Genomic DNA, 237,361 nt, shown 5'->3' on the forward strand with positions numbered 1-237,361 from the left:
CTGCATCGATTCTGCTTGCAATTGGAATGGTTCCTGTATGACGATAGTATGCCTCATCCTCACCCGTAGATCCTGTTTACGTATTCCTGGCATCTCGTGAGGCGTAAGAGTGATGCATCTGTGGCGGCTACAAATGCCTATACACAACGTTGGGAAGCTCCTGCCGAACACTAGAGACCCCTGTCTCAACAAAGATTACACCCTGCAGCTGCCAACTCCTGCCCTCTGTGCCCATCGCACTCCTTGTTATGCACGAGCCCTCTGGTCTACTTGTTACCCCCCCTCCCCAAGCGATCATAAAGAGCGCATGCTATGCCATAAGGCAAGGTGCCGGTTGCCGATAACGTGCGACCACCTCGACGTTAAAACATATGATTGTCTCCATTCCCCACCAAGGCGTATACAGGCCAGTCCTCACATGTCCCGTATTGTCGGGTGATCAGTTCTAGGATAAGAGTAGTGTACTGTACCCCAAATCTTGCATGCATGCGAGGAAGACGACTCAACTACTCGGTGTCTGCATCTGATATCTGCCACGTTGCAACATGATGCGACTTGTTCGATGACGGTCGGTCTACAAGGAACCTGAAAGTATCAGCTCGAGCTAGACATCTTTGCGGAACCTATGCTGACAAGGTACAAGAAGTATCCTCTGTGCTCCAGATGCGGGATCAAGAGGATCAAAGCACACTGCGTGGTTGGGGTGAGGAAAAAAGGAATTGGAATTCAACATGGAACAAAGATGCCCTGCTGGCGCATCATGGGTTTGTTCCCGTACTTGTCGCAGGCTCACCACGACAGCTTCCATCTGTATCATGTAGACACAATACCATCAAACCTTGGAACGACATTCGGTAATTTACCAGATTCGTCTTTCGAGTTGACCGTACTATGGGCCATTGGAGCCTCAAGGAAGCCACACAACTCCGGAGCTTGGTCCAAAACGGATATGCGAATAGCTGCTTCTACATCACGAGCGCTGGGCGACTGGGCGTAGAATCCAGCTCGGTAAAGCCCGGAGACGAATTTCTTACGCTATACGGATGCAGCGTTCCCTGGATATTGCGACCAATGACCGAAGATGCAGATCGACGTTTGGGGATTTCCTATTTACTGAAAACTGATTACATTTTACAATCGATCTTGGGTATTCCCATCAATGGGTTTGGAATACGTTCGCGAAATCCTAGCAGCGAAGTGGCCGAAGACAGCATTTGGGAAAGCGTGAACAGGGCCTGGCAACAGACATCGTGACCACTAGGAATTCCTTGCGAGAATGCGATGTGTTCTCATCTACAAGGCCTGCAGCCAACTTTGTATTGATTGGAGCACAGGGCGGAGGTCACTACACGAGGGCCGAGTACAGCATCGGACCCTGAGTATTTCGCAGTCAGACTGTGCATTTATGCTTCCAAATATAGCACACTAAACCTGAGTACATCCTTCACGACGTATACTGACACTGAGTACACAGGAAAGATGCAAGCTTCAAGCCAAGCGATACGGAAGTGCTTATTTTCAATGCAGCAATCTATATGTTGCGTCTCAACCTTTGCAATGCTATCCTGGCTAACAGCGATCCTTCGTGGGTTGAAACTGCCAAGCTTTTTATATAAGAAGGTACGCATATCCTTTCGAATCACACCATCACCAACCACCGCAGTCTACTATATTACCTTTCCAAGATGCACTCCCTTGGCCTTCTCGCCCTCATCGCCACGGTCAACGCCCGGGCTCTTACTCTCACCCAAACGCCTGGCGCCAAACCACCTCCCACGGCATCCTTGCCGGATCATTCATTTACTGCAAGCCCGTCGACCGCAAATCCCCCGTTCCAGACACCTGGGGGGAAGCCCCCCGGAACGTATACTAAACCATTGACCGGCCATACGGTTACGTTGGGCTTGCCAACCGCCAATCCGCCTGTCCCGTCTCTTGTAACGATCTCAGTTCCAGTGCCGCCGGGAACTTCTACTTGGGTCACATTGCCCGGCTTGGGTACGGTTACGAGCGCGCCGACGGCCGTCCCACTCGTCGGACGGGCGCCTAAAGTTGACCAATGTAGGAGAAAAGGGAAGCGAGATTTTATTTGCGATGGAGAGGAGTAAGGGTGATTTTGAACATGCAGCGACAATGCCGAAAGCAAGATGATTGACATTGTCTCACATCATGAAGAGGAAGGGGCATTAGCTGGGATGGAGGAGATAATATCTTCTGTAGTACTGTCTTTATCGCATTGAGATGAAAGAGAAACGGTGATATCAAACAGATATACTCGACCGCATCTGCCGTATAAAATTTTTTCACAGCTACTGTGACGATAACGCTCAAACTTGCGTTCCCTGAAAGTGGTATATCTCTTGAAGCTTAGAATTTCGAGCTGCTGCCTCGTGGTGATAGATGCTTGCAACATACGGACATATCACTGACATAGATCTCCGCATTACCTTCGAGCACATCCCCAACGACTACGCTATCCTCAAAGTCCACAACCTCCTAGCAACGGCTCCGGCTGCGACACCCTGTGGGCCTCGGGCTACGAAGCCTACGACCGCCTCTCCCCTGTGTGGCAAAAGTTCGCCCCGTCCCTCACAGCCACGCACCACCAGCCCAGCTTCAACCGCGTGGCGAAGCAATTCGGCGCCCCCGAGAACACTGGGCTCGATTTCCGCCTCCCAACATGCCGAACGCGCCAAGCCTGTCACAGGGTTGAAGTCCCTTTTTGTCGCGGCGCACTAGCTTGAGGATGGTCGGATTGATGGAGCCACGGAGACGGAGAGCAATATTATCAAAGCGCATGCCTTGCAGTTAATTGGCGAGAACCACAATTTGCAGGTGCGAATCAAGCGGGGGAAAACGTTCTGGCGATTTGAGATGATAGGAGTGTATTTCATACTGCGAAGAATGATTACAGTGGGAAGGGGCAGGAGAATAGGGTGGTCAACCAATTTATGGTCCTTTCGAGGAGGGAGCAATAAGTCGGTCTGATCAGTAGACTTCGTACATAGCTTCGGTTGCTTAACTCAACGCAGAACTGACATCAGTTCGAAGCCACAAGAGAAATGTCGTAGTAGGGTGCATTTCTTTCGCCATCAACTGGCTGTGTATCAAGAGGTAAGATCGGGAATTATAACCGGTAGCCGCCATCGTCATACGTTACATACTCCAACACGTTCCAAATCGCAAACATACCGCCCTGGATATCATACAAACGCCTCAGCCGATTGCAACACAAGTTTAAGACTTCTCGTCTTTGGATGGCATCTCCTTTGCGACCTTCTCAGCCTCTTCATGGATCCGCTTTTCGGCTTCTTCCAGGGGTTGTATTACGGCCTTGGGCAGCACATCCTTAGCTGTCTGCCCTCCTGTTGCTGTTGCTTTCTCAAGCTCGAGCTTCTCTTCTATGAGCTCGTCTTTCGCCTTGATAGACTGCTCCACCTGCTCTACTGCGCGCTCGATCTCGACCTCCATGTCTGGCAGGTGGAATTGCTCGGCGATGAGCTTTCCGTTCCAGCGCTGCAGCACCATCACGTCTTCGGTTCCGCCGTTTGTTTGCGACTCCACGACTCGCGCTACCTCCTCTGCCTGCTCTCTCGACGGTCGTGGTGCGGCGCGCGAGACCTGGCGGGTAGGGTACATGAGGCCTGCGGTGTAGACTTCGTCGAGCTCTGAAGAGGGATTGGGCGTGGGTAGGTTGTGTTTTAGAAGGAACTCAAGGTGCTGAGAGCCGGTCAGGGCTTTCCAGTACGAGTAGGCGCGGTAGACGAGGTAGAAGAAGGGCAGATTAGGGATTCTGCTTTTGTTAGTATGGTAGATTTTAGAGAGGGTAGGATACCATACATAGGAATCAGCGCAAAGGGCGCGGTAAATGGCATCGCGACGATGCTCCATATCATTTTGCTCTTGTACATGGTCTGCTTTTCTTTTGCCAGCTTCTGGAGTATCTCGGGCACCCTCTCCTGCTGTAGAAACAGCCCTGGATATATGACCTGGTACTTCTCCCGCCCCTCAACTATCGCCAGCTTCCGCTTGGTGGTCAGGGCGGGTATCGTCTTGAGCCCCCATTCCTCGAAGGGAATCCGGTTGAGGGCCTGATTGCCGGCCTGGGTAACGCGTTTTTTCCAGTTCAACGGCGCTTTTGCGTCCTTTTCCCATGCTAGCCATGTCTCGCTCGCCTTGTTTGTGATCTTGTCGAGCACGCCGCGCTCGCTGGCGGCTTTCTCGTGCAGCTTCTCGCAGTAGATGAGCGAGCGCCGCGTGGATATGGGCAGGAGGAAGAGGCGCATAGCGGGCGGTCGGGCTGCGGTGCAAGATGATTTGGTAAGCGCACAATGGCGCAGATGCGAAGCTTTTTAGATGCGCTGTGCGTGAAACATGATGTCGATGCGAGTCGAGGGCAAGGGCAAATGCAAGCTAGCGGAGGCGTGAACATGGAATTGTTCGCGGCGCGAGGACGTCATGGTGCGCTGTGCAGGGACACCGATGGGTCCTGGATCTACAGCTAATCTCCCTGCGCGACGCGGACCGGCAGGACCTTGCCCTCACCACCACAGGGACAATTGCAGTCGGTCGCTCACGATAGCCACAGCCAGCTACAGCAATTCCGGGCACCTCCCGCCGAGCATGTCGTCGCACACCGAGTGCTACTTCGCGCCCACGTAATCGCCCGTTGCTCAGCTGCTCGCTCACGCCCGAGCGGCTTGGCTGGCGCCGTTGAGCGAGCCTCCACCGCGGAGCCTCCGCTCGCCTTCACGACACGGGCACCCAGGCGGACGGCCTTGGATTCTCTAGCGGAGCCACAGCGTGAAACATGACCAGCAACCCCATGGTCGAAGCCTACAATGGCACCTCGCCCTTCCTCCACCCCTCGCCGCCGTCCCAGGGGCTCACCACCACGAACAACAACCGCCTACAGCCCTCTGCGATTCCCCCGTCCCTCTCTAGCCCGAGCCTCCATCGCCCGCTCTCGGCCACGACCGCCTCATCCAGCCACGAGCGTTACCCCCACGACCAAGCGGATGGTGCCAACAACGTGCGTAAGTCGCACAGCCAGTCCGTCTCCTCGAACCCACACACGCTGGCGTCGTCGCGCTCCAAGGACACCCAGGCGGTCGACGACAAGCACCGTATAGCCCGCACCCTCCCACCCTGGGTCCAGTCCGTCGACGACGAAGACCACGTCGATGCTTCATCATTGCTGTTACCGCGCACGCCCACCTCGGCCCGCCCGGCTTCGCACAACTACATGCCAACCCCCAAGTCGCATGTCCCTGGCCGCAGGTTCGACCACGCCCGCGAACATGCGCCCGTCACCCCGACGGCGCCCCTCGCCGAGCAGGCTTCCAAGTGGCAGCAGTTCGCAAAGGCCTCCGACTACGACCGCGACCGGCCCTCGTCCTCGCGCGGCCAGATCGTGGACGACGACTGGATGAAGGAGAACATGCCCGATCTCGAGGAGCCTTGGCAGCCCATGGACCAGGAAGAGAAGGAGCCGCTCAAGGGATTCTTCCTGTTCAGCTCCGCAAAACGCGCGCGCTTCCGCAAAGTCCTCATGAACCACCCCATGGTGCCGCTTGCCGTGCGCCTGATAGTCCTTTCCTTCTCCGTTCTAGCGCTCGCCCTGGCTGGCTCTATCTTCCACCGGTCAGACAATCGCTCGTGCGAGAACAACTCGTCCACGTGGATGGCTATTATTGTCGACGTCGTGGCCATTGTCTACACCGTTTATATAACCTACGATGAATACACCTCAAAACCCCTGGGACTGCGGTCCCACTACGCCAAGATGCGCCTTGTTTTCCTCGACCTTGCTTTCATTGTGTTCGATTCTGCGAATTTGAGTCTGGCTTTCCAGGCGCTGAGGGACAGCCGATGGGCGTGCATGGATGGCACCGATCTGAACGACCCTTTGAGTGGCTCCTCCGGCTGTCCCTACATCAAGAGCATATGTACAAGGCAGAAGGCGCTGACGGCTACGCTGCTGATTGCGCTAATTGCCTGGCTGACTACTTTTGCAATCAGCACTATGAGGTACGAGCCCATTGCTTACCCCCTCGCGAGACGTGGACTAATTTTAATTCAGGCTCATCGAGCGCGTAGCGCGATAATATCTTCTGTACAAAGCAAAAATTTTCCTACGTCGTATTATTATCCCATACACCAGTTCGTTCTGTCCGGTTTTCCTTGAAGTGCCCGCATGCTGCATAGCAAAGGCGTTGTTGGCTGTCTCACACGAACTACGTGATCTGTTTTGTCCATCTGTTTCTGCACCAGTACCCGGCTGGCGTTGCCCATTCCCACTGCATATCCAGGGATGGTATCTTCTAGATAGAAAGTCGCCTAAAAGAATAGAGCTTAATGCCCCTCGAACAACATTGAATGAACGGCCGGATTCCTTGGAAGGCTGTCTTGTTGGAGCGCCAAAGGCCCTCTCCGGTGTTCTATAGTCACATCACCTTGTCAACCTTCGGTCCCGAAAACAAACCTCCTCCAATTCTTCCCCAACCTCTCTGCTCCCTCTTCTAGTCCCCACCCCTTGATCTTGCATATTCGCCTTACAATGTCTTCCAGCCGTCTATCCATCTCGTTTCCCGCAGTGTGCAAATCACTCTCTACCAGTACCATGTCATCCGGCACCGTGCTGATCATATCTACAAAAGACTGAGGCGTCTCCTCCCCCACTGCATCACCCAAGTTGATAGCCGTAGAAAAGGAAGCGAAGAAAGCCACCGGTATCGCCGGGTTTAGGTACTGCTTAAACGCGTCCGCAGACCCGGAGTACGAGTGCAAGCACACACGCGGCGGGTATGGTTTCGCCTTGCCATCCCCCGTCTGCGAGGAAGCAAGCTGAGCCTCGACAGAGGGATCGTCTTTCCCGCGTTTCTTCTTCTCGCGCTTGGACAGCACGGGGAGTTGATGGTCCTTCCACAGCTCCTTGATAGTGTCAAAGACGAGGCCGTGGGCTTGCACGCCGTGGACGCTGACAGCGCGGTTCATCTCCGACGCGAGCATCAGTTGCCGTTTGAAGATTTCTTTCTGGTGCGCGGGGGCGCAGCGGAAGGGGGTTAGACGGCGGCCTTCGCGGCCGCCGGGGGTGAGGTCGTTTTCTTCCCGTCCGGATTGGAAGGCTTCTGGGATGCGGAACGAGCGGTCTAAGCCGATCTCGCCTACGAGGGCGAGGGGGTATTTCTCGAGGTTGGAGCGGGTCTGGGAGAGGAAGGCGGAGAAGGGTCTCGGGTTGGGGAGGGATAGGTAGGTTTGACGGTCTTCTTCGCTGGGGTATTCTCTTTTTGGGGCCAGGACATTTTGATAATGTTTGATTTTATCCTCGTCTCGTAGGACCGTCTCTTCTCTTTCCCCTGTGCCGTTTTCACTACCAGAGGGGTGATCGAGGTACATCATGTGAGCGAACCACGGATGCCACCCGAAGCAGGGGACCATGCACTCTTCCCTCTTCCACTCTTCAGGTTTATTACTCTTGATGCCATACTGATCTGCGACTTGCGAGACGAGATCCTGGTCTTGTGCTCGTGTGCCCATGACAGTGAGGCAGCGGGCTTTCATGGAGGGAATGGAAGGGATGCTGGACATGATGTCGGTGGGATGGCAGTGCGCGTCGTAGACGCCAATGTGCCAAGGGAAGTCATTTTGGTGTGTAGACATGATTTTGGGTGTTGGTGCTATGTTTACGAGATGGGACAATGGCTTGGTAGGTTTGTGTTCAGCGGAGGGGTTCAGAGGCAATCTGGATAATCGAGAGGAACCAACAGTTCAAGAGGGGTAAGCGATTATTTGAAGATATGATTTATTTTCAATTTGTGCAATAAATCGAGTTCGCGAAATTCAGACGTCGTTGGCGATAGACTAAGTATGACGTTGTGGTGCGTCCTTTCTGCAGCTCTGCTGGCTAGTCCCAAATGGGCCGGTATGAGATGTTCTCACACGCGTTGCTGTCAGAATCCTCCGACACATCGTCCACTTTGCTAGACCTTCGACAACCTTCACGAGCAACAGCAACGTGGTGACCAGAAATAGCACCATTTCACTGCGACACCATATGTATTGACATACATCTTCGGGCAGGCTCCAGAGCTCGCACATCGCGTCTTCGGAGTGGCGAGGTGGGGTGTCTGAAGTCACGCTTTCTCCGGACTCTGGCCCATCCTATACCAACCGCGCGCGTGGGCGCATCCGAACTCCGCCATCTTGGTAATCCACTCGTTACCATCTCTCATAGATGAAAACACTTTACACCGCAATCGTCTCCGTCTGTCACTTTTTGCTCGACCATGACCTTACCAATGTGCCCTGGTTTCGACGGTCGTGCATCCGAAGTCCGCGGTGCCCTCGAATGCGAGGGATCGTACGTCGATAGATCATTGGCCTTACTAGCTATACAGCGACTAACAGAGACACCATAGCGTGCATGCACACCACTATCTTGGATCTGGACGAGTCCGACGAGGACGCAGGAAGTCAATGACATCTTGGGTGTTGCGACCGTTGCCCTGCCCAGACTCCGTATCGTAGCCTTTTATATTACATATGATTCCTGATCTTTCAATATCTATACTCGAAACTCTTCACTGCTCTCTTGCTACATCCACGTCTTCTTATCGTTCTCTCATCTCACTCCTCTGTTCATTCTTGGTCTCTTTCCCAGCCCCACCACTCGTCTCCGCCCAAATATCCGTCTCACCTTCTCCCACCTCGCACAATCAATGGTCAACCGCCTCCTCAACAAAATCGCCATCGTAACCGGCTCGGCATCGGGCATCGGCCGCGCAATCGCTCTCCTCTTCGCTGCCGAAGGCGCCACAGTAATCGTCACTGACCTTCAAGAATCATCCCTCCTCTCTGCTGCTGAAGGCACCGACGGGCACCTCACCACTGTCCAAGAGATCGAGAAAGGTGGCGGCCGCGCCGTCTTCGTGAAAGCCAACATCGCCGTCGCCGCGGATGTCGAGGCCCTCGTGCAGGAAGCCGTCACTCTGTTCGGTAGACTCGACATCTTCGTAAACAATGCGGGCACGGGCGAAGATAGGAAGAAGATCTGGGAGTATAGAGAAGAGCAGTGGGACAAGATTTTAAATATCAACCTGAAGGGAGTCTTTCTGGGGACGAAGTATGCGAGCAGGCAGATGGTGGAGCAGACGGCGGGCCCGTCGGGGGATAAAGGGTGGATCGTCAACATTGCAAGTATCTGGGGGCTTTCTGGACAGACAAACTACAGTAAGTATTGTCCAATAGATAGGATATTACCAAAGGAAGATTGTGCTGATGCGGGATAGCTGGCTACACGGCTGCGAAACACGGCGTCATCGGCTTGACGAAGACGGCGGCGCTGGATTGCGCGCCGCACCGCATCCATGTCAATGCTCTGTGCCCTGGCTGTAAGCTTCCCGAGATCCCAAACCTTCGTATATGAGAACTAATATTTCAGTCACCAATTCGGCAATGACGCATCATGTGTTTTCCGATGATACGCTAAAGGCGCACTTGCTTCAAAGACATCCGTTCCGAGGATTGGGGGAAGGCAAGGTACGTATTTGGCAGATATACCTCTTTCTCAATGTCAGGACTGATGCAACGCAGGATATTGCTAGAGCAGCGTTATTCTTGGCTAGTGAGGATGCTTCATGGGTTACTGGAGTTGGCATACCCGTTGATGGTGGATACAGTAGTATGTGAGAAAGTATTTGAACGATTGCGGATTTTCTTTCCATCAATGCCATCAATTACCACTTTACGCCATCACCTCACAGCGACCCCTCGTACAAAGAATCCCAACCCTCATTCCTATGTTATCTTGAAATCCGGCACACTCTCTCCACCAAACCAGAACTCGCTGTTCCTCTTCCCCGCCGTAGAACCTGGTGCCTCTCTTTTCACTGGCCCTTCCCAATACTTGTTCGCATGCACCACATCAGCTCCGACTCAGTGCCAATGTTTAATCTCCAGCCCTTCTCCCTTCATCACTGCGGCTTTGAACTTCTCTGGGCACCCGCGACACTTCCATGCTATTCCCACATCTACAATCTTCCTACGAGTCGGGGGCTTTCTCTTTGCGAGGATACCGATAACGAAGCCCCGAGCCATCGAATAGTCCGAAAGAACGCCCGGTATTATCGACTACAGCTGTAGAGACGCTGTATATGAACAGATTTGAAAATCATTTGAAAGCGCATGTACCCAATCGCAGCTCCTCTACTTCGGACACGAACCCTCTGAAGTACCACGAACAAGTATAGTCAATGGAAAAGACGACAGGACCAAGCTGCGAGCGGCGAAAGACTATGACCAGGAAGGTAGCAGAGTTCTGATCCAGGAAGCAGGACATCACCTCGTTCCAAATGCTTTTTAGGCGACCCAAAGCAACAAGACATCAAATGCATGTTCGCGAATTTGTACTTGATCGCAATGTAGGCAGAGTAGTGTGAGAAGAGATTTGTGAAGTAAGATTAGGTTTATATACACGTATTCGTGTTGATGGATGTTCTGACAGAGCTTTCCGCTATCTCAAACTCTATGTGGCGCCGTTGGATGGCGGTGCTGATTCTCATCATCACCTGTGAGGGAACATCGAACATGTATTTGAGTACCACGATGAAGGCCATGCCATACCGAAAATGCTCGGTGAAGCCACACCGCGCATGTTGTTCCAAGTCCACACTCTTTTTGGACGGTTCACACCGAGTACTGCGCCATATAGCTCACGACCAGGATTTTGTTTATAGGAGGGGTAATATAGTGCGTGGAGAACACTTTCCGAGAGAAAGTTCCGCGCTTTCGTACGCAAAAGGCTGACTGATGTCACTCCGGTTTATCCGACAGAAGTAAGTCTCAGGAACCAGTGCATGACTACTCAAGTGATGATGGCGGTGCACATCACCACCAGATAAGCTACTGATTCAGGCACACGGAAGACAGAGCGCATGAGAAGTCGAATCGCGAATTTTGGTCTCAACCCCAGACATGGCCTCTGTTTCCGCAACTTTTGACACCCGGAAGCAGCAGCACATTGAGTTGAACAAGTTCGATTTCTGTTGTAATCCCGAAAAGGTATTGTGTAGGGAGAGGATATCGGAAACCTAATGGCTCATTTTATACTCAATTCGAAGCTGGTGTCGGTTCGGATGACTTTTACAGCTTAAAAATAACATGTATGCAACCTTCTATGTCCCACTTTTACCTCGAAGATTGGCACTAGCATCGTGCATTACCGATGCCCGACCGCATGGCGACGATATTTCATGCTATTTCACCAAATTCGACCCGAGCAAACTCATCCATTGAACACATGTCTGGCGGATGTCAACCACGGAGGACCGCACATGGACCACGGGATTACCAGTTTTTGGACAAGCCGCCGGCAAAACGCCATACGGTTGTTGTCGTTATGTTTTGAGCCGTTGCAGTTGTCGCAAAGCTGTGTAAAAAACAAGAAACCCGCCTCGACTGGCAATTTTATACATCTTTCACTAGGCTTATGTAGCATCAGACACAGTTACACTGGAGCTGTGGTAATACTGACGTCGAGCGCTACAACATCGGGTGCACCTCTCCGGGTTTTGGATGCTCCATAGCCAGGTGCTTCCCGGATTTTGAGCTTAAAGCTCAGATGATGGCGATTACATCGTTCTTTGGACAGATCAACGCACGCAGCAGCACATGCAAAGAGTGAACACTCCTTTTGGATCGCCAGACGTCCCAGAACCAAGCCATACGGTTGTTGCTTTTCAATTTTAGTAAACAGCCACAGCTGTGGAGTGAGAGTGTGAAGACCTATTGCTCTTGATTTGCGGTTTTATATCTGCCTCTGTGCTCATTTTAGGCCGAATACTACCCATTTGAAACGATTTGGGGTGCATCATCATTCTGGAATTTTACTTTTGAGTAAAGTTCTGTAAGCGTAGCCTTTACGACTTCCAGTCCGCGAGACGACATGGTCCCTGTGTCACATCTTTTCAACACCACAAAGTCCCACCGCCCGTAATGCAGTACGGAATTCGCGTTTGGCGCCAGGAGAACAGACACAAGACATGATAAAGAATTTGTCTGCTTTTAATCCACTACACCCGTAGTGGCCATTGAGTGTGAGGTAGAAGTTCTCTCGCTCAGATGTTGGACTTATATACCCCGAAACAGCCCAAGTCACGCCAGAAACTTTCGACATGATAGTTCGAGCGGCAGCCCAAGCGACATCAAGCTATACTTCGGGCCGCAGCATCACCGACGCCAAATCCATGCACGGGGAAGAACTTCGGAAGGTCGGTTTAAGGATGAAGTGTTCCAAGACAGAAAATATGGCTGGACAGTGAGTCATGCAGTTCCCTTCGAGGGATTATTGACCACAAAACACCCCCGAACCATAGAAGCCTGCCAGCCTAATTTAAGACACCCCAGAGAAGGCAGCCATTTCTCTCATTTGGTACGCGTTTGGAACACCGAGCGGAGCACCACACCATGGCAGGTACGTGTTATTACTTGATGGTTTGCTGATCACCAACTCATGAAAGCGTTGTCGAAATGTTTTGAACATTGCTGTAGCAACAAGCCATGATAATCGGTGGTGCAAGATTTTTCGAACAGCGCAAAGCACCAGGCCATGGAGCTGGGCGATCGTGATTTTCAAACAGACCAAAGCATCCAGCTACTGACGTGGAATGAAGCAGGTCAAGCAACCGGCCAAGTCATCATCATTTGTTGCACGGTTTTAGAAGTGTCGAACCAGCACAACATAGGATCTAAGGTCTTCCATTTCGAGACACCGAATGAAGAACCAAGGCATGAAAGCCTTCGGATGCAACTTGAGTGAGACCACACAGCTCCAAGCAGAACGCGAAACCATCGAGTCTGAGGAGGATTTATGCAGCGCCAGAGCGCCAGGCCATCAAAACGTGTTCCTTGTCATTTGAGCGGAATCGAGGAGATGCTAGGCCATTTCCTGCACTGAGATTTCTTTTTAACAGACCGAAGCACCAGGCCATGAAACTCTATTACATGCACTTATTCGAGCGATACTGAGCAGGGCTCTAGGTCATAACCATGACGGCCTTAGAGTTTTTAGACAGACCAAAACACGAAGCCATGGATGGGGTTATTTCTGATTTGAGAGACGCAGAGTAACAAGCCATTTATTCGATAGTGGGAATGTTGGCAGAGCAGAAGCACCCAGCCATCACAGGGTCTTATATGTTTTCAGACACCGAGCAGAGACCCAAGGCATAATGGTACATCTTCCGTTTTTGAAAAGCACTCAAGCACCGGACCATGTCTCGCAAACAGTTTCATCTTTGACCAGGCAGAAGCACCGAGCCCATTCTGTGAATTTTGTAGCCTTTTAGACAAGCCACAGGATCAAACCATGATCTTTCGAGTTATGTGTTTTGATGGCTGGCTTCAGAGACTGAGGGCGTGAAGTTTGGTTCCGCCAAATTTGGAAAGGTGGAAGCACCGAGCCATGGGTTTCCCTATCTAGGGTTTGAGAGATGCCGGGAAGAGCACGAAACCACATTTATTCCACTTGAACATCTTTTAGACTGGCCAAAGGAGTAAAGCATGAACTCGTGTTCTCCTGCCTTTTTAAAAGCTACAAAGTACAAAAGCCATGCGATATCCTTCTGGTAATTTCGAACAGCGCGAGCGCACCAAGTCATGGAACATCTTCATAGTCGATTTTTGAGTTCCGAGGAGACCATCTAGCTAGTGTCGTACCATTTTGCGAATTGATCTTGCTCTTTGACATTGCCCAGCCACCGACCCATCGCGCGATTGCCTCGTGCTTTCAAACACCGAGCAAAGCACCAAGCCATCGAATTTGCATCTCTGACTTTAATACAAGCCGACGCACCAAACCATCGCCATTTCCCAGGTTGCTTTTGGACAGACCGAAGCACCAGGCCATAGAATGCCAGTTTTGCCCTTTTGGTCAGGCCGAAGTTCCAAAGCTATCATAGATCGTACTGCTGACTTTTCGACAGCCCGACGCACCAAGCCATGCGAGTTTTGGCTTCTTCTTTTGACAGACAGGAAGACCAGGCCCATGTTGTAGGGTATGGAGTGTTTTTACAGCGCCAGAGCACCAAGCCATGCCTTTGAAATCTCCGCTTTTTGGGACAGACAGAAGCACCACGCCGTTTTTGTGATTTGTTCGAGTTTTAGAGACAGCGCACAAGCATCCACCCATGGGCCCCATAGCTCGAATTCTTTTAGTGAATCCACAGCAGACTTGTGTAGTGAGGAAAGAAACACGATTGCGAGAAAAACTTCGACCTTATATAGACAGCAATGCGCCCAGGCAGGTTCAGATGAGGGAGAGACATCGAAGCATTGCCGGGGACGGCGTACAGTGGTGACGCACCGCATCACCATTCAGCACGCGGCTGTATATTAACAGTACGTACCTTGCTTGCTCATGGCTCGCACGTGATGAACGCACAAAATCTATAGACATAGCGTTTCGAGTATCAATACCAAGTATATGTGATAGATTGTTTTGCCTATATGCCCCATATCCTTTCCACCATATATACACAACATACACTATTACCAGTCTCCCTGAGACGGAACGCCCCTCCCTCGTACGGTCGTAACGCATAGCGTAGATTGCAAAAAAGACAAGCAAAGGTAACAGGGTATCATTACGAAATAACGCGAGAAGGCGAGAGTATGTGTGAAGCGAGTGCGATTTTGTACTTGGCAATGCGGTGCGGGCTAGGCGTGTTCTCAGACATGACGCCATTCGTTTGGGCTTTGCGTGAAGCAGGTGATGGTGTAATGGGCTCGATGGGGACACCATTAGCGGTAACGTCTTCAACGTCGTCGCCATTCGTCCATTCCCTGGCTTGAGGCGAAGGCGTGTCGTTCATAGACGCAACGAGGTCGTCTGAGGACCTTTTGGTCTGAGTGAATAAGGAATGCTGCTCGACAGTGCTATTCGCGATGCCCAGGCCTTCCATCTTGGCAGCCGCGGCTTCTTCCAGTCGCTCTTCGTTGTGCGGCTGCGTTGACACGGTAGATGGAACGCTGAAGTCGTCTTTGGTAACAGCCTTGCCTCCTTCTAAAGCTCCGTTGACTGCGGTGGTTGCTGCTTTCAGGGTCATCGTTGGTGGGTGCGGTATCCGTCCAAGCATGTTCAACCGAGTACCCGCCCTTGCCCATTGCCAGATACCTCTAGGGGGTGATATGTGTTCAGGCTTCGCAATCTCATCTTTACCGTTCTCGCTAGACGTAATGCTAGCCTGATGCTGGTGAGACCCGCCGTCTGAGCTTGGGGGGCGGTCGGCGGGGACTGGGTGTGACTGACTCTCCTCTGTAAGCGGAGGGCTGGGAAGGAGTCTCTCTGGGGGTGTGACTCTCCGCAACTTGTCCCTCTCCGCGTTCGGGCTCGGTGGACCCGCCGTTGCGTGTTCCGTTGACGTTTCTACTGTCGAAGAAGCCGGGCTTGTGAGGCGTCGGCGTAGAGGGCCGGCGCTGGTTGTCTCGCTCTGGCGGCGAGCGTGGTGGGGAGGCGGGGCCTGTAGAATCGGCGGGGACGAGGCCGGTGGGGTGGGAGGAGAGTCTGGACGGACTTTGTCGAAGGAGCGGAGCTGACGGATTTGGGGTCGCGGCGGCGGGTTGTGGTCTTTAGTGCTGGCGTCAATGCGTGTTACTATGAATCTTCGAGCACGAACCGATGGAGTAGGGTGGCTCCTCTTCGTCGCGAAGGACGGCTTGAGCATGCGACGATGCAGGTGCTGCGTTGGGTACTATTTACCTTGCTTGCCCTTGCCCTTGCCTTTGACGTGGCAGTTGGGGCCGTCGTCATGGTCGTGATATTCGCACTCATTGCCGGTATCGGTCGGGTCATCGAACAGCATGCCTCCGGTGCCGAACTTCATCGCCTTGACGAGATCGACGGCGAAGTCGGGATTGTTCTCGAAGCACTGGCGATACGTCTCTACGTCCCTGTCGCTGTCTGGATCCATGATCTGTCGCGCAGCGATGCGTGTCATCAGACGCCTGAATGGCGAGCCTTCCGGGCTCTTGCGATATATTTCATCAATCTCCTCGGCGTCGGGGACCAGCTCGGCTTGGTTGAGGCCTTTGCGATATTGGTCCATGGCCACGTTCTTCAACTGCGGCATATCGAAGCGGTTGCAGAGGAGATAGAGCTTGTGACAGCTGACGGCGTAGTCGTACTTCTGGTTCGCGTCTGCCATGTCGGAGACGTCGTCGAGCTTGCCCTGGTATAGCCATTTTACCAGCAGCTCGAAGCCCGCCGGGTCGTGGTCCGGCAGGTCGAGGGTGTCCTGCCTATTCTTGCCATGACCTTGCAGTTCCGACTCGAGCAGCTCGGAGTGGTGGCAGAGGAGGTTGCGGTGCAGCGCCCAGTGGCGCCTGGCCTCGCCAACGTATATGTCGATCATGCGGCCGGAGAGGAGTCTATCGCGCTGTAGCTTAGCTTTGGCTCGCACATGGAGACGGTGGGAATTGAGACGGTGTGTCAGGCCCGGGCGGACAGGAAGGCATCGCGCGACAGCCTGGGACACTTGAAGACGCGCCTCATCGGGCGCATTGGCATCGTCCGATGCGCACGACTCGGCATCCGATGAAGAATCCGATGCGCCACCGCAGCCATCAATGGTAAAGTCTAAAGAAGGTTGATGGACGTACTCTGCATAAGTGGCAGCGGGCACGTCGCCAACAGTGCCCGAAGCCATGCGGGTGCGTCGTGCCTGATGCGCGTATGCGAAATCACGAAAGTAGACGATGCGCTCCTGCCATCCCATGCGGCGCGAGGATGGCGATCATAGGGAGCAGCAAAATGGAATGGGAAATGGAGATGGCGCACGCAGAGGTCGCGATGGGTGACACGGCTGATGCGCACAGCAGGAAGCGGGGGCTGGGGAAGCAGGGAACAGGGGTCCTCCAAGTGTCGTCATCGTCGCATTCGTCGCCTACCACATTCCTCAGCCATCATCCCTCTGCGAACAACTTGTACGGGACGTGGCCACCATGTATTCTTTATGCGACAAACCTTTACGCTTGCAGTCAGGTAGGCCCACGAGCCACGTTCCCCGTCACAAACGCCTGACCCTTCGGCCGGCCATCGAGCCCGCTTGACGGCACGTGATGATTGCCAGCACGAGGAGATACTGGACGCTAAACTGCACGATCAAGGTGATTGGCGAGAATCATGGCGTGCATGGGATCTACGGTTATCAAGGTACGAGCGTCAAGAATCGTTGAAACATATCGTCGAGTCTCAAGGAGGAAAGATCTACAACCATTTCCATAGTGTATTTGACTACCATGAGATACTGTTGCTGCCCAATCGGTGCGCTTGCCTGTCAGAACTGACTGTCCTTCCCTTTTTCCCGCTTGTTGGCGTGCCCCATTTCGACTCTTCGCGGAGAGTCACTGTATGACGAGCATCTGCGCAGTGTCCTGCCGGAAGAGCGCGCGAGTCTAATATCACTGGCAAAGTTTGTTTTAATACGAACTTGGAAATTCTCCAGACTCCCGCAACACGAACGGGGAACCTCTGCCATTGTGTCGACTGACTCATTGAAGGTCCAGATCAGCGTTAACTGGCGGGTGTTACCCAAGCACGCCGCCTCATGCAGGTCCGTAGGCCTCAAGGACATGTCTTGGCCGACTATTCCTCGACTTTCTATGCATCAGGGGATGCACCCTGCTTTTGTGTTAAGGGGCCCGTCCGTACACATCTCATCGGCGCTCTTCTGTATCTATAATTATCTTGCTTTTGATCTTGAGGCGATCCTGCAGGACTCATGGATGTCGCCAAAATGAGCAAATTGCCAACAGCAGAGGAGATGGGCATGTGGCCTATTCCGAACTATGTAAACCCGACAACGAGACAGCCGCTGGTATTAGGTGTCGAAATACCCCTCCTGATACTAGTGGTGGGAATCACTGCTATGCGTTTGTATAGGTACAGTTCGCAACCTTCATGCTCACTCAGACTAACAGATTGCAGTAAGTTGGCCCCGTGATCACCTTTCAAGACTACGGGCACAGCCACGACCTTCTATTCTTTCGAGCGTACATGGAGCTACATTGACTATAACCTTTGCATAATCCGTGTGATGGCCCACTGACTTTCAACAGCTAGAGTCGCCATTGTGAAGGCTATGGGAGCGGTAGGCATGTTTACGAAACCTATGTCCTAGGACTAATTTCAAGGCAGGACGACTAAATCATGGTCGCTGCAACGCTCTGCTTCTGTACGAATTGTTTGGCCATGCTCGTCTCGACGGAGCCACAGTTTGCTGCTGGCTACCATCTCCTGGACAATATCAGCACTGGGGGTGAGGACTGGATCATAAGTGATTCGAAGGCGGAGAACGTTGGGCCGAAGTCGCCTGTTTGAAAGCTCGGTTGGCGGAGGACAACATTCGACGCGAGCGTAATCGTGCCAGTCCCCCTATGGCACACGGCTACAAATGAAGAGATAGATATGAAGCGTACACAGGAAGTGCTTGGTACGCACGATTTCAGCATTGAAGATACCGAAGATATTCTGGTTATACTGGTACGAACAATATCTGGGTGGTTGTTGGCTACGGCTCGGTTTGGCTCTTGTGCGGTGTTCTGTGCTTTGAAAAATACCTTCGGCATTGCTTATACGGTATGTCATACCTGTATCTTCTCACGCCATTGTCTTCTTTTCTCGGCATCCTTCTGTGACTTGCAGTCACTCCTTCCTTCCCACTGGGTGAAGAGATGCGCTAGGCCTCTTGTGGAATTGTGCTTCCCAATTCCGTCTGCTAGCGTAGCTCTCCCACTGTAACTTCTCCTTCACTGGCCCAGCGCTGTTCTTCTTCCAATAACCGCAGCTGCATCTTTTTGGGGAGCATCGAGAGATCCGATATGTTGACCTCGAAAGGCGTCAACCAGAGCGCCCTCAATCGTGCAGCGCAGCAACTTTCTCTTACCTCTCACCCGTTTGTGGGCGGCTTCTCATCTTCACTCACGTGTGGAACCATGGCTGCCTGCAGTCCCATACAGCTGCCTTATGGATTGAGTCGGGACCGCCAACATATGCAAACACAAGGTAAAAATGTGGCGATTGAGCCTCAGGTCGGTCACCGGAGATCTCATGTGCTTTCCCTACGTGAAATTGCAAAGACGAGGGCTACAGCAATTGAAAGTTCGGCTCCTCCTACCGCGAAGTTCAAACCAGTTACCCCATTGAAAGCGATTGAAGCCTCGATCCTCCTCTCGTCGAGGCCGAACCCGTCCTCTTTTTCGAAGCTCCTCAAGAGGAGACACAGGATGGTGCGTATGCAGGTACCTATCGGGGGCATGCGACTACCCAATGCGAAGGAACAGCGTGCACGGAAAGCAAAACCCAAACCCAAACCGCGAAACCTCCCTAAAAGACCTGTGGGAAGACCGCGGAAGTCGAGTCCTGTCACGTCAACACCGGGGACTCCGAATGTAAGATTGCATAAAGGGAGCCAAGCGCAGCCGATTGTTATCGACGAGCCTCAAAGGCTTGTGCGACGACCCGAAAAGGCGCCAATAAGCTTCTACACGGACTATCTGATGAGTCCTCTTGAGCCTGAACGACTCGTTGCTCCTGAGATAAGCTCTTTCCAGTACACACCCACCGATAATTGGAGCCCCACCAGTCGGGTGCCGCAACGAGTCGAGGAGTACTGCGACCGAGATGCTACGAGGAGGAACCTGCTACTATCTCATGAGCCACTTCTTCACAGGACAGTCGATATCTACAACGGCAGCCTCAGAACACAGACTGGATCCGGAAACCGTCACCCACGGTCGACCCCCACAACGAGTACATCAGAATGGTGAGGCATGGCTTTGAGAGATTTCTTCGTCCACTAATCATCCACACAGGGCATATGAGCGACATGGGCCTTACGAGATCGTCTCAAGTACGCCTACCAGATCTGCACCAATGCCAACGCCACCTCTTATCGACAATATTTCCTCGTTCCTCTCTCCCGCCTACACTCGCGAGCAAAGCATCTACACTAGCGTAGAAGGAAAGTCGTCCGAGATCGTCAGCCTAGCTGATATAGCAGACATCACTCTACGATTGAAGGTTGCCCAATTATTGGCCATCGCCCCAGAACTGCCCATTCAAGAGTTATGCAACCTCCTCATTGGGATGAAGGGCAACGTCGCAAAGGCTCGCGAGTCCATGTTTCGACATGCAACGCGACCGACTGGCCTGTCCCCAATGCGAGCAGATGCGACAACAGTGAAGTCGGAACCTGTGCGGGAAGCATTACGGCCTCATTCGACTCGGGATGATGCTACAGTGGTCGATGACAGCGACGGAGACGATGAAGCGATTATGTCGAAACTGGAACTCGACGATTCCGAGATATGGATCGACAACGATGTTCTGGCATCGCCGGTGCCGGCAGCCCGCAAATCTAAACAAATGAACCTCTCAAAGTCGAAAGCCGGAGCTCGGTCCAAGGGTACACTTAAGCACACGACCAAGACGCAATCAATCGACACTGGGCATATTTCCCTCGTCAAGCCTCCCAATGGCAACCTCGATCGTCGTGCTTCGCCTTCAAACCGTGCGCCACACACATGGACGTACCCTACGCCAAGTGAATCTCTGGCCACCCCAGTGTCAGAGTACAGACTGTCCAGAGAACTAAACTACTCTCCACACATCACTTCGTCCAGAACTTCGAGAACCAGAGGTCGTCGGAACAACAGCATCGATAATGTCTTCGTTATCCCCGACACAGATAGTGAAACCGATCTTGACGGTATGTATGAAGACTCTCAAGTGGACGCAGATGCCGAAGAGGATGATGCTAGCGATGAGTATGCTATGGATGATGTGGAGATGGAAGATGTGGAGGAGGAGTTGCATATTGACATGGTCCGTCCGTTCGATAGTTCCAGCTTGACGATAGACTCGGCAGAGCGATAAGCAGCTTCGACCCAAGTGAGAGACATGGGACTGGGTTTGGCATCGAGTTCATCAAGCTTGACAAGATGCATGCGTATTGCAACGCTTTCATATTCACATGGAGTAGAGAAAAGGTGCTTAATCTATCAATATCATCTACAAAGCGTATTATAAACAAGCTTGGCACATCGTAAATTATTCAAATCTGTTGTAAGTGCGTTACAACAGTTGAAATAAGGATTTGAGTCAAGTTCAACTTTTGACGAACTTCCTGTAAGTCTTGTATCCATTGCTTGCAAGGTAACGCGCTCACGGGTCTAGGCGTTTGGACATTTGATAGACATTAGATTGTCTATGCACCCGTCATTATCTTCTGGTCTTCGGTAACGTCTCAAAACTTTGAATCTGCGATCACAAAGTACGTGATACTAACTCAAGTAAAAATCATATTGGTTTAGTCCAACGGCCAGCGTCGAGTATCAAACTCACCCTCGACGTCAACACAACACGCTAACACCCCTCTTCCTCACCTCTAAACACTCATAATCCTCCGCTTCTCCGCCTTCCTTATCTTGAACTTCCAGCATGCCCATCCAACACCCCACAACGCACCCAGCACGACCGCAACACCGGCCACGAGCAGCACTATCATAAGCGCCTTCCCAGTCTCGCTCGAATGATACCCGGGTCCCTCCACCTCAGACACCTGTGCCTGGACAAATGCAGAGGGACTAGGTAGTGTAGCGTTGCGAGGGATCAGGGGACTATCAGTGTCTGGTAGGATCACTTCGCAACCGTCACACTTTGGAAGCGAAGTGTGGGTGCTGGCTGGTGGTGGAGGTGGCATGTCTGGTAGATTGGGCGGTTCGCAGGCGTCGCAGTCTGGAGATGCTGGAGTCGTTCGATTAAGTGAGGGCTTCGTGCTGCTGGGGAAGATGGCTGTTGCCGTTGGCGTCGCTGATGAAATATTATATGGGTAATAAGGAGCCATGTTGTGTTTTCCCTTGTTGGAGATCCTTCTGACAAGTTGTTAAGCTGTTTTCGCGTTTGTTTGGCAGCGTAAGGGAAGGAGATGGAGACAAACTTGTAAAGGTCTGGGCAGTGTACGCATGTACAATGTATCGTGGTGTTGTGAAGTGCACAATATTCAGTTGATTCACACTGGCCATCATGTCTAAATGTCGAAGTTATGTAACATCAGTACACCCGTGACGGAACAACCGCCGGAATAGAAAAAAAAGGTTAGTCCTTTAACTTGGGAGCAACGGCGAACTTACCTACACTATAATCTTTTATAGTACCGCCTTATGGTAATATACTAATACAACGTATTAGGCCTTATAGCTATACTAATCTAAAGATTGCGTCTGTACTATAGGTATTTAGTTGTAATGCTATAAGGCGCACTTGTTTCACATAAATTTCCATCTTAATTAGTACCTCTGATTAGGATGATGAACCTTTCTAGCTAGGACATAATTGTTATAACACTATAACATATCTAATAGAGGGTGGCTAGCTGTCACGCCCGTGGGTGTGCAAAGCCTTTAGGCCGACGTATGCCCGCCCGCCTTACGATCAAACTTACTCCCAGTAAACCAGCTCACCTCGTGTAGATTCGCCATATTGCAAGCCTGTGGCCGGAGCGGGTCGGCTGCATTCCCTGCTAGGGGTGGAGACATTGTCATGAGGCCGCTTTAATTCCTCTTGGCGGGCCAACACCGATCATTCAAGCGTAACTTGTTCTTTTTTTTTGCTTTATAGTATACGATAGATATCCGGAGGAGCATCGTTGTTTGTAGTGAAGACCCACCAAGCGCCGAGAGCAGGCCGGTGCTGCGAAAGTTTCAGCCAGGCGACCTCCAGAGCCGCAAGGCTGGGCTTACGCGAACAACATCTGCGGCCAATCACATCGAGCCACATGTCGGATATCTGGGATGTGCAGAAAACAGTCTCACATCCATATTCTTTGGAGAACCCAATAATATCGTCTGTCATCGTCTTATCTGGTCATCATAACGCAGATGCTTCCGTCAAACAGGTCTTTGATCGTACCAGAGTGGGTATGGGATAGCCATTACCACCAATACCGCTACTGGGCGCCTGCTTATCAGAGCTGGGTGCTGCAGGATGGTACAAGGCTGTCTCCGGCCAGTCCTTCTGCTGCTAGCAAGCTAGAGTGAGCAACATTCCAACGACTAACCCAATGAGGTGATATTTCTGTTCAACACTTACTACAGAATATAGTGACAGCCAACAACGGACAACAGCCCACGCTACAGGCCATTCACATAATGATAATGGCGGTACTGTTTCAATGCACACTTCGCGCAGCCCCGCTCCAATAAGTATGTACCAACGATGCAATTCATAATAAGACCCAGTCTGGACTTTTGCTCTTTAGATCGCCATCGAGCTAGTTTGTTTCTAATAAATCCTTATTAGAGAATGCTATGTTAACTGGTCGGCAGAGAATCACTTCGGCCATCTATGTGATGTTTGTAGTGCCATTCCTCTAACAGATAGAGACTCTCTCAGGTCGACCAAGCTTTTTCCACTAGGATCTGTCGATGAAGTAACGACCAGGGACTGTAGACTTTGCGGCCTTGTCACTTCAGCCTTACGAAGTCTTCACACACTGGATATTTTGGGGTATATCAATAAAACTATCGACGAGGTTGACGGCTCAGAGTCAGTAACACTCGAAATGACGAAGTTCGGGGACTTTGAGGGCTTCAAGATCGCATATTCACCCAGGAACTTGTCTCCACGGGATACCTTCATCTGCTTCGAGCACAGTGTATTGTCTGATGATTTCGGCATTGTTCCCGTTACAGCTAAGCAGATAGATCCATGTCTGCTCAAAACTTGGCTCTACACCTGCGAATTCAAGCACGGCGCCACATGCTCCGATACTACCAAGGGTCTATCAGCGGCTGGTAGCCAGTTACTATGGTCTCATCCATTCCGTCTGATCGATGTTCGAGCAAACTGTATTATAGACGCCGCATCTCTAGGAGTCGATGTGTCGCTGGATTTCCTTGCACTATCCTATGTGTGGGGCCAAGTTCCAACGGCCAAGCTGACGACTTCAACTCTTCCGAACTTGATGCAGCGCGATGGGTTGTCAACCGTTACAAAAATGCTTCCCAAGACAATATTGGATGCTATCGAGCTGGTCAGGTCCCTAAACAGGAAATATCTATGGATTGATGCTCTTTGTATTGTCCAGGACGATAAAACGGATATCCAGCGAGGTATAGAGAAAATGGACCTTGTGTACGAACAAGCATCGGCCACGATCATCGCTGCGACAGGACCTGACGCGAATAGTGGCTTACCTGGGGTAAAACCAGGTTCTCGTCGATGTACACAGGCCATAGCAGAGGTCATACCAGGGGTCAGGATGATAGTGAGACACGGACTGGATGATCTTTTGAACAACTCTGAGTACACTCGCAGAGCCTGGACGTGAGTGGGCGCACTCAACTCAAATAGACCCCGTCTAACTTCGTCAGATTCCAAGAGCATATGCTGGCCATTCGGAAATTTATCTTCGTCGACAATAGAGTGTATTTCCAATGCAACAGAAGTACGTGGAGCGAAGAAAACCCACGAAACAATCTTGAAGGGGATTGTGATGCACGCCCGTCAGATGGAATTGGAATTGGTAATCGTTTATCATATATCGATCCGGATCAGGAGCCGGAGATGGTATTGGAGGTATATCTGGACTATTACACCCTGCGCAAACTCAGCAACCAGGATGATGCGATTAATGCTATGGCTGGTATACTACGACGAATGTCTGACCGAATGAACTGCTCCCTATTGGCAGGCATGCCGACAGCGTATCTGGAATTCTGGTTGCTATTCTCGTTGCGGGATTCTTCAGCGCGACGTCACGGCTTTCCCAGCTACTCCTGGGCTGGCTGGCTTGGCAGTGCTTTTTATCCCAATGATATGCACTATCTCATCAAGGAGTTCTTTGCAAGTACGTGGATAGTGTGGTACATAAGGACACCCTCTGGTACTGTGAGGCCGCTCCGGAATTCACAGACTTTCGAAAACCGCCAGATTGACGACCAAGCGAACAGTATCAAGTATGACTTCGCGACTTTGAATGTCGACAGAGAAACTGCACCCTCTGAGTACTTTTTCACCCTTCAAATAGATCTCCCTTATGATGTCCTGCAATTTTGGACAGTATCGTTGCACTTCATTCTCCGCCGTTCCAAGACTTCGAAGAACACATATCAAATATTGGACAATTTGGGCCGACACCGCGGGACAATACAACTGGATGGGAAGGCTCTTATTGGTGTGTGCGAGTTTGTCATGCTTTCGAAGGCCCCCCAATATGGATTCTTACTTTTCTGTTCCTGCTGTTGACCAGGGGGAACGCCCTATATTACGTGATATTACTTGAGTGGGTTAAGGGTATTGCTGAGCGGAGAGGATTGGGTCAGATCCGAGAGTCAGCTATTGAGAACTCGTTTCCACCGGGTCCTGTGTGGAAGGAGATTATCCTTGGTTAGCAGTGCTGACAATCTCTATAATCCGCGCTGCATGGAGTTAATTGCCAACAATGACCTGTGTCTACTGCTTCTAGCATTCACATGCATTAGGAAGTCGGATGTAAACAAGAAAATATTTGGCGCTGTAGATCTACTTGCCTACATCGCATCGTCCTTTTGCCACTGTCTTGCTGCTTCAATAGTGATCAAACCGCCCAAGCTAGTTTTAGATTTCACCACCTCATTATGGATGGAGGCCGACCCGCTTCCGCTAAAGGATCACGAGGTGGCGACTTTTGTAGGTGTTTATAGAGAGTTGCGTTACTTAAGTAGAGGTATAGGCGAGTTTAAGTGGAGATTGCAAAGCTGAAGTACCTGTTATATTTTCCGGCATAGGTGGTTCTCCGATACGGGTGGACGGACGTTCTGTGAAAAAATTGCTCCGCATGTGAGAGGTACTGGGATGGGATCATAGGCGGATAGCTCGGCTCCTGTGCATTTGGTCCAACACAGCCATGTGCTGATAATCTGACCCCAAATAAATAGGCTGGTGTCCGTTCCTTTACACGCTATGCTTCATTACTCTGTCTACCATAAACACTATCCATAATACAGTATGCGAGGAGCTAATAAGCATTGAAATGCACCTGGCTCTTCAACGGGCTCCCCATATGCTCCGGCATATTCATGCTATTCCCTTTCTCTTGCACAGGCTCCAACTCGCCCCCTCTTCTCTCCTTCCTAATCCTGGTTCTTGCCGGTGCTGGAGCTTGGACAAAACCAGCGACCTGCATCTCCACATCGCGATGCGCGTCTGCTTCTGGCTCTTTGGCCTCCGGTTCTCGCTTTTTGCGTCTGTTGTCGTTGCAGCGTTTGATTGTGTATTTGTAGAAGAGGTAGATGGCAGATGAGATGAGGAAGGGAGCGAAGAAACACATGGGGATGAATGCGGCGAGTGGAATGGGTCCTATGGAAGGCGGAACTTTCTCCACGGTGAGTGAGGTTTCGGCAGGCGCTGTGCCTGTGGTGGTCGAGGTCGCGATTTGTCGGACAACGGGTGCGAGAGTCATGATTGACAGCGCCTCCGATAGGACTGGTGTGGCCATCCTGTTGAATTATCGTTATGTGATCACGGTTGGTCGATCAGGTTGCTGCTGGCGATAATGGTACCGACGAGAATACGAATGTCTCAGTCCAGCTGAATATGTGTGTATTTCATAAGACTTGGGAAATCCAGGGTTCTTGTGGTCGACTATGGCACCTTCGAAAAACTGGAGGTGTCGTTCGAGGACAAAGGACGCTGTTTGCGATAAAGGAATGGTGGCTGGTCTGGGCGTGGAATGTGAATACCACTTGAAACGCGACACGCTTTATTCTTGTGATTGACACGGCTAAAAATAGGCATGAAACTAGGCACCTGCTTTAGTGGTCGCGCCAGTGAACGAAACACGTCACGTGATATATCATCAACATTTGCATGGAGTGTAATCATCGAGCAAATCATGCCATAAAATAGCTATCATATGGATAAAATAGACATCTACTTTGAGATCCCCATAACAACATTTGTCTCTCACGCATTGCAGGAACAGACTCAGTAACGGCAATTGAATTTTTGAATTGCGATAGCTAAATTAAAGTAGCGACAAGATAAACTAATGTTCCATGAGCAGCAGAAATTCAAGTTCAGTAGGATATATTGATAATGTTCTAACGTGGACGCTATATAGGGCTGCAAGGAATCTTGAGCCTATCTATAGTGGTGGGTCTGGTAGTATCCCGAACTATTCGGGAAGATCTGACGAATGGGCGCTCCAGGAACCGGCTTCCGGCCCATATTAGTTGGAGGCTGGGCTACTGGGGCAGGCTTCTTCACTTGAGGCTCCTCCGAAGTCTGAGTTTGGCCGGGAAGACGAGGCAACGGCTTGGTGTAGTCCTGGAGCCACCGTTCATCTACAGCAGCTATAGGGGTCGCTGGTTTAGAAGGCCACCCGTACGGATTGTCTGTCCCGTACTGCGACAAGATGGTGCGGTTCCGGCCGTGCGAGGGCGCCACAGGAAGATGGCACATCTCGACATCAGTATGCTGCATATTTGCCGCATTTGACTTCTTCTGCATGCCCAGCACGCGCGCACCACGCTTATACTTGCAGTACGCAAAGAATATAACGCCTAAGATGACCAAGCAGCCGGCTGCTCCAAAGACATAAGAGAGGACGGGACGACCAGCGCCTTTGTCCTCAGCATACTTTGCACCGTCTTCAGTAGCTTCCGCACGCCCTAGGGTCTCCTCTCGAACGGGAGCAGCAGCGACCAGCGCTAGCAGGAAGAAGATGTTAATAATCTTGGATAGCATGTTGTTTTGACTTTGTTTACAGTTGTCACTGCGTGGTGTGCTGTTGCTCTTTGCAGTGGGTGGGAGATTTCTTTATATAGGGAGTGGCAGTACCTGAGCATGGCCATTGTGTGGAATCGATGTGGTATATTGTGGATATATAATGTTGAGAGATTTTGAGTTGGGCAAGAGCGCGTATAGAGAACGTTATATACTAGAGGACAGATCGCTGTGAGATCGTGTCTCAAAGAGTGCTATATTCAACAAGAGACAGGCCCGTACTTATCTCAGACAAGTACTCCTTGATTCAGAAGACATGATGACATGTCGTATACGAATTGTTCAATATTTTTGCAAGCGAAGTGTTGTGACGAGGCATACAGATCGATCTTTGAGCAAGGTCGCTATGCCAATGTAGGAAGACATTCCTCGGGCTCCAATTTGAACATCAAACTTCCCTAACAACCACAATCAGACTGCACCATGTGCCAATAGATGTATGATCAAAGACCACAGACAAGATGCATACACACGAAGGAGCTTTCATTGAATGAAATTGCAGCGGCCATACGGCGTAGCAACAAGCGATAAACAATGTAATGAACAAAGAAGATTCCCTGCAGGCTGATACAAAACATGACGAAAGCTAGCAATGCGGAGTATATCGTTGACCCGCCGGGGAGCGTTGATGCGGCACACCATCAACCTCCACCATATCTTTGCCATAGTGTCGACCAGCTCCGCCGGACGCACCGCCAACATTCAGTATCTTGTGCCTTGCCAACTCCGCATCGTGATCATTAGGCCCAAAGGTCTTCTTCTCCTTTTGTTTGCGCCATGCCCAGCCCGCGAAGGTAAGCAAGAGCGCACCTCCAATGAGTGACGCGATAATCGCGAGGGTAATTGAGGAGCCGTCGGAGTGAGGGGCGTACGGGACATCTGGTAGCGGAGTAGACGTTGGCGAGAATGTAGTGGAGGCAATCGAAGAGGATGTCAACACTTCCGGTTCGGTTGTGTCTTGGCTAGGTAACGTAGTAGACGGTACAGGCGGATTAGATACAGTCGAATATATGTCTCGCGCGTAGAATTGCCCGTTGCGGCGAGGCGTCCTCGCGGTAAGCGTATAAAGCATAGTGTTGGTGCTATCCGTCCGAGCCGTAGCAATTGCTCTCGGTGATGACGATAAGTCTGAACAGCTGCCAGCGGCTAGAAAGGCGGACATTGTCGCGGAGTTAAATGATAGAATTGTTGCTTGGTTATGAATTAGAATACCTACGTCAAAAGTTAGCAATGTTTTCATCATTGTCATGCTGTGGCGGATTGCTTACCCCTATAACTTCACAGACTAAAGACACATCATCGTGTGAGACATGTAGACTGGGAGCCTCAATCGTTGTTTTCAAGGGCCGTCAAGGTGATGACGAATTTAGCGCGCATGGAGGCAATGCATGCCAAAGCAAGGGACAGCGTCTCGGGTCCCTTGCCAACAAAGGGTTGTTGCCATAACAAAGTGTCGGAATGTGGAACACCAATATCGCAATCTCAAAGTAAGAAACTCCAGCCCCAGTCATAGCTTCTAGCCATTAGCTCATCGCTACGTAAATAAAAAAGTGACTCGTTGCACGCTCATCGACAATTTCTAGGTCTGAAAACACAATTTTCCCCACTGCCTCAATACGCTGTTCTACCTTTTCCATATCCTTTTGGGCCGAGTAAGCTCAATCTTTTCATAATCACCAAAAAGGCTAGGGCTCTTCAGTTTCCCCCCCGGATCTTTCTGAGCCTTCGCTTCGGTGACCACATCCCTCTGAGCCTGCGCATACGTTTGCTTATTGGAAGTTTCAACGTTTAGCCGCTCGGGGGTACCCATTCGTCGAAAGTCTGAAGGCGGAGAAACGTGTTGCTTCGCCATCTCGACATCGAAAACTGGTGCACGTGGGAATCGTCCGCGTGGGAATGGGAATGGCAACCATGTAGTGCCAGCGTTATCTGTTGAGACGCCACTGTTGTGCGAACGTCTCCTACATTGACCTCGCAAGAAGCAGTTTAGTATGGTTACCAGCGCGAGTATTACTGTGTAAGGTATGATTATGGCGAGGAAGAGTTTCCTTTCGTTATTGTCGGCAGACATGATTCTCGAGAGTATAGCAGGACTTGTTGATTAGGTGTAAGTTTATGGGTAGAACGAATGTGCAGATAATTTGCAATGAATGGTACATATGTAAGTCCCAATATCGAAGCACACCAGTGACATCCCCCAATTCCAATATAGCTATAGTGATGACTATCTACGAGGTGAGTAGGCGCACATGAAGAAAACACGTGGCACAGCTCACTTCACGACTACAACCACCGCGTCAAGTCTGACTCTCTTCATCCTCCAGATTCGCTGTGTATCCCACTACGCCTACTTGGAAAGGCCCTCCCATTCATTGAATCCATCAATTCCACCTACCCGTGAGACCTCCCTGCTAACGCCTCCACATCTTCCTTCCGTGCAGCCATAGGCTTCTTCGTCACCATAAACCAAAGCCCATCGAAGCAGTCAGCGACGCAATCAAAAGGTGAGCGAATTCGGGAATCCACGATGCCGTCACGACGGAAGCATAGAGCTGTCGATACGCCGGCGAAGATGACAACTAGGGGCATGATGACGAGGATGACGACGAGAGTGCTCACTTGCATGATGGACTGGTGCTGTGAGGATATGATGGGATTTGATGGGCAGGAGTATAATGAATGGAGGTAGGTGTTGCTGATGGTCTGAGTTTAGGTTCGTTGGTTTACTGTGTGGCTGCGGCGTTGTGTTCACTGGTGATTGGACAAAATTCAAAGTGTGAAATTTGAGGGACAAACGGAAAGTAATAAAGCATCACAGACACGGAATTGGATCTTGAATTGGGGAATCGTGAGTTATTGAAGTGTAGTCTAGTGACATACTGGTATAACATGTCTAACAACGTCACCAAGCTCTCTCCTCCGTCCTCGGGAAAAGGCCGTAAGCTAAGGTTTGGCTCCATTCATATCCGGATAGCTGTGCAGTTATACTCGTCAAAGCATAAGTCTTTCTTCCATACCCAGCAAGGTACTCCAAACAGGATGCCCAAACTAGAACCGACCATTGCCAAACCCCATGGTCGCAGCAAGCATGTCCATACCGGACTTCTCCTTCTTAGTGTCCTCCTCCTCGGCTTCTCGGCCATCTTTACGCTGGTCCTCTGGGTTTGGAGCGTCTTCACGCGTCTTGTCCTGCTTGACAAGCTTCTTCAGCTTCGAAGCCAAAGCTAGCTTGGTATACCCCTTCGAAGCGTTACCAGCCTCAACTTCGAAGCCAGGCGTGGGCATACCTAGAGCATCGCTATCCTGCTGGAAGACGTAAGTCTCTTCCGGAATGGAGCCCATGGTTGTTGAGCGATGCTTCCGAGCCTTGAAGAAAGACAGCGGATTCGATCGACGACGCTGATGATGGTCTTGTTGCAACTGGCCATCATCGAACGTAGAGTGAGAAGAACGATCCGGCACTGTTGGCTCTTCAACAATGGGACCGAGCGTAGTCGACTCAGGCTCATGAGGGACGTGAAATGAAAGCGGATTCTTACTCTGTGAGCGCCGGCGTTGATGATGGCGGTGGTTGTGCGCGGTATCGTCATGGCCCTGGCCGAAGTGGTCTCGCGGACGGCCGATGTCGAAGGTAGTGCGACGTGTGCGCCCGATTGTAGTACCCACTTGAAGGGTAAGTGGGTGAGCTTCTCCGTCGATGAATGACACCGGATATTTGCTATGCGAGCGACGGCGGTTGTGGTGCCGACCCACTTGCATGACATACTCTGGGGTAATGGAAGGTGGGCACTTAGAACCATTCGAACCATGTTTCTCAACTTCCGGAGGCAGAACACTCTCATCATCGGGAACTTCAAGGAATGATCGAGGCTGAACCTCTGTCAGGTCCTCCAAGCTAGATGACATTGACACCGCATACGTGCTAGCGGTCTCACTGATATCGTCAACCCGGCCAAGGAGGTGGCGGGTGGAAGAGGATACGAAAGAAGTCTTAGGAACTTCAAGATGCTCCTTCATCGCAGCCTTGTTCTTCTTCGAAATCATCGTCTCCTTGAGGCCTTCGGACTTTGGGGTCTTCTTGAACGTAACCGGAAGCTGTGCAATGCCCTCTGGGACAACGGGAACCATGAAAGGAAACATTTTCTCGTTGCGGTTGAGTGTTGAGTTGCGCTGTGCGTTTGGTTTTGTGAAGGTTACGATGTGGATCAGGTATGTTTCTTATAAGGACTAGGGAGCGCCCACAGGTAGTGAAACACCAGGCCGATTTGCACTGCATTGGTGCGTGATCTATCTTGGTGAAAATGCTCCTCACCTTTTGATGAAACACGTCTCTCCAAAATCCTCAGTACGAGGCTGGAGGCTTGATTTGAACACTCCATATCTTCATGCTCTGGGGGGCAACATTTGACCTACCTCGAACGCTCGGTATGAGGTCAGCCCTCCCCATGATCCAAAACTTCCATCTTCATGTCGACTTCATCCATCTCTCAAAGACCCTGCGGGTACGTACGCTCACAATGCAATTCCAATCTCTCCCCGTCCATGGTAAGTTCTCTCACCAGTCAGTCGCGCATAGGCTCGCCTGCGCTCCCGGTCCCGAACCGCCTTCTCATATTCCGTCAACTCCGTCTCGATCTCCTGGTCCCTAACCTTAGCGTGCGGCACGGGAGTCAACTCTTGCAGCTTGATACCCTCCTCGATCTGTGCCTCTCTCTTCATAGCGCGAGCTCGAGCGATGTAGCTGGATATGCTTAGTACGCCCATCCGTTCTAGTGTTTTTACAAAGCCCTCCACTTACGACGGAAGCGATTGCTGTCTCGCCCGCTGCTGCTGTTCACGCTGGCGCTCGGAAGCGGCGGCTGCGTGCCGCTCCTTCTTCTTCTGGTAGCACGCGATGCCCAAGAAAATAAGGCCGATGATGGTCATGGTCAAGAAGGCAAAGCCGAGGAGACCGCCACCGTAGAGAAGCGGGTCATCGTGGCCTGGCGGAGGTACGTTGGTGATCTCGGCCGGGGTAGAGGCTGTCGTGTTGGCCATTGTAATCTAACAGTAAAGTCGCGACTGCCTTAGAGTTGGGAAGGGGCTTAGATAAGAATGAGGGAAGGGGAGGGTTTACCGTACTGCGAGGCAAGCGCGGAGCGGGAAGATGGCGTGTTGTCTTGCTTTCGTGTGCGCCGACCCAGATTGACCGGTGTTGTTGCGACGTAGGTTCGGTAAAAGCAGAGCTGACAGTGAGACGACGTTAAAGTTCGCTGGCGCTAGAAGTGGAAGGCGCGTTTAGAAGTGGAAGGCGCGTTTGCACGTGCAAGGTGAAAGTTCAGGTGAATGAGTTCGAGGTAGCGCTGGCCTGAGCAAAGGCGGACACTATGATCGGTCTAAGCCTCGCATTCTTCATCCAAACAAGTATAATGCCGCTGTTATGCCCTCGCCGTGTTATAGGCATCAGTATGAACGCTCAATGCTCTCCGTCGCGATCAGATGTCTCTACAGCCGCTTTTGCACGCGAACCGTCTTAAAAGGTCTAACCCCGTGAACGTACAAACACCATCCCAAATCGCATCATCAGTTCGTGCCGTCCAAGAAAGAGCTACCCGCGTGGTTACATCGCCCGTCCAATCCCTCCCGCAAGCTGGGCCTTCTTCCATCCACCCTCAGGTTCCACCTCCTCATACTGGGGGAGCGTGTCTACACTGTGGCTACGCACAGGAGTGCGCGGTAGACCGGCGCGGGGCATGTGATATCGAACGACAGTGTCGTTGCTCCCAAGAGAGTGCGGCGAGCCATCCGCTCCCTCCGCATCACCACCATCGAGGGGACTTCCCGGCGTTTCGGAGCGTTGTCGCTGCGCATGCAGAGGCCGAGGAACGGATACGCGTCGAGAGAGACGCCGAAGCTGGATGTCTTCGCCGCCGTCGGCGCTCCGCGCGGCATCGTCTTGTCCAGTGTTGAGGTACAGCGGCAAGATCTGGGAAGCTCGGCGGGAGTGTTGCTGGCGGGCGACTTTCTTCTTGTGTAGGTCGCGTAGGACCCAGAGAGCAAACAGGATGAACAAGACCAGGGAAGTCACTCCGAAGACGTAGCTGGCGACGAGCCAGGGATCCTGGATGTCGTCCGATTTGGACATAATGAGATGGTCGATCTGTGGGTCGATGGGCATGATTCCCCCGTCCAACGTGTCCATGGTATGTTCGTTGGCTTGGTTTTGTTGGTAAACTTGCTTTTCAACTGTTCAGCTAATTCCAGGGAATGTGCGGGGTGCTCGTTCTGGGCATGGGGATATTTATCTTACCTGAAGCGCTGGCTTCGACGAGTCTTGTCGACGTTGGGGAGAAGTCGCGGTCGCTAGGTTGTGTGGGTGATCGTTTGATGAGAGTAGGGTGAGCGAGAGTAGGTGGTACGTTCGGACTCGGCGCGGCTGAGCAGATTACTTTCTAGCGCGAACGGGCCGGTGAAGTAGGCGACAAGTGAAAGGACCCGTCTCCATGGTAGCGCGTTGGGAACCCGCTCGACCCCGGGTGCAAATGAGCTGCACGTGTCTGAGAGTCCGTGGATCTTGGGCTCAAGGCGTAGCCCCTCGTCTAGCATCATGCGTGTATAAGATTCTACTTATATGTTTCGCGTTAGCGACCTCTCCTCCAGGCCCAGGACGATTGGCCCTCAACACTCGTTCGTTCCGTCTGTGGCAACATTTATATATGGGGGCAAGTGCCGTAAGAAATTAAGAACGCGTACTGTGAGGTATATAAGATCTAGGCGATAAAGAACAGGCGAAGGCATCCTGAGCCAATCATGTAGGTGAGGAGCAAGTGTTTTCCTATGATTGCTGATGTCTGGTGAGCAAGAAATTGCTGGTGTCTGCTGATCAAGTAATCCTCGAAGGCAATAAAGAAGATGCTAGACGACAGACAAGATGGTGATGAGAAGAACATTCGTTTCCGAAATGCGAAAAGTTGCAATAAACAGACGAGCGCAAAGCAACCTGACCATGGAAGAAGTGCTGGCGATGTAATAACGAAATATTCTTTTTTTTTAATTACATGTCCATACGATCCACACTATGAAGCTCAAAAAGCTATGCATAATTACTCTCAAGAGGAAAATCGATCAGAGCAAGAATAATGAACTAACGTCAAAAGACAAGAAATCCAATGCTAATATATGGATGACAATGCATAAGACACCGTCACACCACACGATGCCTCTCGTGAGATTATCGACCTACCGTAGACCTTAGCCAGATGCATGTGTGCCTGCCACATCTTTATGCTGCAAGAGGTAGGTCTTTTTCATCAGAAGAAGCGCCCCAAGCACCAGCTCGACCCGTTCTCTGACATATCGGTAGGCAATGATGCACCTGGCATGATATCCATTGCCTCTGGATTAGGTTCGTCAGCAGATAAGACGTCCCGCTCCACCGGGGGCTCATTCAGTAGCTGATACTTCTCGATCAACCCGAGACTGATCGGCATTGTGCCCTTGATAAGGCAGAGGTACCCTCGGATGAATTTCATATCGTGGAGCTTGAATAAGATTCCAGCTACTTGGTTGCGTTTTGCTAGATAATCTGCCTTGACAAGTGGTGAAACATCACAACCCCAACCATCAGCCGGCAACGGTTTCGCGGGCTCATTCCCAGGCGGATTGTTTGCACTTGAAGTGGGTGCAAGTCTCGATGAAGGAGAAATCACGTACATAGAGTAGTCCCCAGTTTTACAATGGACCGCGGCAGGTTAACTAAACAGAGACAAGTGCTTCGCATATGTGCGAGTAGGTTTTCTCATTCCAGACATCCTCGAAAACAGCCGCGAAAGATTATACTGAAGGGGAACTGCAACGCCGAATTCGACGGCTTCATGCTGCCCGGGACCTTGTAGGTATGACATACTTTCGTCGCGTATGAGCGAGTCGATCTAGGATGGATACATAGAGCGGGCACAGTAAAGCGAGCACGTGCCGCTCGGCACATTTCAATGCGTCTCATTTGCCTAGGAGCATATTGGCGTGAGCAAACTGCTACGCGCTCTCTTTGGTTTGTCCCTTACTCCTCCCTCATGTAGCCCTGACGCACTTGGTGCCATTTGTGTGCCGCTCCTTCCAAAAGTGCCGGTAAATATCCAAGACCAGTGTTTCTTGCTTCTTTCTCTTCCGTTGTTCTCGCCATTTCCCAATCAAGGTGAGGGCACGCTATTAATGTCTGACCAGGAAGGAGAACTGGGTTACGGCAAGGCTAACATTCGTAGCCATCCAAAAAAAAAAAGGAGCCAATTTCGCGCTTCTTTCTGTTCCAAAGTTGTCCAAGTTGACACAGAGTTCCAGAGACGGTCTCAATCCAGGGGATGCATACGGTCGTTTCACCGTCCCATATGCGTCAGTCTCCTGGCTGCTTATGTGACTCTGGGCTCGAATTGCCGGATGTGGTGGTGCTGCTCCCGCTCAAGCTCACAACACTAGCCCGTCTCGAGTGCTGTGAGTTCAGGCTAAGTGGTTCCATTGCCGTACTAAGTGGTCTCAAATTGGGCTGCGGTGGGAAGTAGTCGACCCCTTCATCCTGATCTACAGTGCGGTGCGGCGTACGCTGGGGCGTGCGCACTCTGCTATGAACCGGGCTCATCCTGAACGCTTCAGGGCCTCCGCTCCACCGCTGCTCTTCGCCTGTATGCCTTCTTTGATGCCGCCGTCCGGGAGGTAGAGCCAAGGGGAGTTCCAGCCTCTTATTCATGCCCATCCATATCGCCTCCTCTTCCTCGCCTTCGTAGTACCGCCACCCTCCCACGCCCTCGTAGTCTCGAGCATTGGCCATCTGAGTGACATTGATGAGGGACGCTGAGGAACCGCTCTTGGTATAGAGTCGCGCGGCAGGTGCGCCGTCCTGCGGTGTGCTGCTCGTACGGCGAAAGCGCGTTGGGGATACAGGCGGTATGACGCGTCTGGGTGCAGGCTTTGCAGGCTCCGGGAAGAGATAGGCGTGCACGAGAGCGACGCCGAGCTCGAAGTAGACGATAGAGACGCGGACGGCCAGGAGAGAAATCGCGATGCCTGTCGTAACTGCCGCGAAGATGGCGAGCGGGAAGGAGACGAGGAAGAGCAGAGGTGGCCCGAGGAGGTACAGCGGGTTCGTCAAGATGCCCATTTTGTCTGGTATGTGCTGGGTTGCCACCAGAATGGCTGGCAAGTCTACTGAGCGTATATCATGTTGCTATGGATGAGCAGCATACATATGTAGGCTGATGTCCAGATGTCGGCTGACATGTGAATGAACATTCGCGGGGAAGCGACGCTGCCAAGCCGGAGATTTCGGCCCCAGCTCATCGTAGACGTCCACACGCCCAACCTCACTAGTCTACAACAACTGTCCTATAACAACTGTCCTACAACTGTATTGTCACAGGCCTTCGACTACCCATCAATGGCTACAGATCGAACATAGCCTCAAGAGGTTTCGCCTGCTTTTCGGTCGTGTTCACCTTCGTGAAGCCATGACAATGAAAACCATCACTCTACAAAGAATTACGTCCCGATGGCGCCGCCCACTAATTCTCTTCGATAGGCCTCTTTGTCAATCGCTTGGTTTAGTTCGCTAGCATGCTTAAAATGCCCTTTGCTTCCTACATCCCACCCCATCCACAGTGCGTTGATACCTGCTGCCAACCCTCAATATGCCACCTGCAACATTAGAGACCAAGGACATTGTCGAGCACGCCTTAGCCGGTGGCCCTACTGGAAATGGAACTGCCCAACTGAAATCGCGCTTCACGCGCGCTGAGAAACGCAAGTTTGCTCGCGGAAAGAAAGCCATCCAAGTCCCCCAGGCCCCGAAGAACAATACAAAGCCAAAGATCGACTTTCGTAATTCTGCATCAGTTAAACTAGATATTTCCAAGCTCTTGCCCTCTCAAATTGATACTTACCTTGCCCTGCTTGAGGCGAAGGCGCGCGTTGGTCGCTCGAAGCCGAGCAGCCTTGCCGATCGTGTAACCCGCGACAACGTCAAGAAGGAGAAGGCAGGCGAGAAGCCGAAGAAGGAGCTAAGTGCCGCTAAATTGGATAAAATCGAGAAAAGAAGACAGCTCAGAGCGGCCAGAAAGGAAGCCTGGTTAGCGAAGAAGGTGGCCGATGTGGAGAAGAAAGAGCCTACCGAGGCCACGCCGGCTGCAGTGCCCGCGAAATCTCCAGTGCGAACTGCGGCCACATCTCGCCCACCGTCGCGTCGTGCATCAGCCATTGCCCGCTCTCCAGCTCGTACTCGCTCTGCTAGTATAGTCCCGGCTACCCTTCCCCACCCGGAAGACACATTCGAAGAACTAGAATACTAGGCCGTCTTTACCACGAGCCGTGTCTTTGTCTGGCCCTCTGCTTTCCCAACCAGCCAGGCTTCTCCCTCGTTCTTTACAACATTCATTGAACAATGTTCGCTCCCTACACTGCGCCTATGTCATGTTTCACGTCTTGTATATTCACAACTTTTTCACCTTTTGATGCTACTACCCAAATATGCCTTTGTCTTCCTCTATGTATTTCAAGAGCGTATGTGAAATAGAAATCTTCCTCAGACTTGGCCAGCTTTCCTATCAACCTCTCAACCGAGCCCCAGTATGGCTCCAATCAACATGTTACTCCGTCACGTCCTGGCTAATCGCACAGTCAGCTCAGGGAGCACCCCGCACACTGGCGTGCATATCCAATGGGCGCCACTCATTGCCCTCGCTATCATAGTCATCCTTATCGTGGGCGCGATCTTCATTCCCAAGACCTGGTTGATCACCTTCTATAATCGAGTTCGTCACAGCTTCGGACGCACAAAGAAGCATCCGGCGGATCCAACTGCTCCCGAACCTGTCAACCCCATTACCACCAACATCTCACTCCCTCGACGGATCTTCACACCGTTCTCGAAGTCTCGCAGACGGGATGAAGGGCACCGCCTGCGCGAGGCGCGGGAGGAACCGTTCATTGATGTCCATCTTCGCGAAATCCGTGGATGGAAGAAGCCAGAAGTGCAGAGTGTGAACCGTCCCGAGCCGATTGGATCAGAGGAGGTTGGGTTGCCGCTTCCTGTTCTGCACCCTGATAGGAGCCGGGACCGCAAACAGCGGCTTCCTTTACGAAAGACGTATGCCAGTTTCAAGCAGTGGCTGAAGGATGAGGAGGCTGATTAGACACAGAAGCTAGTTGTCCAGGTAGGACTAAGTGGTAGCAATTGCCGGCTCGCTCTCAGGTAGACAATTTTCTGATTTCGATCTCCATGAGCAGACCTCGTACTACCTACCAGATCTACTGCTACTGCGATCAACCCAATACAATCTCCCCTTGCGCTTTTCCTTATTTCTGGTGCAAAAACTCATCGTGTTACCCTTTCCATGTTCTTTGGGACGATCCCTTTCTGGTTGACGGGCACTGTCTCGTTCATGGGTCTCACATGTCCCTGTTCTCCAACCCTTTTTGTGACCTAGATGTCTCTGTTGCGTGTATCTTTCACGTAGTTATGTCCCTATGATGTATTGTCTCTGCACGCAAGCGCAGCTGTTGTCCTTGTCATCGGGCCTTGGACGAGCCTACTTCACCTGCCGCTGTCCTGGACTTTAACACTCGAGGTTTGCTCTTTTCTACGAGGAACCAATGGTACCCAATCAGCAAAGCCACGCAGGGTGCAAGAGCTAGTACTTTCACCTCACTGAGGGTGCAAACCTCTGATTGGCCCTTTTTAACTAGTGCCCGTGCCATGATTACTCCATTTGGCCATGGACCGTGGAATGGACCCAGCAATGTCCTGTCACGCTATATAATTCGACCTCGAACGTTCACTCTCACCCAAAACCTCCACCCACAATCTTGGACAGACAGTACGTTTTTTCCTTCGGCACATTGTTTCACGCGGACATACTGACAGAGCAGAGAAGTAATTCGACATGGTCGACGCAAGCGACATGGAGGACAGAGTTCCAACGAAGCCCTTTGTAGGATTTGGTGTCGGAACCCACAATTCCCTCGAGGAACTTGCTATGGAGTTGCAAGAGCTGCGTCGCGGCGATACAGGCCGAAGATCTAACTCCGGTAGCAAAGAGTGGTCCATCCCGCTCCGTGGAGATTCCAAAAGTATGTAAATCGGTTGCTCTATTATACCATAGATGCCGAACCCAACCCCTCGGTGTTCCTACTAACACATTGCAGCGGCATTCCACCCAAGCAATCATCAGTTTTCTCACCCTGCGCCAGGCCATCTCTCAACCTCTGGGTCGGGTCAAAACAACCAAACCTCAGGTGTGGTCACGTCCGCTAGTGGCAGAGTGAACGACATTTCGCCATTTTCTACCACGATGGCACGGCCTCAAGACCATAGATCTGCAGATACATTGCGTGTGGGCATTCCTCTGAAGCAGCCGCTGAGCATCGCAGACGCAATGCCCGCCTTCAAGAGTAATCGCCTGAGCCTAGCTCAACCGACCAGCATCCGGCCACCGATCGAGACGTTTGACAGCTCGGCGCCTGTTGCACCTTCTACCGCCTCCACCCCACTTCAGTTGTCCCTAGCCTACCAAGATTGGCCGACTCCAGCACATCGGTCGCCTTTCTTCCAGACCTCTTTCTACATGGCACCACCTCCACTTCTGCTGTCACAACCGAAGGCGAATATAACCCAGCCTTCTAAGACACGCGCTGTGGCAGGCGCGCACGTAGAGAAGCCAGGGAGCCTACGTGCTTCAACTCGAGGCAACCCACGCGCACCTTCTTCTTTCTCTCAAGCCCACCTCGCATACCTAAAGGCGCACTCTCCTACTTGGGCTCTTCCGGCTCGAGCTACGAGTGGAGTAGACCAAGAGCTCGAGAGCAATTGCACGCCTCCAAATGTCAATATCACATTGTGCAAAATGCCCCTTAGTGTGGAGGAGATATTGACGTACTTTCCATTGCACCTGAAGTGGTATTCTATCGCTGCTCGCTTGCATAGTCATGGGTGGGCTGCGATGGCTATCTGCTACTACATCTACTGGTCTCGTGAGTTGGAACAGAAGTTGACCTTGGAGCGCACGCGAGTCCAACACATGCTTGGCCGCGCACTCGAACACTACAAAGAGATGGACCTTGCGCTTCTTGACCCGAACGCGATATCGGCCAATCCGTCGCAGATGAAGAGCACGGCCACAGCTGCTCTTGCGCCGACTAGATTCCACGACTACTATCTCGCTGATCTGGCTGAGGGGGTCAAGCATCATCCTGAGGGTCGCGGCCGCCAGGGCTTAACGCATGCCATCGAGCATGCTCGTGCGAATGGGAACGACACTGTGCTTCTCAGTCAGGCGCATGATTATGTTGTGAAACACAATTTGCTCGACGTTACAGCCGAGTATGATTGCAATGCCGAAGACCGTCTTGCCCATCCGCGCGTCTACACAAAGACGAGTGCGTACTTCAACAAACTTGTCGATGTTTCAGGCGCATCTAGTGGGGAGCCTAAGACCAAAGACATCAAGGTGGAGGTCATTGACCTTACGGGAACGGATGAAGACGACGAACTGAACGCGGAGACAAGCGAGGAAATACATGCCAACGAAAAGCTCCCAAAGCTCAGCAATTCCGAAAAAGCAGGCAGCAGCGTTAAGGTTGATGCTGAGACGGGCAAGGGGCAACGACAAGTATGATGGGTATATGATCGGTTCGTTCTCCGGAACCTTCTCCATTATAAGGACTAATCTTTGTCCAGACAACGATTTACCTGCAGCGGACTCCAGCCGGCCTCTCGTAACCTCAGGTTTCCGGGCGGCATCTCACCCTAAGTCATTCTGGAACATCGTTATGTTGATACAAGATCATGCAGTCGTGTGTATGAATTGCCGTTCCGGCATTATAGCTATGGTGGCAAGAGCGTTTACCCCTTACATTGCACCCTTCCTCGACTCAATGCCCTCTTATCCCCTCGTACCTACCACCATCCCTCTCCCCTCGCTTCTTTTCATTCCTAGGCCTTATCAGCATTCATGGCTGCGTTAGCATTTGTCGATAGCGAGGTTCCGTATTTGGAGCGCGGTCACCCGATTGCTTTACGATATGGCCTACATTGGCCGTGTGCAATTTCCAGATTGTGCGGCGTGTGGACATATTAGACCGGGCCACCGAAGCGTTCTGTTGACGTTCAAATTCTGTCTACACTAGAACTCGACAAGTAGATAAATAATTGATGTGCTTATTTGCTTTCGTAAAATGTACCTACGAGTAAGTGATACCATTGGAGGTATATTATGTTTGATACAAGATTTGCGATCGGTATCAGGGGCGAGTCGTGCGGATCGCGAGCTGCCCGTAATAGAGTGTGATGGCAAATTACTGCAGTGCAAAGGTGGGAACCGTCTTTAGCTGTGGGAGCAAACGAGAGGAAGTAACGTGCTGCAGAGCCGTATAATGAAACATAATTTGGTGTAGTCCACGTTTTCTACTTACATTGAGTCGTTACATCACATTATATGTGTCGTTGAAATATCTTCACAGTCATGAAAACAAGTATGCAGAAAGCTCCTGAATTGGCAAAATCTTGAATTTCTATCCATAAGCGCAAAAATACCTGGGAAAGTATGTTCTCCTACTCATTTACGGGGAAGTCATGATGCATGTTGCGGAAGAACCGTCTCGACGGGCTTGTTGGGCTTCTGTTCACTGAGACGACAGAAACCAACGAGTGAAACAATCGCAAAGCTAAAAACGAAAAAAAAGATATATCAAATTCTAGAATGCTCGCCATGTGCCGCGGGATTCTATAAGATGGGGAAAGAGAAAAAAGGAGATGGGGCCTGTCTTGGCCGACATCCAAGAACCGGTTGTCTCCTGATCTTGATCAATAGAACTAGGATGGATCGGAAGCCAGACGATCGTCAGTTGGCTCGGTAGTCGAGGTGGATTGGCTCTTAGCAGCTAGAGTACGCGGTTTGTGGCCATACGTCCCAGTAATGCTCACCTCATATCCGGGGCGGCGGACCAAGGCAGCGGCGGCGGCCAAAGCGGTGGAATCTGCATGCGCTCCACCGGGCTGCACGGAATTCGGCAGACCAGCATCTGCCACCGTTTGGAACAAGCCCATCTGTTTAGCAAATTCAGAAACCCCGCTCAACTTCAGAGCCTGGCACTCAGCATCGTTCGGAAAATCCTTGACCAACCGGATGACATCGGTCAAAGCACCAGCGTTCACACCGGTCGGGTACATCGCTGGGAGGACACCGTCTGCAAGGTCGGAGACGTAGTAGTCGATGTGACCCTCAATGTCACCGCCCCGAATCTTTGTGGCTCGTCGTGGGTCCTGCCAGTTGGCACATGTCAAGTCAGCATACGGACGCGGCACCACCTTGCTCGTTCCTTGGCGAGTTTGGGTGACCCCAAGATCTCCGCGGTAATGACCTATGCGGGACCTATCGCGCTCGGCCATGCGCGCGTCTTCCTTGGATGTCGAGCTCGTCATACCCCGGACGACATAGACGAACTTGATCATGTCAGTGTCAGTCCAGCCCCCGCCAGCCAAGCGGTGAATTAAGTCCGGCCAGTAGCCCAGATGGTCAGGAAACCAAGTGAGGAGCTCGTGTGCGGTGATATAGACATCACCGAGCAAACGGAGATCGACAGTATAAAAAGGCGCGTGGCTATAGATGGGATGCTCAGAGCGGTGGCTCACCTGGGGAAGTTGAGCGCCGATTTCGCTCCAGATACGGAGTGCGCCTGCTGGAAGTGCGCGATCCTGGTAGAGTCCTGGCTTAGGTGTAGCTATGCGTGAAGTATTCTTAGCCGATTCACTAGGACCTCCTGATGCGGAGTTCTGCTGATAGGCAGCTGGAACGTTGGGCGGAGCAACGTGACTGGTGTTTTGCGGCATTCCGATGTTGATGTTTAGCGGCGCATGCACGTTGACATTCGTTGACATCTGGAAGTTGAAGTTGATCGGCATATGACTGAACTCATGGTTCATTGCCAGCATGTGGAACTTCCCACCTGAAGTAATCCACCATTCTGCGAACCCTTGATCGTGCTTGTCGAATAAGGCGAGATCCTTTGCGTGAGGGGATTGTTCTGGAAACACACCGATTACAGAGCCGCGGTGACGAGTAGGAATTGACAGGAATGATTGCGGAACTTCGGCTTGAACGCGAGCTGCGTTATGTGGACCATAGGGTTCAACGACGATGACAGACTCAATGAAGATCTCGTCCTTGAACTTCAGGTAGTGAAGCACTTCGTCCGGCGATTCGAAACCAATGAAGCCGTCCTCCTCCATGCGCATGGAGTCTTGAAAGTTGCCAGGCTCATCCCCGAGCGGAGTCGCATCCTTCATCATCTGGTTCATTGAATCGTTGACGGCTGCAGTTTGCTGACTGGTCGGTTGAATGTCGCTCGTAGCAAGAAGAGCTGGATCGATTACGGAAAGCTTCATAGCGTCGTTGATGGGGGTGATCGATTGGGTAGCTAAGATCATGTCGTTCATGCTAGGTGCGGTTGAGTAGTTCATGGAGTGGTCCGTGGTCATTTCGTTCTTGTGAAGATTCTCCATAATGATCGTTATTTGATAAGATGAATCGGGTGGATGTTAATGGTGGTATCGAGTTGATGGTCAATTTGGGTTGTGTTTGGGTTACAACAGTGGTAATGGAGCGAATAAGATGATCGTGGAAAAATATATATAGAGAAAGGAGAGGCTTCGTAGGGTGAATTTTTGCCTATGTGAGCACACGATGAAAATGTAGGGGAGTTTATGAAGTATCATTGATGACCATGCTAGGTGATTTTGTTTCCCTCGAGTCATTGAAACGATTGCATAGAATGGCGGAGCAATGCCTACATAGATCTCACAGGAGAAAGGCAGGCCGAGATAAAAGGCCGAGCTAGGTAAGCGTGAGAGGACGGAATGGAGCTGCGGTGGCGCTCGGGCAGCGACGCCAAGACTTCGACGGTGAGCGTCGCGGCACGTGACCCGTACCAGTACCCTCGACCTGCTCCTACGCCCAGCCCTAGCTACCCTCGAAACCACGACCGGACCTAGTCAATCAAACATACTTCGGTGCGTATCTGCGCGGTGCAATCATCTCAGAGGCTCCATTCGATCGGCCTCATGTGGTAACAGGTTCGCGGCTCGCAGTACGTGGCAGTAGACGTGTTGCTTACCCCAATATCGCTAACAGGTGTCGTGTCTAGGCATTGAGACTCCGCAATGAGTGTACATCCGACCTACTTCGACGACAACGGCCGCGCCGCACGTCTCAGGCCCATCTACGCCCCTGACTTTAGCTTGCCTGTCGCGTTCCAGACAGTGTGGGGACAGGGAATAATTGCCAAGTGGTATTATGAGGCTCTGCAGGATACTGCACGCCCGGATAGGGAACATCCGATAATGCTCGAGCTGTATTGGCAGGAGAAGGTTCGCCGCGGAGAGTTTCCTGGCCCAGATGATGTATCCCCTCTAGGCTTTGTGTTTCCGGCGCCAGCCTATGTGCTGCATTCGTTCAATGAGGAAGCCACCGAGATGGTCGAGCCTCACGGAGTGTGGAGCGTGACGATGGAGGGGTCGATACCGCACACACCCGAAACCGCGCGAAGCCACCGGCGGTTGCCACCAGGAGAGGTGCGGATGTTGGAAGAGCTAAACGTCCCAATAGGACCAAAACAGCAAGAGTTGGCTATTCATCCAATCGCAAGCTGGGCACCGCCTGACAGCGTCGACCTTCGCCTGCTGGGATCCTGTCCAGTCACTGCCATCGAGATGTTTACAGTAGGTAGTGTCTGGGTTATTGCTTGGCCTGATTTTGCTAATGTGTTTCAGTTCTTCCCGTACCATGTGAATTGGGATGGGTTCTCGCGTCGCTTCTATGAGCGCCCCGGCGGCTGGTCGATCGGACATATGGGTCTCGCGATGGTAAGCTGTGGCATCAACCTTGTTCCGGATGTTTCTTACACATCCAGCTCCGTGCGCGTACCGTGACAGCACCCAATATCCTCGAGAACCACACGAGCTTCATCGGCAAGAAGATCCGTGGTCAGAAAGCGAAGGAAAACATGTTCGACAATCGTCCCGAGGCAATCGACGTGACTTGTGCGACTTGGGCGCCACCGACTGTTGCACAGAAGAGTGTCGTTCCGATAGACTATTACCTGGCCGACCTCGCTACGGGAATTCATCGGTCAGACTTTCCTGTTGGCGATGATAAAGGGCCACTGACGTTTGCGATCGAGTACGCTCTGGACCGTCCACGCGCTCCTATCAAGCTGAGTGACTTTGAATACTTGGTCTGGGCTGAAAATCTAAATGTGGAGGCGCCAATTTCGTTATGGACGGACGCGATCAACAACGAGATGGATTCAAAGGCAGTTCTGCGGCACGCAGGGAACCTCGCCGGCTACCGCGCGGCTCATCACATGTCCAGGGTTCGGGGAGGAACGACTCAGACGGCTGACAGTACGGAGAAGTCAGGCAGTGGGGCGAAGTCCACGAAGAGCAAGTCTAAGAGCAAGCCTAAGCGCAAGTCTAAGAGCAAGTCTGAGAGCACTGGTGGGAGGGTCAAGCGGATTGCAAAGAGTTAGTTGTCTGTATGGGAAGGGGTCTTCGAGAGCAACGGTAATAGTCGTTTATGCGAGCGAGCAGTAGAGGAAGGAACGACCACGGGCATGTGGCAGGTTGTTCAAGTTTTAATGAAGAACATGCGGCGTTTGCCCGGCGTTTGATATTGTGGGTTCATAATGTACAATATCCTTGTCTGGAGCGTCAAACGACGTGGTGAACTCGACCTCGGAACAGGTGACGTCGATATGGACCGTGCAATAGACTACCATCGTCTTGGCAATTTCCCAAGAGTCCACACTGCCCTCAATAGGCTTTACCTGCTTTCGAAGTGCTCTAATCGCGTTCACGAATAGAGTGAATTTTTACTAAGCGAAGTAGCGTGTTGTCTCATCCGCTTGGTGGTGACATATTAGTAAGCAGTAATAATCTTTAGCGCTGCTCATCCTTCTTGGCAGCAATCGCTCGCTTGTCGCGGCATCAACAACTCTAGCTCACCGTGTTCTTCAAGGTCATTTGAACATCTGTTGAGTGGTTTTTGAAAACATATGAAGTAGCGAAGGCCCTCAATAAACTACAATCGACTATGTTTGGAGGGCCTCCATGCACTCCCCTATGTTTGGGCACTGGAACAAGGGGGCGTTCCTAACGTCCTTCTCAACGTCCTTCATGATATCGTCTTCAGGTCCAGGTTGTTACTGACGCATTCCTCCGCGATACGCGGTAGATTCGCGGTAGCAAAGGCTCCATAGAATGTCTTCTGACGCGTTAAACGCGTTAAGTTCAATCTACTTCATATCTCCCTACTGTGCTTAGACCTCTTGTTGCATAGCAATTACGAGTGTTACTGCTCTCCATCGATTTTTGAATATGTGCGACACCCGGTAATTTCACGAAAGACGAAAAGGACTACACAGTGCTATGCTAACCATCACACCATATTGAATTTTGACTGCGATTGCTAACAAGGAACAGATTTGAAGAGATCGCAAGCTACACATGGGAGCTTGATGGGTGTGGAGGGAGATACTGTGGCTTTCCTATGTCTCGCACAGCACACAGGCATTTCTATTCACTTTGCGATGCGCTAATGTGTACAGGCACCGGCAGGATCTAGTTCCGTCGGAAGCACTTCCTCTTCCCAAATTGGTTCATCTTCAGTATTGAGTAGTTCTGCCTTGGCATCCAGCTCTAGCTTGACATCAACTTCGCCTGGAGTCTCGTCATCTTCCTCGATCGTCTCGTCCTCGGCGACGGACCTTGTGTCCTCCTCGGTGAGTCCGCTCAGTGTGCAATCTTCCACTTCGTCCACCCTGGGGACCTCGTCTTCTGTGACAGTTCCGTCGTCATCATCCATAGGAGGTACGACACAGAGCAGTACGGTCATTGGCACTTCCAGTAGCTTGGTTTTGTCCACAGTCAGCTCTTCAGCGTCACCTGGAACCTCATCAAGTAGCTTGCAGTCCAGCTTGTTATCGACATCTGGAACGACTTCGAGCAGCTTGCAATTTACCTCGTCTACGGGAACTGTGATCCCTTCCAGCAGCTCGCAGTCCACTTCCGCCGCTCCGAGCTCATCATCGGCGCCGACTACCCCATCGAGCAGCTCGCAGTTCGCTTCTTCAATACAGAGCTCGTCTTCCGTGCAGAGCGGTACCATCTCATCCTCATCTACCACAGTCTTGTCATCAAGCTCCAGTACGCCTGTGTCTTCCACCGCGTCTTCGTCAATTGCTCCGTCCAGCACGCCACAGAGCAGTTCTTCGGTCATAACCTCGACCCAGTCCAGCATAGTGCAAAGTAGCTCGGTGAGTACAACTTTTCCAGTAGGCTCATCTTCCCTGGAGGTATCTTCCGGCGCTTCAAGTGTGGGGCCTACATCAGTGCCTAGTTCTTCCCCGAGTAGCTCCGCTGCATCGAACACGGCTATCCCATCAAGCACGCGCGCTATTTTGAGTACGTCTACTTCATCAAGTGGTCTGCTTTCGTCGAGCACTTCTGGCTCGTTAAGCAGCTCTTCTTTAGTAAGCAGTTCCACGTCATTAAGCACAGATCTTCCATCGAGCACATCTGGTGCGTTGAGCACAGCTAGCTCGTCGATCAGCCCCTCTGCATCAGGCAGTTCTAGCTCGTCGATCAGCACCGACCTCTCAAGTGCGCCTACAACGTCGGGCACGTCTGCTGCATCGAGCACATCCGCTTCCTCTACACTTGCGGCATCGAGCACACCTAATATATCGAGCACGCCTGCTGCATCGAGCACGTTTGCTGCAACGAGCACGTCTGCTGCAACGAGCACACCCGTTTCCTCTACACTTACGACATCGAGCACACCCGTTTCCTCTACACTTACGACATCGAGCACACCCGTATCCTCGACACTTGCGGTATCGAGCACACCTGCTATATCGAGCACGGCCGATGTATCGAGCGCAACCGATGTATCGAGCTCGTTCATTTCCTTTACAACAGCGGCACCAACAACGATCAGCTCATCGACTATAACATATGATACGGTTACCAGCTCCAGCCTTTTCAGCAATGCTCCATTCTCTTCCTCTTCCGTGAGTTACGTTTCTTCTATACCTGACGTCTTGTGATTTGCAGCGCCGCAGCACGATCGACGCACCCGTTTAACTTATCGACTAGCCCTCAAGCACACTGGCACAAAGTACTACAGATTCTAGCTCGACTGCAGGGGCATCAGAGAGCAGCTTGACATCCCCTTCCTTGACTAGTCTACCTCCGTCCACCTTCATCACAGCAGTAAGCAGTTCCGGCTCGCAATTTTCCTCCAGCACCTCGTCGGTGGGTTCAAGCAACATCGTTACGTCAACGCAGACCGCAAGCCCGAGCACAAGCCAAGAAACCTCAAGCACCTTTTCGAATGATTACTCTTCCACGACGCCGATTAGCCTGAGCTCCTCGGTATCGTCGCTACCTAGCAGCAGTGTATCACTCTCTTCCTTAGGCGCTGAGGTTTCGACTACTGCATCACAATATACCACAACGTCAAGTGCCTCTCCTGGCGGATCTAGCAGCAGCTCATCAGTGGAAACGACGCAGAGTAGCAGCACGCAAGATGCGTCCGGTACTACCACTACAGATCTGTCTACTACGACCGTGGAAACAACATCGAGTGATAGCCTACAAGCCACGTCCAATCCTACTTCTACAAGCTTGTCTCCTACGTCTGTGGAGACATCCTTGAGTAGCATCTCGCAGGATGCATCGACTCCAGTCTCCGTAAGTCCATCTACTGCAACGTCCATCGGCTCCGCACCAGGCACATCGAGTTCCAGTGCTCCTGATTTTTCTACTACGTCCTTGGGAACAACGTTGAGTAGCAACACACAAGACCCGTCGGGTTCCGCTAGCACAGATTTAGTCACCGAGAGCTCTTCCTCACAATTGGGTGTTACATCATCCTCATCATCAAGTGTAGGTGTTTCATCGACGTCTACTGAAATTGACTCTTTTTCGACGCTCATCTCCACTGGATCTATTCCGTCATCTGAATCTTCAGCTTCTACTCCGAACACAGACTCCTCAGTAACGATTGGACTCGCCACCTCTTCACTAGAAACGACAGGATCGTCTACAGACACGAGCTTCCCTGAGACCACGAGCACTTCCGAAACCACGAGCTCTTCTGCAGTTACGACCTCCTCTGAAGTCACGAACACTTCCGAAGTGGCGAGTTCTTCCGGAGTAACGAGCGCTTCTGGAATTACGAGTTCCCTTGTAGCAACGAGCATTAGTGCAGTCACGAGCTTTCCTGTGAGGACCTCGACTTCATCTTCATCGTCCATCTCCGTCGGCTCCAGTACACCTTCCTCCACGACGACTAGCACGGAGGAAGAGACATCAAACACCGTAATTGTGCCTGCTTTGACGACCGTGACAACATCTATTACCGAGTTTTCTACGCTAGCTACCTCAAGTATCATTTCCACGACGGTTTCTAGCAGCCTTGAAACAATCTTGGCGTCTAGCTCAATTATATTCACAACAACGAGCGACGACCAATCAACGTCAGCTGCTAGCTCAAGTCAATCCTCAACATCGAGCTATGCACAGTCGAGCTCAGGACCCAGCTCAATCATTCTGTCATCATCTACGAGTACTTTGGATTCAATCACAATCTCTAGTTCTGCCGATGCGTCTTTCGCAACAGACAATAGTCAGTCGAGCTCGGACTTCAGCTCAGTGACTACGTCATCGTCGATCAATGTAGAGTCAAGCTCAGCTACCTTATCGACAACAACGGGGGACGTGAGCTCGGGCTCCAGCTCGAATGTCCTGTCATCAACGGCTGGCAGCATGCTGTCAAGTTCATTCCCTGACTCAAGCACAATGCCCCTAACGACGACTAGCAGCGTACAATCTAGCACGACCTTGAATCCAATCACGATTTCGAGCCCGAGCCTAGAGTTTAGCTCAAGCACGGAAAGCAGCTCAAGCACGGATAGCAGCTCAAGCACGGATAGCAGCTCAAGCACGGATAGCAGCTCAAGCACGGAGTCGAGCTTAAGCACAGAGTCTAGCTTAAGCACGGTGTCAAGCATAAGCACGGGATCTGGCTCAAGCCCCCAATCTACATCAAGCACGGACCCTAACTCAAGCACCTTGCTCTTGACGGCTTCCAGCAGCATACAGCCAATTTCGACCACTCACTTCACGGAGACTAGTGCAGTATCCACCACAGCCAGTAGTAGTGAGATGACATCTAGTCTCAATGCACGATCCGTTTCTTCAGAAAGCTTTTCGTCTTCCGTACCATCTTCCGAGCTATCTTCCGCGCAGACCTTCACACAGTCGACCACCACGGAACATCCAAGTACCCAATTTTCGTCTACAGATGGAAGCTCCTTGTCGTCTCTGTCATCCTCAGCAATATCCACAATAGTTACTTCGACCGTCAACCCTACGACATCATCCATTAGTGCGATCTCATTGACGGACACTACCACATCCAACACTGCTGTTTCTACGAGCACGGCGACTGTTTCCATTGACTCTTCAACGCTGACCAGCTCGGAATCCTCGTCGCTAGAGATTTTAAGCTCAAGTAGTACAACTACAAGCTCAAGCCCAAGCTCCTTTATCACGGTGCCAAGCTCAAGTTTCATTAGTACAGTTGCTAGCCCGACCCCCACCCCGACAAATTCTATAACTGGAAGCAACCTTGGTAGCGATTCTAGTTCCAGTCTCACTTCCAGGACGTGGACGTCCTCCGCTCCAACAAGCTCGGTTTTGCTAACTACATCCTCTTCTCAGGTATCATCTTCATCTAGTGATAGTGCATCATTGGCGGGCTCTTCGACATTGAGCATAGGCACGGTATCTTCGACATCCATAGATACTTCCGATATATCGTTGTCGACCCAATTTAGCTTGATCTCGATTGATCAAAGCTCGACTACTGTACAAAGCAGTTCGGACGCAAGTTCTGTGTCTCCAAGCTCCAGTGCATTACGGACAAGTTCTGATACAAGCTCGCTATTTCCGAGCTCTACTATCATGCAAACGAGTTCTGATACGAGTTCGATCTACTCTACCACCACAGCCACACCGAGTGTTTCGCCTTCGGTATCGCCTTCTGCGTCCGGCTCATCTGCAAACTCGGTAAGATCACGTTTATTTATTGACTACTTTCCTGTATAGATATGAGTGTTCAAGGTAGCCAACACTGTCATACAATCCACAACTGACATGGGCTTGACCGATCCTTATTTAGTTTTGCCACGTACGAAGCGAAAAGAGCTTACTCTGTCATCAGGATACCATCACGAGTAGCTTTGTGGGCTCAACCGGTTCGTCCAGCTTGTTTTCGTCAAGTCTCGAGGGCGCTTCGTCCACCAGTTCCCTGAGTACGCCCTTAGACACCGTGTCTAGCTCTTCGTATTCGCCCACACGGTCCCGCTCATCTTGCCCGGCGCCGGTGACGAATTTCCTCACGATAACGACCGCAGCTAGTGAAGTGAGTCGTGCGCTAGATCTCTTTCTACTCCGCTAATCTAGTCAGGTGACCGTCACTGTGAGTGCTTCACCGGTCCTTATCACAGAGACGGCATATGAGTCTGGCCCCGCGGTGACAGCATTCGTCACGCAAGTGCAGACGGTGGTTCAAACCTTGCCAGCATCGACTACAACCGTTAGCGGATCTGTTGAAACTCTGGCCGCATCTACAGTGGTCATTACCGAAACGGCATATCAGTCGGGTCCAGCCGTGACCGCCTTTGTCACACAGGCGCAGACCGTCGTTCAAACATTACCATCGTCGACTATAACTGTTAGCGGATCTTTACAGACCCTGCCAGCCTCTACTGAGACGATGTATCAAAGCTACGTTCAGACCCTGCCGGCCTCAACGGTGACAATTAGCGGATCAGTGGAAACTTTGCCGGCATCCACGGCCACTATTTACCAAACTTATGTACAGACGCTACCCGCCTCGACTGTCACCATTAGTGGTTCCGTTCAAACCGTGCCAGCATCGACTCAGACGATATACCTGAGTGGGTAAGTTCAAAGGTAGGTGTTCCACCTGAGTCTGCATACTGACAAGGCACTCTATAGCTCTATCCAGACAATGGTTCAAACATTGCCCGCGAGTACCATAACCGTTAGTGGAGATGTGCAAACATTGCCGGCGTCGACGGTATACTTGAGTGGGTGAGTGAAACATCAAAGAATCCTCTGTGATACGCGTACATACTGATCACCCGTTCTAGAGCCGTGCAGACGCTTCCACCTACCACAATAACCGTCGATGGATATGTGCAAACCTTACCGGCCTCCACTACGACGGTATACCTTAGTGGGTGAGCAGACCAAAAGTTTACCTGTTGTCGCGCAAACTCACTAATCATTCTTTAGAAACGTTCAGACGTTGCCTGCATCTACGATCACAGCAGTGGTAACGGTTACCGGCCAGGAGACTTGCCCGTCGGAGGCTACGGTGTATCAGACTGCATATGAGACTCTCCCTACGACAGTCTATGAAACTGCCGATGCTAGCACCGTGGTCGTTACAGAGACACTTGAGCCGGATGTTGTAACCCAAGTACAACAGGAGACTATTTACATTACTGCTGGAAGGTCATACACGAACACTTACACTGGAAGGACGATCCAACCGTCTACTGTGTTTCAGACAGTTACCATCACCTCCCCACCTCAGACGATCGCGCAAAGCGCGGCTACTGTTTTCGTTACTGTACCTGGACCTACTGCTTACATATCCCAGCCATGCTCTAACAGCCCGATATATGTGTGAGTAGAAATCCTTCGTAAAGCTCCCAATGAGCTGACGAGAGAATAGGACCAGAACCGCCACAATCACTGAGACTACAACCGCGTGAGTAGAGTTGTCTCTGTGTCGTTGATCCATACGGGCATCAACTATCCTCTTCCGCAAATCTCCTTTGGGATTCCACTAACACGTATTAACACAGGACGTCTACTTCAGTTTCAGTTTCGGTATCGACTGTGACCTCGACCTCAGTATCGGTATCTACGAAGTGAGCGCCTTGAATCCCTACCATTGCGATGACACGACTGCTAACGAACGAATTAGTGCTGTGACTTCCGTCATCACAGTTACGCAGACCCAGCTGCAGTCAGCTCCAACTCAAACGGAGACTATTACTTCAACTTCGACAACCACCTTTCCGGCAGTCACCAGTCTCAGCACAACGACAAGCTTAATCACTCTACCCCCCGTTACTACCATCATCACTTCTCGTGAATTCGGTACAATCACGAGTACAGAGACCTTGGATCCGGACACTGTTACGTAAGTTGGAGCTGAACCTTCAGCTTTCCGTCCTAATTTTCCTGTTCGACATTCTGTTACGTTATATCACAGTGTTTACGCACTGTGATCAAAGTTTAGCCACTTGCATTGTGCCTGATGGTTTACCTGTTCTCGGCTTCTTTCGATAAAGGGTCTCTACCCTGCTAACATTGTTCCAGCCGCACTTCTACCCGTCTCGTGACCACAGCTTCGATCTCTACGTCTATCCGGCTTGTAACCACAGCCTCTATCTCTACACGTACTGCCACCGTTACCAGAACAAGTACACAAACGGAAACAGAGACGGCGACCATTGCCAGGACTACATCGACCAGGACTCTCACGAGTACCTCGGTGCGCACTGTACCAACCACCACTACGCAGCGAACGACTGTGACAGTCCCCACTACGGTGATATCACGTACGACCTCGATATCTCGACTGACAACTACCGTGCGAAATACAGTGACGTCGACGTCGATATCTAGAACCACGAGCACGATCAGAGCCACAAGCACAAGCATAAGCATAAGTCGATCTACTATTACATCGCTAAGGACGACTACTGTGACTCCGGCTACTGTTACGAGATCTATAACCGCTACAGTGCGCGTCACGACGACAGCTCAAGCAGCGGCGAAGAGAGAAGTGGAGGCTACACCGGCGTCAGAGCCAGCGCGTGGAGCCGTCAAGAGATGGCGAGGTATTCTGAAAGGTCGAAACGCGGGAGGTAATTAGGTACATGTGGAAAGAAGAGTTGTTAGTGTGTTCGTGGCGAAGTGTCGAGGCCCTGATTAGGTAATCAGAAAAGGGGGGATTGTGGTGCAAATGTGTGCTTGGTCGTGTGCATCTATTTTCCTCACCGTCATTCCTCCGTGACACTGCACTTGAGTCTCAAATCGTATACGCGACTCCGAAGGTGTGAAGGAAAGGTATCCGGTGACTTGTCTTTTGATGCGTTGTTATCTGCCCGTACGGTCTTCCTTTTTCCTTCACTTCTCAGCACCATTAATGTCTTCGCACCGTGGCATTTCATACTGCGGCGATGATATTCAGAACCTAAGTCGCTTGACACACATTTTGAAGCGATCCAAAGCGTCGTCTTAGCCTCGCCACGTAGTCACAATACGCTGCTACAGTCCCTTCGGTGCAGGGACAGAAGTCGAGTGGCGGAGCCTTGAATTCACCATTGAGCATTCCCCTCGGCTATTTCATTTTTATACGAAGCGGGTACAAAGAATGCGTCTCTGCGGCTTCCATCCAATGAAAATGTCTTCCATGATTTGTCGTGCTGCGTCCGAAGTAGCAAACCGCAAGCTATGTATGTAATAGAGATTGGCAACCAGGACCGAATGCGGTACATAAGGGATGGTGGATTTGATCGAATGATCTACTGTGGTCTCCCAAATTGGTCTCTGGTGAGTCAAAGTTGTGTTCGATAGGCTTTCCACTCAGTCAGCAGAGTCGAGACATGCTCAGGTGATGATGGAAACAGGACAGCAGGTACCAAAGCAAGCGGAAGCCTTAAGCAGTTGCGCCATCGTACCGAGCTCTGAGATATCGGTTTTCCGATTCCTACCTTTGCCCATGCTACTACGCCTTGGGCAATCGATCGCAATTGAAGCTTCGCGCAAGGCTTGGCCGACGCCCAGGTGATGCGGCCAAACAATGCAACAAGCAACATTCGCGAGCTGAGACTCTTGGAGCATAAAGGGACGCATCAAATATAACACAGTGGTACGCTACCCACTCTGTGCGCATGTTCTATAATCGACAAGCACCACACAGCCAGGCACCAACCTTGGCTATGAGGGCTTTACGGATCGAGGTCGATGCTGTGCCGTAGTTCCAAGGCGTGATGCCCAGATGAAGATCGACAGCATCTCGCATGCCTGGTATATATATTCTCTTGTCTAGTTTGCGTCTTTCGGTTGCGGCGCCATCGTCCGGCGTTCATGCGTGCGATCTTCTTCGGTCCACGGAGCCAACGTTACGAGTTGCTCGGCGCAACTGGAGCCGGGCCTCCTTCTTTCCGCCATCTTCCCAATTTTATTGCCGGCTTCGATATCGATGGGCTGGAGGCACGATCTCTCTGGGATGGCTTGAATTGCTGAAATGCAGCTGAATGGTCGACACGATGGGACCCAGCCTTCATAGTCTCCGGGACGTACGCAGGTTGGCCGGAAGATTGGAAAAGGTGACCTTCACTTAAGAGTCAGAAAAGAACGTCTCGTCAATGCTTCCAGCATACACTCGATGTGTGAGTCCTTTCGCTGTGCGGCATCGAATGCGCATCCGCACATGATTCACGAAGAGGGGCGCGGAGGGATTATCGATGGGCGGAATCAGCTCAGCTATAGATCAGTTGACTTCCAGTTGGAGCTGCTGCTGTTGTTGAAAGCATTCGACAAGCTTGACGTATGCTTACTGTCATAGAACGATATATAACATGTTGTCACGCCAACTGTGGAAACCGTAAACAGGAGAACAGGGAAGCGGTCTTTCATAAGCACCTCAAACACAAATCAGCTGTTCTGGCAAGGACTTCTACAGTCTTTCACGAGTATCGGACGGAGTTTCACTTGCGGTGTTGCGGGGTGGCTTCCGTGATGATTCACTGTTTGGCCGTATCCTCCCCCGCCACAACAGAGCGACCCTCCCTACATAAAATCCCACTGCGCAGATCACAAATCTACCCACCCCGCAAAACGCCCCCGCCTCAAACAACCCGCCTCGACTCGCTCGACCAGGAATTGTTTACGTCCAGCGTATAGGAACCGGTACCGCCACGACAACGCGAGATCCCTCCCGTTCCCCTTCTCAGCGCCCTTCGCTACTCAGCATAGGCTCTGATCCCGCTGCAGCAGACCTTACTGCTATGTCTGATCCGACTCTGCCTTCTGGTGTAGCGTTGGAAGAAATGGCGAATGCTACGACCCCGGGCGTCCCGACCGCCTGCGGCTGGGGCATCGATCCTGCTCTCCTGGGAGAGAATGACGAGACCTTCGAGCAGCCTCTTTCTGCTGATGACGCAGCACTCGCAGCAGCTTTGGAGGTATTCAACCGTGCTGCTTCCCGGGTGCCCACATCCGCGCCGTCTCCGGTATGCTCTGTCAATGATACGGCAAACATCGGCACTGATTCCAAGCAGGACAGCACGGCGACCTTCGAACCAGGCTTTTTCGGCGATGCTGTAACGGCATTCGACGCGACGCAATCTCCGTACTCCTCGATCGCGTACGAGCCGAACGTCGAACACACTATCTGGGAGGGCGTGAAGATGGAGCACCAGGTGGACTTGCCCGCCTACAGCCATGAGATGCTGCCGTTCAATGCGGCCTGGCAGTATGCTCCTGCTGATCCGACATCTTCGTTTGCTCCAGAGTTGCCGGTCAGTTTCGGTCTCTACGGTACCGATGCAAGTGATATTGCCTGGCCCCTGAAGGAAGATCTTTCGGGTGCTGAGTCGCTTGCGGTTGACCCATCGTCGCAGGACAACCGCATTGCTCTCACCGTGCCAGTGTTTGAGCCGATCCCCCACGCATCGACTTTCTTCGAGTTCGATAGCGCTCTCCAGGAGGACACCAACGAGACGGGCTCGACTGACCAATTCCTAGTCTCCGAGCAGTTGAATGGTACGTTACCTCTTCTCGAGATCTTTCCCAAGCGTGAGCTCCCCCGACCAACGATGGAGGAGCTGAATACCGCACTGAAGGATTCCAAGACCCCTGACCGCTTCATCCGAGACGCTAGGAAGCTTGCAACTGCACGTCGAGCTCTCCTTGCATCTGGCGGCTTTTCTCATGGAGACCCATCTAACTTCATGGCAGCGCCCCTGGCCCCACCAACGATGCCGCCGCGAAAGAAGGTCAAGCTCGAGCACCAGGATAATCCTTGCAAGGGTTCAGCCGCTCCTGTAAACTACCGCTCCATCAATCCCGCAAGCGGCCTGATTCGCGACGCTGTCGAGCCGCAACCCGACGATTACTCCGAGGGCGCCCTTATTTACCGCGTCGCCACTAGCCCTCTCGGTCTTCAGACGCCCTTCACCATCCAGGACGACTACGACTTGATCGGCGCGTGCTTGCACGACCAGCTTGTCGTTGAACTCAACCGCAAGCTTCGTGACGGCTTGGACCTGCATGGCCGACGCCTGATCCGCGGCATCTCGCCGTACGAGGTGAATTCGGACGAGAAGCTTCACCGCATTCTCGACTTCACGAAGAAGGGCTTGCAGGTCAGGATTGACTGGATGTTCTGCACGGAGCATCTAGATCTTCTAGGTGAGCTCGACTTGGACAAGGCAAACCTCGACCTAGAAGAGATGGATCGCTTGGTGAAGGCAACGGGTATTTGGCACTTCCAGGAGTGGCAGAATGACCACCCTGGGGAGGTTCGTGGCTCTCGTTGATCCGCGGCATACTATCAGTCTCTTGGGTCGCGATTGGGAGTAGAGGATACCTATGATACCAGGTGGGTATGATCATCAAGACCAACCCTGGAGTCCTCAACTGCTTCTCTAAAGTGGCCCGGATTCTCAGGTCTTCTTTCATATGACGTTCTGAGTTTGGCGTTTCGGCATGTTGCAGAGCAAGGTACCGTTTTTTCTTGTTTCGCGGGCGAACTATGGCTTCATGAACAACGATGGACACGGCGAATGAGTTACGAATATTTGACGCGTTGAATGATTTTCTGAAAGGTAGACGTGGTTCTTTAGACCCTCTATCTAGGGTACGGTAGTACCTAGTTTCATCTTTTATTGCGATTCATGTCCTCATATCAAGATGATACATTAGTTGTGATCTTCGATGTATAACACCGCTGAAACGTGGCACATAAAGCTCCGTACATGTCCGTTATATTGTCCATATGTGATCCTTCATTCTCTTTACCCAAATCGTAGACCGGGACACTGCTACGGCAATGAGATAGTGTTCGTTTCAATATCAAAACATTAGATCTCCAAAAGTTGCCCGTGTATGATCAATATCTTCTTCCTGATTACTAACACAAAGGAAAGTATGTATCATTGGCACGTACATGTACTGATGTGACCTATTTTGGAAGGTACCGATCAAGCCGTAGCGTGTCGGAGCCTACGCCGGCTACCTCGCTCTCTTGCTGCCTGCATGCCTGCATACACGCATCGCATTTCTGGAATCACGACGTATCCAGCGTTTATTTGAGTCACTCGGCAGTGGCCACACATACCCGCTGTCTCGTAATCAATGCGCCCTTATTTCCACAAGCCCCGCTACAAAGCCGCCGTCAGTTCGCTCAGATGAGACCCGTTCGCGCTAGTCCAGAGTGCGCCTGATTGGACTCTGTTGTCTACAACAAACGCCCGCCCAGATCTTGCTCCAACGGGCACTAATATAGGCCCTCTGATAGACCCTTCTACCCTAGGGAGCGACCGTTGTACGATTTTTGTTCACTCGCCAAAAGCCCATAAATATCAATCATCTTGTATTCCCACTTGTCGGAGGCGTCGATGACGCGCCTCGTTTGAGATTGGTGCTCTGCGTTCGTACGCAGCATTTTCGCTGGGACTTGACAGAATTGGTCGTGTTGAGGAAGGTACTCCTTCCGCGTACAGCAGGTGCGTACCAGCCTATTGAGGCAGCCCCTGCAGCCTATTTCTCCATCGCTCTTACATTCAATTTGTCTACATTATCTACATGTTCACGACGCACGCTTCATAATTCAACAGGTCGATCAATACACAATAAGTCCGTTGTGGATGCTGCTACGCGTTAGTAGTCTTCACTACCAATCGTTACCTGATTTAATGTTGAGATTCGCGAGAACAAGATCTTTCGTGCTCGTCACTGTGTAAGTTATCCTATGGTTCCGCGTTTGCTGAGCCTCACATACCATAGTTTGCAAGCCCGCTAGCCCTGAACTCAGGCATGTCACGTGCTCTGAAAGCAAAAACATTTAAATTCGCAATTGACTGCACCAAATTGTTATCGCCTACTGTACGCCTGACTTATCTTACTGAAAAGCGTTTCACCAGCGTCTTCTGATTAAGATTTCTAATCAGTTGCAGTGAAAGAATAAGGCGCGATTGTCATCTTCTTCACGATATCTAAGAGGTTAGATACATCATACAAGTCTGTAGCACAATGTCGCACCACAAGCCACCAAAAGCCGGAAATACTATTGAGAACGCAAAGATTCCTGCAGGGAAAGCTACGACATGCTGCACAACCGTCGACTTCTTCAAGACAAAAGATTGCGCCGATAACGACCCTTCTATGCCTGAATTCAGAAGGCTACTATTGGAGGCTATTAACGGTATGGATGGCGTCTCACGGCAACCCAGATCGCCATCTCAACTCACTCCGTGTGAGGAAACATCGAAAGAGAGCAACCCAGAATCAGAGTTGTCTTTTGAAGGCGCCCAAACACCAACCATTCGAGTTTCAGATTCTCCAGAGAGATCTGGAATTGCTCTGCATTACACATCGGCTCCAAAAAAAAGCCGGTACTACTACAAATTACTTGCATGCACACAAACCCAAGGACAACCGCAAGATCCACAGCTCCATAGACCATGGCCTCAAGCTTTACAGAAGCGCAAAACCTTTTACTACAGCCGTCCGGAGTATTCCTGCATGGCAGCTGTACGGGAACCTTCGACCAGATGCAAGTGTCACGCTTTTTGAGAGGGCAATCAGCATCTGTCTTAAAAATGGGTCATATGCAGGTTGCCCCATCGCAAAGATTACTTTCCTATCTGCACCTTGGCTGCACGGTGCATTTGTCTCTCCCAGCAATTTTGGCATCGCTGCCCGCCCTGTTCGCTTCATCTGCAGTCACCCAGATCTTGACCGCAGTCTCAGGTGCACGTTGATCCGCCACAGGCAGATACGTCTTTCATTACATCGTATGTTTGCATTGCGACATTGCGTTGCCAGAAGTACGGAATATAGCGTAGAGGGTCTTCATTTGCAGCATCGACAAACGATTTTCCAAGGTTCGCCTGTTATTTTAGTCGCCAGCGTCACTGCAAGCACACGAGCGATCGCCTCTTGGAACATTCAGACCCTACTCGCAACACCAGAACCTCTACATGTATTATTACGATTGCACATCGTAGTGCAATCAACTGGGCTTTTATATCAGCTTGCATCTCCTTCACCGAACTGAGTTGTACGCCCTGCGTGCCTCGACACATACATGCGCTTAGGCTGTCCTCGTCACCAGGCTGGCATCTCCATGTACGTTGTGGTCATCTGAGGCCCATTTGAGACCATTAACGGACCGCGCACGTGTCCTTTTGTTGACGTTTGCAGCAATCCAAACTGTCATTATTAGGTGAAGGAAGGGAGGAATCGTATTGACTCATTCACTCGCAGATCCACTATAACATCTCAACGACGATTACTTCGGTACAGGAACCGTGGCAAAGCCGCCATGTGAGTTTCGTTGGCGAGGCAAACAATTCAACAATCAGAGTGATTGCTATATGCCTTCACTAAAACAACGAGAATCGAGGACCCAACGAGAATTGTCGAACTGTCTCTACTGCCCGGCCATAAACGCTCTCCTCGTCGACTTACGGTCCCCCGAGACTTCCACGTTTCCTCTTTCTGGAATCGCGAACAGACTGAGCCGAACCGGAGATGTCAGCCTACCGATACACAACGGACGCAGAGCGCCATCAAGCAAGGCAGGATCACGAGGTGAGCCGCCTCAGGAAGATCCATTGTCGGAATAACAAACGCTGATATTTCGCAGTTTGTGTGGGGCGTCATCAACAGAGATGAAAGATACCTCAGCCAACTTCCACCGGGTCCAGTGATGCCGGGAACCTTCCTGCACTTCCTCCAACAAGGTGACCACAGCGATGAAGCAATGGCAGCTTTCGAACCCGAAGCTCTTGAGATCATGCAGTCGCTTCGCCGACAGATGGAAGAGAAATATAACGTTGATTTGAGCGAGTGGCATGCCGAGTGGGTACAGAGCGAGCAACAGCAAAAGGAATGGAAGACGCCGATTGGTCCTGGCACCTCCCGGTCACTGCTTAGACAGCCTGCATACATCGACTTGCACACTCATGACCAGACGGCCAAGGGCGCAGCACTGGACTACTGGGGTACGGATGAAGAGGCTCCATCTGGGGCTCTGAGGCAGAAGGCGCGATGGGCCAAGGAAGCGCAAGCGGCAACGCACAGTGGGAATGGGAGTACACTGACAGGCACACCTTCCAATTCATCCCGGCTGGGATATCGGGATAAGCTACTGCCAGAGGCCCACTCACAGGCGTCGTACATGAGCGGCCAGAGACAGCAGATGAAGGACGTACACCAGGATCCGTTTTAATACCGCGAGCTGTGAACAGAGGAATGGCGATTACTCCAAGCATTTGGGCTTCTAAGATATTGAGCTCAGAGTCAGCTTTGAACAGTCACGCACGTTGCAGGCTTTTCTCGAGCTGGAGGGTGTGAAACGAATAAATTTTGCTTTTAGACGGAACAGATTGCAGCTTCTCGTTCGAACTACATCAATGCTATTTGGTGTGGTCATTCACCCGTCTTATCATAGATGCATTGTCCTTCAGTAATGACGGTAAGGCTGAGTAGGCAATTAGACTTTGACGCTTGCCACTACTTTCATGATGGTGCCTTCCTGTCGAAAGGCCTCACATCGACTCTTGCACACTATATTGCTCTAAATAATCTATTACCTTGCCCAGTGCGCAAAGATATCTTAAGCGAGGGTTGTGTGAAACAACGTCACATGACGCGCTAGCATTCACACCCCAAGAACCTTCCCCTTACACCTTATATTTTGATGGCTCTATATGTCTCGCACCCTTCATAGCACATCCCTGATCAACCCAGCTGGTTGAAATCTTCATGACATCGAGCAGCAAATCGCCCTACGACAAGTACATAGTTTGGCCGCTTCCTGACATCTCAAGGACTACGACGAACCGCTTGCCTCAGATGGCCTCGGACAACTCTTTCAAGCGCTCGAACCTCTTTGAAAATGTATGTTCAAATGCGACTGATGACACAGATGCGCACGCTTCCAAGAAGCAGCGCATAACAGCTGCAGAGCCAAACTGGCAGGAGCAGTTGCAGTCCGCCGCACATGGTCGACTTCAGAAGTACCAGCAAATCGGTGTGCAAGATGATTCTGCAGATGAACGAATGGGTGGAGACAATGATTCGGTTGTAGACACAGCGCTGTTGCCCCAGGAACCAGCTACAGTTGAAGAAAATCGAATGCGACTGCCACTTCGGTCGACTGCTGCTTCTCTTAGCAGCGATACGTATCGCATGACGCATGTCGCAAACCCTGCTCCCAACCAGTTCGACCGCGCGACAACGTCTGCACGTGGTCAGATGGCGCCACCCGCGCTCCCTGCGCCTTCTCAGGATGCCTCAAGTACTCCAACGGACAGAGTCATACTAATTACACCCAACGTCGTCAAGAAGCCAGCTGTGTTCAACAGTTACGAGCACGACTTCCAAGCTCTCACACAAGGCTATACCGATGAGCTAAATTTCACGGCCGTCGAGATTATTGTATTCCTACCGTGGCTCTTCACCAATAGTTCAATCGCACGACGCTTCGTCAACAATGGCATGGATAACAAAACACACGCCGAAATCATCGAGCATCATCGCGTCCATACGCTGGAGACCACCGAGATTGCAAAGGGATACCTCGATGCCCTGCGGCCTGCAAATTGGCAGCACATGAACAGGGATCGTCTTCGAACACTTTGGAACCGGAAAAACCAAAGGACTCCGGATGGCTGGAATGCGACAAATATCGCAATGAACGGATTCGTACCTGATCGCATCGCGAAAGAAGGTTTCCACGCATCGGCACCGGCAAGCGTGCCATTCCGCAATCTCGTGCAGGGGGTGAAGAAACTGCCAACGGGTAACGACGCCGCAGACCTTACCCGCGCAATTGAATTTGCGAATGGCGATGAAGCGGAGAAGACGTTTCCTGGTCGGGACCTGCTATTCCCAGATGACCTAATCGACATCTTCAAGGCCATCGGACATGCCGTGATTACAGAGTATCACCGGGATGGGAAAATCGTGACTCGATATCGGAAACTCTCTAGGCAGAAAGTGAATCACGAAGAAAGCGCTACGCCTGGGAGCAAGGGTAAGGGCAGGTTCGGCAATGATTCGTCGGCTTCAGGTTCACGACAGAAATTCAACCACTTTATCCCAGTTGAGTTTTCTTCTCCGCTGCCGGAATCTTCCCGTCAAGTCTCGCCTCAGAAGCCAGGGATAACTCATTCGCCCTGGTTGTCTGGCCATGATACAAATGCTTCACGCGATGCCGCTCAACTCAAGCCTTTCGTCAAGCCTGTTTCGCCAATGGCTCCCAAACCGCTGCCCAAACCGTTGCCCAAACCGCGCGAGCCCGAACGACCAAATACGGGCGGTTCTTTGCTTCGTAGCGTGGATATGCACTCCCTCTCTGACGTCTCCTCCTCTATCGATATGTCCCATATTGTATCCGCGATTGAGTATGCCCGTCGACCGGACCAGAAAGACATCGCCTGGCATGCAAATCCAGAGCATTTTGCACGCATCAACCGCATCTTGGAAGATGAGCTAGGTTCTGCGATGACTCCCCCTGATGAGCAAGTTGCTTGGGAACAACACTGGGAGCAGGTCGAGGGTGAGCGGCAGCGCACGATGGATGATGCTATCACCGCTTTGCAGCAAAAGTATGGGACTAGTCCCCTTCAACGGGCATCATTCACCGCCGATGACTACGAAGATCTCTTTGGCGAGCCTGCGCCGAAGGAGATGATGGATTTACGCAAGTCCAACGAGCGAGTTGATGACAATCCCACAACCAGTTCCTCCATGGCGCTCGAATCCGATCGTCCAGATGAGCTGTTGTAGGGTGGATGTTGAGTTTCTTTATCGACGACATAGGGAAATCGTGATTGGTATTGGTATTACGAACGTGCAGGCAGTGCTATCGAAAACAGCTGCTACCTTGTGCCAATTTGGGTAAAGGTAAAGCGTACCTAGTCTGTGGTCCATTGGCGGAAGTCCCATAGCGAAAGGAGATTGGATCCAAAATCACGATAGAGGCATGCAGCAAGACGCACATCACTTGTATGCAACGCCCTATGCCCAGACTTTGGTCACAGTATCAATGTACATAGCGAAAACGATAAGGTATCAAGATGTGAAAAAAAGTTTGCCCAAGTGAGTCCCTTCTTACACCACCAAAGCAGCCCCGACACCCATCATCGCCAACGCAACGCCCGATCCCCAAACACCCTCTCGCGGGGCACTTCCCATCACCATGCCGGTGGCACTAGCTGTTTCCATGCTCATGCCGCTCATGCTGCTCATACCAGACATCTCAGACATAGGCATAGTTGTGGCGGTTGACATGGACATGCTAGACATGCTGCCGGACATGCTGCCGGACATGCTCATCTCGGCTTGGGCAGTGGCCATCTGAGAGGACATGGCCTGTAGAGAGTTAGTATTGGAAAACCAAAAAGTAGAGAGAGACGTGCCATGCCGACAGATTCAGCGGACGCCGCGAGGGCAGCGTCGGTAGGCTTGGAGTCGCCCCACATCATGGTCACCACGGGCATAGCCGAGGCCGGAGTGGCGGCTGTTGTATCGTCAGACATCGTGATCATAGTATAGTATGCAGTGGTTGATACCTTCTTGGGCAACAACGGAAAGCGCGAAGAGGGCGACCGAGCCGAGGACCTTGAAAGCGTGCATGTTGGGCAAATATACAAGTAGAGAAAATAATTAGATTAGGCAAGTTTAACTTTCCAGAAGTGACGAAGCAAAGAAATAACGATTACCTCCCGCAAAAGTAACGGAAGACCATCCTATATACCTCCCCGTGATCTGCGTTGAGTGATGTCCAGATTCATGCAGCCGCTGTCGAGACTCGGAAGCAAGGCTTCCTGTCGCGCCTCAAGCAAGATCCGCCGCCACCTACATGTGGTTGGTTGATCGGATGTAATAGAAACGAGCGCAGTTGTCAAACGATCGGGAGCGTGTTTGAAGAGGGAGAGCTTGTTGCAGGGTCGTTTCATGATCGTCATTGCTAAGGGGTGGAGCCGAGGCTTGCCTGATGTGGGAAGGTTGGTGCAGGGGCGGGGAAACCTTGTTTGAACCTCAGGCCGCTTGTTCAACACTCCGGGAAACTTGCAAACAACATCCTCACTCTGCGCAATTCGGGATCCGGCTGCACGAGAGGCACGGGAAGACTGTGCGCTACGATGGCAGCAGCTAGGAGCATGCTCAACGACGTGGCCACGGACGGATCCTCATGCGCGATGTGCCTTCTGCGTCGACATACTCTTCAGCGACGTCGCCCCAGATCCACATCCGCTGGTCGGGCTCGCTTCTATTCATCGAGGCCATTGTTCCCTCCATCATTGCTGCCACCCAAGCCTCGTCTTCCTCTTCCGCCTTCTTCTTGTCGGTTATAGCGATGACCAGCTCCGCGGATGCCCATGTCTGCTCCTGACGGATCTGTGCGATCTGCTCCATGTGCTCCGGGCACTCTGTCCAACCCGTCTCCCCAAAGGTGGCATATTGCTCGGCTGCCCATCGAATGTTCTCCGCCCAGCCGCTGAGGTCGTCGAACTTCAGTTTGTCAACGATGACGAGGTGAAGTGGCCGGAAAGGCGCCGTTGTGCGCGGGCCGTTGCCGAAAGCGTATGCATCGAATTTGTTAACGGCGTCGGGTGATGGCTCTGCCTCGAATACGTATTGAAGAGCCTGGGATGACATTATACCGCCAGTCGTAAGCGGCTTTATCCAAAAGGTTGGTCCAGGGACGTACTCTTCGTCCTGTACTTCCGCATCGCTGGCCTCAGCTTCGGACATATCACCTACTTCACTGTCAGCACATCTGGCTCTTCGGATCTTTTACTACCACCTGATAGCACATCCTTGACTTACCTTCCTGAAGCTCGCGCTTCTTCAACGACGGCCGCCCTCGGCGACCTGACCGCCTGGTCGCTTGCGCCTCGGCTTGCGGCGTGGATGATAGTCCAGGAGCTCGCATCTTCGGCTGTGGTTTCATCTCAGTTCGCTTTCTGCTGCGCGGAACGTGCGGTATGACGTGCTGCCAACGCACGAAAGTTGGGCGGTCTAAATTTGCAGCGCTCAATTGCTTTGCACCTCCGAGGTGCTCGAGCAAGATGTCGTAGTTTGACGGATACATCCAATCTTCAGCTGGGTTTTGAATGCAGTGTTGGATCATCCTCGTCAAGTCCAACGCATCGTCGCCCTGTGGCATGTTCTTGACACCATCCGCCAATCGAACAAACGGAATGTCGTCGTCAGGTATGCTCGTTGCAGAAGTTCTGAACGAGGTCCTGAATCCGCTCACGCTCAGATTGTCGGTATTCCAGTTACGAAGTGTCTCGCCAAAGTACTGTGAGTGTTTGTTCAGAGTCCAGTCACCATGGCCAGCATGCCTCATAGCATTCCTTGCCGTCCTATAACAATATTCAGAGTCCCACGCTTTCTTAAGGACGCGATTGGTGTTGACAACAGAGAGGATAGCGTCCCAAGTGACTAGGTTCGAGGCGAAACGATAGATGATGTCCGGGGAGCTGAGGCAGCCTGGCAGGAAAGTGAGCAGCTCGATCGCGGTGACATTTGCGTTTGGGAAGCGCAAGTTCCGCAGGGGAACCTCTACATGGGAACCTTTGTGAGAGGCCGACATGGTCGATCAGCGGTGATTGAGCCTGGCAGGCGTCAGAATAGACGGTCGGCGTGAACCCAGAAGAGTCGTGAACGGTTGGCAAAGAAGAGCTCGACAGTTGAACCTACGCGAAAGAGAAGAGAGATTCACATATGTTCGAGCTGTCGACACGCATATATAGTCAAAATATGGCAGGTGCGCGGTTGAGCGCACCTGGGCAACGCGGTCGCGATAGTCGCCACACAACAACAAAAGCGAACTCTGCGGCCGACGCGACGTCACCACTACACAACAAACTTTAGCGAGCTGGAAGCGTCGCGGTCGCCTTCTTCACTTCCACACTCAACTGCTCCCACTGTGCAATATTGCTCCTCAACCTTCTAAACACCTCACTGCAGCCATCTTTGCAATCTCGCTTTTGCTCAACCGCTACATCGCAAGAGCACCCTTCTGCAAACCTTCTGCAATCCCGAGCATTGTTCGCGCCTCACCGCGTCACATCCGCTCGACGCTACATTGCAAGAGCTCACCCCGCAACCACCAACATCCAATCTTATGCACAACTCTTTTGGCTGAAGCTATTTGCATAAAGCATACGCGTCTGCATCTGCCGCAAACTTTTCAAGATCAGGAAGTATTTTCCTTTACTCGTCACTTTCTTCGAACGTACGAGACACTGTTGTATCAGCACCATGCCTAAATCGAAGAAAGCCTCCGGCATGACGAGTCCCCCTCACGTTCGTGCTTCCAACGATGCCTTTGGCAAGACCAGCCCCCACTGGAATCTTCCCTTCCACGTCGGCAACATCACCGCCGCTGAGATCCTTGCGTACTGCCCGCACTGGCTCAAGTCTGTGGATGTCATCGACCGTTTCGTTGTGAACGGGGGCAAGGCCAAGGTCATTGCGAACATGCTGAATCGATTTCGGAACTTGCCCAGCGACGATGGTATCATCCCCACCAACTCCATCTGCGTCATGATGCAGTGCGCCATGCGAGCTTTCGGACTCAAGGACTGGACCATGGGCAAGCACAGCCAGATCGACGAGAACCACGTATGGGACAGTGCTTCTCTCGATGTCTCCAACTTTCGCACTCCGCATATCACTCACCCCAAGAAAGGCTCTAAGAAGGTTGAGAACGTACCCGCTGCGCCAATCCAATTCCGCGACCTCGCTCATGGCGTCAAGGAGCACCCTTCTGACTCCGACGCACTCGACCTCACGCGCTGTGTTCTTTACGCTATCGATAACCCCGACGAGTCCTGGCGCTTCCCGATTGATTTCGCAGATTTGGTGAATCACCTTGGCGGACCTCAGACCCCCACTCACTTTCACCCCGACAACCGCGCTTTCGAACGCCACTTAGCTGAAGTCGACTCTCTAGCTCCTCTCAAGAAAGTCTCTGTCGCACCCTTGGCCAAGCGTGTCCGCTTTGACACGACAAACAAGATCGCTACCACGCAGAACTCCGACATGCGTCTTACTTCACCGAGGAAGCGCGGCTACGAGGAGTTCAACTCTCTTCAGTCCGACACTATGAAGACCAGCGGCAAGCGCCGTAGCGGCAGGCTCGCCACGCAGGGCCTGAAAGACCTGCGTGAGTCAGACTCAGATGCCGGCACACCCTACAAGAACATCGACGGCTACGAGCCGCCCCAGAAGAAGCGCAAATCTGCCCGTGCCTCATCTGTCGAGAGCGAGTTCACCGGCAATTACACCAGCGACTCCGAGAGCCTACCTGACGCCAAGGAAGATATCAGCGACGACTACCTCAATCCCAAGCCAAAGCGCCCCGTCCGCGCCTCCGCCCAGAAGGGCCGTCGTCTCACACAGAAGGCCATTCACAAAGAGACCCCAAAGACGCACTTTACCGCCATGCGCACCGAAGCAACTACACCTTTTGTCGGTGCCGCGCCCATGTACACCATGCATAACGCGTACGCTATACCCACTACGCATAACGCGTACGCTATGCCCACTACGCATAACGCGTACGCTATGCCCACCACGCAAAACGCGTTCGCTATGCCCACTACGCATAACGCGTACGCTATGCCCACCACACATAATGCGTACTCTATGCCCACCATGCATACCGCGTTCGCTACGCCCACCATGCATACTGCGTTCACTGAGCCCGCCACAGCCACCGTCCCCGACTTCCTCATCGACCCTGTCCTTCTCGCCTACTCGCGCGACTTGGAATCTCGCGCGCCTGTCTCGGTCAAGGCCCCAGCGGCCGATCGCGATCGCCTCATGGTCGATGAGTACAACGTTTGGCTCTTCGCCGAGGAAGGCTGCACCAGTCGCGAGCAGATGTGGGCTTCCGCACTATCATCCAAGCGCTTCAATGGTCCCCGTAATGTGGCCCCTTTCCGCGAGCTTTACCGCCTTAGCAACCCGGAGCTCGATGACATCAGCGATTGGGCCGAGAACGTCCGCTGGGCCAAGGAGCAATGGTTGCACTTCGGCATTGACACTTGGACTGAGTACGATTTCCATCTTGAGCAGATCACCCAGTGGAGGCGTGAGCACATGTGGTGGAGTGAGGAGGCCATCCGCTTCGGTGCTCGCTCCCAGTATTGACTGCAGTCAGACACTGATGCGGGGCTTGACACCTGACCTTTCCCTGGCGAGGCTTTCCTACAACACTGCGCGGGCTTCTTCTCACCTGGCTTTTCTACAACACTGGCCTTGCTTTTCAACAACACTGGCCTTGCTTTTCAACAATACTGGCCTAGCTTTTCTAAGATCATGGTAAGGCTCTTCAACAATACTGGCCTTGCTTTTCAACATCACTGTCAAGGCTTTTCAACATCACTGTCAAGGCTTTTCAACATCACTGTCAAGGCTTTTCAACATCACTGTCAAGGCTTTTCAACATCACTGTCAAGGCTTTTCAACATCACTGTCAAGGCTTTTCAACATCACTGTCAAGGCTTTTCAACATCACTGTCAAGGCTTTTCAACATCACTGTCAAGGCTTTTCAACAATACTGGTCCGGCTTTTCTACAATCATGGCCTGGCTCTCCTACGACTCTGGCCTGGCTTTTCTACATCTCTGGCCTGGCTTTTCTACAATACTGACCTGGCCTTTTTCTGACAAGGCTTTTCTACAAAACTGGCCTGGCCTTCTTCTGACAAGGCTTTTCACAACACTGGCCTGGCCTTCTTCTGGTAAGGCTTTCCTACGACGCAGGCCTGGCCTTCTTCTGGCCTGGCCTTAATTGGCACTGATTTGACTCGACAAGAGTTAGGTTGGACTTATTCTGCGTTGATTCTGCTGCTTTTCAATGTTTTTGATTTTGATACCCAAGGCGTCTTGGGATATAGCGACCCCGACTAGTGCAGCTTGGTTGCTTTTGCTGGCATTCAATGTTTTGATTTTCATTCACGAGGAGTTTGAGAAATCGCAACCCCGACTAGTGCAGCTCGGATGTGTTTGCTACAATCAGTTTTGTTTTCGCATCTGCGTACTAGGATCGCACTTGCTCTTGGTAATTGTTCCTATCATGCTGCGCCGCAAGGTTAGCCACGAATAGGTTCTTGGTTGCCCACCGATGCACTATAGATCAATAACAGTTCTGCAACTTTTATGGAATGTTCGTCTTTGCCTCGCCGTTGAAGCTCGTGAATCCTGGACTGGACTACTCCGCAACGTGCAACTACATGAACACGGTCAGGAATTTAAAGATAAGGACTCACCACGAGTAAAGCACGTTTCCGACCGCATATCACCAGTTAACGGTCATCACCATGATCATATGTATACAGTCATCCACGTTCACGAGCAAAAACACTCTTGATTCGATAAGCTGGACATGATGAATTTAAGGAACGACACTAAACTACAGACTGGAGGTGTATACACTTTGAGAAGACCTCAAAAGTGGACTGAGAAAAAAAGAAGAAGAAATTCAAGCCATCAATGTGACCAGAAGCTTTCTCCGTATGTGGAGTAAGTGAATAGGGGTGGAGTATTTTGAGGCTACTCAGAGAGAAAGTAACACAAGGAAAAAGTAGCGCGTTTTGCGCCGGCCTAAGAAGCGACCACCCAGTCTACCTTGAGTGAGGCCGGGTCTTGCAGCGATAGTCGACCAGAACTAGGCATAGACGCGACGCTGCTTCTTCGCCGGAGGTGCGTGATTAGCTCCGTCATCTGAGTAGGTCCCGCTGCTATCTTGGTCGTCCTCCGAGCTGTCTGAGAAGTTCGACTCGTCGTCAGAGACCTCATTGTCAGGATCTTCATCGTCAGAAGCCTCGCTGTCAGAGACCTCGTCGTTCTCAGAGGCCTCATCGTCCGCAGGCTCTTCATCGTGGTTTGCGTCGTGTTCGGGGGACACGTCGTCATTATTGGCAACGGAGGAGAGACCCTCGGGCACGGAGGATAGATCATCGTCGCTGGACGACTCGTTATCAACAAGGGCGTTGATCTCACCTCGAGTGTCGCGAGTGTCGTTTTCAGCAGAGGCATTCTCATCCACCAGCATTTCGACGTCTTCAGAACGAGCAGGCACGTCCGCAAGAACTCCAGCACCCCGAGTAGGCTTGCGGCTGTTGACTTCCTCCTCGCCCAGAATAGTATCATCGTCGAGTGCGGTGTAGAGGTTCTTACGAGCGCGACCAGAACGACGAATCTTACCGGCACGGGCGTTCTTGCGACCTACTGCATCTGCGTACTTAGAACCCTGGAAAGAATCTTCATCGCTTGACTCGGAGTCTATGTCCCGAATCTTTTGAAGTGGAGTCTTGCGAATGAGCTTGCGAATGAAAGACTTGTCGACAGTGGGAGTCTGGCGAGCAGTCGGAGTCTTAGCCATGGTCCGAGTCGTCTTCTTGGGCTCCTGATCTGCGTCCATCAAGCGGGGCTTCACCACCGTGTTGCCAGACGTCGCGGTCTTACGGTGGCGACGAAGGGGTTTATCCATGTAGCGATCAAAAACTGCTCGATCCAAGTGTGCGTCGGTGACTGGAAGAGGTCCACCAATGTGCTTCAGCAACTCTTTCAGATCATCAGGGAACGTCCAAGTCTCATCCGGGTTGTCGATGTGGTATTGGACGCAACGGGTGAGATCCAAGGAATCCGCTCCAGTGGGTAGATTTGTAACCCCTTCAGCGAGATCCTTGAAGGCAATGTAGATCTGCTTCTGCGCCCGCCCTTCAAGCTCGGCCTGCGTCTTGAACCCACTCACGTCAATAGAACCGTGGTCATGGTCTGCGGGAATCTCATGATTACGCGGGATCCAGGTGCTGCCGTGTTCAATGCGCATATGCCGGTTGAACTTCTTCAACATCATATTCCGGGTAGTCACAAAGCCTTGGGGCATGTGACGGTGCGCAACCAGAATCTGAGCTGCAACCCCTTGTTGGCCACCGTTTGATAGAATACGGTTGATCATGTCGCGGCTCGTGGTCCACCGAGGGAGGAAGGCCAGAATTTCCACCATGGTGATGTTCCCTGCGCCCTTGAAAGGCGTGTTGCCCAATGGGGCTCCAATAAGGCCAACATAGTTGCGGGTATGCTTCGCTTGCTCACCCGACTGGTTGAAATCATCAATCCCTGAGCCCTCGACAGTGTCGTCCTGCATTTGCAGGTCCGCATATGGAAGCTGGTCCGCAGATGGAAGCTGGTCCGCAGATGGAAGCTGGTCCGCGGGTGGAAGCTGGCCCGTCATGGTGCCCGGAACCATCAGGTTCAGTTGCTCTTCCGCGTTCCATTGTGCTGCAGCGGCCTCATTGAAATTGTTCTGATCATCCTGGCCAGCAGGTGTGTCGTCCTGAGCAGGAGCAGAGAAGCCTGTACCTCGAATAAAATCCTCGACAGGGGACATGTGCCGAGGGAGGTGCTCATACCCAGTGACACGACGTCGAAGGGGAAAGTCCGGCACCTGGAGCTTGAAACCCTCGTCTTGCGAAATATCTGTAGCAGCACCCCTAATGGGGAAGTTGTACAGAAGGTTCGGCACGTCTGCATCTGCAACGCGAGGAATAACTCCACCAAGGCGGGACAGATTCCAGGCCTCGACGATGCTGTGCTCGATCTCGATGTACTCGTCCAGAATGCGCTCAGGCGCAAGCCTACGACGAGCCGGCGCCGTGCAGGATTGCCGCAGCTCTGTAACGTTGTTTTGCAACGCGTACTGGAGATGGTAATAGTGGTTGTTCGGAGTCGCGTAACGGGAGGCAATGCGCCCTTGAGCAACATCTGCGATCATGTAGAGGTCATCGAACCAAAGCTCCTTGGTGCGGCGGGGCGCGGCGTGCTGTGGAGCCAATGGATCCATCTTCGCGATTAGACGGTCGGTTTTCAGGGGGTTAACTCTGCGATAGCTGAAAGGAAGGCCTTTGAGTCGAACTGGATCTTTTACCAGCTTGAGGATGTGTCAAGGTTGTGTTGACTCTGTCTGTGGGTTTTGTTGTATGCTACGGTTACGGGAAAGTGTTATATAGCGGTGAGGAGGGCTTGAATTCACGATGAAGGGCCCTCATTGTCACTGCACATAGTTAGCCTGACTTTCACCCATTTCTTTAGTGTCTGGCCAAGCCTCTTGGGATTTGAATCCCTGAGCTTTGGCATTGGCAGGTTTAGGTGGTTGAGTATCATTGCTGTGGTCAGAGAGTCCCGAAGCACACGTGTGCAAGTGCCGTATGTAGGCATCTCCGAGACTGCGATCACTGAAGCGATAACAGGAGCCAGATCATATAGTATATACCATATCTATGTAAAATCCTCGTGGTCAATGCGAATACAAGATCGCTCCAGGACCACCTAACTTCCTCGTTCTCCCAGGGCGCTTTACTTTTCTTAGAATTTGAGACATCTGATAGCTGAGCTCTGATAGTCCAGTTGAGATCTTGCTTCTTGTTCTCGGTTTCAGTTCTATGATAATTTCTCACCGTAAGGTCACAAGATGTAATTTGAGAGCTGCGTACACATATATACGGAGATTGACCGCTGGAATCAGACGGTGATTCCATATGCAGTCTGTCCTCTGTCATATGCAGTCTGTCCTTTGCCATATGCAGTCTGTTCTCTGCTTTCAAGACCCGACAGTCCGTGCCTATAGTAGCTAACTGCACAAGACCTTGTCCATATGCTTAAAATATATGGTACGAATCTCTATGTAGAACAGTTAATGTAACGTCCGTTACTGCGTAGCGAATCACATAATATGCCGAATCCGACCAATCAGCTTCCGTTAATCGCAGATGCCTAGAAGCTGATTGGTCGGATTCGGCATATTATGTGATTCGCTACGCAGTGATGGACGTTAGAACAGTTAATGTACAAGAACATAGCCATCACCACGATTTTCATAAGTACTCATAAGCATAGGTGATGAAAGAAATAATTGGAAATAATTGGACTCATAACATTCAATTTTATCTAATAGTCCGCTCCAGTACTAATCCTATACCCGTAACAAGATCACATTTGCGACACATCTTAAGCCATCTCCAGCGGAAGGCATCCAAGTAGTTTCTCCAACGGAAGGCACCCAAGTAATATTGACAACATCCAAGACAAGGCCGACAACAAGAAGTCACTATATCACAGCCCACCTATCGTCTAGGTGAACCTTGCTCATTATGGGAATCGTCACTCCACATTGGTAGCGAGATTACATCTCAAGCTACACTGTGGGTCGACAGGTTCCTAGAAACAAAGTGAGCTTTGCCTCGACCACACCCGGCTATCTTGACTCTAGAAACGCCATAGGGCGAATTACTCTTGAGTCTCAGGCCAGGATGTAGCTGAGGAGCTCGGCTGTGATATTAGAAAAAAGGGTTGAAAGGTGCAGGAAGCTTGAGGAATTCAGCGTGACTCAGGATCCAGGAACGGTAGCGTCGACCTCTTCGCCCGTGATGCTTTCGCCGTCATAAACGCTCTCAGAATTCGCATCGCTAGTGCGGTCAGGCTCTGAGAGACGAGCTCGCTTCCTACTAGAGGGCTTTGGGTCGGTCTGACGGGCGCGTTTGTTCGATCGCTCCGCCGACCGAGTTACAGCCTCGGAGTCCTGCTGATTCGTCCCGTCTTCCTGGTTGACGACTTCTTGCTGAGCTGATACGTTGTGCTCAGGCGGAACGTATGGCCTCGCCGGGGCGTATCCCGGGGGAGCAACGAATGGGCCAGTGGTAGTATACTCTTCGGGTGGAACGTAAGGCCTAGCCGGGGCGTATCCCTCTGGAACGTATGGCACAGCCTGGGCGTATCCCACGGGTGGAACCTGTGGCTGAGTTAGGACATCTTGCTCGACCGGCATATACTGCTGGTCGTCACCGTACTCCTGGTCCTCGACAAGTTGATGGTTCTCGTCGTGCTCCTGGCCCTGCTCATGCTTCGGGTCCTCGCCAATCGTCGCGTTCTCATCGATTGGCTGGTCCTCGGAGATTGGCTGAGTCCCGACGTCGTGCTGGTTCTCGAGGATCGGCTGGTTCTCGAAGATCGGCTGGTTCTCGAAGATCGGCTGGTTCTCGAAGATCGGCTGGTTCTCGAAGATCGGCTGGTTTTCGAAGATCGGCTGGTTCTCGAAGATTGGCTGACTGTCGAAGAATTGCTGGTTCCCGACGTGGCGCTGGTGTTCGAAGATCGGCTGGTTCTCGACAAAAGGCTGGTACCCATAACCCTGGCTAATATAAGGCTGGTGTCCGTACATCTGAGGCTGTGACGGTCCTTGGAACGATGCGCCTCCTGGAAGCTGTGAATGCACCGGCTGCTGTAAGAGCCATTCGTCTTGAGGGAACGATGGAACTCCTGGAAGCTGTGCATTCACCGGCTGCTGTAGAAGCCAATCGCCTTGGGAAAACTCTGGGCGCTCAGCAATCTCTTGATGGCCCGGAGCACGGCCAGTCACGGGAAGCCTTTGTGGATACGGCACAGGTCCTGGAACCCGAAAAGCCCCTACGTTCTGGAAGCCGTTCGAGTACTGTGGATAGCCTTGATGATGCAGAGCCGCTTGGTGCCCAGGACCTGGCTGGTTCCCAAAAAGCTCTTGATTCCCGATCTGTTGACCAGACGGCATCATATTGTGCATCCTCCCGATCCTCTCCTGCTCGCCGTAGGACTCGCTGTACAGAGCCCCCGTAGGGTAGCCACCGACGGGAAAGGAAAATGGCGGGAGATTCTGTGCACGAGGACGCTTCCTGAGAGGCTGACCATCTTGGTTGGCGCCAGCTGTTGACCCATCGTGCGGATCTTCGCCACGAGTGCGCTTCTTTGAGCCAGGATTTGCAGGTGGTGGCACTGCAGGAGCTGGTGCGGAAGGTGCGACTGGTGGTGCGGCTGGTGCGGCTGGTACTGGACCCGCGGCTGCAATAGCGTTGTTAAGCGCAGGTCCTGGTGCAGCCGCGTTCTGGTTCCAATACCTGGCTATGTGATTGGTGCATTGCTGGTTCCACAGTCGGTCATTGCCGTGAGCACGCTGGCCGCCAATGGTACTTTTCGTGGCCCAACGAGCGAGCGTGGGCCGGTCCAAGTGGTTATGTGTGACAGTGTTAGCACCGCCAACTAGAGCCAGCACTGTACCATAGCTATCTGGGAACAGATAGTTGGCACACTCAGCGGGATGGTCTACCACGTACTGCATGCAACGAGTCAGGTCGAGCGCGTCGTCTCCCTCAGGGAAGTGCTTGACGTTATCTGCAAGCCGCCTGAATGGGATCGCATGGTTAGGGTACATGGGACGCTGTCCTCGCTTCAGAGAATTGGCCTGCTCCATCGTCCGAAGACCTAGTCTCGTCACATTGATACTATTCCGAGCATAGTTATCGTCCCTTTGGAAATTGTGAGGCTTCCAACCTGGATACTTGTCTCCCATCTCAGCCTCCATGATCTTCAACAGGGAATTGTCTTTCGCATGGTTCTTGCGATGGGCCGTAACCATGTGAGCGAGAGCCATCTGACCACCGCCATTCTGCTTGACTCGGTTGATCACGTCAACGCTTCGCATCCACTGCGGAGCAAAGGCCATGATCTCTGTCAGCGTAATGTTGGCATTCGGTGGAAAGGGCAGGTTGGGTGACGGTCCGTCCTTGATGCCAACGTGTTGTCGTGGCTGCCTCCCTGTTGTCTGCTGCGCCGCTGCTGGAACCGCTGCAACCGCTGGAACTGGTGCCGGTCGAGCTGCTGGAGCTGATTGAGCCGCGAGAGCTGGTGCCGGCCGAGATGTGGCCTGGGCAGTTTGTGTAACTGGAGGTTGGACTTGGACTACTTGTGGAGCTGGGTTATGAGGCGGGGCAGCTTGGAATGCAGAAGGAGGTAAAATCCCTGCTCGGTGGACACGGTTCACTGGTGTCGGTTGATGCACGTGGTTTGGCCCTACCCCAACCGAAGGAGCATCAGCACTGACCCTATGAGGCCGTACTTGACTGACGCTCTGCTGCATCGGAGGTGCTCGTACGAATTGTGCAAGAGGACCAGCCGGAATTGACTGGTTAACCCCATTCTGAGGAACCCTTTGCAGTGGAGGCCGGCTAACCTGCTGGGAAGCTGGTACACCGACAGACTGTTGCACCGCAGCAGGTCGAGGCCGCTGCTGCTGATGCCCAGGGAATCCGGGGTCCAAACCATGCTGCATGAGAACATGCTCTTCAGAAGAGCTCAAATGAACCAGAGTCCCCTGCAGGAAATCGTTCACGATGGCCACGTGCACGGGTGGTGGCCGAGGAATCGAGCGAACGCGCAACCACGCCCGGGGTTGCAACGGTATTCGTGCTTGTACCGCAGCACTCCTCAGAGGGAAGTTGACGTTGTTGTCGAAGAGATCGTATTGACCCTCAGACGATACCTCGGTCGAATCGATGCTCACGATGTATCCAAGCCGAGTAAGATTCCAGCTCTCAAGGATATCAAACTCGTATCGGATGAATTCTAATAGAATTTCATGAGCCGATTGATTACGCCGGCGTTGGCGTAGAGCCTCTCGGGCACTCTGTCCGTTCTGGCGCAGCGCCTCCCCAAGATGCGGCCTGCCCTGTCCGGGGTGGTCATGGGTTAGGAAGATGTTCAAATTCGCTTGGTCTATTAGACTCTCCACTTGCTCGTCTGTGGTGGTATGGCGAACCAGCGCCTGAGCTTGCTGCATGTATTGAGACATGTTCGCTTGGAATTGGTAAGAAAAGTGAGAAGATTGATGAATATTCGAGGAATTGAGTCCGGCTCAAAGCTCGAAGCGGGTTGTTCGTTGAGGAAGTGGGTTGTTTAATGTGAGAAACTCGCTGTGGAGTATGAAAAAGATTATCATCTTGTATATAAAGCCTTGGGAGGGTGAAGTTGAGCCTGTATCATCGCGTCACAACGCGTGCACACTATGTGATCACGTGTCGACGCTTTCACCTTCTCCCCCTATACCTAGACATCAGGTTGACAGAGAGAGTTGTATGAAGATATGCGACAGGAATGTATAATTGTCCACATGCATACGAATATGATACCGTGGATGAGGCTGTTGCTTGAGAGGGCTTGAGGTACTCCCGCTGACCAAGCATAAGGGGCAACCATATTTGAAAATCATTTTGACCGCTTCGGGACATCCTTTTTGCTGTAATGGAGGGCATCTCGGCGTTGATAGTCTTGACAATGATGTATGTTCCGTTCGGTGGACGGTGTTCAGTGTCATTTTCGCCAGAACCCATGCTCAGTGCTGAAACCTAGAATGGGCGCGCAAAATAGAGAAAAGCACTCAGGCAATATAAAGAGTCTAGTATGCACTTCTCCAGCATGATGACTCGCTGGAAGCAGACATGGTGAGCAAGAGCGCCTTCAGTGCTTTCATATTATAGCGTATAATGACAAGCAAAGATGATTTCTAAGACGAGCAAACGAGTCCACAATTAGAGGTGGAAACAGTGGCCTCGAACTGTTTCAAGGCATTTGTATGTCCAAGTCAAACCAATCGGCCAACACAAAACACGGAAGAGTCAATCGGTGTACGGGATCTGGATACACAGTCCCACCTTATCGTCGTTCCAATTTCACTGACAAACTGCGCCCTAGCCACTTACCGTTCATACGCCGTTTGTGTTGTTCGGCTTTGGCTCAGTGTATCGCTGTGAGGCGATGGGCAAGACAGTGATGGGTAAGACATTGTTTGCTAGACAAAGAACGAAGGAACCTAAACAGCACCAATTGTAAGAAACTCCATTGTTTGGCCATAATGAATACAGCGATCCATACTATCGCAAGTTTTCAGAATCTTGAGCGGTTGCGCTAAGACATTTCTTGCTCGATCGACGTTCCAAGTATCAGTTATACGTGCAATGATCAGATCCGCTAGAACCACACGTACAACCGAATGCCGCATCACTGAGATAATGTTTTAGACTTAGTTTTACATTCAACCTGCATTTTCTGGGGTAAAGATAAATTATAGGTGTGCAATTTTCGTCGAGTCAAGCAGGGTGCGGTATATTTCACAGTTCTTGCTAACGTTTTCTTCTACGGCCCATCTCTGAGTCGTGCTATCACATCACGCGAGGGAGATTTCAAGCAAGAAAAAAATTCAATTTGAGTCTATGGATGTACAAAACAGTGGTGAACAAGAATTGATGCAATGATCTCATGCCGAAGAGCTTGGCTCTTTCGGAGTAGGATCTTCCATGACGGAAGAGCTCTACCAATGAGTTCAAATAGCGCATCGCCTCTTATGTTCGGTGGACAAGGAAAGAATAGGGGAATAGAAAAGGGGTTGGAGAATAGAAGTCGAAGAAGCAAATAAGGAAAGTGGAATAAAAGCAATGAAATGAAGGAAAGGGAACTCGTCGAGCATGCAAGAAGGTCCGGCGATTTCAGTTTATCGCACGGTCGGAGTTCCCTTATATCCAACTCCGAGGATGGATTGAGCATTATCAGCCGAATTCGTGATGTTAGGTTTCGATGGAATGCACGCTTTCGCGTTATTTCACACCCTCATCTTAACCATCTGGTTGCCCGCCTTGCTGCGCTTTGTTGTGTCGCACGCTACACGGTTTCCGTAAATCTTTAGATAGGACGAACAACTGACTGCCAACGTCCAAAGGCGGCCTGATCAGTGTGATACGGTGTAACTTCGATGCCAAAGGTCGAAGAATCGGAGAGCTGTTCGGTCATCCGCTCGAAGTCATCCGGGAAGTTCCAATCCTCGTCAGGGTGATCGACAGCTTACTGAACGCAGCGAGTCAGGTTCAGCGCGTCGTATTCAGAAGGCCACTGCTTGAGATCCTTGGCGAGGTCGCGGAAGGGGATAGCGTCGGTATTCTTGTCGCGATTCATCATGTGCTTTGGGCCTTCGATCTGGAGGTACGTACGGAAGCCCGCAATGTCGATCGATCCAGGGTCATGGTTCGGGAGAGGAATGTGGTCCCTAACGCGCCACTCGCGGTAGTCCTGGCCGCCGTTGGCAGTCTGATCGCCGCGGGCGCGCATGTGATGCTGGACAATGTGCAACCAGTAGTTATGATAAGTGGGAACTGCTGTGTTTCGATGGGCGTTCACGATCTTCATGATCAGCTTGCAACTACCGCCGTTTGAAATGAGACGCTCGATCACATGGACGCTCTTCAGCCACTGCGGCATGAAAACGAGCAATTCGACAACAGTGACGTTGGCTGGTCGATCGCTGACTTCTGGGAAGGGGAGGTTACAGCTGGGCGCGCTGCGAAGAAGATCGAATGTCGGAGAATAGGAACCCTTCACACGAGGGGCCTTCTTTGGAGATTTAGCGGACGGCGCAGGCGAAACATTCGCGCGGTTGTTTGGCGTGGTATCGGACGACTCCTGCACCGGTTGATTCTGCGCATACTCTGTCGGGGTTGTAGCAGACGCCTTGGGTGACTTCTTCGCGCGCTTCTTTAGTGATGTTGGTGAAGATTCGGAAAAGTCCCCTGCACGCTTCTTTGGCGTAATAGCTGACCGTGCTTGCACTGGTTGGGCCTGCGACGTAATCTCATTGCCCTTCATGGAAGGCTGTATACCAATAGTGCGAACGCCGTGATCTCCCAGGAAAGTATCCCATTGGAATAACACCGGATTGCCCTCGGCCGTGTACGACAGTGCGGATGCGATACGAAGTGGTTGCCAAGCCAATTGCTGCTGGGACAGCACATGAGCCTCTTCGGTCTGCTGGGGAACGACGGAGACGGGCTGCAAAGGTGGCGGCTGTTGGAATAGGACACCAGCTTCGACTGCAGCGCGCCTACAAGGGAAGAGGAACAGCTCATCAGTGCCCACATTTGCCTTCCCGCCGTTGACCTGGTTCCAACGATTGACTATATCGCGCTCGATGTTGATACGCTCTTGGAGAACCTCTTGTGGGGAGCCTTGGCCCTGAGAGCAATCGAATAACCCATCGCGTAGGTTTGAACGCAAGGCCTGCGTAAGCTTTGGATAAAGCAATCCATGGGCGGTCACGAATTCGGGCTTTGCAGTATTGAGAATGGTGTAAAGCCGGACGTACGTCAGAGCCGGAACCATGTGCTGGATCACCCCAGTGGGCGTGCTCGGGACTGCATATGGGACAGTACGAGGCAGGACGGTGTGATTATCCTGATCTAGCGGCAAGAAGGTCTCATCGGCCAGGCTGAAGAGACCGTGAGGGCCGGGGATGTAGCTCCCAGTTGGAACCTCCCGACCAAGCGGCATCAAGAACTCACCAGGCTGGCTGGCTGGATTATTGAGTCGAGAAGATCCTAAGGAGACCTCGGGGCCGGGAATGTATTGACCATGAGGCGCAGGCGAAGATGGAAAGTTACCATCGGCGAAGTGCGCCATCTTGGGAAATTGGCAGTGTAACTGCCCTCGAGGGGTACGGTCTGGAAAGGGGTTCGGCTTTGACGATTGAGGCTTCTCGTCTAGTTGTGGTGTTGCTGGGTTGAGCCTCTGTGTGATTAATCTTGTAGGTCAATGTGTAGGGAATCTTTATAGGGTTGGGAGTGCGAACTAATGACATTGTCGCGATCACACGACGCGAACTCAACGCGTCGCGCAGACATAGTGCGCTCGTGATGGAGTCAACCACATCCTCTCGACTTATTAACCTACTCCGCTCACTTCTGAAATGTCTGCTCTAGAAGATCTGATAGGCTATGCCGGCGAGCACATTACTTCACCCGCAGCCATTGTGAAGCCATCAAGACCTCGAATAGCACGACTGCCACATCGTCAGTATACAATGTGAGAGCTGGAAGAAGCCAACTTATAGCGTGAATGAGGATGTCTGCTTTGTATTTTACCAGACACAGAAGCACGTACGACTGATGAGGCCGCGATTGCATGCATAGACCTGGATTGGTATGGAAGATTATACTAACTTTCCCAGCTGAAGCCACAAGATTCCACATCAGTAATGCTTGCTCCATATAAAATCTTTCCATACCTCGCACTTCCCTGTTCTATCTTTACCAAGTCGATACTTGCCTTTTCCGTCTATCCCGAAATCCATCACTATAGAGCCATTGGACCCCGAGGTCCTCCACCCTTCGATTGGCGGCTGCCACGGATCCCTCGCAAAATTCGCCCATGCTCCGCGCATCACATCGCTCAGTTGTTTCTGCTCTCTCGTCGCGTTAGTAAGGTTGTATGTAGAGAATACGATAGGAATTTCGGAAGAATGGTACGCTTTTTGCGCAGCAACAGGCCAGCGGTTGTCAGGCAGGTTACGGAAGCGTTGATTAGGGAAGGTGGCGTTGAAGAGGTAGCGGTAGGTAGGGACGTAACGGTGAGAGGAGTTGCTTAGAAAGACCGCAGGCTGCTCGTGGTCAATACTCCTATTCATTATCACCGACTTTCGACAGGGCACCTACGCAGTGGAAATTCCAATCCGTATGGATTTGCGTCAAAATACTCATGTTGTCAAATCGCCCCTCTGAAGGATCCAGCTTATACGCGTCGAGAATCTTCTCTTTGAGGGCAGCCTCACCGGGGAAAATCGTGTTGAAATATCGATCGATATCCGTACCGTTCTTCGCCGCGTAGTAGCTTCCGTCTTGGACGGCCGACCCGCCGATCACAGGGACGTGGGCGAACATGCCGGCTTCGCGGCGGAGACGCGGATCGCAAACTATAGTTACGTTATCACCAGCCATGCCGAACCCGATGTTGTATTTTTCCTGAGCGTAGCGTATGTCTGAGGCTGGGGTCTTTTTCATGCAGTCGAATGTCGAGGTTGCATTATCGCATCCGAGGCGATTGAGGAGAACCGTCCAGGACGAAAAATCGGTGTCGTTGCAGTTTGGAAGTGGATTGTAGGAATAGGTGCCGCTCTCCATGATGCCGGCGTGGAAAGGCGGACCATTTGGCCAAGGTGCAGTAAGGAGCACGTCGACTGAATATGCACCGGCAGATTGACCAAAGATGGTTACGCGTTTGGAGTCTCCACCAAAGACCTTGATGTTTCGTTGCACCCAAGTCAGCCCTGCGCGCTGATCCAGCAAACCTAGGTTCCGCTCTGTGAGATTAGTGATGTCGGGTGCGATGGGAAAGCCGAAGACATTCGTGCGGTAGTTGACAGAGACAACGATCACATCTTCGAGTGCAGCCAAATGCGAGCCATCGTATATGGGCTGCCCGGCGTTACCGAAGCTGAATCCGCCACCGTAGATCCAGTAGAGTACCGGGTACCGCGACTTCCTCAAAGACTTCTTCCAAGTCTTTTTGGGAGCGAAGACGTTGAGATAGAGACAGTCCTCACTTTCTTCAGGCCGCGGAATGCTGAACACATCTTGGATGAAGTCGCGATCGTCGATCGGTCCTCCAGCCGCAGTCAGTCTGATTTCCCGGTATTCATTTGTCACCGATCACCTACTAAAAGCCTGCATGCAAGCCGGCTTGAAAGCCTTCGTATCTATGGACCCCGTCCAGCTCGTCGGTCGCGGCACCGAGAATCTCCCAGTCCCAAGCGGCGCCTCTGCGAATGGAATTCCAAGAAACTTGTTAACCACGGCCGTCGCCCCTGGAACCCGTGTCGTGGTCCCGACAACAATGCCGCCATCTATAGTTGCCGTAGGGGCGGTATGTACCAAAAGGCCGGCTACATTCCAAGACGCGGCTGTCAACAGTGCCGTGGCACCGGTGGCGATCTTCATTGCAGGTAAAATGTTGGAAGGTTATTGCACTATAGACCGGGAAGAGGTGATCGTAGGATCCATAGGGTAGTTTTATACATGAATGCCGGCAGTTGGTAAGGGCAGGGAGTGTGAGTCTGTGTGACCCCGCACGCTGGTAAGTTGGTGGTCATTCGCGTTGCGGCTAAAGGCGATTGGATCGAGCATGGGGAAGCTAATATGCGGTAGAGGACATGCGAGCTAGAAAGTATTGCGAGAACGTGGTTCCGAGAGGGATGTTCGTAGTTCGTTACATCTCGCGGTATTGTTGAGCTTGGTCCATTCCGGGCCCAGCTTCATGTTTGTGCTTTGTATGCCATTGAGATTCAATGTGTACATTAGGCATAGGATACGGCGATCATATTGACGCTGACCCCAGAATTCATGCTTTCAAAGGATTGAGGGCCGATTCCGATCCTGCATCTCGAGTGCATGCGATGTTCTCGTACACGGTTGCACATGGTGGGTACCCTGGCGAGGTACCTCTAGCTCGAGCTTACCACCAGCGGAATCTTAAACTCGACCGAATGAGGAAGGTCAGCATTCGCGTGGACTGGTAAGTCGCCTTCATCGATGAAGCGGTGCAATATTGCTTATGCGTGGTGATGTCGTTGGGTTGGTTGTAGGCGGGACTGTGTTGACGCCAACGAGATGATAGTGTTATCTGTTGACCAGGTAATCTACTATCGTATACGAATAGATGAGATGGCCTGCATACGACGTACAAAGGGAGAGGTGGTGGCTGTGTGGTGCAACCAAGGAACGTTCTGGGAGTGATGCTGACCCTCCTGGCAAACTTCCTAATCGGGTAATCTGCCTCCCGCTCGCGAAAGCCGTGGATGACTGCAGATCACTGTCACCTCTGGAGCAACGATGAGTGGCCCGAGCGTCGTAAACACCGCGGTGGCCCAAGCTCCAACCCCGCGCCTTCACTCAAGGCAGGCATGACACATGCTCAAAATTCCTATGTATACTCCCCGTACAAGTCTTTTTCGATTGTCTACAATTTCAAAACGAGCTCTGTACCTTCGAACACGCCACTATTCCCGAGTTAATCGCAAGATGGCCGACGTCATCGAGCTGAACGAGATCCCCACGCTCAGCCTGCTCTACAAGCTCAACCGCATTCCAATCGCCTCAGACCAGGCGTCGTCGTACGAACCAAATGTCGCATACAATGACAAGATTTCGATCATAAAGCAAGACATAACCTCCCTTGCAATTGACGCCATCGTGAACGCCGCGAACGAGTCCTTACTTGGAGGTGGTGGTGTAGACGGTGCTATCCACCGTGCAGCAGGCCCCGATCTTGTCGAAGAATGTCGCACGCTCGACGGCTGCGAGGCAGGCGACGCCAAAATTACCGACGGCTACGAGCTCCCTTCTAAGAAGGTCATACACGCCGTGGGCCCTCGCTGGTACGCGCTCAGTGCCCCGGACGCAGAGGCGAAGCTCAAGAGCTGCTACCGTCGGGGTCTGGAACTGGCGGTCGAGAATGATCTGAAGAGCATCGCCTTCCCAGCAATTAGTACCGGTGTTTTTTCATACCCGAACGTAAAGGCGTGCAATGATGCCTTAACCGAGGTGCGCGAATTCCTGGACGAGGGGAAGGGCGATGGGCTACAGCGTATTATCTTCTGCAACTTCTTGCAGAAAGACCAAGACATATACTACAAGCATGTCTCGTAAGTTCCCCAATGTAGTCATGTGGATGGTCGCTAATGCCAAGCAACAGCAAGCATTTTCCTCCGGTGGCTGAGGTCGAGGAGACGGACGAGGTCACGAAGACCTCAACCGACGAAACAGAGATTGCTGCTAAGCTACCTGACCCTCCTACGACCGAGCCCAAACACCCCGATGAGCCTTCATCGAAGAAGCAGAAGACGGAAGCAGCGGAGGATGACTTCGTGGTGGTGGACAAGGATGACGCCAAGGGCACTCCCAAGGGCGAGCTATAGAGGCTCCACGTGTGACCGAGATTTAACGTATGATGATATTCATGGCAAGGCGTTATGGTGAATTTGCGGCACGGTTTGCATATACCCTTGGTCCCGGTTCGCCGCCGAGGACTGGCATTGTTTAGGTAGGATTCAATATATCACCCTGGTGCATGGTCGTCCCTCCATGCGCTGATCACGTTTACAGCCTTTTGAGTTCTTCTCTATTCGGATGTTGATTGCACGACCATACTTTCACTTCCGCCTCGAAAGGGTCGAATCAAACGATAAACGAAGTAAAGCCGATGCGATTGGAACACGGCATCTTACCAGCATGCTACCGTACAATAATTCCCAGGACGTTACCAAGGCCGCTCCTACGGCCTTCCGCATCGCACCCTATACTCTTCCAGCTACGCCAGGTTCCTTTGTCTCCCTTGACCTCGGCATCTCACTCATCCACCGGCCAGAGGCAGCTCAGGCGCGACTTCAGCCTTGTGAGCGCACTCTCACCCCGGCTTTCATATACCGAAAACCGTCAAGGCAGGATTAGCACTGTTGATCGTTCTAGCACACTTACGCAGGTACCTATTCTCGTCCGTCTAGCTTCATCCGCGACCAGACTCACTGTCCGCCTTTCAGTGACATCAATCACCACTCAGGAGTAATGAAGTACTTTTCCCACCCACCCCGGCTATCTGCCTTCTTCCACTCGTTCATCCCATTCGATACACCATCCGCGCCCACTTTCCAATCCCCTCTCTCCACCATTGCGACCCAACTCCTAAGCACCTGTACCAGTCTGACGGGGTGGCTCTTGATAAACGGCTGCCGTCCCGTTTGGTACAGCTCATCATATTCGTCCTTTGATTTCGCCAGCTCATCATGTACATTCTCACCGAACAATGTGCCATCACCTTTTCGCGCCCATCCATTGCCACCGATGGCGAAAGGAAGAACGAGGGAGACCGCATCGCTGTGTTGGTTGTTCCCTTGGTCAGATGCGTGGAAGTATAAACCTGCAGGGTATGTTGGGAGGTTGAAAGGATAACCGAATACGTCGTAAGCGTATATATTAGGATGGGGCGAAGGACGGTTGTACATCAGGGAAGAGCGGAAAAGCAAGAGAGGTGATGAACGAAACCAATGACGATGGTCCTCTGGGACGGTATCGAGAACTCCGAAAAAGGGCTGATCGGCGATGGTGCTTGCTGTCGGAAGGGACAGACCGGGAGCAATGAAGCGGAAACTCGGACGACGAGCGCGTGTGAGAAAGTCGTATGCGAATCCGGGAGGTATATGCGCGGTGTCGAGGGCTTCTTTATTCATCAGACTGGCTGATGCATTACTTTCTTTAGGCTCTTTTGCGGGCATGGCCGCCTCGATAGCGGCTACCAGCTTGTCGAAGACCTCGACTGCTTCGTTCACTTGGTAATCCGTATATGGCACTAACTCCCAGGGTCTGTATTCTGTGTCAGGACCCACGGCTTTCACTTTTCCTGTTCGTATCATGTCGAGCCACGCTGCCAATATGTCTTCGAGTGGATGCCACTTGACGCGACCCGAGTCACAGAGTCCATCGCTGTCATGAATACTCATGCTCATAATGGCCATGTTCTTTTCTTGGTCGAAACTTGATTCCTGTCAGCATTCGAGCGTCTCATATGCATGCGAGTACTTACATGAGTCCTTCTGGATGAGAAGCAAGATTATTCGCCCAATAAAGCCTGACATATCTCCCCAAGCCTCCACCGTCCAGATTCCCATGATGCTGCTCATACTGATTCACCCAACTTGGCGAGCAGAGCCCATCAAGGAGCGCAAACATGTCGTCCCCAGGGTACATAAGCGCGGTCGCGTAATAGTGAAAGTTTTGCACGCCGTACTGCTGTTTTGATTCTGGAATCTCGTACGCGCCTTGTAGAAACGCGACAAGGTCAGACGACAGTTTCCGGCGTGCGTTTTGTGCTGCTTGTCCATGGTGCTCGAACCAAGTTTGGGGATGGAAATCTTGAGGGTCTTGATTCATCGCTTCCCACCCTAGGCGGACAATCTTGTTGTGTAGCTCAATGCAGCGTGCCACGTTCATTGTCGGTTTTGGGAGGAAAGATAAACGCTCTGGTCTGAGGGAAGGGAAGGCGATTCCGATAATGATTGCACCTACGGCGAATGCGTAGATAAGCCAGTCCATGAGAATAAAGAGTTTTGATATACAATTGAACTTGCTTCAATGCATAGTTTCACTATCTTCCCAGCGTAAGGGAGCTGATCAAGGTGCTTCTTCAAAATTCAGATTGGCATTTCAGTACGGTCAGTTGCAATGACTCTGGTATTTGTACTACATAGGTAGTTCCAAACCAGAGGGCGAGGTCTAGCGTGTGAACAGTGGGTCCCACTTGGCGTTCCCCTTCAGGGGCAAAGGCTAACCCAGAGTGGAGAGCGCGTTCAATTAGCTTCTGGGTCGCATCTTCATCCTTGCCCGCTGCCTGCTGAACAAACACCAACGTCGCTCGTGAACAAGTTGATGTCTGATGATCCTACTTCTCGCCTGCGATGAAGTCCTTGATAGTTTGCTCAAGACCAACATCCTCCGCGAATCCCAGCTCTTTCGCTCTTGACGTATCGTACTTCCCTGGCCAACTAAGCACAATCTTCTCGATCTTCTCGTCCCTCTTCTCTTTTACCAGAGCTCTTGTCTCTTTTCCAGCAACTTTTTCGAGGGCCTCCAAGATCTCTCCACTAGTTGCTGTGTACCCAGGTAAGAGGACCGTTCGGAAATGACCGAATTTCTCCGCAGGAACATTCAGGGCGTGGACAAGGTTGTGAGCCAGCGTCCGAGGAGAGGCAAGCCAGATTCCGATGTTTGGATCGACGGGAAGCTCACTTTCTTGTCCGTGTACTGGTTCTCTCACAATACCCGATACGAACGATGAAGCAGCCGCCGTTGGAGCTCCAGCGCGGACGAAGATCGTAGGCAGGCGCACCACTCTACCATCGATAAGGCCTCTCCTCGAGTAGTCATTAACGAGGTATTCGACCATCAGCTTTTGTGTTCCGTAGCTGCTTTCAGGCATGGGAACAATATCCGTCTCAGTCGCGACATTATTGACGGCCGCTCTTCCAAAAACAGCGCACGAGGAAGTGAAAATGACCTTAATGCCAGGTTTCTTTTCTCTGATGGTGTCGAGGAGCCCACGCACACTGTCGAAGTTTACACTCAAGCCCAGCTCAAGATTCGCTTCCGAACCACTCGACATGATGCCGTGGAGGATGTAGACGGCATCTGGCGAGCGATCTATCAAAGCCTTGCGGACATCTGGTTTCGTCAGGTCCGCTCCAATACAGTCGACTCTGGTAGACTTCGTCGGGTTCGGAGGCGCCTGGACATCGGCTAGGATAAGTTCCGCATCGGGAGAGGTCTCGATAAGCTTCTTTGCAAGGGTCTGGCCGACGAATCCGCCGGCACCTGTGATAATAACTTTCATGATGACGAGTATATATGAATATCTGGATCGAAATGAGGAATTGAAGTAATGAACAGATATTAGCGGGCATCTCCGCCAGCAGTCGTAGATGTACGGATGAGGGGTAGTGGGGAAGCGCACGGCCCTTACACCGAGGTTCACTCGGCGAAAAGGCCGACTTCCCATCGCACATCTCTGCGAAAGCTCGTGTCTGGAAACTCAAAATCCATATCGTAAGTCATACAGTATCTGGAAAGTGTTCAGCCAGCATGCATTGTACCATTTAATCATGGATGAGAGCCAGCCATCCTTTACCCCGCTTTCGTCACTGCGTTTACACAGCGCAACACAGGGTGCGAGAAAGACTGTTACTGTACGAGGAAATCAACGCCTATCTTTTTTTACGTCGTGAGTAGCTTATCATATATAGGTACCTTTCTAGGCGGAGAACAGTCGGCCTACTATACAATACTCCGCTAAAAAGGCGGAGGTGAAAGTCGTTTTGCGTTGAACTACTATCAATTAGGTCTCACACATAGAAGGCTATAATCGATGATCTTCTTCGACCTGATTGCCACATCTCTCGCCGCCCTAGGTGCCAGCTCCGCCATCCATATTCAAGACTAGCTCATCTTGCCTTTGGTCCTGGTACTCCACTCTTTTCCACGTCTTGACGGCCTTGCTTTCCGTATGCAGCTCCCAAATCCGCGTTCTCCGATGATACCGGTTTTCGCCGTATGAACAGTAGCCCCCAAAGCCACTGCCGCCATTGTAACATAGCCAAGGCACATGTCGAGCAACGCCATCCGCTTCTTTGACTAGGGCACAGAAATCGTTCACATGATCATGTCCACAGCCTACTGCTGTCACTCCTTCTTCCACCAACGCATCGTAGACATGAGTGTTGAAGCTTGGACCTTCTGTAGGTTCTCTGCGCTGTCCACCCCTCCGGAGGAGCTTATCATCATCCGCAAACTCTGGGAACGGAATGTGAATGAAGACTAGCGATTTATAACTGTGGTGGCGATGAGAATCTGTGTCTTGTTTCTCCTTTGACTCGCGAGAGATGTGCCGGAACCATTCGATCTGACTCGGTTGAATTGCCTCATAGTCTGGACTTTGGGTGTCGGAGTTTACCTGCCCATGGGAGTCCAGTAAATATATAGTTGACATAGGTACGTCCGATGACTTGTGCGGGTACACATGAATGTAGGAATTTCCGACGCCATAGACCTTCTCAGGGCCCGGTTCGCAGAGGCTGAAAGGAAGCTCCTCGTATAGCGCCATTTGCGCGGTACCTATGACTTCGTGAACACATGTCCTCTAGAGCCGGTGAGGGTAGCTGTTGTGACTTACGCGACAATGCGAAGTCGCCTTCACTGTCATGATTCCCAAAAATCGCCGCCCAAGGAATCGAACGTTCTATGACCGGAGCAACCACTTTGAATAGCGCTGTTTGGCTATCCAAAATATCATGATGGAGTTGATCACCAGTGAAGACAACGAGATCAGGCTGCTCAATGTCTAGAATATGGCCAACAAGCCTCACAGTGTGGGGGTCAGCATCGTGAACTGGTAGAGCCTGCCCATCAGGCCCCAATGCGTCTTTACACTCGCCAACTCCTATCACCATATGAGTATCGGATATTTGAACTATCTTAAAACTACCGTCTTCACGTGCGCGCAGTACCGGGTGGTGCGATCGTGGGATTGGCTGACCGTATCTGAGAGTCAGTCTAGGGCTGGGCGTTGTCGGAGGAGCGTGCTCAAGTTGCAATGATTGATCAAGAATCGTCCATTTTGGGCGAGGATCTACGGCATCGGACCCGAACAAGATGTCCACGCCTGTAAGATATGCGTTGCTGCCTTTGACGAACTTGCTTCTTCTGATCCAGAGGCCAGCCGGGCGTTCTTCCCATGTCGAACTTTCGAATTGCGGTTTGCCAATGCGCACATTCGTGATGACTGGTTGTTCAGCGCTCAAATCTTCTTCTCTAGCTTGCGCGACGTGAATGAATGCACTGTTTTCTGCCGTGTGTAGATATAGATTCTTCTGTATGCGGTACCAGCTTTGGCGATTGTGTTCGAGTGATTTGGAGCTCTCAGTACCGTAGTAGTAGCATACCGTCAAGTCTGTGATGATGGTGTGTGTATCGTCACGACCCATGATGGAGATTGGATTGAAATGGTCGCTAGCGGGGTGGCTGGTGATGCGGGCGCTAAAGAGTTGGAAACCTCTCACACGTCTCCAAGCGCTGAACGCCAATGACGACACAGACCCCGACACCGACACCATAACTTCCGTTGCGCACTGGAGGACCTTCTGCCACGATGAAGAGACGCATGTCAAAATAGGCTCGGTCTTCTTCCTCTACATGTTTGGTAAACACTATCATTAGCTGGTGACTATGACGCGCTCGTCAGCGCGTTCTTGTCTCTTAGGCACGCAACGCAGCAACTACAACAGGTATTCAATAAGACAGAGGCACTAAGGAGTAAGGGGTTTACCTCGACAATTCGGTGTCTAACTCATGGGGAAGACATGTCACATGACGACATAGCTCTTCTAGTTGAAACGGAACCAGCCTATGTCGCAGGCCTGGGGCCGCCGATGATGAAATATTGAAGATACCTTGACACCGGTACTTCACAGTTCCTGAACGAACGTGCTGGAGCTTGAGGGTCTCATTCAGTAGACAAGCTACCGACAGAAACAGGTGTACACTAATTCTTGCAAAGTTACCCGCTTCTGCGCAACGATACTAACGTGTCATATCGCAGAGTCAGCTTCACTTGCTTGGGCTGAACGATATCAAGCCACCCTCTATCTCATCAACCATCTACTGCCCCGGATTCATTGGCCGGGCATAAAATCCAATGTTCATCACATTCAACGCATAGTTATGTTCAAGGGAACTGCCACAGGCCATGTTGAAGACGAACTACAGCGGCTACAAGATGGCGTCCAACGACTTGCACAACAAACTCAACAGCCCCTGGAGCAGTCAAAGCATTTTGTTCGCCAAATCGAAGCATATGATTTGATGGTCACATCACAGAAGACCTCCTGCACGCTGAGTTCATAGACATCAACAGTAGGGAAACTCTTGGACGGACGTCATTGCACTATGTATTCAGAGTACCTACATGTTTATGCCCATTCACTGGCTACTTCAGCAACATATCGCCATGGTGGCGGGAGGGTGCGTTACATCTATTGGAACTCCCTTCGATCTTTAGCACGTCTGTAATTGCGCTACTAGGCAATAACAGAGTTAACAAAGGCTTGCTTCTTACTCGTGGCTCGGACATGTGGTTGCCAAAAACCCACGCTGACATTCTATAAAATGGTAGCTATTCATAGAGGAACGGCGGGCTTCTCTTCCTCGAATCCCTAAGGCGTGTCCAAGTCCACACTTCTATACGCAGAATATTCTGTTCACCTCACCTCGCATAGTGTAGGTCGATGTCGCTTGACGGGACCGGTTTACATAATCCAGGTCACCGAATCTGCGGAGTGAATGTCAACTCAGCAACGAATTTTGACGTCGCTTACGCACAGACTGCAGTCTCGAATTTCATCATTCCCACAAAGTCCTCGGGCCCCGCACTTTTACAATTGACTTCGCAGATTCATATAGCTCATTGCTTCCATAATGAAGTTCTTCGTCCTCTTGGCTTTCAGTCTCGTACTGCTCCTCACGACAGCCTTCGAATCCGGTTCCGGTGCCCTTCAACATGCTTCCCTCAAGAACAACACGGCGCGCTTTCGATACGGAACGGTGTTCGAGAAGCGCGGGAGTCCTTCCGAGTCGGAGCTAACGCTAGAGGATATTGAGAGCACGTGTAGTGAGCCTAGCATATCCAACGAAGAGGTTTTCAACGATGCGAGGCTCAAAGGTCGGCAACTAGCGTCCGGAATGGTCGCAAATTCGTATTTTCTGCCCCATATAATGCCCCTCAGCCCGTGGGACGGCGAGCTTCGCGCCGAATTACAACTTTGGGGCTGGGCTGAAACTGAACGACCTGAAAAATGCGACTTCAGGAATGGCGTTGGTCGTCTCGGCTTGGAGACCGCATTTGCCAACTTGGTAGACGTACGCGGCATACAAGGCATCAATCCCAGACCGTCCAATGAAGGTAGCGGAACAGTATGTCACTTGATTCGCCATTACGACAGTCCTGCAGTGCTCAATAGACCTGCGGCTGGTCATCCATGGCCTCCTCGGGGACAACAAGTGTACAATGTAAACGCTCGAGAATACACAGTAAGCCCCAAGTGCCTCTCCTCATAAGAATACTCTCACTAACATCCCCCAGGTCACCGGTGCATTCTTTACTATAGCAGTCAACCGTGCTGCCGGCCTCATCGCGTTCATCGACCGAAGATCCCCGGTCAAGGCAGCAGAAGATCTCTGGAATAGAAAACCTTCAGACGACGAGCTTCCGGCGCTGAGAGCTACCTCCGATGTTGCCTGGGGGCTGTGGAACCGGAGGCAAGGTCCCGACAACCCGGGTCTCGGTCGCATAAAGTACTTTCTGATCGGTCCCATCGTGAACTATGAAACCACGAAGATCATCATGGAAATTTGTGATGAAGATCGAGCCCCGCTATGGCCCGGTCTCGACTTCAACTTCCCGGAACAACAAGCGTTAGCACTTCTTGGTAAGCAACACTTCTCATTTCAACCCTTGACTGTGGCTCATCTGCCTTAGGTTCGCCAAATGGTCGGGCAGTAGGCTTTTTCCTCGCGCAGCATAAGATCCAGATGGGTGGGAAATACTTCGTCAGCAAGGTCAAGCTGTTCAACTCGGATGCTGTTCCTAGCTATCCCTACGCTCTCTTCACGGTGCAGAGGATCATGATCACCGAAGACATACTTGTGGCTCCAAAGATTGAAAAGCCCCAGAACGCACCTGGAAACGTACCTGGAAACGGAAAGTAGCGACCGCTGTGCTTACATCGCGGTTGGGATTGGGAGAGGCACACGTTCGTTATCGCCTGTTTTCCTAGGAGCAGTTGGACTTTGTGGGAAAAGCGAGATCTGGAGTCTATAGACTGCTGTTGGGAACTACATGGGATAGACTACAATAGAACAACAAGAACAGAAACAAGTCTTTGTATACACCAAGTAATTGCTCGCATGCATGTTTGATGAACGTGAGATATGGTGATCAATCGTTGTCAGCATACTCAGACTGCGTTATTCCGTGATGCTAGCAACTACACAAGAATTAGTGTCAGATTGCCTGATAACATTCTCGGATAGGAGCTTCTGCACAACAGTTATAATATCAGTCCGCTCCGCTTCCGTTGCCGGTGCGCAATTCAAACATATCCCGTAACTCTGTGGTCTCATCGAGCACATCATCAATATCCATGGTATCCATAGCCCCTTCACGCAGGAAGGTGATGCTGTGAGGTGTGCGTGCGTGTTTTGCGACTCCTGGGGCGTCCAGACCGAGGTACAACTTCCGCTCGCGTTTCTGGTTCCACTCAAGATCAAGTATCAAACGGTAGAAGGCAATATGTGTAGATCTGCTCACACTGTGCACCTTGAATGCGTTGCCCGTGATATGCACCACCCGCATTGAGAAGGGCACAGGACGACCGACCGTTACCGTACGGAAATTGCTGATACGTTCGATTAATTGAACGACTGCACGGCGAGAGGCAGAATCAATGAATGGAAAGTATTCGTTAACCTAGCACATGTTCATCAATATGCAATGCCAGCCGTTTCAACCAGGTAATTACCTACCCGCTGTCGAACGATATTGTTCGGGATCGTCGGACCTGAAGGATGCACGATGTCACGGAGGGAATTCAGGAACTCTGGGTATTCCCAGTGGACATCAACGTGAGGCTTGTATTCCATGATCTCGGCCTTCAGTTCCTCCAGGTACGGACTCGCCTTAAAGTCGGTTCGTTAACTCCAGAATTGCGGCAGAGGAGAACTGCACTTTGCTGGGATGCGCGAACTTACTTCTTGGTGCACTTGACGACAAATTGCCAGGATCGCCGTTGGCGCTGTCTCACTGTAGATGATAATCTCGGGTCTGCCATCGCAAGCATTCTCCTTGAGATTGATTCCGATCTTGACGCGACAAATGGTGAGCCGCTCATACACCATAAGACGCAATTCTTTGGGAAGGTCCAAGAATCGGAAAGGACGAGTGTGGTTCGGAGGCATCTTGGGAGTTGAGGTTGCCCCCAAAATTCTGCTGTAATGCGCAATATACACTGTTTGAGACGGTTTGTTTGTTGGGCGGAAGCGCTTTAACCTGTTGCAGCTAGGGCGGTCAATTTCCACGTGACCTAATCGCCAGGTATCGCATCGGGCGGAGTTTGACATCACCAACGCGCAGCAGCAACCAGCATTTATATGGTGCGTGGAACACTGTCTTAATTTACTGTATAGCAATTCCTTTCACAGAATTGACGATATCCAGCCTTCGCACCTGCGGCCAGCGTCACCCGCTGTTGGAAGCGACGGAGCGTAGCCCTTTGTTGCCAAAAGGCAAAACGTTTGCCTGTAAAAGTCTTAGATTTTCTGAATCATCTACGTATGGACAGAAACATATGATTCATTTATGCAAACCGTTCGAAATTATTCGATTTTCACCGCAGGGCAGCCGTAGGGGTTTGACACTCGCGGCGCATTGAATGTATAGCGGTAGCATGTTCACCGATTGAAATGATCGATCAAGGACATCTCTGCATCGGAGCGGCTTTCAGACTCGGTCCTTCGCTCGCTTCTCAACTATCTCTCTTGTGGCCACTTCTCCTTCCCTCGCCGCGGCCCGAACCTTGGCAGTACAAACGGAATACTTGCCCCAGGATACATGGTACGGTGTCTTTCAGACATAATCTTCATAGCTCATAGCCAAGTTTATCCCTCGAGCGGCAATGGAGGATGTGGCTTGCCATACTTTGGTGCTCTATGGCGCAACAGCATTGGCTTGTATGACGTCCGATAGACAGGTATCAAGGCTGTTACTAGAACGACCACTAAGAAGAGGGCGGGCAACGACACCCACCGACATCCGGCAGTATGCGTCACGCTAGCACCGAGTAATGGTTCTAAAGCTGGTCTTTGTGTCTTAAGCGAAGTTGGTGAATTGAAGGTCCGTATAATCTAACCTGGGAATGGCGCTGCAGCATATAGTAAAATTGCCCCATATCGCTTCTCTAGTTGCCACGAGCCGATCAGCGTTCCTGGGCCCATAGACAGGCTCGGCACTGCGAAGACGCCAGCACACAATGTAGAGCCACTAATGAAGCCATACTCTGTGCGAAGCCAGTGTCAAGGTGAACAACGAAAAACTTGGTAGGCTCACGAACACCACCGGTCTCCTGCCGACACTTCCACTAGAAGGTGTTGCAAACGGACTAACCACAACGAGACCCAGCGGGCATGTCGAGTACGCAGGGATTCCAAATCGTTGGTGACCTGATTCTGCTACAGATGTATCGATAGCCAGAGTGACAACCAACGATGCAAACGTTCCAGCGAGGGCGACACCTGAGATTGACCGTTTTTGGAACCACCTTCGAGCGATAAACCACTTGTTTGGTGCCGAGAATCGTCTTCTGGTTGCCAGGCAAGAGCATTTGGGCTTACTAGAGACGTACGCGCCTCATATTTCGCTATGAGAGCGGACGATTTTGAGCGTTCAATGATGGGTGCAGGAAAACATGGTAACCGCCGTTCCTCGACTTCGCTCCGCCTTATATGGCTCTTCACAAGGTTATTTTCGAGAGATACAGCAGCGTGAAAATTGATCCCTAGGTTGACATGTTGGGTTGTTGTCAGTAGCGCCAATTCGGCAAGCGCCCCTAGCGTAGTTCCCACTGGTCGTCATAGCCGAACTTGAGCTTGAGAATAGGCCGAGCAATAACTGTATCTGCGACATCTGTTTCATGTGCATTGTGTAAAGATAGCGCTATTGTGTTCGAGAAATTTTCTAATTTTTCTAATTCTGTAACCATGTATCAGTCAAGCTGCGATTTGCTCATTTCCTGTATTTTTAGTATGAGCCCCACTCTTCTAACGAATGCATGTCGTACATCATCACTTATCATTCAAGGCGTTGTTGCTTCACCGACCGTAACGCACGATACCCACCATATATACTCACCTCCATAATGACGACTCAATCAAGCATCATCTGGCCAGAGCATCTCTTGCCAGGGACCACGGACAATTTCGTTTCCAACGAAGTCATCGCACGTAACCTTTCCGCACAACGAATCTGGGAGCTCCTTGCGGACATCTCGAAGTGGAAATCTTACTACAAGAATTGCGCGCAAATTACAGAGCCCGAATCTGGTCCCTATCTGAAAGAAGGCAACGTGTTCAAATTCAGCACGTTCGGATTCCCTCCTCTCACATGCACCATTACCGAATCTGTTGTGCCGAAGCAGGGCACCGCTGGAAGAATCGCCTGGCACAGCACGACTGATGATGGACTCGAGGTGTATCATGCTTGGATTGTCGAGGAACTCGAGAAGAATCGGATCAGGGTATTGACGCAAGAGGTTCAGAACGGGCCGATATTTAAAGAATGGGCGAAGGACGCACCAAATGTGATGCTATTGGGGCATCAAGATTGGTTAGATGGGCTTGTGCAGGCTGCGCACGGCCAAGAGGTTCGGAAGACTAACCTTGAGAGCGTGAACTTCCCTGTCAGGCAACTAGATTCGGAGAAGGTCGATTAGGCGGGACGTGTAACAGCAGCCACCTCCCTCGATGCACTGCTAGATGTTACAGAACTTCAAGGTAGATGCAATCAGCGTCTCGAGAGCTCAGACTGCTGAATATAGTTGTTTTCACAAGATTCATGTTATGGTCGGTCTCCGATATCGGATCCGAAACGATCTCCGATGCGATCGTCTCTAGTGTCCTCGTTCAGCCACACCTCTATCCTATGAACACCTCTTTACTGTCAGATATGAGCAAATCACTCGGAGAAGATATGTCCGTCGGAGAAAAGGACTATCTGCACGACCTTGAGCATTGATGTATACCTGGTTATTTAATGGCGACCATTCCTCCCAGATGTTAATCATCAAGCATCCACTCTACTTTTTCCATTTACTCACCAAAACAAAAGTATCACGAATCCTGAGCTAGGACTGAAGCTCGATCTTCTGTACGGATTCGTACCACAAACTTTAATCTGTCGCTCTTTACGATAGCATCAAAAAGACTACCTCCACTTGTTCCATCCGCTTGAAATGGCAGCACAGCTCCAAACCGCCGTCACTGAACGGCCACTTCTCGCAGCAGCCGGAGCATTAGGTCTCATCTTCGCCACCATTGCATACCAAGACTACCGACACTACGTTTCATTAGGACCGCACGGTCTCCCCCCAACCTTCTGGGGCTGGTACACACAGCTCAAAATGACCCGCATGTCCCGCAAGGACGTCACAGTGCCCGCACCATATAATATCGACACGGTGGCAGGTCCCCACGACAAAGAGAATTTCCTCCCACAGGATGCTGCGCGCGCCTTAAAGTGGCGACCCGGAAACAAAGCACCGCAGATCCCGAACTTCGTTGCTCCTCAGCGACAGACGAGCGATATTGCTAGCGACGAGATGAAGCAGGCTATGTATACTTATCTTGACACACTAGTTGCGTCACACGGCGCTGTCCTCCAGACACAGAAATCGGTCCTGGAGGGTCCCGTGCCCGCCGTAGGCATCAAGGGCTTTGCTTCGCTTTCTGATGCCGAGAAGCCGGTTGTGTATCGTTCAACACGGGGAGAGATCATCCACATTCATCCTCCAGATGGTAGCACGCATTTGATAATGAGTCTGGCGGATCAGAAGAGTGTCATTCAGACGGGATGGGGGAGGAGGCATAGGTTGAGTGGTGGCGGGAGGCTACCTTGGGGTTACACTTTTGCATATGCGCCGAGGAACGAGATGGAGTTTGAGGTTTGGAAGACGCTTGTAGGATCGGCGGTGGAGTTTTGTTTGGCGAACATGGGTACGAATGCGGATGGGAAGTGAAAGCAGGGATGGCTGATGGGAGTGTTTATTGTGTCCAACATAAGTCCACTTAGCATGCGCGTTTCCGTCTGTCTTGTAATTTGAAATCCTTTATTCCAATATAGATTCCCCAACTCACAACATGTTTTCCTTCTTTTGGAGACGTTAAAAGTCCTTATATTGCCACGCAGTGTGATGCCGCCACACATCAAAGTGTCAGCTTGCAAATTTGGGTCAAACTCAGGTAAAAACAGTCCACAGCTACTTCCTGGCGCATATATCGAAACCTTCTCCGCCACAAACATGATACTCCTACGTACTTGCGTCGGGTTTTGCCTTCCTTCTCCCAGCAAGAACATACACCTCTGCCCGAGGATTATGTATCCTCCGCCACAAGGTAGCCAAAACAGGCACATCACCCCTGCTGTCCCATACTGTTTATCTTGTAAATCCGTTCACTCCACCGGTTCACACATTGTTCCGAATTTCGAACGGTTCACGATCTGAAGATTCGTGTTTGGGAAAGAACAGAGGCCAATATTACTTTGTCCCGCGGCCGGAAGCACAGACATGTGTTGGTGAAACTTCACAATTTGAGCGCCGTACCACAAGCACACATTGAGAAATTAGGTGTGCTTTTGGTCCTCCGAGGCGGAGGAACACATGATTGTATCTTGCCCCTGTCTTTTTTGCTTCTAGAGAAAAGACGGATAAGAGACTTCATATCGAGTCTGGTCCGTATTTTCGATATCTCTTTGCAGTACGAGAACTTGGAACTGTGCATTTGTTCATAGGAGTACCGGTCCAGCAGCACGCATATCTCTATCTGTGCAATCTTTTTTGGCTCGCCACATAGAGCGACACATTAACTAAGTCGCTTTGCCTCTGAATCCGCTGCACCATAAGAACATGTTTGTCCATTCTCTCACATTTTGGTTCCACGGGCACAAACGCATTCTTCTTTGGTCCAAGGATCTGTAATTATGGGACCGCAGAGCAGAGGACCACATGAAATGTACTGTGTATGCCTTGTGCCACTATTCGCAAGCGAGACATGGCCCGATATTCTCTCCCTTTTGAGACCTTCTCCAAGCAAAGCCATAGAGCGTCTCAAGGTGGTAGTTTAGTCCGCAAACGCGAAGTCCACATGCAAGTTTTGGCCGAAGACTTTCGACCAGTCCCCTGACCACCCACATGGGTCCCAGAACTAGATTTCTTGTGACGGACTCGGGCACACCCATCACCATGCTGTAGTTGGTTTTAGTCACCAAGTCCACACACCCCACTGCACTTCCTGTGGTTTTTCTCCCTTCACGAGCGCATATTGCGTCGCACAATGACGATCTCCGTGCCGCGGCCAATCCCAGGCCAATAACTTGTGTTGCTGGGTTTTTCGGACTCGCCCCACGCATACATGTCATAGTACCGGTTTGATTTTGGTTGTCTCGCAGACGAACACGCAGGCACATGTCTCTTTAAGTGGTTCTTTTGGTCCTCCTCCCCGCCCACGCCCATATGATGTTGCGTCCATCATCTTGAGATTCCAATTCGCACCGCACACAAGACAGACACGCAGGCACATGACATGACCTGGCTTAGGTTTTGACCCTCCTCCACACGCGCATCGCGTTCCATTGTAATGACTTTGGTTGACGTCGCAGGCAGACTCGCGAACACATGAGTCTTGTGGCGGTGCCTTTTGGTCGCCTCACACAGGCACACACACTCCAAAGTGGCTCCGTGATTTTAGTATCCCTGCCCAAATCCCCATATATTGGATGACACATTGCTTTGGTCCCACCTCCCAAAGCCCACATCGACGTCATTTTGAACTTTAGGTCCTCTCCGCAGAGGGAAGTAGAGGAGTGAGGACCAGAAAAGGCGCGAGAAGACTGGCTTTATATAGTCGAAACTGAGCGGCGTAGATTGGGATGAAGGACTCCATCAACCGGTGACGGTGGACAACATCACTCGCCCAGCTCAATGCTAGCCACACGACCCGCAACATCACCTGTTCTGCCATCGCAAGCGACACAAACATCATCGTCAAAAGAAGGGAGTCTATTAGCGGTCGATATAGTACACACACCGCCTGCATCTATTGCTCAACGGTCCCAAGACCAACGCTATGCTCAAAAACCCCATTCACCCTCCTGTCTATTCCACTCCAATTATCTCACCAACCCCGCCTTCCTAGCCGCCTCCTCCAACTCCGCATTCTTCTTCGCCTGCGCCTCCGACGCCTCCAACCCCTTACGCTCTTCCTCCCTCTTAAGCTGATCCGGTCGCCTAATCGCGATATCTTTGGGCTTGTAGTCGCTAAACAGCACCTTCAACCCCTTTTCAATGATCCAGCAGCCGGCGTAGTCGATGACCATAACACTCGTAATCATGACCTTAAAATCGTATGTGAAAGGAACGAGGCGCAATTTCTCATTGATCTCGGGGACGAATTCCGTAGCGCAGGAGAATGCGACGCAGGCGACGCCGACGAGACCCCAGTACATGCCGCGGTTCTCGCGGATGGACTCGCGGAAGGGACGACCCTGGTAGTTGATGGCAAATGTAGAAATCTGCTGAATGAGCTGCAGCAGGTAAATTGCAGAGTTGAGTAGAGAAGGCTCGAACTCCTTCTCAAGATCCGGGTTCGGGGTCTTGGGCTCGGTGCGCTGGACGTATTGAGAAACGTAGATGAGGGTGGCGATATGAATGGCGAACTGTCCGAGGACGGAGCCAACGATGTAGATATTAAAGATGTTGTGTTGGGGTCGTTCTTTGCTCAGAGCTTCGACGGGCTAAATCAAAGTCAGTATTTACACAAACATGCTAGCATAGAGCACGTCGACTTACCTTGGCTCGAGAGATAGACAGGAAGCACACGCTCATCATCATTCCGGAAATTGTAACCTGACCATCACCGAACTTGATTCCGTCGAGGTAGAGGACAGATAAACTGTACGCCGAGATCAAACAGTTGAGGGCAAGGATCTTGTACATCTGGATAGTGGCCACAAGCGTGCATCGTCCTTGGCGGATGATGTTAGGGATAGCGACGACGTTAGCGAGTTTGGACGTGAAAGGCGCAGCTACCGAAGCATCGCCGAGCTTGATGGTGGGTGGTTCGCTGTCTAGATCGGAGAGCTCTGATTCCATCATCTTGTCTGAAAACTGGCTCATGAGGCCAGCGGCGCCTTGCTGTGCGGAGGGTGTCTGTTTCTCAATGGCTCCGTTGGTCGCGGCGCCGTTTGTAGCATCCGTTGGAACTGGAAGCATGAGCCCCTTTCTCTTTGCCTGTGCTTCCATGGCTTTCTCGTAATGCGGGTTACCAGGGCCGGGTGGGTATAGATGAGCGATCATGACAGGGACAGGCGGGGCAGGCTGGTTGAACCGCTTCATCAATTCGACCTGCTTCTGGTAGACCTCCTTCATCTTGGTGTTCCGGAAATGTTCGCCAATCTTCTCCAAGTCTTGGCGCGTACCGTTAAGTAGGGCAACGCCAATGTGAGCCTGCTTGAGAGCACCGACATCGTTCGTTCCGTCACCACACATGAGCGTGGTGTAACCACAGTCCTTCAAGCCAAGGAGAATCTCTTCCTTCTGTTTCGGTGAAACACGAGCGTAGACCCAGGTGTACCGAAGAAGCTGTAGCCAGGCCTGTTGACCCGAGAACTTGCTGAGGGCGTATCCAGTCACGCAAATGTCCTTGCTCTTCAGAATCTCGGGGTCAAGAGGCTTTGTCGGATCCACAGGGATGTTGACCTTGTCATCAACACTACGCCAGACAAGCTTCTCGCCAGAATCATCGTTCTCAGGAGCGTCCATAATCAGGCAGTCGCGATCCACAATTTCAACTTGACGGGCAACATGTACAGCAGTCAACGGATTGTCGCCCGTAATCATAACCACACGGTGGCTAGACTCGTTCAGCATGCGAACGGCCTGAACAGCGTCATCCTTGAGCGGGCACTGAAGAACTAAGAAACCGGCAAAGTGCAAATCGCACTCGACCTGTTCACGCTTTAGATCATTTATGCGGTTCATGCCCCACTCGGCGTCATGGGCCAGGAATTTATAAGCAAGCGCAAGCACACGGCCACCGTTCCTGGTGAAGTGCTTGAACGTCTCCTCGTATTGCGGCGGAACATCAACCAACATCTTACGGATCGTTTCAGGCGCTCCTTTGACCCCAACAAAGGTACTCTTGATTTTGCGCTTAGTCTTCCTGTCGTTGACGAGAACGGTGGCGACGGAACTTTGGCGCTTGAGTGCGGAGGAGAACTGGAAGCGTCGGCGGATTTGTACAAGTTCGGCGTGCGATTTTGCGGAGACGGTCTTGGGTGTCAGGGTGTCTTTTCCGCCCAGGTTCCAGCCCAGAGATGCCAAAGTAGCCTTTTCCATCGGCTCGCCGACGATTTCTCCTTCGTCTAGCTTCACCAAGGCATGTGCGGTAGCGAGGACCAGGGTGCTTTCCGTGCCGACTTCAGAGACGGCACTGACGTTAATGTGAGCACCATCAGGACCAAGCTTGCCTCCGTCGGTTCCGAGAGTAAGACCGGCAATACCATCTACCACGAGATCCTCGCCAGTCAGAGTTCCAGTCTTGTCGAAGCAGGCAACGTCAACTCGTCCGGCATACGGAATACGGAAGGGTTCGGTACAGAAGATGGCGTACTTGCTGAGCGCAGCCAGACTGGTGTTGACCGCCAACGAGAGTTCCATGGGCAGTTCTGGAGGTACGACACTCGTGATGATCAACACGCAGTCAAGCATGAGCTTGGATCGCTTGCGGTCCTGTTTGACACCCTCCTTCCAGACATACCACGAAGCGGCGATAGCGAAAATGCAGAGGAAAAGAATAAAGAGAAGCGCTTCGACGTTGTTCGCGGAAACGCGCTCGGTCGAATAGATCATGGTCCTGACCAAGCTGCCCTGGCTAGTTTCGAATCCAGTCTTGACCACAACTGCAACAGCGCCCTTGTCCGGTGGTGGCGGGAGCCCAGATGAGAGTCTCGAAACCGCGCTGCCGTCTTCTTCCGCATTGTTGCCGTGTGAAACCTGTAGGACCTTAGTTCCACCATACAGGAACGCGTTCTTGTCAAGGCCCTCTTGTTCGATGGTCGCATCGCCGGGTCGCAGCTGAATCGATTCCTTGAGTACTGGGGTGCTCTCTCCGGAAAGCATCGCCTCGTTAACAATAGCAGATCCTTCGAGGAGGATCATGTCGCAAGCGACGCCGGAGTCTTCCTTAGTCCTGCCAACGCTGACCACATCGCCAGGCAACAATTTGTCGCTCTGAATCTCTTGCCACTTCTTCTGCCTGTATACCAGCAAATCATACGGCTTGATGCTCATACCGCGAAACTCGTTCAACGTCCTCTGCCTTTGCCACACCACGGTACACTCGAAGGCCACCAGCATGAACAGAGTGAATAGCGAGTAGTACCAGTAGTCATCCAGCATCCACAATCCCACGCAGAAGACCTGGAATACGAAGAACGGTGCAACAGCGTGCTCCTTGAAGAGTTCCGTGAACGTCGGTACGGGGATGTCGAAGCTGTTACCGCCATAGTAGTGCTGCAGTTTCTCAATTTCCTCCGCCGTTGTCAAGCCCTTTGTGTCCTGGAACGTCTTGATCTGCGGCTTCGGTTCGGCGTCGAGGGGGTAGGAGAGCGGGGCAAATGAGCCCTTCTCCGCATCGTAGAGGAACCTGCGCTTCTGGAACAGGAAAGACACGGTTGGCTTCCCGGCCACATTCTCGCGGTTGAGCTTGCAGATTTCGGCGGTCCCGGCGTTTGCGATAGGGACGACTTTGATGAGCTGGGCGGTGCGCACGTCGCGGGCCCCAGTCGTCGTAAAGGCGCTCTTGAGATTAACGTTCCAATGAGTGGTAAGCCATATTAGCGACTGGATGGTTGTGATCGCGCCGACCCAAACGAATGTCCACTCGGAGGACTGGATGTGCTTCTCGTAGCGAGTGGGCGAGAGGTAGAAGGAGAGGAAGGCGGGCCAGATGATGAGGAAAGGCCAGATGTAGGCGTGTAGCTGCAGAGGCAGCGGGCTATGCAAGCTCGCCTGCTTGATCTGCGGGTTGTCGACGAGCGGCATCGTGGGTGAGGCAATCGTCAACTGCTCAATGTCGTCGAACGCAGCCTGTTGCGCAATGTTAAAATGCCACTCGCCGCTGCCAGGGTTCCACCGATTGGCCACTTCGCTGCGGCGCACGGACCAGGGGATAGGTACTCGAGGCGGGAGAACTCCGTGGAAGTAAGAAGATGACCTGGTATCGAGAAGACACTGTGTTATCATATGTCGACATGTTAGCATCATCACATATGTAACAGACATTTACCGCCCAGCCCAGCCGCCCTGTCAGGCACTGATCCCTCCATCTACGTCGTCCCATACCTCATCGCAGGCTGTCGCCCACTACAAGCGTCCTGCATTAAGTAACCCTATTCGAATTGTCCTGCAATGGCATACTCGTACAATATTGACTCTCAATACGACCTTCCCCCTTTTTTTGCGATATAGAGCCTTCACTATCACTTAGAGTGTTTGGGTTCATGGTGCTGTCTATGTTTCCCTTTCGTACATCCATCACATGATATCCCGTACATCTGTCTACCTAGCTGTTCTTTGTGCGCAGAGCGCGAAGCGGAGTGATGAAGGATTGGAACGTGTAATGAGTCGGAAGCTTACATGTGTTCTTGCAGGGGACGATGGCGCCGCATTGTGGAAGGAAAAGGACGAGGAAGGCGCAGCTTCCGAGACGAAAAGGGTCACTGGCGTGGTTCAGGCTGGTAGAAACAACTCGATTTCTTTGCATGCGATGCAAAGGACACATGTCGTATATTGCGCAGGATATCTACGCCACAGCTTTCTTACCAGCACCCCAATGCCCAACCATTCCATGTTAACGCCGCCTGATGAGTGATTCGGCATTACTTTCTATTTCGCCTTGTCTTCTCTCAAAGAAACAATCTGGTTGAGAACAATTTTGTCCTCTGTAGAGTCTACGTCAACACAGAAGTATGCGGTACGAAGGGCCTGAAAGCGGATGAGGTCGTCCGATGATCCGCTGGGGTTCAGAGTGTGTTCCTTTAGAAGACCCTTGATACCCGCTTCAATAACAGCATCCTCAAAGATGACTTCTGATTCCGGATTCAAGTCATCGGCCCAGCTGCCATCCTTCCAGTTGAGAGCATTCGGTGATTCCGACTTGAAGAGGGAGTTGTACTGGCGAGCTTTGACAGGGACGCCGGTAGCTGCATCTACCCACTGAATGTATGTCTTGGGCTTCTCTCCCGTGGCTTTGACAGCTTTAATCTCTGTGACTTTGCCATTTTCGTCTTTCGAGTATGATGTCGCGCGAATAGAGAAGGGGACGTTGTAAAGGCCAACAACCTTGTTAGGTGCGAGACGGAAGTAATTAGGATCGTCTTCTTCGCGGAAGTCGGCGCGGTCAATGTACACCTCTTTGCCAAGCTTGACCTTTCGCTCTCCAGGAATAGCCCCCTTCGGGTCATATGGTACTGTGATTTCTTGGTCGTCTTCTGCTACAAAGTCTTCGATGATGACCTTGATTGGATCTAGCACAAGCATCTGGCGGGCGACAGTGCGTTCGAGATGCTTTCGGATAGAAGACTCTAGACGAGGTGGCTGGATCTCAGTGAGTGCATCGTTCACGCCGAGCTCCTCAACAAAGTTCAACAAAGCCTTAGCCGGTATGCCTCGACGACGGAGTGCGACGAGTGTATACAGACGAGGGTCATCCCAGCCCCGTACTGAGGGTGGTATTGTCCTCTTCTCAACCGTTCCGTCTGCATTCTTCTTCTCTGCAACTGCGCCTTCAACGAGCATGAGGATGCGGCGCTTCGACAGGATTGTACCTCCGAGGTTGAGTCGTCCATACCTGGAAACATCAGTACTGCACGAGAATGTATGAAATCAAAAAGCTTACTCTCTCTGCATGGGACCTTTCTCTTCCGACTTCGGCACCTTCATGTCTAGTTGCTCCAACAGCCAGTCGTACGAAATCCGTGACTGCTGGAACTCGGTCGTGCATAATGAGTGTGTGATACCCTCCAGAGCATCGCAAATGCAGTGCGTAAAGTCGTACGTAGGGTAGATTCTCCATTTCTCTCCAGTCCGGTGGTGGTGGTTCTTATCGACCACTCGATAAGCCGGTAGATCCCACATTTGAGGATTGCCCTCATTAGGGTCTGTCAGGCTCTGCTTCATGCGCAGGTACGCCTCTCCAGCCTTGTATTTTCCATCTCGCATGGCTCGGAATTCAGCAATGCTTTCAGCAATTGGTCGCGTGCGGTGCTCGCATGCATATCGAGGGCCGCGGTTGTCCGGTCCACCACGCTGCATGTTGACTTCTTCGCGCGAGCAATGGCATACATATGCTCCATCCTTCTCGATCAGCTGCTCCGCCAATTCGTACAGCTTGTCGAAGTTGTCGCTGCTGTACGTGATCTTGTACGGTTCAAACCCCAGCCACTTGATTATGTCCAGGATGCTTGTGAAGTACTTCTCTTCCTCTTTTTCCGGATTCGTGTCATCGTATCTCAGGAAACAAACGCCTTTATGATGTCGCGCAAAACCAAAGTTTACTGCGATAGCTTTGCAGTGACCGATATGGAGGTAGCCATTGGGCTCTGGTGGGAATCGCGATCGAACATCTTTGGCGGGCTTCTCTTCGTACACGCGCTTCAACCAGCCTTCAGAGAAGACGCTGGCGGGTTCGGCGTTTGCGGGCTTCTTTTCCGCGGCTTTTGAGGATTCCTTGGGTCGCAGGGCGGCCTCGGCCGTGTGCTGTGCCTTCTTGGCTTTCGCAGCAGCTTTTTTTGCCGCCTTTTCGAGGGCGCGTTTGGAGGGTCCTTTTTCCTCAGCATCAGCTGGGGGTGCGGACGCAGTTGCTTCGGTAGGTTCTGCCATATCTAGCGGTTGTTAGACATTCAGAACATGGAGCGGGGTAATTGAGTGGAATTTTGGGAACCATGCTTTGAGCCAGTGACATTTAGAAGGAAAGAAACTCACTCGCTGCGTTCTTCTTGTGCAGAAGAGAAGCTGCCAAATTGTTCAGGTCTGAGAAACGTGAGTGGAGGACGCGTCTGGAGCTTTTTGGAGGGGCAGCTACAACTGACTCATACGCCACATTGCACCGCCACACCCGGCGGGACACTCTTTCCCGCTCCATCCTCCGACTGCTTCACGCATCACATCGGTTTCACTGGAATCTCGATATGACTTGACCACCTTTCTTCTTCTCGAGAGTTATTTGCTCTACTCGCCAATAGTGCCCAGTCTATAGCAAGCTCAAGATGGCTTCCGTCCGTAACGCTATGCATTCATTCGACGTCGTATGTTGCACCGGTTGACTCTACCTCGTAGATATAGAACCATAGGAGGTATGCGAAGCCTCTTGAGATGACACATCTTACTGCCATATGGAAATTCCTGGTTTGCAAAATACACAGTCATTAGCAGATTATTGTCTCAAACTGCCTCGACGCACGATTAGCCGATAACATATGCTTCATCACACAACTACGTCCGATGCTTTGATTCCGGCCTTCTACAGGTTTGGCTCCAGCCTCAGCCCCTCAAACTCCTCCGCCAAATCGTCAGGTACATAATCCATATCCCTCGGATCATCCCCATCCCCTTCATTCTCACTTTCCAACGCCTCCCGCCACACCTCCTCCATCTCCATATCCAACCCTGATACATCTTCTTCCAACCGCTCCTTTTGCAACCTCATATTCCTCACCATCTCCGTATTATCAGCCACCCACCGCTCATGCTCCACCCACCGCGCCGCACTGACCCTTCGCGCACTGGCTACACTCCTGCCCGCTGGATACGCATTCAATCCCCCACCTTCCTCGATCCAGACTTGCAATAATCCCGAGCAGAAAATCTCCGCGATGGCTGCTTGCTGTGGGCGGAAGATGAGATAGACGATAAAAGGCTGCATACGGAAGAGTTGCGAGAAGGTGCCGGCCTGGTGGAGATAGGTGCAAATATCCTCTATGAGGTTCATAACGTAGTTTGAGGATTGGCGGTGGCGGTGCTGGGAAAGGCGGATGTGCGAGTTGACAGAGTAGCCGCATTCGCTGGGTGAATATGGCAGAGGCTGGTCGAGGGCTACGGGAGGGACCTCGGCTGCACGCCTTGCCACGCCCTCGCAGAAGCGGATGAGGGTCTGGACATGCGAAGGCGAGCGTTGTACTGTCCACAGATATTTGTGGTGGCCGGTGGCAGTGGCGGAGCGGCGGACTGCTGGCGGGCTAATGTTATCGATCAACCAGGCGAGTTCATGATACTCGGATCCTGAGCTGAGGTATTGCAGCACTGTTTCTCTAATGACTGTGTATTGGTTAGCGGTTGGGGCAATGCCTTGCTCGTCGACTAGGTGGTGGATGTAGATTGATGGCTGGCAATGGGCTCGCTCCTGGATCATGGCATACTCATGCTGTAGCGAGGTGTCTGTTAGTATGCGTTTCGGGAGTGTGCCGTCTACTGCTGCAAGGAGGATTGAAGGGGCGGACGCGAGTATCAAGACACACTCGCGCATTACGGATGAGATAGAGGGCGAAAGGATGTTGCTGCCGGTATACTTAGGCAGCTCTCGCTCTAGTACTTCTGCGATCACTGGCTGATATCGCTGCTTATGGAGGAGTTGCGCCCATCGTCCGCGCTGCTCGGAGAGTGTTGGAAGGTGGATGCTTGGGCCTTGTTGAATCTCGGCGCTATAATTACTTGTGCGTGTTGTTACCATGTTGTTAATCTTTGTGCATAAGTGTAGTAGACATATGTGTTCTCGTAGATCTTCCAGTAAGAACACCAGGTCTTCGGTCGTATCCATCGTCTCGGTCACTCATCGTACCCTCACATAAGTTCAGTGCTCGAACAAATTTGCGCTCTTGACGTTAACACCGCTTCGATTCTTTGAGTCACATGCTTCTAGACCAGGTAGATGATGTGCTAATAGTGATCACATTCTTCAACGAATATTCATATCCTTCTTGATGATATCTCTCTGACTTCAACGCCCTCGAGACCCCCTCATCAAACCACTTTCCTGAAACTGGATCATTCATTCAAATGTTGTCTCAATTTGAAATACTTGATGTGATGGTCAAGTCATACACTATGAGAAATGAGTGGCAGCATTAGACGTATGGGCGCAGCTGAAGGGTGAAGCATGTAGGCCCAATGAATGATACAACGTCTAAACACGGCACCCTACAATGTGATACCTAACATTTGCAAGCGAATCTGTGACAGACTCAAACTGAGCTCAGAAATGGTGGCTGCATAGATTAACGAGTACTCTACAACACAACCCACCTCGTCGGCTTCTCAAATCCTTCTTCTCTACGCAAAAGTGGGATGGGATCCGCCTACATTATCTTCCAACCCGCACAACTTCGTCTCTAACTTTTTGATACTTTCCAATATTTTATTCATGCCATCAGTAATGCCACTCTGCTGCGGCATTTCCGCCTCCAACGCCCTGTTCCTCTTCCTCAGATCCTCGATCGTAGTCAAACACTCACTCATCGGCTGTTCTTGCGAAAAACTCTGCAGCGTAAGGAGGCTTGTTTCGCGAATCGTGGGATTCGGCTGCAGCCTTTCCAATGAGACAACACGCCTGTTTAGATCCATCACCGCTGGCTGCGTCACTTCCAGCAAACGCGTTGGCTTGAAAGTTTTGTAGTTGTAGATTCGTATGTCGGAGATGTGGTTCGACTTGATGCAGCGATACGCAAGCCACTCGTTTTCGTGACTGTTGTTGAAAGGGCCAGTGAGGCTGATGCCGAGGACGGGAGCGGCCTCGGAGAGGCAAATGTAAAGTGTCGAAGTCCATGTGTTCCAGGCAATTGCGTCGTAGGAATCCAGATTGGAGGATCCGGGTACTGGAAATTGGCGCCGGGTGGGGTCCGTTGCCCAGGTCGTATCGATCCAGATCGGAATTCTGACATGTCCAGACGAGGTTGGCGGAGTGTACCATGCGGGCTTCAGGCCAAGTTGGCTAGAGTCTATTGTAGCCTCATGAACCTCCTGAGCCCGTGTCTCAAGCGGCGCTTCGTGAAGATGATACATCATCCGGCTGTCCACGTCATCTGTAATATTCTTTAGTATGTAAATGGAAGTCGCCTTACCAGAAGCAGACCTTTATCCGTGTACAAAGAGATGAATGGTGATCACCCAAATCGGTTACCCCACTGCAAGTGTTTCTGGATTGTATCTTTGCTCAGATCGCTCGGTTTGTAGGTCTCCACTGCGTGGGACACCCGCCTTGCCTGATACCCCAAATACAGGTGATAATGTTCCACTCGCAATTGGATATCGTCCGACTTCTGAGATCTTAATGCGACGAATAGATCCTTCGGTGAAGTCTGATCGGTTGGGAAGGGAATAGGATCGTAACGTGTGGAGGACAAGTCATGCTGGACACGGTAGAAGTATTCAGGTATCTCCATCCTAGGAGCATCACCCGGCAAAGGGTCCAGCTGACTGTGGGAGTTGGCACATGCTGTTCTAAGGGTGAATGGGTGTACCTACACAGTCATTCTGCTAGTCTGGATCTTGTGGCAAGGATTGTAGAGGTGTTGTGTTTTGATGTGTGAGAGGATGTCGTGGGACAGTCGCTGCCCGGACTTTATCAATGATCCAGTACCATGGTTTCACAAAACCCCGATCATCAAAGCCAGTAAAGATAGAAACAATGTGAATCCGAAATCCTGGATGGTGCTTGCCTTGCGGGAATTGTCGCTTTCCAGAAGGAGTTATCACGCCCCTCTCTTCAGATCTATGTAATGCAATGCAACTTCTACGCTCTGTATGCGCCTGAGCGGAATCCTGTCGCAATTGGCAGCAACATTGGCATTAATTGGGTTTCATAGTAGCTCATAATACCCCCATCCATGGATAACGCGCTGTCACGTGCAGGTGGTCTGAAATTACGTCGGTCAAGCTAATAGTCACTTGAATATCTAAGAAGATTTAGAAAGTGTAGACTCGATATGTACACAGAACTAGACCGTAGCGCCCATGCTCACGCGTGCCAACATAGTCCATTTCAATCATTCGGCCGAAAAGAGTTGAGAGATGTGTGTTCGCATACTGGTACCGCGGGAATACTAAGGAAGCAAACGTCCGTCCGTCGAAATCTTCAAACTACCGTCAAGAACTCCAATTCGGAATCGTGGGAATCTATTGGAATGGAAGGGGAGGACAGGAGAAATGGCGCAGAAAGAGACGCCCTCTACTTCTTCGGGGGGTACTTCTTGAAGAAGTAGCTGATGATTTGTTAACAACCTGAAACCTCGGGTGACGAAAATGCCCGAGTACTCACTTGGAAACGTAGTAGTCGCCAACTGCGAAAAGTCCAACAACACCAGCCCAAGCACCAACGACTTTCCAGCTCAGCTCGTCTCTAACGTACTTCCTGTATGCGCCAACACCTAGGACAGTCCCCAGAATACCGACGGTCACAGCATTGCCTAGGACAACAGGGTTGTCTGCGTTCTTCTTGGCGATGCCGGCATCCTTCTTCGCGCGCTCCTTCGCCCTGTCCTTCGCGGCTTCGGCCTCCTTAGCGGCCTCCTTAGCCTTCTCCTCGAACTCGATGCGCTCGGCTTGCGTATCCGTCTTTACGGATTGCTGCTCAAAGTCGGAGGGAACGGAGGAGACGTGGGGGGAGTCGACGTCGATGAGAGAGGAGACGGAATCCTCGGAACGCTCAACAGTGGGAGGAGCAGGGGCGCGACTGCGTTGTGATTGTTAGATAGAGTGCAACAAGAAGATTGGTGCGACTTTGCTGGCGCGAGATAAGAGCTCCGCGAGCTGTCTAACAACGCGCCATCGATCTGCGACCACGGAACTGAGTAGAATAACTTACGCCTGCGACACTGTTAGCCCCAAATCACTACGACCAGCTTCTCCCAACGTGAACATACCTCTTCAGGGCTCTGCTTTGGGCCCTTGGCAGCAACGTCGGCGTACGACATATTGTAGCGAAGCTCTTGTCGCGGGTAGAGCTTCAAAAAGTGTTTTGTATACGCAGCGCAAAGCGATTGAGGCTTTGGGAGGAGGAAGGGAGATGCAGCTGCGGGTCTTAAGGAGATCGTGTGATGGAGGAGTGCAGGGACAGCAGGGTCGGACCTCGAAGCGAAGCAAAGCATGTGAGGGCTGCTGCGCATACGTCATAGGAAGCGCATCAAAGCCATCCTTGCCAAGGCACAACGCGTCGAGCTTGCGAGAACAACACGACCAACACGTGAAGCTACGCGATAATATGGCAAATCGATATTACAAGAACTATGTTCGAACAACGTTCGATTCGAACAAAGACAAAGACTTCGTCCTGAGATACACGTCGAACCTTGTTGCCAGCGTTCAGTGAATGACGGGAAAACCCGGACACACCTCCTACCTCTTCTGTATTTAGTGTACCAAGAACCGGTGCCACGAACAGAAGCACGATGTCTTGCTTTCAGTATAGAAAGTGAACGCAGATAGCAATAAGCAATAAGCAATACTCAATACTCAATACGAACCAAACAAACAAAGCTGTATCATCGTTCAAAATACTATACAGCAGGTCCTCTGGCTCCAAAAAGGCCAAGGTTTGTCCGCCTGACTATCTTATGTCGCAAAGCCCAGACCAGACTTTCCAAAAACGCCCGGAACGCCACCAAGTACGTCGTGACATGAATCGAACAATCACTCCCTCGACGCCACACGAACTCCTTGCATGCTACACTCTGAGTGAGCCTACAACTCGTGCTTGCCAAATCCTTCGGCGCCCTCTGCAATAGGCTGCACGCTGCCATCCACACTGTCCCTCTTCACACCAACACCCTCCTCGCCCTTGCCAACACCGAACAGTGCAATAGCATCGGTCAGCGCCTTGACAGCATCTTCGGGGCTCACGGAACCGGGTAGGCCAGCAGGTCCACCAAGGGTGCTGCTGATCTTCTTGGTCGCCTCCTCCAGCGCGCGAACCCGTCGCTGGAAATTCAATCTATCCATGAAGAGCTGCTGACGACGGCGCTGCAGATCGCGACGCTCAGCAGCATGCAGCTTCTCGAAGTCGTTGAAGTGCTGCATCTTGAGCTGCAATTTCTGTGACTGCAGGTTCACTGCACCAGAGACAAGGCGCGTGATGTGGCGTTCCTCATGCGAGGCGAGTGCAGCGGAACGGGCTGCAGAGAGAGCGAAAGGAAGCGTAGCGAGGGGGTTGCTCTCTTGAGGTTCGGCACTAACAACAGCTCGCTCTGCCTCAGCGGACTGTGCGGTATCGACTTCCATAGCATCTTCATTCTTCACTTCACCTTCTGCTGCTTTCTCCTTTTCCTTGCCCTTATCGCTTGTACCAGGTTGGACGTTGTTTATCTTATCGTTGAGATCTTTCCTCATCTGTGCAACGCTGCGGCTGGCAGCTACAGCGACTTCTGATACATTGGCTGGTGCCAGTCCTGCAAGGAAACCGACGACACTCAGAATAGGGTTATCGCCGTGGAAGATTGGCAGGCGGCCTTCTTTGAGATATTCCAGATCACGAAGGAACTTGGTTGATGGGGCACCTCCTTCTGACTGCGTGCCTTCTGGTTCGGCGTACTTGCTATCGATCTCAAGCTGCAGGAACTTCATCACACACTGTTCGCGTGTCTTTGTCATGACGTGATCAGCGACACCGTTCCAGTCATCGTCGCACATTTCCAGTCCTTCGAGCAACAACAACAACTCCTCTTGGGTCCAATTGTCCTCAACATCGGGCGTGGGTGGGTAATCTCCTCGGTCAACCTTCACGAAATCTTCCGAGTTTAAACCTCGGGAGTAGTGCTTGTCGACCACGCATCTCGGGCAAAGCTCTTCTCTATTCTGGCGGCCAGGCACATCCGAGGTCTTCGTGTGGTGGTAGTAAAGGCGGCTGCAGTCGATTCCGCAAAAGTGGCAGATGACCTTCTTCGCTGGCTCCCTGGTCTCTTTCTCGAGCTTTTGCAGGTCGACCGAGCCACCAGCACCGTTGCTCGCACCCTCACCGTTCGCTGCCTTGTTAGGCTCGGCGGAAACTTCCTTTCCGTTCGACTCGTAGATGTTTCGCCCCACTAGAGTTTTGGTCTCAGTCTTTGCGGTTGGCTGCTGGCTAACGGCCCGCTCGGTTCCGGCATGCGGCTTTCCCTCGGTGACTTTTGAGTTTGGCGCAGGCTGGAAAGCTTGCAGACCTCGTGGAGTGTCGACCGTAAGACGAAAATGGCTGGTTGTCGGGGGGCCGATGTTTGATGGGCGCTCTTGAGGGTCGACCTGTGCTATGTTAGACGACGCTCATAACTACGAAAGTTTCCGTGTTACCTGGTAGTTGATCAATCCCCACTGTTCCAAGAACGCATGCACGCGCATTATGGCGCACACATCGCCCGCCAGATTGCGCCGGCATGCGGTAACAGTAAGGTACTCGTCAGGGTTCAAGCGGTATGTGTTGATCATAAAGTCGCGGTAGTCGCGGTACACAGCAGGTGTCTTGCTGCGATTCCGGCCGTTGAAGAACTCTGGCAGGGCCTTGCTCTCGCGACGGTCAATGTAGCGCATGTCGAACCATGTCGCATAGCTGGGGATAATGGTCGCGTATGTCTGGGCAACGAGATGGGATCGCGCAGTGGCCTGGAGATTTGCCTTTGCCTGCGCATCGGGGTCTGCAGCGTCTCCGTCCTTCTCTTTCTTTGCATCCTCGACGCCGCCCATCTCTTCGTCATCCTGGCCGTCTGCATCTTCGGCCTCTGGTCTGGGGCCATCTGGCGCATCGAGCGGGTTGTCGGACACGGGCGCAGGCGTGGCCGTTGAGGGTTCGCGCGATGTCTCCTTGATGGCTGGGTCGTCTAGCATCGAAGTGTCTACAAAGTCGCTTAGTCGTGCCAAACTCTCGGGTGAAGATCTGTCATCTCCAAGCTCAAAGCCATCTTGTGGGGTGTCGTGTGGGGATTCGACATTGAAGAAGTCAAATCCGTCAAGATCCATGGCTGGCGTTCAGGGAGCGCCGGGCGCGGTGACAAGAAGAGCAAGTAGAGTACCGTGTCACAAAGACTTACCTTGGTCATCTTGGGCGTGCGATTGCGCCTGTGCGGCACTCTCACTCGCAACGTCTGGGGCCGCAGTGGGAGTGGCAGTCGCGTCGTCGGCCATAGCTTCTTCAACTTGCAAGTTGGGGCGTCTCAATCGCAATGAATAGGGTGGGCGCAAGTCGCAACAGGAGCGGAAGCTGCGCACCGGATGCGAAAGCAGTTAAGAGCGCGACGACGGGGGGATTTGGTAATGAATGTGGGGTTGCTTGGGATGATGCGCTTTGGTGGTGGCCGTCGCGAGTCGACGCGATACTTTTCCGCTTAGCAGGTGGATGCGCCCTAGGCTGTGCCCATCACGTGAATGCTCTTGGCTGCAGCGCCGCCCTATGCAATCATCTGGACCGACCGGGGATGGCTTGCAAGCCGAGGTGTTCGCCTCAAGCTTCCGACGCTGGCCAGCTTCATGCTTCTTTACTGAGCCTACGTCCACAAACACCACTCTCGAGTCGGGATCCTTGATATTGCTGTGCGATCACTGCAATTGAAGCCCGCCATGTTCTCAGTCGCCCGTCAATCCGCCCTCCGGCAGGCGCGAAGTCAGCTCCGGTTGTCGCAACCCGTTACCGTTCCACAGTACTCTGCCCTCGCCCGTTTACTATCGACATTGGCAGTCCTCGAGCAAAGAGATGGGAAGCTCAATCCTGCATCGCTTTCTGCCATCACTGCCGGTACCAAGCTCGGTGGCTCGATAACAGCTTTTGTCGCCGGAAGTGGGGTGAAGTCAGTGGCCGATGAAGCAGCCAAGGTTAAGGGCATTGAGAAGATCGTATACGTCGAGAACGGCGCGTACGAGAAGGTACGTGCGAACATCGTTGCATGCGCGCCGTTACTGATTGTTGCTTCAGGGCCTGCCCGAAAACTACGCTCCGCTGCTCGTCGAGAACATCAAGAAGGGAGGATACACACACATCTTGGCTGGACACTCAGCGTTCGGCAAGAATCTTCTGCCTCGTGTTGCTGCCCTTTTAGATGTGCAGGCCATCTCGGACATCACCGCGATTGAGAGTGAAGACAGTAAGTGGGGGCAATTGCTAGTTTACAACGTCTACTAATGTATGTCACAGCATTCGTCCGACCCATCTACGCAGGTAATGCCATCCTTACCGTACAGTCATCCGACCAACAGAAAGTCATCACCGTCCGCGGTACAGCGTTTCCTGCTCCAGAGACCGAAGGTGGATCAGCAGCCGTGGAAGAAGGTGTAGACCCCAAAGCCGAGAGCATTTCGGAATGGATATCCGAAGATCTGGCCAAGTCGGATAGGCCTGATCTTGGTTCAGCAGAGAAGGTCGTATCAGGAGGCCGTGGTCTTAAGTCAAAGGAGGAATTCGACCGCCTCATGCCTCCGCTGGCAGATGCGCTTGGCGCTGCCATTGGAGCCTCCCGCGCCGCCGTTGACAGTGGCTTTGCCGACAACAGTCTGCAGGTCGGACAAACGGGCAAGAACGTTGCGCCAAAGCTCTACCTCTGTGCCGGCATCTCAGGCGCTATCCAGCATTTGGCTGGTATGAAGGACAGCAAGGTCATTGCCGCCATCAACAAGGACGGCGATGCGCCTATCTTCCAGGTCGCAGACGTTGGTCTAGTTGGCGACCTGTTTGAGAAGGTACCGGAGCTCACTGAAAAGCTCAAGTCGCAATAAGCTCGCTTTTGATGACGATGATAGCACACTGGGTGCCGATGGAATCCACCTTGGACACGGCTACAACGCAAATTGCTGCGTGTCGTACAAGGATGGGCTTCACCAAGACAGGGGCAAGCGATGATCGATGATCATGTGCTGCGTATGTTACTCTGCATCTACGCGCGCAGCAGATATCCTGCGGCACTGCATGGATGGTTTACGTGGTGTCCAGAATCCTGCGGTCTACCTATGGTGTAGTTCTTGTATATACTCCCTAGATGTTAAGATGTAAACGCTTTAGCGCACGCGCGGCTTAGTGATTCGACAGGCGTTGTACTCCTGGCAGCTCGTGATCAGTCATGCCGCTCCATAATGAGCGATGTGTATCTGCGTCCAATTGGGCAAAAGCTTGTAGAAGCTTGTTCCGTGGTGACGTACGGCGCTAGCATTTCACGGTCGCGCAACGATTCCCTGCCAGATCTGCCGACTTGCCTGCGCCGATCGTTCTACCCGCGCCTGCGGTAACTTCCGATTCCAACATTTGTTCTTGTACGTGCATTCTGCGATAGTAACTCCAACCTCAAGCCTGGTGTCTAGCGGGTTTTCGTATCCTCATCCACATTCCTAATTATCCTTTGTTCCCTCTCCAGCCCCGTTACTCAGCACAGCATTTGATCTGTGACCGCCTACAAGTTCTACCGGGCAACTTTATTGGGCATTTACGTATTGCTTTGACCGACTCCGTGCACACTTCAAGGCCCCTGTCAATAAGGAACCCTCTCAAGCACAGCATTGTAACATGGCTTCTGGACATCGGTGACAAAACGACGGCCGCTTCCTTACGTTCCGACAATGACATCCGTGGCTTCGAGCCGTCCACATGAAACGCCTTATACTCGAACAGAGCAACCGCCAATGTCTGAGACCCAAAACATTCGGTGCAATGGAGAGCAGGTAGAGGTTCAAGAACCGCTCACAAAGAAGAAAAGCCGGTTGATGTTCTGGAAGAAGTATGAACAAGGGGAGAAGAGGTATGTTGATTTCCGGAAGTCAAACACAGATCCATCGTTCTTTGTATGAGATATGAGTTCAAAAGATATAGCTAGAGGACGCGGTGGAGTACGGTTGGAATTAATATGGGATAAGTTGGGGTGAACGCGACGCAAAACAAAAAAAAGCTCCAGTTCCTTACAATCGTGTACAAGGCGGCATTAACGGATGAATCTTCTATGTGAAAATCAGGTTTGATGGTATCAGGATTGTCGCGTTTTTTAAGTCTTGATTCACTGTATTGAGTTCGTTGCTTTACTTGCGAATTCTCCAAGATATACTGATTTCATTGCAGTGACTGGTGGTTTGCCTCCACTGGAATACCATTACTGGCCGCGACTCTTGGTCCACTCGCAAACGTTTCATCGCTTGTTGCCCTTGTCACTTCATGGCGTATGGACGTCTACATCGACGGTCAATTTGTGTCGGAGATTGAAGGGAAGGCTTTCGCGGATCCGAGATGGTAAGTCGAGAAATTGCGATAGGCCAAAGCTTTGAATAATATCGGCCATTGTAATGCGTATACATATCTGACTTTACACGAGATACTAATGTAAATCCAGGTGCTATTACTTCAACGTAGCCTCCCTCATCTGCGGCTTCCTGGGGAACTTGTTTCTCCTCTTCAACTTTACCCAGCGGATCCGATACATCATCGCCCTACCAGCCACCATCATCCTCTGGTACCTCGCCACCGGCTTCCTCATAGGCATCACAGCAAGCATGGAAATCTATGCCCCACCCGATCGCCCCTACCAAACCTATACCCAAGGCTTCTGGTACGCCATCGCTGCAGCCTCATTCTACCTTCTCTGCTCTATGCTCCTTATGATCAACATGCTCGGCTACTTCCTCGGCCATTACCCTGATAATTTTGCACTATCTGACTCCCAGCGCACACTCATCCTACAAACAATGGTGTTCTTCATCTGGCTCGGCGGCGGCGCGGCAGTCTTCATGAAGATTGAAGACGACGCCGGGGAAGGCTGGGAGTACGCCGATGCATTGTACTTCTGCGATGTGACCGTCCTCACGGTCGGTTTTGGAGACTTCTACCCTACGACCGATCTCGGGAGGGGCATCGTATTTCCTTTCTCCGTCGGTGGCATCATCACACTGGCCTTGATCGTGAGCTCGATATACAAGTTCATGCGCGAGCTCGGCGAGGAAAATATCGTCATGAAGCATACCGATCGCATTCGGCAGAGGACTGCTGAGCGCACCGTAACCACCTCCTTCGACCTCCGTCAACGCGAACACGCTGAGCATCACCTTATTCGAAGGCGCTCATTTACGAGAAGAGGACGTCCGAAGATCAGTGCTCCTACGGAGCCGAGGGTAATGCGGACGCCTATGGGGGAGAGAGTGAAGAGGGCAACGTTTGGGCCACTGCCGAATGCACTTACGCCCGGGAAGAATAGGAAGCAGCGATTGATTCTATTAAAAGAAGAAAGGGATCGCTTTGAAGCGATGCGTAATATTCAGCACAAGTCAAGGAAGTATAGGCAGTGGCTGGCGTTGCTGTTTTCGACGTTTGCGTTTGGGATTTTGTGGTGTATTGGTGCCGTTGTGTTTTGGCAGGTAAGTCACAGCAAGACGTGAAGTTTCACCTGCCGCGAGAACGTGCAAGATGAAGCTGCGGAAAACTCTGTTTGTTCTGTATCTCTTCAAATTTGTTTGTAAAGAGGCCGAATATGCCCTTGGTTCTATCGTTTGCATGCATACGCTGACTAGCGATCAGGCCGAGAAGAACGCCCAAGGCATGACCTATTTCAAAGCGCTCTACTTCTGCTACGTATCGCTCTTAACAATCGGCTATGGCGAGTTTCCCCCATCACGCGAAGCGCACAGTATTCATACTCATACCTCTGCAGGAGACCTAGCCCCCAAATCCGGCGCAGGCCGCTGCTTCTTCGTCATCTGGTCCCTCATCGCCGTGCCCACAATGACCATCCTCGTCTCCGACCTTGGCGACACCGTCGTCGACAAGTTCCGCCGTTGGAGCGACAAATTCGCTGACTTTACCGTCCTTCCTAAGCATGGTATATGGCGTACCTTCCTCGACAAGCATCCTTCACTCCTCAGACTAGTGGACTGGCTGCAGAAGCGGGCTGCAGACAAGAAAGCGAAGAAACGAGTAGAAAGGGGTTTCGAACTAGATAACCCAGATAAGCCGGTAGAGGATCCGAACTGGGATGCGCAGGTCAGAGATGGAGCTGCTGCTGAGGCGCAAATCCAGGAATCAGCAGTCAATGCGGATGATGATGCTATCACACCGACGCTGCCTGTGTTGGCGGCTGAGGAGGAGAAAGATGCGTTGGGGAGGTTTCCGGGCAATAAGTCTATTGCGCATCACATTGCGCTTTGCATCAAGCGCGTTGCTGCGGACATGTGAGTTTTCCCAAGATACAACACGAGCTTCAGAAATTCTAGATTTGCTGACCTGGGAAGGCACCTCCCCAAACCCAAACGCTACACCTTTGAAGAATGGGTCGACTTCGTACGGCTGATTCGCCTGACCGGCAACAAGACCGGGTATCGGGGTGACTCCGATGAAGAAGATGAAGAGGGGTTGGTAGGATGGGATTGGATTGGCCCAGATAGCCCGCTGATGAGTGGGCTGACTGAGAGCGAGTGGTTGTTGCAAAGGTTGTGTGAAAGCTTGGTCAGGCTGGCGAAGAAGCCGTATGTGCCTGTGGGCGAGCAAGAGCTGAAGCGGGGTGGGACAAGGGAGGACGAGGGAGTGGATGGAGAGGACTGGGTGGATGGGTGGGTGGGCGATGGGGAGTATGCCAGACATGATCAGAGGCCGGGTGGTGCTGCGGATGCAGAGTCGAGTAGTTCTGTAAGTGTGAAGCCTGGTGGAGTTAAAGCTGCCGAGGAAGGTGCTCGGCGAGTGACCTAGCGGAGGCAAAATCAATCCTGCTAATAACGGCACCCTGCTCTGCTCTGCTATGCTAGAGTGCTGGTCTTTTGCTGTGTTACCTCAAAATATTGATTACCAAAGCCGGCAGGCATTTCTCGGCAACCCCTGGTACTATGAATTCCTCTAGTATTGGTGCAGAGATAGTGAAGGATATATTTGGATTAACGATCAACTTAGCACAGCAGATGATGGCAGAACAATCATCCCCAACTTTTTGACAGCGAACACAGTGGCTCATGAATTGGAATGGCTCCACGAAGAATTGTGTCGTCCGTTTGGCCGTGACCTCGTTCGGTGGAAGTTTCTACAGCTGTACTCAATGACCAGGGCTCCAGTTGTTTTCATTTGACGCTGTCGCGTGTTCTTCAAACTTCCACTCGTTCTCGGCACTGTTCGACCCCACAGGTACATCTCCGTCGCCCAAAAGCACTCTGCGCAAACAAGATTATGCGGGAGCGTGCGGGGGTATATCCGAATCTTCAAGCGTGTGTTCTCCGCCTGTGTGGCAACCTGTCTCTTTTGCCCACCTCAAGCATTACCGCCACCACCGCCACCTCCGCCTCTTCCGCGACCCCTTCCTCGACCGCGCATGCCTCTGCCTCCCCTATCCCCACGGTGTCCGTCTCCGCGCCCGGCATGGCCGCCACGCCCACCTCTCGATGCCTGCTCCTTCGCCTGCTGCTCCTTGACTACGTCGACAATCTCATCCGGGACCCGTAGGTATTTTATCTGCCTGCTATCAGCGCCGAGTTCCTCATATTCTTTCATTCATCCGAGACCAACCGTGCTGCCCCTCACATATATCTCTGCTAATCGCCAAAACTTGTCGCCGTCCGCGCTGGTCTGTACAACTTCTTTGAGCGTGAGGTTCATCCACGTGTCGCAGTTGACGAGGAGGCCGTTTAGAGTTTCGCCGCTCTTCAGCTCGACTAGCATGGGGTGCCCGACGGCGGCTGTGAGGAGGCCGAGGGGAAGCTGCGGTTTGTATGTTAGTTGAGGCTCTGCGCCGAAGTGGTCATTGTGACGTACCATGGTGAAAGGGTTCTCCCAGCTCTTGTAGATGGAAAGGAAAGGTCTATGCGATCGCGTTTCAGGTGAACCAAGTCGAGAATGGAGGGTAATCTCATGCAATGGGAATGTGGCCGAGCTGCAGTTGCATTCAAGTGGGCTGTTTGGATTGCAGATTGCGGGAGAGAGCTCGGGCCATGTCTTGGCACTTCGCGTCAGGACTGCAGTCTCTACGCGTGGTCAATCAAGTATGCATGTGTACTACAAGTATTGGTATAGGTATTGCAGCTTCGTCATCCTCATGGTGATATTGTAGCACAGTAGGGAGTTGCTGTTATCGGTCGCGCCCAGCTCCTCAAGACATCAGACCACTCGTAGAGCGCGCGTCCTATCGATACCTACTGCTACGGGTGGTCAGCGCCTCGCTCTCCAACCATGCAACGCATCGCATCCCGAGGCTGGTAATCTAGAACAACATCCTTGCGAAACTTGAAACATTGTCCCATGCTCGCAGCAAGTTGTATACGCAAGCTGTGGGTTTGACCATAGCGGACAGAGCTTTTCTACCGTGGTACGCTTGGGACGAATGCCTCTATCCGATGGGGTTATCGGAAACGATCTTCACCATCCCTTTTGTATAGCTTGTCGGAACAGTCGGTCTATAAGGGGAGAATTAGACTTTGCCCGCAAGTTCGCCGATTCGACACGGCCACTGGCTGGATTAGCCTCTTCCACGGGTACGGGTGTTGGTAGGCGTGTGCCGACGTGAAGCGGAGGAAGGAGCAACCCACGAAAGGTGTTCGTTCGTGCTACATGGCCTCACACAACTGAACATTTTCAGCACAACACTACACCCTCCTCTCTTTTCTACAGGTGCATCGTCCGTTACTTTCCTTCGACAAAGTCTTCGTGTGTGAATCCCCACGCGCAGGGCTGAACGGCGAGCGGATGTGCTGCGCCCCGCTGCCGCTGCCTCTTTTGGGTCCTGGCTCCAAACGACACGCGTCCAGTCAAGTGCTGATGCTGGCGCGCCTGCGCCCCCATTAAACATCAAGCCTCCCCGAGTTGGCTGGTGCCTGATCTCAGTTCAGAGGCCAGCTTTGTCGTTCTTCGCTCGACAGCTGTTGCTTTACTGAGTCGCTTTGTGCAGGTGTGACCGACGTTCCTTTCTTCGCCTTCGCTTTTCTTTCATTCTCCAACCATGAGGTTCTCCAAGAAGAAGCTCTTGGTAGCCTGTGCCCGGGCCCTGCCAGCACTCGCAGCTGTTCTTCCTCCCGGGGGTGTCCGTTCAGACGTTGCACGCCCGGAGGGTAAACAGCTTTTGGATTTAGGTACGTCTTTATATCTTCCCACTTTCGCCATGTTTAGGCAGCTGCTAATACTACCAAGATTTACACGAAGACTATGCACAAGCGACCTTTACCGTTCCTTGCGCTGGTTGTCTAGGCACGAGCCATGATGACGAGTCCATCGTGAGGCTCCACTTCAGGCAACAAAAACTGACCCCACTGCTTACTTCTTCTCCAGGTCTTGAGTGTGAAAACCCACGCCAACGAAGAAGCTTGTGGTGTTTCCAACATCACGTTGAACGGAGCCTACCTTTCTCAAGAATGGAACGGTGATTTTGCATCTGGCTCCGGCTCCTACACTGGTGTTACCGATATCCAGGAGAATGCCTGGTTTCTCCAACACGACCTTGACCTGGAATGGGAGAGCGCATGTCTCCACGGCGAAGAAGAAGCCGATGACACCGCTCAAGTCTTGACAGTCAACATCAAATCCATCGATGGAAAGTCATTAAGCCTACCGTACCCCGGTTTCACCCTCTCGTTCAAGCAGGCTTCCCCACCGGAACTTCTTCGACTCCAGTCGACGCCCGACCTTATTGCCAGCTCTAGTGAACACGCCGAGTCTTGGCGCAAACCTCCTACCCATCTACGCCTTACCCTGCCCAAGCTTAAGGGTGTAGAGAGTTTCGAAACTTCGGGTCACTCGGAGCTTGAAGACGACATCCAAGAGCTGAAGGCTCTCGAAAAGGAAGCAAAGAAGCTCCAGAAAGCTATTGCGGAGAAGAAGAAGTACATTGATTCACAGGTCAGAAAGGAGGCACAGAGCTTCAAGGAGGAACTGCAGAACTGTGACAACCTGACCTGCGTTGCGAAGACTATCGCAAGTGGAGCTCGAGGTGCATGGAGGATCCTCTACGTCCGATTCAGACCCAACCACCATCATCACCACGGCCCGCCACCCATGGGTCATCCAGATGATGGCTTCCATCGGGTATGGCGACCGGGGAATAATAAGCAGGGCAACATCAAGATCGAGTCTGAAGGCGTTCCTCCACCTCCACCTCCGCCGCACCATGACGGGCCCGGCCACCCACCACCACCTCCGCCACACCACGATGGCCCTGGTCACCCACCGCCGCCTCCACCTCCGCCACACCACGATGGCCCTGGTCACCCACCGCCACCTCCACCTCCGCCCCATTCTCACCATGGTGCACCACGCATGCCTCCACCTGAGTCGCCATTCGTGATCGCTCTCGAGGTCGTTTTGGGCCTTTTGTGCTGTGGTTGCATCTTGACTGTTATCCGTCACCGCTGCAGTAGCCTCCGCACTCGCACAGAACGCGCTGCCGCGCGCGAAGAACGTCTGACTCGACGTGAATACCGCCGTGCTGCTCGAAGACATGCAATCAGAAAGTGGTGGCGCGGGGATTGGCGCGACCAGGAGCGCATGGAGGACTATGAGGAGAAACGCAGTCTCATACAGCATCAGGAGGGTGTGCTTGAGGAAGCAATGCAAGAGGAGATCAGACAACTGCGCGCGGCGCATGGCGTCGTGAATGATCTCGTCAGCTCAGCTGAAGAAGGCCGCGTTGTCACCTACCCACACAACTACTGCCCGTGCTCACGCTCACACCCTGTTCCCCAAGCACCGTTGTCCCCGTTGTCAACGGCTTCAACCTACCCGCCCACCTCTATCCCCGAGCTCCCGTCTCGTCCGCTATCGCGAACAGACAGCCTCCCGGGGTACGCATCAAGTTCACCGCCAGCTTACGAAGAGGATGAGGATGTATCCGATTCGGTTGCCAACGGCTTCAGGCACTACTCTTCTACTGATTCGACCACAAGCTCAAATTCACGATGGACGCCAGACTCCAGCATCATCGATGTGAGCCCGCGACCAAGCGCAGAAACACTGAGATACCCAGAGATTACTGAAGCCTCCGAGTTCGCCGAGACAACTGAGACGAATTTTGATCAGAAGAGCTAATCGCAGGCTACTTCATCTTCCCTTTATGCTTACGATGTTCTCAAATGGATGCGCCGCCACAATTTTGTTTCCCTATTGGCTTCGTTCATGTCATCCGGCTCGGTGTTGGTATGGCGTACAGATTCCCACAAGCTGTCTTTTCCTCTTTGCGTTCATGCATTGTACGATTCCTGTAGCATGATCCTCTCATACATCTCGCAAAAGCAACGAGCGAGAGGGAACGGGTGAGGCTTTGGCTCACCACTAATAATAGTCACTGTGATGTGATGTAGTATATATATCTATGTCGAAGTAGAGTAGACATGCATATGAATACAGGCCGCGGGTTAAGAACGCGGAGCCTTGAAACAACAAAAGCGTGCCTCCAGATGCTCTGTCTATTGTGTCCAATACAACGTAATGTACAAAATGGTCGCTCGATGCGATATCTACACATATGCTACAGTGCGCCACACCAACATCTCTCCCTGCAAAATCTTCTCTTTACCGTCTCCTCAGGTACCAGTTAAACGCCAGCTGTCCCGTTTCGACGTGGAACGGCGTCGGCACCTCCGAGAGACCTGGCCGTGCAACGGGATGCCTCAGGTACACCGCCGCACAAATGTTCTGGTTGACCTCCAAGTACCGCGGTATGAATGCAAACGCCGCCATATAGTCTCGTGGCCGCCAGGGGGTAGCATATGGGGCGGACGCATCACGCTTGTTCCACGCGGAAGTGTTTTCATGCTCCAGCTTCAGCTTCTCAAACGCATCCTTCAGCTTCTTCTGGTCCTCAGGAGACATCATCGGTGTGGCTTCTTCCTCGGCAGGCGCGGACGTCTGCGCTGCTCGACGGGCATTCAACGCATCTTTGAGGAACGTGAACTGGGTATCTAGCGTGGAAACGGTGTCGGGAGTAGCTTTGCTCCAGAGGCTCACGGCCTTGCGCACGGTCTGGCGGAAGGCGCGGAATTTCTGCTTGTCTTTTGCGCCGACGTCTTCGTTGAGGACGTGCTCGACGTCCACCATGAGGGACTGCATGTGCTCTTTGAGCTCTTTAGGTGTAGGCTCTTCGCGGGTAGCGATGGGTTCGGCCTTTTGACTGGGGTTGTGCGCGGGCGCTGGGTTCCCTTCGCGGGCTTGGGCACGCTCGGCGGCCTTTTCTTTGGCGACTTTGCGGGCGGTGGAGGAGCGGGATTTCTGGGCGCCGGTAGCGAACATGACGGATGAGGGCTCGACTTGAAACATGTCGCCTGGATTGAGCATGTATCCGGGGTATGGCATCTGTGATTGTTGTATTAGCTCTTGCAATGGGCCGCGTGTCTCGAGTTTTTGGTAGCTCATTCTGACATCAAATCTTAAGGGATAAGAGACCTGCGTACCTTCTTGCCGTTGACCCTAACCAGCCCGTGTACAACGAATTGTCTCGCCTGGCGTACGCTACTTGCGAACAGTGCTCTGAAGATAGCCGAGTCCAGTCGTCGCTCGATTGGATAGTATGTCATCTGCATATACGGCGTCTGTGGTGGTGTGCGCGTCTTATCATTCGAATCTGCGCCAGCACCTCGTCCAGCAGCCTGTTCAGAACCGTCGAATCTAGCCAAGTATCTGTGATCCATCGGAACCACCGCGGGTAGATTTCTCCTGAACAGACGCTTCCACTTCTTCTCCCGGATCTGCTCGCCGTGGTACGCGCGCGTGTCTGACTTGGCCGTCCATTTCTGTTGGAAGTATGTCTTCGTCGTTACATTTGGAGGCCTCAATTGTGATATGCTGTAGAGCGACCAGCGTGACCAGTCCTGTCTGACTTTCTATTGCCATGTCAGCGATATCCGGGCGTGATTTATCTGAAGTCCATTAGACTCACTAGCTTCTTTAGCGAATGAAACCTCGGCTTCTTCCTCATGGTGGGCGGTGGGCAATGGATGAACAATAGAAAGAGTCGAGTGCGTTATGTTCACCTGCGACAATACGGACACGGACGCTGGCTCGCAGCACGGACCAGCTTAAAAAATAAAGGCAGGAAGCTACCCATGCCCCCGCTAGTGTGCTGCGCGAACTCACTTTTTCCTCCCCACCACTAACATAAAGTTGAGATATATTTACACGTTTCTCGAGTATCTTCCTGCGCATAGCTTCAAACACCCTTTGATAACAACCCAATCGCGTATCGACAGCTGCACCGCAGCAAAAAATGGCCGACAACCAGCCCGCCGCCGAGGCGTCTGCGACCAACCCCGCCGAGGTCGAGGTCACCAAGAGCAACGAGTCCGCCGAAGTCCAGGCTGTCGCAAAGCCCGATGCTACCGCTGAGAGCGTAGATTCTGGCGAGAAGAAGGGTACCAATGGAAATGCTGAGGCGGGCAATGAGAACGAGTCTTCCACCAAAGAGAAGGATGACCGTTCAAATGGTCGCAAGTTCGACAACAGGCGCGGTCGCGGTCGAGGGGGTTTCGGAGCCAACAGGCACTTCCGCCAGTACGTCATCTTCGAATCGTTGTCCAAGAGAATCTCTACTCACATTTGCATAGGCGCAACGACGAGTTCGAGAACCTGCCCGAGTCGGATGACCCAAACGAGATCAGGCAACAAGTGAGTCATCGGCGCAATTGATGATGTACCTCTCCTAACATGTGCAGGTTGAATTCTACTTCTCTATTGCAAATTTGGCAACTGACAAGCATCTCTTCGAGCAACTCGAAGGCCCTCGCAATGCGCCCGTTTCAATCAAGCACATCAGCCAGTTCAAGCGAATGCGCCGCTTTGTGCCTTACTCCGCGATCGTGAATGCGCTCCGTGAGAGCGAGGACCTCGTCGTGATGGACGACGGAGAGTTCGCCGGCAATGGCAAAGAAGCCGTCAAGCGCAAGGAGCCCTTGGTCGTGCCCAAGCGGGACGGTGACGCTGAGTACCCGCCCACCGTCGAAGAGCTTTTCAACCGCATCTATAAGAAGAGTATGAACAAGCTCGAGAACTGCATCTATGTGAAGGGTTTCGCTGCTGAGGGTGAAGATGTTGGACAGATCCCGCTTGAGCAGTTCTTCCGACCCTACGGCTCCGTCATGGTCCGCAAGCGCCGCGAAGAAGATGGAACGTGGAAGGGTAGCGTCTTTGTCGAGTTTGACAACGAAGAGTCCGCGAACCAATTCCTTGCTCTTGAGCCCAAGCCGAAGTACAACGACAACGAGCTCACGATCATGTCCAAGAAGGACTACAGCGAGATGAAGTGCAAGGAGAAGGGAATTACTCCGGAGTGGCTCAAGACGGAGGAAGAGCGCAACAGCAGCGGCCGTGGACGAGGTCGTGGCGGGTTCCGTGGAGACCGCGGTGGTCGTGGAGGTCGGGGACGAGGACGCGGTGGACGAGGAGGTCGTGGCCGTGATGACCGTCGGGATCGTCGCGACCATCGCGACCGCCGCGACCGCGATGGCTCTGCCGACAACGATGATTGGAGGAGACGCCGGGACAACTTCCAGGACCGCGACCGTGATTCTAAGAAGCGCAGCCGCGACGACAATGAGGCCGCTGAGCGCACTGGAAGCCCTAAGCGCTCCAAGCTCGAGGTCAAGGAAGACGCGTAGAAGTAGAACATGCCTTCTAAGCACGTTCACATCACATCTGGCCACGCCTCCTCGACTCATCCTACGGACGAAGACTTTGTTCTTGCTTCGGTACGACTTGACATAATCCCAGGCATCTGCTTACGAGCGGTTCCGAATATGTGATTACGTTTTTCTTTGCATACTGGATCAACAAAAAAAGGCGTTGGTGGCATGCACATTCTATGGTTGTCTATAAGATACCATCTTCTTCGGGACGGACGAATCATCTTTCCATGTTTCATAGCATATTGGTATTCTATGCCACTGTATGATAGCTCATGGTCTCATATATGTGAGGGCGGATGAGTTCGAATAAAAACAAGCTTTCTCGACCTGCTGTTCTTAGGTTGAACGTTTCAGTTGATAGCCAATATCAGACTACGGGAGTGAATGCTTCTACCATAGTATCCTGTGTCACGCAGAGGTAACATCTGTACACGTGCACGATAGTCTGTAAACTGAGTCTACCGTGAACGACAAAGTAGCGCCTTGCGAGTCTCGTTCCTCGGCTCCCTCCATGCTTCTAGGAGCGCCACATGCAAGCTTCCGGTATCCGCGACTTATCTCCGAGGCACTTTCCTCGTTTGTAATCTCATTGTCTACTTAGCACACTATACCGCTTCGGTGTTACTTTCACGCAGTTGTAGGCGCATATGCACGATGGACTAGAAGTATAAGGTATCAAGTGGACTGGGAAATTACTTAGTGGTAACCCAGGATATGTACATGTATATGGCAGCCAATATTTACAAGACCCACGAATTAGTTGAGTGTGTATTCGCTCGATATGAAATTTCATCGGGACAGATGGCAGGAAAAAAAGGGCGGAGATTGGGGGGCGCTTGGAGAATAATTCGTACCGCGACTAGCGAGCACAACACTGCCTGTAGAGTCTACAGACCATCGTCCTATTGACATAGAATTGGCTTGGTTTCGAGACTGCTCCCACCATCCTCGTGACTTGTGACTCTTGAAAGGACTACATCAATAAGCTGCTGCTGGGTCGTCGGATGACGATGGCGACCCTTGCGGTCGCCGCTGCCCAATCGAGCAGTTCGGGCTCCTGCGTCATGAGAGAAGGCAGAAGCGCTGAGTGAACTGAGGAACTATCATGAGTCACAGAAGGAATAATCCAAAGAGTTTACGGGTGACAACTTGTCTGGATTATGGTTCCTGAAGCTCACCAATGTTCCACGATGACTCCTCGGTGGCACTGTATGGGCGATTGACACCGCGCACTATTTCGAATTAAGCGATAGTCTCTCGCACTCGACGCCCCACCTTGCCCGCACCACCTGCAAAACTCCTCTCTGCCCGCCCACTTCTTCGCTCCCGCCCACCACTTCGCCCGCCAACTTTGCGCCCGGGGGTTCTTAAAGCGTGCCTGCCTTTGGTCTGCACCAACAGAGCTCTCGATTTCAATTCCAGCGCCTCTTCAACTCCAACAGTCCCCAGCGCAGGTGCGGGGTACTTGAGCATTTCTTACACGAGAATTTTCGAGTAGAACCACCTACAATACCGCCATCATGGTCAAGTAAGTTTACTTCCATCCTGCTGTTCGCCTTTGCGAGCGCAGTAGATACCATTCTGCCCTCATGGCGCCTATTCTAGCATGATACTAACAGCCCACCAGCTTCACCGTCGAAGAGGTACGTAGCGCCCCGCACACAACGGATAAATAATACATATCTGGAGGCAAGGGAAGAAGGATGAAGGCTAACTGGCATGGCAGATCCGTGAGCTCATGGACAAAGCGGGCAACATCCGTAACATGTCCGTTATTGCTCACGGTAAGTGCTCCCGGATGCCCCGCACTGCTGGAAATACATCTAACAACCAATTCAGTCGATCACGGCAAGTCCACCCTCACCGACTCTCTGGTCCAGCGTGCCGGTATTATCTCTGCAGCGAAAGCTGGAGAAGCGCGGTTTACGGATACGCGAGCGGATGAACAGGAGCGTGGTGTGACGATCAAGTCCACCGCTATCTCGCTGTACGCCCAACTTCAGGACGAGGAGGATCTCAAGGACATCCCCGTCAAGGTCGAGAAGAACGACTTCTTGATCAACTTGATCGACTCGCCCGGTCACGTTGACTTCTCATCTGAGGTCACCGCTGCCCTTCGTGTCACTGATGGTGCCCTTGTTGTCGTCGATACCGTAGAAGGTGTCTGCGTCCAGACCGAGACTGTGCTTCGCCAGGCTCTTGGTGAGCGTATCAAGCCCGTCGTCATCATCAACAAGGTCGACCGCGCTCTTCTCGAGCTCCAGGTCACCAAGGAGGACCTGTACCAGAACTTCTCCCGTGTCATCGAATCCGTCAACGTCGTTATCGCCACTTACTACGACAAGACTCTCGGTGACGTCCAGGTGTACCCCGACAAGGGTACTATCGCTTTTGGTTCCGGTCTCCACGGCTGGGCCTTCACCGTCCGCCAGTTCGCTACGCGATATGCCAAGAAGTTCGGTGTCGACAAGACCAAGATGATGGAGCGTCTCTGGGTAAGTTCTTGCAGACGAAATTGATTCTCGGGCACGATCTAACGAGTTCAGGGCGACAACTTCTTCAACCCCAAGACCAAGAAGTGGACCAAGAACGGCACTCACGAGGGTAAGAACCTTGAGCGTGCCTTCAACCAGTTCATCTTGGACCCCATCTTCCGTATCTTCAACGCTGTCATGAACTTCAAGACCGAGGAGATCCCCACTCTCCTTGAGAAGCTTGAGATTAAGCTCACCAGCGACGAGAAGGACCTCGAGGGCAAGCAGCTCCTTAAGGTCGTCATGCGCAAGTTTCTTCCGGCCGCCGACGCTCTCCTCGAGATGATGATTCTCCATCTTCCTTCTCCCGTCACTGCCCAGAAGTACCGCATGGAGACTCTCTACGAGGGTCCCCACGACGACGTCAACGCCATTGGTATCCGCGACTGTGATCCCAAGGGCCCCCTCATGCTGTACGTCTCCAAGATGGTGCCGACCTCCGATAAGGGTCGTTTCTACGCCTTCGGTCGTGTCTTCTCCGGTACCGTCAAGTCTGGTCTCAAGGTCCGCATCCAGGGTCCTAACTACGTCCCCGGAAAGAAGGAGGACCTGTTCATCAAGGCTATCCAGCGTACCATTCTCATGATGGGTCGTTTCATCGAGCCCATCGAGGATGTGCCGGCCGGTAACATTCTTGGTCTTGTCGGTGTTGACCAGTTCTTGCTCAAGTCTGGTACCCTCACCACCAACGAGACCGCTCACAACCTCAAGGTTATGAAGTTCTCTGTCTCCCCCGTCGTCCAGCGTTCCGTTGAGGTCAAGAATGCCCAGGATCTTCCCAAGCTTGTCGAAGGTCTTAAGCGTCTGTCCAAGTCTGACCCTTGCGTCCTGACCTACATCTCCGACTCCGGTGAGCACGTCGTTGCTGGTGCTGGTGAGCTCCACTTGGAGATTTGCTTGAAGGATCTCGAGGAGGATCACGCCGGTGTTCCTCTCCGTATCTCCGATCCTGTCGTCCAGTACCGTGAGACCGTCAATGGCAAGTCCAGCATCACTGCCCTGTCCAAGTCACCCAACAAGCACAACCGTCTCTACGTCATTGCTGAGCCTTTGGACGAGGAGGTCGCGCAGGCCATCGAGCAAGGCAAGATCGGCCCCCGTGACGATTTCAAGGCTCGTGCCCGTATCCTCGCCGACGAGCACGGCTGGGATGTCACCGATGCCCGTAAGATTTGGTGCTTCGGTCCTGACACCACTGGTGCCAACTTGCTCGTCGACCAGACCAAGGCTGTGCAGTACTTGAACGAAATCAAGGACTCTGTTGTCTCTGGTTTCCAGTGGGCCACCAAGGAAGGTCCCGTTGCTGAGGAGCCCATGCGTTCCATCCGCTTCAACATCCAGGATGTTACCCTCCACGCTGATGCTATTCACCGTGGTGGTGGTCAGATCATCCCCACCGCTCGTCGTGTTCTCTACGCCGCTGCTCTCCTTGCCGAGCCCGCTCTGCAGGAGCCAGTCTACCTCGTCGAAATCCAGGTGCCCGAGCAGGCCATGGGTGGTATCTACGGTGTGCTCACCCGGAGACGTGGTCACGTCTTCGAGGAGAACCAGCGTGTTGGTACTCCTCTTTTCAACGTCAAGGCCTACCTTCCCGTCAACGAGTCTTTCGGTTTCACTGCCGATCTCCGATCAAACACTGCCGGACAGGCCTTCCCCCAGATGGTCTTCGACCATTGGCAGGTTCTCCAGGGCGGTTCGCCACTTGACAACACCACCATGCCCGGTAAGATCGTTGCCGACATGCGTAAGAGGAAGGGTATCAAGATTGAGGTACCGGGTGTTGACAACGTAAGTTATGCCCCTTCCATTGATAGAAATCAGTATACTAACTTTCTTTACAGTACTACGACAAGCTATAGAGGAAACGTGGCAAAAGCACTAGATTTCCTTTATTCGCGGCTTGTGGGCAAAGAGCGGTTTTGGGTCTGCTCATGATCGCTGGTCGCTGTATACCATCACGACAAAAGTTCCTCAAGTAGGCAACCAGAGCAAGAAAATGTCGGTCCGAGCAGATGGCTCTTGATCGCGGATGTCTTTGGGGGGTTCGACGCCTGACATGGATAATGACCCTCGTTTCCTAGCATGTTCTCGTTTTGTGATGTAGTGTTGATAGATAATCGAACCTATATTGCGATGAAATGTTGCTACGACGTGACGAGAATGGTGACTACTAGTGAGTGGAAAGGCACGGATGCACGGATAAGTACGCATCAACCGTCTCACTGTACATCCGGGCAACTAAGATGGCTCACAAGCATCTATCAAGCGTCGCTCTAACCAGATTCCAGTAATCATCCTTGAAAATCCGTGCACGCTCTTCATTCTTCAATCAGTCAAAGGTTGACCTGGTTTAGACATCGGTGATACACATAAGTTTTAGGTACCCGAGCTTGAACTCGATACTCGAAGTGTGCCGCCTTCCTCAGTGATGCTAGTTTCTTGTCTTGCAGACGCGGAGCAGGTGTTGCGATTGTGTTTTTGTGGCCATTGGGTGAGAATGGTGGAACAGTAGTTTTATTGGAGCTGGTGGCGAAGCGTTCGGGGAGTAGGCAACCGTAGGATTTGGTCTTACCAGGCGCAAGGAGCGACATGGTCGGTTTGGAAGATGGTTGCAAGGCCGTGGGTGGGAGATCTTAAAAAACGTTAGGGCCCGCTACTACTTGTTAAGTATGTTCAGAATGAGGGAAAGTGTAGGGATGCTCTTTAAGCTTCTATTAAGCCTGATGGAAAAAGCTCAAACTGATGAAGGGTGAATGTCAACGCTCTGTAGCAACACTTTGATCAGTCTCAGTAGAAGACAGAATGCTCATAACGGAGGAATATGAGTTGCAGCAATAGAAGAGTTATCACGTGCTGGCGCATCGCTTTCTGTCTCTGTCTTTTTTCCGCAGTTTATTCATGTGCTGTTAGGCAACGTTCGTGATATTAGCTTTGTTGTGACTTGTTGCTATTCTGTTGAGTGGTGATGCCTAGGATGGAACCATGGTATGCGATGTAGCTGCCTGATTCTGTCTCTGTGCAACCCCCTTGTGTCCGCAGTATCCCAATTCTTTGTCGCTCGCCTCTCGTCTCAATCTTTCGCAAACTCCGCATATGATCCTACATCTCTGCATCGCTCCTTTCTCCAAGACTGAACCTTCACGCCGCCTGCATTTCAATACCTACAAATGGTTCTAGCGTCTCTCGATCAGATGACGGATTCAGTCTTTCAGAAGGTCACAAAAACCGCCACTGCGAGTGATGACTCCACAGCTTACACGCCGCCGGAAATCGACGAGAAGGTCGAACAGCAAACTTCTTCAGTCCCCCAGCCGGACAAGACATTCATCCTTCGCGACAAGAAATCAGGCCAACTTCTCACACTGCTCGACGGTGTTGTGCGTCTTAACCCTGCTGGCACCCTTGGCTCTGCGTATCACTGGACCTGCCACGAGCGCCACGGCTGGCTTGGGTTTAAAAACATTGCAGCAGGTACATTTCTGAGTCACGATCGTGGAGGCGTGTTGCAAGCCATGGTCCCACATCATGAGGGATGGGAGTTCTTCTGTGTGAGAATGATGCCAGATGGAGGATATGTACTGCTTATGACACATTGTGGGAAGCTGTGGCCAGTGCAGATGAAGCAAGAAGATGGATTGCAGAAGCTGTGCAAGGCGGATGCTCCAGTCAAGGATGGACTGGTGTGGGAGTTTGTTGAGGTTTAGGAACTTGAAGTCTGTCGGACGGACTGGGCACTGAAATACTCTTTCGTAGCCAAGATCAATGAGATCTAAGGCTACTGCAGCAATGGATGCAACTGGACTGGAAAAAATTCACGTAAAGACAGCGTATTCAACATCCAATAGGTTCGGCAAGTTCATAGGAGCAAAACATTAAGCAATTTCCAATGATGACCTCATCACGCGAGGTCGTGTCTGGGATTGGGCATCTGTGCCTCTCACTTGAGTCGTGTTCCAAGTGTTTACTGCCAGTAAAATTCATCGCACACTCTTTACTGAAATGGGTGCTTTTTATCCTGTTTGCCCATCTTTTCACTAAATGAATGTCTCCTGTCAGAATCGCATTACGCTGCTTCAGTCGACTGATCAAATTTGTGTTAAGCAAAATCTGACGTGAGACTCACGAACGCATGGAGTCGCATGGTACCACATATCTGTCTGTATAAGACGAGATTGTAGGTATCTCTGTGGAATCTCTTGCCTACCTAGTATACATTGCCTCGTGCGGTGTGTGGCTTATCAGCATCGACACACTTTGTAGGTGAGTGGAAAAGGGGTGCCACATGCCTAGCCACACAGGCCCGCCGACCAGTATACAGGGCAGAAGCTTAGTCCAAACAATACTTGCCCTTCCCCAAAACCCTTTCTTACCATACACAAGGGGAAGAGGGGGCGGTGGGGTCAACACGCGTAAATTATAGTTACAAAAGGCAGCGCATAGACAGAAGCCATGAAGATGTACTAGAAAGAGCAAGAGGAATTTCTATGTCTGCGAACTTCTTGTCTCAAGATAGCGGACTGGATAGATCAGATCCGAATCTTAGATGATGTGCCAAATATCGCATGGCCCTGTGATAAAGATCAACGCGGAACGTGGCACCTGCGCAAGCTGGAACATGTGTAGACTGCATCATCAAATGACCGCAACCTCGAACAGACTTCGTCGCCGCAGCAGGGCGGGGTGCAGTCTATGGAAATTATTAAAAAGGTTCCTGGGTTCCGGGCCCATGGGTTCTGGCATTTGGTCCTCGGCTTGAGGACGAGGCCCTGCCGTGAGCCAATCTAAGCTGCGCAACCTGATTCGGTTCTTTGTCAGCACCATCTCGCTTCGTGACTCTGAGTCTAGAAACTGAATCTTCGATCAAACGATAGCAGCTAACAAACATTGCTCTTCCCTAGAGCTGCTAACATCTGCATTCAACTTCTATTTTCTTTGTAACTTTGCTGCCTGGCCTATCAATCACATTAATCTATCAGAACCTCCGTTTACATAGTAAAGCAGTGCGCTAGGTAGCCGGTGATACTCTGCTGGCGTCACCAAGGGTGGATAACTCATGTTGACGGCGATTCCATCCTCAAGGTGAACAGCGCTAGCGCACCGCAGGATCTCGACGCCAGAGATAGACCCAGCCCATCTTCAACGACCGTTCGACAAATCCAAGCCCGCTCGCGATATTAAAGTGAGTGATGATTTGTGTTCATTGTTATTCAGAAGGCTGAGGAGATCTAGCACATATATCCTCAGTCCTGGACATAGTGTAATAGTGCGTGTCTCAACACAGTAATGTCGCAACAGGTTCGTTCCTGGACAATCGGTCCTGACCGTCCTTCAGCTACGGTCAGCACCTACGGACTTTAATTAACGGATTGAGAGGGCACATCGGGGTGGGACTACCTTATATCCCAAAGAGGTTAGCGCCGGGACTTCGCCTTAATCGCCGAAAATAGCAACACCTGGCGCATTATATCGTCGTCTTCTCTCCACCCACATCTTTATCGATTTCTTCAACATGGCCTCTTTCCATGACTGTCCCAGAGAGCTCACAGACTCTATCCTCGAACAGGTCTCGACCTGTGACCTTGCCGCCCTGAGCCTCACGAGCAAGAAGTTGCGTGCAGTAGCAACTCCGTTGCTCTATTCTCAAATCCATTTTAGCATCAATCGAAACAACCCACGCCCTCTGATACACCTTTGTCGAAGCATCTTTAAGAACCCTAAGCTGGCAATATATATTAAGTCAGTGCGTCTGCGCGATGGTGAACCCGAAATTCAGAGGCTTTTCCGAGAACACTATCATCATCAGTCCCGAACACCCAAGGCATCTCCACCACAGCCGACAGACGAAGACGGCTTACCTAATTTTGTCTCATTTATCGCAGGTTCTGGCCTGTCGTATGCTACTCTGTGGATAGAGAAATTGCGCGCAGGCAATTTGAACGCCTATGTTGCATTACTACTCTCTAAACTGCCTAACCTTATCACTTTTCGCGTTGGATACGCAGTTGTCTTAGCGGATCTTAGTGGTCTCAAAGATGACGCGAAGCCACCAGAGACCGCAGGCGAGAACCAGTTCCTTGGCAAAATATTCCAATCTGCCGCCTTTGATACATCAAACCATGGGATTTCTCGCTTCCAACACCTCCAGGATGTCTTTTATCCTGGCCCAATAGAGGCTAACCCTGGGCGCAACCCAGACTTTTCCAACCCAAGGGATGTAATGGCACTTCTCAGTCTTCCGTCAATACATGGCCTTTCAGGCTGGTGTCTGAACCCTAGCTCGTTCCCATTTACCTGGCCAGGGCCAGCAGGCCCGCCCAATCTCTCTCACCTCACCTCACTGTCTATGTCATTCGTCCACGTCGACTTCTTGGCACAAATCATAGAACAAACCACAAACCTCAAGAAGCTAAGCTGGGAGTGGAAATATATAGCTGAAGTCGACCCGCTAAATACCGACACAATCGACCTCGACAGATTCGTTGAAGCTATAAAACCTTGCCAGGATACACTTGAGGATCTTACCATCGATTGCATCAATACTATCCCCTGGTATGACTTCGAACGTAGGGAAATCAATCTTCGAGGAAATCTCCACGGCTTGGATCAATTCGCCAACATTAAGCGATTCAAGGCCCCTTTCACACTTCTCCTTCCAGATTGGGATGAATACGAACCAAAGGAATCGACACGACTGGAAGACAGCATGCCTCCTAATGTTGAGATTGTGACGATCACCGACGAAGACTGGGTACCTGACTATCCTTACGATTCGGAAAGCGAAATGGCGAAGCTGCGGTCTTGGGTTACCGAGACGGCCGCGACGAGGACGCCAAAGCTTGTTGAGATCTGCTTCTATCTGACTTGGGCGTCGGATTATGACAGGCTTGAAAAATATGAGGACTTTCATCGGGTTTTTGAGGGATCACCGTTGAGGCATAGGATCATCAGGACGAGGGATGAGGAGCCCTGGAAAAATGTGTGATGGGAGGCAGTGAACGTGGTGGCGAGCTGTTTTATATATAGTGCGACTATACAATATATGTATAACCAAACAGTTGGTTTATCATGAACCCTGGAGAAATGGCGTGTAGGTACGACGCATATGGCAGTGAAATATATTCATTGCCTCTGCCTTCTTCCAAGATACTCCTCGCTTACCTATACGATCTTTGACCAAACACCGCTGGATGACACTATAAAGATGTGATCACTAATATGTTTTTCCCTCACCTTGTGGCGGTCTAAGTTCGGCACTGAGCATCTTGGGTACGAGTAAGGACGGGTGAAGCAGCTTTTGTTGATAACGCGTGCTTTAGGCAAGAGCCCTACAGCTGTGCGCTTAAAAACCTTGTTCGTGCATGATACGTGGCGCCTTGGTGTTACTCAAGGCTGTATGCACTAACCAAACGGCTCCTTTTTTTTTTAACACATGCTCGGATAGAACAATACCTTCCACCAACAGGAAGAAGAAAGAAAAAGGTGCGGGGTGTTGAAACAGATAAGGCAATGATTTCTTCTTTTCTATAGAACTATAAGCTGGTTTGGTGGTACTCAAGGATAATTGCATTGATCGGATAATTAGAATATGATAGATCCCAGATAACAATTGAGTAAGCAAATCAGACGTTATGCGTAAGCTTAAAGTCGCTCTCTGTGCATTGAGAGCTATAGCCTGATGGTACTACATATTTAATTCAAACAAGAATTTTGGCATAGGAACGAAGCGCACCAATCAACTCGACATCATTCCTTGACTCCTTACCCCTGGTACTCAATAATTCGAATCGATCACTCAAAACCCCGCACCCATCTATATAACCCTAATCGTACATGCTCCTACATATACCCAATGCACGATACCAAAATCATTTGACCACCCAAATACTAGGCATGCTCTACTTGAGCTGAAGGTAAAACGAAGGATATTTGCGGAGCATCGCTCTGAGTCCAGCCGCTTTTGGAGTAGGGAGCCGGCGCGGTGCCTACCGGGACCTCCCTGCGAATGACCTTGCCAGGACCGATAATTCGGTCGCAGCCATTACCCTATTCATTGCGTGAGTTACACTAGCATAGGAGTTCATGAGTAGAGACTTACCGCAGGATGAGAGCATGGTGCTTTGATTCCATTCCTAGTGAGAGTCTCCATTGTGGTAGCCGTAGGGTTGTCTTCGTCGCCTTGAACCGTAACGCTAACGATGGCCTTCGTACTAATAACAGTATTCGGGTACAGATGCACGAAGAGCTGGGCGGCGCTCATCTCTCCGCACTTGGCCTGCGCGGACTTTGCGTCATTTGGTTGAATACACTGCTGGACGAGCTCAAGGATATGTTGGTTGCGTGTGTACGTGAGCGGGAGACCTTTACTTTGCGAGCTGGCGATGATAATTTCATTGTCCCAGTGGAAGACCGTTATCACGCCGGGGAGAGCTTTCTTGCTGGTTCCGATCTGGTTACCATAAGTCGCTGGCTTGATGCCTTCGAGCATGTCCATGTAGCCATCCATGGCAATTTGTACGAGCTGTCCATCTGTGAGCGGGGCGTCGACCCGCCAGTGGGCCATAAAGATGACGCGATTCCCGGCCTTTGCGTTGATTTGTGGCGCGCCAGCAAGATACGGCTCAGGACCAGCGTTGAAGAGATCTCGGTCGAGCTCTACGCCAACTTTGAGGTTGGCTGGCCTTATGCGTTTTTTGATAGTGACGGCCTCTGCTCCATGGTTGCACCACAACAAGATCTGGAGGAAGGCGAACGTAAAAAATTGATAGAAGGAACGCATGTTTGCCAAAACAAGAAAAATCGAAGGAATGAAACGAATGGAAGGTATACAGTCGCAGACTGATACCAAAGGAACGAATGTGAAGAAAGATAGGAAGGTGGCTGTTGTTTTGGCTCAACCTGAGAGGACTCACACGCATATCTTATAATCCATAGAGCTCTACATGCTGCGACCTCTAAGATCCGTATTTGCAAAGTGGACCTGCTGCAATGCCCGATGTCCGATCTAACATAGACAAGACTGTACAAAGTATACCTATGGTATCCTTCGCTTACTCGGACTTGGCACCCTTTGGCCCAATCAAGGCACATAAATGGTAGCCAAGTCATAAAAGAAGCTAGTTCAATTTCCTCAGCGTCTATGCTGGCGTGACTTCGGGGGCGAGCTCGTGCGAGATAATTGTCCGAACTGAAGTTCCGCAGCTGTCTACACAGCCATCAAAAGCGGGTCGGCCCTCCACCCTGCTGACCCCGGCCTAGCCTCCAAGCCCGACACTAGTCCTGTAAGGAATTAGGTGCAGGGATCTGGCAGTGCTGCCATTATCAGACCCTCAGAAAACCTCTCGTATTCCTAATTTCGGACGTAAGGTTGTGAACTTGTCAAGTATGTACAAAGGCCAATTCTCGAATTACGTTCATCTAAAAGGGTGAGCGTAAGGCTCCGCTCCGGGTTACAGAATAAGCCGTGAAAATCGCTTATATAACACTAGTGAATTCTACGGTGGTAATTCCCCTTTGTAGTGACTTTGATGCGTCGGACAATGTCCTTGGCAGGCAGGTGAGCCATGTGGAACACGCGACGGGTTTCTAAAATCATCACGGCTGGTAGGACTGAAGACCGCAAGTGTGCAATTTCGTGGGTATATATCTGGGGCTCAGCGCTGTGGATGAGGCTCTTCAGCCAGTCACTTCGGCGCAAGACGTTCTTTTTGCGTTTACCTTCGTTCCGCATCGCTTTTACTTTCGCCTCGAAATACACACTCGTTTGATTTTTTATTCATTCGCTCCTTTACTTCCCTCTTTTCAACCCTTCACTTTTCGATATCGCGAATCAGGGGCCGGACCCATCGTCACCATGCTTATCAAAAACATTCTCTTTTTGGGTCTTGCAGCCCTCGCGGCTGCCAACCCCCTTCTCGAAGACAGGGCCACTCCCAAAGCCGCTGCCGGCGGCAAGACCGGCAAGAAGGGCGCGGTTGATAAGTGCGACAACACCAGCGCCCTCACCGCTGGCGTGACTTGCCCCCGTGTAAAGTTCACCGCGGCCAAAATTCAGGCCGCTGTGAAGCAAGCCAAGGCCATGAAGCTCAAGGGTAAGAAGGGCAAGGGCATTCACTTCCCGGCCAAGTACACACATGACAAGGAGGTGAAGATCAAGGTTAAGGCAGGAGCTAAAGCCAAGGGGACTAAGAGTAAGGGGGTGAAAAGAGATCTGGAGAATAGGGAGGAGCATGAGGACGACGACGAGGACGACGACGACGAAGATGGTGAGTATGAAAATGATGATGATGATGAGGGAGAGGAGGACGAGGAGGACGAGGAGGACGAGGACGTGGATGACGAGGAAGACGACGAGCATCTCCATGTTGGGGCGCCAGAGGACCACGGCCAAGAAGGCCAGTCTCTGGTGACCCGCGCCCTCGAAGCCCGTGCCCGTGGAGGCGGGCGCTCCCGAGCAAGGCCTAAGACGACCAAGCCAAAGAAGACAAAGACAAAGACAACCAAGCCAAAGACAACCAAGCCAAAAACAACCAAGCCAAAAACAACCAAGCCAAAGACGACCAAGCCAAAGACGACCAAGCCCAAATGCAACAAGGCGGCTCCGGTCAAGGTCGGTGCGGCCGCTTGGATGTTCCCCATCCTTAAGACGGGCGTCTGGAAGAGTAAGTTCCTTTCTCTCCCTCACTACACCTGTCGCCTACCGTATCCCATATGCTAACCCTCACTCCAGCCGGTATGATGCCCGAGCTTCAATATGTTATCCTAGACCGCAAGTACAACTACATTAAGACGGTTGAGCGCGAGCCTGGTTCTGCCGAGGAGTTTGATATCTGTGTCGAAAATCCTAAGAAGGGCGGCACAGCCGCCAAGGGTGGTAAGACACCTAAGGGCAAGATTGCCTAGACGTTGGGTATTAAGGAGCGCCGCTGGGTATGGAGTTGGGAATTTTGGTCTGGCTGGTCTTAAGTTATATAGCCTCTAGTGTTGTTACCGACAGCACTTCGGCGTTATATGTAGTACTGATTCTTGTATATTAGTATAATAGTAGGTGCCAAAACATGGGAGTTATTGTCGCATTAGAAGTGACTTGGCACTAGACGGCCGTAAGAACATACGTATGAGATCATACCATAGTATATGATGCTTTACGAGTCACATCGCGACTCGCACCGGATAGGCTTAGCGCTATTCAACCTTGCAAGAACCACTAACCCCTTTCCCTTACTATGCTCTTCTCAAATTCAAACGTAGCTTGATTCATCAAGCTGCTTCGGGCCACCATAGCTACGGCTTGGATCGTAGAAACGCCTCAGTCTATAGCAGCTCCTCTCGGGACCCCGTCACGCAAGGTCCAAGGTTATCGATCGAGCCATAGGGCGAGCTATGCGCCGATCATAATGCTTCCGACGCGTGAGATATCCTGTACAGTGGCTTGTCTTGTATAGAGCCGGACGCCCTCATCATCAACGTCGTTTTAAAGCCACAGATATTGGGTACGCATCCTCTACTTCATAACTGACAGCTTTATGTATATAATAGAGGGGCCGTTAACCGAATTAGGGTAGGATGGACGTTTGAAATGATGATCTCCATGACCATGCACGTAGTTGTGTATGCTAATTGAATGTGTATCATGACCTAACTATCGATGCCTCTAATTGTAGCTCTCTTCTATCATCTCTAACAGTTGATGCAAGCCTACATGCGCGCTCATTAATCTTCGAATGGTTTGCAAGAGTTGTTCGCACAACAAGCCCGGGAATCAAGCGTGCAGCCGCTCTCGGTACAGTCGCAAGCACCGTTGGTCGGATCATCAGTCTCAGGGCTCGAGTCCGGCGAGTCGCTGTCACTAGCGCTGTCGTCGTCGCCCCTTTCGTCACGCGGCTCGGAGAATTGCTTTGAGCATATCTCTTGGAACGCGATGTCCTGGAAGCATATTGCATTAGTAGGCAAATTTGGAATGTTTTGCATGGGACTGCCTACCAGAGCATACCACACATAGGTGTCTGCATTGATTATTGTCGTCTTGCGCTTTTCGACATCGCTGTCAATGGCTAGTTGATGACACTCTGGTCGTAATCAGATGGGTCAGCAGATAGTACGCATAGCGCGAATCGGTGAAGTTACTTACGGTAGGCATCATAGGCGAAATCTCTAATATTCTTCAAGACCCCATCCCTACCAATACGAGGGTTGTGCCTACAAGCAACGAAGTTAATAGCGCCCAGAGACACTGCCACAGCTCTACCGACTCACATGAACTCGTGCAGAACGTTTGCACCAATGAAATTCTTTGTCCACTTCTTGGTGCTGACTTGATCTCCAATTTTAGCGCAATTATCGGCTTTCAGAGTGTCTAAGTTCGCTCGGTCAAAGACCTTGTCGCAGAAATGTATGGCGGCCCCGTCCTTGAACCTTTTGAAATAAGCAGCGCCCGTCTTGCCGTCCTTGTTCTTCAAGCTACAGAAGGGTGTTTTTCCGTCTCCTTCCTTGATCTCTTTATCCGTAGGAACCCAGTAGTCGTCGTTGTAGATGGTGGTTTTGCCGTTGGTCTCGGAGCCGGTGCCGTCTGTGTTATCGCCCACAAAGTTTTTGAAAACGCCTTTGATTTTCTTAACACTATCGTCATCAGTGTGCTCTTTACCGAACCAATACTCAAGGGTGGGCTTGTATTTATCATCGTCCATCTTCTCCAGGGCCTTGGCTGCGATTGTGACAGCATCTTTGTGTCCTTGGGTCAATTTGTCCTTCCGGTCCTGGTCGGAGATGTCGTCGAGGTTGTAGAGGGTCCGTTTCACCGCCCAGGCTGAATTGATACTGCCGAATTGGAAACTTCTGAACGCGTGTTAGAGAAACTTCTGAACGCGTGTTAGCACTTCAGGGCTCGGTCAAGCGCCGTTGGAGATCATATACCCCTGAGGATGAGCTTGAACAACTGCTAGCACAGCTGCGATCGCTAAGACCTGTTTACTGGATTGTACCATAATGGATGGATGGGGACCGTTGAAAAGAATAGATGTAATGAAGCCTTTTGAAATGGACTTTGGAATCGAGGATGTGCTGCTGGACAAGACAGTCATAGTGGACCCAATCCGGTTATATACACAATCGAAGCTTCTGAACAGATCTCTAATGGTTTCAAGGTCCAAGATCTATGCTCAGTCATAGTTTCAAGGCAAATTGCCTTGTGCCTTGTCGCAGTAAATGGCCTCATGTCCGAGACACAAGGAACATTTCCATCAGACAGGACGCTCTAGATCGTGATCATGTGCAGAATGGCTGTGAAGAGCCATCAAAGTATGATATTAAACCTGTGAATCTCGTGCGAGAGGAGTTTTAGGAAGGATGGCAAAGCACGAAGTTTCATCTTGAGAACACGCAAAGTGGCACAGCTTGACAGCTTGTAGTAAGACGACGTCATGCTCGCAAATCTTCGCTCTCGATACATGCTTCCGAAACTAGCATTATATCTTTGATGCGGACTCAGCACGACCAGGAGTACAAAGGTGATTGTGTAGTGTTGAGCATGCTCAGGTAGATGAGGTTTCCCCGAGTACGTACGAAAGCATGCCAAGCAACTAGTCCACATGTAGGGTGATTTGCGCCTGCCACACCACGATTGAAACAATCATGCTGTACGACCAACGTGAAGACCTATATAATACACGAGGCATCCCTGCAACACATTTGTTACGTCAGACGGCTTGGAAGACGCATATGAGCTTGAGCGACACCTGACACCAACGTCACTGCTGACAATATAGCCTCACAAGCAACTCACCGCAGACGAGAAATCTGCCTCGAGCGTCTAACATCGTTTCAGCCTCCTACTAGAACCCAGACACGCACAGGGTATTCAATCGTGAAAGGTGTGACGTAGTTTGCTGATCACCGGGCGTTTGCTTATTCTAGTCTGCGTCCTTGGCTTGAAGATTCGTTTGTCTTGCTCGTGACATGGTCTTCATACCTTCTCGCAGCTTCTTCACGACTGTGTAGTTTTTTGTCACTTCTTGGGAATTAGATACTTCGGAGGTGAGTAAGTCGAGCAGCTCGGTGAGTCGGAAACATAGAACTAACCAATTCAAGATATCACACCCACCTTCTCGCCCTCTCAAGACTGAGGACGATCTTGGACACCCACCTCACACACTTAACAATCGTGTGAGCAGGAAACTTTTGGGTACGCCAGTCTGAACCGCACACACCAACACGAAGGGCTCGAGTTTCAGCGTGGTCAAGCCTACGATTTGCACCATGGCGGACCCTAGCCCTGCCGCTGCGCAGCCACGGTTTTCCTTATCTTTGACCCCAACAGCGGATGTCTGCCATCTGAATGGCGAGCCGCGCTTCGGATTAAATCTCAAGATCCTTTCGCACGAAGATGAAATTATCACTATATGTTTGCATAAAACCCCACTTAAGGAAATCCACGGCCTGGAAGAGATAGTTTATGTGACCAACGAAGAAGGCGAAGAAGTGGAGTGGCCGTACGGCATTGGATGCTGGGAGTACGACGAGCCGTTTCCCGATGATTTCTGCTTCGAGGAATTCAAGTCCGGTGTGCCGTATGAGAGAACGTTTTGGCTAGACAAGGAGGATCCAGCGACCGCCCAGGGAGGCGAGCTTGGGTCCCTTGAAACTGGGAAAGAGTACAAGGTTCAGCTTAGTGAAGATTTACTTGGAGCGTTCTCAAAGTGGAGAAGAGGGAGGAAGGAAGAGTTGTTGGCTGGTGGACTAGAAGAGAAGAAGGAGAGGTGGAAGGGTGGTAGCGGAAAGATTTCTCTAGATGTGTCGGATCCGTTCACATTCAAGGCTACTTAGAAGGTGTGAATAATGGCACTGATGTTCCATAGTTATTGGCGTCTTAAAACGACAATTTTGAGAAACGGCTGGGATCGAGTTGTGCGACGTTCTGTGATGGGGCTCTTCAAGGCGTTATCGATATCTATCTTCTTCAGGACTCATGACTTACCCAGGTGGATAGGCATTCTGACAATCGCTATAATGCTCAGCAAGCAGCACGCGAATTTGGGCGTACCCTTGTCGCGGATCGAGGGCCAAAGGGCGACTAAGCCCCGACATACTACCATAGAGCCTGTCTCAGTAGTTTGGTAAACCAGACGGTCAATGGACATCTCAATGTCGACAAACGACTGTCCAAGGCTGTCAATAAGAAGGACCCAAGCATTGTTCTTTAAAGACTATCTCGAGCGTGTTCCCGTGATAACATGGAATCATTCCATTATCGAGGCAGTCACTACACAAGTCATCACACTCGCAGCCTGAGGAGGCAGAGAACCTTGTTGGGCTAGGACCGCCTAAAGCAAAGAAGGATGACGTCATTGCTATCTTGTACGGTTGCAGTGTTCCTGTGGTCCTGCGAGGAGTTGATTCTACAGGTGAGACGTATGAAATGGTGTGTGTATCTTTCAGACATGGTAACATGGACGGAGAAGCTATGTAAGAGACGCGACACAAGGAGATGGATTTTAAGATTATTTGAACATCGATAGCTCTCATAATAACGCTGTCTGCCAGCGCTAGTCCTGTCTTATCATAACAGGAATGTCGCGCTGTGTATTGTGGTTCTAATGCAGGGCTTTGTGCACATTGCTTTTGTCGACACTTGATGGGAGGATGTAGATTCCATATACAATCCACTTTTCTCGGGATTCGTCGCCGTCAAATTGGTTGTCTAGGAGGTTCACGAAGCCGGTAACTGCAAAAGTCTGCAGTATTGCTTGCAGGAACAGAGTTTTCCATTGCATCAGTGCGCGAAGATCGGACAAAGCTACATCGCATGCTCGCTTCGATGTCAATCCTAATTAAGCAGAAGCCTTTCGTCACGTCATCGCCTGAACAACCGGTTACAAAACACGAAGTATGAGTACGTTTGAGATATTGGACTTTGTCTCCACCCATTCATGTGTACCTCGAATACACGCGTCTAGTACAGACTCTCTTATATACATACACAAATACAACAGTCATATGTTACGCGCCTTTCCTTCATCATACATATCTTACAACTCGGACAAGTACATTTTCTGCAGTTCATCTCCTGTTCTCGGCATCGTCTCGATAGCCCTGACTGTTTCTGGAGCAATCTGCTCGAGGACTTCTCTTACCCAACCACCCATATCGGGATTGAATCCCACGCCGTTCGCCTCCTCTTTTCTTACTTGCGCGTACGTAGCTGCTAGTACGACTAATGTCTTATATCGTGGCAACACGCTCGTCCTCTTCAGATCGTAGTGTCGCAATTCCATGTACGAGTAACCAGGCTGGAAGTGCCGGATGTAGACAGGAGAAAGAGCTGCCCAGCCGGGGAATTGCGGCATGAGGTACATTTCGCAGGCGGAGAAGGCATCGACGACGCGGTCGCGGGTCGCGAGGTGCTGAATAACTTCATTCCAAGTGAGGTTGTCGATGATGAAGCCGTTGGACAGTAGATTGTTGACTGTACGCTGGGCTTGCTGCAGGGTCTCTGGTACGTCTTGTGCAAGTAGCGAACGGATGTAGACCCGCGAAGCACGAAACAAAATCTGGCGCCGGTTCATCGCAATGCGCGACGAATTGAAGCGTTCCAGGACACTAGGATCGGTGATGGAATCGAACTCTGGTGTTGGTGGTGAAGGATTCATGACCTGGTGGAATGTTTTGACGAGACGACTGGCTTCCTTGTGGGCGAGCTCCCAACATCGCTCTACGTCAGCGTACTCGCCGGCTTTGTAATGCGTTTCCATGATGGCGGTGAGCAATGTGATGGGAGCGGAATAATTCTGCTCGTCCAATGGTGCTTTAGATGCCTTTTCGAAAAGCTCCTTTGCTATCTCTAATGCACCGCGGGCTGTGTAAAGCATAATGAGTACGGCGAAGTAGCTTTGGGGAATATTACTCATTTCGGGCGCATCGATGTAGCGTTTGAGCGTTGGTTCATCGTTGGCGATCTCGTGACCGTAGTCAGACATTAGACTCTCTCGCAGTTCTTCTTCCACGCGGACCAGTCGAGCTCGTTTATCCTTCTCCTTCTTCGCCCGTAACTCTAAGAGATCCTTGGTACCCGTATAGAGCAATTCCATCTGGCGCAAACTTGGAGTATGGTTGATACGCACATTCTTCATCTTGTTGTACGCCGCCTTCGCTCGGACAGGTTGGTTCTCCCGTAGGTAACCGCTAATGCAGAGTGCGTAGTGAAAAGCATAGGCCCGGACATTTTCTTTTGGCATTGTAACTCTCAAGATTTTGAACGCCGCATTTGTCTGCCTGGCCTCTACCAATGAGCGCATGAGAGCTCCATATGTCCAAGAATCTAGAGGTATGTCGTTGGTTTTCATTTCATGGTAAAGGCGTCGGCTGTCGGACAAGCGCCCGGCTAACGCATGATGAGTAATGAGCATGTTCCATACGTGGGTAATTTCAACATCGCCCAAGGTACCAGCTTTCCAACTGTTGAGTATGCCTACGGCGATCTGCTCAGCACCGTCTGAGTCACCAGCGTTTAAGAACGCCTGGACATATCCTGATCTGGCGCGACGATCGGTTTCGACAGGGATGTTGAGCTGTTTTGCTCTGGAGAAGAGAGCTTCAAAAGCTTCAACGTCGCCCCTCGCAGCACATAAATCCAGCATGGGACCAAACGTCCATTTGTCAGGCTTGGCACCAGATTCTAGACAATTGTTGAAACATTCCAGAGCTCCATCAAGATCATCCGCGCGCGTGAACGCAAGTAGTAGAGCGTTCCAACATGCCGTGTCTGGCACCAAGCTGAATTCATCAGTAATTCGTCTGAATTGTTGAATTGCGCCCGGCACATCGATCCGCCGGGCATAAGCGTAGGGCAAGGCGACAAGAATGCGCAAATCAACTGCAGATGCGAACTGCGTCCGGAGGATCTCGAAAATCTCGTGAACTCGACCGATCGAACCACCCCTAGCATAGAAACGTATAAGGGTATACAACACCGGCACATTGAAAGGCTGGCTTGAGTGGAACGATCGAAGATCTTCTACCATGGCGTCGACTCGATCGTAGCTAAGATGTCTTGCATGCTGTATAATGATCTTGTTGATGAGAGAACGCGACGGTGCTCTACAGTGCCCGTCTAAATGCTGCTGGCGCCAAGTCATGTACAAATCGAGGAATATCTTCCGCTCGTTCGTGTACCGCTGATAACGTGGCATGTCCAGGAAGGTAGGAATGATATACTCGTAAAGTGCCCAGATGGGAAGATTTATAGCGTGAAGGTCCTTGAAGAGACCAGTAAAGAAATCGTAGATGTAGTCTTCGTCCGGCTCGGGCGCGTTCACCACTTCCCACATAACGCCGGGGACATAGCCATGGACGAATAGGTGTAGGGCTCTTTTGTTCTCCTCCGTGGAGTGAAGTTCGTGGTGAAACTGGTCCACATGGCGGAAGAAATTGCGTAAATGCTCAACTGGCTCGAGAACATGTTGCGCCTGACCGAATATTGGGCCCCAATTATTCAGATGTCTTTGACCGTAGCCCTTCCACTCATTAATCTTGACGTGCTTACGATCTGCCGATCTTACAAATGCCTTGAAAACGCGGATACTGAGATCCCACTGATCGTCTTGGATGGTTTTTTTCAGCACGGCATCGATGCCGGTATGTGTCGGATCAAAGCGCTCAGAAGATTCTTCCAAAAGCTGTATTGCCGGTCCAATCATTTTAAGAGCCACATATGCATTGACAGCCATGCGATAGGACGATGCCCGCCGACTCTCCGCAGGAATGTGGTCAAACACTTGAAGTATCCGGGTTGCCGTACGGGAAAGATCCGACTCGCCTAGATAGTCGAGTATGTTGAGCAGGAAGTCCACAGATGGATTAGGTTCGACCAGCGCGCAGTACAACAGCCAGACAAGCTCTTGTTTACCAGGTTCGCCCGACCAAAGAAGCTTCCGGAGGGCCTCATCAGGCGTGCTCCGAAGCAGAAGCTCCTGCATCTCTTCCTTAGCCTGTATCGCTTCTACATCATCCACGGGTTCCTCGCTCGATGATTGCCACTGGGATGTGGAATACTGCCGTGTTCCACCACACAACATGCCCCTTCGGCGTGATTCAGCCACGTCCGCCCCATATTTAGATAACCTTCGGATGAGGGCGAGTGTTTTCTCGGGGTACAGAAACTCAAGGAGCGGTCCGTCGTAAGACCTCGCAGTCGATCTGCTCCGCCCGATATCGTCAACGTCACCGATGGCGCGACCCGAGGATGTCGAAGCAGCCCACCATGCGGGCAATGTCAGGTCGCTCGCGCCGTGGTGCCAGAAGGAGGAGTGGAGCATGCGTCGGGTCCGCAGAGATGAATTGGGAGCTCGGAGGAGCTGTCGGCCGCCGGATTCGAGGCATGTCGAAGCCCGCTCGAGCATCACCCGCCGCGTCAGGAGCGCAGCAGATGACGCCGCTAGGATTGCTGGGGTCTGTGGCGATGTGTGCGCGCAATGATTGAGAGAGAGGGCTGCGATCGGGAGCTCAAGACACGCGAGAGGAGCTCGCAGCTTCGCATGCCTCCTGGTGAGTGGCAACAGGGAACGGGGAGCGATTGGGAAAGCACAAACTCCGAAAATGCACAGTGCAAGAAAAGGAAGTATTATACAGGGGCGAAACGGCGGCCAAGGAGAGAACGTGGGCACGAAGAGGCGATGGCGTCGTTCGATATTATGGAACTTTTTCGAAGACGGATCACGAGATGACTAGAGCGGACTAGCGCAGGTCCACGACCGCAACACACGGTGCCCCTCCACATGCCACCAACAACAATCTGCGGCCATGGACATCACCAAATTCGTCGCCGAGTACCGGGAGGCTGCTTTCCTGGTAGGCGACTATGGCACCTATCGTGCCCAGCTGTCACGGCGCCTGCGAATTGTGCGCAAGAAGCTTGGTCGCGCGACCGCCAAAAATGCGAAATATACGGCGAAAGCTCCAGTGACGGCGGAGGAAGTAGGCAAGAACGTAGAGTAGGAGTACAGGTCGCGCAAATTCAAGTTTAGCTGCTGACTCCCGCAGGTTCCTGCACCTGTTGCTCCTCACCTCCGAACGGGCATGGGCTCATGCCATGTCCATGAAGAATTCCCACTCCGAAGACAACGCAGACCAGAATATCAGTGGTTCTACCCGACAGCACATAATCTCGCGATTGGATAAGGCCGTGCGATACGCAAATGACACGACAAAGCTGCTGTCTGATACGGCGGGGAGCGGAGCATCAGACATAGATGTGCTGGAGGCGCGGGCATACGCATATGCTCTAGCAGGAGCGCAAGAATTTGAGAAGCAGGCCGAGGGGACCAGATCCAAAGACTCATCAACAAAGCGCTGGATACCGTGTCTCAACAACTACTCCGCTGCCCGTGTCATATACAGCTCGCTTTTCAAGGCAACGAAGAAGGACCTGTTCAAGGAGGTGCTTGCTGGAACAACAGACCCCAGCATACGCTATGCTGCGTACCAGCACCGGTTACCCCGCACTGTTGGCGTGCCCTCGGTCGCGAAGAAGTTCTTTCCGAAGGATGATGCAGACCTAGTCCAGGCAGTAGAAAAGCTCGACCCTGCAGCTTTGCAGGATGAGGAAACCACAGCCTCCAGTGAGCACTACGAATCAAAGACACTGTCTCATGGCTAACATCCAATGCAGGTTCCACGATCACATGGCGGGGGCGGACTGCAAATATAGTTGATGCCGCGATTGGCCAAGCCCTTGTATCGCTCGAATCTGCGACTTCGAAGCTGGCTGAGGTCCTTCCCGCATCGACTTCTACCAAGGATCGAGCCAACGCCTACGATGATGTCGCAATATACACACAGGACGCTGCTGACGCAACACGAAGAGCGATCGAGGAGCTTGAAAAAGAGGGTGTAGAAGAAGGCGACTCGCGGATGCAGGATCTACGTGTTACAAGCCTCGCAGTGAACTACGATCTCATTGCCTGGCGTGTTGGCCGCTACAGGGTGCTGATGGGCACGGATGATGGCCTTACCTTCCCTCCAAACCCTCCACAGAGACCAAAGCGAGCGCGCAAAGATGGCAAAGAGTGGGTGGACCGAGAGGAGCCAACTGGTCGGAAATTGGCCCGGCTGCGAGAACGTGTTGCCTTGTACGACGCAATCCTCCAGAGCATCGATTCTGTCAAGGACCTGAGAGGTGCTACGCGCGATGCTGGCTTCGTGGCTGAGCTGGAGGGGCAGAGGGCGTATTACCAAGCTTTAAAATGTCTGAATCTCTCACACTCGCACGCATTTCTTTCCGCCCCGAGACAGGCGCTTGCACTCTGCAACCGCGCCTTGTCGCTTGCTTCACAAGCTGTCAGCTCTCCGAAACCTACCGCCACACCGTCAGACGCACCAAAGCTCACTGTCTCTGACAGTCAGGCGCAAACGCTCAAGCAGAATCTCGAAAACCTCACTCTACATTACCGTGGCCTAGTGGCTCTGGCGCAATTATCTTCCAATTCGGACGTTGCTTCCAAAGCGAATCTCACGAACGCTGCTCCGGTTGTAGAAAGGGTGAACGAATACCCGACCTCGGGAAGCGTCGACCTCAAGAACCTGGTTACATGGCCGCCCAAGCTCAAACCGGTGCCTGTGAAACCTCTATTTCTGGATGTGGCATGGAACTATGTTGAATACCCTGGGCAGCAGAAGAAGGTCCAAGAAAAGCCTGCAGAAAAATCACAGGCAGAAATCATAAAGGTGGAGGAGGCGAAACCAACGAAGAAGGGTTGGTTCTCGTTTGGAAGGTAGTTGAGGTACACGTAGGCACGCCGCAGGGGCTGCACAGAGTCAAATCTCGTGATCCTGGGCGGTTTTTATTGAAACTTTACGCCCGCATTGGTGAGGCTGCACGGGACCACGGTAGCCAGCAAAAAATTCGCCCAAGGTGAAGAGTCGGCTTCAAAACCTTCAGCTTCTATGATGTGCACATGAGGTGTTTGTCCGTTCAACGTTCACGATAGCTCGTCCGAGCATGGACGGATGGCATTTGAAATGCGACTCATTGGACACGACGCGTGACGCACGGGCATGGAATGATGGCCGTTGCTTGTTGTGGGGTTGGTTCTAGCGCGCAGAATTGTTTGCATGCCCCTGAACTCGATCGGATAAGCGCCGAAGCTATGCGGGTACCTAGGCGCCTTCGGACATGGAGCTGGGAACCTGTCTCATAGAAACGACGAACAGTCGACAGCCTTGAGGGTGCTGAGTTGCATCAAGCTGGCGGTTCGGCTGAATCGCAGGGCGCCGACTGGCTCTGTTTCGATGGGTGGCTTGCACCAAAGGGGTGGCCTGGGTGTGCTCGCTGGATTGAAGGGGATCGCGGACGCGGCGATCTCTGCACGACAAACGTAAAACGGGCATTCTCAAAGAAGACTGGAGGCGCTACGAGGTCTTGTGAGGTCATGCAGGTCACCAAATTGGTTCTAATTACGCTGGGTTGGTGCGCGATAGTGCTATCGACACCCCTAGCATACGGGCTTTGACCCCTTAAGCTTATCCCGCAAACGCGAAGAAATGCACCCTGTCCCTCACTTCTGCTCTGTTGCTTGAGTCCTACCACGCTCTTTTGCACCTCCGCTCGCTCGAGCACCTGTCGTTCTTTACAAACGCTCATTTGATCCAATTCATTCGCTCCTTCTGCGCTTTGCCCGCGTTGTGTTGAACCAGGCACCTCCGCGTCTCCAGAAGCACATCTTCGACACTCAGCACATTCGCGAGAGACGTCCTCGTTTCTCGCTCTAATACAGCACGCCTTCCGCAACGCTGGCTACATCAGTCCTTCCGCGGCCTCAGGCCAGCGAGACGTTCCGCCGACCCTCGATCCTGCAGGTGTTCGACCTGCCCGCTTTCAAAACGGCGCCCACGTTCGACAACGACAAGCCCTCTCTGCCGTCGATCGGCCATGAGATCTCGCGCCCGTCCTCGACGTCGACGATAGCTTCCTTTTCGACCCAGAACCAGCGGCACAGCAGTCACGCCTCGATCCAGCTGCCCGCCCTGTCCGCACTCGCATCGGCAGCGGCGCCCAGCCCCGCAGTCAGCAAAGACAGTAACGATTATAATGACAGTAATATGAGCGCACGAACACCGCCGATTAATGTGTCGCCTCCACAAAGGTGCGTGCAATTGATGCCGTGGGGAGACGTCGAGTGGTGCCTTCCCTGAGCTTGGAACTGCCCACCAGTAGCGCCTTCCCTTCTTATCGCTCTTGGCGCCGCCTCGAACTTTTCATTTCGACACCTCGCTGACCGCTGTGCAGACTTCCTGGCCACAGCATGACTTACGCAACCGCCGCGCCCGCCACTGCTGGCGGAAATGCGAATTCTCCGGTACGCTCTCCTTGCTGACGTTGTCATGGCCGTGCACCTCTCGTGCTGGTCTCGCCAAAATATGTCTTATCGATTCTTATCGATTGCGTACTGACTGTTATCAGCCAGTCTGCCAGAACTGCACCACGAGCACCACGCCGCTCTGGCGACGCGATGAGTCCGGCTCCGTGCTGTGCAACGCCTGCGGCCTCTTCTTGAAGCTGCACGGTCGTCCGCGCCCCATCTCCCTCAAGACCGATGTCATCAAGAGTCGCAACCGGGTCAAGACGGGCGGGCCTGGTGCTCGCAAGAAGGTATATGACTTTCTATATGCTTACTGCAAATGCTGATTTCTGTCTAGCCTGGCGAGATGAACGGTCTTCCCGCCGCTCACCCTGATGCCGACGCCTTCCACGGTCTTGCACAACATCGTCGTGCATCTGGCAAGATCTCCTCCGGTCTTTCCGATCGGTCACAGTCGCCAATTTCACGCACTGGCACTCCCGGCTTCCCTCACCCATCCAACATCGCCCCCCAGCACATGTTCGACGGTGCCCTGCATGCCGATTTCCACTCCCCTTCTCTGCCAAACTTTGGCTTCCGGCAACCCTCACCCGGCGCAATGTCCTTGTCTAACGGCTCCCACATGGAAGCTCCGCCGCCATACGACACCCTAGCCGCACAAAATACTGCCCTGAAGACCCGCGTATCCGAGCTAGAACTGGTTAACGACCTGTTCCGAGGGCGTGTCACTGAGTTGGAGACAAGCGAGCAAGCCGCACGAGGACGGGAATCGCAAATTAGGGCTGAGCTGGAAGAGGCCAAGCAGCGGGAAGCAGGTCTAAAGAGGCGGTTGGAGGAGCTAGAAGCTGAAGGCGCCGAAGGCCCACGGCACAAGAAAATGCGAATGAGCGATCTTGTTGATGAGAGCCGTGCAGGCTCTCCGATCAGCTCTTTGACGGAGTGAAATCCCTCAATGACCTGGTTTTGCTTAATCGCAACTTTAACGACATGTTATGCACGCTTAATTGGGATCATCATTGTGGCCTCAAGGGCCATGAGCATGGGTTGCCAGCTTCCGGTCGGAAGTGGACAGCAGGAGCTCATCGACCCCACATTACCCTTTCTTACTCTGTTAAAGAGCTGTGCGTCGACGCTCAAAAGCTCGCCTTAGGTCGCCTCGACCACTTAATGTTTCAATACCACCACCGAACCGTGTCCATGGTTCCTGTACTCTAAGACTTTTCTTCTTTTCCGTTTGGTGGCAAACCTCAGGGTTTTCTGGGGTTGTGGATGTGTCGATGCTTTGGTTGCTCTTGTAGAAGGATGGGCATGGTTGAAATGGCGGTCAGGTTTTCGGACGAGGCATGAGATGGCTTCCAAAAGTTTATCTGGAATAGTGAATGGGATACGCTGTAACGTCAGTATTGAGCTTTGCTTTTGCGGTGCGTTTGCTTGTGCGTATGATTGTGGTCTCGCTCCTTACAGGCAGGCAATGCATCGGGATTGAGTCCAGTCGACTGCAGTATCATTTGTGAGACCAGGTTTAGAAGAAGCAAGAGGCATACCTTCAAGGTACCGCCCTACCACTTATCCGCAGTGTTCGAACCTGGCGGGAAATGGGGCCCAAGCGATTGGTGCGATTCGCCTTGAATGGAGGATGAATAGCCTGGCTAGCTAGCTGTCAGCCATTCTCTATTGTATCAGCTCATCCTCGGTGTACGAATGGGTGGTGTAATGGCAGATCCAGAAGATGAAGTGAGCGGTAGCGGTGCGTATCACACGGTCGGATTGCACGCTATCTGGAACCGTAACAATACGGACAGGAACTCGCGCAAATCTTGCTTACCAGGGGGTATTAATACGGGTGTTGTGCCGCTGATGCAGGGATGTGTGACGAGTTTTGTAAAGGTGGTTGGATCCGAATGTGGGGAGGTTGACCGGGGCGCCGAGGTGGGAGAAGGCGGTTGATGGGCGGACGCTGAGGATTGGGGTTGCGAACGTGATGGGTATGAGAGACTTGGAGGAGGTTGAGGGGAGAATATTTGGGAAGAGGTGTAGAGTGTCGTGGCCGGTGGCTGGGACCTTGGAAGTTGCGCTCCTGGAAGGGACGAGAGTTGCTTTGGCGGAGGTTGAGAAGCCCGATTCAAGTTAGGTTCGAGTTCTGTAGGGTTTCTGACATGAACACGAGCACTACAGGTTCCATTCGGCCACATGCGCCCATTATGGTATCAGATCAGAGGGTTTGAAATCAGATTCAACTTGGCTTTCAGGATAGGTAAATATTATGAGTAAAAGGGAACACCATCATGTCCAAGCCTTGATCGCAGCCACGCTTTATGTAGACAAGATTTGCTCTGTAAACAGTTATCAAGATAGCAGTGAGGCGCAGTGGTGTTTTCAGTTCTCTACTTCTGATACCGCCGCCGACTTATGCTACCTATGTTCGAACGTTGACCACTTGATCAGGAAGGAGACGTCATAACAGACTATACTGGCACATTGTAAGTGTATGGCCTTGAAGGAATAAGGTTCGAATGTGGTACTCACGGGTATGCCGAGCTATTTCGTTTCATTGTAAACTCTGCTTCAATTCCTTCACAGTTTTCGCCCCGTAGCTTCGTAGGATCTCGATAATTGTGGTAGCATCTCTGCGGAGAGCGATATCGAGTGCCGTTGAGTTGCGATCGCTGTATATTATCGTAGCGTTGACATCAATCATTGGGTGATCGAGTAATAGCCGGATGATATCGAGATTACCACGCCGCACAGCCATGGACAACGCCGTGTCGTCCCAATCAGCAGGTTTCGCATTCACATCAATTCGGGGATAGCGAAGCAGCATCCTGATTATCTCATGATTACCCTGTTTCACCGCCTCAGTCAAAGGCGCTGATGTAGAAACGTTGATCTTTGGGCACGAGAGCAATAGCTCCACCATCGAGAGATGATTGTGTTTGACAGCCTCGTAAAGAGGTCTTCCGCCCATAATAACACTGGGATGCCCTATAAGTAGTTCCATAGTCGTTTGGTCGCCATTTCCCGCGGCAATTTCTGTGGGGAGAAAGTTTTGTCCCTTCCCAGCATTAACGTCGATGACAGGACTCTCCATAAGTCGCTTTGCGAGATTGCTATAGCCCAACGCAATCGCCCAGTTGAAAGGATTTTGCCAAGCATCAACCTGATAAGCTGGTAGAAAAGAGATATCTCTGCGAATCAGATCCAAGGCCTTATCCTCATTGCCCTCGGCAATCTCTCGAAGAAGGGGACTTATAAGATCATTGTGTTGCACCCTATGATCTTGTAGGAGGATCTGACCCATACGATATTGACGGAATTTCATGGTCAAGTGGATCTCCTCCTTTGGCCACGGATAACTACCGTCGAACTTTAGCTCTTTTTGAGCAAGTAGAAATCTAACCATCTCCTCGTGGCCGAATATTAACGCGACTTGGAGAGGTGTTGCACGATATATGGATTCACCGCGGAGCCGTAGGAGTCTTTGTGCGTTGATATTGGTACCTGGGTAAGTAAGAAGTAGCCGTAAGACTTCTACATTTCCACTCTCTGCCGCGATGTGTAATGCGGACGTTCGCCAGGAACCTCCCTGGGTAATCTTGAGGTTTTCATGACTAAGGAGTAGACTCATGATCGCCGGGCTCTTCCTCGCGGCCAAAAGTAGCAATGGTCGGTCGCCCTGATCAATGACTTGTTTGCCGAAATGCTGAATGAAAGCTCCGATTGCGCTAACTTTCTCGGACTGGATAATGTAGGGGGCCAATATGTCGGGACTGGAGATGCTACCATTCGAATCGCAATTGTTCCGCATGAGGACACTCACAACCTTCCAATTACCACCTAGTGCTGCTTCATGTAAAGGAACTCTACCCTTTCCGTTGTACTCCTTGGATGATACGCCTAGCGAAAGAAGATATTCTACGGCTTGCACGTTTGCAGCCCTCGCCGCTGCATGCAGTGCGTTGGAGCCATCAACTCCAACCGAACATATATCTGCACCAGACTGGCGCAGTCGTTCCAGCAGAGCGATATTTCCAGTTGCGGCCGCGCGAAAGAGAGAGATAGCATTATGTTCATGGCTGATGTTTCCAGCAATAGTCTCCCCGGTCGACGACAGCTCAGTAGGATGACGTTCTGTGGCCTGGTTGGAACCAAGGAACGACCTGGAACCAAGCTTATGCGATTTCCGCATATGCTGGGGTAAGTTATCCTTACGTGTCGCTTTGAAATTGCAACCAGCTACCGTGCAGGGAAACATTTGCTGTGCCACGCGATGTCGTGATGTTTCATGGCGAGCGAGGTCTCTTCGGAGCGCGAAGCCTCTTTGACATTGGTTGCATCGAAACGGCTTCACGTGTGTGTTCTTATGCTGACTTACGCCCCCGTCAGTACAGTCTACGTCCACTGAAATGGCACTCACGTGTAACGTCTCCGCTCGCTAAACGTTCTTGAGCAGACCTGACATTGGAAGACTTCACTGCTCCAGATAGGCTGTGAAGCGACAGCAGGCTCCATGAGATATCAATAGGTTTGCCGTGTCCGCAGTTTTAGGATAGTGTATCAACAGCGCGGCGTCGAGTGTGCACTCTATGTAACCTAGGATATGCTGTATAAAGGACAACTGTACGCAAGCTCCTGACTAGCTACTGTATATAACGCACTGCCTTCGAAGGTACGACCACTGCTTCTTTAACAGACAACCAATCCTCCAATGGCTTGGCGTAGGGCACCAACAAGTCGAATGATTGGCTGATGCGTAAACCCGAATGCAGCTCACCAATAACACACTGTCGCGTAGGCCTTCTGACCGTCACCTGCTCGGCCTGATTTGATAAGTAGTCCGGAGGCTCCCAACCCGACAGACACCTTCGACCAAGACACGATTGCATCTTCGGAAACGTCTCCCTGTTCCTCCCGAGTACTTCATCGCTGTACGCTTCCACCTATATCTCCCGATCAGCCACCTGCACCATCGGGAGTAAGGGTTTCTGAATCTCGAGGAAACACCAAGCCCTTTCCCCTGGACGTCCATTCCGCACAGAAATCTTCAGATTTGGCGATATGTCGTTCGCGAAAACACGAAACCTTTCACACGAGGCTGAGCCGTGAGTTTTTTTTTTTTAACATCATGCAGTTATGCCTTTTGGAATTGTGTGCAGCAGTTGGGGGCCGTGAAGCGTGCGGCCAGTCAGACCCCAGTCAGCAATGCAAGTCCAGGGCAACCCCTGCAGTATCCAATACAGAACAATCTGGGCACCAACGTCAGACCATGCTTTGCAGTGCCAGATGCTGGTACGAAAATCGGACTTGACAACGCTCTCACGGTCGATCATTTCCCCTTCGCCTTAGTCAATGGCATCCAACCCGATTCGAGCCGAAATTCCTGTCCTCTTTATGGGCCAGAAGGACTGGTCCGAGGTATTCAGTCTGGCTGCAGTGATGACTACCTGGCTCATGGGACCGGAAACGCGCAACGCAATTACAGTGGAGCAAATGCACCTTTCCGGAGCATCCAGCCACACGAGGCATATGCCGGATCAGGTGTTCCTCTCGGAAATATCAACTTTACCGCTGGGTATGGCCCGACACATACCGGTGGCTTCCAGCACATGGATAACAACCTTGAGATGGCCATGTCATCTGGTATCAGTCCACAACTTCCAGACAACGGCTTCCAACTCACGAGGGAAGAGCATGGACAGGACTGGTACGCACCGTCTGGATTCGAGTTGCAGGATCTGGAGAACATCAACTGGTCTGGTAATTCCGGTATGCGTGATTTGAGGCAGCTCGCCCCCTCTACCAAGGGCTTAACGCCTCAGCCAGCCACCCCCAATACGAACGTCCATCGTTGCGACGTTCCGGGGTGCAACGCAACCTTTGGCCGTCCGGCTGAATTCCGTCGCCACAAGCGCACTGTTCACAAGCGACTTGGGGCGCCTGAATTCCAGTGCATGGTACAATCTTGCAGCTACACGTATCCACGTCTCGACAAAGTGCGTGAGCACATGAGGAGGGTGCATGGAATCCGCATCCAGATGGAAAAGGCTTGAGGATGCTTTGGTTGCACGGTTTGATCGCGCTTTCCTTTCGCCGTTCTCTTCTGTCACTTGTCTCTGTTTTCAGTCTTTACCGATTGTCTCCCCAGACGTCCGCTCCTTAGGTAGTCAGTAATCTATTGTCTTCTTAGCATCTGACACGTCCCAATCGTCGACTCTTCCCTAGCCAATGTCCAAATTCCCGGCGGGAATTTTCCACGTCACTGGGTGGCGTGCGCCTCGTCGGTATCAGGCTGAGGTGTTGCGTTGACCGGTCCTTCAGCAGCCTTGCGTCCAACCCTGCCACGACGCACCAATCTTGCTAGAGAGCGCCATCTTTCTAATCGTACCTTTAACCCTCTCTTAGACGGAAGACAGGCCTAGGCTCGGAAAATCATTCGTGTATGTGCTGCGTTCTCGCACTGGCAGTTCAATGGACGTTGCCCTACCGTATTGAGCTAACGTGATGGGGTATAGTCACGTACTAGCGTCCCTTGTGCCTTCACTCTTATCAGTCGTGTCAGTCTCATCACGTCCTATCCTCACCCTCTGGCTCTTCTTCCAATGATGGCACACTGTACCGATCCCGGCCTCAATTCCCAGCGATGGATTTTCCACAGGGCACAATAGGGGGGCCGCCCGCGTTTGGTGGCTTGCAGGAGAGGGCACCTAGCTGACCTCTAATTGGATCAAGGTGCCCTCTCGCACTTCTATCCCTGCAACAGCTCGAGGACCGACGCAGGAAAAGATTTTCAGCTCAGCCGATTGCTTGTGCAGGCTCAGTTCGCTGCATTGCAACGTGGCACCGTGGTTTCACAATCGCAGCATACAACCATTTCCACATACCATGAGATTCGACAGTCAGCGTGGGTGAAGGCTGCGATATTAGTGTTCCGAGGCTCTTCAGAATTACTCTGCTCCGCTCGCATCTTCATTACGTCGTTCTTTGCTGTGTAGAACTGCACTTAGTATCAAGTAGTTGATGAGGTACATGACCAACACTGACTAGGCCCATGAGGATATAGTAGCACTGGATCGGAATAAGTGATGAAAACATAAGGTCCTCTAAGTGCATGATGAGGAATAGGACAGTTGGAATGACACATGCAAGCGACGGTCACTTTGAAGCGTAGGAGATATTTTGCCGATGAGGTTCGTCAACGGCTGAGCCTCCAGCTCGCCAGTTTCACAATTCCCTGGTTTCGTTACATTGAGGTGCCGGAGGTAAAACGAAAAGGATTCAGGAAGACGACAGGAGCAATTCGAAAAAGAGAAGAGGTAAGAACGCTATATTGCAATGCTAGAAGAGTAAAGACTGCTACATACACCACTGCACACAACATCCATCGTCATCACTCTTTAGAGTCTTACGAACATGCTTCCGCCACTGCTCTGGCGTTCCTGCGATCTGCGCACCGACATCGACCAGCACTTTGATAATTGGTGGGTGCCTGAACCCGGGGTACCGAGCGCAATGGTGATGGCTGCACGCAAAGGAGTTCCCCTCTTAGCTTGTGGACCTCCGTGTAAGTTTGCGAATACACCGAGTCAGAACAAGAAGCGGATCATTGTCACTTACTGCAGCCTAGAGTTCTGTACGATAATATATACGCCGTTTCGCGTTTACGTCCGCTCCAATGTCCAGTAGCAAGATTACCAGTTTCTCCTCGTTTGTCCAAACCGCAACCTGAAGGGCGTCGCCCTAGTCAGGACATGGGCCATTGACATCAGCACTATGCATGAGCAGCAGCTGTATAATCCCAAGCCAATTTCTTTCGGTGAGTTTCTGTGAACTTTTCTGAGTCGGCTTCTCCTGCACCTGTAGCTGCTTGCAGTGCTGTAGCGTCTTCATCTTAAGCGCGTCCTCCCACACCTGCTCACCAATCTCGCAAAGGGTACATGCGCCAGCGACTTCTCCCACTCCAATCATTTAGAACCCTTCAAGTCTGAATAACTGACGTACGCTCCTTTCTGACCGTATTCTTTACGCCATAGATCCGGAGACTCCGCAGCGGCCCAGCTTGTCAAACAGTTAATTTTGTTCCTTTAGACCGACAGTCTCCTCTCTCGCTTCGAGCCTTGAGCAATCTTCTTCTTATGCGTCGTCAAGGAATGATCAATCACCTCTCGAGGGTGATATAATGCGTTCTTTCCCCCTCACGGTAGATCAGCGGCGTGAACACATCAATAAGACGCAAGAGACAATACACCACTCCTCTTCTCATCCTGTAACGCCCTTCTCTGCCCAGGACATTCTCGTCTCGAATGGGAAGCTAGCCATTGAGGGCTGTCGCTGTAACGCTGCAACGGGAGTTCCTGTAATCTCATGAATCTGCCTTTCCAACGATATCTTATCACGTAATTGCTTGCCATGGCTAGAGAAGAAGAGAACCGTCGGGGGGAGCGACTAACTATTGCAAAGTCCAGCCACGCGTGAACCACCGGCTCTTGCGTAAAGCTAGTTCCCACGTGGTTTGACCATGATTTACCTCTCCCAAGTTGATATATGTAGGCACACATAGCATTTCGCAGCATCCTGGTACCAGCGAAACATACTGTGCCTCTATGAGCTCGGCTTGCTCGACTTCCGGATACAGCAAGTGTCTACCCAAAAGTAACGGAGGCCGTCTTTCGCAGCTTGATGTGCGCAGAACTGGAGTTCCTTGTACCCAGGTTCAGTCTTCCAAGACTCGTTGAAGAAGTGTTCAAAAACTATCTCCTCTCCATTGACCTGGGACAAAGTATGCGAGAGAATCGCATATGCAGGGACGTTCGTGCGAAATTGCTCCGTCAGGCTGAAGTCATCCTCTCCGTTCATCTTTAAAAGACGCATCCTGGCTGCTTCGAATTTGGACAGCGCTGCTTGGAGAAGTAGCGGATTGGAGACTCGTCCTGGCCAGTGCCAGGGCGGTTGTTGAACATTATGCCATGTTCTCGAGTGCATGAGCATACCCAGGCTGAAAGATGAGCCACGCAGGTAGACGCCACAAAAAGGGGTCCTTACTCTTGAGCTTCGCTCGTGCTGCGTGACCCATGCATATTGGACTTTGAGAAGATCAATACAATTTGAAGGGGAGCGCTAAAGAATGCGGGAGGAACGGCAAGCATATGCATCAATACACGCATTTGCTTCCTGATTGTCAATTAGCATGCAACAACAGCATGCTTCTTCTGCTTATAACGAGTCATAATACACGTTTCACAGTCTACATGCACCAATGCGTTCCCGTCGATATGTACATTCCAGAGCTCTGAAGCTCTGCCCACCATAGCATTGAGAGAGGATGCCTAGTCTATCATGTCTATCGCTCATGGAAATGGTCTCCGTGACCAACGTTAGCTATCACTGTTCCGTGCGTCAGCCCCACTCACCCTTTTATGACCATGGGGCCTCCACTCCACCACCTCACGGCTGCTGCGGACCCTTCGTCCCCGGTCCCCCATTCCTCTCCCAATCAATCCACGACCCTCGATATTCACCCACATTCTCATACCCCGCCTGCTTCGCCAACTGCGCCGCCGCACTACTCCTCACGCCCGCCTTACAAAAGAACACGACCATCTTCTCCCGCGGCGGCTTCTGAAACCCGAACCTATCCTGGAAGTCCTCCTCGCTCAGCAGCAGCGCGTCCGGCTGCGATGTGATGGGCACGTTGAGGCTCGTGGGGATGCTGTTGGCGGCATATTCGGCGGGCTCGCGGACGTCGATGAGGAGGGTGCTGTCGCTGGGGGTTTCGACTATGGAGAGGACCTGTTCACGTCAATTTCCGTACGGACAGTGCGGATGCAATTGAAGGAACGCTGGAGGATGTGAATGTGAACGTGGGAAGGGACCGCGGAGAACACACATCTTTGAATTCGTACACCTTGCTGCGCTTGTCGGATGGGAATCCGGAGTGCTGCCTCTGCTGCGTAAAGCCGACCTGCACTCTGGCGACATTTCTTGCGATTGCCCGCTGCGAAGCGGCGCTCTGCGCGGTGAACCGGGTAGCAGCAGCCCTGGTCGCGACAGCCTGCGGGGCGCGCAGAGCGAGCAATTGAACTGCTCGCCTCGATGCCATTATAGGTGTACTGAGTCAGGGAACTGTAGCGGAATAGGCGCAAGAGCTCAACTGGTAAAGAAGAATGCAATCAGCTCTCGTTGTGGAGTTGTGGAGTTATGAAGCTCCGCCCGCACCGGAATTCGCAACGGCCTCGGGCCCACGCGCAAACGTCACCTTTCGTAAACCAACGCACGTGCTCGTGGCATTTTCGGAGTTGGCCGCCGAGCTCGGAGCTCGGAACTGCATTCACTGTTCACCAAAGATTATGTAAGGGGTCATTGTAGTGTGGGTATAACTTGTGCTTGTATTTTGCGAACCTCCCTCCTATCCTGATAAGACCAATTCATCACATTCCCACGACACCCACCGCCATCAGACGTGACGCATGCCCTTCGTAAAGAGGAGAGAAGCTGCACCAAGACTTGCCACTTTATTGTCCCAAGTATACCATCCATTTCCGTACACCATCGCCAGGAATCCGTCTCACCACGGATCCGGGTATCATCCATTCCATCCCCACCAAAGCGAAAACATGAAAATCCAAGGCGAAAGCAGCAAAGAGCAGCAAATTGGTATATTTCTTTTGGCGCCGACCTGGGGGAATCATTGCTTGCACGTCCGCGAAACGCCTGGAACAACAGCAAAATAAAAGACATAACAAGATCCAAATAATTGCAGAAACACGCATATATAATAGAACAGTGCGAGCAAACCAACCGAAGGCTTTTGTAATTCGCCACAGGGGTATAATTCTTTTGGTTGAGCGTTGCTACAAGTCCGGAGCTGGGGTATTTATTTGTCATAAAGCCCGGTACAAAGTTGGGAAATGGTGTATCGTTTAACGAGGAGGGCCAATAGGGCCCGGGTATCCAGATGCAGAATGAGAAGTAGAGGGGCGCCCGCTGTCGACCGACGCCCGCGGGTCGTACCTGGGAGTCACATCACCAGGCACCGCCGAAGAGGCCCCAAAGGGAAACTTGCTTTCAAATCGCGGCGTTGGCATCGGCCAACTGTTAGTGTGGTGTTCATCGTCCGTGAGATTGATGCCACTATCATTCCAGGGGTTGCGGTAGCCGCTACCCTGGGACTCGAGACTAGCCAGAGAAGCCTTCGAAGCGTTGCTAGAAGCATGCTTAAAGAGAGACCCGGGAGAGTTGGTGCCGTTCCTGCGTGAGTTGAACAAGGAAGTGAAAGACGACATGCTGCCTGGCTTGCGGAGTCGATCCAACATGCCTGGGCGCTCCTCGTCACCGAAGTGAGAACGAGTGGGCGAATCAGTGCTATCAACGGGTGGCTCGGCACGCTGAAGTAGCTTGGATTCGAAAAAGGGCAGAGACTCCTCGAAAGAGTCCGACTTGGGCCGAGGAAGGGCTCCACGGATAGTGTTGGTATCGAGACCGTGCATAACGAGGTTGTTGATCAAAAAGTCAAGGGCATCCTTCAGGCCACCGGCATTATTCCTGGTGAAGCTGAGGTGAAGTGTCTCAATCTGCTGCTCCCTGCCGTCTTCAACAGTCTCCGTCTGGGCTTCCTTGACGTGAGCATCAACGACATGTTGATCCCTGAGCTTATCGAGAATGTCCGTCTTGAAGTCTGCAGAACGCAGATGTTCACCAAGCTCTTTTGAGGCTGGGAAGGCGAGATCATGTGTCTCAGGAACCATGCCCTAGGAGATGTCAGCTTCTTGCCGCTTCGTTGAGCATGTGGCATCTTACCAGGAACTCATCAACCGCCAATGGCACCTGATATTCAGGGCCAGAGACAGTGACAGTGTCGCTTGCTTCTTCGGTGCTTGGAAACGTGATCTTGCAGTTGAACTTCTTCTCCAGCTCATCGATCTTGTCCAAGCGGGCAATCAACTCACGATGGTACAGACGATTGATGTTGATGGTCTCGGAGACAAACTCAGCGTCAGCCTTCTCCACCATGTCCATAATTTCTTGCTTGACCAGATCGAGGTTCTGGGCATTACGTGCCGGAGTACGACAGATGACGTTGTCAACCTTGATGTCGTCTTCTTCCTTTCCAAAGCCTCCACGGTCCATCGCGTTGGAGAACTTCACGAATACAGAGTACTTCTTCATGATGCGCTGGATATGCTGGCCACCAATGCCAATAATACGCTTGTGGTACTGATCAGGCACATGGAAGGAGATGGCGGCAGGCATCTCCTGCTCGACAAGATCAAGCCCGTTCTTGGTAGCGTCATACTGAGCGCCGCGAACGACGATATAGAAGTTGTACTCGTTGAAGCCATCGAATACAATCTGTACGCTGCTGTGGCTCATGATCTTATTGATCTTCCCATTCTTCTTACCGCTAACGAATTCTTTATGTTCGTTGGCGAGCTCGATTTTGACACTCATGTTATATTGAGATTTCTTCACGAACGGAATGTTATTGATCACCATCATTGCGGCCTTGACAGCATCGTCGGAGCCGTAGATGTGGAAGTTCAGCTTTTCGAAGCTGATCTCTGCGCCAGAGTTGATGCAAATGTCTGAGAGCATAGCACGCACATCAGCAGCCGTGGGAGGGCGCTGCGAAGGGTCAGGGTGGGTGATGAACCATGAGGCGCTGTAGAATTGACCAGCCTATTCGAGGTAAGCATTGCATCACGCAGAAGTGGGCTGAGCATCTTACGAGAGCCATCAACTCGCGCACGGTGCGCTCGACATGGAGAACATCGGTGCCTTGAACACGGACGACACCGCGTTGCATGCCTAGTGGAGGCAAGAGAATGTAGGAACCATTGTTCTCAATGATCTTGCGCACCTTGTCGAGGCGCTCAAGCAGGATGGCATCCAGCTTCGTGTCCGTAACCATGACGGGCTTTACAAAGACCTTGGTCGACATGACCAAGTCATGAAGACGCTGCTTGGCCCTCAGGATGCATTCCGAGTTCTCACCAGTGATGTAGATCAGGTCATCGGGACGTCGCTGTGCGCCGGCCGGGGTGTAGCCAAAAAGGCGGGGAAATGGCGGCGGAAAGTAGATGGCGGTTCCTGTAGCAGACTCGATCAACTTGATGTTCTTGCGTCCGCGCCCGCAGATGAGCGTATGCATGGTCAGCTCCAGCTTCATTGTATCCACATATCGCTTGAGCTGTGACGATATCGAATTAGCTCTGTGCGCTAGTCGGCACAAACTGCGGGGCATCAAAACTCACGATTTGGTCGATCATGATGAGCACGCGCGTCTTCGCGTGCTCCATTGTCTCCATGTCGCCGTAAATGGCGCAGCGGAGACGCGAGTCCATGCCCGTCTCAAGATTACCGTTGAAGCTCGCCGACTCAATGTCAGGCTGCTTGGGCATCAGCACGAAGATGTCAGCTTTGGTGGTCTTGGCAATGAGGTCCAGCTGGTTGAGCACAGGGCCTTTGACATGCTGCGAGGTCCGGTCAATGATGAGATCGGAGTCGATGTCGACGAAGGACGAGCGCTGTGCACTCAGTCAGACTTGGCATAATGAAGCACTCCCGATGCAGCCTACCAGTGAGATGGGCGTCGAATTGAGCACCTTGCACCGCATCTGGTTCACAATCTCAAGCTCCCCGGACAGGCACACGTTTGTGACGAGAGCCCGCAGCGGCCCCCGCTGCAAGCCGGGTAGCGGCTTGGACTCGGCCGATACGACGACGGCGGCAACGCGCCCTTCTGTCTGCTCCTGCACCTCTCGGCACATGATGCGCAGGTTCTCGACGTTCTGTGCGTGTACGGGCAGCTTGTGGACCGGGGTGCCCTCAGCCGTGCCTTCCGGGAAGGTCCACCGCGCCTTCGCTCCCGGGCTGGCGTACATGATGTCGTCGACGTCGGGCCCCGCCAAGTTGGAGGCAAAGGGCACGTTGAAGGACAGATTGACCTGGGTGCCTGGCGGGATAACAGGCGGCGCCGAGGTCGCGGTGGACGGGCGCTTGATGGGCGCTGTGACGGGCATTTCGTGGTTGGATCTCGAGAACGGGAAGCCGGCGGACGGAGCCATCTTTTCCCAGCCGTGTCGAGCTTGGCCCGTGAAGTTAGATATCTTGTGCATAGCGGGGGGGAGAGGCGCCCTGGGGGAGTGTCGGGCGGAGGGTGATGGGAGGAGAGCGAGGGAGACACGAGAGGTCGAGGTCTGTCCCAGCCAGCCCAGAGGCTGATGGCCGCTAGACTAGCAGGCTCGCAGCAGCACGGTCCCTCCGCCGATAGAGCGCCCACACAAAAGCAGGCTCAGGGCGCTCAGCGTCGCAGCAGCGGGCAGCAGCCAGTCTCAATGCGTCTCTGCGCGCTGCCTCAGACGCTGCAAGACGTCGAATCGCGCGCCCACCGCCCGCAAGCAGCGTTGTTTCAGCGCTGCGAGTCTGGAGATCTTCGCAGAGGCGGCCTGTGGCGCCCGCCGCTGAGGAGACATGGAGGCCCGAAGCGGCCTAGGCGCATCGAGCGTTGATGACATGCGCCCACACAGGCTTGAGCTTCTTCCCAGTTCCGTGGCCGTCACGCTGCGAGCGAGCGACCTGGCCCAACACTTCGCAGGCCGTCTGATCGCTGTGCTTTCCAGCAGAAACGACGTGCGCTCCCGGTCCAGATCGTCCTGCTGCCGCGACGTTTCACTTGCAACGTCCCGAAAACATTCATGCGACAGCTGCAGCCTACACGCAACACATGCCCGGCAGCTCGAGGTCACGTTGTCGCTTGTGCATGCCAACAGTTTCCTGCGCCTGTTCCCGTTTCTTTCGCCGTTGTGCCTCGCGAATCGGCCCATCCGTCCTCGGCGCCCATGGCAGTGTCACTCTTCTCCCGGAAACGGCGAGACAGGTGTGCTGACAATGAAGCGGCAGCACCAGGGTACAAGGCCTGGCTAGGCAGGCTGTGCCGTAAGCGAGTAGTTCACAGCTTTCTCTTGCTTGAGCTTTGAACACGGCAATTGTTTGCATCGACTGACAGTCATCTCTATACATCGCTCGGACTTGTGCAGCTGTAGGTTCTACAATGTACAAACTTGTAATCTATCCCGTCTATCTTGCTGTGGGCCAGGGTACCGAGCCCACAGGTGACGTTTACACATGCTACCCGTGCGACGAGCCCCAGCTCAAGTGATGAAGTCAGGGGTGGCTACTCCATCTATCTCAATACATCTTACTGTGTTGCGCTCATCAATTCCACTCCCCCACAAGGCACAGTTGCCCATTCACTTCACTCACAACAGCAGCAAAGCTTCCATACCTCCAAACAATGACGACGACTTCGCACAAGCCCCTGCAGCTAGTCCCTAGCCCAACGTCTACCATCCAAGCCCACGACTCTGTATGGCCGGCTCGGGACACAGGCCGGTCCTACTTTTATCGATATCTCTCCGGCTGCCGGCTTCCCACATTTCCGACGAGCTGGGCCAGACGGCACTGCTCCCTTCTGTTGAACATTGCACAATGCGCTAGCTGTAGATCCACCGAAACAACAATCTCGTCAATTGCTTCGGTTGCAATATTCGGCAAGACAATCGACTTTTAGAACTCTTTCCATAGCCTATCAAGGGACTCGTCCGCCTTGTCTGCCTATTAACAACTTCGCGCATTCGGCGCCTATACACAACAGTGTGCTGATTACCCTGTGCTAATCAACAGTGCATGATCCCCCAATCAATACTACAATGCCAACGAATACACTCCACCCACATTGATTCCAACAAAGTATGACATGGTTCGAGACTGCAACCTGCCCCATGCCGCCCTGCGACAATACAACTAGAGCTGGCCAGACTGTGATGCTAATTTGAAGCACACTGTGTTAGAACCCTCCTCCATCATGGACTGCCTAGTAGCGGTATGTCGGTCGTCGAGGAGCTTCTGTCGCATAGCGTTCCTGCACAACCTCAACGGGACGCTCCAGGCCGCCTTCATCTGCATACCGCCGCTGGGGGGTTGCAAAAGTAAATCGGCGGTCATCGATAGGTTCATGGCGAACGACGCTCACTTCACGCAAGCGCGGTGCGGCTACGCGGACATGACCAGGCTGGACGCTTTCATGACGAGCGTAGCCCTCCGGAATTTCACGCCGAATCACCTCAGGACGCACACTGTACGCGCGACTCGGCAAGTATTCTCGCGGAGGGCCCATCTCCTCGTATTGAGCTATCGGCCGCCGTTCGATCACCTCGTGTGGTCGATACTCCATTTCCAGGGGCCGATGCGAGGCTTCCCGTCGATATGTACGCGGTTCGATCAGGTCGGCTTCCGAAGCTTCAACATATCGGCGCGGCGGCGGGGGCATCCTCTGAACGTCGTCTTCTTCGTACAGCTCAGCACGCGGAGGCGCCCGCAGCGCTGGTTCTCGGGTCACTGCACGTTCATAGTACGGGTCAACCTCGATTCTCCTAGCAGGTGGGGCAATGGAATCCCTCGTATCCACCGGAGCCGCATAGTACTTGTTGCCGTACTGATCTACGACAATGCGACGAGGCGGTGCCATAGCCATAGGATCATCCATAATCGATTGAGCTCGAGGGACATGATCTAGCTCCTGAGGGTGGTCGGGCACGTATCTAGATGCCGCGGAGGGACGAGCCGATGCTTCTCGGTAAATGGGTTGTTCAATGGGACGCTCGGAAAAGACGTGAGATGCCGCTCGACCGTGGCGAGGTGAAGGTCCAGCATATAGATCGGTATTGGTCGGCGAGTAGGGTCGTCGAGCATATTGGACGCTTGCCACGCGACGCAAATTCTGCTCATCACGTTCCGGGCGACGTTGAGGTAGGTGAGCGATACTGGGAGTCAGGGGCTCCTCATAGAGTCGTGTTGGTCGAGCAGAAGGCTCCGAGTCACGGTAGTAGACAGGTTGCACCCTGTCAAAAATCTCCACATCGTTGGGAATGGGCTGTAAGGCTCGTCGCTTGCTCGAGGGTGGATCCGAATATGGCGTGAACGGAGGAGGTGACTGCGGCTCCTCTTTGATGTATGGTTCTGGTGACTGTGCAGTACGCTTATTGTTATTGTTATTGTTCTTTTTCCACTCCCGCTTTCGCTTGCGGTTATTCTGGATCGGTGGTACCGGGCCAGTTGGGCTTTGACGTCGAGATGACCTGGGTACATATCAGTACTCATATTTCTAAGCTGGAATGAATCCTTCTCCCTCACGCCGAGCGATGAAGCACAAATGTGAAGTGTGAAGAGAGCGTAGTGGAAAGACAAGGGGATGAAAAAGGAACCCGGTCGCTACCGTACCCGTTCACGCCATTGTTATAACGTCCATGCTGCTTTCTAGGCTCACTAGGGCCGGCATCAGCCGGTGGAGGTGAGTAGTCAGACTCGTCTAGGTCTTCGTTCACACCAGCAGGCTCAGGTTCATAGATTTCTAGGATATCATCGCCAGGTTCGTAGGGCTCGTCATCAAGATCGATCACTGGAGCACCGGCTGGGCCTGATTGCGAAGTCTCAGCAACCTGTTGCGCCGCATTGACAGCACGTTTGCCCTGTTGTGTGAGTGACCCTGCGACATCAGCATTCGAGTTGTGATTGCGATCAACCTCATCCGATGACCAACTGTCAGCTTTGCTAGAGTAATACGAGTTGTCGAAAGACTCTCCATCACTATCAGCAGGAGGAGGTCGCAAGCCGGAGACTGGCTTTACTAGCCTGTGGGCCTGGGCAAGCAGGTCGTCCACGTCCAACACGTCTCGCTCATCCTCGTTTGTACGACCGCGCTTATCCAACTGATCTTTCAGTGCCCGCTCGAGCTGCTGCCGCTTCAGTTGTAGTTCAGCCCTGATGAGATGATCAGACTTCGTGAGCAGTACTGGGTCGATGCCAGACGATGCAGACTTGGCCGAAAAGGGCCGCGAAACATGTGCGATGGGCGAGGCAAAGTCGTTTGGCGAAGGGATCTGTGACAAAGAGTTTTCGGGACGCGGCGGGAACAACTGCTGGTTAGATGTGCCGTTGGAGATCCCGTTGATCGTGTTTCTCGCTGCTGGAGCGACATGCGGTGGACGCGGTGCGACCTGTTCTAGGACTTTGGGAGGAAGACGAATGCGCGGATGTTTGCCCGCGAATACTTCATCCCGAATATGCAGCAGCTTCTTGAGGAAATCGGCCTCGCGCCAATCCTCGGCGGGTACCACGCTGGTCCCGTTTGCGAGCGGAGATGCTGCGCTTGTCGACATGACTGCGTGGCAGCCGAATGTTTGCTACACTCACGGCGCGCCAAAACCAAGCTACAGGGGATGGGTTGAGCAGGTCAGTGAGAAAGCGATTTGTATACAAATACAGAAAGATTCATGGTGATGGCGCGTCGAAACGAGAGTGGAGAGGTGGCTGGGGAGAAATCGGCACTGTGAACATTCGATCCACGCGGTTGAGGAAAGCGGCCGCATGCTGCCAAGGCGCTATACCCGTTGCGATTGCTTCGTTTCTCCTGCCTGGAACACATCGTCGCACGTGGTTGCACGATTTTACGGCATGGACTTAATTCCCTAGTAATCTAGTTCGTCGTCTGCTTGCAGTTCAGCTACTGTCAGCTCTCGACCTGCGATATTGCCGTCTCAAAGAGCAAATAGAAACCTTCGCCCCAAGAAAAGTCTTGACGTATCACAGGGAACCTGAATGTTCACCTGCAAGCACACTATTGGCTCACCTATAAGAGTCATCCCACGCATCGTACACACCTCAAGATATTCAACGTCTATATCCAAAACTCATCATTGGGTTCCTAAATCTTCTAAGAAGATGGCGCAACAGGAGAAACCAGTCTTCTTCTTCGATATAGACAATTGTGTATGTTACGGCACCTTCCAAACTCTGACTTTGTAGTACTAATTCATCGAGCAGCTCTATCCTAAGAGTACGTATCGTCGCGCTTATTGGATCTGTCTTAATGGCTCACCCACAAATAGGCTACAAGGTGCAACATCTAATGTCAGACCTTATAGGTAAGATTCTTTGATCTCGTTGATTACGATGCGACAGCTGCTCCAAGCTAGCGTCTCCGTTCGGGACGGTCTTGTAATTCCACTGTCGACTCAGCTTTCTTCTTATATAGTACCTCCGTTTGGTTCTGTTAGAAGCTCACACAGACAGATAAATACTTCCAAGATCATCTAGCACTATCACAAGAAGAAGCAAATGATCTGCACCTCAAGTACTACCGCGAGTATGGCCTTGCCATCGAAGGTCTTGTCCGCCATCACAAGGTCGATGCTTTGGAGTACAATGCTAAGGTAGACGATGCGCTACCTTTAGAGGACATCATCAAGCCCAACCCGAAATTACGGCAGCTTCTCGAAGACATCGACAGGAGCAAGGTCAGGTTGTGGCTGTTCACGAATGCATACATCACCCACGGCAAGCGGGTGGTGAAATTGCTAGGGGTCGATGATCTGTTCGAGGGCATCACCTACTGCGACTATGCGTCCGAGAAATTCTACTGCAAACCGCACGTGGAGATGTACGATAAAGCGATGGCTCAAGCGGGTGTGACGTCAAATGACAACTGTTACTTTGTCGGTACGTATATCTCGAGTGTACCGTATGAGGCTGACTAAGATGTCCTAGACGACTCATACATCAACACAAGAGCCGCACAAGAACGGGGCTGGCACACAGCACATCTCCTCGATCCAGAGGACCCTGAACCATCCGCGCGTGCTGCGAAGCACCAGATCAGGAGCCTAGAGGAGTTGCGTACCATCTTTCCCCACCTATTCAAAAGCAAGTCGGCGGCAAATGGGTCCATATAGGCAACCTCGTCCATCGAGTTTGATGATTCGATCTATTACCATAGGTATACAGCATATAGAAGAAGAGTAGTGTATAAATCCACATCCATCTTAAACGTCTGCATAAACAAGCTAGTAGTCGTTGGGAGGTACCTGACCTTGAAGACCTATACTCATAGATACACAATATGTTCTCTGCACTTCTTGGAGATATCCGCTGAATGGGGGAGCTGTGACTAACCCCACGTTTCTTGGCGTTGGTGGGAGGGTGTGTTATCGATAAGTCAACATCAGCCTACGATCGTGTTGACCTCCCGAACTGCTGCAACGTCTTGTTGCACTCTATGAAATGACGTCCTCTTCAACGCCTACATACTTCCAAACCATGTCGCCCGCACCTACCAATACTGCCTCGGCTCCGCAGCCGTCAGCCCTCCCACCTTCTTCCGACACGTCGAACCTACCCCATCGCGAGAACACGGTATCGGATGCCACTTCAGCGCCCAAAGTGAAACCAGCCCGGAAGCCTCTTCTCCGCCTGGAGCTCCGTGATCTGTCCGACGACGGCACGCGTGCCTTCCTCCGCCTTCTGCATGCCTCCACTGCCCTCGAAACCGCCATAGATGCCGTCCTCATGCATCTATACACCGGTCTGAAGACGCACTGTATACCTCCTACGCGTTCAATTACCCTAGTTCTACGCTCCATGGCAAGTCTCCCGGGTACGAAGTGGATGTGTTCTTCCAGTAATGCGAAGAAAGACCTCTTGTCTATATATTGAAGACACAAACAAAGCGTCTTTTCTTCGCTTATCTAAGACACAAGCAAATGTATTATCCAAACATCTTTAAGGCATACACTGACTTTGTGCCTTCGGGTTTGGCAGAATGGCGTCGCCTACACTACCGGTCGCGACATTGACGAGGACCACAAGGAGATTCACCTCAGCACCGACTACATCAATCACGTCCCGGAAAGCAGACAGAAAGAAGAAATACAAGGTGTAATTGTGCACGAGATGGTACACTGCTGGCAACACAACGCACTAGGTACAGCTCCAGGCGGCTTGATCGAAGGCATCGCAGACTGGGTGCGCCTGAAAGCTGGATTTGCGCCTCCACATTGGAAGAGAACCGCCGATGGTGACTGGGACGCGGGTTACGAACGGACGGGCTTCTTCCTGGAGTGGCTAGAAGCTGCTCATGGTGTGGATGTTGTCCGCAAGATCAATGAAGGACTGAGGGGCTGCAAGTACGATCCCGATAGACTATGGCACACGTGTTGTGGCAAGAGTGTCGAGAATCTATGGGATGGATACAAATCCAGCCTCGGAGATGGAGATTCAAAGCAATCCCCGGCTGAGTCTACTTAGAGTGCGGGAAACCAGAGGAGCACAGCGTGAGTGTAGCTGTCCGCTAACAAATGAATGCTCGCCGTGGGCTATGGATTTTGGATGGGGAAGAAGTCCAGCGCCTGATGAGTGTGAAAAGAAACATTCCATGTCAAACGATATGGCAATCCGCCGTTCGCTAAATATCACTCTAAACGAACCAAGGCCAAGTACAAGGGGTCAGATCATCCCAGGACTCGGAAAACAATGCTTTGAAATGGTCGGCGAGCAGACGCAAACGGAAATCCTTCGGTACTTCTTGTGGAGAAGAGGCGTACTCTTTGGGGCTGTGCTGTCCGCTTCATCACCGCGCTTATCCGCTTTCAGACCGTCGCGGTCATCAACTGCTAGCATACCAACTGCACTCTCAGTGCAGCAACTCAAGATGGCGGTCCGACCGCGAGTACTTCGTCACTCTGTCAGCTTCGTAAAGATGACGCAGGATCTGTTTGAAGCCAGGCCACGCGCGATAGATTGGTGCTTGGGGCGGCTGTTCTATGCAAAGAACTCTGAAGATGCCGTGCAGGCGTACAGGGGTCATGCATTACCAGGCTTCTTCAGGGAAATCTCCAGTCTTGGGGTTCCTGGACATAATAACGGTTCCTATAGTTGACAGGGTTTCAGTAACGCTGCGTGAATATTACCAATACCAACGGTGGCAGTGCAACGCAAGCAACCACCAATTCGCCTCGCGCAGTATTGGATCACGGAGTCACATCGTCCAAAATCGTTCATACCACTTTCCAAGTTGGAAGGCAAATACTCGTACAACCTGAAGCAGGCACTGCCGCTGTTTGTCCTTTCCCACCAGAGCGTTCCATGATTAGATACCGTAGATGCAGCCTTTCAGGGTAATGGGTCTACCCTTCGACGTCCTTTCTATTGACAGTAGGAAGTACTCTGTCTCATGAACGCTTTTAGCTGCTACAAGCGTACGGTCTCCGTTGCGGCCATCTAGCACAGACACTTTCTGAATGATCTGCTCGCTGATGCTCAAATTGACTGTGCGGTCTACGGCCAGTTTCAACTCCAGACAACAGTGACTTAGCTCGTACATTAGCTAACGTCAGGTCCAATCGACGCCACTTCCACAAGCATGCGTCTAATCCACACCAAGTTAATCATCTATCCCCGGGACCTCCACAGTGGTCACGCATTGGGTCGACACCCCAGTATCCTACGCGGCAGGCACACCCTACATGCCTTGCGAGGCACCCACGAAGGCACCGACTGTTCTGGACCCTGCGTGACCCTGTCGCTACACCCTGCTACGCAACCCCAAGTTCCGTAGGTACGGTCCGCGGGCGATGCCTCTACGGACCGCTTCCCTGTGTCAGCACTACAATAGAGCTTAAACTTTACCGTTCCGGATCTAGGGCCGGCGGAGACTTACATATACACACTACTCTGCATCCCGACTCTATATATCGGTAGTTGATCATCATACACGGATCATGTGTTCGACCAGTCATCTGGGGGCTGCCATGGTGACTGCCTTTATATTATTACACATAAGCACCAGCACTTCTTCCAAACTTTCCCCAAATGGGAACTTTGGCGTAGACATGCAGAACCTCTGTAGGTTCGTGGGGGCGTACTTGCTCGCGTACAATTGCATGTCAATGCACGAGGACATCGCCAAAAGAAGCCCCCGCATCCGAACCACTCTCCGCGCGCAACCCCGACCCCCAACCCAGATCTCAGACGACATAAGAGCTTAGGTGAGAGCAGGACAGTGCGAGCAGGGTCCGGGAACCGCCTTTAGACCCGGGAATTGAGTCTGACTGTGATAATGCCCGTGAGCGAATACGCTCGACCTCGCGTACTCTACGCCTGTCTTGTCGTGGAGGACCTTCCAACTTCAAACGTGCACCAGAGTGAATGCAGGGATGTTCTTGCAGTAACGTGCTACCTGTCGAGTCACCGCACCTCTATACACTAAGCGTGCTCATGAGTGCATTTCTGCCTTGCAGGATTGTGTCGTTCGTGCGTGCTTGCGCGTGCCTCTGCGTAACCGCCAAGTCACAGAAGTGCGTGCAGGAAGATTCCTTGGGGAAGGAAGAGGCATAGAAAGCTTGAAGCACGTGTCGCGGCACGGGAAGCAAAAGGATTTGAGCATCCGCGATCCACTCGACGTCATTGGTGCCGACGGTCTTACATAAGAGCTCGGAGGCATCGATCCTAGATCAATCTACCTAGGTAGTGTGCTTGGGCATGCATGACCTCGGCTGCTATACGTTGAAGACTCTCCAGGTGGATCATGGCTGCTGCCCGCCGAAGGGCGTGGGCGGTAGCCTTGCGATCGGCGCAAGTCCTCGGTACGGTGGAATTACTGCGTGGTGGAATCGCCGATAGTTTCATCAAGCGTGAAGTGGAGGTCGTGGTGCATGACATCTCTCCACACGAGAAAATCAATATCACCTGAACTATTGCCAGCCCTATTGCCTCATACATCGTGACTTTCTAAAGATATACTTCGTCTATCCAGATAGACACATGGCAGCCGAAGCTACACGTTGTGACGGGCATCAAAATTCTAATTATACGCCTCTCGATAGTCTAGAAAACTTCCATCCGCCCCGCTAGCGTAATCGATAGCGACCCGCATCCCTGTGCGCTACGCCTCTTGCGGTGTAGTCCGCTACTCTTTGAGTAAAGCCCGCCCCGCTCCTACCGTTGGACGTCAAGAAGCATGCCCTTCACGACCACCTGGCCATCTCGTATACGGCAGCCACCAAAATCTCCGTTTGGGAGGAAACGCTCAACGTGCAGTAGTGAGCACGTCAAAGTCAGACCATAAGCCCAATATTCCCCGTAGAAGCAATATCCATTTCCCAGTGAAAGTGACCGCATACATACTCGGCGAGTCAGCCTTACCACGCCCCCCATGAGCACAAGACTCGGGCGGGCTGAAAGACTCCGGAGGTGGTACCTAGCACCCACAGCAGTGCTGGACGTCGCTAGAAGGTAGAGCGTTGGGTACGCCATGTGCGTTCCCACATGGATCGCACCAGGATGCTCATGCCGTCGCGGGTACCGCCTCCATGTTCGTGTATTGACTGCCTAAGCGCGTTAGCAGCGACCCATTAGCCGCGCATCAAGCTTTCGTTCCGAATACCTTTTAGGGAGAACTTGCGAGCAGAATCCCTGCCAACGGTCCGAAACCCTGCCCAGCAGCCGAAGTCGCTATCCATGCGCGTCTTCTCATCCCTGCGCCTGAGAATTGTGGAAATACCAGCGGAGAATGACATGATAGGGTGGCGGGTCCTGATCTTCGACACGCTCCGCGAGTGGATTTGTCCCCCATACGCAGGGAGCAAGGCTATTGGATGGAGGGCGCAATGGGATTTTCCGCTGGCCGGAACAGCCTGCTATTCTCGTTCGCTGGGCACGGCACCGCGATGAGCTGGCCGATGGAGACCGCCGAGAGCTGACCGTCACGTTCATGCCACGGTTCGGCCGGATGCTGTTGGCGACCAAGAAGCGGTCAATCCTGCCGACTGCGCACGCTGTGAACAGCCTCAAGAGTGGTTACGCAACAGCTACCTTCGCAGGCTCGCAATTGGGCCGCGCTGCAGTGTGCGTGCGATCCGCCCATCCGCCTGTTGCTCAACAAGGCAAGTGGAAATACAGTTCGCGCATACGAGGCAGACTTGAGAGAATATTGAACGTGATATATGTCATATAGTTTACAGCGTGGTGGGCGGTGCCCGATCCCTCGGATCAGACGAACGGTTGAGGCGTCTGATCTTGCTCAAGATACAGTTGGGACGAGTCGATCGCTAGCGAGCCGTCGAGGAGGCTACGTGCGTAGATCGTCGAGAAAATCGTATGAGGTTTGTGCCCGGCGAAACACTACCGCATCCCGCGGGTAACGGAGTCTGACTGTAGCGGCTTGCGGGTGTCCTCACCCATGGTTCGAGGAAGGCTCTTGTGAGGTGGATTACTGGGATAGAACTGCATGCCAGCGTGCTATGCATCGGCGGTGCAGTCACCGATGTAGTGGTAGCGAGCAGGGCTTGCCCCGGCAGGCTTCCAAAACGGGCTTACCCTTCTCGGCGCCTGTCAAATGCCAAACTTCGTTGTCAAGCATGGGAATGTAGAAAGTGAACTGGTTTGTCAATTATTGAATTCGACATGTTTCGTATCTAGCGAAAAATAGACTGTAGTGATTTTCCGCATTCCGACGGATAAGGGATCGTCTATGCCACTTACAGTGGGTATCGTATCGTTTCTCTTGAGCTTCATGATGCACAGCCTCAACGCTAACGAAATCCATCAGCAACCCCATATTAATATTGGTAAGGAGGATCACGCCGCATCTCGTATCTCATGAATTCAGCCATAGCCTGCGGATCCTGGTATGACGGCGAAGCGGTGCTCGAAATGGGCGAGCTCGTGGGTCCTCGCGCCACATGCCCAGCATAGTTCATCGTCGGATTGAGCATCGAAGGCGTGGCGCCGTAGTGATCGTAAGGTGAAAGCGAAGCGTGGTCCGGAACGCCGGTATATACATGCGGTGATGCTAATGCCATCATTGGTGAATGCGTGTTCATGGAAGTCGTGGCCCATGGATCCCACTGTGATCCTTGACTAACATTCACAGTCAGGGGTTGATGGCTGTGGGGGTAATTGGAGGCTGTAGAAGTAATAACGTTAAACGATTCTTGTGACGTCCAACCAGAGTAAGTGCCGTCCGTTGGCCAAGAGTGCTGTGTTTCAGGGGTAGAGACCTGGGTCATGGTATGCGCTGGTAGCAGATCCTCGTATGCGCTCGAACCGTAAGACATATCGTCGTCATCTGTGGCTGAGTATGTGCTCGGTTCGGGTGTGCCCGCGGGCTGAGGTAGTGTGATGCCTTGATTCTGATATCGGCGAACGAGAACAGTGTAGCTGAAAAACATTAGATTTTTCGAATTGCGAAGAGCTACACATACCGATTCTTGATGCAGTTCTTGGACCGTCCTTGAAAATGATGCCGTTGAATGTCTTTCCAGTGTCGACCAAGTTTATGGACTGCATCGACGAGGACCTTGTCCTAGGTTCGAGTATCAGCCAGCTGTGGACTATAGGCAAACAATTGCCCTTGTGGATTTACAGGATTCTTACATCTGCATCTCGCCATTCACTACGATCAAGATCTGGGTCGAGCGACTGCTGCCATCTTTTTGCACATTCTGATCTCCGGTTAGAATGTCCCTCCTGTGTGAGCCACTCAACTCACGGTCTGCGCTTCTTGATCCGACTACGTTGGCTACCAATGTCCATCTGAAGGCTAGTCAGCGCATGCAGCATTGACTGGGTGGGCAATTCACCTTTGACCGTACTGCTCGACTCCCCTCGAAAGTTGAACATCTTCGCTCTTTGACCATTGTCCCTTTTTCAGGCCTCCAGCTACCGAGTTATGCCATCTTTTTCTGCAGTCTTTGTTCGTTCTGCCGGGCAGTTTCGCTGCGATACGACACCTAATGAGATTAGTGGCGAAGTTGTGCGGGATTCTGGTACTACCCACCAGTCTTTGACTTCGCCTTCAACCACTGCAGATGTGTCAGCCATGTGTTTGGATATGTTGAATGTGGATATGACGTCAATTTGGCTTTGTCAAACATTGTTGCCATTCGAATAGTCTTAAACATTCCAGTGCACGCGCGTTAAGCCGTGGGCTTGAAATCGCGCGTGCGGCAAGGGAAGATAATGACCGCGCTGTAGGAAAATAGAGCGACATACTTTGGGTCTCAACTTCCTCCTTCAACCTTTGGTCTTCTGCTACTGTCCATTTGCGAGGTAGCCGACCGCTAGACCTTGCCGAGGACGATAACATGCTGAAGTTCGAACAGGGAGCGCTTTTCCAATCGGCGAAGTTGTCTGATCGAGGGATGTGTTCGCTACAAAGGTGTCGATAATCGTATCGTTTCTGCAAACGGTGGTGTAAACTGTACGACTACGAAGGCAAGAAGAAGAGCCGACGAGAAGTAGATGAATAGCGCGAGGATGGATGAGAGCGAGTGTGGATGTGTAACGAGCGTGAGTTGGGTCAAGTGTGAAGACTGTAAGAGGATGGCAGGACAGGGAAGCTTTAAGGACTAGACTAAATCCATTCCGGGGTCAATGGTTGTGTAGGCTGCCGGAGTCAGGTCGATAGCTGCAGAGGTGTAGGATTGCACTGATCAAGTGAGCGACAAGACTGCCTTGACCCGACTGTTTCAATTAGTGGCCTATCATTGGGCTCACTAGAACTGGCCCAGTCGGCCGCACCTGCATATTGCTCAAGTAGGCGAAGGGACTGTGCGCATGCATTGAGGCTTTGCACTGTGCGGTAATAGCGGTTGGTAAGGCTAGGACCCTGCAACGGTGGCCAGCTCGCGCACCCATGAGGGATCCCCAAGCGGCAAGCCCTCTGTGCGCTTCCATGGTAGGGCTGCATGGTCTATACACCGCTAGATGTCGGACCTTCTTGAGCTTAGCACGGCTCTATACATGATAAGCTTATTGCTCCGTTTCGTCCTCAGCTTCTCGGTTATACAGGGTTTGTGACTGACAAATGGCCTCATTGGCTGGTGCACCATGTTTGATAATCGTAGCAGTCGTTTCGCCCCCATATTGCGGGAGGTTTCCGCCTAGTCGCTGCAAGGGATCGGTCGTTGAAATGACGCCCAGCCGAAAAGTCAAAACAGACGACTACACCACACAGATGTTGCCCACCAGTGTTGGTTGCTGCACGCATTTCGAAATGCCAGAGAGCGGTGGAGAGACTGTCGGCTGGACTTGCCCCTGCCGGCCGAGATAGTACCGAGACGATGCAACGTGACTAGCGGCAGTGGGTGGAAAATAGATCGTTGAGATCATAGCGTTCAGCTCTCCAGTCCATGCCTCGGTTGGACCGCTAAATTCGGTGGTCTGAAACCACTCTGCCAAACTATACTGCAACGTCATGTCGGGCGACTGTTTTCTTTTCGCAGAGGCATCGCAGCTTGCAACATCAATCCAATAGTGCTCAGCCAGCCGCACGGCCATCGTGGGCTATTGGGACTTCATCGAGCTGGAGCAGTCGCCGACGTCATGGCGATGCGCTGAATGTTTGGCACGCTGGCTTGCAGCGGTGAGGGAAAAAACCAAAGGCTGAGGGCGCAAAGCTGAAGAGCGAATCACGTCGAGAAGGTGAGGGTGAAGTGGTCGGGGGTCAAACAATCAGATTGGACATCTATACTCTTGGGTTCACCGTCAAATGGAAGGGTTGACCGGTGTGCAACTGCACAAAAAGACAGCGACAACTGCGCAACTGCTTTTCTAGGGCTCGGCGCAGTGACTTTGGCTCTTGACAGAGAAATCACGGTATGCATACAATGGCGGAAGAGCTGAATTATAGGTCAGGCCGGTACATCCTACGATTCTATTACCCGCATGGCGACCAGAGGTTGACAAAAAGCATTGCTACTTTAGAAGGTACAGACCCCACCGCCGTTCGTCGCATATGCCGAGATGCTTTCCGTCGTTGTGTAACAGACCACGCCTCTTACAGACCGCTTTGATATGATACATTCATCTATCAAGCATCTGTCACCGCGCATAAGAGGTGCCCGAAATCACACACGTCGTTCCATCGCCGTTCAGACTTACGGGGGTGGCATGCAATTGCATGGCATAGCCTCGAACACGGCGTTTGCATGCATCACGCAGATGATCAAGATCCTGAATGGCCCCAGGATGACAGTCACTGCTCGCGTAGCTCGGGAAATCAAGGTCCTCATGGTCGCATCGCTGCCAGCGGCCTCATGCACAGGTCCAGGTTCAGTGACCGGATTTTTGTGCTTGGCATACCCCCGGATTACGTATCCCACACGAGTCCATGGTCCGCAGACTCACTACAGCGCCTGTTCACCAAAGTCGCAGCGATGGTTTATTTTAAGAAAGGTGGCGCGCAATCGTATAGTTGGTGGATCATGGCATGGTACTGCAGTATCGTTGTACGATTAGTCAAACGACGGGCTCGAGGATTCGTTCAAGGCTTTCCGACCAGGCGTCGTGCTTTTTCAAGCAGGACAGTGCTCTCGCGACCGAGCTTCCTCTGACCATTGGGACCACCATGCCGCGCCTTGGCCATGGTCTTACGGAACCGCTCCCTCTCTGCGAGTTTTCTTGCGCGCTCTTTCTCCGCCTCCTCGCGCGCTTTCTGCTGAGCTGCTGCCTTCTCTCTCTTCTGCCGCCCAAGCTCTGCCTCTCTCTCGAACGGCTGAGGTCGCGGTCGCCTGTTTCTCCGCGGTCCCGACGTGTTCTCTGGTTCGGGTTCGGGAGATTTTTCCTCCAGCATCTTGACGCGGTCCGGATGGGGCTCCAGACTGGGTTCGGGAACCTCTGCAGCAGGCTCCTCCTCGCTGTTCTCATAATAGGCGGGGTTCTGGGTGGGAGCGTCGTCTCGCGCTTTCAATTTTGCGTAATCCTTCTTCAATTTTGCTTTGTGGATGAGACCTTTCTTGATCTTTTGCACTGCGCGGTCACTGTCAGCCAAGTCGATTGGGGCATTGCACGCCACGGGTCATGCCAACCTTTGCGCCTGTGGGTGCCGTCGGGAAGATTGGCAGGCCCCACGGAAAAGCCCTTGTTGGGTTTCTTGGCCTGCCTGCCTCCGTCCGCATCGTCGTGCGGCCGTTTGGGAGCCATGTTGCCAATGGCGTTGTGAATGTGTCTGGCTGTGCAGCGCCAGGAAAGTTTCTGCCGAGGCGTGAATGCTTGGCGCGGCGCAAGGAAGTTGGTGGGGCCACGACGGGAGGGCCTCGCTGGCTGTCGTGACTCAAGCCGTACCTTCCGTGCACGCAAACGCACTCAACCGGCTGCGTTCTGCCGGCCAGCAGTGGCAATCAATGCGAAGTCAGTTGTCACTCCTGCATCGTGTGACCAGCAAGGTGCAGGAGCCCAAGCCCGATCTTGTCTGCGGCGCTTGTGTTGCTTTGTCGTCAGGCGTGCTTAGCCTTCGTCGAGCGTCATCGTCGTCCCGGCTGCCGTCTCCGCATCCTTCCTACAGAGAGCCTCCACGCTTGTACTCACACCTCAAAACCCGGCATACGCTGCAACACCGTTTGTGAAGCTGCGGGTGGAGCCAGCGCACCACTTATTTGCGCAGAGACTGCCTGTCGCTCCCTCCTGCCAGCACCTGATCCAAGTCCCCGCCAACCGGCGTCTCAAGCCTCACGCTCACCGTACCTGCTCCATATACCTCCTCCTCGCCTCTGGGCCCGATTCCACCCTTCTCCGATCCCATGTTGCTGTGCACAGGAGCTCGTCGGAACCATGCCGATATTTCATGAACCAGACGAACACAAGCCGCAACGACCGGCCGCTCAGGCGTCGTCGTCATTGCATCACGTTGAAAGAGCGTGGAAACCGGGCAATGGCTCCGAGAGAACACGCCTGGGTTGCATAAGCCCTGGACCTTCTGCCCCTTCTGTTTCCAGCCCAGATGTCGAAGCTGCTTCTCCGACTCATCTGCGTAACCCGTCTCTGCTCGATCGTGTTGAGTTGATAGAACGTTTGAAAAGAGTGAATAGCCCGCCCTGGCAGCATTTGAGTCCTGGCAGGCTTGCAGCTACTGACTTCATCCCTCAGGATGGCCACCGTGACAGTATCGCCGAATCTCGACCAACCTCGCAGGATCGACCCAAGACACCGCTCCTTTCGCCTGTTCGCTACAAAACCTCTCGTCCCTGCACGCCCGACCCGCTCCGAGACAACGCTTCAGCAGGCCTGGAGATAGAACGGCCACGATCCGCTTTACACTCGGGAGATTTCAGGGAGGAGAAGGAACGTCGGAACGGGCAGGACCGAGTATCTTCTACGATACTACTTGCTACATCACCGGTGGTTCCATGGCATCTCTCGTTCCCGGCAGCTGGGCGGCCTCCAAGCTGTGCGGAGTCTCCACCAGCCTTCGACCAAGCCTCGAGCTATGAGCCACGCTCCGTTTCCCGTGCACGAGCGATCTCTCAATCGTCATTGTCGTCGTTTGCTTTCTTGCCACCAACGAGCCCACTTGTGCAGCAATCCAACAATACTGATCTCGACTTTTCCTCACGACCTGGCTCGCGACAGTCGTCAAGGAGCCCAGAGCGAAGCAATAGACGTCACACTTTCTCTCCCCGGTCGTTCAGAGCCTTTCACTCCAGCGAGATAGCAGCATCCACTTCGAATACCCCAGCAGCTCGCCATATCAGAAAGGCGACGGCGATGCCTTATCAGGCACACCAGCCGAGGCGATCACTAACCTCTCTGAATCAATTCCAACCGCACTCGAGCCCTCAAACACCATTATCACGGTCGCACAGGCCATCCTTTTCATCCGAAGCATCGCCACTGCATCACGCGCCGATGGTGGGCTCGTACGAAGAATCAATACTTCGCGGAAGAATGTCCACGACGCCATCAAGGCCACTCAATTTCATCGCCAAAATCGGGGTTCTGGGTAGGGGTCAGTGCAGGTCCAACTTGAAATGTCCGCCTCACGTAGCCGTGCCGTTTCCTGCCGTTTTCTATAGCTACAGCACTGGCAATGGACGCATCTCCAATGACTCTCCTAGCCCTTATGTGGGCCTCGTAGACCTGGAAAATTCGATATCTGCTCCGGATGAATCTACTGAAGCGAGTAGACGCAAACGACGCCACACTGTTCCAGATCCAGGCTATGATGAACTTGACACCCGGATAGAGAATGATGAGGATCTGAATTATAGATCCACCAAAGACCTTCGACGCAAAGAGAAAAAGAAAAGGAGGTCGACGTCGCCCAAAGCTCCACCAGGAGGCAGCTATCGCATCCCGCAACAAGGCCAGCTCCAGATTGTCATCAAGAACCCCAACAAGACCGCCGTCAAACTCTTCCTAGTTCCATACGATCTTTCCGACATGGAGCCAGGCCAGAAGACCTTTATTCGCCAGCGCAGCTATTCGGCAGGTCCAATTATAGACATGCCACTCTCTTCTCGCAAGAACCTGGGTACAGATTGTCCAGAGGCTTCTTTGAGCAATTCCGACGATCCTAACGATCGACCGATCTTGCGCTATTTGATTCACTTGCATATATGTTGTCCATCCAAAGGTCGCTTTTACCTCTACAAAACCATCCGTGTTGTATTTGCCAACCGTGTACCGGACGGCAAGGAGAGGCTCCGCAATGAGGTTCAGATGCCAGAGCCCCGGTACAACGTGTACAAACCAACAAGAGATTCCCTGGCATCCCAGGTGCCTTCGTCTGCTGCAGCGCAGCTTGCGTCCGACAAAGCACTACGTCGGGCTAGTGCTGGACTGTCATTGTCACAACATGCCTACGCCAAGGCAGGCGGTACTGCATCGAGACACTGTCCGCATCTTCCTCCACCAGCCGTGAAGTTTACAGGCGGCCCTTCTCCTAACGCAGATCTTAGCTCTCCCATGCCTGATATGGGGCCGATCCCATTTAATTTGACCCGCATTCCTTCAATACCATCTCGGCCGGTGTCTCGAGAGCTCATGGATGTTGACGGGGCGAGCTCCTTCAGACCGCGGAATCGATGCGCTTCGCCGACTGCTTTAGGATCTTCGAACCCTGCCAATGACAACACAGCTTTCGAAAAGCTGAACAGGGGCGACGTAGGCTACGGAGGCAACGCATTCTGCGGCGTCGGAGCTTCACCTATGTCTCCCGGCGCCGGACTGCTAGCTAGACGACTTCGAGGGCTCGATGTTGAGCCAGATGATGACTTCATTTCCTAGACTATATCATGACCATACCCCACTCCGGCTTCTCTTGATCAGGCGTATATAAGCTGCTATTTTTTTTTGGAACATAATACCCGTGGCGTTTCCTCTCCATACGAATGTGTCATGGTACGGTAGCATTTTCCAGGTATAGGTCTGGTTTTGTATATACCCACTACTCGATGTTGGTTCAGTAGCTGTACCAGTATTACGTACACAGATATCGACATTTTGCATAGATATATTGTGAGCAATGACTTGGTCACAAGATATGTGGGGAGCCAGCGAATCGTCACGACCGGATAAGACGACTTGCACTTGCCAAAGTCGCCAAGTGAGTTAATAGCGCCCTCTTGAAACTCTTGTTCTTCATGGGTAGGTCAGAGGACGGCTTTTGCAATGATCCATGGACCGACGCTCGGTCCAAGAACGTCCACCCGATACCGAGAATTCGAGGTTATCTTTTAGGCATCCAAACGTGATTCACGAAAGCACGTGGTAGCGCGTCGCCGGCCTGTCGCGCGCCCGTCGCAATTCGTTGGCTGCAACAACCCCGCGCAATCCCTAATTGGTCTGGAGGGGTGCAACACCAACACCACCCAACATATAATCCCCGATAGCCCAGTATGAATGTGCACAGAAAAATCTTCGATTCTTGAATCCTTTGTTTGTCACCTAGACCGATCCAAAGACATCCACCATGCTCGACCACTTCACCTTCAACGTCCCGACCGCCCGGTACGACGAGATTGTGAACTGGTACCTCGCGGCCCTCGCCCCGCTCAACTACACAAAGCAGTTCGACTTCCCCGGCCGGGCATGTGGTCTCGGTCCTGATAAGTCTCAAGTGTCCTTCTGGATCGGCGCAAGTGAGGAGGCATCAGCGTGTGGATTTCATCTTGCTTTTACAGGGAAGGACCACGAGACGGTGGATGCGTTCTACGAGGCTGCGATGGAGGCGGGGGGAAAGGAAAATGGGAAGCCCGGACCGAGGGAGATGTATGGGCCGCATTATTATGGGGCTTTTGTGTTGGATCCGCTTGGGTGAGTTAGTGGGGAGGGTGAGCGGAGAGGAGTAGTGCTAATGCTAATGCTAATGGGCGATAGGAATAATATCGAGGTTGTGGATAAGACGGCACATTGAGCGTGGGCAAAGGAGTGGATGGGTGTTTATCGGGTGATGGGTCGAGGAGTTATGCGTATGGACATGAGGTTGTTTCGGTTGTTGCGGAGTAACATGGAGATGACGGCATGGGAAAGATTGTGAAGAGGCGTTGTGGTGTATGCGGTTGGCTAAGAGTGGATATGTACCGATGCGTATGTTTATAAGCTGGGAACGGTTGTAATATCATCTGCTTCTTGCATCATATGCTTAGCATCCAATATTACGAGTCCTGTTTCGTCTTCTAATGTTGCACCAACTACTTTCTCCTCGACTCGCCCGGGAAATTCGTCTTCGCTGATCGCTTCGCAGCCCTATCAAACTAAGCTTGCCATCCAGCTCGCCGCCTGACCCGCCATGCCGTTATTTCCATACACAAAGTGCGGAGGAAGCTAACCCCTTTAGCAGAATTTCCTATAATTGTTCATTAGGTCGACTTACCACTAGCCACCTCCTCACATTTCCCTTAGCAACATCAAGCAGGAAATACTTTGACACGCCAAAGAAGCCACTGAGTATGCTCACAGGTACCGAGGCTGCAGCTTTCAATTGGGCGGAATTCGTTGCGACATCCTTTAGTAGCGAGAGATTGTCGTATACCGTGGCTTTCCACTCTGAGATACTGTCCGGCAAATCAATTCCGGAGAGCGCGCTTTCTGTGCACAGAAGATCCGGAGACGCATTATCCTCGTTGCAGTACGACTTGAAGGACAGACCAGCCGGAACAGTTGAAGGCTCGTCCATCAGCGCATTCTCATCTCCAAAAGTAGCGAGGCCTTTGAGTTGCTTGCGAGCTGCGTCATTGACACGATTAACGCATTTGTGCGCGCAGAGAGCACCTTGACTTTATCACCGCGTCGTCAGTCCATTTAGTCTACATCGAGGAAGAAGCATACGTACCTCCACCCCGACAAAAAGATATTGGCTTCGGGGCACTTCTCAACGTACGCGTCCACCGTCCTCGCACACGCATCACCACAGCTCTCGCTCCCGCCTTCTTTGACGTAGTCTTCGAGGTTAGCGGGGTAGTCTTCTGCATTGACGCCTTGGACGTGGACGTCACCGTTAAAGGCGGAGAGTAAACTGTCTTTGAGGAAAGGGCCCACCCATACACCCATGTTCCCAGAGTCGAATGTACCACGGCCGAAGACTACAGCGTTGGAGGCGCAAGTGGCGCTGCCGGCGATGACGGCGTCCATGTCAGTGGAGGTGTCGGACGCATCGCGGCGGAGGGGAGTTGAAAGGGTGAGAGAGGGAAGGAGGATGAATGGAAGGAGGGACTTCATAGCGGTGATATTATATAGAACGAATGAAGAAACTGGAAGGAAAATACAATAAGAGATAAAATAGAGAATGCAAGCTAAAGATCAGAGACGTGGTTGGGCGTGTCAGTACGCAAGGCGAACGCAACAGTTTTATCGCGCAGTTTCCTTCCATATACCACTCCATGCTCAAATCTCCGAACGTCTCTTAGACGTTCAAACCGCTTACACCGGAACTTGACCTATCCCTGAACACCTTCCTCTGTACAAGACTTCGCCACAATTCGAACGCGCCAAACGAGCTTTGGTGGCTGTGAAAGTCGGCTTTTGACCTGATCTGTCGAATCGACGCTCCTAAAGGATACACTTGCGGACAATTTCTGTTGTGAAACGTCGGAATGAGGTAGGCGGGTGAGCGTTTTGGGGTCCGGAGATGGGTGTCGGGGGCGAAGGAGTTAGCGTGGTCCGCTTACTTCGTAGGGAAGGACATGGCGAGCCTCATCACGTGGACCATCTGGTCACATTGGTTCAACAAATGACTACCAGACGATGCAGTAGTCAGCAAGGTGGATTTGAGAGATATCCAGTTGGTCAGTTGCGCAATCGTGTGCGTAAAGCACTATGACAAGCGCAACGAAATCTTGTGTCCTGGGTTGGTTCTCGGCCAAGAGAGGAAACCAGGACGAGAGTTTTACCCAGCATCTTGTGTTGTTTAAATCTCATAGGACACTGCTATCGCTCAGTCCACCACAGCACTTCAGTATCCCACCTTTGAATTCTCCGGTGGCCCCAAATAACTATCCTTCACACCGCCCAAATCCACGACAAGCCTATGGATCACAGTGCCCGGTTCCAGTAGCCATACCTTGAGCTTATGTGCCCCCTTATCAACCTTACCCAGGTCAATCTTAACAACTCTAGCGCCGTTGATCACGCTCTCGCTCCACCCTGAAGGCATACTTCCTAGCGTGCTACTCGGCACAGGACTTGAAGTTGTCGCTGTCCCCTCGTCCAACGAGACTGCGAACTTCAAGGGAGAAGATGGATTTACATTGAAAGATGGCGGGAGGTAAGCGATGACTTTTGCGCTGGAAGCTGAGGTAAAAGAGTAAAATGCGTAGACGGCACTGGGCCCTGTGGCGGTGGTTTGAGTTCCAGCAGTGACGGGGAGGAGGGTGAGACCGGAATGCGTGCGGCCATAATTTGGTATTGCCTCGAGAGACGCACCAGAAGATGAAGGGGTACGGTCCGTGAAATGTGCCATCTCCATTGCCACGGCGCCATTGGACTCTACGTAGCCTTTGAATCCTGCTGGGGTGGCGACATTGTTCAGTGGCAGCGTGAGTTTGACAGCTGTCCCAGACTTAGGCGTTATCGTGATGCTGGAGGTACTGCTGCCGTTTGGGGCCGATACCCAGTCTACAGAGATCGTAGCCCGGATGGTTGACGTGCCGGATGGGTAGCTGATGGTGCCTTGAGAGGGAGAAACGCTGAGGTAGGGAGAAGAGGGCGTGATAGTGAAATCTACACTTCCGGCGCCCCGGGCGTAGATGTCTATTGTGCGGTTTTCGGGCGTGTAAGGGTCGAGAGCGAGGAGAGGTGGCGTAGACTCAGGGGCGGCAGTTGTGCTACCTTGGACGGAGACTCCCATTAGACCCGAAGAAGGCGCCGTTGTACCAATAGTAGACACGGATGGCATAGTGTTCGAGCTGGGGTCCTGCCTAAGTGATGTGTTAATGCACTTATTGAGAAAGAAACCGAAGAAAAGCATAGCATACCAATTGTTGTAGCCAAAGTGTATCTGATCCATCATATGGTTCCATTTTCCATTTAGCAATCCATGATATCTCTTCTGGATCACACTATCTTGAGCGTACGCCGCTTTCACGTCCGCGGCAAGCTCATTCGCACTCATACGCTTCTGTGCTGCATATGCCTTATTCCTCTCAGCATTGATGTACACTTGCTGCACGACTCGTCCTGCCATGACTGGATGTAGCACCATCTCGAAAAATGAGATCTGAGTGGTGGAGTCAAGCTGGTCGTATAGGGCCTGCGTTTTGTTCTGCAGATCCTCCCACTCATGTAACACGTTTTCCGCTTCGTCGTAGTTGCTCGTGGAATAGAGAAACGGAGACATGTTCAGCAATTCGTACTTCCTCCGTATAATGAGCTTCCCATATGTAGCCATGACCTCTGCCGTGCCTTGCGCAACAGTCTCGCTAAACTCACGTGTCGCCCACAGTAGAAGCCATCTATCGGTACTTTCGGGCGTCATAAACTTGTTGATGTCGTACGCCATGTCCAGGAAATGGGAAATTGGGATTTCCAGAGGCTTCAGATCGCCAACGTTTGCGATCCAGATCTGCGTCGCGTTCTTCTGGTGCGCAAGATGCATCTGCTGCCATGTCTTCGAGAGCTGAATTGTGTTGATCTATTTATAATTTCGTGGTGACTCTTGCGAGGAAACGGCTAGAGGCATATAGGATGAAAGTAGGAATGAAATAAGTGATCTATTTCCTATAATACATAGTAGGTTTAAATACCTAACATAATAATAAATAACAAACTCATACAAGATCAGATGAGAACTATACAACAGCGACCCAACATAGTCGAGATGAAAGTACACACCCGCATTACCGATCCTGTTTGCTTCGCTCGGAATAGGCAGGCGTTGGATGTTTCCGCTATTGTCGTCACTCCAGAGAATAGTGATATCTTCTGGTACCTTCATCCCAGCCTGGTAGTAGCCCCCGACCTCCTTGTACACGCACCACATTTGCGGCACAGCATTTAGACTGGACACGCCAAGCGTGCTCTTTAAGATGCTTTGTTGCGCTGTGAATACGTCGACCAGGGACTTCGCGTCCAGGGTCGGGCTCCCAGTGTCGCCATCACCGCGCATACCTAACGTCCAGACCACCTCCCAGTTCTTACTTCGTGTTGCCCCATCTTGCATGTACTTCTTCAGATTGTTTTGGTTGCTCTTCCAATCCCAAGGCTTGACTTTCTCTTTATCTGCGCGAGCCATTGGCTCTGTATGGCTCGTACCCATCACGATGCCCATCTCCTCTGCTAGTGGTCCGTTCTTACTGTCATCTACGTGGAATTTCGAGGCCCACATGGCTGGCCAGAAGTAGTTTGCGCGCAAACGCAGCAGAAGCTCGAATACCTTTGCATGAAATTGGCTGTTGTACACTCCGCCGTAATTGGATTTCACCCAGTTTGTGAGTGCAGGCTGTTCATCATTGATAAAGAGACCTCTGTATTTAATAGATGGTGGACCTTGAGTTTTCGTCCCTGGAAGTGCGTAGAGAGCAGGGTGTTTCTTCGGGGGAACGTCTGCCCACCAATACCAGGGTGACACACCAATCTGCTCGGAGACGTCGTAGATGGCGTATATGGTGCCGCGTTTGTCACTTCCAGCGAGGATCAAAGCTCGATCGACGCCTTCTACTGGCTTCTCTACCAGAGCGGAAGAGAAAGACTCCCATTTCCCTTTGATGTTGGAGGCATCGAATTTTCCAGCTGATACCAGGCTGTCGATAATAGGGGACTTCCCAATTGTACCTAATCATTCAACGCATGTTAGTAGAGCTTGATAAAATGGCCACAGTCGAGCCGTACAAGGTGGATGGAACCCGCGTACCCGCAATTATGACTACCGCACCTGAGAGCCCTGAAGTGCTTGAGACGACCTTCCCCTTCGTTCCAGTCACAAGGCCGAAGTCATTCGCAAGATCGTTGCCTGCACGTGTCACACCTGCCCAATCTTTGCTGTCGATGACTATAGTCGGTGCTTGACCAGTCCCACCAAGTTTGAGCACACCTTCCGTTTCAGAAAAGGCGATACTTGCCGGTTGTCCGATCGCTATGGTGGTGCCGCTGAGAAAGAAGCAGAGCAACGTAATTAGTGTGATGAACTCCATGATGGGATAGGATCCAGGCGCGCGATACCATGAGCAAACGCAATAGCTTTCTCATCTTGTATGTGCACCTATAGACCCCACATCGAGCTGTTGTGGTGCTGGTCGTACCGAGCAATATGGCACAGAACCGGCAAATGTGGTCGTATTTGGAAGTCGCATCGTTAGCATTGGCTGAATGGAACAGCATTTGCCACGGGATTATATTAATGCTTCGCTTCTTGTGCTTTTAAGGCCGGGCTTGGTGTGAGGTAGATAGAGCAGCACATTCTGCATGGGATGTAGGGATGGGTACTTGGTAGCGAGCTGCATTTTAGACTGCTTCCCAATTCCATAAGATAGATGAAGTAGTCTCATGCTCATGCAACAATCTTCCACGAACCATAATGGGTCTGATGTTCGATCTTGACTATATCGATGCCGTTCTGGACGCCTTTTCTTGCTTCCTTTTTGGGTACAAGATTGGGCGCTTTAAATGCCTCGTGGGACTAAAAGACGGCCTCATCAGAGAGCCAAAATAATGACATAACATTAGGGGCCTGGGATTTAGGAGAGGATTTTGGATCGTCGTGTGGAGAGAAAAAGCAAGCTGCACGTTAACGTGTGACCAAATGGACTCGAAGGCCGAGGCCGAGCTTGGGCCTTCTCTGACGACACACCGCTCTCGCGTACCGTAGTGGACGTTCACCCCACGATCCACTGTCCGCGTTACCCACCATTGCGCCCCACGATGAGATGATCTCTTCATGTTCAGACACCATGAGACGATAGAACACACATGTTAGCATTGTTCGTGCCTACATACAAGTCCAGTTGGACACGCCTGCAATAGCATCCGAAAGTCTCTGGTAGAGCAGAGCCTGGGGAGCCGAGCACCATGGCACAAATACAGCGCCCGCTTGTGATACAATCGCAGTTCGTTCGTCAATTCTGTCCGCAGAATGTCCGCCGACATGGTGTTTTGCTGTTCTCAAGGAGCCGGCAGCAACGCCAACTATCGACGGCCACTGTAACGGACCACGACATCTCGCGGCTCGCAAGCCTCCCATTACACCCGCTCACCCTTGCCGATCTTGTAAAGTTAGTACACCCATGCATCTTCTTGAGCTCCTCCCTGACACTGTCCGCGTATGCAGACATGGCCGGCCACCCCTCACAACCCCACAACTCCTCACCTCCGCAAACTTTACGCTTTCGATATTGCCGGCCCGTCTCGCGCATCGCATCCAATCGCTGAGGAATCTGCCCTTTATCGTTGTTTCCAACCCGCACATATCCAAGATACACTCGAATTACATCCACAGTCTCTCAACCCTCCTACCATGGGCAGAGCACGAGATCACAACGCTAGAAGATGAAGTCAAGTTTACAGAGGTCATGGCGGACCTCGTCAACACGCACAGTAACACCATCAGTATATTGGCCCGCGGTTTTCTCGAAGCGCGGAAATACATATCTCCTAAAGACGTCACGCGGTTCCTGGACGAGCATTTGCGGGCGCGGATAGGCACAAGGCTGATCGCGGAACAGCATCTCGCCTTGCATTTCTCGTCGCAGCCGCACGCCGAGATCATGCACGAGAGCTCCGACAGCGAGGGCTGGAATGGCGTCATTGACACTAAGCTCAGACCTGCAAAGATCGTGGAGCATTGCGGAAACGTCGTTGGAGAGATCTGCGAGCTCAAATATGGCGTTCGTCCGCATGTCATCATCAACGGAGAACCCGGTTACACATTCGCGCACGTCCCGGTGCACCTGGAGTACATTATCACAGAGCTTCTTAAAAACGCGTTCCGCGCCACGGTGGAAAGCGGTAAGGAGAAAGAGCCGATCGAGGTCACCATTGCGCCTCTGCCAGAGGAGTTGCCCGAGGGCAGGGACGCCGATGGCGTGGATGTCCGGCCACAAGTCAAGAATGTCGACCAGGGAACCACGGATGTAGCGAGCAACCGTTGGACTGGCAAAACGCCTACCGCACCCTCGTCCTCCCAGATCCTGCCCCTCGCGCATAGCACACCAGGCGTCACAATACGTATTCGCGATCGAGGTGGTGGGATTGCGCCCGAGACGCTACCGCATATCTGGGACTACAGCTTTACGACCTTCAACGATGATAAGGCGTCTTCGACACTGTCGGGAAGGAGTAGCAATATGGATGCTTTGAGCGCTATATCGGGCCCTGGTGGCGACGGCGCCAACAGTCTTGCGGGACTGGGATATGGGTTACCGCTGGGGAGGGCATATGCAGAGTACTTCGGTGGTGGGATAGCGATCCAGAGTCTCTGGGGGTGGGGCACGGATGTGTATTTGAGCCTCAGGGGAGTGGGCAAAGTGGAAGAAGAAAGCTGGTCCTATAGATCTACGAAGAAAACCGGTGCTGGGGCGGAATAGAACAGGAACACACCCGGAAAATGTAATATATACAACATGCGACGCAGAGAGTGGACCGCCAATCGTCAATGACTGCACATGTTTACCTATGTTTAAGTATAACGAGGCTCTATCGAGGGAGCACGACTCTATTTGCGTCTCTTCCCACCACCGCCGCCGTCTTGCTCCTGATACCTCCTCTTCTTTCCCTCCCTCTCCCAAAACTCCTGCTTCTCCCTCTTCTCCCTCTCCGCCTTCTTCTCCATGTTCTCCGCAATCTTCTTCTTGTACCCCTCCTTCCTCTGCTCCTGCGCCTTCCGCCGCTTCTCCACCTTCTCGTTCCGCAGCGTCATCACCTGGTCCAGCAGCCTTCTCGCCTTCTTCTCCTCGCCGCCCACCACTACAGCGCGCTTCTGCAGATACGTCTTGTTCTTCTGCGGCTTCATCTGCGCAATTTGAGATTTGAAGGGTAGATCGGCAGCGAGCTTGCGCGGCACGCGGAGCGGGTTGAAGTGCCGCTCCTGGCGGTCGACTGGGCGGTAGGCGCTGTTTTTGAGCGACGGTGTGGGAAGACTGAGCTCGTGGCGGACTTGGCCCGTCAGACGCATGCCAGTCCAGGCAGTGGACTCGCCAGCCTCAGGGGACAGCACAGCGTCTAACAGGTTGGTGACGGGGTTGTAGAAGCGGTGCGGCTTGATGGGGTACCAGGCGCGCAGGAAGACGATGTCGCTCATGAGAATCTTGTCTTCGAACGTCGCACGGAAGTTACCCTCTGGTTTTGAAAGTGCGCGCTTGATTTGTCCGCGCACGCCGGACACGGTTCGGATGGAAGCGCCCTCGAATTTTGCGACTTCGAGAGCAGACTGGAACATGTCCTTAATGAAAGCTGTGTTCTTGAAGATCTTATAGGGGTGCCCGGTGAGCTTGAGCTTTTTAACGATCTCGAATGACTCGTCCACGGAGAGGACAACGCCTGTGGCTGCGATGCGAAAGCCTGGCGTCTTGTTGCTGAATGACTGGACGCAACAGAATCCCGTGTTTGGCGCCACGAGTGGGCCGTAGAACGTGCCGTGACAATGCATGTGTTCGGGCGTGTACTTGAGCATGCGATGCCGTTGTCTGTTCTCGTGGATGCTATAGATGGGCGTGACTTGGAAGCGGCGCCAGCCAAGGGAGAAGATGAGGGGGTCGCTGGTCTTGAGGATCTTCTTGTGCCAGCGATGGCGTTTGATGCGGACCTGGACGAAGCCAAAGCGCTCTTCTGTTGGTGTGAGGCCACCGATTACAATAGGGAAGCGAGGATTGAAGTTCGCTGAGAACTCGTAGGGGACCTGCTCGAGGACGATACGGGCATAGGTTCCAGCTTTGTGGCCTTCGACGCGGATGCGTGACGCGGTGTCTAGCTGGTCGAATTCGGCGCGGTTGATGTCGAGTTGTTTTTTAATGATGGCTTTCTGAGCGTCGTACCAGTCGTCTTCACCGAACTCTTCTTCCTGCCCAGAGTCTTTGCGAGCGTTGGCTTTGTCGTTCATGAAGCCTTCTCGGTCCTCTTCCTCAAACCGAAGTTTGAGCTCTTCTTTCCGGCGAGCGTTCTTCTCTCGCTCATCTTCGATCGCGGTTGCTTCATCACCATTTTCTTCAACGGCCTGTTTTCCGCCAAATTTCTCTCCGCTCTCCAGATCCTCAAACTCGCCATCACCTTCATCATCCTCTCCGTCAAAGCCCTCGAACTCATCGTCATCGTCTCCGCTACCGCCTTTCCCATCCATGTGGCCCACGGCAAATCTACTCTTCAGCTCCTCAATATTCTCTTCATCTTCCCACTTTTCCTCCAACGCAGCGTAATCAAAAATGGGTATATAACGATCCTCGGCATTAGCAGCATCATCGACTTTCGATTTGTTAAAGAAATCGTCTTCGTCTTCGTCCTCCGCTTCCTCTTCATCGTTGTCTTCGCCTCGCCACTGTTTTAGAACATCAGCTGGCGATAGTTCCAGGTTCTCCATCAGCTTTGCGAGATCTGCAGGTTGGTACGATCGCTTCCGACCGTGCATCTTTGCTGCATTTTCCCGAATCTTTTCTTTCCATCTAAGAGCACCATCCTCATCGTCTTCATCGAAATCTTCGGAGTTAAGATCGCCATCCTCAAGCTCATCTAGATCTGGCTCTTCGCCTGATATCGAACCAAGGTCGGAATCGCTGTCTGCAAATGCTATGTCATCGGCCGACGTGTCCTTACGCTCAGAATCTCTTCGGCGAGCAAAAGCGGGTTTGCCGTTGGGTATTGAGTCATCATCCAAGAAACCGGTATCGTCCTCTTCGTCTCCGGACTCGTAGTCTTGCTGAAGTTCTTCGTCATCGCTGTCAACTCCCTCTAGCTCGGCTTCGTCAACGTTCTGATCATCTGCCATTCTTGCGTGGCGCTGCGCTTTGCGGCCAGAGTCTGCAACGTCGTCTGCTGTCCCGTTGACGGCCTTGCCTCCGCTGAACAGCCTCATTCCGGCATCGTCTTCGCCCAATAACCTCCTGCCTCCTTGTAGACCCAACATCATCTGCTCGCCGAGCCCGCGTTCTTGGTCTGGATCTGCGTCCGCATCGAATGTTGCCGTCTTCACATCGATGTAAACGGCATCCTTGTCCACCAACACACCACCAACGTCTGACATGGGCGCAAACAGTATCTTCTGCTTTTCGCCAAGTCGTGTTCGTTTCTTCTTGCCCGTCACCTTCTCCATCTGCTTCTCGAAGTAGGGTGTTGGACATGGATCGGGCAGCGCTTCGGTTGAGGAAACGCTTAGATCACCGACACCTGGCACATGTACCCGCGAACCCTGTGCCGGAAAATTTGTCCCACGTAGGTATCCGTACAGCGCTATCGTTCGATCGCACTTGGGATTCGCTTCCATATCAGTCGGCGGCGTGATGTCGAGAAATCTGTCCGCTAGACAGTACGGATGGGAATTTCTCCAGACCAAGGGTCTCGGATTCTTCATAACGCTCAAGAAGCGCGACAAATTCATGATTTCCCTATCTGGGTATCGTCCATTGGCCACACCAGAGAGGTAGAAGAGCTTTGCGCCCTGGTAAAGTTCGCTCCAGAACCTGTGTTTTAACCTCTTCTTCTGCAGCTTCAGTGTTTCTTGTTTCCGGAAAAGATCCAGATGCGTCAGAATGCCAAAGACGTTGCCCGGCATACCGCTTGCAGACAGTACGTTCAAAAATTCCATAGTCTCCATCTCGAAACCATAGTTGCCGTCAATCATGAGCAGGCATATATCAACCACCTTCGCAATGTCGATCATGCTAGCCAGCGAGTCGGCGGGGCATTCCATGAACGTGAGGCGTCGGCGCTTCGAGGTAACGACCGTTAAGGGCCCAGTCGGCGTGGAGAGTGTTTGCTTCGTGTATCGACGGATAAGCGATTTTATCAGTGTAGTCTTTCCTACACCCGGAGGTCCGACGACACCAACGACAATGGGAGGCGCCTCCTCGGGAAGGCGGTCAACGAGCGGAACATGAAGGCGCTTTTCTTTGACCTAGAATCTTGTGTTAGCAAAGCAGCTTGAGGGCTGTCTGAATTGTCCTACATCATGCGATCGCGCGGCCTGCTTCGCCAGTCGACCAGGCGCTGAATACGCAAACGCCTTCGGATTTCGCTCCCCGCTTGTCGGCGCCTTCTTCTCCTTCTGTTTCCTATGTGGTCGATTCGCCTGCTCCGACATATTGGCGTCTCACCGAAAGAATAGGCACAGAATCACCAGAGAAATGCGCAGAGGCGAACGATGCGCCAGTCGGTGTCGCGTTTCCAAAATTTCGTGCTAGCGGCCGTGCCAAGATTGCTGGAGCAGGGGTATGCCATGAGCCGCGCGCTATCGATAAGGGCGGACGCGAAGTGGGCTGGAGGGGCTGAGGCGTGTTGCAGTGAGGCACCGATGGGTACGCGTGATGCCTGCGCCGATGACGTGCGTGTGCTGGACCAAGGTCGTGGTTATCTATATAAACACTCTACGGTACTCTACTTGACCGTAAACCATACCAACATCGCTCGACCTTCTCAGTCCATTTGCACACCTTCAACATGCCTGCTGTCAACGTGAGTCTCCCATCTTGCCCTGAGAAACCGCGTCTAACCGCATACTTTTCCAGGTCACCCTCAAGTCTGGTGCTTCCCCTGAGGAGCTCGACAAGGCCAAGCAGAAGGTTCAGGACCAGGGAGGCAAGATCACAAACGAATTCACCCTCATCAAGGGCTTCACGTATGTCACGCACCTTCCTTACCTGCTGCTGAGATGCTAACGTCCACCTAGTGCCGAGTTCCCCGAGGACAAGGTCGGTGCCCTTGAGACGAACGAGCACCTCACCGTAGAGGCGGACTCGGAGGTCAAGACCCAGTAGATGCAATCTAGCATAAGCGATGGTGCTACGAATAGACGGATACATTACGATGCATGAAGCATGAATAGGACATGCCATTAGCTATTGGGCTTGACGAGGATCCGCTGGCACGCAGCGGTGGGTTTATGACCTAGTAATGCATACCTTCGATTCTTGAATCTCTTCACATGCTGCGGTTCAGACATCTTCGCGTCAACTCGTATTTCCATGCCGTTTTCTCCCCCCATTGCGCGTAGCGTGACTCTCCTGGCAAGTTCATTGCTTTCTATCTGCAACACCTTCGTTGTGTGTAGCGTACCAAAGGAAGCCTCCAACACGTGAATCAAACGAACGACTACAACGCAACAATCGTGAAAGTGGAAATTAAAAAGTGAAACCCTCTTAGAACAGCATCGACGTCGATGAGTGGACAGCCGTACCCTCTTGGACGAGGCTGCGTGCTCCTCTTTACTGCATGGGGCTCAGCCACTCTATTCTTGTGGGCTGCAGCTGCCTTCGGCTGAACGCTTCACCCGATCACTACCTCTCAGGCATCTCGATCTCCCCCGCCGACCTCCAAACTAATACGTTCCCTCCTAGATCTCACAAAACCCCACAGTCAGTGAACAGCTCTGTGCGCGGGCTACGAGCGACCTAGAGATCATCGCCACCGTACTCGTACAAGGCTGGGTCCGTAATTTTGTGAGTCGTACTAGGATGCAGGGTACAAGCGCTGACCTCATATAGAGAGTTCTGAACACGAGCGGTTATGGTAGATAGGACTAGCGCACGGGCGCAAGTCTCATCCACGGGGCTGTCCGTCATTACAACACCTGAAGAGCCTCGCTGGGACATCGTCTTCGTCCACGGATTTACGGGCCACCCCGAGAGAACCTGGTCTACTAAGGTAAATCGTGACGATGCTCCGAAAGCGGCCGAGCGCCCTTCAAAGCGGCAGAAACTCAACCAGGCACTTCAAACATTCGCCGGCAGCGTTGAAGGAGAGTCTATACCCAAGGTATTCTGGCCACGCGATATCCTGCCATCCACGATCCCTGATGCAAGAATCTTGACCTATGGGTATGATACACATATCCGGCACAGGTAAGCAGCGTTTGACTTGTTCCACGCCTGTGATATAGCAGAACGATGTCTGTGAAAGGCTATAATAACTCTTCTTCCGAAATAGATTAGATGCGCCAGTGCCTCAGAGTACCGTGTACGACATTTCGTGGAATTTTCTCATTGCCCTGGAGGGCGAACGCAGGGCGGACCCATTGAGACCAACGATCTTCATCGTTCATAGCTTAGGCGGTATTGTAGTGAAAGAAATGCTTCGCCGATCTAATGGCTGCTCAAGAGGTCAGCCCCACCTCCATCAAGTTTTTGCTTCAACCAAAGGCATCATGTTCTTCGGAACACCGCACGGAGGTTCTGATCCACGCGGGTTCCTTCACCATGTTGCGGAAAGGCTCGTTAAAACCATTGGGTTCACCTACAACAAACATGTTGTCAACGCACTACTGCCATCCGGTGAGCGCCTCAAGGAGCTACGAGACGAGTTCGGACCACTCGCAGAAGAACAGCAGTGGATCATACATTCGTTCCAGGAGCAACAGGGAGTGGCAGCACTTGGTGGTGCAAAGGTCGTTGAAGACACCTCCTCCTATCTCAATCTTCCAGCAAGAGAAGTTTCGGAACATATCGAACGCAATCATATGGAGATGTGCCGCTTTACAGGAACCGATGATGTTGAGTATAGAAAGGTGTCACGAGCATTGCTGAGAATGACTCAAACGGAAGCTCGATCTGAAGAACCATCGGTTCAGGCTCTACGGCCTTTGACTGACGAACACAAGCAGATGCTTTTAGAGTCCTTGAATTTCGAACAACTTGAGTCCCGACAGAGGAGCATCAAGGAGGCCCACAAAAAGACATGTCGATGGTTTTTGAGCACTCCAGAATACAAGAACTGGCTAGCCTTAAATGAATTGGGCGAACACAATGGATTCCTATGGATCAAAGGCAAGCCTGGAGCTGGGAAATCGACACTGATGAAGTTTGCCTCCGAGAAAACTCGTGAGAGACTTAGAGGTGTTACAATTATTTCCTACTTGTTCAATGCAAGAGGGGAAGTTTTGGAGAAATCCACGATTGGTGCATATCGGTCACTGCTGCTACAACTCCTCCAGAAGATACCCAGCCTCCATGTAGTACTTGACTCTTTGAACGCCGCAACCCAAGTCATCAGTCCGATATATCAATGGGATATCGCAGCCCTGAAGCATCTGATCAAGTTCGCGATTCAGAATCTCGGCAGTTCCTCAGTAATCTGCTTCATAGACGCGCTAGACGAGTGCGAAGAGGATCAGGTCCACGACATGGTACTCTTTCTCGAGCACATCAGTGAGGCCATACCAAAGGAGAAGAGCTTCCGCGTGTGTTTGGCGAGTAGACATTACCCGCATATCAGCGTAAAACATGGCCTGAGTTTGATACTGGAGGGTCATGAAGGCCACGAGGAAGATATCACAAATTATCTCAGCAACCAGCTATACATTGGACACTCGAAATTAGCGGAAGCTATACGAAGCGAAGTTCACGAAAAGGCTTCTGGAGTATTCATGTGGGTCGTCCTCGTTGTCGGCATCCTGAACCAAGAATTTCAACGGGGCCGCATTCATGCCCTCCGTCGCAAACTCCGCGAACTTCCGAAGGATCTGCACAAATTGTTTCGCGACATCTTGACACGTGATACCAATAACATGCCAGAGCTCGCTTTGTGTCTACAGTGGGTCCTGTTCGCAACAAAACCTCTGACCCCGGAGCAGTCATACCACGCGATACTTGCAGGTGTAGAAAAGGAACTGAGCCCGTGGGATCCGAAAGAGATATCAGTAGACGACATTTGCAGATTTCTACTTGATTGTTCAAAGGGCTTGACCGAGACCACCGGACCCAGATCGGCTAAGAGAGTACAGTTCATTCACGAGTCTGTACGAGATTTTCTACTGAAAGAGGATGGATTTTCAACCATCAATTCTCGCTGGGGAGCTAACCTCCATGCTCAAAGTTATGAAACATTGAAGAATTGCTGCATTATTTCTTTGACAGCCGCATCGGTACAGACAGCTCCCTTCTCTCAGGACATTGATCACAGGGAGTCTCTTTGGATTCACCGATACTCAACGAATTCCAAACCCGTACAGCATCGGCACAGTCGACGTCAAGAAACGAGCGGAACACACTGGCCATTTTTAGAACACGACGCGCGAAATGTCATATTCTATGCTGACAAAGCTCAAGCCAGTGGCGTGGACCAGAAAGCCTTCCTGGCTACTTTTCCACTTGAAGTCTGGATAGAATACATCAACAATTTCGAGAAACATGCGATCCGCCGCTATGATCCAGCTAGTCATCTCAGTCTCCTGTACATCCTTGCGGAACGAAATGCTGCACATCTTTGTAATATATTGGACTACATACCAGCGTATGTCCAAGTGGAAATGCAACGTTATGGAACCCCTCTTCTTGCAGCGTTGGCGACCGACAGTCTAGATGTGGTGAAGCTCTTTCTCGAGGATGAGAAAGCACATCGAGGACGATCACACCGACTATTTCAATACTACGATGAGTACATGAACAACTACTCACAAGATGGTTACCTCAAAAGAGATTTTGTGTACGTTCACGACGAAAGTGTCCTGTTGAACCTAGTCAGATCTCACCAAGGTGCTATGCTCCAATTCTTGCTTGAAACAGGTGAGTTGATTTTATTTTGGTGCCTACCCGGGTAGGATTCCCGATAGCTTTGCCTAAGATTATTATATTCGTTCAACGTACGGATGGATGCTCGTTCCCTTCCGACGTCAAACCACCATGCTGATCATCAATGTGCTTACCACTCGTAAAAGGCCGATTCGACGTCGATTTTGACATTGACAACGACGAAAACTTGTTCTTATATGCTTTGCATAATGGCCAGAATGGCACAGGGAAACAAATCTTTCAATACGTAAGCGCGGATACCAAGTCAGTGCTCCTAGACCTCGCTGTTGCAAAAAACCACTGGAGCTTCATCAAATTTATACTTGATGGAGATAGCTGTGCTGCTCATTTATTGCCAAGGTTATTGTCTCAAGCAATCACATTCGACAAGGCTCGGGTGGTAGGGCTGGTGTTGAATCACAAGAATTTTGATACTGCGAACTTGTTTGGCGACTACTCGCTGTATCCTGAGTCCTTCCTCTTTGACCTGGTTGGGAAATACCCTTCAGAGACATTACGCATGATTTTCCGCAAAGGACAATTAAAGACAAAGCTGCTCGAGCAGCTGCTATGCACAGAGAGCATGTGGGAAACCACGTCAAACGGTTATGACAATTTTGGGTTCCATTTCAATTCTGAACTGGCCTGGTGGATGAGCGATGTAATACATCCTCTAGTCGAGCGAGATGACATGGATATCAACTGCCGAGATGCCCAAGGAAGAACTCCCTTGTTTTTGGCTGCCTTTTTTGGTAAATTCAGAGCTGTGAAACTTTTCACCAGATTGGATCAGGTCGACGTGAATGCTCCAAGCGAGGGTGGCGAAACCCCCTTGATGGCCGCTTTGTTTTCTCCTTGTAGCCAAATCGTCGCGAAAAGCTTACTTGCGACAGGCAAGGTTAACCTCAAGCTCAAAGATTCTCTTGGACGCGACGCCTTCTCAATCGCGGCAAGTTTGCGGCCAGGCAATCTGAGAGCTGACTTTATCATCGAGCACAATCTTCCGCCACCGCATCTCTCGGACCATCTTCTAACACTCAAGATCCTCTACGAAGCTGGAAAGCTCACAGAACACTTCGATATCAACTCGCAAGACAAGTGCGGACGGTCTCCTTTGCTATGGGCTTGCACTGACCAGCCAGCTACAAGGTATTCAGCAAAGGATAGATACGAGGTAGTCAAATTTCTGCTTGGAATAGAAAACATTCTCCCGGATCTGGCAGATTTTTCAAGACGCACTCCGCTCTCTTGTGCAGCAGAAAACGGCTACGTTGAAGTGGCCGCACTATTACTCGGTACAGACAAAGTCAATGTCGCCTCGAAAGACAGTTCGGGACATACACCTCGTTTTTACGCGGATCAAAACAAGCAGACAGAGATGGTAAGCCTACTGGAGCGGCATCAGGCTCAAATATTTCGATCTCAGCCACTGCCCTGAATGCGCTTGGAGCAAACAGCTATCTTCCGGAATTACGCAAGTCACTGCACCCTATCTTTGGGGGAGCTAACACAGAGTACGTTGCTCAGTGTCCGTTTGACGCCGCAGCCTGTTGTCTCATAGTCAGTCTTCTGCACTGGGACATTGGTCTCGAAATAACGGAATTACTGGTCTTAAACGGCGCTAAGATTCCCACTTACCGGCCACAACACCGAAAGGCTGGCGTCAGTGAGAGAGAAAGCAGGCTCCAATATGTTCGTCCACGAATGCGACATAACCTCAACTGAAATCTATTGACCCCGTGGCAATACTGGCGACTACTATAGGCATGGAGCTTCACGTGGTCTTCATCGACGCTGGATACGCAAACCTGGAGCCTTTCACCGCTGTCTCAAAATATTTTTCCCGCCGTACATCTAACACCAACGTCTTCGGTGCATGCTTCGTCGCACAAGGCCTCGCACCGTTGGTCAAGCCCGGCGACACAACCGTCTTCACGACCTCGATCGCAAAACCACCGTGGTATTCTAGGCATGCTTATCTACGCGCAGCGAGTAAAGTCGCAGTGTACTCGTGCATGCAGACGTTGAGTGCGGAGCTGGCATATCAGAGTGTCCGCGTAAATTCTGTCCGCCTTGGTACGTTGAGAAGCCTACAAAGGGTGTCGAGGGGACGTCTGCAGAGAAGCTGGCGATTGTCGCGGCGCACGGTGCACAGATGACGCCGCTTGGGGGAATGAGGAGGGCAGAGGAAGCGGGGAGGGCGGTATTGTTTCTGGGGTACGAGACTACGTTTTCGACGTTTTCGACGGGGATCTGGCGGTGCTGGAGAAGATGGATGATCGAATGTGGTTGATTGGAAAGGCGCCGAGACGATTTGTGCAGGAGTTGCTCTAGTTTGCGCTTTGGGAGAATGACGTGGTAGCTGTAGGCGCAGCATAGCTGTTTATAGGTCGTTAGTAGGCATGATATATATCAGTAACCTCAATTGTTCACCGTGGGGGCATACGATCCACTAGTTTCGAATCCATTGTGCGTGATGGAATGCTTCCTAATCAGCGCTTTTCCGGACTTGGTCATCAGCAGGACAATATGCGAGGCAATATGCAATCAGGATTCTCAGCGGTATGAAGTCGTGTGACGAAAGACATCAGCAATGGGACAGTGCGACCGGGAGAATTCGGGGATGACCATCAGTCGCGCGGTGTCTGCAGCTCCGGCATGCCGATGGGTTTGTGCCCTATAAAAAGCGAATAATGTTGAAAGGGCATTGCACTTTAGATATTCGCACTTCTCTCCATCATCTCCATCATGGCAAATACCGCTTTTCTGTTCGTCCCCGGTGCCTGGTGCCCAGGCTTCTACAACCACAAAGTCACGGATAAGCTTCAAGCTCTCGGCTACCACGCCGTATACGTGGATCTACCTTCATCTGGAAAGAAGGACGATGCACCGGGTCTCCAAGAAGATGCATCCCACGTCCGGACCCATGCTGCTGCGATACTGGATTCCGGGAGCAATCTCGTTATTGCAGGCAATTCCTACGGCGCTTTCGTAGCCCAAGAAGCGTGCGAAGGCCTTACGAAGGCCTCCCGCCCGGATGGGTCCCATGTCTGCCACATCGTTATCATCGCCTCATTTTTCGCTCGAAAAGGCCAGACGATGAAGGATCTTGTGGATGGTCAGGTACCCATTCCCGAAGATAATGAATGGCTCGAGGCTCCACCTGGGGATGCGGCCTACAAAGCCTTCTTTAGTAGCTTATCGGAGGATGAGGGACTAAAGTATGGAAATATGCTCCGTGAGCAGAGTACTAGGGCGTTGGTCGAACCGTTGACATTTGCTGCGTGGGAAACCGTGCCGACCACAATGGTGGTTGCTGGGAAAGATCTTGCTCTGAAGCCACAAACGCAATCAGAGGTAAGCCATGTCAACACGGTCCTCGATATGATTCACAAGTATACTAATTCACCTAATTGTAATTTAGAGTTTTGAGGATGCACAGAAAACAGGCATCAAGGGGCTGAGGAAGGTGGTCTTAGCCGACGGCGAACACGTCACTATGTTGTCGAGTCCTGACGACATCGTCGACGTCTGCGTGGGGATCGCTGGTGTTGATGCAGAGTAACGTTTCTGGGGTAAGCTGCGGACATGTGGGATGATCTAAGCATATGTAAACGTTAGGAGGATGGAAATGAGATGGCTGATGCGGAGATTGACTGCGCAGTAGTAAGCATCCTCTTCGCGATTCACGGTCCATCCTAGGTATCAATATTAACCCAAAAAGTCAGATCAGCAGTTCCCAAGAACATTGACTAACAGCACGTGATGAAAGTGCGCAAGAGACATTAGGAGTGAATGGGTTCTTATCGATAAGTGCACGTGATAGCGCGCCCGCTGAGACCAACTGCACCATCCTTCCTCAATTTCATCACCCTCTTCCCCAAAACATTGCATCTTCATCGCTCTCAACGCCGTTATCTTGGCGACTACAACCTGTTATCAGTAAACAAGGCCAAACACAAATAATGAAACAGCTGCGACCCACATGCGACATTTGGTCTGGACCGTCGAGCGTGTCGGCTAGCGCGTCTGTCAGTCACGCGCGCTACGAACGCCATCATCGGATGGCGACCTTGTATCTGCATTGCACAAACTCATCCATCCTCAAAGGGGTAGCAAAGTTGCTGATTTACAAGTGACCGTGAAGCCCCCTATACTTCGCTGACTCATAGATGTAAATATGCCTTTCTCCAGTGATAGGTTGATATGCCTAGCTCTATCGGATCATCGCTATCTGAGGCAGCTAGCAAGCTACACTTCCGACCGGATCAGCCTCGTCCAGCCTCGCACTCTGTACCTCCAAACAATCTACCCCAGCTTTTCAGATTCTCCGATCGACCTACGTAGGTAAAGCGTGTTAGAGCTATTTCCCAGAGCATCGGAATCAAGATGTTGTGTGCCATCAACCCCAATGGCAAAGGTGCCCTCGTCACATATGACGAGTGAAACAGACAGCTTGCGTGTGCAAAGGCGCCACGACGCCACAAACCGGAGAGGTCTGCTCCAGGTTGATCGCCCTCGATTGATTCGTTTTCAAGCAATAGCCTGGCCTTCTATGTTGTCGCACCTTCAACGAAGTTTTATGCATAGCTATCGGCGTTAGACTCTCTATCTCGACATGAGATCACTGATAAGGCTGGAGCAATGAGCGAACGCGCCAGATACGGGAACTTTGGATACCGAGTAACACTTCTCGTCTTTGTCTTATTCATGCTCGACCCTCGTTCTTCTCCCCATGCTGTTGTGTTTTTTGTTTTCAGTGAGCTGGACTCATTTGTTTTGCATCTAATCTGTCTTATTTCACATAAGGGGCAGTGGGCTGGGCTCACTTCCACTATTTTCCAGTACCATAATGCCTAATAAGGAGGAAAAGAGATCCTCTACATCATCTAGCATACTTTCGAAAGATTCGACTCCACTGGCCGCACTAGAGAAACGACTGACAGCCTGGGACCTTAATCTGCCCGAAAAGGGCTGGGCGTCTCTGTACAACAGCGATAAAGGCGGCATCTCCGTATCGAAAGATAGCTCGTCGATATATTCAGTCGAATCTCTCAGCAAGCACATTGAGTCGCCCAAAAATGAGAACGAGAACGAGAACTCCCCGTACGAAGAGGTCCGTGCCGCGGTGCCAAACTACGATGAAGTTGTACCGGTCAACACCATCCGTGCTTGGGTCATCGGGCTCATGCTTTCTTTCATGGGAGCTGCAGTCAATACCATTTTCTCACTGAGAAATCCTGTTATTGGCGTCGGTATAATCGTCGCACAGGTGCGCGCCTGAACAACAGCAAGAAGACGGCTGCTAACAAACCACTGACAGCTTGCTGCCTATGTTCTAGGCAACGCCTGGGCAAGGTTCGTGCCTTCTAAGCAGTATACAACCCTCGGTGTGCAGTGGAATCTCAACCCGGGGCCTTTCAACGTCAAAGAGCACGCACTTATCGTCGTCATGGCCAACGTTTCGTTCGGCACTGCGTATGCGACCGACATTATACTTGCGCAGAAGATTTTCTACAAGCAGGACTTTGGAATTGCCTTCCAAGTTCTCCTCACGATCACCACATCAAGCGTCGGCTATGGCATTGCAGGCGTACTCAGACGTTTTCTCGTTTATCCGGTTTGTGCCATAGCGATTCGATTGCCGCGTCTCCTCATGCTGATTGATAGCGCAGGCTGCCATGATCTGGCCTAGCAATTTAGTCAGTGTCACGCTCCTGCATGCCATGCATGAGAAAGGAGAAGATCTAGACCCAACCGTCTTTGGCGGTAAGATGACTAGGTATAAATGGTTCGGGATAGTCTTCCTGGCTTCATACGTGTACTACTGGAGACCTGGCTTCTTTGCACAGGTACGAAAGCTACCTCTTTTTCGTCCCTCATACTCACCTTTTATAGTTCCTTAGCATCTTTGTATTCATCACTTGGATGTTCCCACAAAAACCTGTTGTCAATCAGCTTTTTGGTGGCACTTCCGGCCTGGGCCTTCTTCCTTTGACACTCGACTGGACCACGATAACAGGCTTTACTGGCAACCCTATGATTCCTCCATGGCACGCCATTGCAAACATTCTGCTTGGGGTCCTCATCTTCTACATATTTGGGTGCCTGGGTCTACACTACAGTGGTACTTGGTTCGCACAGCACCTGCCAATGAGGTGAGCCACGCTACTCTCGATCTACATTTCTTCAATGCTGAACAGCCCAGTGACTCCACTACCTATGACAACAGAGGATTAAGTTACAACACGTCCCGGGTTACAACACCTCAACTTACATTGAACGATCAAGCCTACAAGGAATATTCACCTTTGTTCATATCTACCACATTCGCTATGAGCTATGGTTTGTCATTCGCCACTATTGCATCCGTTGTCGTGTACACATATCTGAACTACAAGGACCTAATAGTTGGCCAGTTCAAAACCTCACAGCACGAGAAGCCAGACATCCACATGAAGCTCATGCATAAGTATAAGGAAGCACCGGAATGGTGGTACGGGGCATTATTCTTGCTGATGTTCATACTCTCGCTAGTCACCGTGTTGGCATACCCGACTGAGGTAAGTCTCGTCTCGTCAGAAGGATTGACAATCTTCTAATCATGAGGAGTTCACCTGGTGGGCGTTCCTCATTGCGATCGCCTTCTCGACAGTGATGGCGCTTCCCATTGGCATCATCCAAGCAACCACAAATCTGCAAATTGGGTTGAACGTCATCACCGAGTTTATTATGGGTTACATGCAGCCTGGGAAGCCGCTCGCTTTGATGATGTTCAAGACTTATGGGTTCATTACAGCGAGCAGCGCGTTGGGCTTTGTTGGCGATCTGAAGTTGTAAGTAAGCCCTTATAGAATTGTCGTGCTCGCGCTAACATGACTGTTACCAGTGGCCATTACATGAAGATTCCACCGCGAACTATGTTTGCCGCACAAGTCGTTGCAACAACTCTCTCGTGCTTCGTACAAATCGGTAAGTGTACCAATCTTTCTCTTTTTTTCGCCGGCTAATTCTCTACTCAGCCGTCTTGAACTTTGCATTGAACAATATTGAAGATGTGTGTGAACTCACCCAGAAGCAACGCTTCTCCTGCCCGGGCGGTCGGGTGTTCTTCTCCGCCTCTGTGATCTGGGGCCTTCTGGGTCCACAGCGCATGTTTAGTCCTGGTCAAATATACTCGGCGCTCTTGTTCTTCTTCCCAGCTGGGGCACTTGCCACGGTCATTCTACATTATTCTAGCAAGAAAATTAGGCCACTCCGATTTGCGATGACACCCCTCATCTTCGGCGGCGGTCAAGCAATTCCGCCAGCTAGCCCCCTCAACTTCCTCACCTGGGGCATTGTGGGCTTCATCTTTCAGAAGTATATCAAGACCAGGCACTTCAGATGGTGGTCGAGACTTAACTATCTTACGGCTGTGGGGCTCGATACTGGGTTGGCTATTAGCACGTTGACGATTTTCTTCATTTTTACGATTAACAAGATTGATGCACCGCAATGGTGGTAAGTTCAATGGTGCTATTTTTGTGACACACGTAGCTGATTGGTCGGTGCACTAGGGGCAACACGGTCATCGCTACGACGATGGATACACAGAACACAGCAATCCAAAGCCCGGTGCCCGTGGGCCAGACCTTTGGGCCTAAGTCCTGGTAGGTGAAGGAGTCACTCGGCAAGGCTTGTTGCATGTATACATACCGTCGTTACCTAGGCGTCCGCGTCGCACTTTTGTTTGAGTTCTCATTCACAGCGTTTAAACCTTTCATTCGTTGTATATAATATTGTGTACCTCCAGCAGCACACAGACGTGGTGTCGTGTGATATAATCAGGCAAAGCCTGGGCATGGTACGCTAGAACCCCTGTCGCTTGCGATTCGTGACGCTCAGGTAGCCCAGAGTGCTCTTCGCGTGCGGCAGCCGACATGGTCGTCCGTCAAATCTTTTGCCTTTCTCAACGGACCACACAAGCATGTGGTTAGCCTGTTGTCCTACATGATGTTCTGTTTCTTCACTATCCTACGATATCAGCTGATCGAATGGCTTCACCTCGCATCTCATTCAGGTTTCGGAGGAGCCTCACCGCAAGATGCCCAGGAATTCGATTGGCGTGGAGCGCGTGAAAGCTCTACCAAGGTTTAGTCTAAGCAAGCACTTGCTCGAATATAGCTTCGACAAACTACATTGGGTTAATACTCCGATCTATCTCCATCGTACCTGTAGATTTTCGGACAATTTCTTCTGAGGAACTCTCGTGGTATTAGCCAGATCGGCGCTGTTTCGCAGACGCGACACAGAGTTCCACGTGCCATCCTGGAGAGGATCTCGCACCGGCTCATCCTTCGATCTTCCAGGGTTTGGCACTAGTGAACGGGAGTGGAGGTGCAGATCACTAGGCCCGCTGCCCCACTTATGAACCTCCTCCAGCGACTTGAGCCTCCAATCTACGGCGATGCCGGATGTTATACAGAAACGAGTGTCTTGTCAGTGCTGTCGGACGTCTTGTTCTTTTCTGGGCCTTGATACTGGTAATTCCTCTTTCATTAACGCCCGATCTCCACCTCGCTGTGACCACGATCCGCAGTGACTTTTTCTCGTCTTCCACCTTCCTGAGATATTGAAGCGTCTTCATCAACAAAGTGGCATGCATGCGTGACGAGCTGCTGAACCCAGACGCATATCATCGCCAGGCCATTCCTGAACGCGGATGTCCAGCTGGTTGCACTCCTTACGAAGACGTGTTCGCACCCGCATTGAGGAAAGATGGCAGCGGGCGATTAACAGCTCCGGCAGCAGTCATGCGAAGCAACGTTTTATTCAGCTCCTCCCAGCACTTCCGTATTTGATTATCGGTATGAGTGAGACCCAGGTCCGACTTGTTTGTGTGTCCGCCAAACCTTCGGATCTTAGCGTTACCTATCGTGCGGAAGTCGTACCTAACGTGGTCCGCTAGGTACCGCACCATCAAGATGACGTCCACCCGCTAGTCTGCAGAGCCTCGAATATAACAACAACGCTGAGTTCTGACCGTTTTCTGAGTCCACTGTTGCAGTCATGCAGCTCGTACGAGCTTCTCGAGTCACGTCTCGACGCTGTTTCGTTGGAAGTGGCGTTGGGGTGTCGCGCAGTGGTGGCTACCCGCTGGCTTTTGATTCGCCCATGAGCTGTTTCAATGAAACGCATTCGATGGCGCAAAGTCTATCGGAGAATGGACGTATGCGGCAGTCCGTCAAACCTCCGGCGCCACTCTACGAAACTTTCGATGTCGTCTGCATGCACTGAGTACTTTGCTTGCTGAAGAAATAAAGAATACGGTCCTCCGTCGTGTGTTCCGGGTCGAGATGCAGTTTCTCCAACATGGGTATGCGTGCGCTGGTCTTCGCTTTGTTATGTCTTCTGATGTTGGGAGACGTCAGAGGGGATGGGGTGCAATCGCGCGAACTGGGTATCGCAGACATCCCTCCTTGCGGCGTGAGTGTTCAGTCTCTAGGGATCATGGTTTAAGACTTCTAACATACCCGTAGCTTACATGTCTTCTTCTCAACATGGCCGATAGCGGTTGTGAACTCTCCGATGTCGAATGTCAATGCAGTAACATTGTCCTTGCCAAACACGTATCATCATGCATGCTTGCAAACTGCACGATGGAAGACGCCTTGGGTATGCAACCAGATATTTCAGGGTTGAAAATGGCTTACAATCATTTGAAAAGGGTTCGCCCAAGTACAAGATGGCATGTGCGATCTCTCGGAGGCTTCGAGATCGAATGAGATTTTCATCTGCACCTGCATCTGTTATCCAATCGCGGTCTTTTTTGTCATTCTGAGGCTCATCGGCAAGACCATCTCCAAGAGAGTTCGAAAGGAGGATTGGATCATTGTGAGCTCGCTAATTCTAGCTGCGATGCCTATCGCATGCGTATTGAAGAGTGAGTGGTAGAATTAGTTGCACAATCTGCACTGACAGTTGTTAGTGACCTCTATTGGTTTTGGCGAGCACCTGTGGAACCTGAAGCCAGATGAATTATTTCACAGTCTCCGGTATTGTAGGGCAGTCTTCACTCTGATGTAAGCTCAGTAGTGCTGACACTGGTAGTCTATATCGCATGGTCTACATACGTCGTTGTCCTGGGTATGCTGAAAGCCTCCTTGGTCATGTTCTACCTCGAGATCTTCCCAGCGAAGAAAGTCCGCACTATAGCTTACATCATCCTGGGATGGATCATCGTCAACTCGCTTATTCTGTTCTTTCTCACGATCTTCAACTGTTGGCCAGTCAATGCCTTTTGGAATAGGGACATCAAGGGACGGTGCATGGACATCAATGCTCTGGCTTTCGCAAATTCTGGGTCATCAATCGCACAAGACATTGTTCTCCTTGTGTTTCCCTTGGCTTGCATACGACAACTGAAAATGGAACGTGCTCGAAAGTTTGCAGTCGGCCTGATGTTTAGCATCGGTACATTGTAAGTTCAATCATAATCCTCACGAGTGGAAGCTAAACTGGAGGGAACAGTGGTTGCATTGCAACAATTATCCGCCTGCAATCGCTCTTCACATTTGAAGCCACACTCGACCCGACGTGGGACTACGCACCAGTGACCATATGGACCGAGATTGAACTTGCTTGCGGTTACGTCTGTGTCTCGCTCCCCGCCATCCGTGTACTCCTAGGTCGCGTGTTTCACACGGACATGTTCTCCTCTTTGAGTCGTTCGCGAAATAATACCGACCCGGTGATCCCGCAATATTCCGATCCCAAACCAATGCCTAAAGCGGTACCTACACAAATCAGAGCAAAGAGAAAGACTGTTTGGATGCGTCTTTCGACCGCAGCGTACCGGGACAACTCAAGTTCAGAAGCAGCAGTCGCGTGGCCCGCGGGGTGGAGTCCCCGTCCTTGGTCTGGTCCTCAGCGAACGCCTACAAAAAGTCATCGAAGGTTGGGCAGCGATCAGGGTTCTTCATGCAACTTCTCGCATATGCGAACATGTACACCCCCAGTCTCAGCCGAAATCGCGCGGTTCGGACAAGACGTAGAATTGGGGATCGTTCCGGAAGCTGAGTCCAACGCTGAAGCATGCTTGAGCTGCGGAACCGAAAATGGGTACCTTACGGCTCTGCCGACCTTGGGGTGCTTGCCGGATGCAAATTTCTCTAGAACAGATCTCGGTCGTCCCACGACGAGCGAAAATAAATGGCACAAGTGTCCTATAAGGGGCAAGGTGGTTGCTTAACATTAGTAATGTACAATCAAATTTCCAACCAAAACTGAACTTAATTCGCTAACACGCTATGCTCGCTTGAACAATACATAGACATGTATCTATCCAAATCATCCTGAAGCTGCAGCCGCAGCTGCAGACGCGCCAGCATTCGCTGAACTGGCGCTTGCCGCCGCAGTTTTAGCATCCGTCTTCTGCTTGTCATATCGCGCGTAGCAAACCCCAAGGGCGAGCAGGATATCCATGCCAGGCGCGACATTGACCAGGTCTTCTCGGTGCACATGCTTCCACTTTTCATGTATCGACATTGTTGCTACAACATACCCATTCCACAGAATCCCCTTGTCTTGCTCTAGGACCTTGTTTTGCACTAGCATCGTCTCTTCAACATTTGGCGTGGGAAAAATCGTTAAACCTTGTCAAACTTTAGCATGAAATATCTATACAGTGGCTTCAGATGATCATCATACGGTAATCTGTGCCCCTTAATCCACGATGTAACTTCACATGCCATGCCTCGCTTCCATCTGGTCGCATGCCATGGTACTCCTCGCCTTTCCCACTCCATTTATGCACCTGCTTTACCACGCGCAGCACCTCCTCGCCGATGGGTGTCCGAAAAACCATTTCACGGCGCTGCTCCTCGCGTGCGTGGAGGTAGGGCGCGCCTTGTTTTGTGATTGTGAGGTCATATCTGCTGGACCAATTTGATGGAGATTCTTTGATGAGCAATAGTGTAGTGGTTTGCGCGAGATAATTGGCATTGTGAAAGATTAGTCCCGGAGGCGGGAGTGGTGGGAGTGAACTTGGTAGTGGTGGTGACATGTTTGGACTTCAAAAGAGAAGGATTTGGTCAAGACTTGTCAGAGATGGCGACGAAAGTGTCGAAAGTCGGGCTGATGTCGCTTCTCTGATGGAACATCCACCCCTCTTATACTTCGCAAACTGTCTCACGTACGACGACGACTGCAGAGCAACAACGATGCTCACCATGATGATAAAGCTGAAGATTCGGCTGCTGTTCCCGAACGGGCAATTTCGATGGCCAAGGGCATGCGTCACCAATGACAGATTGAGCGAAACCATTGGAAAGGTTTAGTGGAAGGGGCCAGAAAGTGGAGACTGCAAGGCTGAAGCATTGCACACCACCTCATTGGTACAATTTCTACCCTACACCTCTCCGGTTTGTTTTGTGAGTGTAGAATCGTAAAGAGTTTTGTAGAGAGCACTCGGGTGGACATGATGGATAGGCGGCCCATGCCAATGATAGTCAAAATGAGGCTATAAATAATATTGTGCTTTGTGTTCAGTCCGATGCCTTGAAACAATGATTCAGCAGTGTGGTATCTCTTGCGGTATCAATGATACAATCTGGTTTAAGATCTCACATAGCAATTTTACATGGAATACAATACCGCTAAGTCGTGAGAAGGTTCCTAAGCAATATCAGATGCTACTTTCGCTGGTATTGGTGCCTTCGTAAAATTGTCTACTATACGTATCACGTTCGCCAGTTGCGATGGGCTGCACCTCTGGGTTCTGGGTAATAATCAGCGTTGGTTTTTCGAAAGAACTTGAGAGGTGGAAGTCGTTTCAGAATTGCACACGCGAAATCGCCTATTCGCGGAGTTATTTGAAACCGCTGATGCATCCCTGACAGGAATATTCGTTTCCAGATGACCATCGATATTTCTTAATATCGATGACCGTTAGTACTGTCTCATGGTACTTTCCAGCACCGAGGTGCGCATATAAAAGAAATGCGGAGTTTTCGATCAAGGGGGTCTCTCCTTTACCACACTGTTTGTTTCCAAATCACATTCTCTCCCAGGCCATCTAGTAATCTACGATCCGTCTTGATCATGAGGTCCGCATTTCTCCTCGCCGTTTGTGCGATGCTTCCTTCCGCACTTGCTCACTGGAACTATGACCGTCTTATTCACAAGGGAGCCATCGTGGGTGACTATTACACCTACATCCGACGCACCACGAATTCGAACTCTCCTATCACGGATGTTACCTCGACCGATATGCGGTGCAATGCCGGCGGGTCCTCGGGTGCTTCCACATCAACCTACACTGTAGCGGCAGGAGACGAGATTGGCTTCATGATCGACACTAATTTTGGACACCCTGGCCCGCAACAAGTGTACATCTCGAAAGCCCCCGGCCTCGCGAAGGACTACGATGGTTCCGGATCCTGGACCAAGATATACGCTGCTACAACCAAGGCAATTACCGATCAAGGGTTGCAATGGTCCACAGACAACATTGGCAGCTTCCTCTTCAATATCCCGTCCACTATTCCTGCAGGCGAATACTTGGTGAGAGCGGAAGGTCTGGCTTTGCACGGTGCCAGCACGCAGGGCGGCGCGCAATGGTATCTCGGGTGCGCGCAAATTAAGGTCACTGGTGGCGGGAGCGCGACTCCGGGCAATACAGTGAAGATTCCTGGATACGTGACCGGAAAAGAGCCAGGCGTCCTGATCAATATTTATTATCCTGTACCAACGAACTACACGACGCCAGGTGGGGCGCTATGGCCAGCGGGGACGAAGGAACTTTCTGTCGTAAAGACATTGTAGTCGATTGCTTCACATACAATCCATCGCTTTCTTTGTCAATATGAAAGTTCTTTGGAGGGTTGATACCATATCATGGACGGATGCCGACAATAAAGAGTCAAATAAGCGACAGCGTGAATGAGGTCGACTGCGAGCTAATATCTTTGTATACCGCGATGATCACCTGAAAGGATATCTATGACGTAGGAGCCCACTATCTTTGCTCAAGGATTTCAATTCCGAACTCAGTCTCGATACGATTTTGAGGCGCCAGGAAGTGGGGAAGGAGACACACTTAAGCCATAGCGCCTATACTAGAATTCATTTCGTTTTCTTGGATGCGATTGATGGAAGTCTGGTAATCCACGAAGTGACCTGCTGCCAGGGTAGCGCCGGAAAGAGGTGGTTAGCCATTCCGAACATTAATATACCTTGTTACTAGCACTAGAGTTGGTGGAGGATTCGTGCCCTCCTAATACAAATTTTGGCCTCTGACCTGACTTCAGATGTAATTTTCGAGTAAAAGGAAGCTGCCGGCGTCTGGAGAAGAGGGATGGGGTCCGGAAAAACGGAGCCGGAAACTCGCGTTGTTCGTTCTGTCAAATTTACATATGCAGCTGCATGTCGTGAGACTGCACACCAAGTTTCAAACGCGTTGCGCAACGATGTTCAGCGTCTCCGTAGTGGTTGGAGATGTGGTGCCATGTACGTCGATCTTTTCAAGCCTCCGCATGACTCAGCAGCGACATCCACATCGACTACCTTATCTCACGGGGCCAGACGACTAGGAAGCTTAGTAACGCTAAGCTAGGCGGCCCTATTAGGTTAGTGCTATATATAAACTCTAATAAACTCTAGAAGCTAATAGGGGGCTAGCTTAGTCTAGCTTTTTAGAGTGTCTAAGAGATTATTAAACTAACTTTAGTACTTTCCTAATTTATATTATATAAGAATATATCTATACTTTTAATACTATATATTATTACTACTATAATATCTAAATCTATTATTTTTATATATAATTAAGTTCTAAATATTTCTACTATCTACTAAACTTATAGTTTTTTTATAATAGGGCTCCTTAGACTATGTTACTAGCCGTGGCCCTATTAGGGTTCTAGTAAGAGATAAGTAGCATGTAGAGTAGTATAGATTATATAGGGTATAAATATTAATTAATTACTACTATAAGAATATATTACTAAAAACTTAATAGTAATCTTCTATAAGGAAACTAGATATATATTATAATTATAGTAGGACTAAGTAAGGCGAGTAGGGAGGATTATACTTAAGATATTAGTAATAGAGGTAAGCTAGATTAAGCCCTATAGGCTAGCTAGATAGATAGCTTATATTATCTATTATATAATAAGGTCTAGTATAAGTAGGAGACCCTAGGGACCTTAAAGACCCTAGGGACCTTAGGAGGTCCTAGGACCTTAGAGTCTAGATAGAATCTCCTAGATAATAAAAAATAGTATATAGTTTAAAGGGACTTTAGAATCTTTCCTATTCTTTATAGTTAAAATTCTATAGTTAAAATTAGAGTATATCTTCTATACTAAGATCTATTAGTCTTCTTATATAATTATTACCTTACCTTTTATAAGTAAGGCTAGAATATTCTTTTACTCCCTCTTTATTATTTATTCACTCTTATCCACTAAATACCTATAAGACTAGCCTAAGTTAGGTATATAGAAACCCCTTATAACACTTTAACTACCTAAAGGTATAAGATATAATAGTAACACTAACTAGCTTATAAGCGTTAAGAGTAGTAGCTAGAAGTTCTACTTCTAGACCTATAACTAGTATAGCTATAGTTATAGCTAACTAGGCTAATTAGATTTAATAACTCTAAGAGTAACTAGTATAATTAATAGGATAGTTCTAGGGATAGGTAATAGTTACTACCCTAATTAAAGAAATGTTTAAAGTCCTAGAGCTCTTTAATAGAGACTAAGAAAAGTTAAAACTATTTCTTACTAATATAGAGCTATATAATTACTCTTATAAAGCTACTATAGGTAAAGAATAAGACTAAATATTAGCTACTAGAATATATATAGTAGAATAAGCTACTAGGTAAATATAACCCCTAGTAGATAACTATATAGAAAATAAGGATAATATTAAGAAATATTAGGAGAACACTAAACTAGTCTTTAAGAATTAGAAGTTATTCTAAGAATAGATAACTATTATATTTAGTAAAGTTAATAAAGTAAAGTAGGCTAAGTAATAAATTTAAAGGCTAAAATAAACTATATTAATAGGTAAGTATACCTTAATATTTAAGTAACTTTAAGCTAAAATAGACTAGGATAACGTACTACTCTAATTAGTATTCTATAATAGTCTAAAAGAGTTAGTAAAGGACAGCCTTATATACTATATAAAACCTAATAACCTAGAAGCGCTAATAGAACTAGCTATATATGTAGATAACTACCTATATAAGTAAAACTAGGAAAAGTAGAAAGTAACTAAGCCTATATACTACTAGAGAGCTAATACTTAAAAGAGGTATAACTATAGGGATAAAAAGGATAAGAATAGTAATATAATTATAGGGGATAAAGTATAAACTAAGAGAGAATACATCCTATAGTAAAAGAAGTAGAATAAGATCTATTAATAATACTTTAAGGAAAAGGCTTATCTAAGTTATAGAAAGTAAGGGCACTTTAAAGCTAACTACCCTAACTATAAGGAGTAAGGTAAAAGAGCTAATATAATTAGAATAGCTATAGTAATACTATAACCTAAGACGCTAGAAATAGATAAAGTTCCTAATAATACTATAATACTAGATTCTAAGGAGGAATCTTAGGAAACCTAACTAACTAATCCTAAAGAGTATTTAGATAAAGATGGCTACTAAGTTACTAAGGGAGGTATAGTAGTAAGTAGAGTAACTAAGTAGTAATACTAGGTCTATAGAGAACTTAGGTACTAAGCTAGGTAATACTATATAAAAATAAAGATTATAGGACTAGATATATACTAAATATATAAATAGGTAGTAACCTATTAGGGGAAGCTATAGAACCCTACCTAGTAACTTAAAATAGTTAACGTATATATATAAAAAGAGTTCTAGTAATACTATATAATAGACTATTCCTACTACTAGAATAGGAGGAGCTAGGTATAAAAGAACCTAGGAGATAGGGAATACTATAGGTTATATAAAAATAAGTATAAAGATAGGAATTATTATATATATTAATTTAATATCTAGAAAAGGGACTATAGGCCTCTAGTATAGAAGGTATACTATATAGATAACTACCCTATCTATTAGAACTAGAAATACTTAATAGATAATTAGCCTAAGGGCCCTAACTAATATAATAAAACCCTATAATATAAATACATAGACACGTATCTAAAGTAAAAAGATATAGACTATATAGGAACCTAAGAATAGATAGACTATAGAAGGTAAGAATACCTTAGATATTTTAGTAAAAAGAAATCTATAGTAATAAATCTATTAGATTTAAACTATAAGTTTATACTATACTAGGAGTGCATAATAACGGGCTATTAGTAGTATAAAGAAATAGGTAAGAAATCTAAATACCTATATATACTTATAGTAAGCTAATAATAGAGGAGAGTAATAATAGAATACCTAAGGGATACCTTAGAAGTAAAGTCTAAAGTATAATATCTAAGGGGAAAAGTATTAAACCCCTTTAGAATAGTACTCTAATAACTAAGGACTAACTACCTACTATATAAATAATACCACTATAAAGGCGCGTATAATAGAGAATAAAAGTAGTTAAAAAACTAGTACACTACTAGGTAGGGAGCTAAGCTAGTAAGAGTATTCTAAAGGCTTATAGGGCGGAAGCTAAAGGTACTATAAAACTATAGATAATAAAGTAGATTATAATTAGAGGATTCTAAGTAAAGGCTTTAATAGACCCTAGTATAATAGAATATCTAATATTACTAGAAATAGTAGAAAAATATAATCTACTATATAGAAATAAAGAAGTACTAGCCTAGTTAGAAATAGTAGATAGTATACTCTCCTAAGGCTATAGTAGAGGCTAGCTATATCTAGAAATAACACTACTACCTATTAGAATTAAGGGATTTAAAAGCTAATATAGCTTTATAATAATAGACTTAGGAAGCCTAGAAGCTATTATAGAATATAACTAGCTAGTTATATATAACCCTAATATAGATTAGGTAAAATAGACTATAAGGAGTTAAGGAGTAACCCTAAAGATTACTAGTACCTAATATACTAAGTAGGTGCAACCTATAACCCTAGAAGCCCTAAATAAGTAGGTTAAAAGATAAACTAGGGGAATCTTAGCTATCTAGATAGCTAAGATTCTAAAAGAAAACCCTAGATAAGTAAGAATTATCTAGATATAACGCTTAGATCTCTAAGAAAAAATAAAAAAGATAATAATTCTACTAGAATATAAGAAGTATATAAAACTCTTTAAAGAAATTAAGGGAGAAGAACTCCCTAACTACTAGAAATAGAATTATAAAATACTACTAGAAGAAGGTATAAATCTATAACTAGAATAGCTAAGGCTAATATCTATAAATTAGAAATAGGAACTAAGAGAGTACTTATAGAAAAACCTAGTAAGAGGTTATATCTAAGATAGTTAGAGCCCTATAGTATTCCCTATTCTATAAATACCTAAGAAGAATAGTAAGCTACAACTCTATATAGACTATAGATAGCTAAATAATACTACTATTAAAAACTAGTACCCCCTACTACTAATTATAGAGCTAATAGATAGGCTCTATAGAACTAAATAGTTTACTAAATTTAATATATATAATAGTTATTATTATATATAGATAGCTAAAGGCTATAAGTAAAAGACTATATTTAGGACCTAGTTTAGTCTCTATAAATATATAGTTATGCCCTTTAAACTAATAAACGCGCCTATAATATTTTAGGCTATAGTAAATAAGGCACTATATAAATACTTAAATATATTCTATATAGTCTACCTTAATAACGTACTTATCTATTCTAGTAAAACGCTAGAAGAATACATAGGATACGTAAAAAAGGTACTTAAAAAAATAAAAGAGTATAAGTTACTTCTATACCTAGATAAATATAAGTTTTATATTATAAAAATAGAGTACCTAGAATTTATTATTTTAAGGAAAGGAGTGTCTATAAACCCTAAGAAGATAGCCACTATATAAGAATAGCTAGTTCCTAAGTTAGTAAAGGATATCTAGTTCTTTCTAGGGTTTACTAACTTCTACTAGAAGTTTATTAAGGATTATTCTAAAATAATAGTACTATTAACAGACCTTATAAAGAAAAAAAATAATAAGGCTATTTAGCTAATTACTAGAAGGCCTCTAGAGGTATTTAAGAGGCTAAAAGAAATATTTCTTATAGTACCCCTACTCTAGATATTTAACCTAAGGAAACCTATAAGGGTAGAAATAGATATATCTAACTATATAATAGGAGTAATTCTCTTATAGCTAGATAGAGATAAGAAATAGAGACTAGTATTCTACTATTTATAAAAGTTCTTAGGAGTAGAACTTAATTATAATATTTATAATAAGAAACTACTAGGGGTAGTAGACGCCTTTAAATAATAAAAAGCCTAACTTATAGAAGTACACTTTAAGACTAAGGTATAGATAGACTACTAAAACCTTACTAGCTTTATATTAACTAAGAAGCTTAACTAATAATAAGTATAATAGGTAGAATTCTTAGTAAACTTTAATTTTACTATTTACTATTAACCTAGAACGCTTAATAGCACTATAGACGCCTTAAGTAGAAGATTAAACCTAATAGAAGATAAGGCTAACCTCTATAATACTATATTATAAGCATGTAAAGATAGAACGCTAGAGTATAACTAACTAAAAATTAAAGCTTAAGTAGCCTCTTTCTAGTATATAGGACTAGAGGTATATAATTTATAAGACTACTCCTAACTCTCTAGGGAATAAAGAGAAGAGTATAATCTATTCTAGAATAGTTTTAATAAAACCTAGAGGGACCACTAATAAAGAATAATTATTAGAGACTAATACGCACCTATCTTAATTAGGAAGCTATATAAATCTAGGGAATAGGGATACCTAGGTATTAAAGAAATAACGCGTTATATTATAAATAAATATACTATCCTAAAACTTAAGTAAAAAGTTATAAAAGAAATAAGTAACTATTTGGCATATTATAAAAATAAGCCTAAAAGATATAAGCCTTATAGACTCCTATAATTACTACTATCTATAGAGAGGCTATAGTAGAGTATAATAATAGACTTTATAATAAAACTTCTAAAATTACTATAACTAGGAATAAAATATATATATAATACTATTATAGTTATAGTAGATTAACTTATAAAAGCTACTAAGTTTAGGCTAATAGAAGAGTCTATATTAGTAAAGGAACTAGTGTATAAGGTAAATAATATACTATTTATAGAATATAGCCTACCTAAAGAATTTATTATAGACTATAATAAACTCTTTATATCTAAATACTAGAACACGTTTACTATAACGTTAGAAATATATAGAAAACTCTTAATAAGTTTCTACTCTTAAATAGATAGATAAATAGAATAAATAAACTAGACGCTAGAATAGTACCTTTAGTTCTACATAAATAAATAGTAAAATAACTAGATAGAACTCTTACCTATAGCGTAATTAGTATATAATAGCTCTAGGTTAGGCTTAATAGGGTACTCTCTATACTATACTAACTATAGATATAAACTAGTTATTTATTAGAATCCTAGAGATGTAGAAAGTCTTTTTATAGAAGCTTATAATAAAGCTTAGAAAATAAAGGAACTTTATAAAATCCTATATAAAAGAATTACGTAGAAATCCCTCTTAGTATCTAAAAATATAAATAAATAAAGGATTAAGGGACTAACCTTTAAGAAGGGGGATAAAGTTTTCCTATTATAAAAAAATCTAAAAACTAAAAGGTAAAGTAAAAAACTAGATTACCTATAGGTAGGCCCCTTTAAAATATAAAAAGCTAGAGAACTAGTTATAAATAAGTTACTTCTACCTATAGGCACTAAAGTATATAATACCTTCTATAAAAACCTCCTAGAACTAGCACTACTAGACGCTCTAATTAAGACCTAGCTAGAACTAGAAGATAATAAGTATAAAGTTAAGGATATTAAGAATCTAAAAATAGTTAAAGGTTAGTAGAGATACCTAGTTAAATAGAAAGAATAGTAAGAATAGTATAATATATAGGAGCTAATAAGAAACCTTATAAACTATAAGGAATTACTAGAGGACTTCTACTAAGGAAGGGGATACCCTTAGAAAGATTATATATTAGTATAGTAGAAACTAGGTTAGGAAAAGTAGTAGTAAAGGCTAAAAGATTAAAAGAAGGGTTAGCCTATAGCTAGGTAGAATTAGTAAATAAAGGTAAAAATAGTAATAGTATATAGGTGCTACTAGAAGTCCTACCCTCTACTAAGCCCTTCTCTTATAACTAATCTATTACGTTAGTAACCTAGAGATTATAATAAGTAAAGGAATATTTCTTTACCTTAACCTTAGCTAACTCTAGTTTAAGGTAGGTAGTTTTAGTATATATCTAAAGAAGAGCTAGCTACTTCTACTTCTTTTCTTTATAAACTAAGGTCTAATTATCCTTAGGGACCTATAAGCTATAATTAGTGTAAACTAAAATATAACTAGTATATTAACCTAAAGTTATATCTATAAAATAGTAGAGTTTTAACTTCTAATAATACTTATAACTAAGTAATATCTTAAGGCTTTAGGATTTAACTTTTAGTATATAAGTATAACGTTTCTAAACTAATAAGTAAGGGGCTTTAGGCATGTTTAAAATAGAAAGGAAAATCTAGGTTAGGGTATAACTATTATAAACTAGATAACGGTAGGGAAGTTTAGGCGCTTATAAAGGTAGAAGATATAATAAACTAGAATTATAATAAGATAAGGACGCACTAAGTTACTTAGATAGTAGTTACGTAACTTACTTAGCTACTTAGGATTTCTAAATAACTAAGTAGCTAAGAGTTATTACGTAATCTACTTAGTTATTTAGGGCTCTTAAGTAACTAAGTAAGATCCCTATATAGGAATATAAGAATAAACCTTTATACTTATATTTAACCTAAGTTTTAATCTATTATTTAGATTTACTTAGGCCTTTCTTATTAACTTATTACACTTTATAAAATACTTCTATATTAATAAGAACCCCTTCTTTCTCCCCTTAGTAAGTCTTACCTAAGAACTAATCTTAACCTATTTAGGACTAGCTACCCTTTCTAGATTTAATATCTTAAATACCCTTAATATAACTATAAGGACTCCTACTTCTTCTATAGCTTTAGATAATAATGCTATTACTCTAATAGGTAACTCTAAGAGTAAAGTATATAAACCTAACTTATATTATAGTAATAGAAAGTATACTAATATCTAGCTTCTTTAGTTAGACCTCTATTTCTTTAAACTTAATAAATAACCTAAAGATAAATAAAAGGTTATCTTTATAGCTACTTATATATAAGGTAATACTAGAGAATAGATTTAACCCTATATAACTAAGTATCTAGAAATAGACCACGATAATAAAGATAAGGAATATATAGATAACTATATAGACATAGTTAATATTATTAAAGACTATGCTAATTTTAAGAAATATCTTAAGTAGATATTTAGAATTACTAATAAGGTACCTATTATAGCACAAAATATTTAAACTATAATATAATAATAATTAGTAGCTAAGTATATAGTAGAGTTTTATAAGAATACTATATAACTTAACTAGAATAATAAGTTACTAATAATAATATATAAATAAGGTCTTAAGAAACCTCTATAAGAAGAACTTCTACATAGTAGGGGAATTATTAGAACCCTTAATAAATTATATAATAAATTAATTAGGATTAATAGAGAATGGTTTACACTATAATAGGAATTTTAACGTAACCTAAGGAATATTAGTTTTAGATAACTAGTACCTATAGTCTATAGGGTGCCACTAAAAGGATCTTAACGCTAATTACGAGACTCCTATAGATACTAGCTAATAGAAGATATCTAGTTTAACTACTTAGGTAAAGAAAAAGGAAAAGAACTAGGCTTTTATAAGCCTAATATGTATATCTTAGATAGAACCTAACACTAGGGGACTAAGACGCATATATATTTTATATATAGTAAACTAGGCCACATTACTAGGAACTATAGATCTAAGAATAAGGTTATTAGGTAGTTAAATGTACTTACTATCCTAATAAAGGAAATTAAGGATAAAGAATAGACTATTATAAATACTATTAATAACCTTACACTTAATAACGAATCTAGACTAGAGTTATTAACTAATTTATAACTTTATAAGAATATAGAAGAAGAATAATCTAAAATAGTAAATAAGGAAGTTAAGCGGACACTAACACCTTACCTATAGTTTAAAGGTAAAGAAGTAATCTTTACTAATAGAGTAAATATATAGGAATACTTAGATAAACCACTAATCTAACTATAAAATAGAGATATATTATTATTACTTATAATAATCTTACTATTATTCTCTATACCACTAGAAGCTTATAATAAACGCCGACTAGAAATTATTATAAAGGAGGATAGATAATAGGTAGATTATAGATATATATAATAAGACCCTAGTAAACACTTCTATAATAAGAACCTAGACTATTTATAAAAGTACTACCTAGACTACTAAAACCTATAGCACTTAAATATCTAATAGATTAAATATAGATATAACTAGTGCCTAACCTACTATAGAGCTAAGGAGCTATATAGAGGCAAATAACTACTAAATAAATAATAATACTATTAGGAATAGTATAATTACCTAATTAATAAATATAATAAACATCTATAGGATAAGCAAGAAAGGTTATACTTCCTAAATATAAATAATATATAAAATATAGTAACTAGTACACTCTATAATAGGATATACACTTAAAATAGATGGCAAACTTACTTAAATATTAATTATAGTAGATACTAGGATAATAAGCGTATCTATAAATTTAGTAAAAACCCTAACTAACTAAAGACAGTTATTAATATTTATATAGAAATAAGTATAGTATAGAAAGGTAAAGCTTCTAAAGAGAAACTATAGTAGAAGAATAACTATAGTAGAAGAAGAGAAGGGTAGGAGTAAAAGGAATAATAAAAAGGGAATATAAACTACCTAGCTTCTAAGAATAGTTCTTTTTTAGACTAAATTCTAGCCCCTAAGGCCTAAGAAACCCTTAAAGACTTATAGATAGGTAAGGAGATACTATTAGAGAATTAAATACTATTAATAGTAAGGTATTAATTAAGCTACTAGTTTAGCTTAATAAAATATAGATTAAGGCACTATTAGATTTAGGCATATTAGAAAACTTTATATCCTAAGAAGTAGTACTATAAGTAGAACTCTAGCTAATACTTAAGGACGAAGCTTATCCTATCTATATTATAAATAGAAGTTAAATACTAAATATACTATATATTACTTATAAAGTTACTACTATACTTTAGATCTATAGACATAGGGAGATAATCACACTTAATATACTAGATAGATCTAGGTATAATATTATATTAGAATTACCCTAGTTAAGGAAGTATAACCTATATATTAATTAGGGTTTAAGAATACTATCCTTAGAACGCTATAAATATGCATTATAAGCTAAACCCACATAATAATAGAGATTAACGGCGGATAAGAGTATTATTAATAATATAAACTTATAATAGAAAGTTAAAAAATAGAAATTACCCTTAGTAGACGCTAGTAGGAACTACTAGGTTATAAAGTGTAAGAAGAAGGAAGAAAGTATATCCTTAGAAGTACTAAGAGAGTATAAAGTATAGATATATATATTTATAGAGAAAGAAGGAAAAGTAAACCTACTAGAATATTAACCCTAGAATTATATAATTAACCTAGAAGAAGGGAAGACGCCACCCTTTAGACTACTATATAGTAAGATAGAAGAAGAACTCTAGAAAGAATATAAATTTATTAAAATAAACCTAGTAAAAGGATATATTAGACTATTAAAGTTACTAGTAGTAAGTCCTTTTATATTTATTAAAAAAAAGGATAGATTAGATAGACTATATATTAACTACTAAGTAATTAATAATATAATAATTAAAAATAGATACCTATTACCTAATATCTTAGGGCTTAGAGATAGACTCTTAAGGGTAAAAGTCTTTATAATAATAGACTTAAGAGATAGATACTACCTAATTAGAATAAGAAAAGGTAAAGAATAGAAGATAGTATTTTAATTACGCTATAGACTCTTTAAGTACCTAGTAATACCTTTTAGACTTACTAACGCACTAGTAACCTTTTAGGTACTTATTAATAATATACTTTATAAACATTTAGATATATTTATTATTATATATATAGACGATATTCTTATCTTTTCTAAGAATAAATCTAACTATACTAAGTATGTATAGATAGTACTAAAGGCACTAGATAAGGTATACTTAAGAATTAAACTTAAGAAATACTAATTTAATATTAAATAACTTAAATTCCTTAGACATGTTATTACTATAGAAGGAATTAAGATAGCACTAAGTAAAATAGAGAGTATTAGGAACTAGCCTATACTAAAAACTATAAAAAATATCTAAGAATTCTTAGAATTCTATAGATTTAATTAATAGTTTATTAAAGATTACGTAAAGGTTATAATACTATTAATAAACCTTACTAGGAAGGACACGCCTTTTAAATAGATAAATAAGTGTGGAATGTTATTTTAACTCCTTAAAATAGTATATATTATAGAACTAGTTCTTATTTATTTTAGAAGTAATAAACCACTATAATTTAAAACTAATATAAGCGATTTTACACTAGGAGTATACGTAAAATAAGAATAAAATAGTAAATAGCATCTAATAGCCTACTACTTATGCAAATTTAATAACATAGAAACATAGTATAACGTATATAATAAAGAACTCTACGCTATTATTAAAGCCTTAAAATACTAGAGAATCTATACTCTTAGCTATTTAACGCTAGAAATCTATATAGATTATAAAAACCTACTTAGGTTTATAATAATAAAGAAACTAATACTATAATAATAAAGATGGTTATAGACTACTAGATAGTATAAGTTTAAAATTATCTATATAGTAGGAAAAGAAAATAGACAAGTAGATGTACTTAGTAGATAAAGTAATCTAGTAGAAGAAAAGGTTAAGACCTACTTAGTAATTCTTTATAAAAATAAAAATAGATCTCTTAAACTAATAGTAGAACTTAATTAACTTTTAGTTATAAACTAAGAAGTACTAAAGCAACTATAAACTAAGATTATTAGATAATACTATAATAACCTAATATATAGATACCCAGGCATTATAAAAACGTTAGAATTAATTTAGAGGAACTATATGTTTAAGGGAATTAAGGAAGCTATAATAGCGTATATCTATAAATATATAAACTACTAGAAAAACAAATATAGTATATACCTTAAATATAGAGAAATATAACTAATTAAGATACTAATAGCACCTTTTAAAGACATTACTATAGACTTTATTACTAGAATACTAGACTTAATTAACCTAGCCATAAAAACCTTATATAATAGCATTTTAGTAATTATATATTAATTTATAAGCTACGTTAAATTAATTCCATGTCTAAAGAATATAATAGCTAAAGAACTAGCTTATCTTTTTTAAGATAAATAGGTTAGACACTATGGTATTCTAAAGATAATTATTAGTAATAGAGATAAACTCTTTATATTAAACTTCTAGATAATATTTATAGCACTTATTAGAATAAAATAAAAACTATCCACAGTATATTATCTACAGATAGATAGAAAAATAGAAAGAATAAATTAAACTATAGAAACATATCTATAAATATACTATAATAAATAGAAAAATAACTAGGTTTTACTACTACCTATGGCATAATTAGTATATAATAATAAGGTATTAATAGTAATAAGGTAAACACCTTACTATACTATACATAGAAAATATCTAAATCTCTTTAACTAATAACTACTAACGAATATTAACGCAAAAGAAGCCATAGATATAGTAGATAATATAAAAAAAATATATAATAAACTCTAAGAAAACCTTAAGAAAGCTTAATAGTAAAGTATTTTATATATAAACTAGAAACGAAAAATGGCACCTTAGCTAAAGAAGGGGGATAAAGTATATCTACTTATAAAGAACCTTTAAACTTAGAAGAAAAAGTATAAGAAACTAGATTATATTAAGGTTAGACTATTTTATATTTCTAAACAAATATTACTAGTAAACTATAGATTAGAATTACTACTAGATATAAAAATATACTTAGTATTCTATATATTACTATTAGAACTAGTAGACCCTAAGACACTAGTTAAAACTATCTTCTATTATAGAGCTAAAGAAGAAACTAAATTTAAAGTTAAAAGTATTATATATATAAGAACCTATAAAGGAATCTAATAGTACCTTATTAAGTAGAAAGAATACCCTAATAGTAAAAATACTTAGAAACTAAGAAGTAATCTAGATAACTATTAATAAAAGGTTAGAGAATATAAATAAAACCTTTAGAACCCTATTATATAATAAAGAGGGTAAGGACGTATCTAGCTACTAGATATAGAAGGAATATTTTTCTAGAAATTAGAAGAAAGATTATCTATTACTAACTAGATAGAGGGACGAAGCCTAGTAGGCTAAGTAGGCTAAATAGAATCTTTATCTAACTCTACTAACGCTATACTTTTTACTATAATAACTTTACTAGTATACTTCTTATTCTATAATAACTACTTCTTTAACTAATTCTCTTTTACTTAAGCTACGTATATAGCTTTAAAAGTAGTATTCTACTTCTTTTATACTTTATCTAATTACACTTCTAACTTCTTCTTCTTAGTAACTAACTATAAGAACTTATTCTAAGTAATAGTAATATTACACTTTAAATCTTACTTCTAACACTTACTATACTTTCCTAAACTAATATAGACCTTATAAACATAGGCGTATAACTAATAGAATAAATATTTTAATACTATAATAATACTATAGTTTTTAATAGTAAAAATAAGGTTATAGCAACGCTTTATAGGATAATAGTTAGTAGGCATAATTCTTTAGGGTAAAGAATAAGAAGGGGAGGGATAATATTATAAACTAGATAATAGTAGGGAAGTTTAGGCGCTTATAAAGGTAGAAGATATAATAAACTAGGATTATAATAAGATAAGGATATACTAAGTTACTTAGATAGTAGTTATATAACTTACTTAGCTACTTAGGGTTCCTAAATAACTAAGTAGCTAAGAGTTATTATATAACCTACTTAGTTATTTAGGGCTCCTAAGTAACTAAGTAAGATCCCTATATAGGAATATAAGGATAAACCTTTATACTTATATTTAACCTAAGTTTTAATCTATTATTTAGATTTACTTAGGCCTCCCTTATTAACTTATTATACTTTATAAGATACTTCTATATTAATAAGAACCCCCTTCTTTCTTTCCTTAGTAAGTCTTACCTAAGAACTAACCTTAACCTATTTAGAACTAGCTACCCTTTCTAGATTTAATAATAACCTAAGTAGGTAAGAGGGCTAGCGCACCTTTATATATCTAATAGGCGCTAATAGGCTAGCTACACTATAGAAAGCTAGACTAGGGTATTAGAATAATACTCCTAAGGAGGGGGATAATGTTATAATTATAGTAGAACTAAGTAAGATAAGTAGGGAGGATTATACTTAGGATATTAGTAATAAAGGTAAGCTAGATTAAGTCCTATAGGCTAGCTAAATAGGTAGCTTATATTATTTATTATATAATAAGGTCTAGTATAAGTAAAAGACCCTAGGGACCTTAAAGACCCTAGGGACCTTAGGAGGTTCTAGGATCTTAGAGTCTAGATAAGATCTCCTAGATAATAAAGAATAGTATATAGTCTAAAGGGACTTTAGAATTTTTCCTATTCTTTATAGTTAAAATTCTATAGTTAAAATTAGAGTATATCTTTTATATTAAGATTTATTAGTCTTTTTATATAATTATTACCTTACCTTCTATAGTAAGGTTAGGATATTTTTTTACTTTTTTATTATTATTTATCTACTCTCGTCTACTAAATACCTATAAGGTACGACCTAGGTTAGGTATATAGAAACCCCTTATAATAATAAGGTCTATTATTAATTATATAGTAGGAGAAAACCTAACTAAGGTATTAGTAAAAATATAGTCTAAAGAGGTTATATTTATCTCTTTACTCTCCTTAGTTAGCTTATTTACTAGGTATAAAACCTTCTTATATATATACTCTTTAGCCTATACTAAAATTCTCTTATTTTATAATAACTAAGTAATTATAGTTACTAACTTTTTTTTATTTTTTTTAACCTTTTTTTTTATACTCTTTATAAGTCTTATCTAAAGAAGACTAGAATATATCTATATATAACTTTCTAGCGTAAATATACTTAGTACACTTTAGACTAGAATTAGCTATAATATAATATAGAATACTTTCTATAGTATACCTAATATAGGGGGTTTCTATAGTTATATGTTATAAGGGGTTTCCACGTACCTAACCTAGGTTAGACCTTATGGGTATTCAGTAGACGAGAGTAGATAAATAATAATAAGAGAGTAAAAGAATATCCTAACCTTACTATAGAAGGTAAGGTAATAATTATATAAGAAGACTAATAGATTTTAGTATAGAAGATATACTCTAATTTTAACTATAGAATTTTAACTATAAAGAATAGGAAAAATTCTAAAGTCCCTTTAGACTATATACTATTCTTTATTATCTAGGAGATCCTACCTAGACTCTAAAGTCCTAGGACCTCCTAAGGTCCCTAGGGCCTTTAAGGTTCCTAGGGTCTCCTACTTATACTAGGCCTTATTATATAATAGATAATATAAGTTACCTATCTAGCTAGCCTATAGGGCTTAATCTAGCTTACCTCTATTATTAATATTCTAAGTGTAATCCTCCCTACTTACCTTACTTAGTCCTACTATAATTATAATATTATCCCCCCCTTTAAGAGTATTATCCTAATACCCTAGTTTAGCTTCCTATAGTATAGCTAGCCTATTAGCACCTATTAGACGTATAAAGGTGCGCTAGCCCTCTTACCTACTTAGGTTATACCCTAACCTAGATTTTCCTTTCTATCCTAAATATGCCTAAAGCTCCTTACTTATTAGTTTAGAAACGTTATACTTATACGCTAAAAGTTAAATCCTAAAGCCTTAAGATATTACTTAGTTATAAGTATTATTAGAAATTAAAACTCTACTATTTTATAGATATAACCTTAGGTTAATATACTAGTTATATCTTAGCTTATATTAATTATAGCTTATAGGTTCCTAAGGATAATTAGACCTTAGTTTATAAAGAGAAAAAGTAGAAGTAGTTAGCTCTTCTTTAGGTATATACTAAAACTACCTACCTTAAACTAGAGTTAGCTAAGGTTAAGGTAAAGGAACATTCCTTTACTTATTATAATCTCTAGGTTACTAACGTAATAGATTAGTTATAAGAGAAGGGCTTAGTAGAGGGTAGGACTTCTAGTAGTACTTATATACTATTACTATTTTTACCTTTATTTACTAATTCTACCTAGCTGTAGGCTAACCTTTCTTTTAATCTTTTAGCTTTTACTACTACTTTTCCTAACCTAGTTTCTACTATACTAGTATATAATCTCTCTAAGGGTGTCCCCTTTCTTAGTAGAAGTCCTCTAGTAATTTCTTATAGTTTATAAGGTTTCTTATTAGCTCCTATATATTATACTATTCTAGCTATCCTTTCTATTTAACTAGGTATCTCTACTAACCTTTAACTATTTTTAGGTCCTTAATATCCTTAACTTTATACTTATTATCTTCTAGTTC

The 237,361-nt window shown here is 50.1% G+C and overlaps 81 protein-coding genes across 81 annotated transcripts; 40 read left to right on the forward strand and 41 right to left on the reverse strand.

Annotated features, from left to right (window-relative positions):
* Window positions 1-3,237: 3,237 nt before the first annotated feature.
* N0V89_005313 (uncharacterized protein) lies at window positions 3,238-4,286 on the reverse strand (the record flags this gene model as incomplete). The annotated part of the gene is made up of 2 exons (XM_056214090.1): window positions 3,238-3,793; window positions 3,841-4,286. The coding sequence occupies 2 exons, from the start codon at window positions 4,284-4,286 to the stop codon at window positions 3,238-3,240; spliced, it is 1,002 nt and encodes a 333-aa protein (XP_056071357.1).
* Window positions 4,287-4,810: 524 nt separating this feature from the next.
* On the forward strand, window positions 4,811-6,107 carry N0V89_005314 (uncharacterized protein; the record flags this gene model as incomplete). Its single annotated transcript, XM_056214091.1, has 2 exons — window positions 4,811-6,030; window positions 6,083-6,107. The coding sequence occupies 2 exons, from the start codon at window positions 4,811-4,813 to the stop codon at window positions 6,105-6,107; spliced, it is 1,245 nt and encodes a 414-aa protein (XP_056071358.1).
* Window positions 6,108-6,459: 352 nt separating this feature from the next.
* scn1 (Cut9-interacting protein scn1) lies at window positions 6,460-7,662 on the reverse strand (the record flags this gene model as incomplete). The annotated part of the gene is made up of 1 exon (XM_056214092.1): window positions 6,460-7,662. The coding sequence occupies one exon, from the start codon at window positions 7,660-7,662 to the stop codon at window positions 6,460-6,462; it is 1,203 nt and encodes a 400-aa protein (XP_056071359.1).
* Window positions 7,663-8,720: 1,058 nt separating this feature from the next.
* On the forward strand, window positions 8,721-10,363 carry N0V89_005316 (uncharacterized protein; the record flags this gene model as incomplete). Its single annotated transcript, XM_056214093.1, has 5 exons — window positions 8,721-9,231; window positions 9,291-9,392; window positions 9,443-9,540; window positions 9,595-9,682; window positions 10,251-10,363. 5 exons carry the CDS (start codon window positions 8,721-8,723, stop codon window positions 10,361-10,363), a joined length of 912 nt encoding a protein of 303 aa, XP_056071360.1.
* A 4,279-nt stretch (window positions 10,364-14,642) lies between these two features.
* Window positions 14,643-15,722, reverse strand: N0V89_005317 (uncharacterized protein; the record flags this gene model as incomplete). Its single annotated transcript, XM_056214094.1, has 1 exon — window positions 14,643-15,722. The coding sequence occupies one exon, from the start codon at window positions 15,720-15,722 to the stop codon at window positions 14,643-14,645; it is 1,080 nt and encodes a 359-aa protein (XP_056071361.1).
* A 27-nt stretch (window positions 15,723-15,749) lies between these two features.
* Window positions 15,750-16,772, reverse strand: N0V89_005318 (uncharacterized protein; the record flags this gene model as incomplete). The annotated part of the gene is made up of 1 exon (XM_056214095.1): window positions 15,750-16,772. The coding sequence occupies one exon, from the start codon at window positions 16,770-16,772 to the stop codon at window positions 15,750-15,752; it is 1,023 nt and encodes a 340-aa protein (XP_056071362.1).
* Window positions 16,773-19,930: 3,158 nt separating this feature from the next.
* On the forward strand, window positions 19,931-20,932 carry N0V89_005319 (uncharacterized protein; the record flags this gene model as incomplete). Its single annotated transcript, XM_056214096.1, has 1 exon — window positions 19,931-20,932. One exon carries the CDS (start codon window positions 19,931-19,933, stop codon window positions 20,930-20,932), a length of 1,002 nt encoding a protein of 333 aa, XP_056071363.1.
* Window positions 20,933-26,054: 5,122 nt separating this feature from the next.
* On the reverse strand, window positions 26,055-26,534 carry N0V89_005320 (uncharacterized protein; the record flags this gene model as incomplete). Its single annotated transcript, XM_056214097.1, has 1 exon — window positions 26,055-26,534. One exon carries the CDS (start codon window positions 26,532-26,534, stop codon window positions 26,055-26,057), a length of 480 nt encoding a protein of 159 aa, XP_056071364.1.
* Window positions 26,535-27,178: 644 nt separating this feature from the next.
* Window positions 27,179-27,885, reverse strand: N0V89_005321 (uncharacterized protein; the record flags this gene model as incomplete). The annotated part of the gene is made up of 2 exons (XM_056214098.1): window positions 27,179-27,824; window positions 27,878-27,885. 2 exons carry the CDS (start codon window positions 27,883-27,885, stop codon window positions 27,179-27,181), a joined length of 654 nt encoding a protein of 217 aa, XP_056071365.1.
* A 2,986-nt stretch (window positions 27,886-30,871) lies between these two features.
* On the reverse strand, window positions 30,872-32,860 carry N0V89_005322 (uncharacterized protein; the record flags this gene model as incomplete). Its single annotated transcript, XM_056214099.1, has 3 exons — window positions 30,872-31,993; window positions 32,426-32,564; window positions 32,622-32,860. 3 exons carry the CDS (start codon window positions 32,858-32,860, stop codon window positions 30,872-30,874), a joined length of 1,500 nt encoding a protein of 499 aa, XP_056071366.1.
* A 562-nt stretch (window positions 32,861-33,422) lies between these two features.
* N0V89_005323 (uncharacterized protein) lies at window positions 33,423-34,004 on the reverse strand (the record flags this gene model as incomplete). Its single annotated transcript, XM_056214100.1, has 1 exon — window positions 33,423-34,004. The coding sequence occupies one exon, from the start codon at window positions 34,002-34,004 to the stop codon at window positions 33,423-33,425; it is 582 nt and encodes a 193-aa protein (XP_056071367.1).
* Window positions 34,005-36,191: 2,187 nt separating this feature from the next.
* On the reverse strand, window positions 36,192-36,953 carry N0V89_005324 (uncharacterized protein; the record flags this gene model as incomplete). The annotated part of the gene is made up of 1 exon (XM_056214101.1): window positions 36,192-36,953. One exon carries the CDS (start codon window positions 36,951-36,953, stop codon window positions 36,192-36,194), a length of 762 nt encoding a protein of 253 aa, XP_056071368.1.
* A 526-nt stretch (window positions 36,954-37,479) lies between these two features.
* Window positions 37,480-38,136, forward strand: N0V89_005325 (uncharacterized protein; the record flags this gene model as incomplete). The annotated part of the gene is made up of 1 exon (XM_056214102.1): window positions 37,480-38,136. The coding sequence occupies one exon, from the start codon at window positions 37,480-37,482 to the stop codon at window positions 38,134-38,136; it is 657 nt and encodes a 218-aa protein (XP_056071369.1).
* Window positions 38,137-38,415: 279 nt separating this feature from the next.
* N0V89_005326 (uncharacterized protein) lies at window positions 38,416-38,979 on the forward strand (the record flags this gene model as incomplete). Its single annotated transcript, XM_056214103.1, has 1 exon — window positions 38,416-38,979. One exon carries the CDS (start codon window positions 38,416-38,418, stop codon window positions 38,977-38,979), a length of 564 nt encoding a protein of 187 aa, XP_056071370.1.
* A 750-nt stretch (window positions 38,980-39,729) lies between these two features.
* Window positions 39,730-41,460, forward strand: N0V89_005327 (uncharacterized protein; the record flags this gene model as incomplete). Its single annotated transcript, XM_056214104.1, has 2 exons — window positions 39,730-39,916; window positions 40,169-41,460. The coding sequence occupies 2 exons, from the start codon at window positions 39,730-39,732 to the stop codon at window positions 41,458-41,460; spliced, it is 1,479 nt and encodes a 492-aa protein (XP_056071371.1).
* A 1,196-nt stretch (window positions 41,461-42,656) lies between these two features.
* N0V89_005328 (uncharacterized protein) lies at window positions 42,657-44,345 on the reverse strand (the record flags this gene model as incomplete). Its single annotated transcript, XM_056214105.1, has 1 exon — window positions 42,657-44,345. The coding sequence occupies one exon, from the start codon at window positions 44,343-44,345 to the stop codon at window positions 42,657-42,659; it is 1,689 nt and encodes a 562-aa protein (XP_056071372.1).
* A 657-nt stretch (window positions 44,346-45,002) lies between these two features.
* N0V89_005329 (uncharacterized protein) lies at window positions 45,003-46,369 on the forward strand (the record flags this gene model as incomplete). The annotated part of the gene is made up of 3 exons (XM_056214106.1): window positions 45,003-45,560; window positions 45,612-45,704; window positions 45,752-46,369. The coding sequence occupies 3 exons, from the start codon at window positions 45,003-45,005 to the stop codon at window positions 46,367-46,369; spliced, it is 1,269 nt and encodes a 422-aa protein (XP_056071373.1).
* A 1,064-nt stretch (window positions 46,370-47,433) lies between these two features.
* Window positions 47,434-49,171, reverse strand: N0V89_005330 (uncharacterized protein; the record flags this gene model as incomplete). The annotated part of the gene is made up of 2 exons (XM_056214107.1): window positions 47,434-48,903; window positions 49,025-49,171. The coding sequence occupies 2 exons, from the start codon at window positions 49,169-49,171 to the stop codon at window positions 47,434-47,436; spliced, it is 1,617 nt and encodes a 538-aa protein (XP_056071374.1).
* Window positions 49,172-49,237: 66 nt separating this feature from the next.
* N0V89_005331 (uncharacterized protein) lies at window positions 49,238-51,001 on the reverse strand (the record flags this gene model as incomplete). The annotated part of the gene is made up of 2 exons (XM_056214108.1): window positions 49,238-50,276; window positions 50,547-51,001. The coding sequence occupies 2 exons, from the start codon at window positions 50,999-51,001 to the stop codon at window positions 49,238-49,240; spliced, it is 1,494 nt and encodes a 497-aa protein (XP_056071375.1).
* Window positions 51,002-52,941: 1,940 nt separating this feature from the next.
* N0V89_005332 (uncharacterized protein) lies at window positions 52,942-54,635 on the forward strand (the record flags this gene model as incomplete). Its single annotated transcript, XM_056214109.1, has 5 exons — window positions 52,942-53,024; window positions 53,084-53,173; window positions 53,229-53,568; window positions 53,807-54,147; window positions 54,392-54,635. 5 exons carry the CDS (start codon window positions 52,942-52,944, stop codon window positions 54,633-54,635), a joined length of 1,098 nt encoding a protein of 365 aa, XP_056071376.1.
* Window positions 54,636-57,025: 2,390 nt separating this feature from the next.
* On the forward strand, window positions 57,026-58,558 carry N0V89_005333 (uncharacterized protein; the record flags this gene model as incomplete). Its single annotated transcript, XM_056214110.1, has 1 exon — window positions 57,026-58,558. The coding sequence occupies one exon, from the start codon at window positions 57,026-57,028 to the stop codon at window positions 58,556-58,558; it is 1,533 nt and encodes a 510-aa protein (XP_056071377.1).
* A 3,217-nt stretch (window positions 58,559-61,775) lies between these two features.
* N0V89_005334 (uncharacterized protein) lies at window positions 61,776-62,475 on the forward strand (the record flags this gene model as incomplete). The annotated part of the gene is made up of 2 exons (XM_056214111.1): window positions 61,776-61,835; window positions 61,891-62,475. The coding sequence occupies 2 exons, from the start codon at window positions 61,776-61,778 to the stop codon at window positions 62,473-62,475; spliced, it is 645 nt and encodes a 214-aa protein (XP_056071378.1).
* A 536-nt stretch (window positions 62,476-63,011) lies between these two features.
* Window positions 63,012-65,039, forward strand: N0V89_005335 (uncharacterized protein; the record flags this gene model as incomplete). Its single annotated transcript, XM_056214112.1, has 1 exon — window positions 63,012-65,039. The coding sequence occupies one exon, from the start codon at window positions 63,012-63,014 to the stop codon at window positions 65,037-65,039; it is 2,028 nt and encodes a 675-aa protein (XP_056071379.1).
* A 324-nt stretch (window positions 65,040-65,363) lies between these two features.
* N0V89_005336 (uncharacterized protein) lies at window positions 65,364-65,888 on the reverse strand (the record flags this gene model as incomplete). The annotated part of the gene is made up of 3 exons (XM_056214113.1): window positions 65,364-65,624; window positions 65,681-65,772; window positions 65,825-65,888. The coding sequence occupies 3 exons, from the start codon at window positions 65,886-65,888 to the stop codon at window positions 65,364-65,366; spliced, it is 417 nt and encodes a 138-aa protein (XP_056071380.1).
* Window positions 65,889-66,419: 531 nt separating this feature from the next.
* On the reverse strand, window positions 66,420-67,857 carry N0V89_005337 (uncharacterized protein; the record flags this gene model as incomplete). Its single annotated transcript, XM_056214114.1, has 2 exons — window positions 66,420-67,015; window positions 67,086-67,857. The coding sequence occupies 2 exons, from the start codon at window positions 67,855-67,857 to the stop codon at window positions 66,420-66,422; spliced, it is 1,368 nt and encodes a 455-aa protein (XP_056071381.1).
* Window positions 67,858-68,528: 671 nt separating this feature from the next.
* N0V89_005338 (uncharacterized protein) lies at window positions 68,529-70,424 on the forward strand (the record flags this gene model as incomplete). The annotated part of the gene is made up of 1 exon (XM_056214115.1): window positions 68,529-70,424. The coding sequence occupies one exon, from the start codon at window positions 68,529-68,531 to the stop codon at window positions 70,422-70,424; it is 1,896 nt and encodes a 631-aa protein (XP_056071382.1).
* Window positions 70,425-71,942: 1,518 nt separating this feature from the next.
* N0V89_005339 (uncharacterized protein) lies at window positions 71,943-74,123 on the reverse strand (the record flags this gene model as incomplete). Its single annotated transcript, XM_056214116.1, has 1 exon — window positions 71,943-74,123. The coding sequence occupies one exon, from the start codon at window positions 74,121-74,123 to the stop codon at window positions 71,943-71,945; it is 2,181 nt and encodes a 726-aa protein (XP_056071383.1).
* A 1,542-nt stretch (window positions 74,124-75,665) lies between these two features.
* Window positions 75,666-78,935, reverse strand: N0V89_005340 (uncharacterized protein; the record flags this gene model as incomplete). The annotated part of the gene is made up of 1 exon (XM_056214117.1): window positions 75,666-78,935. One exon carries the CDS (start codon window positions 78,933-78,935, stop codon window positions 75,666-75,668), a length of 3,270 nt encoding a protein of 1,089 aa, XP_056071384.1.
* Window positions 78,936-80,977: 2,042 nt separating this feature from the next.
* N0V89_005341 (uncharacterized protein) lies at window positions 80,978-82,763 on the reverse strand (the record flags this gene model as incomplete). The annotated part of the gene is made up of 2 exons (XM_056214118.1): window positions 80,978-82,693; window positions 82,755-82,763. 2 exons carry the CDS (start codon window positions 82,761-82,763, stop codon window positions 80,978-80,980), a joined length of 1,725 nt encoding a protein of 574 aa, XP_056071385.1.
* Window positions 82,764-83,580: 817 nt separating this feature from the next.
* Window positions 83,581-84,897, reverse strand: N0V89_005342 (uncharacterized protein; the record flags this gene model as incomplete). The annotated part of the gene is made up of 2 exons (XM_056214119.1): window positions 83,581-84,563; window positions 84,618-84,897. 2 exons carry the CDS (start codon window positions 84,895-84,897, stop codon window positions 83,581-83,583), a joined length of 1,263 nt encoding a protein of 420 aa, XP_056071386.1.
* Window positions 84,898-85,977: 1,080 nt separating this feature from the next.
* N0V89_005343 (uncharacterized protein) lies at window positions 85,978-86,873 on the forward strand (the record flags this gene model as incomplete). The annotated part of the gene is made up of 2 exons (XM_056214120.1): window positions 85,978-86,600; window positions 86,651-86,873. The coding sequence occupies 2 exons, from the start codon at window positions 85,978-85,980 to the stop codon at window positions 86,871-86,873; spliced, it is 846 nt and encodes a 281-aa protein (XP_056071387.1).
* A 630-nt stretch (window positions 86,874-87,503) lies between these two features.
* On the reverse strand, window positions 87,504-88,941 carry N0V89_005344 (uncharacterized protein; the record flags this gene model as incomplete). The annotated part of the gene is made up of 2 exons (XM_056214121.1): window positions 87,504-88,485; window positions 88,535-88,941. The coding sequence occupies 2 exons, from the start codon at window positions 88,939-88,941 to the stop codon at window positions 87,504-87,506; spliced, it is 1,389 nt and encodes a 462-aa protein (XP_056071388.1).
* Window positions 88,942-89,389: 448 nt separating this feature from the next.
* N0V89_005345 (uncharacterized protein) lies at window positions 89,390-90,337 on the reverse strand (the record flags this gene model as incomplete). The annotated part of the gene is made up of 1 exon (XM_056214122.1): window positions 89,390-90,337. One exon carries the CDS (start codon window positions 90,335-90,337, stop codon window positions 89,390-89,392), a length of 948 nt encoding a protein of 315 aa, XP_056071389.1.
* A 570-nt stretch (window positions 90,338-90,907) lies between these two features.
* N0V89_005346 (uncharacterized protein) lies at window positions 90,908-92,483 on the reverse strand (the record flags this gene model as incomplete). Its single annotated transcript, XM_056214123.1, has 3 exons — window positions 90,908-91,614; window positions 91,673-91,939; window positions 91,985-92,483. 3 exons carry the CDS (start codon window positions 92,481-92,483, stop codon window positions 90,908-90,910), a joined length of 1,473 nt encoding a protein of 490 aa, XP_056071390.1.
* A 1,489-nt stretch (window positions 92,484-93,972) lies between these two features.
* TIM8_2 (Mitochondrial import inner membrane translocase subunit tim8) lies at window positions 93,973-95,262 on the forward strand (the record flags this gene model as incomplete). Its single annotated transcript, XM_056214124.1, has 3 exons — window positions 93,973-94,584; window positions 94,637-94,982; window positions 95,033-95,262. 3 exons carry the CDS (start codon window positions 93,973-93,975, stop codon window positions 95,260-95,262), a joined length of 1,188 nt encoding a protein of 395 aa, XP_056071391.1.
* Window positions 95,263-95,611: 349 nt separating this feature from the next.
* Window positions 95,612-96,450, reverse strand: N0V89_005348 (uncharacterized protein; the record flags this gene model as incomplete). The annotated part of the gene is made up of 3 exons (XM_056214125.1): window positions 95,612-96,022; window positions 96,079-96,231; window positions 96,304-96,450. The coding sequence occupies 3 exons, from the start codon at window positions 96,448-96,450 to the stop codon at window positions 95,612-95,614; spliced, it is 711 nt and encodes a 236-aa protein (XP_056071392.1).
* A 2,015-nt stretch (window positions 96,451-98,465) lies between these two features.
* On the forward strand, window positions 98,466-99,038 carry N0V89_005349 (uncharacterized protein; the record flags this gene model as incomplete). Its single annotated transcript, XM_056214126.1, has 1 exon — window positions 98,466-99,038. One exon carries the CDS (start codon window positions 98,466-98,468, stop codon window positions 99,036-99,038), a length of 573 nt encoding a protein of 190 aa, XP_056071393.1.
* A 519-nt stretch (window positions 99,039-99,557) lies between these two features.
* On the forward strand, window positions 99,558-100,340 carry N0V89_005350 (uncharacterized protein; the record flags this gene model as incomplete). The annotated part of the gene is made up of 1 exon (XM_056214127.1): window positions 99,558-100,340. One exon carries the CDS (start codon window positions 99,558-99,560, stop codon window positions 100,338-100,340), a length of 783 nt encoding a protein of 260 aa, XP_056071394.1.
* Window positions 100,341-102,490: 2,150 nt separating this feature from the next.
* On the reverse strand, window positions 102,491-106,625 carry SPF1 (putative cation-transporting ATPase 1; the record flags this gene model as incomplete). Its single annotated transcript, XM_056214128.1, has 2 exons — window positions 102,491-103,114; window positions 103,170-106,625. The coding sequence occupies 2 exons, from the start codon at window positions 106,623-106,625 to the stop codon at window positions 102,491-102,493; spliced, it is 4,080 nt and encodes a 1,359-aa protein (XP_056071395.1).
* Window positions 106,626-107,267: 642 nt separating this feature from the next.
* On the reverse strand, window positions 107,268-109,262 carry GLN4 (Glutaminyl-tRNA synthetase; the record flags this gene model as incomplete). The annotated part of the gene is made up of 2 exons (XM_056214129.1): window positions 107,268-108,231; window positions 108,280-109,262. 2 exons carry the CDS (start codon window positions 109,260-109,262, stop codon window positions 107,268-107,270), a joined length of 1,947 nt encoding a protein of 648 aa, XP_056071396.1.
* Window positions 109,263-109,902: 640 nt separating this feature from the next.
* N0V89_005353 (uncharacterized protein) lies at window positions 109,903-110,790 on the reverse strand (the record flags this gene model as incomplete). The annotated part of the gene is made up of 1 exon (XM_056214130.1): window positions 109,903-110,790. The coding sequence occupies one exon, from the start codon at window positions 110,788-110,790 to the stop codon at window positions 109,903-109,905; it is 888 nt and encodes a 295-aa protein (XP_056071397.1).
* A 2,811-nt stretch (window positions 110,791-113,601) lies between these two features.
* Window positions 113,602-114,346, reverse strand: N0V89_005354 (uncharacterized protein; the record flags this gene model as incomplete). The annotated part of the gene is made up of 3 exons (XM_056214131.1): window positions 113,602-113,635; window positions 113,692-114,105; window positions 114,342-114,346. 3 exons carry the CDS (start codon window positions 114,344-114,346, stop codon window positions 113,602-113,604), a joined length of 453 nt encoding a protein of 150 aa, XP_056071398.1.
* A 766-nt stretch (window positions 114,347-115,112) lies between these two features.
* ssr2 (SWI/SNF and RSC complex subunit Ssr2) lies at window positions 115,113-117,521 on the reverse strand (the record flags this gene model as incomplete). Its single annotated transcript, XM_056214132.1, has 3 exons — window positions 115,113-116,645; window positions 116,694-117,232; window positions 117,428-117,521. 3 exons carry the CDS (start codon window positions 117,519-117,521, stop codon window positions 115,113-115,115), a joined length of 2,166 nt encoding a protein of 721 aa, XP_056071399.1.
* A 432-nt stretch (window positions 117,522-117,953) lies between these two features.
* Window positions 117,954-119,102, forward strand: ETF1 (Electron transfer flavoprotein alpha-subunit; the record flags this gene model as incomplete). The annotated part of the gene is made up of 3 exons (XM_056214133.1): window positions 117,954-118,256; window positions 118,306-118,474; window positions 118,525-119,102. The coding sequence occupies 3 exons, from the start codon at window positions 117,954-117,956 to the stop codon at window positions 119,100-119,102; spliced, it is 1,050 nt and encodes a 349-aa protein (XP_056071400.1).
* Window positions 119,103-119,999: 897 nt separating this feature from the next.
* Window positions 120,000-121,736, forward strand: TOK1_1 (Potassium channel; the record flags this gene model as incomplete). The annotated part of the gene is made up of 3 exons (XM_056214134.1): window positions 120,000-120,115; window positions 120,430-120,597; window positions 120,698-121,736. The coding sequence occupies 3 exons, from the start codon at window positions 120,000-120,002 to the stop codon at window positions 121,734-121,736; spliced, it is 1,323 nt and encodes a 440-aa protein (XP_056071401.1).
* Window positions 121,737-121,828: 92 nt separating this feature from the next.
* On the forward strand, window positions 121,829-123,039 carry TOK1_2 (Potassium channel; the record flags this gene model as incomplete). The annotated part of the gene is made up of 3 exons (XM_056214135.1): window positions 121,829-121,837; window positions 121,876-122,525; window positions 122,586-123,039. The coding sequence occupies 3 exons, from the start codon at window positions 121,829-121,831 to the stop codon at window positions 123,037-123,039; spliced, it is 1,113 nt and encodes a 370-aa protein (XP_056071402.1).
* Window positions 123,040-123,588: 549 nt separating this feature from the next.
* On the reverse strand, window positions 123,589-124,092 carry N0V89_005359 (uncharacterized protein; the record flags this gene model as incomplete). Its single annotated transcript, XM_056214136.1, has 2 exons — window positions 123,589-123,789; window positions 123,844-124,092. The coding sequence occupies 2 exons, from the start codon at window positions 124,090-124,092 to the stop codon at window positions 123,589-123,591; spliced, it is 450 nt and encodes a 149-aa protein (XP_056071403.1).
* A 1,177-nt stretch (window positions 124,093-125,269) lies between these two features.
* N0V89_005360 (uncharacterized protein) lies at window positions 125,270-127,347 on the forward strand (the record flags this gene model as incomplete). The annotated part of the gene is made up of 3 exons (XM_056214137.1): window positions 125,270-125,399; window positions 125,458-125,540; window positions 125,596-127,347. 3 exons carry the CDS (start codon window positions 125,270-125,272, stop codon window positions 127,345-127,347), a joined length of 1,965 nt encoding a protein of 654 aa, XP_056071404.1.
* Window positions 127,348-127,830: 483 nt separating this feature from the next.
* On the reverse strand, window positions 127,831-129,232 carry N0V89_005361 (uncharacterized protein; the record flags this gene model as incomplete). The annotated part of the gene is made up of 3 exons (XM_056214138.1): window positions 127,831-128,610; window positions 128,709-129,137; window positions 129,194-129,232. 3 exons carry the CDS (start codon window positions 129,230-129,232, stop codon window positions 127,831-127,833), a joined length of 1,248 nt encoding a protein of 415 aa, XP_056071405.1.
* Window positions 129,233-129,520: 288 nt separating this feature from the next.
* Window positions 129,521-130,907, forward strand: N0V89_005362 (uncharacterized protein; the record flags this gene model as incomplete). The annotated part of the gene is made up of 3 exons (XM_056214139.1): window positions 129,521-129,804; window positions 129,858-129,918; window positions 129,966-130,907. The coding sequence occupies 3 exons, from the start codon at window positions 129,521-129,523 to the stop codon at window positions 130,905-130,907; spliced, it is 1,287 nt and encodes a 428-aa protein (XP_056071406.1).
* Window positions 130,908-132,454: 1,547 nt separating this feature from the next.
* EFT2 (translation elongation factor 2) lies at window positions 132,455-135,327 on the forward strand (the record flags this gene model as incomplete). The annotated part of the gene is made up of 6 exons (XM_056214140.1): window positions 132,455-132,462; window positions 132,562-132,577; window positions 132,661-132,718; window positions 132,774-133,429; window positions 133,481-135,256; window positions 135,310-135,327. The coding sequence occupies 6 exons, from the start codon at window positions 132,455-132,457 to the stop codon at window positions 135,325-135,327; spliced, it is 2,532 nt and encodes an 843-aa protein (XP_056071407.1).
* Window positions 135,328-136,635: 1,308 nt separating this feature from the next.
* On the forward strand, window positions 136,636-137,172 carry N0V89_005364 (uncharacterized protein; the record flags this gene model as incomplete). Its single annotated transcript, XM_056214141.1, has 1 exon — window positions 136,636-137,172. One exon carries the CDS (start codon window positions 136,636-136,638, stop codon window positions 137,170-137,172), a length of 537 nt encoding a protein of 178 aa, XP_056071408.1.
* Window positions 137,173-138,977: 1,805 nt separating this feature from the next.
* N0V89_005365 (uncharacterized protein) lies at window positions 138,978-140,450 on the forward strand (the record flags this gene model as incomplete). The annotated part of the gene is made up of 1 exon (XM_056214142.1): window positions 138,978-140,450. The coding sequence occupies one exon, from the start codon at window positions 138,978-138,980 to the stop codon at window positions 140,448-140,450; it is 1,473 nt and encodes a 490-aa protein (XP_056071409.1).
* A 902-nt stretch (window positions 140,451-141,352) lies between these two features.
* On the reverse strand, window positions 141,353-142,244 carry N0V89_005366 (uncharacterized protein; the record flags this gene model as incomplete). Its single annotated transcript, XM_056214143.1, has 3 exons — window positions 141,353-141,511; window positions 141,564-142,174; window positions 142,241-142,244. The coding sequence occupies 3 exons, from the start codon at window positions 142,242-142,244 to the stop codon at window positions 141,353-141,355; spliced, it is 774 nt and encodes a 257-aa protein (XP_056071410.1).
* Window positions 142,245-143,318: 1,074 nt separating this feature from the next.
* On the forward strand, window positions 143,319-144,367 carry N0V89_005367 (uncharacterized protein; the record flags this gene model as incomplete). Its single annotated transcript, XM_056214144.1, has 2 exons — window positions 143,319-144,126; window positions 144,195-144,367. The coding sequence occupies 2 exons, from the start codon at window positions 143,319-143,321 to the stop codon at window positions 144,365-144,367; spliced, it is 981 nt and encodes a 326-aa protein (XP_056071411.1).
* An 810-nt stretch (window positions 144,368-145,177) lies between these two features.
* Window positions 145,178-146,448, reverse strand: N0V89_005368 (uncharacterized protein; the record flags this gene model as incomplete). Its single annotated transcript, XM_056214145.1, has 5 exons — window positions 145,178-145,390; window positions 145,448-145,533; window positions 145,596-145,663; window positions 145,721-146,299; window positions 146,378-146,448. The coding sequence occupies 5 exons, from the start codon at window positions 146,446-146,448 to the stop codon at window positions 145,178-145,180; spliced, it is 1,017 nt and encodes a 338-aa protein (XP_056071412.1).
* Window positions 146,449-147,718: 1,270 nt separating this feature from the next.
* On the forward strand, window positions 147,719-148,285 carry N0V89_005369 (uncharacterized protein; the record flags this gene model as incomplete). The annotated part of the gene is made up of 1 exon (XM_056214146.1): window positions 147,719-148,285. One exon carries the CDS (start codon window positions 147,719-147,721, stop codon window positions 148,283-148,285), a length of 567 nt encoding a protein of 188 aa, XP_056071413.1.
* A 1,202-nt stretch (window positions 148,286-149,487) lies between these two features.
* N0V89_005370 (uncharacterized protein) lies at window positions 149,488-152,772 on the reverse strand (the record flags this gene model as incomplete). Its single annotated transcript, XM_056214147.1, has 1 exon — window positions 149,488-152,772. One exon carries the CDS (start codon window positions 152,770-152,772, stop codon window positions 149,488-149,490), a length of 3,285 nt encoding a protein of 1,094 aa, XP_056071414.1.
* Window positions 152,773-153,256: 484 nt separating this feature from the next.
* Window positions 153,257-155,230, forward strand: SRP68 (signal recognition particle subunit srp68; the record flags this gene model as incomplete). Its single annotated transcript, XM_056214148.1, has 3 exons — window positions 153,257-153,447; window positions 153,497-154,074; window positions 154,125-155,230. 3 exons carry the CDS (start codon window positions 153,257-153,259, stop codon window positions 155,228-155,230), a joined length of 1,875 nt encoding a protein of 624 aa, XP_056071415.1.
* A 1,526-nt stretch (window positions 155,231-156,756) lies between these two features.
* On the forward strand, window positions 156,757-157,756 carry GZF3 (GATA zinc finger protein 3; the record flags this gene model as incomplete). The annotated part of the gene is made up of 3 exons (XM_056214149.1): window positions 156,757-156,810; window positions 156,915-157,103; window positions 157,151-157,756. The coding sequence occupies 3 exons, from the start codon at window positions 156,757-156,759 to the stop codon at window positions 157,754-157,756; spliced, it is 849 nt and encodes a 282-aa protein (XP_056071416.1).
* Window positions 157,757-159,361: 1,605 nt separating this feature from the next.
* Window positions 159,362-160,999, reverse strand: N0V89_005373 (uncharacterized protein; the record flags this gene model as incomplete). Its single annotated transcript, XM_056214150.1, has 1 exon — window positions 159,362-160,999. The coding sequence occupies one exon, from the start codon at window positions 160,997-160,999 to the stop codon at window positions 159,362-159,364; it is 1,638 nt and encodes a 545-aa protein (XP_056071417.1).
* An 869-nt stretch (window positions 161,000-161,868) lies between these two features.
* Window positions 161,869-162,860, forward strand: N0V89_005374 (uncharacterized protein; the record flags this gene model as incomplete). The annotated part of the gene is made up of 2 exons (XM_056214151.1): window positions 161,869-161,912; window positions 161,942-162,860. 2 exons carry the CDS (start codon window positions 161,869-161,871, stop codon window positions 162,858-162,860), a joined length of 963 nt encoding a protein of 320 aa, XP_056071418.1.
* A 3,391-nt stretch (window positions 162,861-166,251) lies between these two features.
* On the reverse strand, window positions 166,252-166,906 carry N0V89_005375 (uncharacterized protein; the record flags this gene model as incomplete). Its single annotated transcript, XM_056214152.1, has 2 exons — window positions 166,252-166,596; window positions 166,694-166,906. 2 exons carry the CDS (start codon window positions 166,904-166,906, stop codon window positions 166,252-166,254), a joined length of 558 nt encoding a protein of 185 aa, XP_056071419.1.
* An 820-nt stretch (window positions 166,907-167,726) lies between these two features.
* Window positions 167,727-170,921, reverse strand: N0V89_005376 (uncharacterized protein; the record flags this gene model as incomplete). The annotated part of the gene is made up of 5 exons (XM_056214153.1): window positions 167,727-168,554; window positions 168,604-169,482; window positions 169,532-169,993; window positions 170,058-170,330; window positions 170,382-170,921. 5 exons carry the CDS (start codon window positions 170,919-170,921, stop codon window positions 167,727-167,729), a joined length of 2,982 nt encoding a protein of 993 aa, XP_056071420.1.
* Window positions 170,922-172,678: 1,757 nt separating this feature from the next.
* N0V89_005377 (uncharacterized protein) lies at window positions 172,679-175,022 on the reverse strand (the record flags this gene model as incomplete). Its single annotated transcript, XM_056214154.1, has 2 exons — window positions 172,679-173,942; window positions 174,085-175,022. The coding sequence occupies 2 exons, from the start codon at window positions 175,020-175,022 to the stop codon at window positions 172,679-172,681; spliced, it is 2,202 nt and encodes a 733-aa protein (XP_056071421.1).
* Window positions 175,023-175,732: 710 nt separating this feature from the next.
* SDT1 (putative suppressor of disruption of TFIIS) lies at window positions 175,733-176,594 on the forward strand (the record flags this gene model as incomplete). Its single annotated transcript, XM_056214155.1, has 3 exons — window positions 175,733-175,787; window positions 175,936-176,361; window positions 176,410-176,594. The coding sequence occupies 3 exons, from the start codon at window positions 175,733-175,735 to the stop codon at window positions 176,592-176,594; spliced, it is 666 nt and encodes a 221-aa protein (XP_056071422.1).
* A 364-nt stretch (window positions 176,595-176,958) lies between these two features.
* On the forward strand, window positions 176,959-177,945 carry N0V89_005379 (uncharacterized protein; the record flags this gene model as incomplete). Its single annotated transcript, XM_056214156.1, has 2 exons — window positions 176,959-177,201; window positions 177,460-177,945. 2 exons carry the CDS (start codon window positions 176,959-176,961, stop codon window positions 177,943-177,945), a joined length of 729 nt encoding a protein of 242 aa, XP_056071423.1.
* Window positions 177,946-185,962: 8,017 nt separating this feature from the next.
* On the reverse strand, window positions 185,963-186,621 carry N0V89_005380 (uncharacterized protein; the record flags this gene model as incomplete). Its single annotated transcript, XM_056214157.1, has 2 exons — window positions 185,963-186,447; window positions 186,507-186,621. The coding sequence occupies 2 exons, from the start codon at window positions 186,619-186,621 to the stop codon at window positions 185,963-185,965; spliced, it is 600 nt and encodes a 199-aa protein (XP_056071424.1).
* A 1,740-nt stretch (window positions 186,622-188,361) lies between these two features.
* N0V89_005381 (uncharacterized protein) lies at window positions 188,362-189,702 on the forward strand (the record flags this gene model as incomplete). Its single annotated transcript, XM_056214158.1, has 1 exon — window positions 188,362-189,702. The coding sequence occupies one exon, from the start codon at window positions 188,362-188,364 to the stop codon at window positions 189,700-189,702; it is 1,341 nt and encodes a 446-aa protein (XP_056071425.1).
* A 611-nt stretch (window positions 189,703-190,313) lies between these two features.
* On the forward strand, window positions 190,314-190,831 carry N0V89_005382 (uncharacterized protein; the record flags this gene model as incomplete). Its single annotated transcript, XM_056214159.1, has 4 exons — window positions 190,314-190,319; window positions 190,367-190,556; window positions 190,599-190,731; window positions 190,795-190,831. 4 exons carry the CDS (start codon window positions 190,314-190,316, stop codon window positions 190,829-190,831), a joined length of 366 nt encoding a protein of 121 aa, XP_056071426.1.
* Window positions 190,832-191,166: 335 nt separating this feature from the next.
* N0V89_005383 (uncharacterized protein) lies at window positions 191,167-192,048 on the reverse strand (the record flags this gene model as incomplete). The annotated part of the gene is made up of 3 exons (XM_056214160.1): window positions 191,167-191,241; window positions 191,291-191,693; window positions 191,750-192,048. The coding sequence occupies 3 exons, from the start codon at window positions 192,046-192,048 to the stop codon at window positions 191,167-191,169; spliced, it is 777 nt and encodes a 258-aa protein (XP_056071427.1).
* An 820-nt stretch (window positions 192,049-192,868) lies between these two features.
* Window positions 192,869-194,509, reverse strand: N0V89_005384 (uncharacterized protein; the record flags this gene model as incomplete). The annotated part of the gene is made up of 1 exon (XM_056214161.1): window positions 192,869-194,509. The coding sequence occupies one exon, from the start codon at window positions 194,507-194,509 to the stop codon at window positions 192,869-192,871; it is 1,641 nt and encodes a 546-aa protein (XP_056071428.1).
* Window positions 194,510-194,624: 115 nt separating this feature from the next.
* N0V89_005385 (uncharacterized protein) lies at window positions 194,625-196,043 on the reverse strand (the record flags this gene model as incomplete). The annotated part of the gene is made up of 3 exons (XM_056214162.1): window positions 194,625-194,631; window positions 194,709-195,670; window positions 195,729-196,043. 3 exons carry the CDS (start codon window positions 196,041-196,043, stop codon window positions 194,625-194,627), a joined length of 1,284 nt encoding a protein of 427 aa, XP_056071429.1.
* An 874-nt stretch (window positions 196,044-196,917) lies between these two features.
* N0V89_005386 (uncharacterized protein) lies at window positions 196,918-198,431 on the forward strand (the record flags this gene model as incomplete). The annotated part of the gene is made up of 2 exons (XM_056214163.1): window positions 196,918-197,120; window positions 197,177-198,431. 2 exons carry the CDS (start codon window positions 196,918-196,920, stop codon window positions 198,429-198,431), a joined length of 1,458 nt encoding a protein of 485 aa, XP_056071430.1.
* Window positions 198,432-198,559: 128 nt separating this feature from the next.
* Window positions 198,560-202,132, reverse strand: BMS1 (Glycoside hydrolase 2 (Mannanase, beta-galactosidase); the record flags this gene model as incomplete). Its single annotated transcript, XM_056214164.1, has 2 exons — window positions 198,560-201,946; window positions 201,998-202,132. The coding sequence occupies 2 exons, from the start codon at window positions 202,130-202,132 to the stop codon at window positions 198,560-198,562; spliced, it is 3,522 nt and encodes a 1,173-aa protein (XP_056071431.1).
* A 356-nt stretch (window positions 202,133-202,488) lies between these two features.
* On the forward strand, window positions 202,489-202,805 carry N0V89_005388 (uncharacterized protein; the record flags this gene model as incomplete). Its single annotated transcript, XM_056214165.1, has 3 exons — window positions 202,489-202,503; window positions 202,557-202,666; window positions 202,718-202,805. The coding sequence occupies 3 exons, from the start codon at window positions 202,489-202,491 to the stop codon at window positions 202,803-202,805; spliced, it is 213 nt and encodes a 70-aa protein (XP_056071432.1).
* A 1,385-nt stretch (window positions 202,806-204,190) lies between these two features.
* N0V89_005389 (uncharacterized protein) lies at window positions 204,191-208,886 on the forward strand (the record flags this gene model as incomplete). Its single annotated transcript, XM_056214166.1, has 5 exons — window positions 204,191-206,546; window positions 206,699-207,933; window positions 208,003-208,066; window positions 208,317-208,628; window positions 208,708-208,886. 5 exons carry the CDS (start codon window positions 204,191-204,193, stop codon window positions 208,884-208,886), a joined length of 4,146 nt encoding a protein of 1,381 aa, XP_056071433.1.
* Window positions 208,887-209,300: 414 nt separating this feature from the next.
* On the forward strand, window positions 209,301-210,117 carry N0V89_005390 (uncharacterized protein; the record flags this gene model as incomplete). Its single annotated transcript, XM_056214167.1, has 2 exons — window positions 209,301-209,909; window positions 209,977-210,117. The coding sequence occupies 2 exons, from the start codon at window positions 209,301-209,303 to the stop codon at window positions 210,115-210,117; spliced, it is 750 nt and encodes a 249-aa protein (XP_056071434.1).
* Window positions 210,118-211,404: 1,287 nt separating this feature from the next.
* Window positions 211,405-212,714, forward strand: N0V89_005391 (uncharacterized protein; the record flags this gene model as incomplete). Its single annotated transcript, XM_056214168.1, has 4 exons — window positions 211,405-211,824; window positions 211,876-212,172; window positions 212,228-212,404; window positions 212,451-212,714. The coding sequence occupies 4 exons, from the start codon at window positions 211,405-211,407 to the stop codon at window positions 212,712-212,714; spliced, it is 1,158 nt and encodes a 385-aa protein (XP_056071435.1).
* Window positions 212,715-212,887: 173 nt separating this feature from the next.
* N0V89_005392 (uncharacterized protein) lies at window positions 212,888-214,208 on the forward strand (the record flags this gene model as incomplete). Its single annotated transcript, XM_056214169.1, has 5 exons — window positions 212,888-213,115; window positions 213,165-213,388; window positions 213,442-213,524; window positions 213,575-214,055; window positions 214,112-214,208. The coding sequence occupies 5 exons, from the start codon at window positions 212,888-212,890 to the stop codon at window positions 214,206-214,208; spliced, it is 1,113 nt and encodes a 370-aa protein (XP_056071436.1).
* Window positions 214,209-219,668: 5,460 nt separating this feature from the next.
* On the forward strand, window positions 219,669-220,358 carry N0V89_005393 (uncharacterized protein; the record flags this gene model as incomplete). The annotated part of the gene is made up of 1 exon (XM_056214170.1): window positions 219,669-220,358. One exon carries the CDS (start codon window positions 219,669-219,671, stop codon window positions 220,356-220,358), a length of 690 nt encoding a protein of 229 aa, XP_056071437.1.
* Between the last annotated feature and the right edge of the window lie 17,003 nt (window positions 220,359-237,361).

Source organism: Didymosphaeria variabile (assembly GCF_027946475.1).
Source record: "Didymosphaeria variabile strain IMI 356815 chromosome Unknown scaffold_4, whole genome shotgun sequence".
NCBI lineage: Eukaryota > Fungi > Ascomycota > Dothideomycetes > Pleosporales > Didymosphaeriaceae > Didymosphaeria > Didymosphaeria variabile.